The following is a 262,101-nucleotide window of genomic DNA, read 5'->3' on the forward strand; positions in this document are numbered from 1 at the left end:
GTTGCCTTGGTTGCTGCGCGTGGCTTTTTTCTGCTTACAGCTTAACAAAGGTTGACGACTGATGGAGCAGTTGCCCAAAACCTTAAAAAACCCTGTCTTTTCTGTCGCCGTAGTTACTCTTGGATCCTATCTGGCCTTTGTGCTTCTCTGATCTTGTTCTTCACTTCTCCTTTGGCCTCATTGTTGCTCCCCTCTCCCCCTCACGCGCCTCCTCTCTCTTCTCTGCAGGTGACAGGGTGATGGATTAGCCCCAAATAAACTCGTTCATCTTTCAATTAGAGCCAGTGTTGAGAAGGTGCCAGCCATTATGAAGCTGTCTGGGAGACTGGGAGCGCAGGGAGTGATGGCAAAGAAAAAGACGACATGTAGATGGTGAAGATGGAGAGATGTTTATAGAATAGTGCTATACAAACTGATGTAAAAGTGTTTGTTGGGTTTGGATGTACAAGTCCAATTATTACAATGTCACTGCTACAAAATGGGAAAGATTGCCCATTGTTTTGCACCAATAGTACCAAAAATAGATTACTAAAAATATTTGAAAGAGTCAATATGCAGCATTTTGGTGGAGGTTTTGCCACATGCTTGTTGTCTTGGAGATGTCAGTGCTTTGGCAATAGTGGGATGAGTTCATGCGCCCTACATCTGCAGCCAATCCATTTAAGACTGTGCCCTGTAAAATTGAGTCTTTTACATGGGTTGACCTCTCCCACCTCCTGAGTCACCTGTGGTCCGGAGACAGACGCTGTATACTCCAGCTCTGGTTAAACCTGGCTGTAGCTTGCTTGTCAGGCTGTGTTTAAAGTTGTCCTCAAGCTCCAGTGTTTGCTATTGCAAGGTGAGCTCTGCAGTTCAGAGGAATGATGCACTGCAGTCCTGTTTATGCAGATAGTTTTGGAATATGGGACTAATGTAACTATTTGTAGGCCACAGTCCCATATGTGTGCCACTCAACTCCTGGGATCCCTGGCAAAAGCCCCAGTAGGCTACATCAATCCCTTTACTTAAACTGTGTTGCTTATGAGCAGTTTCTAATAGTGTGGTGGTCATTCTCCTGTGGTGCTCTTCAGACCTCCCCTTTTCCTCTGGCTCTATAGACTGAACTTATTTTTGCATCATGAAACTCTGAGATTGCTTGGAAACAATGAGCTGTCTATTTGAGCAAAATAATGGAGATGCTACTGCTTTATTTTTTTTTTAACAATGTTATCCCTGAGAGAATGTGTGAGTCAAACTGGAATGTTTATTTTAAAAGTGGACCCCAAAACTACAAGTTAGATACTAAACTCTGCCTAATGAAATTTAAAAAACAGAATAAAATGAAAAACAAACTTGCCTTATATAAATCTTTGTAAAAAATAAAACAACACAGGTATACACATACATAAGTACATAAAAGCTAAATTATGGTTACAATATTTTTCAGATATTATTATGGGCCACACAGTAGTGATAGATCCTTTAATAAAAAAAATATATATTTCTGAGTCCATTTACATTGAATTTTGTAATTTGATCCTGGTGTCTGCGTATTAGTTCTGTGGCTTATGATGGAATATAAACCTATACTAATACAGCCAGTGTTAGTATAGGTGAGCTGTGTGTGCCCTGGTGTTGTAATGGGATTATATATGCTTTATTATTATAATACCTGGAAAAATATGTATACAGTCCACACTAATGTACACATGTCTTTATGATGAAGCCTGGATTTGGAGGCTGTTATGGCTTACTACACTTGTCTTCATCCTATATGAGAAACCAATATTGAGTAGTTGGCATATTTTCATTTATTCAGTTTTACTTCTTCTTCAGGGGAATATTATGTACTGTAGGCATACAGGGACGAGTTCTAATGAATTTGAATGAGCGTCTCAATTTATTTTCCATGTTTTATTTATTTTTTCAGGGTTTGGGGAGTAAATTGAATCGACGGCGTTGATGCGTGTGCTAGTCAGGAGCAATATAGGGACCTGCTGTTCTGATTAAGTTCCTGTTATGGAGCTGTTCATTATTGATTTCATTTCTCTTCACTTCTCCTCCCTCTCACATTCACACTGGCTCCACATCTTTTTCTTCTCAGCGGGTCTGCTCCTGTTTCTCCACGCTTTTACTCAATCTCTCTTCTCCTCACCTTCAGCTCTCATTTAAAAACAGCGTGTTGTGTTTTAAAAAACGACAGTTTAATTTTAGATTCATACACAGTTTGTTCTCATCTGCAGTGAGACATTCTTTAACCTTGTGTTGCAGACAAATTGATATCATGAAGTCTTCTTTTGATCTAACTTAAAAAGGCATTTGGAAAACTTGACCCGACAATAGTATACCTATGGCAGCATTAAACTTACTCAACTATCACACTGTAGCACCTAGGAACTCATCTCCAGATCTTCACAAATGCTCGGTCAGGACTACCTTAGCTGGATTTTTTTTTTGTCTAATGTGCATTTTATATGTTGATGGGGGAAACTGAGTGACTATAGGAAAAACTATCCCCTGGGGATCAAATATACTGTACACTATACAAAAAAAAAGTGACAAGTTGAAGTAAAAGTTAGTTTACTCTGATCATGTTATCTCGCTTATGTAACAACATTTAGGGTACTTTATCATCCCTTTAGTCCTGAAATAGTCCAGACCTTTAAATGTACGTATCTGTTGAAAATGCATTAGTAGATTGCAGGTAGCATTGTTTTGTTGTTACAAAGGTCTTCTGGAACATTTGCAAGTACTTAGTTTTTCAAGACTTCAAATGGAAGCATATTGTCTTTGGGGAAGAGCAAGTGCCGCATTTGGAAGATTAAGAAGCCGCTTCATTAAAGTAAAAGCCTGTGTTTGAAAGTGCAAAATGGTTTGGAGGCAAGTTAAAAGCTCCTTGTTATTATGACTAACTTCCTTGACTCACCTCAACAAGAAAGGAATGTAGCAACAGGTTCAATGGAAAAGTCTGTCTAGCCTTTACTGGCAGTGGAGTATTGAATTGCTGACAAACTGGCTATAGTCCTAGATTCAACCTTCGGTGTTGATTGAATGTATACAAAAGATAAACTGAATTATCGTTATTGTTCTTAAATTTCTGCAGATTTCATCACTACATACCTTATCCCACATCCATGTTTACTTTGTGAGTGCTCAAATTTCAAATGCAGTTTTTACTGGCAGCCGAGTCACCGTTAGAAAGAAAGTAGTCTGTCAAAACGCTGGCCTTCTTAACCCAAACTGTGAGAGAGTGGGAACAGCTTGCTGAAACATCTGCGGTTTTGGCTGCGACTGAATGACTACAGAGACCAGGATTAAGCTTTGGGATGCAGGCTCTGGTGCGGGGTAATGTAGAAGTTGGCCCGGGACAGTGGGGTAGATGATGGTGAGATGGGAACCCTGGGAAAACAAAAGAGAGAGGTGCAAAAGTTGATATTAAAATACTATTGGACTACATTGTTGATAAAATATTTGTATATATGTGTCTGTTGAAAGAGGGAGCTTTAGAAGTTATATGTGTACTGTATATATTTCAAGAAAGAGTTCGCTCAAATTAGCATATTTCGTTATAGTTAAGCTGATAGTTGAAACATTGTGTTACTATTAACAGTTTTGTTTAGAAATTGAGACGGTTTATGTCTAATACATCATTTTGACTAACATTTCTTTTTGAAAGATTGGTTTGAAAATGCCAGGCTTACGACACTAAAAGGCAGATGTATGCCAGCTGTGCCTCTGACAGACCACAAACTGAAAGATTTCACCACAACTTTGCTTTTCCCATTGTTTCTAGTATTTTACACAGAATATTATTTCAGTCAACAGCGAAAAGCCATGAAATATTTATCAATGGTAATGTGTTTTTTATACAACAATTTACATAAACTGGTGTTTTCTTTTTAATATATGTAGTTTTGCAAAGCACAGATGTTGATTTATACTTACTTCAATCATACTTAAAGTTGTTAAAAATAACAACCTTTTACAGTAGTACAAGCACAATCTTGTAGCTCTTTATGTCTTTTTTTTAAAAACATGTTTTACTTTTTAATCTTCCAAAAAATTCTCTCCATCCAACTACTCAGGCTTTTCAGATTCCTGCGGCTGAGTCATCTTCTGTTTCATATCGTCCATTATATCAGATTTCCCAAATATTCCCTTGAGCTGGATGGACAACTGGCTTAACATGAAAGAAAGTTTGAGCATATCAATGTGTTATGTGAGTATGAAAGACAGGAAGAAAAAGAGGGACACAGAGCTTTGATTAAATCCAGGAATTGCCAAAATACATCCAGTATATTCCCATCTATCCCAAAGCCTGACCAGGACAGTTTTCCAGAAAAGAATGACTTAAGTGTCCATTGTGTTTCCAGTTGTAACCATTGCTGCAATGTCCTAGCACAGACAGTATTGTAGCAACATTATTTATAATTTAATTGTAACACTACTATTATACTAATTCAACGTTAAGACTGGAAGATGTGTACAGCTACTTTACTTACTTAAATAAAAAAAAAAAAACCAGTAATCCAAATATGTATAACTTGCCACTCATTTGGCAACATTTTACTCTTATTTTATTTTACAGGTTTTATTGTTTTAAGACTAGTATGATTAAATCTGAGTTGTTATAACTTGTAATTAACTTGTTGTTATTATTATGTATTTATGCAGCACTTTGGAAACTGTTTGTTTATGAAATGTGATGTGCTATATAAAGTGGATTGGATTGAAACATAATACAATACAAATCCAGCAGTTTTTTTTTTTTTTCAGCCCAGGCACAGACACAAAACCAACTGTATTCCTATGACCCTTTCACTAAATCTTAGTATTAATTCTACTCTTTTTTTTCATTGCCCATTTAAATCTGATATACAGTCCTAGCTGAAATAATGAATTATATAGAAGGCTTCCCACTGGTGTTTGTGCCAGACTGACTGCCAGCGACACTGAGCGGCCTTAGAAAGTGCTGAGTCACCCTTCAGTTCCCCGTATCATGTCCCTTCTTCCAAACTTTGCAGTGTTCTAGTGACCTTGAGTGTTGCAGAGCGAAGTAGCAAAGGAAACAAGCTGGAAAGGAGAAGAGACGCAGAGAGAAAGATGTGCTATTGGACAGATAATCCGTCAGCCCCCACCGGTCCCCAGACTCGAGGTACATGCACAAAGGCACGCACACTCCTCCTGCTCCATCCGCCTACTACTACTACTACTATTACTGCAGCAGCCTGGGGGACTATGACAGAGGAGCAGTATGTCCAAAACATGCACACTACCAGCTTTTTAACGCCATCAATCACTTCCAGCAGACCACCTGATGTCTCACTCTCCGTCTCTTTCACAAAACACTCATTTTTTCCACCTCTGTTTTTAGTAAGTTTGTCTTTGTCCTTGCTTCCAAGATAGAGAAAGAAAAGGCAAACGACACTACAGGGAGGAATGGATACAGGTTTTATCCAAGAAATAATATTTAATGTAGCCACATACAGAACTGTAAATCTATATACTATAATACACAGACCAGGATTAAGTTTGGGATGCAGGCTCTGGGGTAACAGGTACCTTGGGACATTGAGATGGGAACTCTGTGAAAAGAAAAAAGAGGTGCAAATGTATTCAGTTCAAAAGTTGATATTAAAAATACTGCATCAATGGGTAGGGTGATTTAAAATTTGTATGCAAAATCTGTTCTAAAAACTAGTTAAACTGTTGGTAGAACTATTGTATTACTTCTAATATTTTTTGTTAAGTTTTAGTCTTGGTAGTCTGAAGTCTGAGGCTTGGTGCAAGTTTAATTTGAGTTGGTAATAGACAAATGACATGTACATTCCAACTTTGAATTTCAGTCACTGTGGCCAAAAGCAGCTAGCACAGTTACCAGCCACTTAAAGGATATAAAATACAAGCTGCTCTCAGTATTATTGCAACACATTATGTAAAATTATATTCACCTTCCCATGCTCCTCATTCCTGTTGTGGGATGCATTTTTTCCCAGCAACTTAGTTTATTATGCATATACAGACACTTTCAAAAGACGTTTGTGGTTGAGGCTACTTAGTATGTAATTTTCTCTGGGACTGTTATCAGTCATTTAAATTTAATCATCCATTCACTGTATCTACCTGCAGTACTACTACTTACAAAGGTCAAATTTCAGATACTATTTGTCTCTAGTATGTGTTTGATTGCTGTGGACTGTGGCTCTGTCTGGAGCGTCACTTGCAGACTGTCTTCTGAGTTTGTAGAGAAATGGATACACCAGTGAACTTGTGTTTTCTCATGAGTGGGCTGAGTGCAGAATGAGTCAGTAGGCTGGCATTAATAGGCATGCCTGCAAACTACAGATGCACAACTAAGCCTTACCCTTAGTCACTGGTCACATCACATTATAATTACTGACTAAAATACTAAAATGCTACATTTGGTAGAGACTTCTCTAAGGAAGTTGTGTCAGAAGAAATTCAGTATAAGAAACAGTAGTATATTGCAAGTTCTAAGAACCACAAATGCATTAATGCTTCTCTTTAGTGTGATTTTGAACTAGTGTTTTGGTCTAAACATATTATGAAAGGCTCTTGTTGAAGGTGCTTCTTATTATGTGTTTACATTCACTTACTTTCCTGCAATACTGTTTTGTTCATTGGCATTGTTATATAAATACCCGACTGTCTGTCCTCAGTTCTTAACTTTCAGACCTGGACATACTGTTTACGCTCAGTCTCTTTGCTGGTGTGCCTTCCATCTCAATTTCCTCCGTAATATGACTTGTAGATTTATAGACGTATTTCCCGCGGAACCCCACAGGAGGCGGAGCAGCACAGATGTGATGAAGCACTGACCAGAATCCAAGAACTCCGGTCGGCTGGATTCCTGTTTGGTGCCAAGAGCTCGGTGAGTGTGGGAGTGGTGATGGAGAGGGGCTGCTGCAGACTGCCTGAGTTCAGACATGCAGTCATTTTAATTCAGTTTCACATCTGTGGTGATAGCTGTCCAGTTGGTGTCTCTTCGCTGAGATGGTGAGAATGAGTCAGGGTGAAAGTGTTTGCTGTGTTTGATATCATCTCGGTAAAATTAGGACAAACATGAGTTTTTATGGATAATGAACAAATTAAGTGTATGATAAAGACTTGAAGTTTGAAGAAACTTTTTACTAATTTGCACTTTTAAAACTGGACTAGATTCGAGGTTACTCTTGGTTTTAAATACATGTTATGTATTTATATATCGATAGAAAGTATTTGCACATACATAGACCTGAATGTTCAAGTGCTACCAAAGTGGCTAAAGTGATACTAGTGGTCCCAACCAGAAGTTATTGCTTCTGTTGTAATTATACTTGCAACTTGCAAGTGCTCTTGGTTTTGGTTGGTACTTATTTGTGCATGTGTATGCATTAAAATATCAAGCTATTTTAACATTTGATTTTATAGCTTTTTATAGCTAACACTTTTAGCTTAGTTCCTGGTTTGAATACATATTTGCTAATGTGCCCTAAGCACTTAGATCTCTTCAACACTCATTCAACATTAATAGCTTTTTTAGGCTAGTGGTTCTCAAACTGTGGTACGTGTTTCAACTGTTGTCCTCTGTTGTTGTAATATTCGTTTACTTTAGTGTCAGTGTTATTCATATTTTTCTCCTCGTCTTGATAAATTATTCCTTAGAAATATTATAGAAATTGTATAATCCTATTTTAAACTTTAAACTTTCATTTTAGATCAGATAGATTTCTATAATAGTCTTGCTATAGACTTAGTTTAGATCTGGTGGTGCTTGGAAGGCCATTATATTCTTTAGGTTTTAGTGATTTGAGAAACACTGCTTTAGGTACTTGCATTAGATTTAATAAATGAGTTTTATAAATGAGAACAATGTGTATAGCATTTACATTTGTTCTGAAAAATCATTCGACATTTGTGGAAAGAGCAACTATAACTGGTGTTTAATGAAGCAGTTGGTTTCCATCATGTTCTGCTCCCACAGGATCCCAGTGTGTCTTTTAACTAACGTATGTGAGCTGCTGCCTTCACGTTTCAAAGCCTCGCCATGCACCACAGTTCACTAATACAGTAACAATTTACATTTGCACACTGGAATAATGGTATGTTTGTGCGTGCGTTTGTGAGTTGTGAATTGAACTGACTGAGATAATTGAATGTAAGTGGTGCCTATCATCTGTGGTAGCAATTCTCCATGGCATTGAACCCTATAGAGAATTGAAAAAGTCATTTAGTGAAAGTGCTTCAAAGGCAAGTAAATATACATAAAAACTGATATGTGTGTTTCCTCTCCACTGGTGTGTGTGAAGTGAACTGACATTTAGCAGAACAAAAGCTGAACAGTTGTCATTTATGGGCAATTGTCTGTGTTATTTGTTTGTATGCTTCTTTGCTAATAGTTAGTACATCTAAACCATGCATTTGTGACCATACTAATTAGTGGTTCAATAGAAAAACAAGAACCAATTCTGGAAAGATGAAAAGCATTAGAGCTGTGTCCAGTATTTCCTCCCCAGCATACCATATCCAATACCATAGTATTGTTTTATTTTTATTTTTTTGCAATTAAATCTGAACTAAGACAAACAGGCTGAGACACAGGGCCATAAGCTCCATTTCAAACAGATTTGTCCTTTGTGACAATAGCTAGGAAGTGCATGGTGGTTAGCTCTAGAATAAATGAGCTGCTTATATTATTGATTTAACCTTTATTTATCCAGGTAGGTTCATTGAGATTCAACTCTTCTTCTGCACAGTACAGTTAAAGTAGAGCTGGGTGATGTGACCAAAAATAAATAGTTTTAAGGCAAACAACAGAAACTTTATTATGGCACAAAACTTATCTTAATAATTAGAAAAAACAATTAACATGTGCAGTTTCTTGTTTCACTTTTCAAACATTTGCGTAAAGTACCACTATTTATATTAAGATGAACATACAGTATTAATGACTCTCTCAGATGTTTTCATTGCTTTTAAAGTTGATAGATGATTTACGCTGAAGCATATTGGCCCAGAGAAGTTTTATAATTAAAGTGGTAAGGATCATATTTTTTCACCCTAAAAGTGACAGAAGTGGCTGAAGGGGACATTGCACTGAGTCTAATTAAACAAAGAATCTATTCATAATATGCCATGAAATATTTATTATGTGTCCTAGATACACATTCATGAATTTGAGCTGGAGTTATTACTTTCAGAGAGACCAAGCTAAAGACTGCCTTTTTAGTATAATGTACCTGTCTGACTCGCAGCTCAAATCTCCACTGATCTCATTCTTCTCTGCCTTAGTGCAATGTTGAATATTTCTGCAGATTTTCCACTTTCGAATATGGTACATTATGCAATTATTCTCAAAAAGAGACATTTTTCTCTGATGCTGCATAAAATTATTGTGTGTCATTTTTCACAAAATGCTTTCAGACACTTGAATAGTTTCTGTAGATTCTAGCTGAACAAAATTCCATAAAGAGGGAAAATGTATAAAAAACAGCATAAACAAAGAAAAAAAACATTGTGACACCAGATCTTAGGAATGAATCCAATTTCAATTTTAGAAAACCTGGGTCTTTATGATTAGATTTATTATATTGGTAATATTTTTGGCTGTACACAGTAATAAAATGAGCATTAGAATAAACCTGTTTCAACATTTTGAAATTCGACTTGTTACTGCATTTTTTAAATAAAGAGTATTTATTTTAATCGGAATACAGACTACTTGCTAACCTTTCAATTTATATTTGCATAATCTTTATATAATTTTAACTTTTATACAATTAGACGTATCATTTAAGAGCCAGTTACAATATACAGCAGACTTCTCTTGTCTCTTTTGTGTAATCAATAAGTGCTGAGTCAGAGTAGGTGATATTGGCCTGTAAGTGGATGGTCGTTTCCCTTTGCATATTAAAACTGTGATTAAACGCCACAGCAGGACAAGGACAGTATAACTTAATAGCTTTTTTACTGCAGTTGTTAGGCCCCTTGTCTCAGCCCCCTGTGAGCAATATCTTTATAAATTCACCAACAGGGACAGCTGCCTATGTGAAAATATTGTTTTTGCAGATTTTTCTTTTAAAGTTAACAAGAGCAATGCGTGACATATTTTGTGTTAACAAGGGAGACGCTGTCCCCAACTCAAATTGCCCCTCTTCAGTTAAAAAAGCCACAAGGGTACAGAGCAGCAGCCATCGGAGTGAGGGATGAAGGCCATTGAGTTAAGCTTGTAGAGTTTAATGGAGCAGGAAGGCTATAGTAGAAGTAATGACAGAGGGCAACTTAAGGCTGTCACGTACCATAGGGAAACAGGTTACATTCTGAAAGGGAATCTTATGTTTAGGCCTAGACAGCTACTGAATATTTCTATTTCATTATACTGGAAAGTTCCTGCAGTCAGAGTCTGCAGAGTATCAAGTATGCAAATGTGAGTCAGCAGTACTCCCAATCTACTATAATCACTATAATGTTGAAGTAAAAATAATCAAACCAAATGAGAGCCTACCTCAGTAAAAATATTGGACGATTATTTGTGTTTGTAGTGAAATTTGTCCAAGTAAATATAAAAATGACTTAGGTCTACTATTACTTCTCCACCTCTGGATACTACTGTGGTACTAATATTACTGCTACAATAACTGCTACTTTATAATGCAAGCTAATACCAAAATCAGAATACTTACAACAAATAGATTTTTTATACAACTGTCAAGTATTTCAATAATGAAATGTGTTATCTGGTCCATTCACATATCCACAACATGCCCAGGGGAAATAGGGAGCAGTAATTACATCAAAATAACCCAGGAAACATGCACATTTTTGCCCAGTCAAAATGTCCTCAAGCGGCACCATTTGTTGTCACCTGGGTCAGAAAAAAAATCATATTCACATCATATCATATTCACAAGCCTTCTGCAAACATAACATTTCATTTTAGAAATGACATTAAATATTGTAGCAAAACAATTATAAATTCAGCCTTGCTACTGATATAATAACCACTGCCAGGATTACTACTGCTGCTACCGTAGTTACTTCCGACTGTGTGTGGCCCAGGAGGGTAGTCTTGGTGCATTGATCCACTTCCTCCATATACTAGACTAATGCACGCATTAGCCACCGCACACGAGCACCGCCCTCTCTCACACATTCACAAGGTACGCTTCGCCAAGTCACTGTAATCAGGCCAGTGTAATGTGTTTACCCCTGCGTGCGATTGATTAAGGAGCAGCCATCTGGAGAGGTGAGACGAGAGAAGACGAGTGATTGCTAATAAACAAAATCAAACCCTTTATGGTCATCATTATGGCTACAGCGACAGACCTGCAACTATCAATCAGGCGACTTGTAGCTCAACCTCTAGGACAAACTGCACTAGACATAAAACCACCCATTAATGCGGGGAACACCTGCCGCTCATCACCGCCACACGGACTCAACGCACAGGGGACTAAAAGAAACGGCATACAGCATTAGCATACCAGCGCAGCCAAATGTCACTTCTCTTACCCAATCTGTTGTTAATTAGCTTGAGAGAACACTACTGTACACTATAATAATAATCATGCGTATTAGAAGATGACCTTTTTCAAAGCAAGTAATGTGTATACACACAACAGTCAACATAGGCAATTAGCAAAGTGTAACAGATGATAAAAAACTTCAGTAAAGTGTTTTTCCAAATAATGTTTTTGGACAGATGTACGATTTATGTCATGGTGTTTTTGTGTTCACTTCTGAATTCTGATCATTTTATAACTGACTGCACTTTGATGTATCTCTGGCAAATAACTAAACTAACTCAAATTTGAGCAGCTACTGTTTTAGCCTTTTTTAAAGGGCCCGTATTACACTATTTTCTGATCCATGTTATAATGGTTGTAATGTTGTTTCCTCATCACAAACATACCAGGAAGTGTGTTTTGTTTCATTCACACTGTTTAACACACAAACCACTGCATATTTAAGTGGTGTTCTTCTCTCAAATGGAAAACACTCCTTGCATTACCACATGTCACCACCTTGTGATGTCATGTGGTAATGCAGGAAGTGCTCCACTGTGTTTTTAAACCTCATACACCTTCACTAGAATAATTTGGATCATTTCAGACCTGGAATTGCCAACCTCTATAGAACTAAAAGGTAAAGGTAGCTGTTAACATTAAAACTACTGCTTTGTCACATCATAATGTGAAACAGAGCATTTTGAACTTTGGAGATGTAGACTAATAATAAAGGTTTATTCAAATGTTTGAGTGAAACAAAACACACCTCCAGGTAAATCTTTGAGGTAACGTTCTTACTACATCTCTACACATCCCGCCTCGCCTTCTTTACATTACTATACTTAAAAAAAGTGTAATAACAATCTTAAAGGTTAAAGCCTGACTGAATACATTCAAATACAGAACTATTACAGTTTTTTCCAGACATGTACACCTACATTGCAGTACTATTAAAGTATCACCTCTGACACCTTTTGCTCAAGACCAACACAGCTGTGAAACTGCCTCCATAAATATAATGAATCAATGATATTAATCTCTAGTGGAGGAGCAATAAACATCTCTGTAGCCCTCTATAACTATGGAGACATTTTTACCATTCGCCACAATACACTTCTTTACAGTTAGCCCTGCCAAGCACTATGAGAGCTAGACTGCTGTCATACATTGGTTCAAAAGCTATAAAAGGTCCTGTCATACAATCCAACAGATCTATAAGCCCCCGGGCTCCATGTCACACTTGAATGTATATCTAGCTGTGAAAACACTGACTTCAAGGGATAGCCATGTAACTTGTTCTGGCAGGAGCACCAAAGCTGAGTGGGGCTGCTTTGCTAATAGTCTGGCACCCTAATAGTGTTCTTAAGAGCACACTCTTCACAATTCGTCTGGCCAAGTCTAGCCACAGTATGGGGTGCAGCTTTTCAAATGTTGGGTCATGGAAAGTTTGAAGCGAAATTCAGCTCAGATTTGACAAACCACAGAAAAATAAAAATAGAAGAAAACTAATATTAAGGTGTTGATGCTGTAATAAAATTTGACATAAGGCAGGTCATTCACAAAGAACCACAAGCCAATTACATCCTTAAGGCATCTAGGCTGAAACAATGCCCTAATGTGTATGTTGAAAAACACAATGATTGAAGCTATATTAAATGTGTGTAACCAAAATGTTGATAAGTAAGGGGTGGTTGTTGAAAGTCTCCCAGCCTATGTAATGGATGTTTATGAGACGCCATAGTCCTTGTTAATACAAACATTTTATAGCTAATGGCTTGCTTTTAAAGCTGATGGCTGTTGTATAACACAGGGCAAATTACACACACTGATGGTAACAACAGGACCATTGCTTGTTAAGGTGTGTATGCCAAAATTTAATGGGGTGTTATTTACCATATAAAATTAAGTTTAGTTCAGGAGTGAAATCATCTGACTAGTGTAGCAAAATGATATTTAGTCCATGATGCTCGACATAATTAGCACTGATGATACTGCCCTTTGATGAGGTCTGATGAGATGTAGTGAAATCCTTCATGCATTATCATTTTTTGTGGTGTGCAACAGCGTAGGCGTTGGGAGAATTAACACTATGAATATGGATGTTGGGTGAGCATCAAGAGAGTAAATGTGCTTACTCTATTGATTAAATCCCCCATCAGTCACCTAGTGCTGCGCTCCTGTCCCGGCTCGCTCCCATTGGCTCTCTCCCTCCCATCTCTCCTCTCATGTCTGTCAAGGCAGGCGCACTGGAGTGGTTAAATTGTCCATAGCGCGTAAATGCTCGTTTATAAAAGCCGACAGACGTGCCGGTCGTTTGCTGAAATTAATTACCCCTCGGAGCAGCGGCAAGCACGGGCGCTAGTCTGTCAGTCACGGTCCGCCACCATCAGCCTCTATACCTGCAGAAAATACAGCAGCAGGACAATATGAGCGTTGTGACAGTCTAATATAGTGGAGAATCTTTGTGAAATATTGTTGTTTGTTTTTTTTTGTATTAAGTATGATGCAATACAGAGCCACTTAAAATCACTTTAAAAAATACATTTAAAAAGTAGCTCATTCATGCTTCACTTAGTAAAACAAACTGACTACATGAGCATTTCATGTTTTCAATATAGCAGTTACCGTACTACTGGCTTGTTGGGCCTCTTCATGCTCAAAAATGGCAAGCACAGTGATAGTTGTAAATATATCTGTCCACAGGAACAGAGTTACCCAATTACTTGGTGACTTCACTTCTGCAGATAAAGAGAGCACCTCATTGCTTACCAGACATACAGCAAATTCAAAGTGGCACTGAGAAGTTCCAGCTAGGCACCATGAACGTCTATTAAGGCTAAGAAGAGGAATGAACAATTAAGTTGGTAGTTTGCATCCACCTGCAGTCCTTGCCTTTTTGTCTAATTATCATTACAGTGCACCTTAGGCTTAGATAATGGTGTTACTAATATCTACCAAGGATATAGTAGAGGTAGTTTTCTGCTGACATAGGCTGACAATAATGCAGCGCAGACCGTAGTGACTACAAACTAATTAGAATACATTCATCTTCAGTGGGCCAATTTAATGAACTTCAGCAGCACTATCTGATGCAACATTTCAACATCGCAACATTAATAAAAGTTTCCATCTCCTGTCTCATTTGCATAATTGTCCAAATGAAGCCTGTGAAGCGCTTATTCTTTTTATATTTCTCCTAATCAAGTGAAGCATGGGTTAGTGTTGGGAAATTGAGGTGGAAGGTGGGAGTGAGAAGTTAGAAGGGTGATTTGTCCAATAAACATTGCGATTTGTCACTACATTTAGTAATGATGCGTGCCATGCTATATGGTATCATTGGTTTGGAATGATTTTACATGCATCAGTTGCTTCGTAGAGTTTGTGCAATCGTTTTATTATCAGATGTTTTCTTTTTATTATCAGATGTTTTCTTCTTGCCAGATCATCTCATTGGCTGTGGCATCAACATGGTTTTAATAACCATAAGTCACTTAGTGTTTGTTGTTCCAAGTCCAAGTGATGATTTGCCATAGTGTTTCAATAGGCACTGCAACATACCTAATTAGTGGCAGTAGTCTGCATTTCTTTGGGGGAGTAGGCAGGTCAGCACTCCTCTAGTGTAGTGTGAAGCTCACTTTGTTGTCATCTGTGTTTGAGCCATTTTTTTGCATCACCTGCATCTTCTTGTCAGCCAATATGATGGCATAACAGACAGACACAGGCATCAACATGAATGTGTCAGCACAAATGTGTTAAAATACTGTCCATCTTAAATCTAACACCGTCTGTCCACAGTCTGTCAGTTTGAAACATTCAGGGATTGTAAACAGTTAAATGCACAAGTTAGTGTCTTTATATTATGTAATTTACAAGTAAATGTATGTTTAGACATAATTAAACTGTCTTTTAAGATTAATACAAGAACAAATATGTTACCTTGCCCACAAGCTACACTGGCCAAGTGTTTAGTCCCCATGGCCATGAAAACATGGTGGTTTACTCCTCATAGCTTAATTGTTATTAATTAATCCATGGGCTTCTTTTCCCCTAATAATAAAAACATGATTAAGTTTGTTGGCAATCTGTCCAAATACGAAAGTTTGAATGGATTTTTCATCATTGCAGATTATTAGCCATGAAATCACCAAGGCTCACACAGTTTAAAACCAACTTGAAATTCTCCTGCATTTGCTTTGAACAAGCTTCAGTGACAATAGGAACAATGGTACAAAACCACTGCACTTTCAACTATGCCTTTCTGAATGAGGAAGACAAGAGTTTGTCCACGGAGCAGGTCCAGCAGGGGAGGAAGGTGGTCGAGGACAAGAGGAGTCTCCAAGAGAGAGAAGAAGCTTGGAATTTCTTATATGAACAGGAGCAGCAGGAGTTTGTGAAAGCCGCTCATGAGTGGAGGTCCAGGGAGCAGCTCTTGTTGAAACTGCGCCAAGAAAATACAAATCCCAGTATTTATATTGACATTCAAGTTCAAAGTCTCAGGTCTGGAACCCAAAATCACCTCAATGACCATGTAACTCTCACCGAGTTTGGCCAATCAGGGGACAGCTTCACACAGTGTGGGCACCATAACTGTGGAGAAGTCTACTCCACTGGAGATTTTGAGTGGTAGGACTGAGACTAAGAGAGAAGAGAAAACAGCAGCAGAAGTATAAAGAGTCCAGAAAAATTCTGGAAAGTTTGCAGAAGTCTTTTCACTTGAGAATGAAGAAGTTAAAATTATCAAAGATGATCCAGAAGGAGACACCACTAACTCTAAACTATCAACTGAAGGTACAAGTCCTCATAATGAACCAGAAAATGTCATTCAGGTAACTGAAAACACTGAAGAAAAATCAACACTGGGAGAACCTGTTGCTACCTTTATCAGTGTGGTTGAAGTTCCCCAGTTTGATCAGGGGCAAGTTGGGATGGAGCCATTAATTTCAATAAAAAGAAGAGAAAGAACATGAAGAAAGGAAAGGCAAAAAAGGCAAAGAGTAGACTCAGAAGATGTTCTGGGAGGAAAAACTTGCAGTCTGCCAGAGGATGAACAACCAGTTTGAAGATCAGAAGACCTCAGGTCCATCTAACTCAGAATTTGGGGAGGTTGAAGTCATTTCTCAAGAAGGACCAGCAACATAGGCTGAGGAGGAGGTGACCAACACTGGACTTAAAGTCTATTTCACCAGCTCTGAACCATTGGTGAAGGAAGATACTAGACCTCACAATGAACGTGTCCCAGAAGAGACTCATATCCTGGAATCTCAACTAAGGAATAATCTGTCTTTGTGTGCCACCCAGATGATATGCAAGATGGAGATGCAAGTAATCTCTTGAACATCCCCTCCCAACTGTCCCAACCCCAGAATGCCAAGTGCAAAGACAACCACAAGACATCAGCAGTTAAGGTAAACAAGGTCCAGGATACTTTGGTGACTACAGATGATCGCTTTAAATATACAAATAAAGGGCCAGATGAGAACTCAACACAGACAGAAGCTGAAGCTACCTCAAACAGTGTGGTTCAAGAATCGCAGTGTGAGAAGGTGGGGATCCAGGGTTCAACCACCACTAGAATGAGAAAGAACAAAAAGAAAATAATTAAGAAGATAAATGATGACCTTGGACCTCCTAATGAGGTCCGATTTCACAACTGCAAAGATTGGCTGACTGCCTAAGAGAGTACCAAACTTGTTTTTTCATGACACAGCAAAATTGCTAAATAATACAATAATATTAGAATGGGGGCAAATGACTATAAATCTGTGTTCCAATTTACTACATCCTTCAAGGACACAGCTGATGTAAGTAGGAGCACCCAGCCACTTCTGATGCAACATGACACAAAATTAATGGTATACATTATTGACAAAAATAACATCTTGATTTTTTGTCATTAGTATTATATTGATTACAGTATTTATATATTTACAATATTTTATGGGAATTCTTCAGAAATGTTATGTGTTTCTATAATGTCTTGGTTAAAATATTTCACAAAAGGTGAATGGACTGTAAAATGAATTTGAAAAAAGAAATATCAAAGTATACCCTCTTATTGATGTTTTATTTGTCCTTTTTGTAAAATCCAAGCTGCTGCCCACAGTCAGCCATGATGTTGGGCCTTGTAACTGAAGGGTAATTTGATGGTATAGTGTTATTCAAACACATTTGCTGCTGATACCCCCTGTGTTATCCTAATGTGTATCAAACTGAATTGCTCTATTAGATTTTCCTGATCATAGGACATACATGCAGCACTCTGTTCATATCTCAGGGGGATTGCACACAGATACTTTGCTTCGTGCTGCGTGTGGCAATTGCATGTAATAGCCCATTTAAAACTGTAAATGTGGAAATACCCATCTTGGTGCTTTTGTGTAACATCCTGGACACTATTTTGTTTGAATAGCAGTCTTGCCGAATTCGAATCTCATCTTTGTTTTTCCAGCCTTTTGCTAAAGAAGTGTTTGTGATACATCTGGTGTGGGGCGATGAGAGGAAGACATCCCTGAGTCACAGCATGGCCTTTCCTGCTCCATTTGAGAAGTGCTTTGAAGACTGGGGCCTTTAAGAACACAGTGTCAATGAAAACACTTTGATATTTTGATCCAGCTGCCACTTTCTGTCTTGTATTTGTGCTGCTCCCTGCTACAAAATCCTCTCCTCTTAGATAATTAGTTATGGTTTCAATGGGGTTTTTAGGCAAATTAAGTTGATGAAAACAAGTCAGGTGCAACAAATTGGTCGGCTAATAACAGTTAATGACAAAATCACTAACTTTCTTTCCTCATTCCTTTCAACTTCCTTTTTGGTGTAACCACAACTAATCATCCTCTGGGGAACAACTGTGGCATGAATTGAATAGCTTGTAGATATGGGATTCAGTTTTACGATGGATACCCTTTATGCAGTAGTAGTATTTAGTAGTACTTTGTGTGTACTTGTTGTGTTAGTAGTATGTATTTTGTAGGTAGTTGTATGTATTCAATAATATATTCTCAAATATTGGTGTTTTGCCTTTGCTTTGTGACTGCAGTGCTATTGTATCTTGTGTAGATGAATCAATTTTCTCTTTGTTTCACCAAACTGCATTGTCAGCGTTGCCTTGATTTTTTTTTTTAACATTCACTGGTGTGTTTTCATGCATCACAGAACTGTTCTTATAGTGCACATGGCATTCCACTTACTCTCAGTGCATTGAATTCATAACCTTCCTCTTCACAGTGTAACCTTCTGACTGCAAAGGTTGTGGAGCGTACATGCCTTAACTACAAGTGCAATAAAATCAATACAGCCTGCTTTGCTTGCTGCACCTTCACAGATTCTTAGTACACATTCTAGTTTTAAGCTGTTAAATCTAAACTTTCTGCAGGCTAAGGTCATACAACAAGTGGAGGATTATGAAATGTATCTCAAAGAGCACATTGAGTGTCTAGTGTCTAGAATAGGAACAAGGGTCCGCAGAAACAATTGCAGCTCTAACCTTTATGAGACAAGGACGCCATTATTTTTCTGTGAATAGCTACTTTTGCAGCTGTGCTCTGTGGTCAGTTGAGATGCTAGTACATACTTAACTCCCTAGCTCTAGCCAGATACTGAAAAATAAAAACAAACAAGCTAATTTGGGAGAATATAAAAAAAAACATTTAAAAGAAGATTGTTTTCACAGAATGGACATGAGTATACACAGTTATAGTTAATAAGCAATTTTGGTGTGAATGAAAATGACCACTAACTTCCAGGCATAATGATGATATCTGATAATAACTGCAGCATTACAGGTTGTGGCTGCTCTGGCTCACACACTAAAACAATGTCCTGCACTGCAAAATGTGGGGACACAGTGCTGTTACTTATATATTTTAAGCTGAATTGAATATGCACAACAAAATATGAATTTAAGTCAAAAAAAAAGAAAACAAATAGATAAAAAACAATTTAATTTAATTTAGCACAGACCGCACACTCAAACAAGAACATTCATTTTAGAAGTACATTTTTACATCTCTCATTTTAAAATTTAAATATGGTCCATTGTATTTTGGAAGATAACGTGTTGTGAGTTAACCTTTAGCTTGACGTTTGATTACAGTGTATATTGTATTGGCTGACAGAAGAATGCAATAAAAATAGATTGGGTACAGAGAGAACTCTCGGATGAGCACACAATAGCACAAAGACAGTGATTTGCTGTATGCATGGCAGCCTGCGTTAATTGGCCACAAGAAGCGTTGCTCTTATCTTTGGAGGAGGTTTTGTGTGCTGTGTTCTCTTTTCCAGCACACTGATCTTGCATTGTGCGCCAAGTCTTGTCTGTTGCAGTCGGAGGGCAGGCCGTTCTCTCCATGCATGGCTCACTGCGCTTATGTAAGAGCACTACTTAAACCTGGTTACATCACAGACAGGCAGCAGTGTGTCAGTGGGTCACTGTGCCACACATCGCGCTGCATGTGGGGCCCTTTAGCGCTTTTGGAGCTGCTCTGTTTGTTCTATGCACACACCTACTCAGTCATGTGTGCTGGCATGAACAGCACACAAGCTGTATCCTCTATGAGAATTAGATATGGTATTGCTTCGTGTAAAATCTTTCAACTGACCATGGTTTCTTGAAGTACAAGTATACACTAAGAGTCCTTCAGTTTTTAAGCGTTTAACTAGTATTGTCATGTTTGACTCATTTCTAACTCCATTTTGTTGTATACAGATTTTTATACCACAACAATAATGTCATTTTCTACACAAAATAATAGTAATAATAATAATAATAATTAATTTGATTTGCACAGCACCTTTTAAGACACTCAACCTGCTTTACTTGATTCTAAAAAACTAAAGGTTCAAGTTTGTCCTATCTATGTATTTTTCAAGATAAAAATTTCCTCAAATTAGTATGTGAGTGTCAATTTTTTGACACTCACATAATGCCTAGTATTAATAGAAATTAAAGTGACTATACCATGCCATGATTGCATTTCAGCACCTTTGTTTACAGACTTTCAGCCATGATTTTGGGTGTTACAGAGTGGCACTGCTGCACCTCGTAAGTGCCAGTAGGGGGTTCTGTCTCTATCCAAATTCCACTCTAACTGCTCATGTATCCTTCTTTCACCTTTTACCCCAGCTCTGGCTCTCCGCGTTCCCTTTGCCAGCTCCGCCTCTCTGCCAGCACGACCGCCCATTCCTGTCTATTCCAGCGACTCGGACGAGGGCAGGACCGGTCACTCCCCCACTCTCTCCCTCTCTCTCTTCCCATAGAAACACACACACATGGGGAGAGAGGGGGCGAGCTGGAGATGGGAGGAGCCTAGTCGTGCTGAAGCCGAGCCCCTCTGTCTAGGCGCACAGAGTGGAGCAGACAGCCCCAGCCGCACACACACACATACACTCTCTCCCTTCTCAGTTACATGCACGGTCACACACCAACCACTGCCGCTGCCACCAAACTGACGACTACAAGCGGGGAGCTCACCGTGAAGAAGAAACAGGACGGATTGTGAAAGAGTTTGGGAAAAACAGGCATCTTTTGGATCCGTAGGCTTTTTGCTGCGTGTGGCATCTGGACTTTTTTCTCCTCTGCTCATCCTTCACACCAGCTATCTACACCTACCTATTTATCTATCCATCGCGGGAGCTTAACAAAAGACAGTGGTAGTTATAGCTCCGGATCCTTTTCTTCATATCCTGAGTTGTCTTTGCAGGATAAATCACAGGCTGGGATACAGCTCTTGGTGGGATCTCCTTCTTGTCTGGTAAAGGAACTGAAGAGAGGAAGAAGATAAACACGCTTGGAAGCATTTCAAGGGACATGCTCGGGGCAGCGGAGGAGAACAACAAGTCTGTTTTTTAGTCCGCAAGGAACCGGCAACTGGATCGTTCCTTTCCTCCTCCCTTCATCCTTCTTGTCTTCTATCCTTGCTTTCCTCCTCTCTCTTCAATTACCTCCATTGTTTCTCCTGTATCTTCCCTATGCCCTTTCCCTACCTCTCTGGATCACCTTGTATTTGTGGATGGACTCAAGTGAAGAATGGTTTAAAAGAAGTACGAGACGACTAGACTGGCTAAAAGTGTACCCCCAAATCCTGCCATACTAACCATCACTGTGTGCATTCTTGTCACAGTACTCTTTCACACCAGCAAGAAGAAGAAGGATTTTTGTTCGGCATCCTCTCTGCTCTTGAAGGATCCAGGCCAGCCAGTCCTCCAGCTTCCGAATCTCCAGCATCCAGGATCTTCAAGAGGATTCCAGCTACATGGGAAAACGTTTGGAACAGCAGCCAATGTACCCCCACTACACCTACTACTACCCCCACTATCTCCAGACCAAGGTAGGCATGCTCATCCCAAATGATTTATTGTATACTCAGATAACAAACTAGTGGAGCAATTGTGCTGGTCCTAAGCCTGGGTAAGTGGAGAGGTGGAAGGATGTTTTGTGCACAAGGCAGTATGCAAATTGAGCTACTACGGTTATCAAACAGTCAGTTCTTTGTGACAGTTCAAACCTGGATAAATGCAGGAACAGTGTAAGTAGGGACAATTGGCATGACAACCAAAGAACTGTGTTTAAGAGGAAGATACGCACATCCCAAGGCCTCAACTGCAGGACTAAAAAGATTTGTCATTAAACTGTGTGTACCCCTCAAAATGTGACGTTTTGACACACTTAACAGAGCTGTGCAGGCTTTTTCACAAATGAATTGGCAAAACATTAAGTTGTGATGTGGAAGATTTGCTGTGGCAACCCCAGAAATGAGATGTGTGTGTCTTTTTTATCAAAATCACAAGGTGTCACATGCGGTTATAAAATCAATTCAGAGAGAGCTTCCAAAACTATTGAAGCAATATGCAAATCACTGTATTTTTTGTGGTGTTAAAATGACCCCAGAATAATATGTTTTTCCCTTCTTTTTCATTTTATTAAAACAATCAATTAGTCTGATGGAGTGTTTTAATTATTTCATTGCTCTCTATGCACTACAAACAATGCAGTTTTTATACTATTTATTTACAACATCACAGTTCCTGTCCTTTTAACATGGTTAAAACCCTAGTCTGCTGTCATTCATGTAGCTTTACTCTGTGATTTTCTGCTTAGAGCACTTGACCCCTCTGTCCCCTCTCTGACCCACCAGCTTTAGGTTCAAGTTCAGGGCAATGGGGCCCGGTCTCCCCTCCTCTTCTCATTCTGCGTCCCTCAGCCTCTTTGTCATGCAACCACCACTACAGCCCTCATCACTGGCCATCCCCACCCCATATTCCCACAGCCCCTTGCGATGATGGCGTGCTATAGACATGATTGATGAAACTTGAGTGTAATGTATAGCTGCAGATATGAATCACATAGAGTTGGGAAAGGCGATCTTGAAAGGAAATATGTGTTATTTTAGTGCTTACATGTACGTGCGCACAGATGTTTCTTACAGTTGAACCTTTTACCACCAAGAAACATGAAATGGATCGCTGAGGTTGCATTGATCATGCTTTTATTGTATGGTCATCCATTTGTGTTGTCTGTCATGATTCATTAGTTTTTATACATGCAGTAGTGTATGAAGGTGGTATGTGGCATTTCAGAAGACAATCAATGCTCAAAGGACAGAAACTGTTTTTTTGTTGCATGATGCAGATGAGATACTGTGTGTGGTCATTTTATGTCAGGAACTAAATTCTAAAAGTAAATTTTTTAGGAATCAGTAATCCTAATTGAACTTCTCACCCAGTACACTGAATTAATCACATGTATTGAATATTTTACACTCTTATAGTTAAAGGTACACCATGTAACTGTTCTGGTAGGTTGTTCTATCAGAGGAGATCATTTTGCTTTTCCTACAGTTTTCCATAGTATGACATTAAACTTATTTATAATGTGTTTATTCAGTTTCATTGCTCAAAAGTACCTTGAAAAACATACATTCTTACTGTGAGCTCACCTCTTCACAGATCTAGACTGTAACTTGACCTGGTGGGGTCATCTGCTTGTTTCTATAGAGGTAAATAAGAAGCAATTCTATGGAACATTCCAGGCAAAACAATATTATCTCTTTGTGACAAGCATGTTACGGACCATCCACCAGAACAGTTACACTGTGCACCTTATCTCCTGCTAATGCTAGGGGTCACAGGTGATTGCAGTCTGTAATTTTGGCTCATAGGCAGACTTAGTACACCATTGACAGTGTCAGTTTGTTGCATAGATGGATAACCTTTCAGTCTTAAATTAATCCACTACATGTGATTTGTTCTTTCACCTCACACATACAGGTCTAGAGGGTGGAACAGGAGAGGACATATAGACTTTTTACAGAGACTGAGCTACCACAGATGTAGTTTTACAGGTCATCCAACATTCAATGGATTTATTTTGACAAACAATATAATAAAGTGGTGTATTGTTCAGACAGGAACAATGCCAATGAAAAAGGTGTCACATTGAAAAAAAAACATTGTGACTGTCACCTCACAAATTACAGTCATTATTAAAGAGTGTTGTTATTTTTCCATATAAAATAACAGCCTTTTCACTTCTTGATAACTTTCATAATACAAACTGTACCATGTATGTAATGTTGTCTTTTTATTACATTTATATATATTTGAGAGTGGCATCAAAAATGTGTAATTATTTTTAGACTAAAATTGTACCCACTTGTTTGCTTGATCACAGTTCAGTGATTCAGTTCCACTCCTGGAGGCTGGTGGAACAGTTTGTTAAGTCAAAATCATAGATGTATTATTCTCTCTCTATATATTATTATTCAAAAAAAAGTATTGCTCCTATCTTTTTTCCATTTTTTATTCTGTTTGATTGAGACTTCATGGTGGTGTTTTTGAAAATACAACTTTATTTGCTATGATTTACCGGTTGTTTTCCCCACCAGAAAACAGATTTTGAAATTCCTGACATGCCTCACACACATCTATGTTAGATTGACTCCCTGGTTTTATTCACATGCGTCAAAGCGTTTTATGTGGACAGATGTCACCGTGTCACTGTGCTGTCTCTTTCTCCATGATTTATCTCTGCCAGTTCAAGGTCATTTCTCAAGTATCTGCAACAGGCAACCGGCCCACACCATCTCTTCATTTCTGCCTTGCCATCTATTGCTACATCCCTCCCACCTTCCCATAACCTCCAGCTCTGTCAAGGTCAAATCAAATTGGATCCTGGCTTCCCCCATGTGTGTCCCCCATCAGTGATGTGGTTGTTTGTCCTGCGCATATCCATATATAAAAGGTGTTTGTGTGTCTGCTCCAACCTGTGACTGCATCCGAGACTTTGTCAATAACTGCTCTTGCTCTGTGTGCTGGTTGCTGCAGGTTTGACCTCTCTCAGTGCAGGTCACTGTCAACTGGATACATGGGGCTTGTGGTATAGATCTCTTCTACTGTCTCTATATTGGTATACATTGTATTAAAGTGTTATAGATGTTAACATATTAAATACAATTTAGAGTACAGACTGGTTCATAAACACATAAAAATGCATAGATAAGCAACTAGCCTCTTTAATGAATGCAGGCTGTTGGCAGCAGGTGACTTTTTCAGGCTGTTCTTTTGCACAGTGGGAGCATACAATAGCAGTACATGTGTTATGTGGCCTTCACAGGTGTTGTGTGTGTTCACTGATGTGATAGAAGATTGAGATGGAGTTTGATTAATCGTGGTTCCAGAGTGGTGGCTCTCCTCTTTGAAATCAATCATAAGTGTGTATGTAGCTGCTGCATACATTTCCTAGGGCATTCCTTAAATGAGCTCTCACTTTACACACTGACACACATTTAGACAAATAACAAATGTCATTATCCTAATAATTAGACCTAATGGCCATATTGCTTTAATCATTTACTTTTAAGGGCCTGGCTCTTCTTTGAATCTTGCAGTATATATATAAACACAGCGGTTCTATGAACACGCTTAGATTTAATATGTAAGCCCACACAGCCCATTTTTGCACAAAGCCAGCCATGAAATGACCGGCTTAAACCAACAATACTTATCCATGACAAAGTGTGTGTGAATGTGAGGCTATTAAACAGAGAATTGCCTTGGTTCTGCCTCCATAATAGGCTATAGGTACAGTTAGTGTACATTAGCCCATGTGAGGGGAGGGGCTGGGGCCCCTTATGTGAGCCTGGTGGCTCTTAATCATGCTGTAAGAGGGTTTGAGGGGATCGCTGCTTGGGTTAATGTTCAGGCACAGATGCACAGTTGTGTTTTCTGTTTGTTAAAATGTAACCACAGGCTACAACTGGTTGGGACTTTGGCCTGAGGAGGCAAATCTGTGATGCTCGCACTATTCGTAATATTCAAATAGTAGACTTTGTAACTGTTGTCATTTGGCTTCTGTGTTGTCCATCTGCATGGTGTAGCTGTCCACTGGGGGTGCTCTGCTCGTCAAAGGCCACTAAAACCTCTAATTAGATCTAATAAAAATGCAACAAATGAATGTGGGCTGTGACTGCTGTTGCAATGATCATGTTTGTTAAGTAGATCATAATAGACTAATCCACGGGCAGTGACCCTTATCTATCCATTAGGTCTAGGATATTACTGGCACAAAAGCCACATGCTTTATATCGATTTGATGTTTGAAGTTCTTTTCCACCTTTTACTTTCTTTTATTTATTTTTGTAGTTGCCTATTTTAAAACCATGCCACTTTGTCCTTGATGATGAGCTTGCTGAGTGTTTTCCTTAAGCCTCTGATGGTGACTGACTAAGGATGTGGAAGTTTCTTGATAATTACCAAGAGCATGATAAGAGGCAGCTTAAGGAAAAAAAAGTCACATTATCAACGGAGCGATCATTAGTTTGCTGCTGATCAGTGTGCTAATATGCTCAGTGGCACACAAGGAGTTTTAATTAGGCTAATGAGAAACAGCATTCAGCTGATATCAAAGTAATGACACATGCGGACACGCCTGGACATCTAAATAGAATATTCAATCACTTCAAAAATGAGCTTTTCACATTCAATTACTCTCTATTATGCACTAGATAAATGCGGTCAGCACTCAGCTTAGCACTAGTGAGTAAACACTAGGGAAGGTTGACTGAAGGAAGGACATGCAAAAAGAGCAAACATTTTAAGGGCACTGAATACCTATCTTGTTTCAGCAATAAAAAATAAAATAAAATAAAACACAAATTATAGCCCGTTAACATTAATATCATATCTAATCAATTTACTCACAATACCTTTAAAAAATGTACTACGTAATTATTATTTTTTTGGTTGGGGGTCTGTCACCTGCTTGTTTTTATGGATATCATAGAAACATCGGATCATTGCTCTGCCTGGAATGTTCCACATTTTAAATTAAACAACTCTACTTTACATTTATTCAATTATAGGTGGTTTTATAGCTCAAAAATACCTAGAAAAACAGGATGCCTCTCCACAGATCTGACCTGTAACTTGGTCTGGTTTGGTCCCAGTGAAGATAGAAAGGTTCAGTACCATGCTGTGAAACATTTCAGACAAAGCAATAACACCTCCAAAGCATTTGACGTACCCTACACCAGAAATATTACACAGTGCACCTTTTAATAAAGCAAAGGTACTCATCATGTACTTGTTACTGAAGCTATTGTGTGTAGAGTCAACATGGTCTGAAGGTTTTATATGCCAGCATGCATTCAGCTCATGCCCTGTTTCTCCTCACACATCTGCCCCTTAGTTTTTACAGCCTCCCTTATTATGGCTTGGTTGTTGCTGTTTTAAACCCAGCTATTCTGTCGGTGTGCTTGATAACGTCATATGCCAAAATGGAGATACGACAATGGCCTTATGCTTCTTTCTTCTAATGCCTGACCAAATACACTTGCCTCATTCCCACTGTGTTCTGGGCTCTGACTCTCGGCCTGTCTTCTGCCATCTGTTCACAATGCCGGGCCTGGGTAGTTTTACAGCCTAAAAGGGACTCTCCCAACCACCCATATATGTTCATTTATTATTCTCTGTGGGCTGTGCTATTCTTGTCCTCATACAGCAGTAGTAGGATACTGACCAAAGCTGTGCAATAAGAACAAGGTTATTAATAGACATTGTAGTGCATGAGATAATTTTAAACCTGTGAAGCTTTGAAAATTTTAAAACAATGAAAAGAAGAGTTGTCCAAATATAGAATAGTAGATAGAAGGTTGTGCCGGGAAAGGCATGTGAGCTAAAACCTAAACCAAATCAATATCACTGCACACGCTGAGCATTTGATATACATTAAAGGCCCAGGAAGGAAACAATGAAAAAACAAAAGCAGTCCTAATTTAAACATTAGAGGCATAGAAAAATATTGGTTCAACTATATGTAATATTTTGTCAGGCAATAATATTATAAACCAGTATTGTTGCTCATCTCATTTTGTTTACAATTTAATATTTACATTATGATAGCAATGTTATATCAATGTATGATTTTGAATTGGCTTTGAGACTCATTATTCATAGGAGCTGTATTGCCAGTCCATTGTCCATAAAGAGCCCCATGCCTAATATTAAAAAATCCAAAAGGTGAAAGCTGATTTGTTATAGAACTCACAGCAGAGACTGAAAAAAGAAAAGAACATATGGTTGTCCAGTGAGAAATAGCTCAGCACAAAAAGAGATCAAACACAGAGCGACACTTGAAGCAGAGTGAGTTGGAGGTGGGGTCACGGAGTAATGGTGCTGCTGCATTTTTAATAGTTGGCCACTTTGGAGCGACCCTTGTCTAATGGATTCCCAGCCTCTTAAAAGCTCCTGTCAGAGCCCTCTACCTCCTCCAGTACACTGTAAAAAATACTGAGATCTTAGCTAGCCTCCAACTCTTCCCAGTACAGCATCCAGTGAACTAATAATGTCTGGCAGTGAACATAATTCCTGTTTGTAACGCAGATGTTTTGGCGAATTCACCTTGGAGCTAAATAGAATTTTTCAGCAACAAATATAAAACACCAGAGGCTTAAAAATGTCCATGTCACGACTGCTTAAGAATTACACATCCCTGTATTAGTGAGCTAGCCTCTAGAACAACACACTAAGTGCCTGACAAAGACTTTTATTGTGGGATAAAAGTAACTGGCAAAGAGCACAACCTTTAGCCGTTGGCTATTTTAAGGCTTTCTCCGAGTAATTTAGTGCAGCCAGGAAAAAGAAGCCTAGTTAGTGTTTGGAGATAGGGAGAGATCATATTGATTTCAACCTTTAAAGCAACACGAATCAGTAGAAGAAAATGGACTAGTTTGGAAACTGTGGGTTTGTCTGAATGTTTCAAAGGTTAGAAGTGAGTCAGAATAAATTTTTTGAGGAATTGTTTATATTGTTTCTCATCCTAGTGTGTGGTAGGAATTACTTATTTATTACGTTACATTTTTATTCTCAAGGAACATTTCTTGTGAATTGTCTGCTGCTACCAGTTTTTCTCCATGGCATTGCATTGCCTGTAATGTTTTCACTGTATGACATTACTTTATAAACCATTCAAGTAACTGAATAATTACAGGTGACTGAAGTTGTAATTGAATTGATTTTTTTGTGTGCTAAAATACTTTTAAAAACATGCATTATTTCTGTGAGTGCACTTGCCTTTTTACAGATCCAACTTGTAACTTAGGCTGGTGGAGTCACTTACTTGTCTCCATAGATTTATGTATGTTTTATGGCGTACTGCTGAACAATCTGGGTAAAGGAATCACATTTGCATGGAGATAAACAGGTGAAATCAAACAATCCAAGATGGGAACAAAAAAATCTCGAATTTGTGGTCACAATCCATTTTAGGTAAATCTAGTAATGAGGTCCATATCTTTTCTCTTCTTTGACTGATTAAATATTTATATTGGTGACATAGTGATTGATGGCCATTTTATCCATTGTTAAGGTAATTGGCTTAGTTTAGGCTTTTACTGTAAGAAACCGCAATTACCACCACATTTAAGCACACTATCTTTTGCTTTGTCTTCGAGGCAGTCGTGCTCAATAAGTATTCTAAAAGTGGGTGCTTCTCTGAATTATAACACATGCCTCTCTATTATACACAATTTAACCTAGTATAATGAGGAGGCTGATTTTGTTTCTTAGTAAATGATTTTTTGTCCACCAGAGCTTGCTTGCTTTATTATAGCACACATCTCTCTCTTTCTGCAATTTAATGATCTGTAATGAATTCAGCATTTAATTAGGCCGTCATCGCTTATGAACATTCACTGATTAATTTTTTGAACTGGAGGAGAATGGCAAGATGTTGTAAATATTTAATCAAATGGATGATTATGAACCTTACTTGGAAAACATGTATTGCATTGTTCTGCATTTACTTACTGTACCATTTACAATATTGATTTGGCAGTGGGTTTCTGCCATTTTTAAACTTTTGTTTTTGTCAAAAATATGAAATTTTAAAATGTTTTTTATTCTTACCATTTGGCCTTTCTGTCTCTAGAGTGACTTTTCTTGCTTCTTGGTACAACAACCCATATTCAGGATTCAAATTAATCTGTATAGCACCATAATCATAATTAATTAGAATGTGTAATACTCAGTCTATTAAGTATTTGCATGGAATAGCGATGCTGAAATATAGTATTTTTTCAGGTATAATCTATGAATAAACCAAACTCTATTATTTTCCATTGTCCTCCATTGTTAATCCATGATGTCAGTGATGTGGGGATTTGGCGAATGCATTTCTTATTATCGTTTCTCATTCATTGTGTGAGCTCCCCCGTGGTTCTGTGGCAGTTCTGCGTTGGTGGGCGAGTGATCCTTACACCAGGGACCAGGCAGATAATTGAAAGAATCGCCTAGAGGGATTTGCCCCACAATGTTGTTCCTTGTGCGACTTAGCTCAGACTTCCTCCATTCAATCTCCAATCCTTTTTATTTTCGCACTCTCAGGTCTTAAATCAGAGTATGCAGCCGACTAGTCAGTTAGTAACTCGTGCCCTTCACAAAAGTCGTTATATTTCTTTCTTTATATTTCCACTTAATGTTGTCAATAGAGCTGGACCTGCCTTCTTTCTTTACTGGAGGTTAGAGTAGATGGTGAGACTCGCCTTTCACTGAGATAATTCACCTCTTCATCAGACATAATGGTGCATGCTGGGAACATTATTGGGCTTTATCAGGGCTTAATGAACACTTGACTCTCAGTAAGAATCAACCATCAATTCCAGCCTTTTATTTATTATCAAGAAGAGTTTCTTGTTCAGGGGTAAAGGCTCTGCCTATTGATCCACATGCTTTCTCCAATGGAAAAACTCTGTTTAGCCAATTGTACTGCCCTGATCACAGTTGCACTATGTGAATTTTACCCCACCTGCTTGTCTCCATGGAGATGTTTATTTTGCTATAAGAGTTACATAGTGCACCTTTAAAGTACATATCTAGAAACTGCAGAATCTAGTAATAGTATATTTTAGGCAAAAAAGGCAAAAAATGTGTTTTTGTAGATGATGTACAATAATGCATTTTATTTCATATTTTTCAAAATACTGCTCAGGCAAACTATTTCCAGCATCAACAATAGCTATTATGTAACTACCAAGAGGCAGAGTAAATTATTTAGCAAATGTTAAATAGATATGTGTATGTGTTCATTTCAGACTTCTCAAAAGCAAATTTAGAACTGCAGTACCACAAGGATCAAGTGTAACATAAACATAAACTGTAAGATAAACTTCAGTCATTTGCAATGCCCTTTTTATCCTCTGTACAAAACTGTAACAGAGGTGAATAGTCCCTTCTTCTCTCCCTGTTTCCACAAAGTACATAAGAAAACAGTGTTAAAGTCTGTAAAGCCTGCACACTGTTTGCTTGCTCAGACACTTTAGTCGAGATCCACACAAACTCTTGTCTCCAAGCCAGAGGTGCGTGCCTAGGCCAAACATCTCCCATTCCTGCTAATGAAATCCCTGCATAGACTGACACCCCCCCAACCCACACACTCACACATACTCACACTCTCACACACTCACACCCACATACAACCTCTGCCATCCCGCGGGAGGATTATCCAGTGAACACACTCCTTTTGTTGGGTCCCAGTCAAATTACTTTTCGGAGCGAGCGTTTATTTTTTATATCAGAGTTATCTAATGTTTGTGTGCGGGCGCGCGTGTCAGCTCAGTTCAAATATAGGCTGTTGTGATTACAGGGAGTCCATCCAATGTGAATGGTCACTGAAAACACTTGAAAATAAGCTGTGTGCATTTTCCCTGTTGGTGAGTGTGTCTACTTACCCATGCCAGTGAATCGCTAAAGATAGTTCCACACTCATTCAAAGTAGTGTGTTGGCAGGACGCTGTGGTGTTTGTGGCGTTTCAGCTTGACATTTGTGATTAAGGGCACAGGCACTTACAAACATCAACATAGTTTAGTTGCACTTGTGTGGTTGCACTTTGCTCCGCAGTCCAAACGTTATGAAAGCTCTGTATTACTGCATTAATAAAGGGTCACTGGTTCAGGCGTTCAGAGGACCTGCTTCAGATTTTGACAAGAGCAACACCTCTCGCAGTGAAGGTCAAGTGGCTGAGTAATTCAGTGCAAAAATTAAGCCAATTAAGTGTCAGAACATGAGGTAGCAAAAAGAGGCGTCTGAATGAGAAATAAACTGTTACTGCCAAAACAAATGTTCTCTAATGTAATATTTTAAAGTGTTTTTCTCATTATTTTTATACCGGTTATCCAGGAATAGTACCAGCCTTCACCAACAGCAAGGTGGGCTGCTCACTGTATTAAGCATTCATCCCAAAATCTCAAATACATACTAATGATTTATTTGTTAAAAGGGCCATATTACGCTCTTTTATGATCTATGTTATAATGCCCTCGTCACAAACATACATGGAGTTATGTTTTGTTTCATTCATGTTTAACCCACAAATCCTGCATATTCAGGCTCTTATCTCAGCTAGAAAACCTTGTGATTTCATGTGATAATACAGGAAGTGCTCAACTGTGTTTCTCTATACACCTTCACTAGAATCAATCAGATGATTTTAGCCCTGGAATTGCCCATCTACACTGAACTAAAGGTAAAAGGTAGCTGTTAATTTGAAAACTGGCGTGGGTAGTGTTGCATGAAGTCACATTGTAACATGGCTTAAAGCTCATAAGAGTTAGTTTTGTGTAATATAGAACCTTTAACATGATCTTGTGGCTAATGCATTTGCAATGATATGGAATCTCAAGAAAAAAAATCTGGAACCATTATGTGGTTAGCTGTTAAAAGTGGATACTGCACATCTCTGGCCCAATGTAACAGTGTTTAAATCAAGGAAACCTTTGACTTGCTAATGGACTAACTCACCAGTGCCGACCGGGCTTTTCTGACCTTTTAATTTTATACTTTCTGCGTATTTGCTGAGTATATCTCCCATCCATCACCGCTGCTAAAGGATATTGACATCTTGTTGCTTGCAGAGCTGACTTCCACAGCTTCAGAGCATTTATCGAATCCAAACTTTGTCTTCCCTTGACACTCGGCTCTTCTACAGTTGTAGTTAAAATTTCATACCGCAAGTTTGAAGAGATCCTGCAAGGCAATGTTTTATACGATTATACATTATACCCACAGACAGGTGAAGTGAAAAGCACAAAATACTTTGTAACTCTTGACTTGTCCAATTCAACAGACAGGGATAGGACAAGTGTAGTTGCTTATCTTTCACTTATCGTTCAGTACATGACAGATGGAACAATAGTTTAAATATAAACTTCATACAAGTGGGAAAATGTTGGTTATTGTTCTGTACTGCGATGAGATTTGAGCGATAAAGTGTGGAATTATGAACTTCTATGACTCATTATAGATACAAACTAACTACCTAAGTGTTGCATTCTGCAGCTCATGTATTTTTAACAATATTGTATATTTAGAATACATTTTGGGGATAATTCTGGTTTGGTTTCAGTATTATTGTTCATCATCTATATGTACAATATGCACGTCTGTATGTACAAAATATTGCACTTCAGATTTTGTTACTGGAACAGGCCCACTGTTATTACACATGCATTCCTGTACATTGCTTAGATTGATGTATGATTCTGCTTTACATCTGTGTGAATAATTATTTTTTTTGGGATAGCATCTTGCAGTCTGGGCAGTGTCCAAAGCGACGAGGCACACATTGTTAAGCCTCTCTTCATTCACACCACTGGCTCCCTCAGAGACTTCTATCCTTTCTCAAAGTCGTGTTCCCTACAAGTTCTGGCACATAACTGGAGGTGCGTGTGAGTTTTGGGCTTGTGCTGGCGGAGACACAAAGAGAGGACGCTTCCAGTGCTAAAGTGAGAGATAAACACGCTTTAGAAGGAGTAAGCGGGCGTGTGAGCATGTGCATGTCTTCGTATGTCAAGGGTACAGCCAGCTTTGTAGTGGAGTGTTGATTTAAGTGGAAGTGGGATAAAAGCATAGCAGACAGTACCGAGGCGTGCTGTACCGTGTGGCCTCTCAGCACTTCTCTTGTGCTCGCGACAATGGTGAGGAGTTTGTGTGAGGAAATGTTGGATGTACAAGTACGTCTGCTGCTCATATTATTGGAGCAGCTGTGCAGTTAAAATACAACTGCTTTACTGACTGTACTGAGAATACTAATCACATGTTATCACATTGTTATGTTGCATTTTATTGGGGTGATTGAAATGACAGCAGCTCAGTTGGGAGAGTTTGTCCTCTGAGCTGGGAGTTGGCAGTTTTGAATGTGGCTCTCAAACATCATTGGTAGCAGCTAGATCCACTGCAGCTAGTTGGCATTTTGACCCTAGCTTCTTCAGGTGAATACTTTTGTTGTGTCCATGGACAAGACACTAAACAGCCTTGTCCTCACTGTGTATGTACACTGCCACAGTACGTGATATGAGACTGTCTAACACAATTATATTTTAAGTTTAATTTCATTGTTAAAATTAGCATATGATTATGTTTCTTCTTGCCTCTAAAGACTAAAGATCACTTTTATACTTTGAATTTGAAGTTTCATATTTACATATTTATTTGTGCTATTGCTATCCAGTCTTGTCTGAATATACACATTGTATCAAAGGTCCAGCTATACACTGAACATTTCTCCAGTTACAGTATCTAAATGTCTGCTTTACTGTGTTAGTGTCCCTTGAAAAGTATGACTGACAGTGGTAAAAATAACAATGAAACAGGATTTTAAAAGTTGATGAGCATAAGCTTTCTATAACTGAAAGAGAAGCAGCATGGCAAATGGTAAGTCTGCTTGTATAACACCATGCACTCCCTTGCTCTTAAATATTAAACATCTTCAGTTTTTACATTGTTCATTCATCCTAACTAGATGTACCACATAAAAGTAACAGTTAACCATTGCTGTATTAATAGTTCATAATTACTCTTTCGCTTGCTTCTAGTTGCTTGTCGTTTGTGCTGAACCATCAGAAGCAGCAAAGACATTTGTCTGTGTGTGGCACAGCAGCAATCTGCATATTTCATTGATTTAACTTCCTGTATGAATAATTAAGTCCCTGGGAGCCATATATGTTTGAGCCTTTGTATGCAGATGCTCTGTTGTAGTAGCACACTTTCTGCATATATAACAGTATGTGCAATTGCAAAAATAGTTAACAGGAGTGGACATGTATTTGAATTTGCAGAGGCCATTTTGACGTTGATTAAAATGTACTTGCTATATTAAGATGCCCTTAGAGCAGATTGTGAAAGTGCAGTTTTATGAAAAGCCTGACATTGTTCTTGGACAGTGCATATTTTTGGCTGCGAGGGTGTTTCATTTGTATTGTCTTTGGATCGTCCCTTGACTTTAGTGTTACTGACTTGTTCCAGGGCTATTGTTGCTGGTAAGCTGCAAAGAATTTCACAAAGTTCTCTTATTGAACATTTTCACTTTTGGATCTTTTGTCAGCTCTGGATTCTAACTCCCTTTGCGGCAGCGCTTCGTGCGTGAAGCAAGCCAGATGTTCCATTAATTTTTGAAGGCAAAGTCGACAGATGACAGGAAAAAGGAATACAAGGAATGCACTAAAGGTCGCTATTCCGGATGTTCCTTTGGCACCAGTAACCACAGTGTTAAGCAACGGAGCTGCTGGAATGTCAAAATTTAAACGTGTGCATCCACTCATAAAAGGGTAAACAGCAAGTAATCTCGACAGAGTACCTTATGGAGATTCACAAGGAATATTTGTGCTAGTCCCAAGCATAACTAAAGCATAATTGTGCAATAAATAAACATGTAACTGCTTGATATGAGTCACAGAGGTGGGAGATATAATCTAATAATCTGTTGATGAATTAAAAATTTTTGTATATTGTCTATATTAAAAAGCAGTAAAAATACTGAAAAATGCAGAACAATTTCTGCATATTTTTGTGATTAATTTTAGTCTGTTCACTGTTTGAGAGAGAAGACATTTAGATTTATGGTAAGAATATTTTGGACGGATTACTAAAATATAATGTGTGATAATCCTGCCAAAAAATATGTGAATATTATTTTTATTGCCCACCACTAAGTTACAATGATGCAGACAACAAGCCCAGGAGAGAAAAGTTGAATGGAGACTAAAATTATACAGGGAACAAGAGGAAGTCCTGTTTGCCAGTAGTGAAATGGTAGTTCTCATAGTAGAAATATGGGCCTAGAGTGACTCAGAGTAGTTGTGGTAGTTGTTGTAGTTGTAGCAGGGCTGGTTGCAGTATAAAACTCTAATGTAGTAGTTATAGACAGGGCATAAGAAACTGTAGTAGAAGTGTGCATAGAGGTTGGTGTGGGAGTGTTGAGGTTATTACAGTTGTAGTTAACAGTACACGATGTCGTGAAGTACAAGATGTCGATGTAATAGACTAGTGTTAGTAGAGTAGTCTTAAACCACTGCTTGGTAGAGTTACTTTTATAGGAGAGAAGCCAAAAGGAAAAGCAAAGTTGTGAATATGATATGTTTGATTTTACGCCCTGACAACAAACTGAACATGGGTCAACTGGTGTGGCTAAAATGCAGAGGACAGGGGGAGTAGAGCAGGTGGAGCTGGGTCAACAGTCTGTAGCACTCTCACCAATACCAAGCCTGGAATTATACTCTCAGCAGCGGCCCGCCTCAGTCCTCACCATCTCTCACCACCAGAAATCAATGGCTGGAGGGACTTTCATTGAGTGCAGCGCGAGGGACCCACCTGCATACGCCGCGCACAATGACCGTGGATAATTTATTCCACTGAGAAGACAGTTTTGTGAGCTGTATGCTAAAATGATCACACTGATGACTGAATTTTATGCCTCTGTTTTGCATTACCTCGCTAGCTCTATATTAGATTAAATAGCAGGGAGACAGAGGTGAAACACGTCCAATCTTCTTATTGCGCCGTGGTAAGTTGATCCAAGGGATTATTTTCCTAAAAACTCAATGTATTTTGTAATAGATATCTTCTACTGCAGGGGCTACTGTGTTCAGGGCATGGCCATAAATATACAGTACATTCATTTCCATTGACAGGACATAGAAAGGACAAAGGACAACAAGTTCTAGGCAAACACAGCTATTTTTTTGGTGGGATCTTCTCGTATTTCATAAGTGCTATTGCAAAAAACACCATTAAAGTCAGTCAGAGGACAAACAGTTAAAAAGATGACAAATGTAGCCACAGTATTAGATAGTAATTTAAGCTTAAAGATGCACATTATGTTAGAGAAAGGTCTCTATCCCAGGAGCCTAGAGTTTCAGTCATGTTTGAACATCGCTAGCAAAAGAGGAGTTGAAGAGAATACACAATGAGCTTGGACAAAGACAAAGAGAAGAAAGAAGGGGGGGTAAAGTAGCTTTGTAGTTGAATTGTTTGGATCAAAGGTTCTACCACCAGGAATGGCCTCCTTATCTGAGTGATGTTGCTGAATGTGATGTGGAAGACAATACCTTTCTGAACACCATTGATTCTGTGCTTTGGATCATTCTAGCACCTGGGGAATTGGAAATACCTTTTTTACTTTGACATTTTAAGTTACACTTCTTTTTGTTTCTTTGAACCTGATTGTTGGTAATAGCTAGACTTTTTGTCAGTAATATGCAGTGGCAGTAATTGCATTTTGTCTTTGTTTCTGTGCCTCAATAGATAAAGAATTGAAGCTCAAACTCGAACTTGCCAGTTTGAGACTTGGATATGATATATTTTCTATTGCAACTTTGCCAATAATTGTCCCTCCTGTTTTATACTTTGAAGTTTAAATCAAATGGCATATTCAGACAGTTACTACTGAAGTGGAGGCTTACAATTTAAATTACTATATATGCTATAGTTTCATTTTTAATTATTAAAACAGCCACTGGCCTTAGCTAATTCACTCAATCAAAACTCCCATTTCTCCACTTCATATTATCAGATAATCGGTAGCCGGACCAGACGTTGTTACAGATGGAGCTGCTTAAACACAGCGCGCCTCACTTCCAGACACACAATCTGGATTCTCCCACAGTCATCGAGAGTCAAGAAGTCCAGAGGAACCGCGCGGAGACTGACGAGCCCAGACAGAAGGGAGTAGTGGAGGAATCAGACACACTCGCGCCTCCCTCCAAAGCACCACCACAAGCTGTCCATTTGAGTGTGCCAGCCCCGCTCCACTGCCCAGCCTTAGATAAGCGTGAGTCTGGCTCTGTGTGTGAGATGTCTTCGATTTGTTAAGTTATATGGATCTACCAACTTGGAGCCAACACTCCACACTCATTATTTTTCCAATGTTTCTATACCATTGTGATATATTAATTCTAGGCACAGCGAGTTACAGATAAAACTTTCTAGTAGTCTTCCAATTTTTTTTTCATAATTACAACTAATCAGTTATTTAAATAGGCAAATAATGGTTATCTGTAGTATATCCACTCTCTAAAATACATGCAATGTGCTGAGAGATAACTTAAATAGAGAGGATCTTACATCGACCTCACATAAGAAATGGCTAAATATGGTGTTTCTGATAAATGATGTATTTTTGTTGGTAGTTGTACTTTTGTGATGTCATAGCCAGAATTATTTGACTAGACTTGTTGTTATATGATTACCATTACTGAGATAAGCTTTAGATCTGCACTCCCCAACCTTTTTTCTTGGATCAGTACTAAACATAGGGTTTCTTTCAAGGACCTGGACTTGTATGAACTCCCAGCCTATGGTCTTAATTCTCATGTTTTCTGTTTTGTAGGTTTACATTATATTTTAAAATTACAGTTAAAACACAGATAGTATTTTCATCTGGGACCTGGTACCAAACTAGACCTGTGGTCTAGTTTTGGGGGTCTTATTGGGGACCCTTTCTTTAGCCTGTCCTGTAATGTTTTTAATGTTTCTGTAAACGTGAGAAATTGGCTTCATAAATACTAATTCATAATTTATTTATATTTGCAAGATAGGGTCTCTAGTTATGCCTGGCAGTCTTTCCTCACTTTCCACTGTAGAATATTTTGAAATCTCTATCCAACTGTGCCACTTCTTATATATATTTATTAAGTCATATGGATCTAAATCTGTTTACACACTTGTCACTTGGCGCCCGTATGGGGACAAAATGCAGATCTTTCAAAATGCTAATTTCAAGGTCTCTGAAATGCTCTGACAGTATAATAGACGGTTGTTGAAGTTGGTGTCTTATAGGCAGTTTAAAGTTCTTCTTATCCTCACGTTTTAATGAGGTGTCTACGAGGGAAATAATTTATGGTCCATAGGCGTAATGGCAGAACTGAAGCCACAGGATAATGTTTCTCACGCATATTTTATGTCTACATTAAATGAAAGTTTTTAGCCAAGTATTAGTAAGTTTAAGTCAAATTCTTTTTATTGCTTTTGATGATATTGCAGTGAGTATCTCATTCTTGACTGAGCAATTAGTAGCAGGAATAGTAATAACAGTAATAACAGTAACATATCATACAATTTTGTTTAATATAAAAAAAATAGATATCTGCTCTACTCTAGTAATGACTGATGTCTGGTTACAGGCTGTTTGAAGCCAAAATATTGCAACAGGACTGAAAAACTTGGATTACTTTAAGTAATTAGAAATTGCGTTTGGCTTAAAACCCTTATGTGCTGGTTAAAAAGCAAAACAAAACTGTGTACTAAACTATTGTATGTTTTAAAATATGTGATGTATATCTTTGGTATGCAACTGTAAGATTAATCATAGACCTCTATACGAGCTGTACACACAACAGTATAACTTATAAGTATTTGACAGCATGTGCCTGGATATATATGCCAGCACACAAGTTACTTGATATTCCTCACACTTACCTGTAAGCTGCGGTATGTTCACATACATATTCCCAAAGGCTTCCTAAGTAAAAACACTTGAATGCCCCCCCCCTTTACTTTCAAGGAAGGGTAATCCCTCTTGTAGCTAATGTGCTGTGACATTTCATGCTACAATAGGATTTGGGAGACACTGTATTCTCATGGTGCCAGGTCTGCCTGATAACCTGCGTCTGTCGGGGTAACTGTGGACTGCGGCAACTCTACGACTTTTAGTTTTATTTCACTTGGGAAATTCTCAAGGTGATGTTTCAATTCACTGTTTGTGGCACAATGTCAATACACCGCAATGACCTTATTTTGTCCTCTGGTTGTTGTCCATAGCTAATAAGAAATCATAATTTTGCATGGATCGATTTAATGGATTTAGCATCACTGGTTGTGACAGAACAGAGGATTGGGTCATCTCTATGCTAACTGTGCTGTGCAAGTTTGACACATGCAATACCATAATGTGACATTTGGATCGCGTCGCCTCTGTTGGAGCATTTGTCAAGCATCCCATATTGACAGACAGTTGAAAAGAGCTTATCCTATGTGATTAAAATAAAGATTTTTGTGCTTTCGTTTCTAGCAAGCAGCTCGCCAAAGGAGAAGTAAATTTGTATTATAGATCTGATGAGCCACTACAGTGTAAATGCATGTAACTGTGCAAGCATACACCAATGGATTAAAGTATCATGGGAAATTTAAATATTTCAATAAGAGAAGCAGATATACACAAAGTGGGCAACAATATTGTGCAGCTGGCCATGTTTTAGATAGTGGATATATATAGGATGCAATATATGTTATTCACAAGTAAATGTTTAGAATGGCAATTACTGTAAAATATTAAACTTTGCTTAAATATTGCCTTCTGTTTACTGAATCTAGATATGTGTACTTGAAATAAACCACTAATTAAATGGACCATTCAACATCGTACTAATTAGTTTTTCATTTAACTCAAAATACTTAATATCTTCAACAGAATGCATATTAGTGTAAAGTTTCCCTTCCCAATTATACGTGTGAATCTTTTCTCAGGTAGAGGTGTAATGATGACAGAGAGCTATGTTGCCTGGTTGGTTGGTGTGAAGGCCGAAGTGTTTATCTCACAAACAGAGCTGATGTGAGAGGAGCGCGTGGGGGTGGATCGTGCTCAGAACCTTCAGGCTCATATACGCTGTATACTGCTGCCAGATGCCGTCAGCTGGACAAAGCCCTAAGCAGGAAATGTAGAAGAAGATAACAGCTTAATAACACGCATGAGATTATATAGCTGATTTTCTTTATCAGTTTCAAAGGACAGTTACAATATAAGGCTGATTAGCTGTAAACATTTTGCTATTGTAAATTGCAACAAAATTCAAGTGCTCTGTGAGTAGAAGTAGTCTTTTCTCTTATGGTCCAGCCCCTACTATTATATTCATGGGTGTCACATTTGAGTTATAGGCAACATTTTGAGGACTTTTCACCATTCTAAAGTTTTGTGAATAGCATCTGGGCCTTAATTGGTGTTCAGTACTACATTACACTAACACTACATGAAACATTTGACTTAATATTGACACAGTACTTTTAGTTAAACTTTTAGTGTTACTTTAATCTTCAGTGTGTCTGAACAGGTGGAGACTAAGATGCAGAAGCGCTAACCACTCTGCCACTGTAAACCGTGCTTAGAATTCATTATTCTTCAATGATCGTGACTAGACATAACAATAGATGTTTGTGTGAGGGGATTGGCCGCAGATAGGGTTGCGACAGTTTGCGTCACACACGAGGTGTGGTTGGATTCAGAATGTTACACCATCCATCATATCTCCGTGTCGGCAGGGAGGTAAGTCTGTCTGTCTGTCTTTGGTCATTGTGAACATGGGAGTTCTCAGTGTGGTTTACTGCCCCGGGGTTATAGTAGAAGGGCACGGATGATTGTGGCATAACCAAGTGCAAAAAAGTTGTTATCAAGTTGAGTAGCACTAGAATTTGTTTGCTACATTTTCAAAGCTTATGTTATCCACTACTGTACAGCACAGTGGGCCTCTACTTTTGTCAGGTTAAGGTTATAATGCAGGACAAACAAAAAAATCCTCTGCTTTGACTCTTTTCCTGCATTACTTATCCAGCAATACATACATTAGTCTTTACATGCAGTATCAGTCAAAAGTTTGGACCCTGTTCAATGTTTACTATTTTCTCCATTTGATATACATTCAGAAGACATCAAATATATGAAGTGAGATATATGAAATTATATAGTAAAGAAAAAAAGGTAAATAACTAAATATTTTTCGACAAAGCAAAGTGCAGCTACTTTGAGGATTTGAATGCATTAAAAATAAAAAGTAGCGTTATTTAACCTGTTTTTCCTTTTGCGTCGTAATTCCATATATCTTACATCATGTCTTCTATATGTTTATCAAATCTAAAAAGTAGTAAACATATAGAACAAAAACACTGAATGAGATGGCATGTCCAAACTTTTGACTGGTACTGTATATTATCTTCTTGTACTTTTTACTGATGGCAAGGACATCCTACAGTTGGTTGCGTGATGACAGGCAATTAGTTGGTGACATATTGCAGAGAGGACATCAGTGTTAAAAGTTCACATTCCCATAATCATTTGGAAAGACATTTTTAAGCTATACTTGCTACAGTACTGTTGCTTATTGCTTATAATCCACATCATTTTCCTATTCCATTTACAAGTCTAGACTTAGAACCAAAGAAGCTCCTACTATATATAACTGTCCCTTCCTTTGCTAACTGCTGATTAGTAAATGTCCCGTGAGTTTTGGTTGAGGTCACCTGTCATCTCGCCTGTCTGCCTGTCGTCTCGATCCTTGTGGAGAGTGTGAGTGGAGCCTGAGACAGAGGAGTGTCACAGCCCGATCGGAGAAGACAGCGTTGGCATGTGCATGTGCAAGTCCCCCTTTCACCTGGAGGGGCTGCCCATGATACACTGTCGCCAATTTAGCTTGAGCTCAGCTGCTAAGAGGCTCCCCGAGGTACCTCCGTGTGTGTGTGTCTTTGAATTAAGCCACTGTGCCAATTAAAGCATTGGACCTGGTTTTCGAAGGGATGAATTATTAACAGCAGAAGTGACCTCTAGTGGTCTTTTGTCTCTCAATACATTCTCTGTTTCATCTTTCAAAATGCTGCTATTGTCCTAGTGTGACCTGAAGTTGAATGTTTTTTGGATCTAAATGGAAGTTCTTTTGGAGTTGTTTGATGTTTGAAAAGTTGAAGATTTATTCCTTTACTCGATTTTCACCTTAGATTGAAAAAAGCTCCAAAGTCCAAGTTTATGATTTAGCAGCAAAGCATATTGGGCCATTTCTTTTCATTCTGTTTACTCCGCTGCCTCTCTCCACTTGGAGCGCAGTCTTATATTTCTCTTTCAAGATGTGTTTTCCCTGACTGTATAGTTTGGTATATTTATGCCTGAGGATACAGCTTGATTGTTGCTCTATGCAGCTGCCTTCCCCTTTTCCCTATAGTGTTCAATAGCAAAAGCATGTTAGCCGGTAATGGATACTTTTAACCTTTTCCAGGTAATTTGATAAGGGCTTTAAATCAATCGAGGCTCACACACAGAGTCTGGGTTATGATCGGTGAATACATCACTGTTAAGCTATTGTTTTTCAAACGACTGGAGCATGTCTCCCTCTGATTGGATGAATGGTTCAATACTGGATTGTGAATTATAAATGTGCACTGCCATGTGTCATCTCTCAGAGGCGCAAAGGAGACGAGAGGCTTCAAACGGTCCAAGGCCCTAGCTGTATTTAACACTGGGGTTATTTCTGTCTTTTAACAATTCGACAAAAGGGATTTCCTGGACAAAATGGTGAAAAACCTATTCAGCTTGTACAACTACTAGGTGATGTATTCATTGCTGCCTAAACTAGATTAAACTCTTTGTTGTTTAACACATTTTATTCAATTGAAAAAGCCGCAGAGGGCCAATAGAAGAATCATCATTCTTCACAACCAAACTAAAACATGTCCACTTAATTTCTAGGCCCAAGACAATATTGAATATTGCAAGGACTAGTTGAAAAGGTCTGCTATTTTATACAATATAAGTAGTTAGTATATTATATGACCCCATTGTCCAATATAAAAAGCTAAAGCATCGAATAGCCTGCCTTTCTCTTTTGTGTATCATGTTCGTGGATTGTGTAGTTCTAAGAAACACTTTCTATCTAAGCAGGTACAGAAGAATGCTTTTTGTGACTCTGTGCTAAAATGCCTGACAGTGTAACAAAATAATTTCACCCAGTTTGTCACAGCACATCTATTTCCTACTCCACTGTATCGTTTCCATTTTGATGTCTGATAGCCCACCTCACAGATATCAAAATATAACAACTTCACTTCATCTTGCCTTTGTTCCGTGGCCTATTATGGATTTTCCCTGCAGATATCCTGAGGTCATCTTTTGATTTCAGTCAAAGGCCTTGGATCCCACTCGCTGCGTTCTTCCGCTCTGATCTCTCTGGCCCGCCCTCACCTTCGCCGTCTCCTCATATGCCTCCTACTTTCTTCTCTCCTCTCCTCTGAATATTTGCTCAGTTCTCAGATTTGATGAAATAATTTGATTAGTGCAGGGAGAGAGAAGAAGCAGGAGGTAGCTGCGAGGGGGCGAGTGAGGGATCGAAACACAGTTGTAATGAATGGTCAGTGACCCGAAGAGGAGACAAGGTAGAGATAAGAGTAGTTAAATTGGACGTGGTCGATGTGAAGGAGGGAGACATATTGAACTATGTCACTACGTTACACTAGGCTTTAAATAGCAGCTTTGTTACTCAACTTACATTAACAGACTATACAATATTTAGCAGAACTATGTCCACATATGGGGCATGATCAGTTCAGATGCACCCTTGTATAATGACTATTTCACACAGTTGAGAGCGCCAGAGCATAATGGTCTCTGGTCTGTTTACAAGAGTTTACATAATTTGTAGTAATATAGTTGACATCTGTTGCTATAATATACAACAATACACATTCAGAGCTTCAGGTTCTTAGTTTTACGCCGCATAGCAACAGTTTTGCATTTAGCACTTTGAATGCTGTTTTCAAATGAGCAGCAGTTTCAACAAGAAAAGTGAGTAAAAAACACAAATAACAGATTAACACATTTTACGTCTAGGAAATAATTTTGTTTTGTGTACACAATTTCACATTTTTATCATTTTGCTAAAGAGCCTATGTGTTTTTCATTGGTTCAGAATTGCTATTTGCAGATCTCCATCAGGCAGTGTCTGCATAATTGTGTTCAAAATTGTTCTGTCTCTTAGTTTAGTTTAAATTACATGCGCACATAGAAGCATAAATAGCTCAAAAGGAGTATCCTGAAGCAACTGTTTATTAGCACCTACTCCCATACAATCTAAAGCACTGTGCAACTTTTCTGGTGGAGAGTCTGTCACCTGCTTGTCTCCATGGAGATGTTTTTGTTTTTGCCTGGAATGTTTCACAGTATGACTTTTCCATCTAGGCTTTATGCTTTACGGGTGTTTCTATCGGTCAAAAATACAATAATTCTGTGAATACCGGTGACTCTCCACAGATCTGAATTGTAATGTAGCGTAGTGCTTTAATCTGCTTGTCTCCCTTGAGATAGAATTAGGTTTAATCTATTCTGTGGAACATTGTGGACAGCAGAGTATCTTTATGTAACAAATTTACAACAAAGACAAAATTTTCTTCTTTCCTGATCCCTTGTTAAATGACATGAATAGTTCCTATCCTGACAAATAGCAAATACGCAAATGTGAAAACGAATGTGGGCGAAAACATAGTCTCTTAAAATAGCCATGATCAATGCCTCACAACATGCCATATGCACATTTTATTTTCTCAGCTAAATTGTTTTTCTCTACATAATGCAGTTCACCCTTTTTTCTTACACTCCTTACTACAAGTAGGAATAAACAGGCTGCTCCTAGCATCCATCTCCACTAAATCCATTTATGCGACTGCCATATTGCCGTAATATACCACTGTTGTTCCATATCTACACAAATAATCTACAGTGCTCCGGTACTGCCTCGTCTATAGACACATTTTAATTGATTCTCTAATGAGAGTAGACAATACATGCACATAACAATTCCTTTCCTTTTAGCTGCTCATTGTTGCCGTCAGGAGATACCCACCCACACACAAGCGCACGCCAAATCCTATCTTTTTACTTCCTCATTGTTGCCGTGGAGAAACATTATTCCGTCTGCACACTTATTTCTATAGTGTCCATTCTTTGACCTAGCGCTATATAAGCATTTTCTGTCTCGCCTCTTATTCTGATGGTAATTTGGATGTCTGAAAAGAACTGGTGCTGGATTGTTCCGTCTCATTCAACAAAATACGCTAAAAAGTCATTCCTGGGATTAAAAAAACGGTGGATTTCCAGGGCTCTGTTGTCATTTGTGCACTTGCCTGTCGGCCCCTTCCGTTCATATGCAAATGAGGAAGTGCTTGATTGTTTCCTCATATTTTAATCTCCTGCTCGGTGCTGGAGCGAAGGAGGGCAGGAGAGAGAAGAGATGAGAGAGCGTGCTGCAATAGGAAAAGATGACAGGTCAGAGGAAACTGAGGAAAAGGGTGAGGCAGGAGGTAAGGAAGAGGTGGAGGAAAGCAAAATGTTTCACAAGAAGAGTGCGAAGGTGAGGGAGAGGCGGGACAAGCAAGGAGGATTAATACATACAGAGGATGGATAAGAGAAACAGGATAAAAAAGCTCATGATAAGCTTTCGTAGATTGTTCATTACAGTGTGGCTCAAAAGTTATAGTGAGATGTAAAAATTGCTTTCACAAATACTGAATATACTGACATGGATCCTGGCTTTAATGAAGGCTTTCTGAATTGTATTAATTCTCAATTATCACAAAAGATCAATGTTTTTATTATTATTATTATTATTATTTATTTATTTTATTATTATTATTTTTTACGATTTTCTCTTTGCTTTTGACTGATAGGGACAGAACCTTCACACACTAGATAGAAAAACAAATACCTAATTGTTTTCATTTATTATTTTAGTACATCGTTTTTTATATAATAGTTTTTTTTGTGCGTATTAAATGTTCTTTAACTGCACTTAAATGAAAGAAAGGAAGAAACAAAACAAAAACAAGGCATATCCATTGCAATAGTCTCCACTAAGCTAAATTCATCTAACTAGACAGCAAGGTGGAAGCAGTGACCGAGGGGCATCAAGTGGCGGGGCAAAATAGACTTTCTTGAATAAACTCACCGCATTTGCATAAATATACATAATAAAGGAGCTTTGCGCAAATCTCCTCTTCAATATGCATGTTTTTCCCTTCTTCTCGTAACTCACATGGAAGAGGTCATGCAATTAGGAAGGAAGAATGTAGCACATCGTTTTAGGAATTATTCAAATCATTGTGTGCCCTTAAGATATCATGTAGTGAAATGTTGGATGGATGATGTCACTCAGACCCAATAAAAATAATTTTCATTTAATTTTCTCATTTGTTAGTTTGTTAATGGTCCTATATTACATAAAATTGCCTTTTGTGAGCTTTAACCATGTTATTTTGTTACCTCAACATTGTTACCTCATCAAAAACATATCCGGATTTGTGTTTTCTTGCATTCACACATGTTTGAGTAAGGCTTTATTATTAGGATGTCTACATCTCCAAAGCTCAAAATGCCCTGGTCCACCTTGTGATGTCACGTAGTGGTAGATTTCAAATTAACATCTGTCTTTTACGTTTAGTTTAGCAGAGATTGGAAATTCCAGGGCTGAAATAATCCAGATAATTCAGGTGAAGGTGTATGAAGTTTAAAAACACAAAGGAGTACTTTCTCTATTACCACATGACATATGAAGGTGTTTTTCATCTGAGAGAAGAACTCAGGCTAAATATGCAGGATTTGTGTGTTAAATATTTGTGAATGAAACAATCCACAACTCCAGGTATGTTTCTGATAAGGAAAAAGCATTATAACAGAGATCAGAATAGTGTAATATGGCCACTTTAAGTCAGTGTATTTTTTATTTTTTTGCAAAGCCACAGGTTGAGCTCATCAGTAATCATATTATACCTAAAAGATATTTAGTACCTTTTGTAGCGGTGCATAAAATGATATATTAAGGTTAAAATACTTAATTGTCCGTGAAAGTACAATAGTTTTCTGCTTTTGTCACTCTGCTATTTGAGCCACGCTATCCTTCCCCAGATTTTGCACGAGGTTCAGTAGTACCTAGTTGAACAGCCTATTGCATTTTTCTCACGTACCTATGATTATCTTTTCATTATAGCTCCTTTTAGTAGATGGCACTCAACCCACAAAGGCTATTGTATTTACTGATGTGGTTGAAGTAGTACGTTAGAAGATAATGTTCATACAGTGGGTTAGGTTAGATCATCTTCAGAAACATTGCAATTGCGGGATGCTCTCACTCCCCAGTGGTCAGTATCAAAATGATCCAAAGAAAGAGTACAAATGAACACAGGTGACCAGATGAAGCACACTTGGGGATCAGAGGCTGTGCTGTGTCTCTTGTTGGTTCTGATAGAAAGTGTCAGAATACACTGTACCATTGTGTGCTGCATCTGGGGCTGCTAATTAGACAGGTGGTCATCGCAAAACATAGCAAACACCAACATTTGGCAGGATGTATAATGTTATGCTTAACTAGTGCATAATAATTACCTTAGAATTTTTATTTTGGTTAACTTAAGAGCTGCCTGCCTGATTGTACCACAGAGAAACATTACACGCTCCATTGCACAGTTTGTTGAAGTCCCATTACCTTGCGATTTGCCGCTAAACACTGTAAAAGTAAATGTACAATTTATTGCATCTAGCAACGTTGTGCTTTCTTTCTTTGAGAGGCTTGTATAATTCTTTTTTTTCCAGTTGAAATTATCTTGTTAAACGGGCGAAGTAATGCTGCCTTCTTGCTGCGTGCTAAGTGCTTTTCACTGTTCATGCTCTGGAGATGTAAATAGATGCAGATGTAGCAACAATAACACAGTATGCACATCACATCCAACCAAATTGTAACTGCGGTTGTTGCACTAGTTTGTATTGGCATTGTGTGCGTTTTCCCCCGCAGTGAGAGCCTTGACCTGAAGAATAATAGCAGTTCAGTCCCAAGTTAAAAAGTCATCTTGGAAACCGCACACAGCCTACGCCCCATTCTTCAAACTGGCTCCTAAATAGCCACAGGAATTCACCGAAAGTTCACGGCGGACCAACAGTTGTTCTCCATCATCTCCTTATCTCTCAGCAGGTCAGAGCGCTTTGAAGCCAAGTGGAAGTCCTCCTGGGAATGTTTGTGCGTCTTGTTTATGGCGGTCCGAGGGCTGTTGATGCTGCTGTCGTGGATGTTAACTGGAGGGGAGAGAGAGAGAGGCGGGCAAAAGGGGGGAGGGGGGCACTGGGTTCTGTGGCGACGCACCCAGGACAACCTGATCCAGAGGAGACGCTGACAAACAAGGGGAGGCGATGAGGGAGAAGGTCAAAGTGAGGGAGAGAATGAAATATGAGTAAACGGCTAGAACTGTAGTAGACTCATACAATTACAGTATAATTATTTATGTAATGTAGATGTATATGCCATTTGTCACAATATCTTTTCCACAGCACCTATCCACATAAAATGATCAACTTTTCCAAAACATATTAACATATTATTGTAGAAAAACTCCAACTAGTATTAAGATGTGATTTAATTGAAAGTAGAAGTGGGCAAAATGGAAAAAATAACCAGCTCACAATTTAGGTACACTTTATTTTTCTACTGCCTTTAAGTCATCTACGTCTACGGAAAGTTCACACTTCAGGGCGATGGGTTAAATCCAGCTGTTACTCACTCAGACCTCACAAACTCTAACCCACTGGAAATGTTAATAGGAAAAGTGCCTGTGTTCAACATTAAAATAAAGTTATATTATGAATCATAATATAATGGTATACATATTGTCATAGGGATAAGATCACGATTTGATTTTTATCACCATATTGCCCAGCCCTATTCGAGGCTATTCCCTGGGCATTATTATGTTCAAGGTCTTTGCAACTCATTGTAAAAAAGCATGCACTCCCGAACTAGAAGATTGATAGTTTCAGTCCGGGCTCAGATACTTTGGTGGTTTTCTGCCCTTCGTTTGCAGCTTTCATCATCCCTTCTACCTGCAGTTTTATTCTCAAAGTAAGCTCACAGGGGGCAAAACAAACTTGCAGACAAATTGCAAGCTACATCTTTATATCCTACTCATCTTTCAACTTGACATTTATGAGAAATCCTATACTGCATTGTACTTTGTATTTCATTAAATTCTTCTCTCAATAGTCTGAGCATTAACTGTTCTTGTCTCAACTTATTTTGCTATTACCTTGCAAAATTCAGCTCATGGAAATGTCTTCTCAGCGTAGCTATAGGTGACCTAAAGACAAAATATATATTGCCATATAATATGGCATTTCGGTTAAGCTATAACAAATTGTACTTTCAGTAATACACTATCCAAATGTATAATAAAAAAACATGAAATACTCTGTTTAATCATATTTTTTCTCACTTATTTTATACCACTTTTAGAGCTACTTCTGTAAATTCCTAGAAACATTTTTTCCAAGGTTACTGGCAAACACTCCGGTTTAATTTAGCCTGTGGTGTAATGTGCAAAGAGAGATGTTCTATTAAGAGCCTTGTTTCCAGTCTGATTTGTTCATAAGCTCTTCCTTCCGCTGTTGTAAGAGAGAATCTCACAGTCTGGTCAAAAATAGTCTGCATTCTTTCCTCTGCATTTCAGGAAAGGGCCACAACAACAACTCTTCCTCTATTGATTCATTTAGACCTCTTCCTATGTCCCACACTCTAGTATAGTATTGTTGAGTTTTTCTTGATGAATGTGGTTTGTCTTACATTTTTATAATTTTGTTTTTCATCTTTTGGCTTCTTTGTTTTTCATATTGTGGCTTTAACCCCACTCTTCCCCATTGTTGCTTTGTAGATCTTATGGTCCATCGCCATACTAAAACCACACTGAATTTATGCTGTTGACATTTTGTTTGTCTATCTGAACCTCAAACTTGTATTTATTTTTGCCTCATGGGAACACAGTGGTATGTTGTTGGGATCAATATACATCAACTGAATTTGAAGTTCTTGTTTTAGGTATAATGTCCCAGCCTTAAAGCTATTGTTTGTGAATTAGACAAGCCAGTTCGGAAAATCTAGCTAATATACCCTAGAGCTTAGTGGGTACAGATCACGCAAACATTTACAATAAAAGAACTACCCTGTTTCATCTTTTACATTGCTTAAGTTGTCTACCCTTTGCATGACTCCATGAGACACTGTACACATTGTATATCCTGTATCTATATGTAGAGTACCTATTCACTATGTGGCATACAACATTTCAGTAGGAAGCTTGTTGCTTTTCTCAGCTCTACGAGATCTCCCAAAATCATTCTGCTCTGTGTTTGCCTTGTGTGACAGTTTGTGTGTCTGCCTCCGAGCCTTTTCCCTCTACATGAGCCGCTCCACTGTACTCACTGTGTCAACAATACCAGCTGAGAGGCAACCTTCAGTCCACACACTGCTGCACGGTAATCCTTAAGAGAAAGCACAGGGAACACGGAGAGGAGACAAGGAGGCAGGCAGGAAGGAGAGGGGAGGAAAGGGAGTGAGTGGATGAGCGATGTAAAAGGATATAAGGGTGAACAGAGCAGCAGATTGGACAATGGCGGAGTCCAACCTGACGATAAGCAGAAACAAGAGAGATATCTGTGGTTCAAAAATGTTACTATCTTTGATACAGTCCATAGCCCACAGCCTTAATGGTCTTTAAGCAGCATCATTTGACTGCACTAGGAAGAATCAGTCACAAGCATGGCTTTAAGTGGAGGCAAAAAGAAGAACATTGTTTCCTTTTGCTTTATTTATGAATTAGTCTTGCATTGATGATTGAATTGTAACTAGGGACACTTAAAAACACTTAAAAATAATAAACCACAAATATAAACTTTTGCGCCTCAGTTACTAGGACTAAGTGTTATGACAAAGACTTTTTTTAAAATCTCATATGCCCTGATTTTATTTTCCAATTTGATTTCCATTTTATTTGTTTTAGTAAACATAAATAATACCTACTTTTATCCATTGCTGTTTAGTACAAAAATAGTCAAGTTGTTTTTTCTAAAGTCTGAAATCTGCCCCCAAACTACATGTTTTCACTGATAGAGAATTGGCTGTAGCCCTGTCAATTAAAAAATACCTAATTTTCTCCTTGACTATTAGAAAAGAAGGAATCTTGATCCTCATTAAAATTGGATTGGTTGCACAGCCTTAGTTAGTATAATTATCTGTGCTGTTTCCCAGTTTGCACTTTGTCCTGTGTTGTTGTTCTGAGTAAACCTCAATGGGGGCTTGTGTAAGTCTGTGGTCTATGAATGACACTTCTCCACAGCACTGAATCCTGTTAGACTGTCCCTGTTCTGTGTGTTGTGTGTTTGTGTGTATTTGTGTGCAGGGGGAAGTACAGGTAATGGATTAATATCAGAGCTGGCCGCGGCTCTACACTGCAGTTCGCTGACAACCTGTCATTATCACAAACAGCTCTCACACTCCTCTCCCAGCCTGCACTCTGGTACACACATGTTCAGTTTCCATGCTTCTTGGGGACATTACATTGACTTACATTCATTTCCTGGAGACTGGTCTTAACCTTAAAAGGTGAACTATGTCACTTTTCTAGTGGGAAGTCTGTCTCTTGCTTTTCTCCATGAATATGCATGACTATGTTATTGTTTAGACTGGAATATTCCACAGAATGGCATTATGCATATGTGATTTGTTCAAAAATACCTTGAAAAATATCTATTGTTACTGTGAATGGGGACTCTCCTCTCCGCAGAACAGACCTGTAAATTGGCCTGGTGGTGCCACTTCTGTGTCTCCATGGAGATAGATAAATTGAATGAAGCCATAACATCTCCTTAGAGATAAAAAGCCACTGGACCTGCCATCAGAAAAGTTACATAGTGCACCTTTAACTGTAGTCACACTGCTTGGTTAACTTTAAACCGCTAAACTCTTTAAACTTTAAACCCACACTGTAGCCTACTTTAAACCATATATGAGCTTTAAATCATGTAGCTGATCTAATAATAAAGGATTTTCATAATAAGGATCTGAATTTTGTCCCACATAAACGAGGCAGGTCTCCATGAATTAAGTTTGTATATAGATTTGAATCCCCACAAAGTGGTAAATACCTGGGCACACACACATTCATGGATATCCACTGTTGGTGGCGGTTCTTCCTGCCGCCGCTGCACTTGTCTCCCTCCTCCTGGCGCTGTGTTTTTCCTGTCCGTGTCACTTGTCATTAGAGCATACACAGGAAGTGGCCTGTGATCTTCCCGAGCCGCAGCAGTTTACTTTAACTCACTGCATCTAGTTTACAAAATACGACAAGGCAGACAGCAGGCTATTTTAAGTCATTATTTTGGAAATGCAAGTCCATTTTTTCCCCACAATTGATTTATACCTATTTTATCAAGACAATGCTGTATCTTTTTTATTTACATAATATCAGTGCCTCTGTTTCTTATTTTGTGACCAAGATTCACAGACGGGCCCTCAGACTGTGTGAAGGAGTGGACTATGGGAGTGTGATGTCACCTACAGTGTTTGGCGCCGATCAAATGAAGCTAGCAGTTATAGGAGCGAATTTGGAACCAAGTTCCATATTACTAGGATCATGTAGAGTTAGTTAATACGAACATTTAAGACCGAAGTGACGAGACTCACAGCAGCAGAGAGGGGCAACAATTTTTCAGTGTAAAGTCAGCTGGACTTGGAGCCGGAAGCTTCCCATATATGTCATATACAGTTTATGGACAGGTCCAATTTAAAGAGTATAGACATGTACATGAGGGGCCAGTGTATGTATTAGTAGACAGGTGAAGACAAAGGCCAATAAAGGGAAATCAAGAGATGCAGCAACGCAACATCGTCTTTATATAGAACTTATTATATATAACTTATATGATATTTCAAGTACACAATCGAAGTATCCATTTACCTTAAAAATCCCTTTTAAACATAATTTACGGTTTACTGAATGCAGTGGACATCTTGGTTTCTTGCATTCTTTCTGTACTGCCAAATCCTTCCAACCAGAAACAGTAATTTAAACACTATTGAGTTGTGTAATTGAACAGAGAAGGAGGAGCGGAAGCATTTGCGTAAGTTAGAGGTGAGCAAGTCAAGTCAAAACCAATTAAATACTCTCAGCCTTATTAGCTATATACTTTCTTTAGTTCATTTTGACAAAAAAGAAGTAATTGTTAGAAATAATCCAGACTTAAATTATTAAAATACTTAATAATAATTTATTTTGCCATAATCAAGCAGCCCTACTACACAGTATACACCACTATCAGATGAGCTTTGTAAACTTAATGTTCTAAAAGTTTTTATTGAAGACTTTTATTGAAGATTTCCAAAATTGTCAATTGCTATGAGACAAATGTGAATGAATGAGTCTTTAATTTCATTGTCACTTCACTAAAAAGAGACATAAAGACAACTTAGCGTACAATAGAAATAATAACAGCCTTCTTTTATAAATATTGGTTTTAAAATGTGCGACACTAATTACACATATTCATGTGTTTCTTTTTAATTTGGAGATGAAACTTAATAGAAAAAGATGATTCAAAAACACTGCTCCAGAGGAACTGTGGAGGCAGATTAACTGGCACAGCTTTTGGTTATCCATGGAGCTCAGTGGGAAGTGAAAATAACATGATTTCAAGAGCCTCCATTTTGCTGATTGATTCCTGAGATAATAATTCTGCTTTTTGTGGTTTTGCACAATAGGTTTGATGCTCAAATTAGAAGACATTATGTGAGGTTTATATGGTACATATTTGTTTAACTAAGGAAATGCTTTTTTAATCTCTTGATTACACTTGACAACTGTGAAAATGAGAAAGAGTGGAGTGAAACATACACTTAATGCATTGTGCAAGCAGTTTTTATGGTGTATACATCGTTCCCTGTATCATTCATATCCACCTAACTTAACTGTAGATTTAGTTACGCCACTAACCAGGTTTGTGGGATGATTACAACTTCCTCAGTTGGCAGTGTAATTGGCCAGACAATTATAATGTCTTTTGCACTAAGGTATGACTGTTGTGAAAGAGGAGTAAATAATATAGTGTGTGAAAGCAACTGAAACATATTTTAGGAATTGTTATTTTTATGTGCAGCGTATGCCTCTAATGAAGTCACAGCAGCATCTATTTACAGAAGAATTACAACAATTCGCTCTTGTCTCCACAGCAGTCCTATGCTCCTCCCCCGCCGCCCATGGCTCCACCCAGCCCTGGTACCACAGGAGGAGGAGGTGGTGGAGGTCAAGGAGGAGGGCTAGTGGAGCAGCTTAGTAAGACTAACCTGTACATCAGAGGCCTCCCCCCGGGCACCACGGACCAAGACCTCATCAAACTGTGCCAGCCGTGAGTTCTCCATTCTATTGTATAGCACCACACCTCCCCCATTCTCTTAAACAGCCTTATTCAGTAGCCTGGGTTTATTTGTTGAGTTCTGTTCTGCTCGTGGTAATTAGTTTTGCATGAGTCCAACAACAGCTTCTAATGAGTATCAACAGTGAGCTCTTGACCTCTGCGTTCCTCCTCGGCACTTCCTCAGAGGAAAAACACCACCCAGCGGGGCCTATCCCATCCGCTCCCCTCTCTCTCTCTAGGACGGGGCTGTTTGAGAGGCTAGCAGCAGGTCACTCCGGCCCTTCTCTAATGAGTGTAATAGCAGCAGAATTAGGCATAATACAAGTGCTCCAGTAAAATAGGCACAAATAGGCACCATCCAACGGCTACTGGTAAATTACATCAGATAACTATTACTAACAAGAGCACATTATTCAAGTGAATTTAAAAAGTTGTTTTTGAATAAAATTCTCAATGTGAGAAGAGAAAGCGTTCCTCTTTCTATGAATAATAAATTGGCTAAATATTTTTTCACCCTAGCAGTAATTACAATACAAACTTCATTGGAGACTTTTATATTAGTATAATAATGGCAGCGCAAGTATTTTGAAATAACAGTAATGACACACATTAAGAAGTGATTTCACACCAGAAACAACTATGTTATTTGTTTATAAACTACTTTTATTTATTACAAACACTGTTAGTCGACCATCATTTTATGCAACACAAAAGAAGGATAAGTGAAAGATTCAGTTGTAGCTGTGTGACTGATTTTTGAAACAGGGAGAACTCTGAGCGCTCTGAAATTTACACTTGAGTTTGACACTTTGCTAAGTATCCTCAGTACATTTCATTCCCACTTGTACTTTGTGGACAAACACAGTCTGCACCAAATGTAATGTGAGCTATAAAGCAGCTTCTCCTCAGAGAGCCCGTATGCCTTCAGCTGCTGAGGCAAATTATTCAGTGTAATTGGAAAATGATGTATTGTGCTTAATATTCCTCAGCTAAAGCAGTTAAATTATCGAAGTGACATTTCCAATAGATTTAATTGATTTAAGGATGAAAAGAGAAAGCTGCTGATACACGCCGGTCCACTATGGCCTGGCCTTCTGTGCGTCAGCTGCAGTTTAAGCCCCTTGTATTTCAGATTTTGCCCTGGAGGTCTTCTGGAGGAACACGCTGAAAAATGGGGTCCAATAAAAGTTTCATTAGAGAGACCAACAGTGTGCCAAGTGCCAGTAACATTTGAGAAAGGTCAGTGGGAGAGGGCCTGTGTGGCACATGGGCAATGGCCTGGCATTGGGTTTACACAACTCAATCCAGGAGAAAAACGTGCATCGAATTTACATGCAATCTGCTATAGGCATAGAATGAATAAGTCATAAAGCAAATGACACAAACTTGCTTTGACATCATGTAAAAACAAAAGATAATAAAGTTCATCCTATAAAATGTATATTATGCAAGCCAACTGATAATTATGAAGCAATTTGTCATCACTTGAAAAAAATTCAAATCCAGGTGCACTCTATTTAGAATTATGGTTCAGATGAGACATAAGTCAAAATATTGTAGCACCATACCTGTAAATTTGCTGCATTAAATACAAAAAAATATTGACACAAGAAGCAGCCCTCATGTAGTCTTCTGTATTACTTGCTATTCAGTTCTCATGTTAATGCAGCATGAATGACAGCCATTTGTGAGTCCACAACACTATATGGCAAGCGCCCATGCAGAAGACACCCCAAAGAAAACATTATGTGATTTATAGCCCCATAGACACAGAGGCATTCAATCGGCTATTTCTTTGACTCATTCACTGCGCAGAGTTAGACAGGGTAACAGAAGGACAGTCCCACAGTGCTCACTCTCGCCCCTGTTGTTACTATTCTTTCTTTATTTCTTGCCAAATCGTCCCCTTTTTTCTGTTCTGTCTTGCCCGTACATCCTCCTTCTCTCTGCCCCCTCCCTGTCCCTGTCTCTGTGCCAGTTCTCCGAGTGTCAGTGAAAAGTGCTGTTGTCAGCTGACATTTCCAATCACTCCCTCGGTCGCCCCAACTATGGACACACTTTTAACGTCTGGGGACAGAGCGGAACGTGAGAGGAATTCAGAGAGCTCCACAAGGGCAATTTAGCGCCAGCTTTAGTCACACTTCCTCTCTTTCTCAGCAGTGGAAGTTACTAGTTACAAATCAACCAACTTAATATTTAGTGCAGAGACACTGGCTGACTTGCAGGGGTGTTTGCCTTACAGCAAGGAGGTCCCAGGTTTGATTCCCGAGCTGGGTGGGCCTTTCTGTGTTGAGTTTGCATGTTTTATGTGTGGGTGGGTACTCTGGTTTCTCCCGTCAATCCAAAACATGCTCATGCAAAATCTTTCAAATAGGAATCTGTGACAAAGCTTAATACAAGATGTGGAAATGGGTCCCGACGGCTCCTGACAGGTTTCCTATGCAGCATTGAAGTCAAATACCATACACTATTACATTACCTTAACCATTATTTATTTGTAATTTATTGTACATTTATTCATGATTTACAGGCATTGACTGAGTATAAGACAAGTGGCAGAGGCGTTCATGTTCTCTTTAGAAGATGAACATTGTTGAGATTGGGGTTGCCAAGTAGGAGGTTCATAGGTCAGTTCAGTTCACTGTTATTGTTATTGCTTATGCACACCATTTTTATGCATCCTGGATAAGCCCACAAAGTTGTCATAAGAATACTAGTGCGTTTTGAAAGACCAAATAAGTAATTTATGGATGTAGTAAAATAGGCTTACCTTGAGAACAAAGAAAAGGAAACATTTATATATGATCTGTAGTAGTTTTGCATTATATTTTTTACTTTATTTGACTATACTTACTTGAATATTTTAAACTTACACTTCTTGCATTTAAATATTAGAAAGCTGGCTTTTCATTCAGTTAATTATATTGTAGATTTCATTGGATTTAAACAGCAACAGCAATACTTTAACTTCAGTACAGACTTTTGAAAGTCTTTGTCTCGACAGTCTGTGATGTGATATTCACTTTTCCAACAAATCCAGATTGTATCTTAGCAGTTTTATGGGTGAAATTTGTGGGCAGGAATTAGTAACACTCCAAGGAGCCAATTTAAAATTGTTGGAAGAAATGGGTGTATCCTGCAGAATTATAGCTGAGGGTGCAGTGGAGTGCAAACATACACCCCATTTAGCCCCACATGAAAAATGGACTTTAGGCTTGTATTTGTTATGACATAAATCTCTGTGTCAAAAGTTCCCACAAATTTTTCCATAAACAGTATTAGTTTAGGCCGGAAAGTGACCAGCAGCTTTTATAATAACCTCCAGATGTTGCCTATAAAAATGTATAATTTTCTCTTTATTTTATAACATGTTAGTAGACTTAGTTTTGTTTTAGTGAGTTGCACAATTAACTATTTGCATACTACTGGAATGTCAGCCTATTCATCTTCTCAACTCACTGTTTATAGGTTATATTTGAGGACATTTGCTCATTCAAAGGATATAATACTTTATTTTGAATTGTCTATTGCTCTGGCATCATTGTTAGATTTTTATCACTCTGAAACCCATGTATTGCCTATTTTACATCAGCTGCCCTTTTGCAATTCTTTCTTTAGGATTGGGACTCATCCACAGAGTATGCTTTTGGCTGAATACTAGAGTAACTTATTATTTTACTCACATACTTAGGCCTATGTAGTACTTCTTCACCTCTGATAACTTCCCTAAAAAAAGAACCCAATTTTTTAGTCATACAGTAATTTACCCACTTAACCATTATACCAGATTGCCCCACAGCGACTTAGACTCCATGAAGAGCCCTTTTAGCTGATTCACAGAACATCGCCTTTTCATCAGAGAAATATCCCGACACTCCTTCATTTCTTTATGGCTCTTGAAGATGTTAAACTACATATGGGGAACGGATCCTGAGGCTTCTGAAGCTGCCTCTCTCTTCTCTGCTCGCTGTGTGCTGTCTGTTTGAGTGTAACTGGCAGCGAGGGGGAGAAATGAGGGAAATGTAGCAGACAAGACAGCTGTATCGGATCCCCAATTAGGAACATAGCGCACTGAGACAAACCTGCAACACGCACTCTGAAGCAAACTGTATAGGCACACACATAATGTTTCTTATATATTAGTTTTTCACTATAGACTTTTTTTTTCCTTTTTTCTTTATTCGATCTGGGTTGCTATATCAAGTGACACTGAATGCCCTTTCTTACAAACATCAACCAAATCCATCCCTTTCCATGCATTTCAGAATGATGATTAATTAGGACTGTTGCCATATGGTTAATAATTCAGAACAATTATTATATTTTGAATGTGAAAAATATTGTGATTGAATATGAATATTGTGATTAGAGGATGACTTGCCCTAGCCAGGCTAGCGCCACCTAGTGCCTCCCCTCAATTTAATTTCTCTTCAGTGGCTAGGTCAGGAATCGGAATATACTTGACGGTTTGCAAGAACCCTGGAAGTTGTAGACCATGCACCGGCCAGTCAGCGAAGAGCTGTGAAGCCATGATGTCAAACTCAAGCGCCTGTCTGGGTCCCTTTTGTGGTGCACAACAGTAAACAAAGGGGTCAAGATGGATGCAGACGAAGCCATACATTCTGTGTTGGCAACGATTCTCAAGATCGAGGATTTAAAACTGGAACAAAGAGAACGTTTGGTGAATTTTATCAAGGGGAAAGACGTTATTGCCCTTCTTCCTACGGGATTTGGCGCATTACATACGTCACAACCAAATAACAGCGATTGGTTAAATAAAAAAAGTACCCGCCTACTGTCGAGCAAACGAATCCTAATGCTGCGAGGTCAGATGGTTTGATGAATCAGGCTTGACTTGTCCTGCCCAAAGACACAATGACAAAGTGCACTTGGATAAAGTTTGAACCGACAATTACCCGCTTAAGACAATAGCAGTAGTTTGAATTGGATCACCGCATTTTAATGCGGTGGCAGCAAGTCAAACAGGAAAGATATTTTTCTGATAAGTGTTGCAATTAGATTTGCTTTAAAAGTAAGACTCTGTTCACATTGCAGAGGACATTTCATTTTCTAATTAACTGCAGCCTTTGTGATTTTATTATTTCAGGAACTAAAAATTATGATTGTGATTCTATTCAATATGTTGTGCTGCACTAGTATTTCAGTAAAATTATAGAAAATGTAACACAAAAAAATGAAAACAAAGATAGTGAAAGTATAACATTGAACCAAGAGCGAGCAGTAGGGTTTCGTCATAAATTGCTTGATCTTATTTTGTTCCAGATCTGCACAGAATCTATATAGCACATAAACATCTCCAAATGATGTGTTTGTCTGTGTGTGGCGCGGCAGAGGCGACATCAAACGGGAGCATCTATAGGCAGTGAGTTTTTTTCTTTTTTTCCAGTGGGGGAATGAGAACCCAGATCTGATGCTCCCGGGCCCCTCTGAGATCTGTCATTAACACACACACAAACATACACACACGCAGAGATTGTGTCGACTCTGCCAAAACATCGCTCTGTGCCGAGTTTCATATTGACATTTCTTGTCAAACACTGACAGTCTGGGAAATACTGTCAATTTCACTCGTCTCTGTTGCTCTCTCCTCTGCCATTCTTTTTTCTACTAGGGCATTTCAGAGTATTTCGTTGTGGGGGATCAGCATGTGAGGTCGGGTTGGATGATATTGTACGGCTGTCACATAGGAAGACGGGGTGATATAGAGCACAAAAAAGCTTCACGGTCAGATGATGGCTCTTTTTCTAACTTTTATGACAGTCTAGTTGTTTATGATTTACATTTAGGTGGCCATACCAGCTTGTGAAAGGCTGATCTGGTCAGAAGGGAGGTTGGTCCTGATTAGTACTTGGATGGGAGACTGCTTCCAGGTATCACAGACAAATTGTTGTTGTGTCCTTAGGCAACCATTTCACCCATATTGCCCAGTATGAAAGTGATATGTGTGTGCATGATTGGTGTTGGTGGCTGCTTTGCTTCCTTCAGTCTGCCCCTGGGCAGCTGTGACTACATTAATGGTTTAACACCACTGAGTGTGGAGTGAATGAATGTTGCACTGTCTTTTTGTGTGCTATATAACTTAATTTCATAATGCTATTTACCTGTGTTAGACAAATGAGACACTCCATCCAGACTTTTATAAATACCAGTTACAATTTCTTTGCCACATTAGCTCACTAACTCACTAAAATATTCCTTTACCTTTGAGATAAATCAGCCTTTTGATTACATCGTGTTCTTTATTTCAAGGCCTAAGCATTGATCTAACGCCACCTCCAGACCCCTGAATGACGCACACACATACAAACACACACACACATGAACACGAGTTTGATTTCCAGTGACAAAACAAACTGCCAAACTCGACTGGTCCTGGAGAGCTTTGTTTGCACACAGCACACACATGCACACACTTGTAAGTAATCACTCCTACACAAAGTACGCACTTCTTGAGACACGCACACATGACAGGCGGAGACACACAGCAGTACGTGTCAACAGAAAGCCAGATATTGCCAGATGGTGTGAGTAACGTGTGTTGCTTTGGTGTTTTTGATCTGCTCTTGCCTTGTTTGTGTGTCTGGATATACAGTCTGTGTGGGCCATTAGAGCTGACATTTTTCAGGTTTTCTCCTCCGTCATCAGGCGTCTACTAGGGCATACTGAGCCCGGGACCTGCTGTGCCAGACTACAGACCAGAAAGCGTGCATTGTCAATAGTATTTTATATGACTGTACAGAAGTGAGTTTATTATGGAATTGTCTCAGGTTGAGACCTATAGCCAGACTAGTCCTGTTTTATGAAGCATGAGTCAGGTTGGCCCATAGTGGCGGCACGCACAATGCCCTCTGATTTATTTACTACACAGCGTATCTATAATGACACTTTTCTTTCACCTTTCCTTACCCCTATAAAGTTTTATATGTTGTTTGACCTTATCACAATTGCCTTATGTCTGAGATATTCTCAAAATAACAGCCCTATGCTTCCAATAATTATTTAATAATAATAATAACGCCTTACACTTGTAATGTGCTTGTCAAAGCCTCTCACAGCACTACACTGTAGTCATTCATTTCATACACAGTGATGGTAAACTGTAACCACAGCTGCCCTGGGGCAGAATGATGGAAGTGAGGCTGTACATTTGCGCCATCAACCCACCAATCATTTAGACTAATGGGTTAAGTGTCTTGCCCAAGTATAGAACGACAGAACTTGGTCCATGTGAGAACTGATCCACTGACCTTCAGGTTGGGGACCACTCTTAACCACTGAGCCACTGCCACCACTATTCCGCATGGTTATTGCACATGTTTTGTATGTAGATTTGATTTGCCATGATTTAAAGCCAATGATTTAAACCACACAAGAGTTAGATGCTTTGTATTTCCTTTTGTTGAAAAGTTATTGTTCAGGCTAAGTGACAGATTTACTATACCATGTACATGACAGATTTACTGTACCATGTTACATTACTTTGTAGTTGGTTGTTTCCATCCACTGTCTGTGCTGAGCACCATTGTCTGTGGAGAATTTATGGCTGTGGAAAGTTGGTTCCACTTATAGGTTGGCTTCACAGCAGGGCCCACCAGTGAGACTCACAGTATGCATTTATATAAAATATTGTTGGATTTGGAACAAAATGTTGAAATGTATTGGTTGCATAAAGATGGGTAATATATCATCGACAAAACAATTTTGAAACATCTCACATTATTGAAAGTAATACCGAAAGAAAAATATTAAGCTGATAATTTTCACTATTTTTACCCCTTGCTGTACTATAGTCTTGCGTTAGATTTTTTAGTTTACATACTGTATGTTTATGATATACAATCTTAAAGTGTCAGTTTACCTAAAATTTAGTGGGCAGATTTTTAGTGCAGTTGTAAATTGAGCACATTAAGTATTTTATGATTATAATCCTGCCAGCAGCTAAAAACACCAGCTCTTATTACACCTTGTCACAATGTGTAATTTTTCCAGCGTGCTAAAAATATCAACAAAGCCTTAAAAATGAACAGTTGTTTGATTGTTGGTTTGCTAACACCGTGATTTGCCGATCATAAGCCGCTCGTCTGTCGTCTAGTGCGAGATAGGAGCCTTTTAAGGACGATTGTTCTGTACTCCTGAAGCCTGGTGTCCCTGTGGATCCTGATGTGTGTCTGTCATCATGGCCGCTCTGACACTCACACTGTCTGATGGTGACAACTAAATGATCTGTTCTTTATTAAACACCTCTTTACTATCTCTACATCGCTTCACTCCACAGCGCTGCCTCCCCCTGCACCGCCTTTTATCTCCTGACTTACAGCTCTCCCCCTTCTGCTCTATTCCTCATGCGTCCGAACTGGCCTCTTCTAGCTAAAGGGATGGATACATTTTCTTTTTAACTTTTTAATATGAAACAGGCAAAGCTGATTGTCACCTAATTTTATTTTCATAACTGCTCATAAACTCATTGTATAAGTATATGAAACTTTATAAACTGTTAAATTATTTAAAATCAGGCCAAAGTTCTAGTTTTAAGTTAAAACCTTGTTATGGACATTATTTATCAAAAAACTGGTTAGCTTTGGTGGGCGGTATGCTCCAGTGAACTTTGTTAAGTGTTAATTTATTTGTTAATTTGATTATGTATGTTTATATTTCTCAGTTAGGGTTTTGTGGCAAAGTAAAAAGAGCTCAATACCCCTGACCTAGAAGGTAGGGTCCAACACTGTGGACAGACAGTAATGTATCTTTTACATTCTTTTACATACAGAATCGGCTTTGACAAATGTCTCTTCTCTTTCATTGCTCCAAATTTCCATTTATGATTTTGTTACAATAATTATTGCTTTTCATTATAACCTTTTTAATTACAATTTAGAAATGGTAATGACAATGTAGTTCATTAAAATCACAGTATCCTAATATGGCTTGGATAAAATGTCAAAGGCACACTGATTACAAAAATAAAAGTCTTTATTAGAGCTTCGGTGTCACTTGGGTTGGTGGTATTACCTGCTTGTCTGCATGCATATTGATAACTTTAATGCCATACTCAAGGCACAGAAATAACATTTCATGTAGTGAACTGTCTTCCAGAAAAGTTACATAGTGCACCTTTAAACACTCCAATAACATTATCATTTACATGAGGCAAATGTGAATAACAGTTCAGCCCAGTTCATGCAACCTTTTGTCCCCTTTTCTATAAAAACGTCGCTGACTGTATCGTTGCCTGATTTCTCAATCACTCCTGTCTCCTGTTTTTCACCAAGCCACTTCCACTGTGCACCTGGGGTCGATGGCAAGTCAGTCAGCCTGTCAGCCTGTCACTCCACCTGATCGTCACAGCTCTAAACCCCGCCATTGTGCCACTGCTAAAACATTAATTAAAAAGTCTCATCTGTGGCACCAGGTGATGATCTAGTCACTTTCTCTCCCTCCTTTCTATCCCCTTCTCTTCTCGTCTCTACCTTGTCTCACCCAGTCCCCCTCAGAACCCCTCTATCTGGGTGGACTCAAAGACAACGCTGATAAGAAACATTATTAACTTCTTCTTTGAGAGAACAGAGCGCTGCGGCAGAATAGAAGTGGGATTGGGAGCGGAATAAAGGAAGACAAAGACCGAAGCAGAGATGTCACTAAGAAGAAACGCGCTGAGCTATGGGAGGAATGAATGGCAGGCAGATGGAGAGATATATGGGAGCTGTCTGACTCTGTGGATCGGCTCGCTCACAGATGATTGGTTAAATTGCAGGTTATGAGATACAGCAGTGTCTGTGGGCATAAGCCTGAGGGTGGGATCTGATATGGGACAGATAAGGACACGATGGATAGAGGTGCTGATAGGAAACTGTAAGAAACTCTTTTAGTGTTAGAGGGGAAGTCTACCGGCTTAAACTCATCTTAGTTCTTATTTTTGTCTTGCCTCCTAGCGTGAAGTGATTGGTGTAGTTATTTTTTGCCATATTCTCAGATGCAATTAACTCTGTATATAGGTGTGGGAACAAAAATACACCGCTGGTCCCATGGGGTTGAATTAGGTCTTTTTTTTTTTCTCCAGATTTGATTTGCCTGGCATTATACAAATATATTTCAGACGTGCTCATGAGTTAAACATATTATTAACATATAATTATCATAACATTACCATTAAACATCGTACAAATCCTCTTATGCAGGCTTATTACTAGGCTTATTGGGGTTTGTGTGTGAATCATCCACAGGATCAGTTCATTTGGGATACTAGGTCAAATCGGGATCTAAAAATCACTGTCTACTCCTGCCTGGGTTTGATTTAAAAACTTAAAATATATTTAAATAAAAGTGGGTTTTTTTGTTTGTTTGTTTTTTCTGCATAAATAAATGAATTCAAATCTATGTACTTTATTTATACAAATGTGATAAACACACTTTCTTGATTTTTGCAGATATGGGAAGATTGTATCAACAAAGGCCATCCTCGACAAGAACACAAATCAGTGCAAAGGTGAGTGAACTTCTACAAACTTTCGAAGCAGTTCAAGTTTCTCACTTCACAAACTCTTGATTTGATTCAGGGTCCAGAAAGTTTGAGTTTGTAAGATATCATTGTGGAGTGGATTGAACATGGCAGTCTAATGGATGCCCAATTAGCTCGATATGGGGAGTGGTTTTCTTGTTATGAATCACTTCCTCTTTTTGGCATTGCCTAATTGCAGTAATTTATCCACAATGTGGTTCACAATGGCATAGAGCTCTTTTCAACTGACGTGAAATGAAAACAAATGAGTTAGATTTGATTGTCCAGTGTGCCTTTACCATGTGTTTGCTATTGAGTATGTGCAGTTATGTGAAACAAGAGACTTCAAAACCTCTCAAGTCATTCACTCAAGTCCCTTAATTTAGTTCCAGCCATTTTCGACAATGATATCAGCATCACTGCCTAATGACACTCAGCGTAAAACAGCTTTTCAAATCAAGACGCCGGCATTGTTGTCACTGACCAAATCAAAATGGAGAACACCATACAGCACTAACAATGTGTTTGGAATAGACTCTGGGCCCACTCAAGTGTGCGGTGATGAGGTCGGTTTGATTGTTGGAGTGGTCCGAACAAAGCACTAATCAATGTGATTGTAGTCGTCTGCTTTTGGAGAGGCACAGAGAGCTGGTGTGCTGCGTGATTACTGCTCCTCTGCCAAAGCCCAGCTCAAAGGTGCACAGCGCTGTTTGGAGGCAGGCCATAGTGTGTAATCAGGATATGAGATGGGCTTAAGCAGATCATACAGTTTAGAACTTGAGAAAACAAAGCCATAAAAAAGGTATTCTAGAATGTTGAACAATGAATATGTTCCCTCAAGAGTAGAGGCCTGATGTAATAAGAATGGTACAATATTTCAGTAAGTAGTGCTATTTATCCTTGTAAATGTATATTACATTTACCCAGCCAAAGGTTTTATGTGTATAATAGCAATATGCAATTATTACTTATGTCATTTTACATTATGACTACTACTATCTGAGTAATATTAGAAGCAACAAATTAACCAAACTTGTACACATTTCCCAGCACTGTCCGTATTGTAAAAAACTCATTTGAACTGCTCCAAACATCATGTAATCAAAGTGACATGCAGTATAACTCACTTTATGCAAAACTGAGACACTGAGTCACACTCAAGTGAGCTGCAGTTTAGCATAATAAAATGTAATGTCCTTCCATCAAATATTTCTTTGAAGCGCCTGATAGAGGATGTGAGCACTTACTGAAAACAAGAGCTTAAGTGATATGTGCAATGCTGTATTTGTCAAGAGGGATGTTAAACTCCACCCACACTCATTTGTTAACCAATGCTTCAAACATGAGCTTTTATTTCTAATGTGTTCTTATGAATGGGCTGCCCAATTCTCAGCTCCATTTGCAAATTTTAGACTTAAGGTTAACCTTGTACAGTTAAATTGAAAAGATCTCATTTTGAATTTACTAATTTTGCCCTGTGGTCTTGGGAAAGTGCTCTGTTCAGTTGTTTCAGTTTGATTCAAGTGCCTAGCTTTAGTTTTATGCTTTCCCTGACAGCTCTGTGAGAGCAGCAAAAAAAAAAAAAAAAAAAAACATATTATAATTATCACTACAGAATAGAAGTCTAATCTGTGTTGCAAACAGTTAATTAATAGGACAACCTCTCAGTCACAGCTTACTACTCCTTTGTATCCACTTTTTAATGTAAAAGAAATGCAGCATTTTTGTTCCCATCTGTATTCAGAGTCCAGGCTGACGACAAGGGTATTCATGTTTGTTAAAGTAGCTGGTAGGTGTATTGTACGATTGGTGCCAGTGCTATAGATCTGATACCAGGGCTGTGTGCCAGACTTCCGAGCTTTTATGAATACTAAACATCACACTGGCTGTTCTTGAATGCAAAAGCCATACATCCACAACAAAAGTAGACTCATTATTTAATCTAGAGAAACGCTGCCGCTGCACCGGAGTTTCTGCAGCATGTGGCCTTCATCAGCATTATATTTCTGTTGTGATGTCGCTAGCATACATCTCTACATCAGCCAGTTGTTAACTCACAATGAGCAGTTTCATTATCGGCCGGCCATTAGGATGCCTTACAACCGGATAAGTGTTGGTTTGATTGCGGAGGCATTCAGTAGGGACAAGATAAGTGCCTAGCGTGACTAAGAGAGTACAAATTGGCACATAGTTCTGCTGGAGAGGAAGGGATGGATGTGAGGAGGCTCCGGGAGGTGGGGCCATAGTAAAAATAATCTGGAGTTGACAGAAGAGGAAGAAGCGGAGTCTTTGAAATTGATGATTTAGCAGCAGACAGCCACCTCTGTTCAGGAAAAGTTCACAAACAAAGGCAACGATACTAAAATAAGTCTTCACAGCCTGCTGGATACACCTCCAACAGTTTCAATGGTGTCAAATGATAATAAGATTTCTATTATTAAGATCTTTTAGGTTATATAACAGATATGCCAAAGTACTTTTACACTTTTTAATATCTAATTGGCTAATAGCAAAATTTAGTTATGTGTTTGACACTTCAGAAATCCAAATCACATTGTTGTTGTTTTTTTGCCATTGTCAGTAAACAAAATAGGAATGTGCTTTGGCAATATTGTGCAACATAAAACAAAGAATAATAACAGTTAATTAAATATAAACAATGATAAAATAAAAGGCATGCATAAAATAAAATTTAAAATCACTTTGGCAGTCAGGTTGATTAAAAAACAGTGTAGGTTTTAAAAAATACCACAACTGTATTGATTACGTTTTATCTGAGCGATTGTAGAAATATTATGTCATTTTTTTACATTCCTGTTTGTCACTGGTGACTTTATTAGCAGAGGCAGTCACACTGTTCTGTATTTCTGTGTAAGTCCTGAGCTTTGTAGCGAGCTCAATGCTAAATACTCTGACAGCTCTCTAGTTAGCGGCGTGGGAGCACAGGGGGAGGCAGAGGCCACAGAGGACACAGAGGAGGGAGGAAGGGAGAGGAAACCACTTTAGATTGTAAAGGATTTCCATTTCCCAAAGACAAGCTCCCTCCCTCTACGCAGTCTGCATGTCTCCTGTTCTTCCCCCTGCCCTCCTCTTCCTCCTCTGTCCAGACTCTGCACTAAGAGCCCGGTCTCAAGCCTGTGGCCAGGACTCTGCAGCCCTGTAGATTAGATGGTGCTACAGAAGTGTGCGTGTTTATCTGGGTGTGTAAATCTGCTTGGTGCGCACACATTTCAGTGTATGAAGATCTGTGTGTGCTTTGTTATCATTTGATATTCATAACTGATGCGTCTGACAGGGCTGACTGAGCAAGATGGATTTGATGTGAGCGTGTGGATGAGGCGCAGATGGGAAGGAAAGGCCACAGATGAGTCTAATCTCAGCTCGCCGTTTCCTGAAAATATCCTTATTATTCAGACCAGCGTCATTTGCATCCGACTCAAGAGGGCAGCTCTAAATGTAAATGTGTAAATAATAGGTTGGTCAGTGTGGGAGGAGTGATGGAGGAAACTGTCCATCAGCGCAAGTGTCCTTCAAACCACTGCAGCCCGAGAGGAGCGGATTTTCACTCATACTTGACCTATGCCTTCTCTGAGGAATAACAGGCTTTTTCTCAAATTTATCTTCCTGATGACTCAGCAGTTCTAGTCAATACTGTATGTCTTTGCATTGCAACCATTAAGTCTGTATACTTTATGATCACAGGTGGTGTTTTGTGTTCAACATATATGGTTGGTAGTTACTATAATGTACTGTAGAGGTAGTTAATCTTATGTTTTAAATTAAAGACATCTGCAGGCATAAAACCGTATCTGAACAATATACAGTATTTGGTTACACTTTATATTAACCACACATTAATGAACAAATAGTTAAGAATGATTCAGGCTTACTAACCACTTACTTAAAATGGTAGGGTTAGTAGTTAGTGATACAGTATTGTTTAAGTACTTACTAAGCCTGAATCATTCTTTATAAACTTTATACATTTGTTTATTATGAATTAAGTCTTTGTCCATGCTTTATTAATTCTAATTACATGTAGTTATTATAAAGTGTTGCAACAATGTTACAACATTCAGTGTGTTTTGAATACTTCTCGCGCTTGTGTTGAGTGGAAGGAAAGTGCACAAATTGTCTGGAATTATTTTCTATATTTTACACATGCAGTAAAAATAATAGCCAATTTTGGGGTTCTCGTAAATAAGCAAAAGTTCTGCCATGTGAGTACTTTTTATACTTAATTAGCGTCAATATTGAATACAATTACAGTGCCATATACTAAATATTTATTCTTGGCTGACTATATTCATGAGTGTTTCTTGTACAAATATGTGCATGTTGTATGTTGTAGTCTAAAAAGTGTCAGGCTAAATGAGTCTGTCATTAGCAGAAGTATAAATATTTGTGTGTGTGGAGCAGATCTGTCTTTGAACGCAGCTTGTTCCCTTTGAACAATAAAAAACTCATGTGCTTATCAGAAAAAACATGGCTTCCATCTCGGGAGAAGTTGACAAGAACAGATGTCCTGAATCAAGTCTGTGTAGTTTCACTGTTACTTATAGGGTTCTTAGTACCACAGCTTTGGAAATATGGATTATTTGACTGTGTTAGCATATACCCTTCTCATAACAGATGCTGTTTCATTGCATGTACTAAAGTCATTTAAAACTTCTACACAAAATGCAACTTTAGTTTCTTGCTGCCAGGACACATTTGAGAGAGTTACTGCAAGTGAAGATTGATTTTAGTGTGTTCTGACTTTTTGTCCTTCTGCGTTTCCTGTTGGGCGTAGAGCACATCCCCATTTCATCAACAATTTGACAAATACTGCCCATACTCTCACGCCATGGCTCCTATAAAGAACAGAGACTGACGAAGGCCCATTCCCCTCTCCGCTTTATTTCTTTGAACAAGACGCTGAATCATTTTAATCGTGGCATTAGTGGGAGGATTTTTCTTGTTGTCTCTTGCTGGAGAGGCATATAGTATTGACCATAGCTATAGGAGCACCATTATATGCTGACAGATTTAGAGTGGTATGGGAATAAAATGACCTCACTAGTGCCAGTGGAATATAGTGTCAGAGAATAGGAAGCTACAATATACTTTTAAACATGGGCATTCTTTCACTATTAGATCACACACTGCACTACGTTTAATGTAGGGCAGGAGTACCGAGAGGCAATGAGACGAGGGGGGCTTTGAAACTGTGCTTGCCATATTGTGCGTAAACATGCAGATTTCATTAAGAAAACATGGAGATAATTGTATTAAAGAATGCAACACGAACCAAAAGAAGCGACTGATCTCACTATGGGTCACAGCTGGATATAACCTTGTAGATTATAAATGCATTAGTTTTATATAGCACTTTTCCCGCTCAGTCGATTTACAATTTTGTGCATTATTCATTCATTCCTAATGTAGCCACAGCAGCCCTGGGGTAGACTAACAGAAATAAGGCAGCTAATCAGTACCATTGGCCCATCTATACACAAACACATTTAAAATAGGGAGATTAACCAGTGACCACACTTATATCTTCATAAAGCATTGAAGTAGTGTGTATTCTGGATCCCAAGTAACACATCGCATTTATACTAGACAATGTCAGTGACGTGTTTTGCCTAAGGAAACAACAACTGTTTCCACCAGACCCACCGCTGCCCTACTGTAGCTCATGGTATTCTCAGCAGTCTTGCAGCAGTCCCATACAAACCAGACCCAACTCTGCTCAGCTTCCAAGCAGACGAGATAGGGCATTGACAAGATGGTACGGTCTGGTTTGCAATAGTAGTTTTAGATTCAGAGCTTAGATACTGTTTATTGCTTATATCCTGTAAAAAGATCCAACAATTTAATTTGATTTTAAGGAATTCACAGTCACTGACCCTGGGGGCACTGACTCTGAGGTTAGTTGAATTTTTGTTTTGTTGGTTTGTTTGTTATCCGTAACTAGTTAACGTATCTGCTGAATTGTGTAGAGAAGCCATGAACTTGCAACATTTCTGACCCATAAACAGCAACAGCACTACAGTGAAAATATGGTTGAAGGTCTGTGTGCAAATTAATATTACCCTGGATAGACTGTTTTAAAGCACAATAAAGTAAGTCATATTCCCCCCTACCAAGACAATACGGCATAATGGAACATTTATGCCATATATAATCACATCATGCAAAGTATTAAGGTTCATATTCATTTGAGTCTGTCTCAAACTTTGACAGAATCCATTTTCGCTAATTTACACTTTTTAGTGCCAGTACTCAGTCAAAACTTAATACTTCATGTGAAAGCTGTCACATCCTCCAGGTTTCATTTGACACCCATCTGTGAGATCTGTCATTAAATTAATGATGACTTGACTTCATTATGACACCTTCTTTGATTTATTAGATGTTGCTTTTTGACATGAACTATATGTGGTTTGGCCCTGTAACATGTGTGCAGTTGCTATGTCATTTGTCTTGTGTGCTTATTTGCCACGTTCCACTCACTCCTCTCCTCCTCTTGTGTGCAGGTTATGGCTTTGTGGACTTCGACAGCCCCGCAGCGGCGCAGAAGGCGGTGGCCTCACTCAAAGCCAGTGGAGTCCAAGCACAGATGGCCAAGGTAAACTAACTCTCTGATCAGACTTAGTGATAGCCAGTGCATTTGTCAAAGTCTGGTTCAAGGGTATTGCTGCTTTTACCAAATGTCTCTCACTGTTAACATGAGCTCCTGTGAGATTGATAGCTGCAGCTTTGATTATATCAAAAGATATTGAGCGAGGCTATGATGGAGTTATTGATTAACAACTATGGTCATGATGAGATTATCGATCACTTCTGGAAAGACGGGTAAAAATGCACCAAAGAGGTTTTCCTCCCACATCACATCACTTCCTTTCAAAGGGACTTTTATAGACATTCTACATAAATATTTTATAACAAAGACATTCATTTAAAAGCCAGTCTTGTCTCTTAAATTGAATGTACTTGTACATCATTGCTTTCTTTGTTTTTTCTGGTATATTGTACAATTAGGAATTGTGGCAGTGTGGCTTGCAAGAACTGGATATGCCTTCCTATGCATATGTTGGAAATATTCAATTTCCCATCAACAGTTGGTCTATATATTTATTATTGTGCTTGCCACATGTCCATTTCCCCACTTAAGGCTCATAGTTGTTGGTTTAGTTCCAGCTGCCACTCAGTCTAACTGAGAATAGAAAGATGAATGGATGAATAAACTTGCACAAGAACGTGATACAGCTCACCCGTCCTATCAGAAAATTACCCATATGATTTATGCTCATCCTTGGGAATACTTAAAGCGAGATACTGTGCCAACTAAATTGTCACTCTGGCTTGCTATGGCTGTATCTCTCGTGTATACATGCCCAGGTATAAAAAGAGCTCACATTATTCTCTGTGTGAAATGCACATTGACACAGTGGCAGTGCGCCCCTTTTCTTGTCTCCAAAAGCACATTTAGGCTTGTGTCTGCATGTCACTGGGAAAACACGCTGCCAAAACATGTGGGCCTAAGCAGCACAATCACATTAGCCTGCTCCGCTTGTGAGAGAAAGATACTGAATAGCCTGCCTTTGCTTTTAGATTCATTAAAGCTGTATCGCCGCATACTTCCCCTTTTATAAATGAGAGAGCCACGCAATTAAAATGGGCCAGTCTTCAGGCACCGGGAGCATCCCATTGAATTAAACAGCAGCAGGCCTCTGAGCCACCTTTGCCTTGCTCTTCTATTAAAGCTCTTTTCATTAAACTTCCATCTCGTATTCTGTTCCTAACGGCTTGGAGGGCATTGGGAGAAAAGCTAGTGTTGATGTGTTTAGCTGTTATTAAAGCGAGAGGGGCCCTCGACTCTGCAGAGATAGAGTTTTCCGCAGGGATGTAATGGAGGGCAAGAAGTCAATTCTAAATGAAATTACGCACACTTCTTACTGGTTCACAGACTAATTATGCACAGAGCTAGTGTCCTGGCTAACTTTTTACTTGCACCAGTTTGGTTGGAATAGTTGTATTCTCTATTCATCATGACTGTTGGACAGATTATTTACTTCATTTCCAAGAAGGCAGATTTATTCACCTTATTCCGAAAGTTGTCAACATCATTCCAGCTGTATTATTTTACGTGGGGCTGCCTCTCTTGACAGCAAATAAGTTCAATATGGACTATAAAGCCGTTTTAAAACCCCTCAGGGAATCAATGCATTATTGACTTGTTGGTGCACATGAACATTTAACATTTTACACAAATTAACCTATTTCATGTCATATTTAAGCAACAAAACCTTTCTCAAATACACCATTGAAATGAATGGGACCCCTATTTAACCGGAAGTGCCACAACAAGAAAACACTGTTTAGGAGCTTTTAGAAACACAAGTGGGCGGAGTGGGATAAGGTGAATACATTACATACAGATTTTGTTATATTAGCTAGTATTTAACCTGCTTGTGGTAATGCAGTTTATTTATTTTTTTCAGCTAATGATGCATGAAAACAGAGCATTAGGTTCAGAACACTTTGTAATTACAGAGAGTACTTTCCTGCATATCAATTTCTTTTTAGTGCCATTTAATAAAGTTTAACATATCTATTTATATTTTTTATTTATCTAAACCAAAGATTACTGAGTATTTTAAGAAGCTGTTTCATGTAACACTTTTGGATCATGAACAGATCACTCCAATGTATTGTTCTCTGTGGTCATTCAGGGTAGTAAAATAAAACTACACTCAATGTAAACGATTCCAAGTGAACATGCAAAAGATTTAAGCACTGTAAGTAACTGTCCTGGTGGTGAGTCTGGTACCTGTTTGCCTCCATGGAGATGCTGTTTCTTTGCCTGGAATGCTCAACACTATGGCACAAAATTTAAATTCTTGTGGTGTTTTTATTGCGAAAGAAAAAGATGTGACCTGCTAACTAACTACCTCCTCAATGCTCTGTGATTTAAGCTAAATGATCATTGCCGACAAGGTAGCCTGTCTTTTTAAATTTATTGTGTTGCTTACAAATTCCTAAGTAACATAAATAGCTTTGTTTCCCATCCATAAAAAGTTATAAAGTTGTAATGAATGGGTGGCTCAGATGCAGACAGGGTTTCCTTGTCTCGTAAAAATCTTGTTCCTTTCTTTTACTTGATCTGAAAGGAAGTTAGTAAAATTGTGTGCTCAAGCAGGTTTGTTTTTTCTGGCAGTCTGCCTTCTACTTGACCCTACATTCAGGAATGATGCTAACAGGGCAGTCTGAACACACCTTCCCTGTGCAGAGATGATTATGGTTATTACCATTTTGAGGCGTTACCATTTTATTCTGATAGCGGCGACATTTCAGGATGAGCCAATTCTGCAACAGCATGAATGTTTAAGGAACAAAATGTGTTTACAGCAGCCAAACTAACACAAGAAACAACCTGCTGCGATCCTCAGTGTGTGAGATACACGGGGGGGTGGAGTCTGCCTGAGAGGCTAAACTCAGGGCAAAGAGTCTAAAATAGCATCAAATACCCACTGGAGAAGTACCTACCTCCACCGTGTCTGAAATGTCAGCGTTAAGTGTGTTACAACACCTTCCTGACATTATACAAGACTTAATTAGGATTAGATGTCACAGTGGGGGATGATGGACTCAGCATAAGTGGAATAAATATGTGTATATAAAGTGCAATTTTATATCTGGAAAGTCTGTTCTCTGGTAAATTTGCTGTTTGTCCGATAATGTACTGTTACTAGAATAATTGACGGAAATGTGTGCTATTACCCAAAAAGAAACACTTCAACTGATGATACCACCTCTTCTACAACTACTCTTAAAAGTCAACTACAATAACTATAACAAAAACAGTAACGTTTACAACTACGCAACTACTATGTAGTTGTACTTTGACACTTGCTTGTTTCGTTGGAGATGTTATTGCATTATTTCCACAGTATGACATTAAACTTATCCACCTTGCATTTATTCAATCATAGGTAGGTTTCTTGCTCAGAAATACCTTCGAAAACATGCATTGACCTTTAACATGTCCTGGTGGTGACATTGGCCCAATGAAGATAAGTTTAATGCACACAGTGGAACATACCAGGAAAAGCAATAACATCGCCATGGATGTTGAGGACTCTCCATTATTTAAGTTGCAGAGCTCCTTTACAATATTGCTTTTACTTATGCTTTTACTCATTTTATTAGTACTGTGACTACAATAATTCCATAAAATAAATGAATAAAAATAATAAACTTTTTTCACTAGTACTAGATATTTTAGTCCAGGAGTAGTGGTTCTTTTCTTCCTTGTTCTCCAGACGAGTTGCGGTGGCAGAGTAAATGGGAGCAGATGAAAACAGAGGTGAAAGTGGAACAGTGTGTTGGTGTTTGTGCTCTGCTCTTTGTAATTACTGTTGACCTGAGAGATGATTATTGCTACAGCCGCACTCCTCCGCTGCCTCACCTCCGCTCTCTCAGACAGGCTTTCTGTCTGACTCCCCTCACTTCTCTATGGAGACGTGCGTTTGTCTGTCACCAGCAAATTAAAGCGTTATATAAGGCTAGCACAGTCACTCAGTGCTCACTGTATTGTCTTTGTGTGTGGTATATTAAAGTAATTAGTAAATACAGTCATTTCTCCCCATTCATTCTAAATTTCTACAAGAGTTCATTAACACCAAGGTTATATTTGAGTATCCTAGAAAATCACATTAATCACATTACAAAGATTACCAGTACATCATTAATTTAAGTGCAGTACCTATTTTGTATTTAGTCAGTTACATGTGTTTTGATTGCTAAAAATCTAAAAAGAAAAATAAAAAATCGAAAAAACATGTATTCTTACTGTGAGCGGGCTTACCTCTCCACAGATTCTAAAGGTGTCACCTGCCTGTCTCCATACAGATAAATAAGTTTGTCATACTGTGAAACATTCTAAGCAAAGCAATGCATATCCAATGAAACTGTTGCTGTTGGTTGTTTTGTATATAATAATTGGCATATCTATTATAGCAGTTATGATACTTAACCTGTGACTAGGGTATAGCCATGGTTGTTAACAAGAAACCAAATAAAGCAAAGTGCAAAGTGCTGAAAGCTCATTAGTTGTAAGTCATTTGTTTGGATAGCTAAAACAAAGTGTAGAGGTTCAAATTAAAACTGCTAACATGTGAATTAGCGCTTTGGTTTAATTAAAATGTACTCAACTCTAAAATAGAAATGCCAACAGCATTATTAGATGTAAATGATACAGACAATTTTAATTAATACAAAACCTAGGCACGTATGCAGTATATTTTTGCCTTATTGAAGTGTCCTTGTGTTAAATTATAACATTGCTAATTTATTTAATCACTTTATACACTTTTAAGTAGCACCGCATGAGATTCCTGGTGACAGGCACGCCACCTGCACGTTGTCATGTAGATAGAAAGCAAAACTTTAGGACATTTTCCATAGAGGTAAATAAGTTTAAAGCCATTCTGTGGAACATTACTGGAGACAAGGAGGAGGCAATGTTGCTGATCAAGTATGTGAAGATGCAAACCAGCTTTAAGGATGCATGTTATAAGTTTTCCGTGTAATAAAAGCACTCATAATAAAATAAATGCTTTTATTGTAGTTTATTTTTGGTTGAAATCTTATGCGACGGGGCTTTAATTTTAGACTATGCTCTATAGCCTTTTTGTGTGTCCGCTGTGGCTCTGATTGGTTATTTGGATTAAAAACTGTCCCCATTTTGTTCCATACAAGATAGTGTCAAGTGAGTCTATTAGCATTTAGCAACCCAGCTTAAAACATTAGCCCTTCTGAGATAACAGGAAGTCAGCTCATCAACAAAACAAACTCTATAGTGAACCTTTCCTTAAGTAGTTTATAGTAATAGATTATACATAAATTACATCCTGCTTTTCATGGCTTACACATTAGAATATTGCTATAATAGTGAATAAAACTTGTGTTGTTGTTATCGACATTTACAGCATAACAGCTCTGTATTGATTGGTTATATTCATGTGATGTTTGCCCTGTATAGATTTACAAACCTACATGCTCTGACTTCAGCAGTGTACTACTACAGTCAAGGTCATTATGCTAATTAGAGAGCTGCCCCATGCACCATTCACACAGCTCTCCCTCCTCTTCACACCTCGCTCTTCTTGGCTGCCTTCTTCCCACTCCTCATGTTTGTCCTTGCTACTCTTTGCCTTTTCTGACCTTTTATGTCTTCTTTCGGCCCACTTTATTCCTTAGTGTGACCTCCCCGTGCCCCTTTGTCCTGGATGTGCTTGTGCGGGGCAGGTGCAGTATCCTCCTGGGTCCTTTTTCCAGGGTGAAGTTGGGACAAACAGAAAGGAGATAAAGGCTGGGACACTTACTGTAAACACATAATTTTACAGTAGCTCAACCTTACCCAGGAGATCTGCTTCTTCCTCTGTGTTCGCTGCCTTTATTTCCTGGGTCTTTATGTTCACTTTTTTTTAAATGCACTTAAGACTAGATATATTAGATTAGATCAATAGCCACTAGGATTTATACAATTTATACATTTTAACACATGTTTCTCAAGTATTCTTTTTTACCTTGTAATCTGGCTATTTGGTCTAAATTATATTATTTTCTTTGTACATGGACTTGTTAACTCTTTCGTCTAGTTTTAAACACGAATGCACAGTATATCCATATTTCCAGTCCATTTTTTAAAATTCAGTTTACTTTATGTTATGGGAAACCCAAATTGCCATATTTTGTGTATGTTTGAAAATATCTTTAAATTCAATAATTGGACAGTCCAGTATCTTGTAAAGGCCTAGCGCAAGACTCGCAATCCCCCACAACACAATCAATTGATACAGGTATTATTTAAAAAAAAGAAAAAAAAAAAAAAAAAAAAAAAAAGAAAATGTGACTTTTCATTACACTGCCCCATACTGTTTCAACCCTTGCTCATTGTTGAACCCATAGATTAATTATTATGTCTTTTTTCCTTCTGTTTGTCCCATCCTCTCTCATGGTTCAAGGTAGAGTCAGTGGCAGAGAACACACATCATAAATCACATTCACTTAAAGAGCGCAGGACAGTGCCGTGGCCAAGGGCGTTTACAAAGGCTTCACAAGTATCTGCTTTTGTCCGTGTGTGAACCTGTGTGTCTCTGTGAAGCCGGACCACCTCTGGACCAACAAAGAGAGAAGGAGGACAATGGAGAGAAAGGAGCAGAGGAGAAGAGTGGGAGGCAGTGGAAACCCAATCGAATTAAACGTAATCTGGCCTGAATGTGCACAACCATCAGCTGCTCTCCAATCTTATTAACCCTGCATTACCAGCCAGCCGTGTGTGCCCGTGTGTCCGCATTGTGTGAGTGTGTGTGGCGCGCGAGGAGTTAAGTGGATAAGTGATAAAAGAGGAGGAAGAGATGGACAAGATGGCGGATGGGAGCGCATGTAAGAGGACAGGGGATGGATAGAGAAACAGGAGATAAATATAGGTTTGGTGTGATTAATGTGGTGCGAAGGGAGCGTGAAAGGAAATAAAAAGATTTGTGGTGATAACAGTAATCAGCATGATATGGTGGCACATGGTAGTTAAGGCCAGTGGTAACATCTAGCTCTCTTTTGCATCAATGAGTCGTAAATAAGTAGTGAAATTGTGATAAATTTGTTTTTCAATAGATTATATTCACTGCTATGATTAAGTCTAGCATCCTTTATGCCATAGCTGTTTTGAAAGAAAGATAACATTTTGAATAGAAAGTGAGCAATGATTTAAACAGCTATTACCATATTAATCTATATGTTGTCTGATTAATTTAACATTTTTGAACAGAATAATGGGTGCATGCTGGCAGAGTTGTTAGTCATGTGATAAACTAGCCAGTGTCCAGACTATGGAGTTTTATCGACCATATTGCTAAAGCTTTGGACAATGCAGCACAGTTACAGTAGTTCCTTTCATCTTTTTACATATGATACAGATTTGCTGGAGCGTCATACCTCGTACTCCCTTGCCAAAAGCAATTCATTTGGCATACAATTCTAAATGCTTTAATGCTTAAAAAGTGGATAATTTAAAAGTTGTTTCTTACATAAAGCTTGCCAAAATAAAAACAAAAAGGTAAGACCAATTAAGGGCAGTCACGCTGACAGGTCGTAGTGAGGCCATAGAGTACTATGAACTGCACTTGGCAGACATTCAGTCTCTGCTTTCGCTGCTTTCTGGGATTTGCCAACATCTTTGTGTGCTGCATGGGACTCAGTCCAAAGTTTGCGTCGTGACCCCCTCGCTGCTGCTGCTGCTGCCGCTGCTGCCTCTTGTTCATGCTCCAGTTCTGTAGCCATCCAAGTCCAACACATTGTGATGATTGGCTCCATAAATAGGATAACGTATAGAATCATACCATATTGGGTAAGAGACTGGACTTTTTCCTGCACTTTGGATAATTCCCAATACCAACATTATATATAAGACCGACCCATTGAAGTTATATGAGGCCTATATCTTTGGACAGCACTAAGTAATCTGGGACTCTGCTGGCCATTTAAACTACTGATCAAATATAGTACCAAACAGACCAAAAGGGAATGGTGTGATTCAGCACAATGTCATCCTGCCAAATGTTGTCTTTTATACCCTTCAGTTGAATGGATTTATATATTTTCAGTTCTCCCTATACAGTGACACTATTTTTTATATATATGTAGTAATAATACAAATACCCTCTTTTATTTGGTAAATGATATCAGCGAAACTAGTATGCACTGCTATCATCTCCATCAACTGACAAAGAACTAATATACAGCATAATACAATATACAATATAAAATCTATTAGATATTTATGTTCAAAGATTTTCAATAAATCAGATGCGAGGACTGACAGTTCATTTCCACATGCCAATCTTCCCACTGCTCGACTCAGTTCAAATGAATTTTCTCAAAAAAATTCAAAACATCCGATCACTACCTGTTATCTTTGATCTTTTCACTTGAGCTGTTTATGAGCCGGTGATGTCTCATTTAGACATTAAAGCTCTCGGCTTCTCTCTCCCCGTAGTTTCACCCCTGGGAGAGAGTACGTAAAACAAAGAGGGAAAAACCGCCATGTGAGGAATACGAGTAGGCACTAGCAGGCAGATTGAGAGTGGGGGTGGTGCTTGGTTTGATAGAGAAACAGCTCTATAAGGACGGAGATCACTGGAAAACACTATAAAACGCCTCTCCTCACATTCTGGGCCCCAGTGGAATTAGCCTTTGAGTGGGCTGCTGCGGCTGCCTCTGGATGGATGGAGGGAGAGGAAGAGGATAGAGAGATTGATGGTGGGAGGCAGTGGGAAGCCCAACTGTAGAGAGGGAGGGATGGAGTGGGCCGCTTGAACTGTGCAGAAAAGAACTGCACCGTGATCAAGGAGAAGGAGACCGCTATACAAGAACATAGAGGACTGGCTTTATTCTGAGCTTTTCAAACTGGGGTGTGGGAACCGTTGGTGACATTAAGAGTACTTTAAGTGATACTAAGAGGTTAATGACAATTTTGTATTTTTTCCTATTATTTTTTTAGAAGGTTTAAATCTGGTTTATAACACAGTTTTTTCCCTTCAGGACAGTTGAAGTTTTAATCCTTGTTTATAGCTGGTTTGTACTGATTTCTTATTATTAGCACTTTTGAAACAATAAACTTTATATTTGTTCAGTTCAGAGTTGTAGATGTGTTTATACATTTTTTATTCATGTAGTAATGTATGTATTTTCAGTTTTAACACTATTTTATATTATGTCATATTTTACATTATATTTTAACCCTGGGACTTTGCTTTAGGCTTATTTTAATTCTTGGATTAAAGTTTTACCTGTGACTTTGCATCTAACACTAAAAACTTCCCCCATTTATAGTCAATGCAAATAAACTAATGGCAGCAGAATAAGCCCATAAAATATCCCTTTAGTTTATGGGGACAATATTAAGTGTGAGTCTACTTCCTGATTGGTTGTTTTAAGCGGCAGATCTCTCATTGTTATTGGTGGCCAGGCGTGCTTGTTGTTTGTCATTGGCTAGACAGCGGAGTCGGCGAGATTCACAATCCAATGGCATAATTCGGCTATCGATCAAACTTTGTGGACAGCAGTAGCCAAACTGCTCCTCCACACCCAGAGAAGGAGAGAGTGGGGGAGCTAGCTTTCAAGGCGGAATATCACAAATCAAATGCTGTAACCTTTTAGTATGTCTGAGTCGGCACATGCCCACTGCAAACCAATGAGAGTGCATCTACTCCTCTCTTGTCGTTTTCTTTTTTCTCACATCTTTGTCCCTACGCCACCCCTCTGTGGCTTATTGTGCATGCCGGTCACAGCATCTAACTTTATGCATCTGAGCAAGAAAACAGAGGAGATTTATTATGATGTCTTAAGTGAGGCACCTGGCATGGCTACAGCTATACCACCATTTACGGGCACAAAAGATTTACATGCATGCATGGCTTTGCAGTTAGCGCTAAAGATAACACCAGCGGTTTTATCACACAAAAACAAATGAGTCCAGGTTTCAGGAGGGTTGACTGCTCGCATGCAAACAGTGCTGTTCAAATGGTTCCTTTCATCTCATCCTACATTTAACTCAATATATTTTATCATAATTTTATCATTAGCCTATGTAATTATACTTTCTTATGCACAACATCTCACTCACACTACAGAATAGAGATAATTTATTTTGTTTTGTTGTTATAATGATGCCTGATTGTTGCATTCATTACACTGCAAAGACCAGAGCACAGTGTTTTCTATTCATGCTTGTACTCCACGTTCACACATCTTCCCTTATAGCGACTATAATAGACTTGTAAAAAGCTATTGGACCCGTACAGCAAGTATAATCAGCTCTTGTAGAAAATTCAACTGAAAATAACCTCTAACAGTCAGCCCTAAAAGTTAAAGTTGTTAAAAAATGTTGACGCTGTCATCATTAGTGTGAAAAACATGATAATGCCTTGCTATATTTTCTCTGCTTTAGCTTCGGGTTGCAGCCAAAAATGAAAATTATAGATTATAACTTGCGCTCAGAGAATCCAATTGAGTGCCGGTGGCTGTCCTTTTACTCAGAAACATTACCGAGTGGAGAGGACAAATTGGACATTAGCTGCCATGGTCCAGCAAGTGGATAAAAACTCCTGGCTGCTTCTATGCATGTTAAGTACAGAGGTGCTTTGGTATATGCTCTTATGCATGCAATTATAATAAATCATATGTAATTGCTGTTACCGCTGCGTCGTGCTCCTGCGTGTATGTCGTTTAGCTAAAGATCCCTGATAAGGTCATAGTTAATAGAAAGACTGTTTAGTGGAGGATTCTTGAGCATTACATCCCATAAAGGTAGTTTGGCTTGAGGCACCGCTGGGAGGCAGTTAGCACTGGGTGTTCATACGACAACGTTTAAACAAGGATCCATCTCACGAGGACGCTAAATCGGCCGTATTTGGGCTTGGAGGCTTTAAGGGCCCTTATTAGCACCTAATGGCTTTATAAGAGGGGAGGCTGGGTTTGCGCAGGTGAAATGAGCAGATGAATATGAGTGGGCTGTCAGGAGGTGTCCTTGGGAGAGGATATGATGCTAATTAGGCTGCTGTTTTCTCAATGGCATTCGGGAGTCTATTTAACCTCTTGGCTCTGTGTGCGTGTGGCGTTTGACAGTGTGCACGCTACACACAGGAAACAGTTGGTTGTCCATGCATGTGCACGTGTCTATGCATATGTATGTGTGTGAATGTGTGGGCATGCACGTGTGTGGAGCTGCCCTTTCTATCTGCTGACTCAGACTGGTTTCCCCTTCGAAAAGTAAATAACCTTGGTCCACCAAGCTGTCAGCTGCCCCCTCCGTGCCCTCCTCTTCATATCAAAAGATGGGAAAAAATCTCGCTTCTCACTTCACAAAACGGACCACAAACACTACTTCAGAGTATCATGTCTCAAAGAACTTGTATCTTCAAAAAGCCACCTTCTGATCCAAAACTCGTAGCTCACACTTGCTTATAGCGTTTGCCAACACATAAATTAATTCTGATACATGCATGTTTGAGTGTAGTCTCTGTAGCACCAAGGCTAATCTTCAAGTGGGGTTAGGGTTCAAATTCACACATTTTAGGCAAAGATAATTGTGCCTGTCCATGAGGTGTATTTTAATAAACCGTTTAAATTCCAGCGCAGTCTTTTACTTTTCCTTCTCTATCTTTCTTACTGTTTCTCTTTCTCTATCTTAACTGTCCCCCGGAGGTTAATCCCAGAGGTTTCCGATTCAGATAACCATGGCAACAGGCTGGTGCTCTGGAGCTGTGGGTCGGAGGGACAGCAGCATTGATCAGCATGAAATAGTGTCAGGTGGAGCATATGCACACACACTTTTGATGGTGTTAAAGGAAGGATTCATTAAACTAGACATTTCCCTCACTTGCAGCCAAGAGAAGCACCCAGGAGGAACTGTGCTTGTTCGATCAATACATTTTAAACCAACAAATCTGCTATAGGCACTGGAGTTTAAATGGACGGTTAAGGCAACTCTATATCTTACATGGATGTGAAATATTCATGCAGCTGAAGCTTAGACTGGAATCTGTAAGCTTTACATGGGAATTATGTTGGACAGTTAGCAGCACAAGACAAACGCAATGAGTTGTGAAATATCTCAAATTATTTGGTTACATTTTATTATGTTTAATATGTGCAGATGGAATATTTAAAGGTGCACTGTGTAATTTTTGGTGGAGCGTTAACCACCTGCTTGTTTGCATGGAGAGGTTATTACTTTATAAATTAAACAAAACTATCTTCATGGAAATAAGAAAGTGACACCATCAGGCCGAAATAGAATTCAGATAAAATAGTAAAAACACTGTAATCAAATAAATACAAGACTTGCATTTACCCCCACTAGCACCTTTGAAAAACAAAACCTGAGTTGAATACAACTTTATTAGACTTCATTAGAAAGTTTCACCACATAGACTTTAGTTTCCTACTCACTTGACTTATAAAGGATTGATTTCAGCTAGAAAACTTTCGGAAGCTAAGCCTCTTGGCAAAATGTGTGCAGGGAAAATAATTTAGACTAAAGACAGTATGGGTCACTGTCCTTGAGCAACTTTAATCCCCCAAAGTGAAGCTCTACTCACTGACCCATTGGACCAATCCTCGGAGCTGGGCACCTGTGTATTTAACTGTAAAATAATAACACGCAAGTCATTTTTGTGTTTCCTCAAGTGTGACCACAAACAGCTCATACAACAGTCTATGTGAGAAATCCCTCTTAAATGCACTGTTTTTTTTACAGCGCAGATGCTCACTTGACACATCCGCACAGACACTCGACCTTGATGGAGAGATTGATGTGGAGCGAACAGAGGAGTTGATGAAAAGGGTCTTTTTATTGAAGTGTAAAAACAGGACTTTATAGCTGAGACCAGCAGAAGGTGTAGGCGGACATGCACAGCACACCTCCACCTATAGCCTACAGAACAAGCCAACGAGCTGGTGTAACTTTTAATGAGCGCTTCAAGACTCATCTGCCCTTGGAATATATGACATGCCCGTATATATTTCATAGCAATGCCATTAAGACGAGGTAGTTACACTGGAGTCATGTCACTGCGTTTTGTTACCAACTTTTGTGTCAGCTTGTTAATTTAATAGGGAAGTCAATGGTGTGTGAAAAATAAATACTGCAGAATTTAATTACTTATTTCCTCAGCGCAACATGATGTATGCACATGTACAACACTACATGAAACAATCAAGGACAAGGTCTGAAAAAAAAAGTCATCAGCGCTCCCTATTTTTTCTTTCAAAGACGGTTGTAGGGTAAATCTCCAGACTACCTAGATTTGGTCACTTTTAATTTCCCATTGTGCATGAATCAATATGTGTCTCTATGATTTAACCATAGACTGTATAAATACGTGGTCTAATGGAGTGTGACGTCAAATGAAGCTCAAGGCTAACAGTTATTGCAGGAAATTTTGAGCCGAGTTCCATATTACAAATAGGCATTTATTTACGGACAAAATAGTGAAATAAAACACCAGGATCATGTAGAGCGGGTTAATATGAACATTTTAAAACCAAAATGGCATGCCTGACAGCAGCAGTTACAGAGAGAGGGGTGACTATCTTTCAGTGTAATGTAAACTGGAGCTGGAAGCACCCCCGTGATCACTTTGTTTTTAGAACATGGCGGGTAGCAGGTTAGCTATGTCCATTTATATATACAGTCTATGGATTTAACACACTGCATGTATTATACACTACTGGACTAGGCTGACAGCTGCTAGGACAGAAGAGAATAAAATGTATTGTGTTATTGCAAGCCTTGACAGTCAAGCTATGCAATTAACTGGGTTAAGCTGCAACCTTATGTCAGCTTGTTAATTTAGCTTGTGTATCAATAGTCTGTTAAATTATGTAGGGTTTGATGCCGTTGTATTATTGTATATTTCCTCCTGCCTCTTCATACATGTAGGGCACAATTAGATAAAACAATGCTGACTGTTTCAAAGTGAGAGACATATTGTGATTCTTGTGTCTGAGCTAGAGCTTTAACTTTTAATCACTACAGTGCCAAGAACGCAGACCTACTCCTCCCATACACTTTAAAAAGAACTTCTTTTTTAATTTTGCTGTTTCCTTTTAATTTGTTTTCTCCCTGGCTCTGGCTCTTAACTTCATTTCCCAGTGATTTGTCTGAGGATGAGCCACATGCCATTAGGAAGCCAGGGAGAAGCCGGATGCTAGGGAAAAAACATTCAATAAGTTTGTCTAAAAAACTTTCTTTATTAATTTTCTCTTCTCTTATCCGAGAAAGTGCTTCCTCCCAGATAATCCACCGTGCCTTCTGTTTTATTGCATTTTTCTAATGAAATGCTCTGATGCAGACAGACAATCAACGAGCAATTCAGGCAAAGTGCACAAGACTGAGGGAGCATGGAGCCTTGTAGGAGCACAGCTGCACTTGTTTTGAAGATGTTTAAATGCTGGAGGGGGCTTTGAAGACCTAAAACTTGTATATTTGCTTATATTTACTGGTGAAAAATATCTTCAACATAAGAAAGGAGCTGCTTTTGTCAGTTCCATTGTGCTATAGGAGCCACATTGAAAACAAGTATTTGTCATATGCACATTTAAACACTTAAGGTGCACTGTGAAACCTTTGTGGTGGAGGGTTTTCCACTTGCTTGTCTCCATGGAGATGATATTGCTTTGCCTTGAATGTTCCATAGTATGACATTAAACTTTGAATACAATTGAATACAATTACATGTGCTTTTATTGCTCATAAGTTCAACAAAAAAACATGCGTTCATACTGTAAGTAGGGTAACATCTCCACAGATCTGACCTGTAATTTGGCCTGAGGGTGTTACTTGCTTGTTACCATGGAAATAGATATGCTTAATGTCATAGCAATAACATTCCTATGGAGACAAGCTAGTGGCAGACCCTCCACAAAAGTTACTCAGTGCACCTTTAAGATTTTGATTTCTTAGCATTACCTGCATATTAGTAAGCTCAGTTAATTTAACACAAATAATATTCATGGGTGATATTTTTTTTACCCTTTTTACAGAAAAAACCTGTAACTTAATAATTTTTTCAACATCAAATAGCAGAGTAGGTCCCACTTATTTCTATCTAAGCATAGACGTGCTGGTTTCAGTGTAATCAATGGAATCTCTAAAGACGAAAAAGAATCTTTTAATTACCTACAGTGAATGAAAACACTTTAAATAGCAGCCTGTCAGTGTCACCTCTTCAGACCAGAGGAAGAAAAATGAATGAACAAATGAAAGCAATCATGGTACCAATATGGCCAGAATGTAGATACTTGAGTTGATTGGTTGTTCTTTCTGATACAGTAATAGCATAGTAGAAAAGAAATGGCAGGGTAAGCCTGTCATGATAAATACTATATTGATTTATCGTTCAATATACAATATGTTAGATGGAACAATATATTTCTATCTTCATTATATATACTAACTACTTAATTGTTGCATTCTGTTACTTATGTATTGCAGTTAAAATTTTTAACAATATTTAACAATATTATTATACATTTAAAATGTTGAACTATTTTGGGCATATTTATGCTTTGTGGTTTGGTTTCAGTATCATCATGGCAAGGGAGAGAAATCAGTTTGTCGACTGGACAGAAATTTTGTTTGGTCAAATACGTTTTCGCAGCTCACCCGACCATGGTATAGAATAACCAACCATGTTTATGCTAATTAGATCTCACAATCAGTACAGGTCAATAGGCCTAGCTAACGAACAGAAACTGTAAACAAGTAGGTGTGTTAGTTTCATAGTAGTTAGTTAGCTGCAGACAGATATAAGGAAGTGTCCACCAGCATTCTGACCAGAACTGAAGACACAGCTTGGATGAGCTGCGAAACATATTCGACCGAACAAAATTACGGTCCAGTCGACCAACTGATTTCTGTCCCTTGCCATGGATTCTACCTGGACGACTGAGAGATTTTTCACACATTTCAGTATTATCGTTTATATTTACTTGAACACTTAAAATTTTGTTGCCGTGATAGACCTAAAGGAGGGATAAAAGCATTTTCCTGCTGTTTCTGCATTACAGTCAATAAAATGCTAAGCACATGTCCTAGTAATTGACTAGGATTTGAATTTAATTGTTTATGTAATTATTATTTATTTGATCTTTAACAAGTGTGGAAAAAAGCAAGCAGCTAAGTAAGTAAGAAGTCTTCATATTGGATTTGGATTATTCTTTTACCATGAATCTAAGTAGGTAGGCATATGTGTTCTTATTTCAGTATATTTACCATGGCATCCATCTGATTACCATACTTCTATCGTGCCATGAAGTCTAGTGCTACCGGACTGTCTACAAATTCCCTTTGCCTTTTTGGTTGGATGTCTTCTGACTGCACCTGTTGAGTTGGAGCCATCTTCCTGCCATGATTTGAGCCTCTATAAATCATTCAGAAGGAGGATTTCCCAGTAGTTCCCTCTCCCCTCGAGCAGACACACTGACACCGGCTGACGAGGCCTTAGATGACACCAAGTTACATTTATCAGACCAGAACATCACTATTTCCAAGTCTCTCTGTTCGCAAAATGTTTTACTCTACTCTTGTGGCTGTTGTTGTTATTCTTCGCTATACACTATCTCTGGATGGATTGCACTATTAAATCCGTGACAGTTTCTTTGGTCAACATTTCAAAGAACACCTTTTGGATTGTTTCTGTTTTTTATTGACAATTTTGTGAGGAAAAGAAAGAAAACAGCCTCAAGGGACAGGCCTGTAGGTTCTTGTGGCTTAAATGTGTCCATAACTTTATTTAAGAGTGGTCCCTACTTTGTCCTGTTCACAGTGTCTTTGGGAAAGACACTAACTATCATTTTTTAATTCCAGCGGCTGTCAGGTGTTTTACTATTACGTGTCAGAGTGGTTCATTTTTCAGCAGGGACACGGAAATGATGAATGGCCTCATGTTTGGGCAGATCAAAACCTGCAGGGCTGACATTGAAACTCTCAGTCTGGTCCCCTCACATCTGTAGCTCATGGCTAAGTATCAGATCATAACTTGTTTCAAACACCATCATGTACCAGATATCAAGGAGTCAGTTCAATTGGCTATTTCATTATTTACTATTCATCTTCAGCCATTGATGTGGTACTTGTGATGTTTGTAATGAGTGTAAATAGACACAGATGCTTGTCATGGGTGAATGCTTATTACACCGGAGAGGCCACACTGAGTTTTTATTGCGTCAGACCAAGTTCAAATCAAGTCTTAACCAAGGGGGGCAGCTTAAATTTATTTCTACTTTGAACCCCAGTAGCTGTTACTATGTGTTTCAAACCAGGACTAAACGTTCATTCTAAGCATTTATTTATTCTTTGACAATACAATATTCTGAATCATTTATTACAGGAACAGGAAGTACTGTAGCCCTGAAATATGATTACTTTTCTTTACTGAACATAACTTTTGTTTGGATATTGTATAAAAAAAACTGTAGTTGTGCATTGGAAGCTACCATGAAAAGCGTAAACCCTTCTGAAATGCAAAATGATTGGGAAGTCAATTTTGTAACTCTTGCAACTTGGAACATCCAAGGAACATGAATGCAGCATTATGCATTGATTATTGAAAGAGGGCTGTGGAGATTGCATTTTGAGAGCTTGAGCAATTGTACTTGAGTGAAAAGCTTTTTATATTGATTGGTTCATCTGAAAAATTAGGCTCTGAATTTCTCATGGCACTGGTGGAGAGCTTTAGTGCGAGTGAGTAGTGGGAAAAAATTGCAGTCAATTTGAACTATTGAGTTGATAAGATTCCTAGAAATAAAGATTGGCAAGTTTTTTGTCTTCTCTATGAGGCAATGCATGGGGAATTTTCAGCCCAGGAAAAGCAATGGAATTCTTTATTGACCTTTAACAAATTGTTGCATTCTCACAGTTTGGCTTTCAGTTTTTTCCGCACACTTAGGAACATATTGAAATCCCTCACGCATGCATGTCTGTTAGTGGCAGGTGCATGGAGTGGGGAAAATGTGTTCTTTTGTCTTCTTTTTTTTTTCTCTTTCTCTTCTTTGTGTGTGAACGCGCGCCTTTGGGTGGGAACGCGCGCCTTTGGGTGGGGGCCGAGATCATCCGTCTACATTCCAGGTAATTAGGCCGGCCAACAGCTGAGTCCCATTAGCCTTGATTACAGCATTGAGAAGAAGAAGACGAGGAGGCGAGCGGAGCCTGGAGCACACCGTCCTCGTGCTCTGGGCTCGCGCGCTTTATGGACTCACTACAACTTGGCACTGTCTGGATCTTGACATTGTATCCTAAGGGGGGCTATATTATTAGGACATCTGTTTGTTTGTTTTTTATTGTATAGATTGGCTAGATTTTAACATGATGAGGATGATACATTTGATTTATATAGCCTTGTTAGTGTTAGGAGATCGGGACTACAGGTGGAAATTAACAGCACACCTGGTACAATGCATTTCTACTGTGAATTAACTCTTTGTTCATACTTTATTAAGGCTAATTAGGTGTATTTATTGTAAGTGTTACCAGGAAACTCATAGAAGCTTAACATTGCATTATTCAGTCATTCCCCACACTCACGCAAAACCACTGTGACCTCAGCTGCCCTAGGGCCGCCTGACAGGGGATGTGGCTGCCGAGGCGGCTGAATGATCTTGCTCAAGAACACACTTTCTTTCTATGACCTCTTATATAAAACTGAGATTTTATATCGTATTACTTATTTTTCTATTTTATTTTGACTTGACTTGACTATGTCTTATCTGACAGCTGCCTCTTGCTATCTTTTTTGCTACTATTTAGAAATCATTATTACCATTTATTAGGGTTGTGCAAAAATATTGAAATGTTGATATATCGTATCGTTTAATGTGATGCTACAGTATCAATATCGTGGGCTGCTGTATCGATGTATCGCCAAGAGTATTTTTTTGTATATTTTACTCAATTATTTTATTACAGCACTACAGTTTTGTTGTTTGTTTAGTGGAAGGAAACACATTTATGTAACACATTTGACATTTTCACAGTTTTGAGGATTAAAATGGTCATGTTTCTTATTCACTTTGCACAAGAAGTGATTTATTAAAGACTTTTAGTGTCACAGTCACGATTTAGCCTTTATTTTTATTGAACCGTATCGAATTGATTTGAAATATATCGTATCAAATCGAAAGTGCACTGTATCGTGATATGTATCGTATCATGGTCTATGTATCGAAGTATGTATCGTATCGGCAACTTCTGAATGATACCCAGCCCTACCATTTATATTTTTTACTCTTTGTTATTATATTATATTGTGATGTGTGAGCTACTGTATCCAAATAATTTCCCTTGTGCATCAATAAAGTTTGTCTAAGTCTAAGAACACATTGAGAGTCTGCACTCGCTGGAGCTGGGATAGAGCCACCAACTTTACAGTGATGAACCCCATGCCACTGCTCGGCGACATATTTCTGTATGGGCATAGTTGTACAAAGAACAGCTAAATAGGAACCTTGTTTATGCATATTTCATAAGTCATGAAAAATCGAGGACTTCAGTGTTTTGTGTATTACTTTTTCTTTTTTTTTGGCTTTACAAACAATTTCACAAAATGAGTAAGTGGCACCAATCATTTTCATCAGTTTTCTTATTGAAGAGCAGCAAAATGCTTACTCCTGGGTTTGCTAAACAAAAAAGCACATTTGTGTATTTTGTGTGCACAGATAAAAGTGTCATTATGGAGCCTTTTTGCATATTTAAACCACTGTGGAACATTGGTTGGTTTGACAGTGTAGGGAATGAATGATTGCTTTTTAGTGTTGAACCTGCCCATTGTCTGGGAGTGTATAATAAAAATGAATAGTTTTACAGTTACCCATGCATGAACAGATCTTTTAAGCACACTATTTGAGTATCTCTGGCTGCCCTCTGACCATTGCTGATGTCATATTGTTTTATATGAATTAATCACTTGCTCGTCTCTCTCTGCTTGTATGTGACAGTACAATGCTCCTCCCTGTGTCCAGACCAGCAGCTCTTTGGTTGTGTCTGCTGTGAATCTGGATGACCCTCCTTTATGGTGTCTATGTCCCAGGATTTGGTGATTGATTCCAGGCATAGACGGTTGGCAGACTAGCGAGGCAGCAGCGTGCACTCTGCTGTGGCTCTGCAATGAATTATGGGCCTTTTAGCTCATACTGTAGCAAGAGAGCCAGCGTTAAAAGTGGAAATCTAGACTCAAATGAAGAAAAATGTCATGTTAAGAGTGCAATAGTGAACAACAAAGAAGATAAGCTCCCAGAAAATGAGCACATGCAAATGAATGACTGAGTTGAGTAATGGTATAGCGTGTGCGTGCTTAAAAAGATTGGAGAATTGCATGTGTATGTGTCGCGATTATCCAGAAAGGCCATACTTGATGCTACAAATGACTCAGGCAGAGTGGAGACGCCGCCAGTGTTGGAAGCCAGAGGGAGGGAATATTCTTTGCAGTCACGAAAATTGAATTAAATACAGAAAATCAGTCACTTGCTCAGTCAAGTGTAAGGTTTTTTGTGTTGATTGTCAAGGTTCTGGTGCCATTTTTCAGTCGATTCAAATGCAAAGAGGCATAAAACGTTGCGTTGATTATGTGAACTGGTGTCACTATTGGCTGATTCTCCTTTCAAATGTGGTACGGTATTATTTGCCTTTTTTGAGCTACTGTCTCTTAAGTATAAATTGCATTTGCCTACATTTTTAATGCTGATAATCTAAAGTTGTTTATTTGGAACTGAAGTTAATTAGGTTGTCAAAAAAGATGACGCTGTCTATAAAAACTGATACGGAAACTAAATTTTTAACTCTATTATTGACACTAAAGAAATCATGAAATATGTCACAATATTTGGCTTTTGTCATTTTTATGAATAGTTTAGAATGGTCTTGATCTATATCAGATTAAATTAGATTTTATTTTATTGTCATTGTACAAAATACAACAGAACTGATACAGCAAAACTAAAGCAGTAAAAACGAATAAATATAAACACATTCTCACATCTATTCCAATAAAAACACATAATAGTAGTAGTATTGAAGAAACTGCAATCATTTTATGTTGTAAAGCACTCTTTATTGTCTGAAAATAATTGTGCTTGAATTCCTCATTGTGGTATTGACATTGTTGGTATTGAACTGAATAAAATGAATGTGAAATTTCATAACCACACAATTTTAAGCATTACTCAAAAGAGTCCATGGTTTCTGATAGCTTTAATTATAAAATCATGTCTACACCAGGCCAACACTTCTGTTTTTCTCAGACTGACTGAAGAATGAGATCACCCATGTGTAGTGTGGACTGCAGTGGACCTCAGCCTTCACAAAGATAGAAAGAACTGTATATCTCCAGGGCTAATGAAACCCCAGGGATCCAGGGTTTAGGCTTCATAAAGTATTTATGTTCTGTTCATTAAGTATTGATTAAGCCGTTAGAGAGCGCTTAGACACCCAGACAATCATTATGAAAGATTACAAGTTGAGAAGGAGCAAGGCAGCGGGGGCAGGAACTGAACAAAACAAGGCTACTGAAAGGCTAAAACACACAATTGAGACATTGAGGAAAAGAGAAGAGAAAAGGGAGAACTTGGCTCGTGAAATATTAATGAAGCATCCAGATATCATTTTAGACAGGCAGAAGATTAGGCACTAATCCTTGCAAGAGCTAGAGAGGCAAATAAGGGGAGAATGGAGGCAAGGGTGGGAATGTAGAGTGTAGGAAGTCAAGAAAAGAGAGGAGGAAGTGTCTGAAGGAGGTCAATGGAGGAAAAGAATAGGTGGATTTAAATGGGGAAATGAGAGGGATTACAAGTGAAAAAGGACACAATATTGAGTGCAAGGCAAGACTTAAACTTTCTAACCAAGTGTTTTCAAAAGTATTTTATGTATTCCTGCAGAGGGTTGTGAGGAGCGTAATTTATCATTTCGCATGTCAAGTGTTTCTATTTCAAATGCAAGTGGCGATGCTATAGAAATGTCATATTCAAGTGGCATCAAATGCACTTGATACATTTCCTTTTTCCCATTATAATGACTTACACGAGAGGCTACAAACTAGATTACTTCTTATTTTTGGCCAGCTGAATGGAAAGTTTCAATGCAGTATTTTATTCTAAATTAAAATTGATTTTTTCAAGGTCACCTAACATGTTCATACTTATCTGCTCTCAAGTGCTGCATGTTATAATGGAATAAATTATATATTGTATGTATTTATTTACTTATATTTATTTTAGATAAAATTAATTTCTCTCGTATTTACAGTACAACAAAATACAGTTTAGTATCTAACTGGAAGTGCATTGAATCAAGTACTAGATAACAATGTACATTCTATATAAGCTTGTTATATTATACGTAACATTAACTTTAACTATTTATAACTATAGTGCAGATTAAGGTGTATTTATTCATTTATTTCATATAACCCATAGATTTTATTAGACACGACAGTAAGTATCAACTGAGAGAGAATGGAGAGAATTGGTAAACTGTCAGAGTCCAGTTTCAGATTCACAACACTGAATGAAAATAGTAGCCCCATAGCCATGTACATGCATGTCGATTATGTTTAACCTTCGTTCCCTCCAGTTCTCCAGCAGGTGTCAATGCATTGCAAGGCTAACCAGGAAGCAACAAGAGGCAAGAGTCCTGCTATAATGATGCAGCAATGAGGTCTAATGAGGCTGAAAAGGCAGAGTGACTGGCTGGCAGGCAGACAGGCACTACACAGGCAGGGTGTGTGGAATGGGCTCCAGCTCACGGCAGATGTTACAGAGAGAGTAGCAGACAAAAGGGCAGAGAAACACAGAGAAACAAGTCCTGCGTCATTTGCAACATGCAGAGGAGAAGTAACTTTGAGCAAACATCAACAAAGTCAGACAGAGTTCACTCATGGCGTCAAAACTTCTCATGGCTAATGTTCTTGTGCATGTGCTTTCACTGAGTGGCAGGGATGATGTCGTCTGGGTTTGGTTTGCTTTTATATGGTCAAACTTTTGTTGGAAAATAATTTGGCAGTGGTAATTCTTGGTAACTGGTGTGAGAAGTTGGTCTAGATATGTTAAATGGACACTAATACTGTAATTATTTTTTTTATATTTTATATAAGTTGTGCTATTTTCTGGTCTATGCTATAATGTCATCACAAACATACCTGTTGTTGAGTTTGAGTTGAGTTTTGAGTGTTTTTTTCCATTCACACGTTTATCACATAAATCCTGCATATTTAGGCTGAGTTCGTCTCTCAAATTGAAAACACTCCATCACACTTTGTGATGTGATGTGGTAATACAAGAAGTGCTCCACTGTGTTTTCAAACTGCATAAACCTTAATTAGAATCAATTGGATGATTTTAGATGTGGAATTGCCAATCTCTACTGAACAAAAGGTAAAAGGTAGCAATTCATTTGAAAACTACTACTACATGACATCACAAGGTGGAACAGAGCATTTTGAGTTTTGGAGATAGAGTCAGATTAATAATAAGGGATTACTGTCAATTTGTGAATGAAACAAAACACAACTCTGGGTTTGTTTGTTTTTTTGTTTTTTGTTTTTGAGGAGGGAATAGCATTATAATGTGTCTTAAAGCTCACAAGAGTCAGTTTTGCATAGCCTTTATTGGAGCTTTATAGAAAACATTTATTTCACTTGAATTTCTTCTTTTTCACTTCTTCTTGAATCATTTTGGAGTGACGGATCTACACAGTTCACTATTTCTGATAACTCTACCCATCTTGATTTCACCAGATTGGCACAATATGATGATTGAGAGAATAGAAAGACAAACCCAGTTGCAGCATTTCATAAATTTTGAGCCCAAGAAGCAGAAAGACAATGCAGACCTCCATTAATCAAACAATAAACCTCAGCTGGAGAGATGAATGCATTCAAGTCTGCATTCAGTCCTCTTGTTACAGCCTCTGGTATGGAAATGTGCTTGGAAACAAAACAGCTGACCCACTTTTTTGCAGAAATTGGGCAACACACTGTGAGATTTTGTTTGAGACATATTGTCTTTGGATGAAAATTGTTTGAAACCGCATTGGCCATTGGAGAAGGAAATCCACCGTTTTATAGTGTAATCTTTTTACAACTCGCAAAGAACATGAAATATTGTCCGCTTTGCTCCAGTATAATATAAGCGTACTGTAGTTTATGATGTTCACAATACAAGCCAACACTAACAAACCACTACTCGTAAGTACAATTGTTAGATACAAAGATTTACACAAGATTTCTGGTAATTTGCTTTCCAAAACTACCAAATAGTAAATTATTTGAAGCCTGTCTGGACTAAAGGCTGTATATGAGAAACATTGGGTTGGTATTTTCTAAAGTACGACCAGTAGATCAATAGCAGACCCCGCAGCTGTTACCTGTGAATGCACACCTTTGATGCTGTTGCCAGTGTGTGTCTCAGCTTACATAATGCACACACACAAACGCACAAAAGTGTAAAAATAACCTCTAGGAACTACATTTATACATATAGCTGGTCTGTGTAGGAGGGAGTCATGTCACTGGTCTGTCTGCTGTTGGACACAAGTTAAAGGGCCTATATTATGCTATTTTCTGATCTATGTTATAAAGGCATTTCCTCATCAAAAACATACCTGATGTGTTTTGTTTCACTCATATGCACACTTAGGCTGAGTTCTGTTCTCAAACAGAAAATACTTTGTTCTACCTTGTGATGTCATGCAGTAATACAGGAAGTGCTCCACTGTGATTTTAAACTCCATACACCTTTACTACAATCATTTGGATGATTTCAGCCCTGGAATTGCCAATCGTTACTGAACTAAAAGTAAAATGTAGCTTGAAAACCACCACTTCATGACATAGAACAGAGCATTTTGAGCTTTGGAGATGTCGATAGACTAATAATAACGGATTACTCGAAACATGCAAGAAACAAAGCACAACTCCGGGTATGTTTTTGATGCGGTAACAGTGGCTAAAAGCTCACTAGAATCTATTTTGTGTAATATAGGACTTTTAATAATCATTATAATTAGAGCCCGACCGATATGGATTTTGCTGTGGCCGATATGAAACCAATATAATGGGAGTTGGAGCTGCCGATAGCCGATATATTTAGTGATGTAAAAATTCACTGTAAATGTTGAATTGTTTAAAAAACTTAGGTTTGGCTCTGGTGGATTTTAAATTGGGTTTATTTAGGCAACATTTATTGTTATTCTGCCTCTTTACATCATATTTACAGACAGTAGGTTGGTTTAATGGCATTTTTGCATCACATTCTAGACACTAGTGATGGGGATTCCAGTTCTTTTTAGAGAACCGGCTCTTTTGGCTCGGCTCACTAAAAGCTGCTGGTTCTTTTTGCTCCCAAGCGGCTCTTCAGATTGTTTTGTTGCAAGCAGGACTAAAGCACGTCTAAAGCAGGACTGAAAAAGGACTAAACCGGGACTTATTTATTTTATGCTAAACTACAGCCAAATATGCTCCTTTTTTTTATCCTATGCACACGCAAATTTCTCAAAGTTTCGTTTTCAGCCGCTGCCGCTGTCAAACTACCACGAGTCTGCACACGGCGTGAAGAGAAAAAAAGTGAGAGAAAGAGAAAACACGACTCCCAGTAAGGATCAGGCTCCCGTCGTTCGCTTCAAAGAGTCGGCTCTAAGAGTCATTTCGTTCGCGACCGACCCATAACTAGTAAAGAAACAATCGCTATTAGCCTTTAGCCGTAAATACGTGCGCGCCGCGGTAATTAATTATATGCGCAAATGTCATAATTCACACCTCTATTCACAGCTCATTTACATGTCAATGCAGGTCCAGTAGCAAATATACGGCCAATACAGTCACTTTACAATAGGCCAATAGAAAACAGTCTGTTTATGTGCGGGAGCTACAGCAGCTAACCCATAACTAATGACCAAAACTAGCTTCAAAGTCGACATATTTCCAACACTCACCGCTCACACAGGCTCCTCCTCACATCACAAGTCTGCACTAATAAATGTCCTTTTAATCCAGACTCAAACCGATTGTCCGTAAAAAGAAAATAATCTCAGTGTTGCGCACGGCTGCGGGTGTAAACAAACACACGTGAATGACACGACTCTGTGGTGTGTTCAGGGACAGTACGGACACACACAGACAAATGACTCCGTAGATAAATACTGATGCGGAGCCACATATTAGGACATTTATCTGTCTGTAAATTGGATTAAATGAACAGAATGTAGAGAGTCTAAGATTTTTAACGATGTATCACATGCCCGCGTGAAATATCGGCCCCTATCAGCAAGCATATCGGCCGATAGTCGATATGCCTCCAGGTGCCCATATCAGCCGATAATATCAGCCAACCGATATATCGGTCGGGCTCTAATTATAATAAGGGATCCTTAACAACAAATTACCATTAATTGATGAAACTTAAATTATTCTAATCATGATAGGTTTCAATGTGTAGAACACTCTCTCCTTGGGAAATGCACTTTTTTCTAGTTTGTGTCTTTATTTAATATCTTTTTTACAGTTACATTAGGGAAAGTCATAAAGTAAGTCAACAATCTAGCACAGACAATGTTGAACCTTTTCAAAATAAGCATAGCTGACTCTATAATGACCCTCACTATACAAACCCTATTCAAGCGTTCATAGAATGAAATAGAGAAGAGGCAATCAACCCATAAACCACTATTTCTTCAGTCAACCATGTGCTGAATGTATTGTTTTCACTGTGTTTATTCAGGCAAAAGTCGGAGCCATGCTGGTAAAGTAAACAATATTAAACAGATCACTGATTTGCACATAAAAACCCACCAGACATCTAAGACAGTACTCTGGAATACACAGTTGAAAGTCCATAGAATATATGTTGTGTTCAAAGTATCTTTTAAAATCAAGGATGTATTATTTTAAAAGTGAAAGGAAAAATTAGGATTTGCCCTATTCATGTTTTTAGTATCAGCACCATTGCCATAGAATGTAACCATTAACACTAAATATGATTTTTGAATGTTTAAATGCCCACAATTGTCACCTATAACTTTATATGAATATGCATATCTGCCATCCAGATTAAATCAATACACGAATAACAGCAGGAAATGAATGTGTTTTGTGAGTTTGAATGCACTGTAAATACTATAGATATATTTTGGCACAGAAATTACATAAATCAAAGTTGTTAATGCAGATGTATTCGAAGTGATATCTTTTTCCAGGGGCAAAGACGTTTTTCTGCTAACATCTTCTATAGATCCTGAGGGAGCTTTCTTGTTGCTTTAGGGGGTTTAAGCATTAACTTTCTTTTCATTAAACTCATCCGCACTGAGGAGATTGCCATAAATATAGCACAGGCATATGGCTGCATTAACCTTTAATGTATCCACTACCAAAATAGCTTAAATTGCATTTTATTCCTTCTTTGTTCAACCTTAAAAGTCACATCGCTCTCTTGGGTCTTTTGGGTACAATTAGGCATGACTGTATTTATATTGGCAATTATCTGGTTAAGTTTGTTTCTTTAAGGTTGAGCGCGACTATTTACCTTATTCCTATTTGTGTGTCTCCCATAGCAACAAGAGCAAGACCCCACAAACCTGTACATCTCAAACCTGCCTGTGTCCATGGATGAGCAGGAGCTGGAGAACATGCTGAAGCCTTTTGGTCATGTGATCTCTACGCGAATACTCCGAGACGCCAACGGTCTCAGCAGAGGGGTCGGCTTTGCAAGGTAAACTACACAGAGAATCACATAAGCATGTGTGGGAATAGAGATTAGACATTATAATAATTGTTTGATTATGGGCCAACAACATTTAAATCAAGCACTTGGGATTTAATATCCATTCATATTTTGTTAAATATCAGTAATAAGATCAGTTGCATGCATAAAATGTAACTGAAAAAAATGTCATAAATATTTTTATTCCGCTAATGTGGGTAATTTAGAGTCAAAATGTGCATGACTAAATATGAATAATTAACTGACAAGAGTCTCGTGTTAGAAATAAAGAAATACAAGTTTCTGTTAACTCCTTCTAGTTTGGTGAAAATAGGAGGGTTGCCTAAAACATAAAGATAATGCCAAGCCTACACACAAATCACTGCATATTTACGTATTTTTAATCTCCCATCCGTCCTATTATCATAACACAGCTGTTTAAAGCTCTATCTCAGTGCACAAAACAGTTTAAAAATAAGTGACCAACTCCCATAGAGGCTGCCCTTTACATTTTAGTTACCAAAATAGTCTCGTCCCGGCGGTCATACTCAGCCAGACTTTAACCTGTAATAAAAGCGTTCCACATTGCTGTACCCTTGGCCTGCTTTTTCTGCTCGGTTGGTGTGGTCCTCTCAGTTACAGCTGAGTGTGCCAGTGATTAGGATGCAGGGCTGCTACATTCAGGGTCACTGCTTGTGTTAGGAGAGCACCCAGACCCACACGCCTCCTCCACAAAGCCTCCGTCCTGTCACCATTTGTCTCTCCAACACACGCATTCGCCGGCTTCTCCCGCGCCAAGCAGGCAATTAGTCATTGAGCTGTGATTGGGCGAGCAGAGCTGAATAGGGGGCAGACAAAGAGGACATGACACGCAACACTTCGGACTGAATGAGGCTTTTAAATAAGGACAAAGCAAAACGGAAACACCATAGAAAAAAAAAACACAACACACTACCTAAGACATTTATTTCCTTACACGTACACAGATTTGCTCAATGTGTAAACAGGATGGCAAGGGATGAGATATACAAATTTAGCATATCAGCACATACAGGCACTTATTCATATATATCTCACTTCCTCTTTCTCTGCGATAGGATGGAGTCGACGGAGAAGTGCGATGTGGTGATTCAGAATTTCAATGGGAAATTCCTGAAAACTCCTCCAGGCATGACAGGTGGGTGTTGATCTGAGAAACAGCACTCGGAGTTGGCTGTACTGAGTTTTATAGATAGATGTGTAAGATCCTGTAAAAGTAAAGTTTTGGCTCTTTTCATTGCTAAGTGCTATACTACAGTAATTAGATCAGATTGTTGCAACGTGTTGGTGTAGAGTTCACTATTGTTGGATTTCAGATGGCGTCACAACATTCTATAGGCCAATAATGTTTAATACAGATGGGATAGATAGAAAGAAAACTGTTAAAATTCAGTTTTTTGTCATAGTGTAGCAAAGTTTGGTTGCTAGTCACATAAAGGTGCACTGTGCAACTTTTCTGGTCCCTGGAGATGTTATTACTTTGCCTGGAATGTTCCATGATATGACTTTAAGCATACACATCTGGCATTTATTCATTAAGGGTGTTTCTATTGCTCAAAACTACAAAAATAAACTGTGCATAGGGGTGTGAACAGAGATCTGACTTGTAATTTAGTATAGAGCTGTAACCTGCTTGTCTTCCTTGTGATGTAGTTTTTTGTAGTGTGCCAAGATTGGAGTAGTAGAGGGTTGAATCATGGCTGCTATTAATTAGTTGCAGCTCATTTTTTAACTATATTGTACATTTAAAAAGTGTTTCCTTGGATAATGTTACTTATGGGTAATTATGTCAGTGGTAGTTGAGTAGTTTCCATTTTATCGTTTATTGTGAAATTATCTGCAGCAATATATCACACTTCAAATATATTTAGTGTGACTGGCCTAATTGTTAGGCTGTGAATGTAACTAATGCTTTTACTGACTATAATACATTCAGACCTGCAGTGCCAGGCTAATGTAGTAGGTGGAGTATATGCCCTCTTTGATGTAACAGTAATAGGATGTGATGTTGCCTGGTTGCTTGTGGTTTCTGGTGCTGAGAACATATGGTTTGCTTCATGTACTGCCTGCAGAGTGGACCGACAAGCCCCTTTTCTCTATTACATTGTGGTTTCATGAATATTACCTCGGGCCAATATTGTTATGCCATTGAAATTAAATATGCTATGCATTCGAGGCTAGTATATGGTCTGACCACAGGATCTTTAGGTCACAGAGAAATTACAGTAAGTATTCAGTGGTGTTAGAAAATATATGAGATACTGTGCCTTGTATTGCCTTGTATCAGAACATTTAAATAAAGCATGTTTATCAGATAGAGCCCCATTACGTGTGTCTCTGCTGCATACTGAAAATAGTGTGACTAATATCTCATCCGCTCCATCAATATTGCTCTTCCGTCTCCTGCCCCGTCTTAGACAACCTTGTGTTGATTTAGAGGGAAGATCCGAGTGATTAATTCCTTAACCAAACAAGACGCAGACTGACAAAAACACACATGTACGCGACACAGACAGACGTTTCCCCATAGCAAACAATCTGCTACACAATGTCCCGCCAAAAGTCAAGTTAGGTTTTTTTTTCTGCAGAAAAGGAACAGATAGTAGGGCCATATGAATTTATTATTTTAGTAATCCTGCAGGGCAGTACTGTGGCACAGCGGTTAGTGCTCTCGTCTCAAAGCAAGAAGTTCAATGCCTGGGCAGAGTGGGGCCTGTCTGTGGAGTTTGCATGTTCTCTCTGTGCTGGCATGGGTTTCTTCTACTGTTAAAAACATGTACAGGCTCCCCTCTGGAGCAAGGACTCCCCTTAAAATTATATTCCAAATGTCAGTGAGATTTTCCTGGTTAAATAAAGAATTGATGTTAAAATGTTAAAATATACTTTATTGTCAACTGTTGAGGAGATTGTGGATTTTCTGTGTAGGAGTAACTTGATTTGCCTTTTATAATATGCAGTGAAAGTGTATTTTTTTTATTGCCATTTAGAAGTAACAATTGTTACAATTAAAATATATTATATGGCATGTAGATTGTTTTGTCAAATGTGACTCCAGATATTGAGAATTGCGCTACCCCCAAAAAAATGGTACAAGCAAACACACAAGGCAAGTTGTGTGTCTATGGGAGAGAGACAGTGCCTGGTGTGGTCGCAAAAAATGACTGAACAAAACAAGGACAGGGCTGGAGAGAAGAGAGAGAGCTGAGCAGGGGACTAGCAGACTCAAAGTGACAGAATGGTAAAGCAGCAATGGAGATACAGAGCTATCAGATAGAGACTTAGAGAAAAGGAATGGAGCGAGAGAGGGAAAATAGAAAATCAAGGACAGACAGAGCAGGCCCAGTGTCCCCGCAGTATAATTTGGAAGATACAGCACTGTGGATTGTCTCATACGCATACACACATTTAGGCAGCAGAGTGAAACTGACAACTTTAAAAATAAGAACTTTAAGCAACATAATACAACCTTTGGTTTTATGTTTTATTTGATAATATCGCAGTATATGGATTATCTTAGGAGATATTAGCAAAAAAAGTGAATACATACATCTCACAGTTAATGTCACTCTGTTATATTCAAACAGTGACTCTCTGTATGCTATATATACTAACAGTAAAAAAATGTCTTTGAAATTGAAATTGAATTAATCAAAAATAAATAACATGTGTCTGAGTGGATGGCTTTTTAGTGATACAGATATGTGGTGTGTTGTTTGGGTTCCACTGTGACTGAACGTTCTGTGAAAAGGTCCAGCTGATTTATCCTCTGTCTTTCTGTGTCAATGCCTGTCCTGCTGTTGCTATCACATGTTACAACTTAGAACAAGAGTTGGCCTCAAAAAATTTAAGAAATAGGCTGTAAATGGCTGTAAAAATGTTATCTCTCGGTGGTGTGCTGGTACTGTGCAGGTTTCCCTGATTGGTCTGTCCATCCGCTCTGATGTATTGGCAGGAAACAGTAATATTTCACCCTCTGGCTGTGAGATTAATGTGTGCATTGATCACATGACCGGGCCTTCCATCAGCTCTCGTTAAGAGGAAGCCCATTGATCGACAGTGCGGTGACTTCTGCCTCTCGCCGTGGTTCCTTTCATAGAAATAGGTTACTACGATGGGGCATTGACTTGGACCGTTTTTAATATTGAGTGGTAAAAGTGCTGATCAGTTTAAAATATTAAGGATGTTGGTGTTAAAGTGCAGAAAGAGAATTACTTGTCCAGTTTTTGTTGTGTTTTGTAGGGCTATCCCTGTAATACAGTATTTATATATTTAGAAAAATGAATTTAGAAAATACACCAAAAATTGCTACGTATTTTTTTGATAGTGTAGTTTCAAATTATTTAATTAAGACAATTGTCATTACAAATATATTCAATGGATGTAGCGATACTGGTATAGAAACTGAAACATGAAACTGGTTGGGCCTTTACCAGGATGTGATTAGACAATTTACAGACTGGTCTTAGCCTAGAACATTTCATAGTGTTTTAACTTTTGTTAATACAAAGCTGTTCAGCAGTTATTTGAATTATAAGTAAACATTGTATGACACAATTGGATCTCTTGTGTGCTGTTATCCATCCCTACACTGGTACTGGTTCATATTGGGTATTGGCAGTTAATAGTCAAAGTATCGATATCGGTATTGGAAATGAAAAGCTAGATCAGTGCATCCCTAATTCAATTATTTCTCATTGTCAATGATATGATATATAATTATAGATTGGGTTTAGCAGTAAAATCATGTGATTTGGAGCTGAGTTTAGGATGAAGAAATGTGACAGCGATGATTAAAGTCTGTAGTTTTATGTTCACTTGAATCAAAACTTGTGATCGATCAATATCAGAAAACGAATGGGCAAATGAAGGAGATACAGTTTATGATACATAGAGGAATACTTTGGTGCTGACAGCAAGGGATATGGTGTAGGAATGTGGAAAGAATTCTGTGTCCTCCTGGATATATTTTACTCATACGGCTTCAGAATCCTGTAATGTTACCAACAGATTGTCTTAAGATTGACTACTTTGCATTAGTCAGTAGTTCCTGTACAGTGGGAGCTGTCTTGTACATCCCGCCCAGTCAGTTGTAAATAAAAAGCTTGCTGTGTCTTTGACTATAGACTGTAATTCTGACGCTCAGTTGCTTGTTGTTCGATTTCGTCCTGGCTTCCTGCTGTGAAGCGCGGAGTCGGTGCCAGTAGGAAGCCCTCCCTATCCACTCGTAAAGAGCTCATTTTCCATGGAATCACTATCTGTGTGTCACATTTTGTCAAGGGCTGTTATTTTTGCATTCACGTTTACTCAGCACGTATCGAGGTAAACAAACAGACAAAACTGATGGAAATTTACACTTGGGAGAAAACAGTTCTGATGCTGTATTTTAGATGGATTTTATTCTTATTGTCACTTTTTCTTCTACCAGATTGTTTTAGACATCACAAGCATAAAAATAAAGCATCCAGATTAGTTGTGAGACCAGTGTCACATCAATCTCTTGATCTCGCTCTGAACTGATAAAATCTAATGATATGCATGAAGGATTAAAAATATGGAGTATGATAATAAATAATTTTAGTTTAGTTTTACTGAATTATTTTCTCTTGAGACATTTTATATTTTGGTAACCCATTACCACAGTGATCCAGGGAGTGTATCCAATTCCTAGTCTCCACCGCACTCCTGACCTTTCTATAATGTATGGCTAAAGAGCAACAGAGGCTTAGTGCGCACACTGTGACGTAACCATTGCACTTTGTATAGTGTCACCATGCAGCTTAGATTTCACTTTTTGTAACACCCAGCCCTTTCTTAGAAGGACAAATTATCACATTAGTCATTGCAGTGATTGTGTAGAAATAATGAATACATTTTTAATCTGTTAGTGAACTTTCTGGAGTCTCCTCTGTTATTTATCATCTACTTTTCTCTGTTACTAATAATTATAATTCATGCATTCAGATTTCAAGACACCCAAAGCGCTTTACAGTGCATTTTTCATTCACTACACACTCTGTGGTATAAGGTACTATTGTAGCCACAGCTGCCTTGGGGTAGATTGACACAAGTAGTTCAGCCAATCTGTGTTATTGGCTTCTCCAACCACTTCCAAACTCATTAACTTACCACATTCAAACTAGGCTAAATATAATGCACTGGTGCCACTGCTGCCCCTCTATGGTATCTGGTTTTCCCAGCAGTCTCTTATCCAAGAACTAACCTAGCCTACCCTGTTTAGCTTCCGAAATCACGTGAGATCGAGCATTTTCAAGGTGGTATGGCTGTTAACGCACTTATTCACCAGCCTCGAACATGCTGCAGTCTAGTGGCTCACCTGGTATGGCAAACATGGCATTTCTCCAGCAGATTCCCAACATGCACTATCCCTCCCGCCTCTGTCTCTCTGGAGCAGAGATGGATATGTTTGTTTGCTCGGCTGGTGTTTTAACAGTTTCTATGTGTCCCCGCTGTGGTCTGCAGTGTCCCACCGCTACAATGAGTGCTAACAGAATGTGCTCCACGCCTCTCTCCTCACGCCTGCCTACCTGTGTCCACAATCTTCTGCTTTACTCACAAATCCGATTCAGATCGTTTCACATCTTTACACAAGGTACCAGTCTTTTTTTGTCCGCATCTCTCAGTGTTATCGCACCTTTCATGTTCTATTTGCATTTCCCTGTTGCATCTACAAGGGTGTATTCTTGTTGGAGCTAAAGCCTGCTATATGCTCCCATTCTATCCCTGGAGCAGTGACAATCTAATGCAGGATTTAAAGCAGTAAATCAGCAGTATCCGTCTGACTTGATGAGTGTAAATAGATCTTGTAAACAGGAAACCTCACAGAGCTTTTGTCCAACAATCACTTCTTAGCTGTCGTGTTCAATTCAGTTTGCACTTACAATTGTTGGCACAACTTGTAAAGCTGAAGCACCAAAATGTCTCAATTTCTAACAATAAATTAAATGGTAACTGTGCAGGATTCTACTCACTGTAAAATACTGCTTTTATAAACAAGGATTATCCTGCTTTTTACTGGGCAACTGTGACATGACAAAAACTGACAAAATGGTCATAGAATTCAAATTTTTATTGTCCCCACTGGGATATTTTACTCCCTCTATTTGACATCCAATGCCGCTGGGGCATGCTGTCAAAAGCAGTAGGTGAACTGAGTAGTGCCTAGGGACCCATCTCCAGCTCTAGATCCAGGAATACTTAGTGAATGTCAGCTGTAGTATTAACCCTTACTGTGCGTTTTTTAGATAGAATGACTAAGAACGGGATGTTAAAATTAGTTTCCCTTGTTTGTTTTTTTTAAGCTTCAAGCAACAAATGGATATCATTAGGTGTTTAGTGTGTTATATAGTACACGTATATGCATAAATAACACACTTGAATCTAATTTTATCACTTTAAGTCAGACCAAAGAGATAAATTAATATAGCAAGGACATTTGTTGTAAAAGATAAGGTTAAATATAGCTGATTCATTGTCGCAACTACGAACTATTGTTGGTTCAGATAAAGTATATTAAGAATAAAGATCAATGGGACAGCTGCAAATTGCTTTACTATGATTTATCAGTCTGTTTGAGGTTGTCACGAGAGGAAGTGAATCGCAGGTCAAACTGACAATTAAAAACGTCCTTCTCATTTTAAAAGCCTCTTGTGGAACCCAATAGAATTCTGTGTTGGAGCGGAATAATTAATCTAATGCTCTTTCCAAAGCAGATCCTTTCTCTGTTGCCATTGCTGTAGGCAAGCTCAGCACCTCTGTATGATCTGTATAGAAGCCAATAGAAATACTCGGGCATTTGTATTAATATGAGAATCTTGTCAAGTCCATTAGGAACCCAGGCAGCGTTGACATGCGTGATATCTCAAATCCCTCACCTCAAGGCATAATGTATAATGATAACAATGTAATAATAGTGCCAATTTGTTAATGTGGGCTGTAACTGAAAGGTACTTTGCATATTTTGAGCCCAACGCTTTGTTTCTGATCGGTCTTTATGAAAATTGCCACAAATAATGGCTGAGTTGAAGAGATTAAAAGGCTTAATGAAACGGCTTGGTAGGTAAAATGCCTTCATACAATGTCTAATTTTTCTAATATATCCTTTTTAACACAGCTCATATTAAGGTGCTTAATTAATTGCCAGTGGCTATGCTTTCACCACTCATGCCCCATTGAAACCCTGACATGCACAGCTCATTTTGCAATATTGAGGAATTATACCAGCCATGATAGATATCCTTTTCCTCTGAAGGTGAAATTTGACAAGAATAATGAGCATATTCTTGTCACTCATATTACAGGAACAGCAATAGATTTAGTTTTGTGTTGTGGTCTTTGAATTTTATTTAAATTTACTGCATTGTTAGATATGACAAGCTTATTTGAAAAGGTCGGTGCTTCTGTTTGTTGTGTCTAAAACATCAAATGCAACTCCTGTGTTAATCTAGCATGTCAGATTAGAGTAAAGTAATAGGATTAAGCACAAGGCAATCCAGGCATGTAGCGTCAGTGTACAAAAGATAAATATCCATGGAGATTTGTCTTAATTATCTGCATAAATTCAAAGCCATAAAACATAAGTCTTCAGGTGATGCTGTATTAACACGTAATATAATTATAGATGGCTCAAATTGATTTGTGCATGGAGTAGAGCAGGTCAAGTCTTGCCTCGAGCGAACTATTATATTACAAAATCTTCGTGGCATCATAGTAGGGCTGTTATGATTGATGTTATTATAAATGTATTTCATGCAGTTTTTATCTTTTGCACGTCAAGCACTCTGTGACCTGTGAAACGAGCTATATAAATAACCTTTATTTACCGTACTTACCAGTCAATTAGGTTTACATGACAATACTGAAGAATATACCAGTTGTCAGTTTGAAAGAGTTATTAATTGTGAAAAAGTAAAAAGACAAAAAAAAAATTACGTATGATTTAAAAACGTTATAATTCTTGTTTGTGTAAAATTAAACTAGAGACTCCTGAGTGTCCAAGCCATAGTCAAGTTGGTTACAAGTCTGAGCTGCACTCCATAGTTTTACTTTAGAAAACAAACATTGCATTGAACTTGAATGAACTGTTCCGTTGCACTCACTGTCTCCCAATACATCATACACACATAATGTAGCCCTAATCAATACTCAGGGAACAAAATGTTTTTTGATAGACCGCATACATTGACAAACCCATTTAGACACATCAGTCAGGGGATTCACTGACTGTAAAAAGCCTGAATCATCGGTTACATCATGAGACATAAAGACACAAAATGCCCACTGTCCCTTGGGTAGGAGTAGATTTTTACAGTACAGTGCGTTTCAAGTATGTATAACTAACTAACTAACATCTAGAAGACTGAATTATTGAGCGCGTAAGATGATATCAGACCTTGTTGTGTGTCTTTTATTGGCTATTACTTCCTTTTCTTTCCTTCATTTATTCTTTTGCTGTGATTGATTTGTACGTTATGACTTCCCGCATTGAAAAACACATTGCTTATGTTTTCCTCTTGTTTTTCTCGCACGCATGGTTCTTGACTGTTTTCGTGCTGCACTTAAATTGGATACAGGTAATTAGTCAGCTCTTTTATGATGTGCTTAGTACAGCTATTAAAGGAACTTGTAAGAGGAGGTTGATAACATGAGGAGCCTTACTCAATGGCAGGGTCAAGTGTGTAAGAAGAGAACTCATCTTGAATAGACCTCTTGTTGTTGACAATGTTTCACAGTCTGGTATTATAAGTCAGGCCCCAAGATGGTCTTCCACTTCACCTTTAGTTTTTTGTGTTCACATATTTATTACAGCTTTCATGAGCACAATAATTAAACAAAAAGCAGACCAAAACAAAAACAGTGAGGTCTAAATTAACTAAATTAACATAGAGACACATAAGATTTATACAGTGAGACAGTTCCATCCAATTGCTCAGCCACCACCATTAATTAACCAACTTAACTAAAGCTTTTTCATAGTGGTAAATGAAAATAGGACATGATTAATATGTTTTTATGATGTAATTCTATATCTATAACTATATATTATATATCTATTTTACTAGGAACTGTATATATTTTTTCACAAATTGACTTGCATGTGGCACAAATAATTTTATTTGAACAATGTAAACTCATACTGTGATACATAACTCATACATAATTTAAATGTTACAATGTTAGGTTTATTTAAGCTTGAAGCAGTTCTTGAACAGCATACTATTATAAATGTGTAACAATAGAATGACCAAGTATGTACGATTTTTCAGTGCCAATGTAATGTTCACTAGTTCACAGTTTCTTATCTATTAATGGGAAAAACTTGTAGATTGTTATAAGTGGACTAAAGGAGTGTGACGTCACCCATAGTGTTCGGCTTCAGTCAAATGAAGCTCACAGTGCTGGCAGTTATAGGGGCACATTTGGAGCCCCATATTAGGAATAGGAATTTATTTATGAACAAAATAGTGAGATAAAACACCAGGATCAGGTGGAGTGGGTTAATATGAACATGAGGAGCCTGACAGCACTAGTTACAGAGAGAGGGACGACTATTTCAATGTAAAATCAATTGGAAATAATCGATGGAGCCAGAAGTGACTCCATGTTCAGTTCCTATTTGGAACGGGGTGGCTAGTGGCTTAGCTATGTCCAAATACTGCATAAATTTTGCATTCCACTAAAAATAAACAAGCAATGGAACAACCCCTTCTAGCGGGTGAATGCTTAACCCGTTACACCCACATTTATTTACCTATTTACCTATTTTGTACCAGTGCTAGGAATGCAATGGCATTATGCCCTACAATCTTAATATATGTGTTATTTATTATGTTTGATACAGAACTTTTTATGCATTCAAAACGGTGAGTTTTGCAGTGTTTTGGTGCCAGAGATCTCTTTGTCAGCCGTGGTCTGACTACATAATCCATCCAACAACATCTTATCTCTGGGTCTGGTTCATGTTTTGATAACAATACTTCTGATTTTGTTTGTTGACTTGGGCAGATGCTAAACCGTTTCCTAGAAATAAAGGACATTATTCACACTCTCCTGTTCTTGAACAAATTGTGCTGATATGCTATTAAATCCAATAAATCAACTTGCAACAAGAATCTTTTTCTGCCTCAATCCATCTACTTCCTGTTTTCTGTGCAGCCCGTGGCATATGAGGTTGCAGTTGTTTAGGTCTAAACCTGGGTTTGTTAAACTTTGTGTGGGAGGTCACGGTCAGCTAATCCAATTTGTAATCAAGGTTTTCTTAATCCTCAAGTCCCAAAAAGCTGTTGTCTTTGGAGAAATCACATTTACAGCCTCAGGTCAAGCTGACTTTTTAGTGCACTAACTTTACCCCTTTTAACACAACCTACAGTTCTATGTTGACTTGCCTGTGGCATTGTTTTCCTGGCGGTAGAGACTTCTACTGATGCTGAGATAACTTTTATGTTCAGATATCTAGAGTGAACTGTAGATAAATGGAAAACTCTTGTGTTTCATCTGATGTATGCACAACACAGCATTTTTAAATCTTATCTTTTAAAACACAAGTCTTAATGCATGAAGTGGCACATTTTGCAGTCATTAATATGATGAATCTCTCTGTGTTTGTCCTTGTGTGTTGTGGGCAGCCCCTGCAGAGCCACTGCTGTGTAAGTTTGCTGACGGAGGCCAGAAGAAGAGACAGACCCAGGTCAAATATCCCCAGAATGGCCGACCGTGGACAAGGGATGGAGAGGTGAGATGCACTTGTTTATTTAATCATCACACTAAAGATTATGCATAAATCATACACACCCAGATCTATCAGATATACCTATTTTAAACAATGACATCCAGAAATACACCAAACAACTTCTTTGATAAAATGTGTAATACAAAAAAATATATCCATAGGACTTTAAATTACCTTTATTCATTTTTTGCTTGAGTAGTTAGTCAAAAATGTTGGTTCTATTACTAATACTACAGAGTTGGAATGACATTTCTGAATGCTTTCAGCTAATAAAATATAACAATTTAAAGTAGATTTTTTATGCCCAATGGAATATTTAGCTTGAAAGTATTTTATTGAGAATAATTTAGCTAGTATCACTGTAAGAAATCTAAACTGGTTAAACAAATCAAAACGAGATGGCTAAATACTTGAATGTCATGTGGATATTCCCTGAGTGCATTGTGGGATAATTGTAGACTAGTTAAAAACCTGCTGCTGGCTCTGCTGTACTGCCCACACCATTGTGGACATTACTGTATTTTAACTGGCACCAAAAATCCATTTATATATTTAAAAAGCATGTTCTGTCTGACACATGGCCCATTTTACATTTTATAACAAAGCGTTTGAGGCCTGACAGGGCTCCCTGCAGGGTCATTATCAGTATTCATTTCCAATAACTCAGTGCATGCCAAATCGGAGATGCCTCTGACAGTATAAAAGCTGGCAAATATCAAGGTTGTTAAATGTAAAATATAAGGTTTCTGCAAGACCCCAAAGCCAAGTTGTTTTTCCTTTTGTTGAAACTCCCACCTCCAGTCTGTCATGTACGGATGAAATGAAAGCAGATTGGAAGCAGATTGACTGTTGCACAATGCACACAGTTCACAAGTTGCTAGTGTCGATACCAAAGCTTTAATTTACAGAACAAGGGAAAGTGAATAATAATGTTGCCACCCACACGACAAGTGCACTTTCAAACAATTTCCCAACATTTAAATTCCTGGAGCTCGAGCCAGCACAGAGTGGAGAAGTGAAATGAAACAGAACCGAGCTGAAATGGGAGCTCCATAATAATAACGGGAAGACGCCACAGTGCTGCATGTGTGTGTTTACGAGACACACTGAATTTTATTTAGTGTTGTTTATTGTGCTCTTCTGAATCAAAATAATAGAGTTTAGAAACTGATTTTATGAAATTTCTAAATAAGCCACTGACCGTTACCAGCTTTTCTGTTTGTGCTATTCTCAAGAGACAAGGGTTTCTACTCTGGTTTCTCTCATAGTGAAAAAAACCCAACAACAAATAGAAAGAAGATTTTATCCAATTTTTGCATCAACTAAACACTGTGTTTGAAACATGGTCTTGCGTATTGCTGCGTTTTAATTCCCATGAGATGAAACTACCAAACTGTGAGGCCAAAATTGGAAACTGAACCTCACAATTTAGTTATAAATTATGTCAAATCTCTTCTTGTCTTGTGGGAATTGTGTCTCGTCCCTCCCCTGGTCACCTAGGTTACAGTTATAATCTTGTTTATCCTCTATATGGAGTCACAGGCAAACAACTATAGAACTTAAGTGCATGAATATATTGATTTAATTTTAATCCAGATGCCCTTCCTAAAACTTCTATTAAATCTCAATTATTTTTCACCATCTGAGGTCATCTGTTTTGGGGCACTTTTCATATTTTCTGACACAATGTAATCAGGTCTGAAACAGTATTTAGTGGAGGAAAAATAAACACTGCAGTGGAGTTCAGTATCAGGGCACACTTTCAACTCATGTGCCAATTTGGAAAGCAGAGGCCCGTGTGGAACAAGTACAAATGACTATTGCGTGTGGAGGCAGGCTGGATAAAGGGAAGATGGAGAATAATAAAGATTTGTAGACACTACTGTTTGCTTCAATTTGGTTTAGGGCTTGCCAGGAGGTAGTTGATTTGTGATCCCTTTGGAGCCAAGAGAGACGTAATATTATTATAGAGGTTAACTCAAATAAGATGTCTTGGTTACATTTTAAATTAAGGTTCCTTCGTAAAGGTGTTAATAAGCACTAGTCATTGTTTTCAAGCATGTGTAAACTTTTGATTGGAATGAATACAGTAAAACATGCATGCATATTTGGGGGCTGTACATTCTGATATGCAAACCTAAAAACAGGCTCTCTAGTGCTCTCTAAATTTTTTATTTTGAAAAGTTCTTAAAAGAACATCTATTTGTTGTGGACAAATTACAGAGAGCTTATTTGTGATGCAGAACAATCTGACATCTTCTCATCTTTCTAGATTTGACTAAGAAAGGCGAATAAGGGGTGGAATATCAGTTTCCATATGTATTAATATGCACCCTTCTATCTCAAATTTGAGGTAATAATTCAAATATTTAATGAGCTCATGTTTTGTTTTTGACACTTGCTGTTCTGTGAGGGGCGCAGGGAAGGGCTGTGTGGTGGGAGAATGGGGGTGATGCAGAGAACCTCCTGGTTACTTATATAGACTTGACATTTATTATGCCAAGTTTCTCTACAGAGGTGTAGGTAATGGTAGTTACGCTTCGCATTTAAATGGATTTTTAAGGTGGTGCAACTGAGTCATCATTCAATATTTCTTCATTCAAAATTAGAGGTCACTCAGTCACTGGTCTTTTTTACTACTTGACTTTCAGATTTCAGATGCTCTGGATCCGGGTTTAATTCCTCCCTTGCATTTCATATATGTTGTTAAAAAAGTACACTGACTGTGTGACTTATTAACAGGCTTGTTGGTTGAGGCCAAATTTAAAATCTTTGTATGATTATTCATTGTTACAAAAGTAGTCCATATTTCAGATTAGGGAACTGGAATACTTTATAAACTTTATAGTAATAAAGCCTTTTGAATGTACTTATCAAATAGTCTTCTGTTATAAACAAATTAAGCATGTTTATTAAGGGTTTGAATACAACCATAAATCATTTCGTTTGTTTATAATAGCAGCTTATTAATGCTTGCGCTTGTGTTTTGTTGTTAATGGCTTGTTAATATTATAAAGCATCTACAAATTATAGTTATTGCTTTAAAAGTGATTATAAACAAATGAATAGTGCTTATTATCGCCTTATAAATTCTTTACTGAGGAACCTTATTTTAAAGTGTCGCCATGTCTTTATTGACAAGAAGAAGCAACAGTTGGGTTTGAACATGTAACTTTCTGATTTGAAGGTGTAACAACCAAATGTGTCAACAGTAAAAATGTTGAGTATTATGCTAATTCTATTTTTTGTAATATTAGAAACACAAGCTGTCATGAAGTATTTACTCTCCATCTGTGTGCCATTGTTACGAGTGCGACTAAATCAACAAGCTCTGCTCCAACTTGATGTGTAGTTATTTTGACTAAAGTGTTTTTGGACACATCATATTCCAAGTGACAGTGCAGATGTTGTCTGTGAAAACATGCACCAATTTGAGTTTGTCAGACTTGCTAAATCTGTCTCTTTTGTTCTGAAGAAGTGGGACAGCTGCAGACAGGGACCAGATTGTGTGTTTTTGTTTATATATTTGTATTTTTTGTGTGTGTTTTTCAATTGTCCTGAGATACTACAGTTTGTCATTACCATATTTCCAGTAAACTTTAAATAGGTGTTAATATCTAAATATCACACTCTTTTTAATGAGTAGCACTTTCCACTAGCAACTCTAACCAATGTCCTAATTTTGTGTCTCCAGAGTGGCATGGCACTGACGTATGATCCTTCTGCAATTCAGAATGGGTGAGTTGACTTTATTCAGATGTTCTATTTTTGTTAGATTGTTCATGTGCAAGAAAGGGTATTGGAAGTACTCCATTAAGAATGTAAGTAAATGACAACTGCTTCGACAAAAGCGCTACTTGAATATTATCTATGTAAGATCTGTGCATATTTACAAACAGCTAAATGTTATTACTACAACAATTAATGCTTACCAAGGCCCAACACTTGATAGGTACTGACATAATTTACAAGCAAAACACTGTTTTTTACTTGTAAATTTCTTGATTACAATGAAATGCTTTCTGAAATTTGACACGTAATCAAAAACATAACTTAATTACTTCACATTTGCTGTTGTTTATGATTATTAACAATATGGCACCTCCACTACTCAAAAAGTTTGCCATATTAACATCTGAACAGATGCAATGGCCAGTGTAGCGTACCTAAAAGAAAAACAGCTCTAGGCCATACAGCACTCTCTTTCAGGATGGAACAAACTACCAACACATTTAAAACTATGCAAAGATCTAAAAAGTTTAGAGCTGAATTAAGAAAATATGTTTTAACAACACAAGTGCCAACATTAATGTGCCAGCTAATCTAGGGAAAATAGTTTATAAATAACAACTAAATTATAGCTGATTACGGGCACATAGGGAGTAGAACAGGAGTGGGATAGAGATATTTAATGTCATTGTATATTTTATAACTATGTGGATATAGATTGCATTGTTCTATGCTTTTGGTGTATGCTGTGCTTTGGCTGTCTCAGGGACTGCTGATGGAAATTAGCTTCGAGAGCTATAGTCTGGTCCAAAGCATCTCTTAAATCCTTCTTTGATTTATGCTCCTGTACTACTACTACTACTACTACTACTACTACTACCACTGCTACTACTACTACTACTACTAACTACTAATAATAATAATAATAATAATAATAATAATAATAAACGTTCATGTTCTAGCTCCAATCACCCTGACTGCAGCACCTCACACAGATGCTCACACATCCACATCAGCACTTTTCTGCAGACGAGCACCTGCATGCAAATGATCAGACCACACACACACGCACGCACACACATCCACACACATGTGCACACACATGCACACACACTACACTGTCTGCTCTCCTCTACCACGTGACTCATGCAGCCGTTAGCATAGCGCCGTCAGATGCTACTCAATGCTAAGGGTTTGAGCTGGTGCGTTGCCGTGGCGCTGTAAGACTTTCGTCAGCCGAGGCTATCTGCGGAGCTGCCAGCCTGAATGCATGGGCTGTTGGGAGTTTGGAGGGAAATTGTAGATTGGTGCTGTCTACCGGGAGCACTGCTGGTGATGCGATCCCCGGAGACACTTTCCTCTAGCTCTGCTCCTCTTTTGGTTCAATACTCCCTCCTCTTTGTATCATATTCCTGCGCCTGCTTTCTTGTTCTTTCAAAGGTTCAAATTACCTCCTCAACCCTCTGGCCTTTCCTGTTCTGATCTTCTGTTTTTCATAAAGTTATCAAACCATGTATTACCCTCATCTGTTTTGCTTTAGTATGGGTTTACAGAATTTTTGTAAAAAAAAAAAAAAAAAAACATGCAAGTGAAAAATAAGGTATGATTGGAGATGTATCAATTACCTTAGTTCCAACACACATTTTGAGCCCTACTGCCAGGCTCAAAAGAAACCCCTAAAGCGAAACTTGAAGTACAATAACATTTTATGATTCCAAATTAGTTAAAACTGGGGGGGCAATTAAAACCCTGGAAAGAAAAGACAATGCCATTACATTTTTATGATACCCTTACAACAACAAATTTGCCATGTATTTTTAAGCTCTATTGTATTTCTAAGCAGACCACCTTTGCATTCTGATTTAGTCTTCCCAATAATCAACTGTCTGTTTGCATGGCTTAAGCCCTCTCTGACCTCTTTTTCCGAGGTCAACGAAAGCTCCTTCCGGCAAAGCACTAAATGACTGTGAAATGCTAATGCAGCTAATTAGAGAAGCAAAACGCACAGAGGCAGCTCTTGAATAGAAAGCAGGGGCCGGATGAGGTTATGAGGAGGGCAAAGTCAGGAATAAAGTCAGTACAAGGAGAAGGCAAGGGTACCAATCAATTACTGCTCCATAGTTTGTGAAAAACCTGGACAGATGGCTGTTTGGATCTGATGCCAATCTGATATTAGGGTGATACCAGTGAGAAGTGTCCTTATTGACCAAAATGCTTCTTTCATCAATGACATGCAGAAGGACAGAACTTTAAAGGTGTCCTAACCTTTGGACACGATGTTACATTTGCCTAGAATGTTCAACAGTATGTGATTAAACGTATTTATGTCCATGAAGATAAGCAGGTGGCAGCACAAGGTCAATTTACAGAGCGAAACTGTAGAGAGGTAACCCCACCACAGTAAGAATGTATGTTTTTCAAAGTATTTTTGAGCAAATAAAACACCTATAATGAAATAAAATGACAGATATAAAAATGCAGTGCCATATATGAAATATTCCAAGCAAAGGAAAAATACTTCCATAAAAACAAGTAGGTTTAGTAGCTCCACCAAAAAAGTTATGTAGTGCACCTTTAAATTGTTTACATAATCACTTTACAACAACTTGAAAATGGTAAGTACATACCTGAAAATGTATGAGTTTTCAGCAGTACTGTAACTACATGTGTACATTTTTTGCATCTTTCAGTCTCCTAGTCTCTTGCTTCTCCTCCATCTTCAGCTCTTACTTCCACCTCACACATACAGACTTGCGTTTTAGCATGCTAACCCACATTTCTCTGCTGAAAAGTCACTGAGGTCGGCACTAAATCATTGGCTAATTTTTCAGGGCAAACTCCTGACAGTGCGGCAGGGTCACACCAGGGATTCGCGAAGAGGTTTTAAATTCAATCTGCTAGTAATGTTCTGGTCGCAATTACATGTTTAGTGTATTGTTTAAAGAGCTTGCCGCACAGTCCCTATTGACAGCCTGCTGCTCGGGGCTAATAGCCTCCATCAATAACCTTGGATCTGTCCTCTACGTACTATTCCTCTCTCTCAATGCACATCAGTCTAATGAAAAATACAATAAACACAATCAGAGGAGCATATTGAATAACCAGGCTGTGTGTGCTCATTTGTATTCATCACTGACACTAATACAGTATTTCTAATGCAAGTCATACATTCATTGTGTAGTCAAAAGTCAGATCCATACTGCTTTATGATTAGTAAAGGTAATTTTGGCCTTGTCACTAATCATCTATTTGACATGGACCAGTTCTCAATACAAGGAGACGTTCAGTTTGCTTACTTTTTGTTGGCTGTATGTTGGCTGTATGTGTTTTGTCTCCCAAACTTTGCTGGGGATGTTTCATACAAAGGCATTAAGCATATCTATTCCCATGGAGACAAACGAATTCCAGTTACAGTTGAGATCTGTGTTTTTTGGTATTTTGCTGCAAGAGAAACACATTAAATGTAAGTTAGGCACGTTTAATGCCATACTGTGGAAATTTCAAAACAAAAGATGAAGGCAAGCAATTGGCAGACTCCACATCAGAAGTTACAGTGCCCACCTTTAATATTTGGTAATTACCTGGTTTAATTTGTATCCTATTAATTAATATATATTAGCATTTCACTCTGCAACATCCATACAGTTGGTACAGAGGTTTTCATTTAGTTATGTGGAGCTGTCACAACATTTATTTTCTATACACAGCCTGTCGTTTAAATCCTTTGTTCTGTGCACATAAAACTGTGCAATGGTTTTCAAAGGCAAAAGAATAACACATAACCCCAGCGTGTTTCCTTTGAGGCCAAACACAAAAGAAAGCAAATGGAGACATTAAGCTACAGTTTAAAGCAGCACAGGGAAAATTAAAGAAAATCTATGTCCCTTCAAGGAGTTAGGGAAAAATCCGAGTAAGCCGAGCCAGTGTCAACACACCTAGAGAGACAGAACACACAGCTGACCTGCGCATGAACTAGAACTGGAACTTGGCAAGAGCAAATTTATGGCGCTAATAATTCATAAGAGTTCTTTTTCTGGTGCCAGTGAAGTGAAGCATTCCGTATCTAGACTTGTGTTGTCCAGCTTTTTACGTGCAACTACCGACCCTTCAGCACGGCAACTAGAGCATAAACGGCATCCAACGTGAGAAAGGCTGCAGCGTAAAGCTTATCACTGGCCTCTGTATCCACATGGCTGAACGGTTGTGGGTTAGAAAGACTCCTATAGGCTTTGCACTTTGTTCAAAAGTGTGACTATCAGTTGCCCAACACTTCTAATGTAAAACAGCATGCAGTAACAGTGCAGGTGGTCGGATCTCTCTCACAGCTGAATTAAGAAGCCATTGTGTTAGATCTGGCTGACACCTCTGTTAAAACAATAGGCTGTTGTGAAATATTTTGAGATGCATAAACATAGTAAATTATATATTAGCCTGAAATTTTAACTGCTGTTTTGAATTAAAACGTGACACCTTTTCTAGCAACGGCAGTAAATAACATGATTTGTGTATTATTTTATTTTACACTATTTTCTGATCTATGTTGTAATGTTGTTTCCTCATTAAAGATTTGTGGTTTGTTTCATTCACATATGTTTAACACACAAAACCTGCATATTATGCTGTCTGTCTGTTCTTCTCTCAGACAGAAAACACTCTGCCCCACCTTATGATGTCATGTAGTAATACAGGAAGTACTCTACTGTGTTTTTAAACTTCATACTTATTCACTAGAATCATTTGGATAATTTCAGCCCTGAAATTGTCCAACTTTACTGAAGAAAAGGTAGCTGTTAACTTGAAAACTACCGTTTCATCACATCACAAGGAGGAAAAGAGCATTTTGAGTGAAGGTGATAGGTCAATTAAATACAATCCATCAGTGAACCTGCCCTGGGACTACAGGTGGAAGTTAGCACTGCTGCTGCAACCTGGTACAATGCATCTCTCCTGTTAAGGTTAATGTAAAAATTGTGTGTTGTCCCTGTCTCATTAAATAAATAAATAAATAAATGAGCTTTGGAGATGTAATAATGCAGTATTACTCAGACATGTGTGAATGAAACAAAATACAACTCCCGGTATGTTTTTTGAGGAGGTAACAGCATTTCCAACATGCCTTAAAACTTACAAGAGTCAATGTTGTGTAATATAGGACCTTAAATGTAATATTGTTGACCTTTTCATTTTTGGGAATACATACCTCCTTTTGTTAGTGACGGATATAATAGTAGTATGAGTAAAAGCAGTGGGTTGAATTAGAACTAGCATGTGTGTAGTATACTTATAGTGGTCCTGGTTTGAACCTAGTGCTCTTCATGTAGACTTTGTTCAGTCATGTTCTAGTCCTGGTTTAGTCCTGATGTAGTCCTGTTTAGTGGCAGGTGTAGTGCCAAATTTAGTCCCCGTTTCTTCGTGGTGTGTCTGTTAATATTGGCAGCAGTATTAGTTTCAGTATTATTCAATGACATACAGTTCATTGCGTAAATTTTTGTCTCTTCTGTTTAGACTGGAGCTTTGCCATAAAAACATACCACTTTACCAGTGAAGCTACACATGTCTTACAGCAGGTCATTTAATCATCCAATCAGGTTAGAGTCAGATAAAGAGGGTTTCTCCTTCGGCCCTTGCCTCCTCACTCCTCCCTCCCCTCCCCTGCTCCATTATTCAGTCAACAGACACTTTGGGATCGATCGGGCACAGCAACACGGCCTGCTGGATGAAACATGTCCTCTCTAGGTACACAATGATAAATAAAGCACCGCGAGCCGCTGCAGGTTTGAGGGGATGAAATAAAAAAAAAAAAATGGCGCAAAATTAGAAGGGCAAACAAAGGTAGGAAGGGAGGTAAACAGATTTCAAAGGCACTTGTCGAATACAAAGTAGAAGCGTGTAGGTGGAACATGAAGGACAATATTGGACTAGTTCTCCCACACACACATTAAGGTGATAATATATTATATGCATAGCAGTGTGGAGCAGGCACTTTTGTAATGCCATGTGCGCCGGTGCTGTGTCAGGTCCCATTTGAGGGCGCCTTTGATGGGTTGGTGGGAATACGATACAAAATTTATTGTTTCCATGACAGCCCTGATGAAAGCTGATTCATTTTGTCAGCTATATCTTCAAGAGACTGGCGTGCTTGAACAAACAAAGAGATACTAAAGGCTCAATTACACCTTTACATGTGGTCTGCCCTGAGGAGATGATGGTGTATTCAAAATGCATAATACAGTGTTTTGTTAACCTGTGATTGTATTTGTCCAGGTTCTACTCGTCGCCGTACAGCATCTCCACCAACCGGATGATAGCGCAGACATCAATCTCGCCGTTCATTGCTGCCTCTCCTGTCTCCACATATCAGGTACAAGCTCTGCTAACAGCAACATAGGACACCATGTTCTGCCTGCTGGATATCACAGGGCTCTGGCATTAGATTTAAAATGCTTTCCGGGAATTGTCATTGATTTATTACTATATTAAGCAAACCACTCTTGTAATCTGATAAATCTTCAAATTCTATTACATTATTATGGAAAACAAAAACAAAAAGACACCTTTAGTTTTGCCTTTTTGGGAGCCTTATTTAAAGATGCAATGTGCAACTCTTCTGGTATAGGGTCTGCTTCCTACTTGTCTCCATGGAGATGATATTACTTTGCTTTGAGTGTTCCATGGTATGACATAAAGCATATCCATCTAACATTTATTTATTATGGGTGTTCTGTTGCTCAAAAATACGATCATTCCTTCTGTGAATAGGGGCGACACCACAGATCTGAACTGTCTCCCTTGTAATAGATCTCTACTGTGGAACATTTTAGATAATGTAGTAACCTTTCTATAGAGAAGCAGGTGGCAGGCCCTCCTCTAGACTAAATATGCAATTTTCTGTTAAAGGGTCGGCTACTTGCTAGTCTGCATGGAGAGTTCAGTTATATAGTGCAATTACCAGAATCTCTGTAACATTGGAGAAGGTGTAATTTTATAGGAGGAATTGCATCTCACTGTAGTAGTCCTCCAGTTTTTCAAGAAATTCAAATACATGGTATCTGATACAAGAATAACTCTGCACAGACCCTGCAGTTATTGAGCCTCCCCATCTCATTATATAAAGGCCATATACAGTCAACTCAAAGGAGTCTTGCAATTGAATTATCAACTTTTCTGTTTGGGTTTATTCTTCCAATCACAATGATAAAACAGCGGCTTATAGCAGCATGCCTCTCATCGATCCTTCATACTTAGAGCAAATCCTCTTTTTGTTTCTCGCTCCCTTTTCCCATGTCTCCTATCCCCTATCTCCTATCTCCTTTGTCCACACTCTCTCACTGTAACTGTAGTGAAGCTTTGACTCAACTTAGTCCTTGATCCCCCGTTTGTCAAACAGACATTAAACCAAACAGTCCGCCCCCGCACGTTTACACAAGTGATGCAGTAAATGAGGAAGACTCATGCAATGATACACTTAAAGCAGACAGAGGCATTAACTCAGACATAAATTACCAGAGCGTTGCTTCAAAATAATACCTCTCAATTTGAGGGCTAAAGATTGTAGATTGTCAACACATTATGCAAAGTTACTCAAATTTTCTTTTCATCTTTCACTTATCCTCAAACAGTTGCTCAGTTACTTGGCAGGTTTTTAAGCCAGATGTCCTTCCTGATGCAACCAACCACATGTATTATGTAACTGGGTGAATTGTCTAGTGTGTTGGCGAAGTGTTCACTGCAAGACAGTCCTGGGTTCAAAACCTGACTTGGATGGGTTTTCTTCCGGATGTTCTGGGTTCCCCTTTCAGTCTAAATCAAGCTACCTAAGCCTCCTAGTCCTGATCAGAGCCAGCTCAAAAATTGGAGATCCCAAAATGTTACACTTAGAGGACGAGTTTTGTGGACATTATGCTATAGATTTTGACCCATAGTCTTTAATTTAAAAGTTTAGGTTTAATAAATAAATTAGGTAATTCATTGCTAGCTACCACTGAAAATGAAGCTCTCACATACACACAATTAGCTTATGTCTCTTTGTGTATATGACAAAAAGCATTGAGGGACTTGTTGTGGCTGTGTTAAAGCAGGCCAATGGGCAGTAGGAGATGAAAGTGGTGATTTGTGTCCAGGACGGGCTTTGATGATGAAACCTCCACTGTGCAGCAGTAATTATTAGAGCCTATTGCTCTCACTGGTCTCTGTATCCTCTTATAATTACAACATAACAGTATATAGTGGACCCTCAGTACGTGCTGTAATTTTTTTTTATAAGAAACACTGCCGTAGGGACTGGCAGCTCAGAAATGGACTTGTAAAGCTGTGGCTCTAATGAATAATTATATATTTACTGGTACATTTGGTGCTTTTAACAGTCTAACTATTTTCATAACAAAATTTGTCGTGTTCATTTGACTTTACTACTCTCTATGATAATAGTGTGACATTTGCTATATCTACATTTGCTACAGTGCTACATTTCTTTGGAGCAAATAAAATGTGATGTTTTGTGGTTAATATCTCTGTCAAGGAATAAAAAAAAGTCCATTGATTCTGACAAATCAAATTACCTGAGGTTAAATGTGTCTTGCACAATACCCTTGCAAATGTGTTGTATTATTAAGCTCCACAGTTGTGAGGATGGTTCTCGGTGTTCTTGCCTCAAGATTCCACCCAATTCCTGTTCAAAATCCTTGTCTGTGCATTTTTCTGTTTAGACATCAGTCACTACTTGTCTATTTCAATAGAAACATTATTTCTTCTGTGTCTCTCTAACCTGTGTATTCTCTTTTTTTTCACTCTCCAGGTCCAAAGTACATCTTGGATGCCACATCAACAGTATGTTATGCAACCCACAGTAAGTAGAACTTAAATCATAATTAGTTAGTGGTCTTGTCTAAATGTTTATAAATAAACGTAAAATAAAAATACATATTTTGGATGATTAAATAAAATAAAACATTGAAAGACTAGTTGGACAAAACCTACACTTGTTTTGTTTTTATTGGTTATAACTGGAGTATAACAAGCTACTTTGCATTTGACAGACTCAATGGGCATAATCACTGTACATAGTGCCTGCATAAGTCAAACCATGGAACATGTAGAAATAAAGACATAGCTCTGCAGTAAAGTCGTACTGTGCTGAATCAGCCGCTGTATAACCTCCTTAAAGCCACTCTGAAGACGCAGCTGCTCCCAATACAATACATGACAACATGTCGCCTCCTGCTGGCGGAGAAAGGAACAACAAGGATATATAGTGTCCCAGAAATTACTTAAAATAAATAAAATTTTAAAAAAGATGAAGAAAAAAAAAAAAAGAAAAGAAAATTCAGCAATATTAAACTTTACCCCACTTCCACTGTTCTACGATTTGATTATTTGTCACTGTTCAACATTCACAGAATATAAATTTAAAACAGATAAAAGAAAGCATTAGGAGAACTTTGTATCTTATAAGAATCCCAAATGACAGAAATAACAATGCATCAATAAACATACTATAATATTATAAAATATATCTTGGTAAATAAGTCAAAGTTAGATCTTTTCCAAATATCAGTGTCTCCATGATTTTAATATAAAGCAAGCAGTTCCACATTTAAATTTTTTAAAGTTTGTGAGTTAATCACATATCAAAAACTTTCTTATAATGGAAAAAAGTCCTCAAGGTGTTTTGAGGACATCATTTCCAGTTGGCTTCACTTGTATATTCAGAAGATTGTGGATTATCTCATCAGTGTTTATGCCTTGGACTTCCTCCAACATCTGCAGAAACTCTCTACCTGCACAGCTCTGTTCTGCTCCATTTCACTTGTTACAGAACAGAGCTGGCTGCAACGCTCCATCAGCTGTACATAAGCCTTACATAAGAGCCACACTGCTCTGTATGTTATTATATTATTAGATGTTTTATCTATTTACTGTGCAAAGTAGTTGGATAAAGCTTTAGTGCTAGGAAAAGAAGAGTTTTTTGCAATTTGAAACATTAGAAAGAAAGAAAAAAACACAAGATGGTTAGTTTTAATGTGGACCCTGTCCATGTCCTTCAAACATATATAATTTATCCTTGAATCTAGTTGATACTTTACTGCAAGATTTATGAGTTTTTATACTAAAAGAGCTATTAACCCCAGGAGCATTAACGTTTGAGAGAAAACTGTTAAACTAATACAAGAACCCCATGTACTTCAGAACACGTTTGTAGAAGTCTAAAAGGGTTAGCAGATTTTATATCTCATAAAAATTATATTTTATGTTTGTAGAGGTGATTTGCTTTTAGTAACCACTCAAACTGTGATATCAATGCAATTGCATTGTATCTTGGAGCTCTAATACTGCAATTATGCTTTTCAATACAAACATTATTTGTATTACAGTAAATGCAGTTCCAAAAGGATGACTTAGGGACAACATATATTTTCAAACTTTAGTCAGTGGAGTAATGACACACATTTCTTTGTATTTCATAAAACTCCCTCTAAGACTTTAGCTCCGTGGCTGTCTAGTATCTCATTGTTGTTCTCCCATCTGTCTAACTGCCAACTCCTAGAGCATTCTGTTGTGGCGTAGACTGATTCAAATGATGGCTCTGGGAGGGGAGATTATTCCTCTGTAAATGTGCTTTCAAACAAATGTCCCATCTAATTATTTGGCAGGCGCCTTGATATGACTTCCTACATTTTACGTGAGCGGGGAGCAGAGAATAAGCGCTGGGATAAAGCGGATATAAATAAATAGGACTTGTGTATATTTGACAGAGTGGGGCCAGGAGAGAGGAGCAAACTCACAGAATCTACGAGATTACAAAGAATAAATCTGGAACAAAAGGGAAGAAAACAAATCTTGCAAAAGCATGTCAGAGCTGCGTATTTCTTGGGTGGACAGGGGTTTGACAAATGAAGACTGCATCAGAGAGTAGACCGATACGGAGAGACACAGTGGTCAAATACTGGTCATATAGTGGTATATATAGTTGGCTTCATTTGTGCCTTCTCATCATACTGCAAAATTTTTGTTGTTGCACACTCTACAATGTTTAATGTCATAATTTTCTTCCTGCCATCTAAGCATAAAGGATTACATTAAAATTCTGCACTGTACTCTTCATTTTCAAGTATGGGACTGGTATCAAAAGTTACTTAGCCAAGAGCAGAGTTACTGTGCACAGCAATCTATGCAGAATGAAATTAAGTAAATGAAATATCATAGTAGTATCAGATGTGTTACAGTACAATTTATATTTATTGCAGAATTGACTGTACATGTACTTCTACTGGAGATGCAGTCAGCTTTCTTCATAGTATTTTGTCAACTGACAGCGGGGACATTATTGAAATAATGGTTTTGTCATCTCCCAATGTTGCCCATTACTCCACTTTCTGTTTCATTTGAGGCAAATGTGAATTTTAAATTTACTGCATTATTTAAAAATGCAACAATGAACAAATCCTTGTATTAAAAGCCTTTTGTGCCCAAGCTTAGATTCCCATAATCATATTTACACACTCCCCAATCAAAAGAGTGCACCATTTCTGTATTTAATCTCCTCAAACACACCTCGATGTGCTGTGGAGAGCCTGGAGGATGGTTTGCCTCTGCGTCTTGGTGAAACGCCCAGATTACTTGAACTCTGCGTCGTTACATCTTAATTAGTGAGAGGATGTCTTTGTGTGTAATTACTCACAAATCCCCCTACAGGAAATGAATGCATCCGAATGAGAACACATCTTATAGGGGCAGGCCGCAATGAGCCGCACAAAGAATTGGGATGCAATATCTTCCTGAGTTAAATTGCTATGTTAAGCCCATTCAAAAAGACAATGGAAGAAGCAGTAGCAAAATGTGCATTCCTATCCCTATTTGAACATCTTCATCTCATACAGAATAGGTGATGTAAACTGTAAAGGCTTGGGCTGAAATTGTGATTATTATTAGTGAATAATAATAATAATGAATATTTTAAGTGAATCTGTATCAATTTGAGAATTAAATTTTAACTTCAAATGATTAATTTAGTTATTTAAATTTTATTTTCCATCACAGTGTAGTCTATAGCTTCACTCTAAATGCCTATGTTTTGTTCCTTTCTTTCTGTGGTGTAATTTAATCTGTTTTGGTTCACTCTTTGTTAATTACATTGTTCATTTTATATAAAACGCCTAATACTTGCCTAAACATTGTGCATAAGTTCACTCACCAAACATCTTCAAAATGTCCTGAAATGCTTTCCTGTCCTCTATCCTTTCAATTGAAGTACTTTAAATCCTGTCTAACTATAACTGCTAGAGAGTATTCTTTTTGTGATAGTTTCAAGCCTGGAAACAAAGGTAAAATTAAGACACGAGACGTTTAATTATGGAGAAGGATTAGAAGATAAAGTAAATTAATGTGAAGTTCACTCTTATTTGCTTTTGTAATGCAGGAAAAGGAAAGAAAAAAACGTGCCTTTTAAAATACTTTAATATCACAACAGCAGGGCTTTACAACATTTTAATCAACAGAAGGTTATAAAATCAAACAATAAAACAGTAATTGGTCAATATAAGACAAGCAGATCGACCGATTCACAGGAAACAAGCAAATGTATAACTCCTAAACCAGGTATTGCTTTTGTCCCTGCTCTAACAAAGCTTTTTCTCTATAATCGTACCTTATTATCACTAATGCTGTGTTTTGATGCATTTGGCGCCTAAAGCGTTGTGCTACTCTGCTTTATACTCCTGCTCTGGAGAAATGACAGCCAGAGAATAGAAGGAGGAGACGAGACACAAAGATCCAGTTCAAAGTTGAAGCCGATTTTGTTTTTGTCTGCCTCCTGTCCTCTAGGGGATTGAAACTGTCTGTCTTGCATTTACCCAAGTACAAAACACACACAGGCATTAGACTGACGCTGCATTGAGTTAAACAATCATCACACAGAAAATAAATTGAACGATGCAGACACACGCAGAGATAGCAGGTCTAACACTTGTTCTGTCATAAATCAACGCCGTCAATTAGTCAATGCGTTTCCTTCCCCCTCATTTTTTTGTATTGGTGCTTTTTCTGCGCCTGGGAACCCCTGCTGTGAGATTGGAGGCAATGAACAGAAAAAATAAGACAGAATGAGAAATGATTACCAGAAAGAAGGCATTATTGCTGGATGAAATGCAGTGGGTTTAGGCGGATTTGGGTGGAAAAGCTACCTGCCTCAGCCAGAGCAGTCGGTTCTGGGGGTGATTTGTAGATTCATATGTGTCTCTTGTGTGGTACTTAAAACCAGAGAAAGTCTAGGAAAGTAAGTTTTACTCATTTTTTATTCTTTATTAACAACAAATCTTTTTATATTGACTGTTGTCTTTGCCTATTTTACTATACAACTGTTGTAATTAAAAATAAAGTGTACATTGGGAATCTGAGTTACAAGAGGAAATTTAGTGTTGGAGAGAACATGTTACCTGGGGTCCAGACTGGTTCTTTCTGTACTTTCTATCACAGAAGATGTGTCGGTCTGGTCACCATCTCCTCCGCTGTGACTCAGGCCAAGCTCAGACAGAGCAGTGCAATCAGATGGGTTTATTTTAGCGATGCATGCAAAATAGTCAATTATGCCCATGTGAATTCAGGGAAATTATTTTTTCTTGGATCCACCCAAATAAAATAAAAGTCTGGACCTTAAACAAAACACAGTAAATTCTTTTCTAATTTACTTTTTATTGAAAATGCAAATTACACATTGCAAAGTGCAGAATAAAATCACAGTGTTATTGCTTTTCCATTGTTTTTAACATATACAAACTCAGAACAGTTCTGGGAGCAAGGGAATCTTTTTCTCAATTTGACATAACATTACAAACAAAAAAATAAAACATTTTAAAATATGTCCAGTCGCACTTTCAATAAGAATGAAACCTTTTCCATTGCATAAGAGCAGAGTAGATTGTGATAAACTGAGTGTATTTCTTACTGTCCATTATTACTGTTACTGTTACTATTACTATAGAGGATGAATTTCACTTTTATACTTTTGGACCCATGTGTATATTGTTGACTTAAAAAGTATAGACAGCTGCTATTTCACACAGTCAAGCATCTCCCCATCAAAGCAGAAGCCTGACGCATATCTTTCTGTTTGTCTCGCAAACAAAATGCCTCTCAGCAGCCTCTCCTCAGCTCTGACAGATTGTATGTGCATCCAAGAAGAAGACTTCAAACTGCCACAACTTTCATCGCTCTATGTGTGTTTACAGTCTATGTGTGAACCTCTCCGGGGTATGATGGCTGCCAAAGAACTTGCAGTGCTTTCTAAAACACCTAAATTTAATACCTGTGTTCCTCCAGCATCTCAACAGGCAGAAGTGCTGACTGCTGTCTCGACTCATACAGACAACAGAGCTCCCCTGTGTGGCTTATGGGAAGTGTAGTTCGACGGCGCTCTCCAATAACCCCTCTTTTCTTTTACATGGGGAGAGGAGGGCCCTGTTAAGTCAGACAGAGCCAGGGTTGAGATGCACTGCAGTTTGAAGCTCAGAGCATCAAGGTGCTAGGGCGCGTCAAAGCCCTCCACACTGAAGAGGTTTACTGTAAAAGGATTCTGCTGTATCCAGGAGCAAGCTCTGTCAAGACCGCTATTCTCCTCTGAAACCACACCAGCCCAGCCCTTTTAACTTTGTGAAGCTGTTTATAACTATAAAGAAGGAAAAACATGGCACCTATGCACTTTTAATAAATCATAATGAACAAATAGTTAAAAATGATTCTGGCTTAGTTACTACTTAATACCCCAGCACTAATCTCTTAATTTAATTGGTTAGTTAGTTACTAAGTCTGAGTCATTCTTAATAAAATATTTGTTCATTATGAATTAAGTCTTTGTTTATCCTTTATTATAGTAAATTTTGTAAAGGTGTAGGTACATAAGTGGTACGAAAGCAAAGTAGATATGAATTATGCAGTAATCACTTGCCTTCCAACTAAAGGGTAGCTAGTTCAAATATCTTCTAGATATTGTTCTTCATGTAAAATTTGTTAAGAGATTTTTTTTTTATAATAACATAAATGAAATGTATATTTGCCACAATTGGTTGATTTTTATTGATTGATTGATTTTTATTTATTTTTTTTACAATAAAGCAAATACAACTTGCAGTCAATGTGCTTGGATTATATTTCACATGAACGCACTGTCCCAACGCAGTCCTTTCCCTTAACTTTGAAGGTCCTGTATTATACAAAATGGACTGTTGTGAGTTATAAACCATGTTAGAATTCTGTTATCTCATAAAAGACAAACCTGGAGTTGTGTTTTCTGTCATTCACACACGTTGGAGTAACCCTTTATTATAAATCTGTCTACATCTCAAAAGCTCAAAATGCTCTGTTCCACCTTGTGTTGTCATGTAGTGGTGGTTTTCAAGTTCACAGCTAGTTTTTACATTTAGTTCAGTAGAGATTGGCATTTCCAGGGCTGAATTCATCCAACCGATTCTGGTGAAGGTGTATGGAGTTTAAAAACACAGTGGAGCATTTCCTGTATTGCCACGTGGGATCATAGAGAAACAGAAACAAACTCAAGCCTAAATATGCAGGATATGTGTGCAAAATATGTGAATGAAACAAAGCACAACTCCAGGTGTGTTTTTGTTGAGGAAACAATATCATAATACAGATCAGAAAACAGCATAAAATGGGCCCTTTAAAGGACACCTGATCCTCTGTAGTGTTGTTGTATCAGTGACAGTTGTTTCTCCTCTCTGCCAGAACATAACTGTCTGTTAGTCTTGTTGCTGAACATTCTTTCTGTTGTGTCCTCTCTGCGCCTTAGGGTGCTGTGATCACTCCGGCAGCAGCCATCGAGCCCAGTCTGTCCCTGCACCCGTCCAGTGTAATGGCTCCGCTCATGCAGCAGATGAACCACTTGTCTCTGGGCACTTCGGGAAATGTGAGTCTGTCTCCTACATTCAAGTGACCTTCTGAATTTTTCCATTTTTATATAAAATTATGTACTCTAAGCAAAACTTTCTTGTACACATAAGCTTATTTCAAACAGATATTGGTTGGCAAGTCTGGCGAGTCTATAACACTGTTTAGCACAACAGTTATAGGCTAATATATTGTTTGGACTGATCACCTGATTTAATTTATCCAAACTGCTTAATACAAAGAATAATGCACTACATTTGTAATGAAAAAACTCTGTATGGTAAATGCTATGGTTATTATTTTTCTTATTATACATTACTTGTATAGCTTATAGTAATTTAAATTTATATAATTTTGCGAAAATTATCAAAATCAGCCCCACCTATCAACCTCATAATATCGAGTTTAACAACCACTGGTCAATCCCTTGAATCAAATGTATAAATTTGTGTCACAGTTTCAGCAAGTGGATACCACTCTGTGTGTCTGTGCTATGTACAAATGACCAACTAAAATTATTATTTTATTATTATTCTAATTACATGACAAAATGTTTTTCCCTTTTTTTATAGTACATGCCTGCTGCAGCCACTGCCCCTATGCAAGGAACCTACATTCCCCAGTACACTGCAGTGCCTGCCTCTGCCATCACAGTGGAAGTAAGGACACACAAACTCTTGTTTATTGAGCCTATTACACGAGCCAACTGTCTGCACAGCAAGCCACAGTGGTCTTCAGAGGACACATTTAAAAGCTTTACGGGTGTAGCTTGAAAGCACTTGTGGCACATCTGAACTAAACCTAGGACTATTAGAGTTATTGTCTGTTGAACTGCTGCCATTTGTTGGTTTCTGGTTGACATACAGTTAAAATAATTAGGTGCATTTTAAGCGAACACACTATCTAAAATGAGTATACCATTAAGGAAAGATTATGAGGCCAGTCTATTCAGGTGCTGATGCTAAGCTAATATATAATATATACTTCACAACATAGGCTATTAGGATTGTCAAAACAATCAGACCTCGTATCCAGTAGCTGGGTAATATTAAAAACACTTTTTTTTTTTTTTCTATAGTTTTTTATTTTTAAAAAACTACTTTCTATTGACTTAAAAGGTGTTCTACCTCCATCAGTCTTCCCTAGAGCAGCTGTGGCTACAACAATATCTTACCACCACTGAGTATGGAGTGAAAAAAAAATGACTACAGTGTAGTGCTTTGAGAGGCTTTGACAAGCCTGGAAAGCGCGATACTAGTGTAAAGCATTATCATCATCATGAGTTTGAGGATGTGTTCATTTACTTTTAAGGAAGCACATTATTCTTGAGTTGAAGTGAATACACTATGTTTAAAAAGTGAATTTTCTGATTGTTTCTTTTCCAGGGCGTGGTGACAGAGGCCTCTCCCCAGACAGCTCCCTCTTCACAGAACGCCAGCGGACAGCAGCCTTTATCAGTGGAGAGCACGGGGGACCACACCACAGCCTATTCTTACCAGCAGACTAAGTGCGTATAGACTTACAGAAATACTACCCCAGCAATGACGCTCAATACTAAAGAGATGGGGATCAGATCAGCTTTATTACATTATGTGAAATGCAGTTGGATGCTGAAGACACGAGAGGTCGTGCATGTTTATTAACCCTAAAATAGAATCTTCCTACAAATAAACATTTTAAGGGTGTAATAACAGTGGAGGGAAGAGTACATTTTTACTCAAGTAGTATGGTTACAAAGTACAGTTACAAGATAAAAGTATTTTAAAAAGTGTTTTGAACCACAATCCTGAAATTTACGTAGACAAGTACAGCAGGATAAATCATCATTTATCACTGACTTCAGCCTAACAATCAATACAAAAAAATATGTGTCTTACAGTTCTTATGCTGCTGGTGTCCTCTCAGGGATACTGCTTTACAGTAGTCAACAAAATCCTTTAAGGCACTGTACCTGATTTAGATTCTTAACGTGAACAACAGAACTAGTTATTTTTAACTGGTTTGTGGACTGACAAATAAAATTAACAAATAAAACACATTTCTATATATTTCCAAAGATATTAGGCAATACAAAATGACATTATCCCGTTTGCTCCTCAATAGAGTTGGAGGCACAATGAAAGTTAATGGAAAAGAGCTTGTCAATGAATGATATATACATTTTGGTTGTAATATAGATGTCATGTCACATTCCTGTTCTCAATAGCCTCCAGACAAGTCGCCTATAGCAATAACGATAAAATCATCTCAGAACTGGGACACTGATTAAACGTTGAACCTTGTTTTGTCTCTTAGATAAGTTGAGGCTGGTGAGGCTCATTGCTGCATTGCCCTCAGAAGGACTGCACTGCACTGGTGACCAGGGGAATCAAAAAGAAACAGTGACAAGGACAATGTTGAGAGGAGAATGCTTCCACTGTGCACAAACACAAGACAAAAATGAAGAAAAAAATGTTTCTTATTTGAAGAAAATTTAGGAAAAAAGAAACTGTTTGCTGAACTGTTGAACTTTGCAACTTTTTATCATTTCTCATCAAGAGACTTTGGATGTTGCCTCTATGAGAAGACAACTTCACTAGAATCTGTACAGAAAAAAACGAACATTTGAATGTCCAGGTAGATTTTCAAGACTTTTTTATTAAATTCAAGAAAAAATGGAAAGGGGACACAGGCAGCAGTCTAGAAAAACAAAGGTCGTCTTCCTTTCATATGAAGCTGCATCATCGTTTTTATGATTTGAGTAGTTTTTTAGAATATCAATGTTTTGGTAAATCTTTATTGCCTTAATTTTCTGAAATGCTGGGAACAAGAGGTTTCCCTTTTTTGTGTTTGACAAAAACAGTATGATTAAAGAAGAGCAGCGAAAAGCTGACTGTACAGGCAAAAAGGATGTGTTTGTAAAGAGGACTTTTAAAATTTAAGAAAATCTGGGGAAGAGTGCTGCTTCCTGCAACTTCATGGACATGTGTTATTTCCCATGCCATTTGTGCTTGCTTTTGTCATCCTTTGCTTGCCGTACCTTAAAACATTTTGCTTTGCCTGCATTTTACGTGACAAGCATTTTTCACTAAAAGCCGAAAAAACAGCTAGGATTTTTCAATGTGCAAAAAAGCAATAGTTCTAGTAGAGGCTGATCAAGTGCAGCCTACAGGTGGCATATTTTATACCAAAGACAAAGAAGCTAGACATTGAAGAGCTCTTCCTTATTTGCTTTTTCACTTGTTTTTATGTTATTCTGTTGTGGGAGATATCTAGGGACATGCAGTAGGTCTTAATATACAAATGCCTCAAGATGTTTTCATGCAATCAGATGTAAGCTGGTATTGTCTGAAAATAGTAGAAAAAAGTTATCATTGGTGTCTAGTTTTACAGTTGTAAGCAGCCAAATCACAAGCTTAATGGACTGACTAAAATGCTGTTTCTAATTATGACAGCTTAATTGAGTTATGTAATGTGATTTCATGTCATGATGCTTTAGGCTGCTGTGCGGACCAACATAAGCCATTTGAAATATGAGCAGGGATCTCTCTCTGCAAAAGAAAAAGGGCATTTTTGTTCAGATCATTTCAGCCAATCACAAAGATGTTTACTTTTATGTTGATGTACTTCTGTGTAAGCTGCTAACACAACTTTTTGGTGTTGGGGGTCAGTTGCGTAGTTGGGGGCACATTTTTTATGCAGATTCCCTTAAAAATTGTTAACAAATATTATTGAAAAAAATTAATGCATAGAGGTTTTTCCTTCTCTACCACGCCCCGTCTACTCATCATACACCAATGACAGGAAGCTACTGGATGTTATGGAGTCAAACTATCATTCAACCAAAAGTGGGAAGATACAAACATCTATTGAACAATAAGTTATTGAAAGTTGAGAGTGAAGTAGAGAGGAAATGCGAGTAGTATTTATGAGATTTTTGTACAGGTGTGTAAAAGAAGATGCAACAGAAATAACTTTGATGATGCTATTTTTTTATTTGCTTGGTCACATGCCTCCCATGTCTTTCAAGTTGTGATTTTGAGAGTGTCTGTAGAACCAGTGGATATTGCTGTAGTTTGAAATGTCTATTTTGTTTCATTTTTGTTTTCTTTTTAGACAAATCTTTCAATAAAAATGTTTCAAACAGTTGGCATTCATAGATCCTGGATGCTTCAGGTCCAGTTTATGTCCACTAGATGGCACCACTGTTAAGTTGATTTTTTTGTTGTTGTTTTTTTAAAACACACAGTATCTTCTGTTGTAATGGATTGTATTTTTATTTTTTTTTACAGTGAGTCATACTTAGGAATCATACATACAAACCACTACCTTCACTTTGAGAAGTGGCTCTTCACTAGTATTGTTCATCACTCTGCTGGAAATGTAATCAGTACTCACAACAAACAACTTTCCTCCAGTCTATAAACATACTTACACATGCGGTTTGTATGATTACAAGAACTTGTGAGCTTTTGTTTTAAAAAATATTTAGGGTCAGTTTTATTCAGTACTTGTCTTTGCTTCAGGCAGATGGTAGGAATGTTTAGACTGGTAACAAGATACAGTTAAACTACATACACGGAAGCTTAGACTAGTTCTTCATACATGCTTATAACAATTTAAAAGAAATGTTTTCATAGGATTCATTGATTCATTTGATCTCTGTTGATCCCAATGCTATGAATGTTGTATTGTTATTGTATAGAACGCAGAAGAGATACAGCAATTACCAACAGTACACAAACATAACAGACAAATGAGCTCCCCTGAGCTGCGTTCATTCATCCAGATAAAATGGAGTCAAAGGAGGTTTTATCACTAAAGCACTATCAAATAAGTGCAACATCCTGTAAACATCTAGTCCCTTTTGTTATGGATAATGCCAATCTATTGAAAAAGATCCTTTCAATCAACATCCCTGAGGTATCATAACTTAAAGTTATATGTCAGGACCTTTTAGTACATGCCACTGCAGCGTTGAGCCTTTTCTTTTCCTTTGTTCCTTTTCTTTGCAGGATCTCAGTAGCAGGTGCGCACACAGAAGATGAAGATGATCACAAGCGTTATAATGGTGAGGGCTGAGAATAGAAATATAAGTCCAGCAAATAGAGGGTTTGACATGGGGAAGTTCTCATTCACGTCAGATGGGATCATATTAGACAGACTTAGCATGTAGCCTAAACTCCACCCGATGCTCGTCTTCTTTATCTGTGAAAGAAAATAGAAGATTAAGATGTTTTTATTAAAATAATTAAATAATAATAATAGATAATAATACAAATTTTGTAATATTATCAAGAAATTTTCTATTTCAGGCAATGTTTCTTGAGTAATAATGGTTTCTTTAAATTACTCAGAATTGACTCTTGTGAGCTTTAAGCCATGTTAGAACATTGTTACTTCATCAAAAACATCCCTGGAGTTGTGTTTTTGTCATTTAGACATGTTATGACTAATTGTGCATTATTAGTCTGTCTACCTCTCCAAAGATCAAAATGCTCTGTTCCACTTTGTGATGCCATGAAGTGGTAGTTTTCAACAGCTCCTTTTACCTTTAGTTCTGTAGAGAAAACACAGTGGAGCACTTCCTGTATTACTACATGACATCACAAGAGTGTTTTCTGTTTGAGAGAAGAACTCAGACTAAATATGCAGGATTTGTGTGTTAAACATGACACGTGAATGATACAAAACACATCTCTGGGTAAGTTTTTGATAGCAAAACAACATTACAACATAGAAAATATTGGCCTTTTAATAATAGTAATAATGTAAAAGTATGACATTATATAATGTGTTTTTCATACTAATTTGATAAAGATGCAATTACATTTTAGCATTTTGATTCCAGTAGAAAAAATATTAGAAAATTATTCCCTTTCTATAGATATTTTTTGAGACTTGTTTTGAAGTTCAATTTTTTTTGCCAATTCTCCCAAGTTGTATACAGTTACATCAGTGGAAAGCATGAGTTATGGCAGAGAAGAATGTAGTGCACTTCACAAAGGGCCTATCAATCACGAGTCACACACGCCTTGCTCTTAACACTAACCCTACTGTTGAGGATCGGAAAGTGGACCTTTGCCAGCTTCAGTTGAAAGATCCAGCCTCCTTTGGAACTAAATGTCGTGTCATTTGAAAACGGCGTCTGAGGAGTTATTTTTGTGAGTCATGACTGAAAGACAGGGAACCCCCCCGAGCTGAGGGGACTCCTTTGTCTTATCTGCACGCTGTCCTCGGGGCATCCTGCTGCCATGAGAGAAATCTCTGGCTTTTGGCGCACAGACGGTTTCTGCAAGTGCAATGGGTGGTCCTGTTCCCATGCATAGTGTGCTAAATATGCAACTGTGAATGGGGTTATGGTGAGATCCTCAAACTGTCACCTACAAACTGTTGCTTTGTTCCATGTGACAGAGGCAAGAAACCATCTGTAGCAAATAGTAAAAGAAGAATGTACCCAATTTTCTGCTTCAAGCCATTTCACACTGTTGCTACCTCATCAAAAACATACCTGGAGTTGTTTTTTTCTTTCATTCACACTTTCGAATAATCCTAGTTTATCCTGATCTGTCCACATCTCCATCTTCCATCCTGGTATGTCATGAAGCAGTCATTTTCAAATTAAGAGCTACCTTTTACCTTAAATTCAGTAAAGCTTGGCCATTTCAGGGCTGGAATAATCCAAATGGTTTTAGTGAAGGTGTATGGCATTTCAAAACACAGTAGAGCACTTCCTGTGTTACGACATGACATCACAAGGAGGAACAGAGTGTTTTCTGTGTAAGAGAAGAACTCACCCTAAATATGCAATAAAATATGTGTGAATGAAACAAAACTCCAGGTATATTTTCGATGAGAAAACAACATTAAAACAAAAATCTGAAAATATCGTAATATGAGCTCTTTAAAGCTACAACGGGCGTAAACTCTTTGACCTAATGTTGCTTGTAATTCCAACTGTTTGTTGTTCACACAGAATCTTAATAAAACCACAATAGAGAAATATCTGACCGAAAAGCCAGATTTTACCTCTTTTTCAAACTGTATGTTTTTCCAGGTGTTTTTGTCAAACTTGTAGCCTTCTTCCAGTAAGAAAATGACATAGTGACCTGAGTAACAGTAAGTCCTCAGAAATCTATCCGAGATCCACGTCTTTTCTTTCTTCAACTGGAAGACACAGAAAAGCCATAGTTTAAAAGAATATTTAATTTGTAATGTCCTTAAGCAGCCAAAATGGCACAATTAACAATGACAACATTCCTGAAAGTAAGTCACTTTCAATAGAATATAATATTGTGATTGAAGAGATTGTGAAGAGATTGTGGAGATAATTCTTAATTAATAATAAGACATTTTGGGGGACTAACATACCTGTGCCCAGGACGTGTGGCAGAATTTAGTTACTGCGTTTTTAAAGGTGTCAAGGTCTTCACTTCCACCAATAGCTCTGGCTGTAAAGAAGAGTCCAGCATACGCCTAATCAAGAGAGAGGAATAAGTGAGTCTTCATGTACACCTTCATATGAGGGGGATTTTCTTCATTGTTACCATGTATTTTCCAACGACTGGCGGCTGCTCCACGCCATTGAAAGAGCAGTGGTCTGCATTGCATGTGTCAAAGTCAAAAATGGTTCTGACAAACTTTTTACATTCTTCTGAGTCTCCTGATCCCACCATGAAGAAGTCCTGGTCCAGGTTGTATTTCCCTGGTATCTTTGTGCACGGTGAGTCGTAAATGTCTGATGCTTTCCGTGTCATATTGTAACCATTTGGATAGCAAGGGTTTACAATAAGATTTGGGTCAGATGATTGCTAGAAAAGAATAAACATCATTCATTTCAAATGATTTTCAAACTTTTAACTGATGGTCAGTGTGATTGCTGTCTGTATGTGTAGACAGTGGACAGTATATCCTTTCCAGCTATGGAAAAAGAAACAAGAACATTTTTCTGGGTACAGATTATAGAAGGAAACCAGAGTTTGCTGTTGCACTCTGCTATTGCCTATATAATTATAACTTTATTTATTGCATTTAATTGATTAAGACTGTAGATCAATTAAAGTTTTGTATACTCCATTACAGTTCTAATCTCTCTCAGTTAGTTATTTTAGGTATTTGGCCCAAAATCACACCACACAATTTGACATGCTTATTTAAATTAATTGTCTTGAATCTGGACTTTTTGTCATGCAGTATTAACCATCCAAAGTCAGTCTTTACATGTTAATTAGTGACATTCAATTGCCCACAGAGGGTCATTTTGGAAACAGATGATTGATTTACAGTCTAATTAACTTTAGTTTGTTCAAGGATTACTTTCAAGGCAAAGACTTCAGTCATCCATCCAGACTGACTGTCCTCGTGTCCATTATTAATGCATGTGCTGTGAAGATGTGCTGGAGCAGTATTCTCAGACAAGAATGCTTAACATTCACTGGGCGATCAATACTCTTAATAACATAATGCATTCTTCACTTGACTGTGTTGCTTATTCACAGCACAGGATGAACATTGTTCACTAATCAATTCTCAATTAGGCATTAATGGATTTTCGTCTATGTGCTCTGTCTGCAAAGCAAGTGCTTATGAAGGCTACTGTGGTATACTACAGTAAATGTATCTTAACCCAAGGGGGACACTGCATACATCATTTTACCTGAATTATTTTATCCAAGATCTTTTTCCCAACTTCATTTTTGCCATAGCAGAGGAAGCTGTGTGTGTACACATTGTAGGTGTAGCCGTACAGTTTGATGTTCAGGTAATCTTCTCCAGTGAAGTTCTCTCCTACAGCGAATGCTATCTGTGTGGAGGCACCACCCAGGTCCATGGATCCAACTGTCTCTCCTCCTTCTGGTCTCACATATTTGTTCCACATATTTTTCTGCAAAAATAAAGAAATCAATTAGGCACACACATGTATTCCTGCCATGCCCAGAATAAAGTATTGGAAGTCCTGTCCTGTCCCGAGTCTTGTCCTGAACCTAAATTCAACACATGTTAAAACTTTTATACTATGATCAGTGTGATTTTTCATTGAACTGATAAAAGAGAGAGAGAGAGAGAGAGATACAGTATGCCTACAGTTTTAGTTCTGATTCAGAAACATACATTATCATGGAATTCAGATTTTTGTTTCAATATTGCAGGCCTTTTCTCACTTTCAATATAGAAACTCAAACATGACAGCAAAAAAAAAAACCTACAATTTGTAAGCACCCAAAATCTAAAAACAAAGGATTTCAGGCATGTGTCAAGCAGGAGAAGTGTCTCAGCAGTGAGTACAGACTGTATGAATATAGAGACTACATACATACACATACTGTAAGATGTTTATACATGCACATGGTTTCACTGGCTAGGCAAGAGATGAATGATGTTCTATTAATTTACTGTAGTTAAAATACTTTTTTATCTACTTCTACTTCTAAAACAATGTACAAGGTAATATACAAATAATATTGCAAAGCAGCTCACTACATTTGTCCTGTAAAATAAAACAAGATATTTACAGTTCTGTTGAAACTATTTGGCAAAACTTTTCATACATCTCTCAAATCTTGTGCGCACCACTTTGTGGTTAAAATACAAATGCAGATTTATGAACTTATCTAACCATTATCCAGACATTGTATGCTTCTCCACTTAATGTCACATATAGTGTGAGAAAGGGAGTCAGAGACCTGTATGACCAGTGTCACTTGGTTTCTGATGGTTTGAGAGAGGTAAATGCTGCAAATATGTGTTGCAGTTTCTTTTGTTTTTGTTTTTTTCACTTGCTTTTGCATATTTATCTACTGAAAATTGACATTTGCAAAACTGCTCACATAAAATCCTAAACAGAATTTTTGTTTTCCAAAACAAAATTGAATCTGAGCAAAATGCAGTTTCACATTCAAAACTGATAAATCATCCAACAAAAAATACTCATTTGGTCACATGTTTATCTGTGCTTCATTTGAAAGTGTAGCTCAGAAGTTTTAGTCCTGCTCTTAGTGACCACAGAGAATCACTGGTTTAACGCACTACAATGGGGTTCACACTTTAGACATATGCATATTCATTTGGACTAATTAAATGGTGGGATTTATTTTCAAAGAGGAGCTGTCTGTGTCATATACTCTAGTTGTCCTCAAATGTTCAGAAGGGCATCTGTATTGTTGCATCACACATGGTCTGACATGTACAGCAAGTGTGTTATAAACTAGGACTACTCATGTGAGAAGAGAGCAGTGGGGAGTGTGAATAAAGTGTAACAATGTGGTGCATGGCCATTTATGATTTGAGATAATGAGATTATATTAAACGTGCCATTACAGTTGTATTCAGGTGTTGATGGTGAACATATGCCTGGTCTTTCTCACTCGGTGTGACTGTTCACATGATTGTATCGATCAGATGACGGTTTGTGATGAAGAAGCATGCAGAAACTTGCCAACGCCCTTTCCTCACGCATGAATAACTGTTTGGTTCAAAATGTGTGCAGCTCGCCCTGCCTCATGTGCTCCTCTGCAGGTGTGTATATGAGCTGAAAAGTGTACAGTTGCTTTGGCATTTTTATTTATAGTTATTTATTTGCAAATATAAATGTCTAAAGGTCTAAGTCTCAAGAGCTTATATGATCAGTGATCATGTAGGTTTCTGAATGAGAGCCTGAAAACGGTGTAAATTGATGAGAAATGTTCCAAATCACTAGACCACCTAAGCCCTTGTTTAAATAAAACTTTAGATCAAATGCTCAAACTAAACCAACCCAAAAAATGTGCTAAAACTATTGAAAAAAAAAAAAAGTAAAAATTGCACAATTATTTAGGGAACAAAAAAATATGGTGTAATATTTTAGAGAACAAAATTGTACACAATTTTCAGAAAAAAAAATGTGTGTAATATTTTAGGGAACAAAATATTACCATCATCATTTAGGAAAGAAATTGTTCAATTTTTGTTCCCATTTGGAGGGGAGGAGGGGACCTGGTTCACACAGCTTTTTACGATGGAAGTCTTTTATGCTGTGATTCTAGTGCTTTTGTGTCGGTCTATAAAATCTCTTCATATTGTGATTGCTGTGTTTACTGTTGTCATTTAAGTCTTTGGTCTATGGACTTTAGTGAGACTGTGCAGCATTTAGGTACACAGACTATAGCATGTGCAGACAGAGATTTACATCTGCAGTCTGTGTTTAAATAGTTGATTGTTGTGTTTCAGGTTCTGCAAAAAGTGTTTTGAGAGTTAAGGCTTGAATATTGGTACATTATTTGCTCCTTTAGTGGAATATTTTGAAAATTTAGGTAGCAAAGCTTTTGAAAAAAACTGTAACACATCTTACAGTGTGTATATGTACGTAATCTCTATATTCAAACAGTCTATACTCACTGTTTGACAAATGTGTGAAGTTTTTTTGTTCTTAGAACTTGGATGCTCACAAATTGCAAATTGCTTTTTTGCTGTCATGTTTTTATAATGAAAGTGACAGTGTTTAGTCCAAAGTCCTTGAATGTGTACGAACAGGCCTGTAGTACTGAATAAACAATCTGAATTCCATGATCATGTATGTTTCTGAATGAGAGCTGTGTGCTCAGAGAAAGAGCCTGAGAACTGTGCAAACTGATGAGAAATGATTTGACCACTGATTGTGGAGATACGGTACATGTTTATATCAAATGATCAAACTGAACCTAAATTTCAAAAAGAAAAAAAAAAAAAGAAAATCCAGAGTTACTTTTTTAAATGGTGTAGGGATGGCCTACCTCAAAAAAGTTCTCCAGGATGTAGTTGACTGTGATCCAGCCGTACAGACCTTCCTCCTGTCCACTGATGATGGAGGCATTTTGGAAATTGAAAGGCAGGGCACTCAGGTACTCTTTGAGACTCTCCATGATTTCCATGGCCCTGGATCTATTGCTTTCCCTTTAAAATTAATTTTTAAAATGTAAGATTCCTTGTACATAATAAGTCTAAAATGTTTGCTTCCGTGTGGCAAATAAAACTGTATTACTCTAGCAATCTCATCCCGGCTGTTGCTCCCAGAAATAGAGGAGTCTTTTTACGCTTTTCTTCAGGAATGGCTTTGGTGATGTTAACCATGCAGGCATTGAAAGCTTTCCATGAAGCAGCATCCTTCTCCGGATCAACTTTCATCTCTGAGATCCCATCACCTGTAAGCACAAGTCTAAAATCAAATCTCACAGCCCTGAGGTGAGTACACAACATACTGTGATTTAGAAAAGAGAGAGTTTGAAATGCTTTAATTGTAAACGATCACTTACCTGCGACCTTGCAGTTCATGACTTCTTTCACCATCCCTGTTTCATTTTGCTTATCTCCAGGCCACTCATACAAGTAAATGTTTGAACGAGACGAGCCAGAATCTATCACTATGCCATACTATAACAGAAAAGGGGACAAACGTTAACAGTTAGGAAAAGTGACATAACCACATTAGGGGCACCATTTAATTGGACTGAGTCATGAGGGGACCCCTTGTCAGCATCTGGATAACATCTGTGCTCACATTCCTTTACCCAACATGACAACATTAGATCCCCCTACCTGTCTCTAACCTCAGTTTATAAATAGTTTTTAAAATGTACAAAGTACTCACCTCCATGTTGTATGAAATGAAGCTCCATTTGTTCTGGATGACAGAGACAGCGATCAGAGCCGCGATGCTGCCCAAAAGGAGAAACAGCACCAGAGCGATTCGACACTTGTATCCAGTGGAGTCTTTAGAGGCCATTTCCTGTTGATGGAAAATGAGGTAAGCACATTGGTTCTCCCTAAAAGCCTTGCACTCATAATAACAAAAAATAAATAAATATATATAAGAAGGAGTAGAGAGTGAGCCATAATAGAATTATCTGTAAACTAAAAGCCAATTACAGAATGCCGATGGTGGGTAAAAGGTTTATTGATCTATTTTGTAGTTTATTTGTTTAAAGTTGATTGCAATTTGTTAAAATCAGATTTTATTAATCCAGCCACACAAGGTCTCAAGAAAGATAGTTACGCCACCCGTATTTCTTTGTAAAAGCAAAGTTTGTAAGGGGAATGACATTTACCAAAACTTCTGACAATATGATAACTAAAGAAGAGGAAAATATGTTATAATAAATGTTAAATACCATTTTATTTCCAACTTTTACATACATTTTTGTTTGCATTTCAAAATGACTTTTCCATGTACATGTTAATGCTACAGTTATAATAGCTTTCTCATTGAGTACTCATTCTGGAAGCTGTTGATGCTACTCAAATATACTTGAAACATCCACAACCTGTCCCAAACTGAGAAATAAACATTCTTGTAGATGGTTTCTGTTTCCTGACTCCCGACTTCATGTGAGCTTTGATGAGAACAGATGGTCATGCGTGTCCAGATGCACTTGTTCAACCATGTGGTTCCACTTGTGAGTACACAGCGGTGAGCTTGAAGCGTAAAGCTGGTCCTTGTGTTTCAACATGATTGGGCACCTTTTTGGTCATTTGCAAAGCATGGACGGTACAATAATGTCATTCTTGTGAGAGAAAAAGTTTGGATGCTTGCCTTTGCTTTTCTGCAGGTATTAGTCATGTAATTTTAAGGATTATGTAACAAAGCTACGCCTTTTTCCATTCTTTTTCCTTTTACTTTTCAATATGCATAGCCTCATCTTAAACCCATAAATCCTGATAATAATAGTGTATGGGTCACATGATGCGCTGCGAATGCACTTTTTGTTGTCATGGATACTTTTCGAAAACAAGCAGGCAGGTCAGGACAGGCAAACTGTGTTCACACATGTCAATAATTATGTCTGACATATTTATATTACAACTTTACTGCTGTATTCAACACTGTAAATTTAAAATGCATTGGCTTTCTTGTCATGATGCCCTTTTGAGGACAGCACATAACTAGTGTAAATACAGTTCAGAAGGCATGTGGCACTCTGTAAGCCCATTGATCTTTGGCTTTGCTGGTGACTCCTGGTCTGTCTTTAAAGTCGCTGTGTCCTGCTGACTCTTATTGACTTCATAGGAGTGCATTTACCAGAAGCTGCACACTGTCTGTTTGCAATGGATGATGCAAACTGTTTGCCAAAACTTAAACATGTCAGTCAACTTTGGTTTTACCGAACCATAAACCTTATTGTTGTCTTATCATATAATATTTACCCAAACTGTGTAATGGTGACTTTTTAGGCACTATAAAACATCCATTACAGATATATTAAAAGCAAATTAACAAAAACATAAAACAAAATATGCTGACAATAAAAACAATAAATAACTAATGTCTTCCTTCTGTTTGGGGTGGGCAATATTTCCAAAATGTATGCTGATAACAATGTTCTGATAATATTGTGTCAATCTAACAGTTTTAGTTGTGGTTAAAGTATCAGACAAATGTGAAATTCCTCACAAAAAAACATAAATATAACTTCCTTATTTGGAACACATAAACATTTTTAGTTTCAATCAGCTCTTTTTGCTGAATTTTATATTTTATATTATGAACTCAGGACTTAATATTAACATGTTTCTAAAACATTTTCAAAACAACATTCACAATATTGTCAATATTTTAGTAGTATTGTCTAATTTGCATATTAAAAACTGAATTTAACGTGGTCGTGGCAACTGTTATTTATCTGCCTCCAGGTTTGCATATTGTTTTAGCAATTTGCATCCGTATGGCTTGGGACTGGCACTGAGTCACTCTTACTACTTAAACAGCAACAAATTGCCTTTTGTAAATCAATAATTGTGTATCATACTGTACTGTAATTGTGAGCTTTAAGCCATTTTACAATGTGGTTTCCGCATCAAAAACATACCTGGAGCTGTGTTTTCTTTCATTCCCACATGGTGAAGTAACCCTTTATTAGTAGTCTGTTTACATCACCAAAGCTCAAAATGCTCTGTCCCACCTTGTCATGTCATGTAATGGTAGTTTTCAAGTTAACAGCCAGCTTTTATCTTTTGTTCAGTGGAGATTGACAATTCTAGACCTGAAAACATCCAAATGATTCTGTAGGTGTATGGAGTTTAAAAACAGAATGGAGCATCTCTTTTATTATCACATGACATCATAAGGTGGGAAAAGTGCATTTTCTATTTGAGAGAAGCTCTCTGTGGCCTAAATATGCAGGATTTGTCTTAAACATGCGTGAATGAAACAAAACACAGCTCCAGGTATGTTTTTGATGATGAGGAAAGAACATTATAACATAGATCAGAAAATAGCATAAAATGAACCATTTAAAAGGACAAGTCAGTGCGATAAAAGTCCTGATGCCTTGTCACTATAAACACCAACATTATTTGTCTGCACATAGTGATCTGTGCATGTAGAGACTAGCCCAGCACAGGTACAATAGTGTGGCATGGTAGTACTAACTCTGACTCACTGAATGAAATAATCTGTTACCATGCAAAATAGAAGACAAACGACAAAATAAAATAAAAAGGCATTCAAGAACAGTGAACCTTGCAGAGCTGGTGTGTGGACCCCCTGTTTTTGGCGTTCAAAGATAGACCTGCACTCTGAGTGTGTAGTGAGTGAGAGGGATGTCAAGAATGACCAGCCCACATGCACAGGAGTCTTGTAACCCGGCAGCAGAGAGGGCGTGCTGGGAACGGGGGTGGAGCTTATGCACAAACCCCAATTTAAGACACGCCCACGCTAACCAATATGGGTTTCTTGTGTCTATTAGAAAGAACCAGTGATGTGAGAGGAGAGTGCTCATGATGCTAATTAATGGTCAGTGGAGTGTATGAGGAGGAGATGCGTGCTGGAGGCTCTGTAGGCCCAATGTGATGTTAGACTTTCGAATAGCAACATTAGACAGAGGTAATCGTGTGATCAAATTGAAGGTGATAGCTTTAATAATTGGCACATGGTTACTTACATGATACTTGTTTGTGGTTGTAAAAGAAGAAGAATTACAATCTCTTAAGAAAGAATGATATTGTCCCTGCATTATTTTGTTGCTGTTGTTTATATTTTGAGTTGGTTGAACAGGGCAGCTGAGACTGTGCACACTCTGGTCTCTTGTCTTGTTGAAGCTTGTCTTTGGTTAGATTTGCATTATAAAAACCAGTTTAAGCTCCTGACTTTATCATTTTTGCTACGAGCCAAGCCATTGCTGACAGTTGCCCCAGTGGGATGGGTGAAATTTCCAAATGGTTTCTTTATAATTATAATGCAAATAAAAAGACTGGTATGATGGTGTAACAGACTGTGGTGGAACATAAAAAATGTAAAGTGAAGTATAAATTTTAGGTATCTATATTTTTACTTAAGTAGATTTTAACGTGGATATTTTTTAGAGCAGGTATCTGTACTTTCTACTCCACTACATTCTTGAACAGGATTGAAAAGTAAAACTTTTTTTTTTTGAATGATAGTTTGAGACCTTGGTTGGATTGTAGGCTCAGGAGTTACTTTTCTTAGTTCCAGCAAAAAATACACAATATTCAAATAAAAACAGCTAGAATAAATTGTTTCTACTGAATAAAATTCAGCACAAATCATGATCAAAATCACTACATTTGAAGCCTCATAAGATCTCCAAATTTGTTCAAAATACTTTTACTCTTTAAGTGCATTTTTAAACGGGTATTTTAATACTTTTACTAGATTCTAGAAGTAGATTTTTTCATTTTATTTTTACTTGAGTATTTTTTGTTCCAGTATCTGTACTTTGATTTAAGTAACAAAATTGGTTACTTTTTCCACCACTAGTAGTAAGTAGTGCCAACTTTCAGTTCGTATAGTATGGTTAGTTCAAATACAGGACATGACAGCCAACAGGATACAGTATTTACTTAACATAATAATTTTCCAAACAATGTGTTTCTTATCACCAAAGTGATCAAACAACCTCTTGAGTTAACAAGTGCAGCATACTTGAAATTTGGCACTACTGTTTAATAAACCATACATTATTGTCAAAAAATATTAATAATATTATCTTTTATCTGAATTTGGCCATGTGCCTCTCTTTTAACATGTGTAATAGTAAAATCATCAACCCAGTACACAGTCACAACTAGATACTGAAAAAAACTACATAGGACAGTTCCTGAATTGTTAAAGAATAAACAAATTGACATGTTACTCCCCCAGCATGCAGGTTTGTTTAAATACTTAAAAACTTAAAATCCCTTTGTATATTTCCCATGACAAATAGACAAGACTGCTTGGAGGAGCTTAGTGGGTACTAAGTTCTTCAATGGGGTGCTTACTTAACATGTTAAGCCTTTTATGGTTGCCACCCCCACCATGTTTGTTTTGCTGTTTAAAGTTTAAATGTAGGCCTAGTTTGCACTGTTAGTGATTTATAAACACCAGTATGGAGTTCTTGTTTTATTGTAGTCTCATTTTGAACTCTTAGTGCTTGCCATTTGAACATTTTTAGTTAACATTGAATGTCCTATGAAAATGGGACAAAATCTGGGTTTTTTTGTTTTTGCTTTTTTGTCGGGGGTGGGGGCTAGTGCCCCCTCAAGCCCACCCTGTTTCCACCCCTGCACAATTTGTATCAGTGATTCTAGCAGCTCTGCAGACAACACTCTACTGGCATGTATGAAACAGCAAATTATGGACTTCAATTTGGACCGCTTCCAGCGCACTGATCTCTAATTGTGTGTGTCTCTGAACCTGGGCTTTCTAATGCATTAACACCCCGATGAGTCCCAGCTGCATCAGGGAGAAAATGTAGTAGCACTATTGTGGCCAGATCTATTAGAACCAAAGCACTCCCAGTCCACAGAAAGAGACAGACACTATTCAGTTTGACCATTTGGTCTTCCTCTTTACATCATTAGCCTATTTGACCTTACTTTTTACATCATTAGTCCTCTTTGGGATTAACCAGAAAACATTTGTGTGTTATTTTCTGACCATGATATGCCTAAAAATCTGCCTGGCAGAACTGTCTCTCCTACTTTTTGTTTAAATGCTGGAAGGTCCAGAACCAGACCATAAAGCATAAAGCAATTTTAATTTGTAGCACGTGTCTCAAATGTGAAAGATATCCTTATATCCTTGTGACATTCAGAACAAATTATAGAACTTCTTTTACTTTGTACACATAAGAGTTTAATGCTTTGCTTGTTGATTCTTCCACTCTCCAGTTTTCTAGATCCCAGTGTCATGATTTTGATTTATTGTTTTGAGGCTAGTGATAATAGTGAAATTGGATCATCGCCATAGTATTTAATAGTTAATTACAACATCTTTTTCAATAGTAAAAACTGAAACAATTTGCTGCATCTGAGATTGGTTAAATCTGCCTGCATGTAACTCACTCTGAATTAAGACCTGGCAATAGTATTCAATTTCTAAACAGAATATATCATTGTAAGAATCAGATCACAATTTCATTTCAAGAAGTGCTTGTCTTGTCAAAGCCTGCAATAGGTCCTCTCATCCACCACCAGAAATTGGATAGTAAGCAGCAGATGATTTGTTGGGGTGCACCATTAAAATGATCAATGCAATGTGATGACTATATCCATCAATGTAATGGGTCTTGTAGCTGAATTTCATGATGCCACTGCCAAATGGCCATGGACTCTACAAAATGACTTTAAATGTCCTCCTCCTATGTTTACTTTACTCTCTTCCAGTTAAACAGAGCATAGCATGAAGCACCAGTATGTTTTCATCCCTCAAGCAATCTCTAACTGAGATGTCTGGAAGAGATGTTCAATGAGATCATGTTCATTCAAGAGTCAAGTTGTGAAATAACAGTTTTAATTGTAAAATCTGATTACTGAAGGAAACACTTAGTATCATATAGCTATAATTAGTTTTAACTGATAGTTGACAGTATGAAATATTACTGAAAGGCCCTGTATTGCAGACATGACTTGAGATTTCTTAATGTGCTGATGGCTGTTAAACTGTAATGTTTTCCCAGCTAATGTCTCTCAAGTGATAAAGTGTGTTCCAGCATGGAGCTCAATAACCTCAAATGGTGGAAGGAGGGCTTCGATCGTGTGAGCGATCAACAGGACTGACAGACAGACTGTCAGGCCCCTGCTCAGAGCTGAGTGATTTGGAGTATTGTGTCACAGTCTTGTTTATTTTATGAAAATGAAAAAAACACGTGTATTAATATTTTTTACATTAAATGTTATTAACTGGTGGGGAGGAAATTGCACTTATTAGTCATAGAACAACAGCAAAAATACATTTCAGTGTTGAACTTAGAAATTAGAATTTGACTAATATAGAATCCAGAGTAACTAATACCTGAAAAAAGTAACAAAAATATTATTTGACCTGCACAGCCCTGTTTCACTACAAATCACTTTTTGTGCAGTGCCCTTTTCACATTAAAGTGTTGACATAATGATCTGTTGTATGGTGGGGCAAAATAATAATAATAATAATAATAATAATAATAATAATAATAATAATAAGAAAGAAGAAGAAGAAGAAGAAGAAGAAGAAGAAGATGCATTGTCTAAAAAAAATGTTATATTACTGAAGCTCCTGTTTGCCAAGAGCAAATGTTAGCTATGGGAGGGAGCAGGAGAAAATGCTCATAGTCTGAGGTGTGAAAATTTAAATGCGTCTTTTAATAGTGTACACTAGACGACCATGTGGACAGGCAGCAGTTATGCAAAGGTCAGGTCACTCACACTCACACACACACACACACGCAGACACACAGTATATCCGCTGGTGTCAGTATCACTGACATATTTTGGGCTATGTGGCATTGGATGAAACTAACACAGGGCCCCAGTGGCTGCGTGATTAATGGTGACATCTGGTGTGTAAGTAGAGCAAGTGCAAGTCAGGAAGCATTCTTTCACCAGTGTGAAAATGTGAAGGTCCTGTAGTACACAAAATGGATTATTGGGAGCCTTAAACCATGTCAGAATGTTGTCACCTCCTCAAAAACATACTCAGAGTTGTGTTTTGTTTCATTCACACATGTGATTCTGCATTTTTAGTTTGTCTGCATCTTCTCAACTCAAAATGCTGTATTCCACCAATTGATACCATGAAGCAGTAGTTTTCACATGAACAAACTACCTTTAACCTTTATTTTAGTAGAGACTGGCCATTTCAGAGCTGAACTTATCCAAATAATTCTACTTAAGGTGTATGGAGTTTAAAAATACAGTGGAGTACTTCCCCTGTCATCTGCTTATTTTTTTATTTTTATTGTTTAATTTAGTTTGTCAATCTCTTGCATTTATTCACTGCATATGATGATGATGAGTAGTAGTAGTAGTAGCAGTAGTAGTAGTAGTAGTAGTAGTAGTAGTAGTAGTAGTAGTAGTAGTAGTAGTATAATATATTCAAAACATGCATTCTAGAGCATTCTAGATGATACATTTATTTTCTGCTGTTTTGTTAACGATTCTTTTGTATGTTGTATATCTATGTCTGCTGGTATATTTTGCCAGACTTAATAAGAAAAACGTTTTCATTTTTCCAGGAAATTGCTCTGTGCATTTCAGAGATGACATTTCAATCAACTGGCTAACCACCGAGTGTCTGGTAAGAGCAGAGCACATCTTTAATTCATAAGGGTCATGTGTGCAAAGTATGGACCCCTGTAAAAGCATGTTATGTCTCCTGAGCCCAATAGCACTGACTATTATGCAGACTGACTGTGTGACCTTTCTTCTGTGGCATTATTCTCTCAACAACCGCACACAAATGACTGTAGACAAGCTCCTCCTGTTTATAAACTGATGACCGTTTAGCTTTAGAAGCTAACTCTCTGTAGTAAATTTATGATGTAGTATCAGCTTTTAATTCAATAAGGCTGCTGTCTGAGTGATGATCAACTGTGCAAAAAATCACTCAAAGTGAGAGTTATTGGAGAAAAGCAGCCTCTGCACATGCACTAGGCCCTGCCCACCCACTAGCACTAGGAGACCCCCCAAAGCTAATTTCATAAAACAGTTACAAATTTAAACTTAGATATAATAATAATTAAAAAAAGGATGTTTAAGTTGAAGTTAAAATTCTAAATATCCGTGTCAAATATAAAACTCAAACTGTTTTTCAGTTTGACCTCCACAAGAATAAGAACAGCTCTGTATATGTTTAATTTAAATAGCAACTATACATTTGATAAAGAAAAGTCCATTTCAAGTCAAATCTAATCAATCATTGCCCACATTTATTAAAAATAATGACAAAGCAGCAATAGTGACAACAGCTAAGCAGCATGTTATAGTTACACAGTCACAAGGTTAATGGGGTACTTTTTTGTTTTAGAATTTCTATAACTTTGTTGAAGATCTGTGTTTTACTTAAATATGGCATTTGCATATTTAGTCATAAACATTTGTTCTATATTTTACACATTAAGGCCAAAACTTTGCAATGGCAAAAAAAAAAAAAAAAAAAAAAAAAAAATAGAGCACAAGACCCACATGAGAAAAAAAAAAGAAGTAGTAATTGGAGTAGTAGATTGTACATTCCCAGTGAACATAAGACATATACTCTATTTTATAATGACTCTTCATAAATATGTAATAAATAAATAATGCACTTGTTGTAGGGAAACACTTGTAAGTTTTGGTAATGTGGAAGATTCTTGGTCATTTAACATTTCAACCAGTTTACGAACACAATCAATAATTGCATACATACATGTAACAAGTAACACCCACCCATTACATCATGGAGGCTCCCAAAAAATGTAAAGACATAACAAGAGACGCAAGACAATATAACCATAAACATATTGAATTTAAAGCATCTGATAGGAATGATTTTTTTGTTCTGACACTGGGCCTAATTTAGGTCAGATGGCCCCTCGTTTGTCCCAGTGCATGCTGCTTTAGTTGATATGCTCCTGCAGTAGCTCAAAGGTGAGCTGTGTGATGTGCTGCCATGCTTTTTGCACATGGAGAGACTCGGTCCCATGGGCACAGATGCAGAAGCGAAGCACAAAGCGTCCAGAGAGTTGACAAGGCACCAGGTGGATCTGTCGGTCCTTGGTGATCCGCTTCAACAAAGTCTGGTTCAGCTCATTGGAGCCCTGCACAAGCAGACAGAGACAGCAGCGCTCACTCATGTGGTATGTACTGTAGAATATACTGTTCATGATGAAACAAATGGTTTCATTATTGCTACAATAGTGTAAAGTCGTACCTTGATTCTGAAGCAGACCAGGCCCAGCACCACCTCTGCACAAATCTCAAACCTCTTGTCAGCTCGGACAAGGCTCTCAAACTCTTTGGCCAAAGCTATATGCTGTAACAATGAGAAACCAAATACATAAGATTAATCATATTTTTGTAAAGGTAATCATTATGAATTATACCAACATACATTAGCCAATATCTAATTTTAATGCTTGTAATATTTGCTAGGCATTTTGTCTGTAACAACCATAATTTTCCACAAGAGGTGTGATGCAGCTAGTACTGTACTTTTACTACCCCAGAGATTCTGTAAGATTACATCTTTGTGTGGCCTATTACATTCAGTAGATATAATGTATATAATGTATATATGGATTCAACTAACAGTAACAGAAATATAAAAAATAATTATAAGAATGGAACTTCATTTCCACACTTTAAAAGCGTATTCATTAAACCTGAAACATAGCCAAACTGTTTATTGCATTGTGTCCCAAAAAACCCACATTTCCTGCCAGATTGACCACCTCAGCGCTTCCTCATTCTCCGCCAGCAACTCACCCTCACCCAGAGCTTTTTACAAGCCTTTAAACCACAACTAGCTCCTTGTGTATTAGTTTATTGATGCAGTCATAATGTTCACATCATCTAAAATAACATTACTCTATTAAATATAATGGTCTGACGTAACTTATGCACCCAAATAAGGGAAAATGTCTTTCTGCGTATATTCTAATGCAGATGTAAGACCATGTGCGCTAGAGCAGTGTGTTGTGGCTATGCCTGCAGACATCATTTCTACTTCTGCTTGATTTCAAATTGAAAATAAACAGAAAACAGGCTGATTTGATTGACAGGGCCGACTGGAGGGCCGGAAATGGGAGATAAACTGGAACTGACAGCCTCATGGTGAGAATACACACTGGTAGTGAAGAGGTCGGGGTGGATGTAGTGTGTAGTTTTAAATGATAATAGAAAAAAGGAACTAGACTTTGTTGTGACAGATTATCACGATGTAAATAAAAATAAATCAGCTATTGGTCTTCATACAGTCAGACAGTAGATGAGCAAATTTGTGAGGAACACATTACTCCATCTTAACTTTATCTATATTGCATTTTCCATTGTGTGCCGTGTTGTTGTCTTACCTTGCGTATATGAGCCTGCAATTGTTTTATCCCAAATAAGCGAAAGACAAACCACAATTTCAAAGAGCGAAATCTTCTTCCAAGTGGGATCTGCCAATGCTTTGGATAAAAAGACACAACAAATCAAAATGAAACTAAAACACAATTTATGCACTGATTACCCAAGATTGACAAGTAAACATTACATTTTTTATTTAAATTTGATCTTACCCGATAATCTGTAACCAGTCCTGTTAACAATAACAACAAAAAGCAGATCAAATCAAACGTAATTAAAATGCAATTCTTGTTTCTGTTCAATCACACATATTGGGTTTCCATGCTTCTTGGGGGCATTACTGACTTACGTTCATTTCCTGGAGACTGACCCAAACCTAGAGTGACCAGGATAGTCCCAGTTTTGAGTCCTGTCCCAACAGATTTACCCAAAACCAACAATTTGTCACAGTTTTATGCAAAAAATGTCCCAGTTGTCCCCATTATTGACCAAATTGATCCCCACCAACAGTAAAGAGAGGAATATATTGCCATTTGTTTAACTAAAATACAGAAACTGTGCTTGAAAATGACCATAAGGCAAAAAAAAAAAAAAAAGTTCCTTAGATTACGACTGACCCACAAGTGAGTTGAGAATGTACAGCGTCACATGCTTTTTTCACCATTTTATTTATTCCAACGCAAGTGTGTCCCTTTTTTGAATTTTGTAAAATAAATTTGGTCATCCTACCCTGACCTTAACCATACTTGCCAAACCTTAACCTATTTTAAACCATAGCTGAACTTTAAAATATGTTATTATACAGAACTTGGTAATGGTCTAAGAAGATCTACATCATGGGAACTTGATTTTTGTCCCCTTAACGGATTTCCTAAGAACTGAGTAGGCACATTTTTCTTAGCCCTCAGAATGTGATTAAACCTGCCCACAGCCATTAACTAAAATTGTAAGGGTGCATTGACAGATTCTTAGCAATGTATTGAAATAAGGCTGTATTGTTGTATAATGTCCTCATCCAGGTGGCTCTGTCATTCCCTACCCACTTGGTATCTCTGATCAGTGACAGTCCACAAAGCCCTTTGTCCTACACAATCCCACGGCTTGAGCTAGCTCGTCTGTGGAGAATGGAGGGCCCTGTTTGCTGCTGCTAATAACCACTAATTAGATTGAACAGTGTAGAGTATGAGCAGGGCTGTTAGAAGGTGTTTGAGGGGTGGAAAGCTGCTAATTGTCTATCTGTCCGACTGTCCATCAGATAAATAATGGTGGAGCTCACACATCTGCAGGGAAGGACCATGCAACAAGCTCCAGTGGACAGTGTAGCTTATCCGGTACCCATACTTGTATACTAATACTTTTGTTAATTAAATTGGGTCACAAATACTGCAAATCAGCTTAACATACAGTTGGGGAAAGATTAATGCATTAATAATCTGGTTGACACACACCAAGCGATGACAGGCTAGACCTGAGTGTCTGAATGTGATGTGTATTTTATTGTCTATTTTTATAGTCTTTTATAGAGAATTCACCAGTAGTTTATTAAAGTTCAGTGTAGAATCACCTGACTCCTGGTTGTCATGTTTGAGGTAGGTAGGTTCAATCTTGAATGCTCCAATGAGGTCTGCCCTTTTCTTCACCCTGTGGGTAACGACATGGGGTTAACCAATATATTTTGTAATTCATATTAAAAACTTCACAAAAAAAATTTAACTTATCTTAAATGACAAAAGACATACAGACACAAAGACACACGCACACATCTCTATTCAAAATTGACATTTGCTTAACAGTTCATACAGAATCCCAAACAGGGTAAACTATTTTACCTCAACAAAATACAGTTTTACATTCAAAACTGCTAAATCTTCCTCCAAAAGCAAATATTTCAGCACCTAGGCCCCTGTTTAGATACATGCGCTTCAGTCAGTCTGCCCCAGGGCAGATGTGGCTACAATAGTAGCTTACCGCCACCGGGCATGGAGTGAATGAATAATGCTCTGTAAAGCATGTTTGTGACAAATGTGAAAAGCACTATATAAATAAAAACGTACATGTTTGAAACAAACTATCAAATTAAACAAAGTTTCAACAAAAATGTGCTAAAAACAATTAAATAACTGTATTGTTGATAAGCATGTGCATACATAAATAGTGTTGCATTTCTTCTTCTAGATTATAGATTAAAGAAATTGTTCTTATCTTGTGTCCCCTTTATCTGGAAATATAAATAAGGAAGCCTCTTTATTCCTGTTTTATTGTGTAGCTGCTGCTGACAAATGAGGCAGGTGAACTGCGTGGACCTATTTTTACTCTGCAAATGCTAGGTGTAGATGGATGGAGCCCTTAGTGGTGATAATAACTGCTCTTATAGTGATAGTCCTCAGGTACATTAAACAGAAAAAGAGCCACAAATCTTAGAAAAGACAAATAGCATTCCATTCTTAGTCAAAACATACAATATTGAAAAAGCAGAATAGAAAGGAGATCTTTCTTACCACATAGCGGAGCAATCAAAGTTGACTAAAAGCCATTTGTGTGGGTTGAAGTTGAAAGAATCTGCAAACTGAAAATGTAATAATGAGACATATGTGCCACAGATACGACTGCAAGGATGCAATAAAGTTACAGTAAAGTTTGACCCGAAAAATATTTGTCAAGAGTGAATGTTTTGATAGCTATATGTAATCATTGGCTTACTGGTTCATATAGTACCATGATACTTTACAGTAGAGTTTCTATAATAACACTTTCTCCTGCGGTGGTCTTATCGAGACCAAACCTGGTACACTTTATTTGAAATGCAAAAGAGGAGCAAAGCACAAGGCAGCCGTCTCTCCCTGATTTTTTTTCCCCTCTTATAGCTACACCGTTTGTAATCGGTTCAAATCTTTTTGTTGCCCATCTTTTCTCATATCCTTTCTACCCAACCTTCTCAAATGCAATAACACACCACAGAAACAAAGACGGCAGACTCCTGACTGACAATTGTGATGCTGACAGATTCAAAGGCCTGTTGCCCATCACCCATCTCCCATAGCAACGGCCCCTCCAGCCTCAGCAGTCTCCAATCATAGGGTTACTGCTTTATCACCCTATCTCATCGTCATGAATATTACTGCTGTATCACCCCAGCAAACATTTCAGTTACACAAAAACATTAGATAAGAATGAGTACAATTTCAGCAAAACTCAATTTCAAAGACTAATTTTTGCAACAACGTAAAAATGAAAACACAAACCACTGATTATTGAGAAAAATACATGTTGCCACTATTGCCTATGGATACAAGCCAGCTACAATATTGTAAATTTCACTTTAACTACACTATTTAGCTACAGTTTTATTTACAAGAGGATTTGTATAGACAATTGCCGTCTGCTTAATACAACGCTGAGAGGTTTCCTTATACTAGTGATTGTGTCATTAGGGCCCATGTGTTCATTAAGGACAAAAGAGCAAGGCAGTTTTACAGCCAGGATCTGTCTCCCTCCACATTGTTTGAACTTGTGTCTAATAAACAGTGATATATAAAGGTCTAGCTGTGCCTCAGGAAATTATGGTGTCCTTATCTGTTGGTCTGTGCACCCTCTACCGCAGCAGCAGCTGCCTTTCTAGCCTCAAAAGAGCTCATGTGTGCTCTGGAGATTCTGGCCCATCACTCAGTCTTCCACGCATTCTCTGTGGCATTAACATGAGCCCATTTCAAACACTAATAAACCAGCGATACTATCAGCATGCAAAGTGTTGAGCTTTGTAGATAAGCGCAAGCAATTTAAGTTTAATTATTTTCCTGTTCACCTAAAATGTCACGTTAAAGGTGCAATATGTAACTTTTATGATGGAGTGTCTACCTGCTTATTTCTATGGAGATTTTTTATTTTTTTTGCTTTGCCTGAAAACTTCCATAGTATGGCAGCAGCTGAAAGCTCCAGGTCAAATCTCTGAAACCTCTAAAACCTGCTCTGTGTATGATAATTTATTTTAAGTAAATGGATCATAGAATGGTTCTTTAAAAAAAGGTGCATTGTGCAACTTTTCACAGTATGGTATTAAATCTTTTTATCTACATGGAAATCAAACCAGACGAAGTTACATCTCAGATCTGTGGAGAGGCAACCCTGCTCACAGTCAGAATACCTTTTGTTTTTCTAAGCATTTTTGAGTTATAAAACCACATGTAATTTAATAAATGTAAAGTAAAGCTGTTTAATGTCATACTGTGGAACATTCCAAGCAGAGCAATGATATATCCATAGAAACAATCTTAATTAAATAATATATATAATCCCTATTTCACGTCTTATTTCATAGACCTACAGGCAAACTAAATTCTTGAATTTATTTTCATTCATTTTTCAAAAGCTTGTTGCTTGTGGTGCTTTAGCATGTGATCTTCAGTGACGTGTTCAGAATATTTTGACCTGAGGCTGTGTTGCATTCTCAATTATTCAAAACTTCAAAATGTATTTAACCAAATAATGGTGGTTAACAAATTAAACTTTTGAGGAGACATGCGATACGGAGACATTTCTTCGACGTGTTTTCCAGGATACACACCTCAATCCCATTGAGCAGAGGTCTGTACTCAGGGCAGATGAATGCACTCCCGGCATAAGCAGCATCCACGTGCATCCACATATTTTCTTCATTACCTAACACAAATGATAAAAATACAATTGGTGTGTGTGTATTTTTTTCCCTTTAGTGGCTTTACTTTTTGTCTTCATAACTGGGGACTTACAAATCGGTCCAAGTTCCATGAGGTTATCGAAAGAACAGCAGGATGTTGTACCAAGAGTAGCACACAACTGAAACATACATCACACACAGTTGGGTCTTCATTTTTTGGGGGGACTTTACATTGACTTGCATTCATTTCCTGGAGACTGAGCCTAAACTTAACCTTAACTACTTCCCAAAGCAAAGTTACCATTTCCTTTCAACCCAATCTAAACATTTTTGAACGAATATTTTAACTTTCAGTTTTGCCATTGATCTAATTTGCATCATAGGGACTAGGTCTGTCACGATAAATATTATATCAACTTATCATTCTTTATGATAGATGGAACAATATACTGTATTGTGGGGCTCAATATTTATTGTGTGTATATTTTCTTTGTAAAAGTGGGAGATCTGGGGTATTGTTGTTGAAATACAATTACATTTGTAAAAAGTTGAATAAGTGACTTCTATGGCTAATTATTGACCAGTAACATTACATGCAGCATGCAGTTCATGCCTTTTAATTATACTGTCCATTTGGTTTCCTGGGATTATCTTTCATTACTGTATCAGTGGTATAAAGTAGTTTCAGTATTATTGTTTATTGCAGTACATCTCTGTAGCAATATATCAAAATTTGTTATTGTGATAAGCATCTCGGTGTCCCCAAGATGTGAGTATATACAGATTTTAGTCCCCACACTGGTCCTGTATTACACAAAATTGACTTGTGAACATTTAGGCATGTTAGAATGTAGTTACCTCATCAGAAATATAAGCAGGGCTGTGTTTTGTTTCATTCACACATCCTAGAGTATCCCTTTAGTATTACTCTGTTTACATCTCAAAATGTTTTGTTGCACCTGATGTCCTTTAGCTGTTAACACCTTTTATGTTTGGTTTAGCAGAGACAGGCAATTCCACAACTGAAATTATCCAAATGAGTTTAGTGATGGTGTATGAAAACACAGTGGAGCACTTCCTGCATTAACGCATGACATCAAGGTGGAGTGTTTTCTGTTTGATAACTAAACTCAGCCTAAATATGCAGGGTTTGTGTGTTAAACATGTGTGAATGAAACAAAACACAAATCCAGGTTGTGATGAGGAAACAACATAACATAGAAAATAAATAATAATAATAATAATGAATAACAAAAATAATGTAATATTGGCCTTTTAATATGAGATATGCCAAGACAAGGTAAACTAGTGTCTTTCTGCTTTCTTACATAGAAAGGGATGAGCCCGGCTGCCTTGTCTTCTTCGATCATCTTCTTGAGTAGCATGCCGCTCAGAGAATAGTTGTTGTCTGTGGGGACCTTCTTCATGATGACGCCACCAATGAGACCAGCTCTCTCCACGGACGAATGAGCCTGGCAGGAGGTACACATTTGTAAAACAAAACAAAAAAAAACAGAAAACACTACAAAGTTGACGTACATATATGAAAAATATTGATGTAATGTCTTGACACCAGCAGTAGAATAACAGAAGCTGGTGTTGTTCAAAGGTCTGTGTGGCCCTGAGGCAACTCACTAACCCAATCACAAAGGCAGTCTGCGATTCAACCTGATAAGAGCCAGCTCACAAATAACACCATGTACAGACTTGAATTTATGGTATTTAGCTGCTTCTTGTTGTGTTTCCTTGGGTGTCAGTCATTGTGTCCTTAGGCGTCAGTCTGCCCCAGAGCAGCTGTGGCTTCAACAGTAGCTTACCAAAACTGAGTGAGTGAATGAATAAAGTATCTTTGAGTGTCCAGAAAAGTGCTATATAAAACTGATGCATTATTATTATTATTATTAAAAAACCTTGATTATTGTGAGCTTTAAGCCATGATATAATGTTGTTACTTCTTCAAAAACATGCCTCTATTTGTGTTTCCATTCACACATATTTGAGTAATCCTAGTTTATTAATGTGTCTACAAAGCTCAAAATGCACTGTTCAACTTTATGATGCTTTGTAGTGGTAGTTTAAGATAAGAGCCACCTTTTACCTTTACTTCAGTGTATAGATTAGCAATTTGCAGATTGAAAGGGCTGAAATTATCCAAATGATTTTAGTGAAGGTGTATGGACATTGATAACTCAGTAGAGAACTTCCTGTATTATTACATGACATCACAAGAACTTTAGCAAGGCTAAATATGCAGGATTTGTGTGATAAACATGTGTGAATGAGACAAAACACACTTCCAGGTATGTTTTTGATGAGGAAAGAACATTATAACATAAATCGGAATATAGTGTAATGTGGACCCTTTAAATGACATTGCCTGCTTGTTTCCATGGAGAGGTTATTGCTGTACCTGGAATGTTTCATAGTATGACATTAAACATATCTATTTCCATGGAAACAAGCAGGTGACGCTACTAATCTTTAATCACTTGTTCTTTGTTACAGATGAGAAGTGTGCCCTCACCCCAGGCATAATGACCCTGGGCCAAGTTACAGGTCAAATCTCTGAAGCGGGGACCCCACTTCCAGAAAAAAATGCATATGTTTTAAGGCATCTTTTTTAGCAATAAATACACCTGTCATTGGTTAAATTGAAGATGGTTACAGTTAATGCCATAATGAGGAACATTCTTGTCAAAGCAATAACATTTCATGGTAACAGACAAATAATAGAAATTTACACAACATCTGCCACGTGACTATGGATGAAAAGGAGCTTTCTGAGTCTGGCATATTTAAAGAAATATTCATTTGTATGAACTGTCCCTGAAAAAAATGTAATACAACTAGAAAAATCATGTAGTATGTTAAATATCTAAACCTTAAGAAATATAATATAATGACTCAAAACAAGCTATAAATAAGCCACTGATTTATGACAAATCAAACAAACAAGAAAGCACTTTTTAGTCATAAAATACTGCATGCACATTCAAAGATTCTGATATTTTGGCATACATCTGTCAGTTGATAGACCTTAGATAGTTAGCAAATTTATTGGTCTCTCAGAGGAAATGTATTTGGAACATGGGGAGCTGCTCAAAACTTCACCCACATACAAGCATCTCACAATATCAAAACACCAGACAATACCACAGTCACAGTGAAACAAATTTGCACTTACTTGTTCAGATGTGTAAGCCACTAGTTTGGAGCAGATTTCAGATTCCAACAGGCCGTGGTTGGTAGCCTGGGCTTGTCTGATGGCTTTACACCTGGCTGCGAGTAATGCCACTAGTGTGGCCTCGCTCGCAGTGGACTGTGGGACAACATCAAAACAGAAACAAAATGTTATCAAAGTATTAGCATGTTTATGGCAGGAGCTTCACTGCATGCATTTTCATTTAAAAGCAAAATCAGCTGTCCATTGTGTTTATAATTCTGGTTATTGTAATACTGTTAGTAATGTAAAAAGCTGTGACCTCAGAGTGAGTCTTTTTACATCGTGGCAATAGCTTGTGCCTTCATAATAAAGTAAAATTATTATTGAGGGTGTCTGTTGGGCAAAAGTCAATGCAAATTTCAATATAGATTTCTTTCCAGACACAATCCAATTTCACTTTGTGACAAAATGCCAACAGAATAAATTATAGCATTTAAGACCTCAAATTTTTTAATCAATAATGAGATAAGTGGTTGTCACATAATACTCAATCCAAGTCAGTTTCAAAGCACAAGCAAGGGAGATTTGTGAATGTGCACACCTTCCCAAGCACACTTCCTGTCTGACTAAGACAAAGGCCTCATAAAACAACCAAAGGCGTTACAGTAGTGTGTCTGCTACATAATTACAAGAGTGTGAATAAAGTAGAATAGTAGCAACAATGACTCTTTGAATTCAAGGTCATCACAAAATAATATGATCTAAGCCTTTTAAACTATTTTTAAAAGAATATTTGTCATGCTTTATCACTTATTAAAAACAGCAAGACAAATTAACATTTTGTTTATGGTCAGTGGTGGTCCTGGTTTACAAACAGAACCAGTATTTCATGTAATGACTATTAACCTGTACCCTAACCCCTAAAATTATAAATCATAAATCATATAATACTGGAGCTGCAGCGCTTTTACAAAAATTAACACGGCAGTGTCACATTGTTTTGTTACTTATTAGAAAAGTAAAAATGTAAGGCATTATGGTGTTTACTACTAATATTTTCTTGTAAGGTACATTATCATATATACAAATATCTCCATGAAGTGTGTAGGCTATGTATTCTTAATGTAATTTAATTGCTGAATCATGTCTACATTTCTAATATTATATGAGTTACATTAAGTTGCTGTAATATTTCTGTGGAGTCATTAAAAAGGGCTTGTTTTCATCCCCATTGTCTACATATAAGCATTAATACTCTGGGCTAGACAATGTGCTGTCTTAACTCTCATTAGCCTGCGCCGCTCTGAGTAGCTCTATCCGTTGCCATAGTGAGCTGCTGTAAGCTGCTCTCCAAAAGCCTAGTCACCAAAAGGGAAACAAAAACACATGCCAAACCCACCACTCACAATAAAGAAGGCATGAAATGATCTGTCATCTCCACGCACTCACTTCCTCTCCCATTCAACCTCCGCCTGGGCGCACACCACACAGCCGTATTGGCCTGGTATGGAACACTAAACTAATGCTTAGGTCTTGGGTACACGAACACAATCACAGAGCTGTCATGGCCATCCCCTTCTGTTTGTGGATGACACATTAAAAGGCAATTTCCTGTCAATTTTCTGCCAGTATGAACAAGAGAGCACAAATCAATAGCAAAGGAAAATAGTGACTGAATGTTTGAACACCTCTGAGGTTACGACTTGGCCTTTAATTTATTGGAAAGTTTGGTATAGCTGCTACTTTAAAGGGTGATCTTTATGTCTTTATGATGGTAGGAAGAACACATTTCCATATAAATCTATGAATGCAATTTTATTATATAAAATAATACAATGACCGACAATGTTATCGTTTCCAGGTAAGAGAGCGAACTGAAAATGAATAAATACATGATTTTTGTCTGTAATGTCCTGCCTTATTGCTATTAATGCAGACCAGATTGTTAAAAGAGTCACCATTTTATTTATTTATTTTGTTGAGCTGTTTAAAAGAATCTTTAAACTTTATTTTTACTACTAACCTGTATAACACCTCCTCCAAGGCCATGAGTTCCAGCTAAGAAACAGTCAGGCAGCTTCAGCATCTTTCCAAGCCAGTCCAGCATCACTGTCTCCAGCTCAGTACAGGCTGGACTAGCAGGCTAAAACACACAGTATATCGGTCATGAACTGGTCATGTGAAAAACAATGGGGCATAATAAAAGGACTAAAAAGTTACCCAGGTGAATCCAACGCATCCAATGGCTCCACTCAGCATGTCGGCCAATAAAGAGGGGTAAGAATTGCCTGTAGGGAAGTAGGCATAGAAATATGGACTGTGCCAGTGTGTCACCTGGAAAGATAAAAATAAGACAATGGGTCTTATTACAAAATTCAAAATATAGGGATCTTTTCCTTGTAAGCTACATGATCAAATATCTCCATCAAATGTGTATATGTAAATAGATATTACTGCTTTTAATCTGTGCAGAATAAACAACCACAGTGTCAGTAGAAGTAGAATATTAATGAATTGTAATTGTCTTAAAGTGATGAATTATCCATTTGGTCACAGTATGGTGTGTTCAGTTTCCACACTCACAGACAACAATCATAAATGAAAGATGAATGACTTGCTTAAGGACACAAAGTCAGTAAGAATTGCCAAGAGCTGGTTTCAAATGACCAAGCATCTAGTTATTAAATCGCTAATGTACCACCAGTCCTGATACCAAATTTGTAATAACTTATGCTTTGTTACAGATGAGCAGTGTGCCCTCACCCCAGGCATAATGACCCTGTCCACATCCTTCAGCAGGTCATCGAAAGACTCTGGATCCTCTGGTGCCTCGGTGGGAATGAGATGCCTCAGATAACCAGGCTCCACATCTGGATAGACTGGCCGCTGCTCGATGTTCTCCAGGTAATCAGCCACATAATCGACCATCTCCTTCCCTTTACGGCGAAACTCTTCTGCGTTCATATCAGCTCTACAAAACCAGGTCAGCTGAGTGACATGAACATTATGGCGGGCTACAGTTACAATAAGGACACACAACTGATCTTTGCTCCATGCTATAACTGTTGTTTATAGTTGCAAAACATTTGAATGGTGGTGGAGATGCATTAAGAAAATGAAGCAGGCAAACACAACCATACAGCAATTTAAAATACACTTAGCAAATATCATAAATTCTAGGTCTAATAAACCAGAACTGAGCTAGGATAATTCCAGTATTAAATTAGCTCTAAACCAATATTAGATCAGGAACAAAGCAGAACTAAATACACATAAATACACAAAAGACATAGACATATAGGCTATATTTGAAACAAGCAGAAAAAGCAATGTCACTTGTTGCACTCTTGGCAGATTATTGACCCTTAGCACCTACCAGACATAATCCCAAATGCTATTGTTAATCTTACTATGCCTGGACACATTTCACTGGGGCACCTATAGATTTCCTGGTAGTTACAAAATAAAAACATCTTCAGTGACATATTGAATGAAAGAGCAGTTCTAGACTAGTTTAGTTAGATATATTTCACTCTCACCAAATCTTTAGTACTTAAAAATGGATTATACAATAGATTATACAACTTTTAGATCACCTTATAAAAGGATTTGCAGAGCTCGATTTCTTTTTAGTCACATGATTTTATCTTCTATCTACATTTTCCAACACATTAAACCAGTTGAAAAACTAAAATATTTAGCTTTATTGGCTCAACAGGTTTTATACTCGACACGTCTCTCTACAGTATTAAAAGTTGCATGGGTTGATAGGATTATAGCGGTATGTACTCACAGCTGCAGCTGTAGATGATGCAAAATAAAGCCTGGATCCTGCAGTCTGTCTTCTTCAGCTGGGCCTATGCCGCTGTGTTTGTATGTACAAGCAGGATAGGAGACATTTCCTTTTATCTTACCACTTAGAGCCCCCCTCTCTCTAGCCCCCTCCAGATCGTCCAATCACAGTCCAGCTCTTCGCCCACGTGTAAGACTGATTCATAAACGGTAGTACTGCCTTGACATATATTAATTACAACTGTAACCAGGACATTAGTGGGATTTTCAAAGTCAAATTGGGTAAAATATAACTCAGTAAATGTGGACAGCCCAAGGTTGTATCACAAATGTGATGCTTTGATTAACAGTCTCATTTATTAAGGTATATCTGACTGAGTAATGCATTTGTGTGTTATTTCATTGTTAAGATGATAATGTTAAGATTATTTAGTACACTATGTATTATTAGTACAGCCTTAAAGCAACTCATTAAAAGACAATATGAGAGTATCACTCTTGCTGGTATAAAAACGGAATCCAATCATGGAACCTGTGTTGCCAGTACCTGCATATAGAGGAGACATGCAAGCTTTTCTCATTCCCAGTATATTAACAAAAATACACAATAATAACACACAACAAATGGCTGCAGGAGCTGTCCGTTTATTTCCAACTGGTTTTAGTCATATATGAACTGAGACACAAGACTCTCTCATTGTGAAATTATCTAGAAAACCAAAAACATATGACTTGATTGTCATTGTATTTAAGAGTAAATAGACATTACAGTTGTCATCAGTAAAATCAATATTTGAACATATCTTGCACCTAAGGCTCAGAATGGTGATGTTTATAAACTTTTAAATAGACATTCTACATAACTACATCCGAACTTAAAGGTTGTATGGAGGATTTTTTTGTTTTGTTTCAAATTGTCAATGATAGATTATAGAGATGCAGTAGCCTTGTAATTATGATGACCAAAAAAAAAAAAAAAAAGAGAATAAAAATTCATCAACTCTGGACGTGGTGGGGCCAGCTAAACATTTGCCAATAGATAACGACACTGCCTCGTTATCTGTTAGTTGTCAATCAATCTCAATCAAACTCCCTACATTTCTAGCGTAACTGACAGACCCTCTTGTGCCTGCGCGCTGCCATTACGTGGTCACGCAGTCCACAGACGCAAGACGCACAGACGCTGTTTACTCCACCAACGCAACAGTTCTTAGCGGCTTTTTTGACCTATATCTTCCTCGCAGTTAGCACAAAGTTTGTTGCAATGGCAGACAAGAATCCAGGAGCAGTTAGCCGCAAAAGAAAATCCATATTTGAGGTCGCTGAAACATTTAGCAACATTTGAAAAAGGACAAACAATCGCTGGATTTCTCGTTCCTTGGAAAATCCTCTATACAACCCTTAAAGTGTATTATTATGTTTCGCGTGTCGGACTATGTGGATTATGATTATTCCCTCATTTTATGAAAACGCTGTCACTTTAATTAATTTAATTTTTTTTTTTATTGCACTTCATTTTATGTTATGATTTCTCTTCTGTTACAACCTTAGGGACGTTAATGCCCATTAAATCAAGTATTTGTTCAATATTGGCCTCACCACAACACCAACTACCATACTCATAGGATACGGTCGCGGTAAGGTATTGCAGTAATACCAATGACTGAAATTGTCATTTAAACCACCAAAGTGTCCGAACACAATGAAAAGTGTGGTCTACTTTTTCCGCTACCGAGGTCTGAGTCTCACCGTCCCAGGAAAAGGGGCGTGTCACACGTATCGCTGGGCAACTTCCTCGGAAAACCGATACGGAAGGATAATCGAACACATGGTGTGTCTTTTCCAAAACTTGATACAGGCCAAAATGCTAAGCTAATGCAGCGAGTTATAAAAGGCAATGCTAATATCGTTATATCACCCACAATAAAGTTAACAAAAAGATTTTTACCACTGTTACAGACTGATGTTAACGTATAAACAAAATAAATTGTCATCATAAAACAAGAACAAAAAAATTGGCAAAAGCGCAGGCAGACGGGCAATCCATGCCAAACATAAGGTCAGAGCTGCTGCTAGAAGACAGGGCTATCAAAATTATCTTTTTAAATAATAAATATTCTTTGAAGCAACAAAGTAAATTTTTTTTTTATATCTTTGCAAAGAGAGGCAGAGGACAAGTCTGTTCAATACAGGATTGTAACTCAGTTTGAACCAGCGTCAGAGTCACAAAATATATATAGTAGTGTCAAGTATTACCAAAAGAGAGGAAACATCAGCATTTCTGCTGGGTCGTGATGCTCCAAAACATATGCAAGGACAGTTGCTCCCTAAAAAAACGGAGAGCAGCTCTCTTCAAAACAGGATATAAAACAGACATAATGAAAACTGTAAATAACTGTACATAGACGCAATAATGTATTCAGCCATTACAACAGTGATGATAAAGGTAATACAGTATCAGTCTGGAACCCTGTAGTGGAGCAATATCTCCAGTTACAACACATTACAGTTAACAGAAGGACACTTACTGTCTAAACAGATACATTTTGTTCACATTCCCTGTAAGAAGATAACATCCAGTCCTATTGAAACTAATTTGAAACTTGCTGTGCCCAATGTCAGATCTTTATGTAACAAATTATTTCTAATTAATGATTTTATTGCTTTTAATCTTGACTTTATGTTTTTAACTGAAACATGGCTTGATAAAAACACAGGTAATGCAGTGCTAGTGGAATCAACTCCCAATTTCAAATTTGAATATGAAACGGGCAGTGTGTGTGCATTTTTTAGAGATCATCTGGTTACACACAGGTTGTCATTTTGGGTGTTTCCATCATTTGAGTATGTTTCCTTCAAAATGGAGCTAAAACACTCACCTTTCATCCTCTATATAGTCATATACAAACCTTGTCAGCACTGTCAATGTTTTATTGATGATTTTACTGAGATACTTTCAGTCGTATGCACAGACTTTGAGGGTTTAGTCATTACAGGCAATTTTAATGTACATGTGGATAATGTGCATGACAAAAATGCCAAAATGTTCAGTGCTGTCTTTGAAACTTTTGGTCTAACTCAGCATGCCAGTGAGCCCACTCACAACAGAGGGCAAACTCTGGACCTGCTCATTAAAAAGGGTGTAAATACTTCAAATGTCAATGTTGATGTTGCTCTCTCTGATCATTTCTGTGTCTTCTCTAACCTGTCTGTTATTCCCAAACCACGACTGGTCCTACAGTTGTTCGAAGGAGACATATAAATGATAACGCAGGTGCACTGTTCATGGAAATGATAAACTTTCAAATTGTTTCATGTTCTAATGTTGATCATGTGTTGAACTCTGTGACTTTGAGTGTTTTGAATGTTATGGGTGTCATTGCCCCAATGAAGGTTAAAATAGTTAAAGATAGGCAAAAAGCTCCATGCAGGAATGATGAACAGAGAAAAGATGCATATGTACAACCACAGTTTGGGTAGAACAAGAGACAGGTACTTTTTGGACATTATTGGAAACTGCAATAACTACTCTTGTGTCCTGTTTGCAACAGTGGACAGATTAACAAACCCTCCAACTCCACTGCCGTTAGAACTAATTTCCACATCTAAGGGTATTGAGGTTGCCACATTCATTAATGACAAGGTTCAGGGCATTAAAAATGCCATCAGTGCCACAATGCAAATAACAAGCATGCATACAAAGAGACACTTAGAGCTGAGTCACTTTACACCTGTAACAGACAAAACTGTTTTAGAGATTATCACCAGATTGAGTTCATCCACATGCTGCCTCGACACATTACCCACTAGATTTCGAGAGTCCATCCTCAACAGTTTGCTTTCACCATTCACATAGTTAACATGTCACTTCAATCTGGAACATTTCCAAGGGTTTTAAAAACAGCGGTCATTAAGCCTCCCCTAAAGAAGAGCAGTCTTGATGCCACAGTACTGAATAATTTCTGACCCACCTCAAACCTGCTGTTTTTTGGCAAAGTCCTTGAAAAAGCTGTTAACAGCTCACTAACTAACTAACTTTCTACAAATGAATGACTTCTTTGATGTTTTCCAGTCAGGTTTTAGAGCCCACCACAGCACTCTTATCAAGGTGACAAATGACATCCCAGTGTTGTGCATGAACGAGTTCAAAAGAACGCGTTCATTGAACACGTTCATTTTTCAGTGAACTTTGAACTGAACGCAACACTTTTGTAAATCAAGAACTTGAACGTGAATTTGTTCAAATTATGTGTGATGAACGACGTACGTCACTGTTGGGGTTCGTCGGAATTTGTTTGCACCTGACGAGTGACGATCTGCTCGCACTTCACCTCGCGAAACCGGCAGCTTTAGCGGAACGTACGGGCTCTTGTGTCTCTCAATGGGAAGTCAATCAAACTTGACTGGGCGCGTTTAGCTGCTTGTATTTACCTTCTGTACAGGCTGACCACGGCAAACGCAAGGATTTCAAAAGTAAATTTCAAAGCACTAATTAACAGTCTGTGTGGATCTGGGCTCTTTCACATGATACACAACTGCCCAGGGAGCACAATGTGCTGATGGTAAATGCACAAATACAACAATAGATACGTACTCTCTGTGTATTTTGACGGGGATACGCGCCTACGCTCGTGTAGAGCGTCAAAAAATTGAATGGATCCTATTTTCTGAAATCTACACGCACAGGACGTGCTGCTCCGCGCGCTTATTATTTTACTTGGTACATATGTCAGTAACGCGCGTCACAATGCTTTTTTAACCTGGATTGAAATGGTGGGTTTTTCGTTTTTCTTCATACATATTTGCTAAAATCACCGCGATATCAGCAGCGGTGAAACGCCGGAGGTGCGCCCGCGTAGACCGTGATCCTGAGCGAAAGGACCGACGCAGAAGTCCGCGCTCCACCGAACTAAACGCAGCTGACGCCCGATCGCACTCGGGGTTCTCTCAGGGGCGGTCCTAGATTCCAAGTTCTCGTCCAGGATTAGTCCTGGTTTGGTCCTGGTTTAGTCTTGGTTTAGACCTGGTTTAGTCCTGGTTCAGTCCTGGTTCAATCCTGGTTCAGTCCTGGTTCAGTTCTGGTTTAGACCTGGTTTAGACCTGGTTTAGTCCTGGTTCAGTTCTGGTATAGACCTGGTTTAGTCCTGGTTTAGACCTGGTTCAGTCCTGGTTTAGACCTGGTTTAGACCTGGTTTAGTCCTGGTTTAGTCCTGGTTTAGACCTGTTTAGACCTGGTTTAGTCCTGGTTCAGTCCATATACGGTGCAAAAGTTCAGCATCTTAACAGTTCTTTTGGTGAGAGTAAATTAAAAGTGCTGCAATAGTCATATAATGTTTTACATTTTAAATACAGTAATATTGTAATGTAACAAATGACTTTGAAATGACAGTAACAAGTCATAAATAACACATTACAGTTTTAAAGTCACTTGTCCAACAGTGTATCTTGTAAAGTTGTTGTAAACTAGAAGTCAGTTTGAAAGATAAATGCAGCCTTTCATTTACAGATCTCATCTAAATATAAAATTAACTGAACTTTGAGCTAGTTCAAAATTAAAATTGTGAACTATGAACGTGAACTATTCACTTTGAACAAGTGTGAACTGAACTTTGAACTAGTTCATGAAAAGTGTGAACTTGCACAACACTGTGACATCCACATGAACACTGATGCAAAGTCTCAGTCTTTTGATACTGTCGATCATGGGATCCTCTTACAGAGATTAGAGGACTGAGTGGCCATCGGTGGTACTCCACTGAACTGGTTCAAGTCTTATCTAGAAGACAGGAAGTATTTTGTTGAAATTGGAAACTGTGTCAGATCACATGGCCCTGACATGTGGGGTGCCTTAGGGGTCAATACTGGGCCCCCTTTTGTTCAACCTCTACATAGTGCTGTTAGGCCAATTAATAGGCAGAAATAATGTGTCCTACCACAACTATGCAGATAACACTCAGATCTACATCTCACTGACAGCAGGAAACTATGGACCAGTGGACTCACTCTGCCACTGCATTCAACAGATCAGTGTGTGGATGCAAAACAACTCTCTCCAGCTAAACTCAGACAAAACAGAAGTCATAGTGTTTGGTCCACAGAAACAAAGAGACAGTGTCAGCAGGCATCTCCAGTCTCTCTCTCTAAAACCTTCAAATCAGGCTAGAAATTTTGGGGTAATAATGGACTCAAACTTGAACTTCAGCAGCTACATCAAATTAATAACATCTACAGCCTTTTACCTTCTAAAAAAATAAAAAATCAAAGGTATACTGTCTAAAGCAGACTTGGAGAGACTTATCCATTCATTTGTCTCCAATAGGTCAGACTACTGTAACGGCGTCTCACTGGCCTCTCCAAACGAGCTCTGAGACGCTGCAGTGCGTCCAGAACGCTGCAGCTTGGGTCCTGAAGTACGAGCACATAACTAGGAAGTATGAGGACATAAGTCCTTTACTCAGGTCTCTGCACTGGCTTCCTTTGGCTCAGAGAATAGACTATAAAGTGACTCTGCTTGTGTACAAGTCTCTCTATGGCCGAGCACCAAAGGACATCTGTGACATGTTAGTGCCATCTTGCACTCTGAGAAGCTCAGGGATCAGCCTCCTGCCAGTGCCCAGAGTCAGGACTAAACACAATGAGGAGTCACAGTTTTAGATTCATGCTTTTCCTGTTTTCCCTTTTTTATTTTCTGTAGCTGTGGAGTGTAGTTAGTGTTTATTTATGTATTAGTTGGGATAGTTTGTTCAATAGAGGATATTGCAATGTGGTAGCACCTTGCACTTAAAACATCTAATACCTCAGAGCACTTTAAGCCTAGGCACTTTACATCTAAAAAAAAAAAAAAACAACTACAGCACTTGTATTATTGTACTGGTTTGCACAGCACTAGCACTTTGGTTACTGAAATCTAGGCTTGAACTGTTGTTTTGGTTTGATTAACATTTGGTTTTGCATTATTAATTTTGGTTTTGGGTGTGATTTAATTTAGTTTAGTTGGATCTGTTAGGGCAAAAGACCATGCTTAGTTTTTGCTTAACTACTGCTATTATGTAACTGATGTACTGCTGTATTGTTTTATTGTACTGCTACAATTCACTATACAGTCACACAGAAAACAGGGACTACATTATTCAGATTCAGTTCATATTCATGCACAAGATAGTCTATGTCTGTCTATATGTCTAATTATTTAACTAAATAGGGCAAGGACATTAATTACTTATTGAGAGGGATATGCTGATTCACAACTCATTACCTAGATCAAACTAGGAAGATGCTCCCGTGGCCTGTGCACCAACGAAGAGGCACTAAGTCTAAGACTAAGCCTTCCCCTATAGTTTGTGTATAAAATTCATTTTATAGATGTAAACATTCAGTCTCTGCCTGGGAATGTCAGCTACACAGACTCCTTGTACAAGGCAAGGCAAGGCAAGGCAAGTTTATTTGTATAGCACAATTCGTACACTAAGTAATTCAAAGTGCTTTACAGAATAAAAAATACATTAAAATCATAATAAAACAAATCAAAACATAAATAATCATGAAGATTAAAATTAAAAAAGAGAGACACAAATTGGAGAGAAGAGTGCGGAATGAAAACCTTTCAGTCATATGCACAGTTAAACAGAAATGTTTTGAGCCTGGATTTAAACAGCGTCACAGAAGAGTTTGTCTCACATGTTCAGACTGTTCCAGGTTTTAGCTGCATGAACCTGAAACGCTGACTGTCCTTGTTTAGTTCTGACTCTGGGCACCAGCAGGAGGCCGGTCCCTGAGGTCCTCAAAGTGCGAGATGGTTCATATGACACTAACATGTCACAGATGTACTTTGGTGCTCGGCCATGGAGAGACTTTAAAGGCTTTAAAGTCTATTCTCTGAGGTACAGGAAGCCAGTGCAGAGACCTGAGCACAGGTCGTGCTCGTACTTCCTAGTTCGAGTAAGGACCCGAGCTGCAGCGTTCTGGATGTTCTGCAGCTGTCTCACAGCTCGTTTGGAGAGACCAGTGAGCAGACCATTACAGTAGTCTAATCTACTGGAGACAAACGCATGGATAAGTTTCTCCAAGTCTGATTTAGACAGTAAACCTTTGATTTTTGCTATGTTTTTTAGATGGTAAAAGGCTGCAGATGTTATTGATTTGATGTGGCTGTTAAAGTTCAAGTCTGAGTCCATTATTACCCCTAGATTTCTTGCCTGATTTGAAGGTTTTAGAGAGAGAGACTGGAGGTGACTGCTGACACTGTCCCTTTGTTTCTGTGGACCAAACACTATGACTTCAGTCTTGTCAGAGTTTAGCTGGAGAAAGTTGTTTTGCATCCACACACTGATCTGTTGGATGCTGTGACCAAGAGAGTCCACTGGTCCATAGTCTCCTGCTGCCAGAGAGACGTAGATCTGAGTGTCATCTGCATAATTGTGGTAGGACACATTATTGCTGCTTATTAACTGGTCTAATGGCAGCATGTAGAGATTGAACAACAGGGGGCCCAGGATTGACCCCTGAGGCACCCCACATGTCAGGGCCATGTGATCTGAGACACAGTTTCCAATTTCAACAAAATACTTCCTGTCTTCTAGATAGGACTTGAACCAGTTTAGTACAGTACCAGAGATGCCCACCCAGTCCTCTAGTCTCTGTAAGAGGATCCCATGATCGACAGTGTCAAAAGCAGCACTCAGATCTAACAGGATCAAGACTGAGACTTCGCCTGCATCAGTGTTCAGGCGGATGTCATTTGTCACCTTGATAAGAGCAGTCTCAGTGCTGTGGTGGGCTCTAAAACCTGACTGGAAAACATCAAAGGAGTTGTTCATTTGGAGAAAGTTCGTAAGCTGTTGGTAAACAGCTTTTTCAAGGACTTTGCCAAAAAACGGCAGATTTGAGATGGGTCGGAAATTGTTCAGTACTGTGGCATCAAGACTGCTCTTCTTTAGGAGAGGCTTAATGACCGCAGTTTTCAATGCATTTGGGAATGTTCCAGATTGAAGTGACATGTTAACTATGTGAGTGAGTGGTGAAAGTAAACTGTTGAGGACGGACTTTAGAAATCTAGTGGGTAACATGTCCAGGCAGCAAGTAGATGAACTCAGACTGGTAACGATCTCTAAAACAGTTTTGTCAGTTACAGGTGCAAAGTGATTCAGCTCTAAGTGTCTCTGTGGCTGCATGCTTGTTATTTGTGTTGTGGAATTGATGGCATTTTTGATGCCCTGAACTTTGTCATTAAAGAAAACTGCAAACTCATTACATTTAGATGTGGAAATCAGTTCTAGTGGTAGTGGAGCTGGAGGGTTTGTCAATCTGTTCACTGTTGCAAACAGGACACGAGAGTTGTTACTGCAATTACCAATAATGTCCAAAAAATACTTCTCTCTTGTTTTACTCAAAGTGTAGTTGTACATATGCATTGTTCCTCTGTAAATCTCATAATGAACCTGGAGGTTTGACTTGCGCCATTTCCGCTCAGCCTTCCGGCACTCCCTTTTCTGTGCTCTGACTGAGTCATCATTCCTCCACGGAGCTTTTTGCCTCTTTAACCATTTTAACCTTTATCGGGGCGATGGCATCCAGAACATTCAAAACACTCAAAGTCACAGAGTTCAACACATCATCAACATTAGAACATGAGGCAATTTCAAAATTTATCATTTCCATGAACAGTGCACCTGTGTTATCATTTATGTGTCTTCTTCGAACAACTGTAGGAGCAGCCGGTGGTTTGGGAATAACAGACAGGTCAAAGAAGACACAGCAATGATCAGACAGAGCAACATCAACCACATTGACATTTGAAATATTTACACCCTTTGTAATGAGCAGGTCCAGAGTGTGCCCTCTGTTGTGAGTGGGCTCACTGACATGCTGAGTCAGACCAAAAGTTTCAAGGACAACACTAAGCTCTTTGGCATTTTTGTCAAACACATTATCCACATGTACATTAAAATCACCTATAATGACTAAACCATCAAAGTCTGTGCAAACAACTGAAAGCATCTCAGTAAAATCATCAATAAAACTTTGACAGTGCTGAGGAGGTTTGTATATGACTATGTAGAGTATGGATGGTGATTGTTTTAGCTCCATTTTGAAGGAAACATACTCAAATGATGAAAACACCCCAAATGACAACCTGTGTGTAACCAAATAATCTCTAAAAAATGCACACACTCCTCCACCCTTTTTATTTGCTCGTGTTTCAGATTCAAATTTGAAGTTGGGAGGGGTTGATTCCACTAGCACTGCATGACCTGTGTTTTTGTCAAGCCACAATACACAAGTATTTGCATTTTACTGCTTGATTGAGTAAATTCTTCTCTGAATTGTATATTGTTTTCAAGGGTATTTATTTAAAAAAAAAAATCTTAGCAGAAACTAACAAACATGCAAGGGAAAGGCTGTTTTCCTTACAGATCCTATATTTTAATTCCAATTTGTTGGGTTATTATGTTAAAACTGTACTTATAAATGTTTACAATGAACCTAAAATTTAAATAAAGTGTTCACTATTTACTACCTTTGTCCCATGTTTGTCCAGACTTGCCTGTGTTTTAATTAAATATGTTAGTGAGGACTCTGTAAAGCTACGAGGCCACATAAAAATGGCACAATTACATTATTATAATTACTAAAAGAAGTACCATCATTTTATATCAACTGGATGAAGAATTGGAATAAGGTGCTGAACATAAAATAAGAATCATATTGAAGAAAGGCCAGTGTGCTTAAGAGCTGTTTATTTTTCTTAAGCTTGAAAGATGGTATGTCTACTCAGGGGTCACAAATTATGTTGACCGTGTTGTCTTTGAGTTATTATTCTGACAGCTCTAATTCAGTTGTCAGGATATGTAAGTCCCAAGTCCCGTTTGTAATAAATGATGCTTGAATAGAGGTTAAACACATATTTGTGCTAAAACACACATCCTAAAATGTGCACTTATACAACCTTGTTTTATATATAAACAATATAATTTTACTTTCTACACAGTGATGAAATAATAAAATACTTGAAAGATTTAATTGTAATATATATATAAGAGTACAATAATAGTTTATAATAGCATAATAATAATAATAATAATATAAAATATATAATAATAGTTAATAGTTTATGACCATGACATATGACACATGTCTTTAAAAATACATTTGCTGCTACTAATGCCCATAGAAAGCAATAGCAGTATAATAGTCATACCACAAAAATGATGAAACATTTCTGATGCAGTACTAAAGCTTAAGAGTAAGTCCTGCAGGTTAGATAATATTACATCTGAACGTCTGCTTCATGGGTTTTATGGTACATGTGTCATGATCCTCCAGTTTGTCCCTTCCCTCTTCTCTTCTGTGTTTCACCTGCCTGGGAGGAGTCACCTCACAACACCAACTGCAGCCTCTTTGTCATCACACAGCTGAGATCTCCAATCTACTATATAAGCCTGCTTCTTTCTTCACTCCCTGCCACTTGGTAACTAGCTCGTGACTCTCTTCCTGAAGATTTTGTTGTTGTTGCTTTTTTTTTTTTTACAATTACGTGCCTTTTCCTGGACTTTTTGTTATTTAGATTTTTTCTACTCTCAGTGCTCCCTGGATCTCCCATCTCTACTCACCTGATCGTCTTGTGACTCGTGCTCCATCTGACCCTCCTGCCCAATGCCTACCTGCTCCACTGGACCCCCTCCCAGCTCCTATCACATCTGTAAAATAAATCTCTTTACTTTACCTGAGTTTTGGTTCTGCTTTTACAGCAACATGGTGTTCTACCAGAGTCCCTCCTGTCATTTCTACTTGACCTTGTGATCAAAAACAAAGCTAGCAATCTTAATAAAATGGCTGTGGGATCATTGGCTCATGCCTGTATACTGTCAAGGAATAGAGGTTATAATATTTTTTCTGTGTATTTCTTTTTCATGTAATATTGTTACCTTTTAATAATATGCAATATATATTTATATTGTGTATTTCTTTCTTTCTTTCTTTCTGTGTCCTTAAAATATGAATAACTATTAATAACTGTGTGCATAATTATTGAGCAAGTTGTATTTATGAGGAATAATTTTATAACTGAACAACCACAGTGCGCTTGGTCAATGTTAATAAACCTCAAACCTTAATATTTAAGAAAGTGAAAGTGAAATTTTGGCTTTCTTAGGAAAAAATATGGATGCACAATTATTTTCCATTCTCACTTGTTTAATTTCATCTGTCAGAATAGTAAAACAATTCAAAATTTGCAAATAAACATACCAGTACCCCACCTCCACCTTGCTGGTGTCTGAGTCGAAGTGGAGCTCTTTGCCCATAACTGATCCAGCCATAGCCCGTGAGCCCAAGAGTCACACTCATCTCATCAGTACATAAAGCCTTAAAATAAGTCTTCAGATATTTCTTGCCCCAGTCTTGATTTTTCAGCTTTTTTCTTGTTCAGTGGTGGTTAGGTTTCAGCTATCTTTAACTTTGTCATGTGTCTGAGCACTGAATATTTGTACTTCTGGGCACTCCAGGCTGCAGCTCTGACCACGCTGGAGGATAATGGGTTACTGGAAACTTATTGTTTGATTCTTCTCAAATCTCTTGCAATTAATTTGTGTATTTTTTTCTCAATATGTTTCTTGCGACACTGTTGACTATTTGCAACACAACATTTAATGGGACTGTGATCACGCAATTTCAAGAGTGCTGCATCATTCTGAAAGACTTTTTTAAATTAATTAATTTATTTATTTTTTTTAACAATTTTTGACTTTTCAGAGTCAGTTAAATCTCTTTTTGGGTCCATTTTGCCAGAAGAAAAGAAGATGCTTAATAATTCTGCAGACCTTGATATATATATAACAATGTTACAAATGAGGGACAAACTCTGAACCTTTGACCTGCACCTGGAAACACAAACATACAAGAGACAGAGACAGGAGACAGGAGACAGACTGAAGACACTTTATATGAGACACAATACATGCACTACTACTACTACAGCTACTACTACTACTGCTACTACTACTACTACTACTACTACTACTACTACTACTACTACTACTACTACCACTGCTACCACCACTACTACTACTACTACAACTACTACTACTACTACTACCACTACTACTACCACTAGTACTACTACTACTAATTTCTCCTAATGAGCCACTAAACTGCTGCTTCCACAAAATAAGTAAAAACATACTCTTAGCGATATCTAGATACAGCCACCCATTCCCATATAGTATTTTTCATCTTAACAATACTATATATCAGGTTTTAGATATTTTTGCACAGCCCTACTGGAAATACTGCTATTACTACTACAGTGCTGTGAATACTGTGAAACTGCAACTACTATTAGGCCATGGAACTTACAACTTTTAGACCACTAATGATCAAAAAACAAGACAAACTGAAGCATATTAGCCTTTTTATTTACTGAATGAAATCACCAGCTCACATCTAACAAGAATAATAAGAAAATAAATAATGTAAACAGAATGCCTCATCCTGATGCAACGTTTAGGCCTAAACGGTTATGGCAAATGATAGCCTTCACCTCATCATTGTTTTGAGGACTTTCTGTATGAAGCCTATTTTCAGGGATCAATTTAAAACTACATAAGAATGGCATTTTGTATATTTAGGCCATCTAGTGCTTAATATGTGAACTACAGATTCCTGTACAGTGTTGATTGCAGTTGAAAGAGGATAATTAGTCAAATTTACTACATTGGGTATAAAGTCTAAACTATTGCCATTAAAGAGAATGCACTCATACATAGTTAAAATATTATAATATGCATGATGTGATAAATTTATTATTTTAGTATAGTTTTATTTATTATTAGTTTGTCTTTTTTGCCCCTCTTCTTTATCCCCCAGTAATGTCTCTTTTTCCTTTGTCTACTACTCCCTCTGTTTCATTCAAAGAAGAAAAACAACTCCTTTATCAACGTATTAAGGTTTTATTCTAATTACAATAAAGAGAATATATCAGTCCCTTATTTGTACAAAAATACCTGAAAAGGTTACAATTAATATACACCATTTAGCTATTTACAGAATGAAGCAAAGCACATTAAAAGAACATGCTCTTCATGATAGAAGAGTGAAGTTACCGTTTTCTTTTTGCATTCCCTGAAATAATTAGTACAATAGATGGAAGCTACAGATAAAATCTTACTGTGTGTAGTGTCTGTATATAAAATGCACTTTAGGGTACATGGCATTAAGCACAGGCATGGTCAAATGTAATCTATTAACATTAAAAGCATACACAACTCAAATGTTTTAATACTCCTTTAGGCTTCAGTTTTCATCATGGATATAATGGTCTTGTTAATGTCATTATCATTAACAAATAAATATTGATCTAAATATTGAGCTAGATAAAACCTTACACAATATTAATGCATTAGAGGTGTGCCAAACTATTGTTTGCTATCTGGTTGATGGACACTAGTTTTAGCTGTTTATAACCTAATTGTACTTTCTATTGTGAAAGTCAAATAATGAAACTTTATCTCATGTGTGTATGAATGATATGATGTTAACATTACTGAGACCAGTCTACCATTTCTGGGGATCACTTCATTAAAGTGTCAGATTATTTAAACAGAGCCAGATGTGATCACAAATTATAATTAAAATAAAAAATAAAAAATATATATATAATTGGTAATGACAAAAGAAAACGGTATCAGACAGCGCTGAGCAAATTGTACATGTTCAAGTAATCAGTTACATCCAGATAAATAAATACATTTTGAAGAAATAATACTTTAAACATGATTGAGTCCTTGCAATTTTTAAACAAATAATGAGGACTGTGCATGGAGTGACAAGTGAGGGACACTGATCTCTAAAAAGAAGCTTGTTACATCAATTGTAACATTTTTATAATGTTGTATCTGCATTTCTTGCCGCATTTTCAAGTATTTCCTGTCTTAAGTGCATCAATGCAGAACAACAACAGTGCTAAAACGTATTCATCTCTATAGTCAGATACTGCACTGTTAACTACTGCCAACAGCTGTAGATGTAAATTGATTTTGGTTTGGTTTGCCATTGAAAGCCATTTATGCTAGATACAATTAAGCACTAACTATGTATTAAACAGGGTGTCAAATTATATAGTATTAATTTATATTAAGTGTAGTAGGTAGTACACACCAAGAGGGAATATATCTGCTGATTTTAATGTAGGACTTCAAGTAGACTTTTGAAGGAATGTAGTGCACAGTGGTGTCAAGTTAAATCTCACCAAATCTCAACTTTAAACCTGAATGGACAAAGAAATGTGTAAACGACTCAAAATCAAAAACCTCCAGTAAACGGCTCCCCCGTCACATGCTAGTGGTTGTCCATCCCTGTGTTTCTCCATTGACCCATAATTTAACAGGTAGCATGTTAATTGTATGTACAGCATACAGAAATGTTGTCTCATTCTTACATGTCACTTACTTTCCTCCATGAGTTACAATTCTGATCAGAAAGGAACATTGTGTTATTCAAATATAAATCCTGATTTTTTTTCCTTATTAATAATCAAATGCCATTTCTGTCATTATTATCACTACTTTGTGTCTTGAATCAATAAAAATAAATTGTGCATATTTTTCAACAGTACTGATTTAACTATTCCAAATTTGTAATGCATGGTTTAGTGTACTGTGTTTACGGATAACAAATCTACAGAAAGCAGTAGATGAGGGTACACAAACAGTGACCACATAAAAAAAAAAAAACAATTATTAAAAACCCTGTGAGGTCAAGAGAGGAAGATATTTTCTCTCTAATGGTGACGTTAAAAATACTTTCTTTCAAAAGATGCAAGTGCCAGTGCCTCCAGTCCTGGTTTGGATTTTACTTGTCTTTACAAGTGTGTGACACTAGAGGGAAGTGTGGCACCACCTCACAGTTTTCACAGAGAAGCAAATCATGTGCTCCAAAAGGCCACTCCCAGTCAGTTTTTGAGTGCAAAAACTACAAGACAATCAACTCTCCACCTATGACATTTTTTCTTTTGAGGACATTTTTTTTTTAATTGCTCAAAGTGGTCCACACAAAAGCTTGATCTGCTGATTGTCTGCTTGTGGCACAACTTACAATTCAGCTGTGCAAAAAAGTAAAACAAAAAAAAGTCAGAGCTTATTGGAGACTGTACGTAGCGAGACTTGTGGAAGATCTTGCATTGAAATTTGTACTAATGTGATGTCAATATCCATGCAAAAGGGTTCATTGTGTCTTTCAAGACGATATAAAGAACAATAAAACAACGCAGTTCATTCACCAGCTTCTGAAAAGTCTTTAACAAAATGAAGAGCTATTTTGTTTTAGGCAAAATAGGTCAAGTGATGGTAGCTTCAGCTGATTTGCGGGTGTCATAAGGCCACGACGGTGCATGGGTGTCTGAGTTTGCAAGGCAGCACTCCGCGGTTGAGCTGATAAAACTCCACTAACTGGATCAGGTCTGTGAATTTGGTTGACCCATCATCAAGGCTGAAGAAGAGCTGGCCGTCCTCCTCGCACTAAGACAGAAAAGGATTATGAAGGGAATGTAATATGGGTGTAACATTAGAGAACAGACCAACTGAGTGCATACCGGTAGTATCTGGAAGTGTTTGATTTTCTGGTGATGGCACAATGTGAGAACAAACGCTTTCGGGTTGCTCTGACTGACTCGTAATAGATATAACCTGTTCCAAAAAAAGCAACATTTAATTGACTGTAGTAATTGTAATAGCCGTCAATGTAACTATATTACAGACTGGACGATTTTAGATGAGGAATTCTTACCCATCTACTTGTCCCTGTTGGTGGATAATTCGATGGGATTCTTCTCTGGTTATCCTCCCATGGAACCACAGCTGGGCTATATGAATAACTAAAGAGAAATCAATCTGTTATTACAAACACAGCTAACTGATCATTTAATTACTTTAATTAATGTTTGTATCTTACCAGAATTTAAGGAGGAGTGGTGTAAGGGACTATGGGAGCCCAGTACATTCATTCGCTGAGTCCTTTTCTAGAGATGCCAAAGAAACAAAACAACAACAAAAAAAAAGTACATAATGATTATAACACAAGTGTAAACTGGAATTAGGAAAAAATAGTTCTTCATTCAACATATGGTTCCTTTAGTCTAAAATGCATGCTGTTCTTACCCTCCAGGCTTGCCCCTCTTCCATTGCTGCACTCTGAGCTTCTAATGGATTGTCTATTACTCGGCCTGTTCGCCCTGAGAAATCCATTGCCACTAGTGAATTTTCTGAAACACTCCTCTAGGGGGAGACAAAAAGATACACAATTGTTAACAAATTGAATTACTAGATTAATCATGAGAACAATGCAGAGTTAATGATTACAAACTTACTACTGGTGTAGAGAAGTGTGAGAGCAAAGTTTTTCTTTGTTGAGGAATCTTATAATTCTGGTACAATACAATTCCATACTGTGAAGGAGGAAAAAACATTTCGGTGATAAATATTTCACTATCCATGTGAAGAACAATAAAAATATAAAGTAAATGCACATTTTACACAGATTTCTAACAGAGACTTTTTATTTGTACAAAGACTTCAGTTTAACTACAAATTAAAGTGCAGTGTTGTCTTTACATTTTGGATATGTTTTATATTAAATGTTGTAGTTTGTCTAACCCTCCAAATTCATTCAGGCATGGAACCAGCAACATGATATAAGTGAGAACTCAGAACATACTTCTCTGTAATAAATTTTTCTGCACAATTTACTGTACACAAATTACTGTACACAGTTAACAGATGAAAAATGTACCTTAAAAATTCTGAAGGCAGTCATCCAACAGGTCCTACCCTGTTCCTCCTCAGCACACAGCATCCTCACATCCTTTAGCTCCCCTCTGCATTTATTGGGCTGTCATTCATATAAGAAGACACCAACTTTACTCAACATGGCATTGTGTTGCAGGATCTAGACACACCGTCACTCACATAATGGCTCATAATATGCATTTCTTTTGAGTGCTGCCGTCTCCCATCTGTCAGCAGTGTCTTACCTTGATACAGAAGCCGAAGTCTGTGGGAGCGCCGTGCTGTTTTTTACTTGAAATAACAGTGAAGATGTTGCTGTCGTCTAGATCTGCCAGTAACTGGAGATGTCTCGGCTCCTGGAGACAAAGAATAGAAGTTGCCACATGTCAGGAAATGGCGTGACATTTGATGACATTACTTGACAAGTGAAAGACTGTAGAAACTAAAGTAAAGAAAGACTGCACGCTATAAGAAAAACATGCAAGACCTGTGTAAAATACGATACAATGGCATTTATTTTCAATAGGTGAAATTGAAATATCACCCATTTAGCCTCAGCATTCACTAATTTTGTAAGTAGTCCTCAATTGCCATTCATTTTATCTAATTTATAATCTATATACCTTTGAGGTTCCTTTTGTTGAACAGTATAGACCAGAACGTCGCAAAAACATGTAGACTTTCTTCCATGACTTTCTTCCCATTTCCTTCACATATAAAAACCCCTGGACCTCTGGACAGCTACTCGTTGCTAAAAAGTTCTGAAAGACAAAAGGTGAAGCACAAATGTTATCGAATACTGCCCCAGCTTCAGATCGTACCCATGAAAACGAGACGCTGTTTTTATTAAATGCGCTGCTTAAGAATCAATACATACTAATATATACCTATGTCATCTGTAAGACACACAATAGTTCTAACTTATAGAACTCATTAAAGATTAACTAGCTTTTTCACCAGTGTCGGTTCTGGAGTTTAAAATAGGGAAAGAGCACAAGAGAATTTACCCATGAAAAATCCAAATACTGCATCTCAAACGTTGTATTCCATCAAGACCAGTGCTTTGGCTTTTTTCTATTTCCCATGTTACTTTTACACAGTACTGCTAACATGCACACATATCATAGTTACACTTGGGGCAGTACCTGTAATTAACATCCTTAGATAATCCACATTCCACAGTGAAGACAAATACATAAATACGGAGTCTTTGTTATGTAACAGACGAGCCAAGGAAAGCAGTGCCCATCACTGAACAAACATACAGCACATTCCCACTGGCTGTCGCTCAAGCCCAAATCATCTTGTGGGTGTCTGAAAAATTCAACATTTGTGGTATTCATGTTTCACAAAATATCACACCATGAAGTGGCAGGTTAACTTATTAGAGCTGATTTGGGATCTGGGGGCTTGTGGCCTGAAGGTAAACTGTTCCAGAGACTCCTCGATATTAAAAGCACATGTTTCTTACTGTTTTGGAAACTTTGGCTATAATAGAACTCATGCGTGAACGCTTTTTCCTCCAGCACAGAGCCAACATTCACACGCCATGCAAAGAAGAAGACAAGCTTTTTTATTTTAGTCTTTTTGAGGCACAGCTTCTTGCTTCTAAATCTGATATCTGGATAAAGTGACAAGACATACTCAGCCTTCATGCATATATGTTTGCTGTTAGCTGATCTGCTATGTATATATAACTGTCCAGAATACAACTACTAAATATCTTTAAAGCAGATCTTCTTACAAAAGTATTTTCCCCCTACTGGAAGGATGTCCATTTTCTCATGTTTATAAATCCAGAAAAAAAAAAATACTACATGAAGTACTCTATCCTTCTGTCTGATCCATCCCTCTTGAGTGTACAAGAACTGAAAGCTGCAATTATGAATGCAAGTACAGGTTTTGTGTGTCTCACAGCTATATTGCATGACTACAGGGCTACATTCACATCTCATGTATTAACTCCAAAATCCCACAATGCATTTTTGTCTGACATATGCAATTAGGCAGCTATGTTTTGTGTTACATGACATGACTTTGAGCTGTTCAAATATTTGCTGAATAAAGTACTGCATGTTCTACTTATGAAAGCCTAAATCCATTCTTAACACATACCAACAAGTGGTGCATGTGCCGAGACAGTGGTGTCAACAGTGGATCAACACTGGTTATTACTGAGTGTGTCTGTAGACATCATGTCTAAGGGTCAGAGGTGAGGCATGTCAGCATGATTGTACAGTGAGCTATTGCTGACGGGGGCATAATATAAGCTGAGAGCGTTAAAGGGGAAAGCAGAGAGGAGGAGGGAGATGTGTGCACACCTGTAGGAGCTGAGATGAAGGAATCGTGCGGTTCGTCTCCTGGCACCACGCGACCATGTGCTCTGGGAAAAAAGACTGTAAAAACAAGAAGACGTGTTTGAGAAGATGAGAAAAATAGAGAGATGAGCGAGTAGCATTACTGGTGTTAAACTTAAGTTAACTGAATGTTTTCATATTTTTCGTAATACTAAATTTCTAATAGTCTAGATATTAGCATATAGTTTGTACAATTTATGTTAGGTAAACAATGAGAAATACAGTGATTTGTGACATGTTAAAGAGAGCATTTGTCTCTGAACTCAAGTCCAGGATCTCAGTTCAGCCTGTATTTCTTTAGTATATGCATCTTTGAGCAATGACATGGTATGTTAACAAGTGTCTTCAAAAAGAGGAATTACCGAAGGGTTTCTGAAGAATTCATATTTGGCATAGTTCTTCCTGAAGACAAATCTGCTGTCACTGTTCATCGCAGCCTGCACTTGAACCACCAACTCGTGATCCTCTAGACACCTCTCTAAAAAGAAAAACACATAGCATCAGAGCCCTATTAAAAATCTGAGTCACATTTTTGGGTTCAGATATCTCTTTATACAAAATTGCTCATTGGCAAACTTTGTCTATATGAAACATCATGATAAAGAAATCATTTCAAGAACAATTTTGATCTGCTGAAGGATGCCCATCAAGGTTTCAGGGCTTGGACACTGGATAAGACCAAGGTTCCTCTGTCAATGACAATGAAAACATGAGTGATTCATGACAGCCCTGTCCTTGCCAAAATGGCCACAGAATATAAACGTAAACTGACCATGACTCACTTTTTACTGTAATCCTTTTCAAAAAATATAATACAGAGAAGATTTCTTAAAATGTTCCACAGAATTTTTAAGCTATTAAAAGTTTCAATGTATTTTTTAGCAAGACAAAAACCCCTTTACTGTGGAAGCATCTATATACTTTATCACCTACAACAAAAATGACTCCAATTAAACAATATTAAGAAGGATGAACTCTTATAGTGTCCTTCATAACCTTGTTAAAAGTGTCACGATTCTTCCATTCCTTTTAGTCTCCTTTAGGTGCTTGTTTGGTGACTCACTGTTGGTCGTGACAGTGACTCACCACTCATCATACCTCAGAGTGCCAATGTTGTGAATCTGTTTAAGGCTAATAAGCACAGGTCAGGGTTACACTCCAATCCCAGTCCGTCATTTAAAAGGAGCGGGCGGTGATGGACCAAAATAGGACTCTATTCAAATACACTAATGTTCAAGGAGCACTCACACTTCTATTTATAATCACCATCACCATAATTACAAGTGTGCAGTGATAAAACACATGCAAGTTTATAAATATGCACACTCCAAATCGAACTGTGGAGATGTTTATGGTATTGTACATAGCGTAAATATGTTAGTATGTAATATGTTGTGAGGAAAAATATTTTTATCAGTTAAGTATAATGTAAGTTTTTGACTGGGGGTTCAGTTGATAAAAAAGAAATAATGATTGTATTTATTTTGACTGTGACAGTTATATTTAATTAAAAGTGTTTCCTGCTGATTGGCTTCAAACTAAAATAATTCCCCATAGGGATGAATAAAAGTAATTCTAATTCAGAATAATGTAAATTTTTTAACATTGTAGGTCGAATTAATTTATTTTTGTTTAGTACAATAACTTAAAGTTGCAAACATGGGTTCTTATTGTGCTAATCCCAAACATGTATCAGTTTAGTCTATTATGACAGAAGTTTGTGGATTAATGTAAAAAAAAAAAAACACAGAAAAACACACACAGACACACACACACACACACACACACACACACACACACACACAGCCATTCATTCTGAAATACACCATTTTAATATACAATTTAAAAATGTGTTTAAAACAAACAAACAAACAAATAAATAAATAAATAAACAAATAAATAAATAATTAACATTAAGCATGTACTGTATAATCCTTTCTGAATATAGAGCCAAAGATAGAAGGCATTTATTTGAGCATTAGGCGTGATCACATCTTATTTACTGGAAGTACTAAAGATAAAATCTAATCAATGTTTTTTGGGAGCTGAAAAGATTATGGTTAGTGTACAGGTGCTCCAAAATGGAATAGAGGCTGTAATACAATAGACAGTAACTCCGGGCCAAAAATGATGTCATTCACAACATGCTGGCCCTAACTGTACTTGGCAGACACTTTCTGGCACAACTGTTTGACGCATAGCTGCATGATGATGATAGATGGACACAAATTAGGATGGGGTTAAGAGGCTATTATTTCTGAGCCAAAATATTCTTCTTTAGGAATTCTGAATTACTGTGATAAATGGAAAAATCAAAACCGAGACATGAGAAAATTCTATTAGAAACACACCCTTCTGTTTGACACACGTGAAGGCAGACTTGTGCTTTGTAAGTGTTTTATAATTGCTTTCTCCTCAGGGAAAATAGACTCTCAGACTACACCAAGATGTTCTTTCCCTCTAAGCTTGACTCATAAAATATATATAAATCTACCACAAGGTTGGGTGTCATTAATGATATTTAGTTGAAATGAAGTTATTGAAAACTTGCTGCAGTAAATTAAAAAAAAAAGAACTGAAAAAATTAAATGTGCACTATGTAACTTCTCTGATGAGGGGTGTGCCACCTGCTTGTCTCCAATGACATTTCTTTGCCTGGAATGTTCCACAGTAAGACATAAAAAAATTCAATTACAGATGCTTTTACTCCATAAGAACCTTGATAAACAGTCATTCGTGAAGTAATGCTTGGTTGCATCTCCACAGATTTTACTTGTAACTTGATGGTCTGATGGCTTCACACTGTGGAGCATTCCAGACAAAGCAATATCATCTGAATCGAAACAACAAAGTGGTGGAACCTTCACCAGAAGCGTTACATAAAATTAGTGAATCTGTTTTATAGCAGTACATTCAGGAACAAGATTTGTGTCCTGATATGAATATTTTTAGCTTCTCTATTGGTTTAATGGGATCAAGCTTCATCACTTTAGTCCTTCGTGGGGTCTTACTGCAGTAGTTGATTACATCACCATGCATTATATCGCTGTGTGCATATACTGCATACATGAGCATTCATTTCTGCCTGAATACTTGCCAGCGTGAGAATATGAGGCTGCAGTGAAATCATCTAAAATGTGAAAAACCTGCACTTACCTGAGTCTAAAAGTGTGATGAAGTTAGTAAGAGAGTGTTTTCATTTCTTACCTAGTCCGAGCAGTGGGTGGTGCTCAACAAGTGCCCAACTGTTGTCATCCACACAATGGCTTTTATAGACTAAGAGCTGGCACAAGTCCCGGGCAGTCATGTCAGCTGGTATCTCCACCACTTTCCCCATGCCGTCCTCACTGAAGATCTTCACAATCTAAGCAAGAAAACAGCAAAAAAAAAAGTTCAAACATCAACATTTTAGACTCAAGGGTCAGCATTTATAATTTATACTCTGGTCAATTATCCTTGACAATGTTCTTTCACTATTACAGCCTAATGTGTGGGTGAAGCCAGCAATTTACTTCAAACGCAAGCATAGTATTTATTGTACAGTGCCCCATACACTGTGCCATAGAGAGACCTGTAATTACAGCAGACAATAGAAAAAACACACACTTAAGACTATGTAGCAATTGTGGCATTAAAAATCACAGGCACGCATTTCTTAAAGCAACTTGTTGGTGTAATATAGAAGCAAATATACAGGTGAGAGTAAATAGTGTCTAAGCTAAATACAGATATCCAGGGTTTGCGTGCGAGGAAAGACCATGGTTAAGTAACTCTCTCTGCTCAAGCTCAATTATATGCCAGAAACTAGTGGGAACAATAATCTCAAGATGATATTTTTGGGGATGTTCAGTTTGCAGTTCAATCTACTTTGGGTACGAGGCGGCACATCTGCTGTGAACAGATGAACCCACGTTTAAAATCTCATTAATAAACGGCCACGAGGAGATAACAAGCTCTGTTCTGTAGACGCATCCACTCTGACATAGTAAGACCATTAATTACACCAAATAAAGTGTTGTAAGTGTCGATATCATTAGAACATAGACCACTAAATATAAAATAGAAATTACTTGATCAAATTTGAGAGTGAAATGAATGATTTACACAGAGAACTAGAGCAGCCTACTTAACCTGCAGAAACATCCAGCCAGCTAAGTCTACACATACAATACACATGCACACTTCCCATGGAATAAATTATGACAAAGAAAATTCTGTTCCTCTGAGAGAAAACGCACAAACCAGAAAAGAGGTACAAATTAATCTCTTATATTATTAGACAGCAATATACCAAATTCACAAGTAAAACCTTCTCAGTTCAAAGTCAATTCTATATCCGACTCTCGCAAATTCTGTTCACACACCAACAGTTCTGCCTTTTCCATTGTGATTATGAGAATTTTTTTTTTTTTTTTTTTTTTAGAGATCGACAATATGTTAAGAAGCAGCATTTTATTGAATGAGAGTGTCTTACCTCTACGGCCCGTAATAGGCAGCAGTCTGGGGAACACGAAGGCATGTTTGGAGTGCGCCCTGCTCCCCCTACTCAGACACACTTCCTTTAGAGCACAGACAAAACCCCCCAAACACACGTTTTCCCCTCAGGACAAAAAAAATTCAAAAATAAAAAATAACGCTGATTTTGTTTTAGATATCCGGCAGATGACAGTTGCGTTACCTGTCCTAAAAAGCCCAGAAACTCAAAAGTCTATGTACGTAAATAGGTCAGTAAAGGAATAGCCCATCTGACCTGCACTTCTCTCAGGTACAGTAGAGAACTCAGTGGCTGTTCTAGTCTGACAACTCTCTTTCCCTCTCCCTCTCTTTCTCTGTTCCTCTCTCCTCCTCTCTCCCCCTCTCTCACAAAGGGTTACAGCCTCAGCTACAGGCTTCAAGGCACACTGAATCAAACCACACGCCCGGTGACCAATCAGGAGGCAGGAGCAGGCTGATGTAATCATTCCCACACACACCCGCCAGTAGACACACAGTCGCACAGTCATGCACAGACACGGCCAACTTTTTCTGCCCTCTTGAAAGCTCTCAACTCTGGTTTCTCTTTTGCGAAGAACTGGGGTTTGTATGAGAGGCTGTATAGCTTGGGGGCAGTGTCACTATCAGAATCAATGTGGGAGAAGTAATAGAAACTTTTGTAGAAACTGAAGTTTAATAGAAGAGCAAATGGCTAAATTGGCTTCATGTGAGTGTAGCACTATCCCTTTTTAACTTATTCAGTGTACAATGTTGGTTTGGGATAGATTTCAGTCCTTCATTACTATAAATAGCATAATAATAAAATAATATAATAATAAAAATATAATAATAAAAACTTGAATTATAGATAGATGTTTTATTGATCCTGAAGGAAATTCATTAAAACAGAAATAGACAAAGTTGTATTTTTTGTATTTTTTTAATTATTTTAGTCATTCTGAAATTCGCAGTATACTTCAAACTCCCTCCTATTTTTCTTTTTCTACTCCTACTCCTTGATATACGCAGTATACTTTTTTTTAATAGCACATCCATTCTGGTAGATGGTAGAAATTTAGTTGTGTGTGAACAGGTGAATGCTCGCTGTATAATCCAGGAATTATACCCAGTTCCACAGAAGGAAGGAGGAAATAGCAGTGTAAGTGGTAACACCCATAAAGTGGTAAGCTATGAAGGAAGGGGAGAATGAAAAAAGGGGAAAAAAAGAGCAGGGTGACTCATTACAAGTATGTTAGTGTGAGAGAGAGAGAGAGCGACAGAGAGAGAGAGAGAGAGAGAACACAGAGAGAGAGAGAGAGAGAGAGAAACAGAGAGAGACACAGAGAGAGAGAGAGAGAGAGAGAGAGAGAGAGAGAGAGAGAGAGAGAGAGAGAAGAGAGAGAGAGAGAGAGAGAGAGAGAGAGAGAGAGAGAGAGAGTGTGGGGGGAAGGGAGATATAGGAGGGAGTGAAAGCAAGGGGGGAGCAGACAGAGAGAAGGAAGGAGGCAGTTTGGAGTGAGGGGAAGTCTGGTGACACACTACAGCAGAATGTGTAGTATGAATGCTTCCTACTGTTAACTACATATCTAAACTACACAGCTGTCACTACTCCCCCACCCGACCGCCTCCCCCCGCACAGCAAGCACACGCACAGTAACACCCTCCGTGACATCACACTCATACAGAGAGAGGGGAAAGCCCAGAGACAGGCATAGAATAGGATGAAGGAGATATACAACTTTCAGTTTTATTACAATTAAACTTTTATTGAATTTTATTTCCTTGTTCTGCCATGTACTGGAGACAACTTTCAGCTCTCTTTGTCAAATTCTATGAATTTTTCTCCAAATTAATTTATTAAACATTCTACAATAATTATTGGAATAATGTCTCAATAATTATTAGCACAATGTGCATTATCATCAAAATCTAAGGGAAAATGTATGTATTTTCTCAAGTGGGTAAATTCTGAGACCGTTGACACAAAGCAGCCAAAACGTTGACTTAATGCCACCTGATGTGTACAGTGAAGATTAGTCACAGACTGCATCTCATTTGGAGACCATGATGCAGTCAGGTTTAAATATGACTTTTTATTTTTAATCTTGCTGTAATGACGTTAGGTGACTTCTGACAGAATGACTAACTTAACTTTGTGAATAGTTTAACTGTTCTCTCCATGGACAGTGGGCCTCATCTCTCGGTCTGATGACTCAGATCTGATAAATGTGATGCAAGTCCTGAGAGACTGGCTTCAAAAGATGTTCATCCTCATATAGATAAAGCTGTTCAAAAATACCTTGGTTTAATATATGAATAAACACACAGTAAATACACAAAACCTGAAAGACACATGCAAAAGAGCCAGGACAAACTTGCCTTTATAGTGAATATGCCATGTTCTCAAACCTTGTGTTACTAGCTGAGGAGAAAGTTAACAGGATAGCACGTGTTGTGCAAACACAAGTGTGTCCTTAAGCATGTACGCACACGCCCAGCCACTCACATGCACTCAGCACCAGCAGCCATGTCTGCTTCTAGCAGCAGCTGCTCCTAAAATAGTCACTGGTATTACAAACATATTACTACCCATTACATCAGATGGGTGTTACTGGATCACACTTCAACACATTTTTCACCACTGACTACAATTATTATACAAATATTGAAGTTGCTTTAAGTTTTGCTTCAAGGCCCAGACAGGGCTGTCATTTGTATTCATATGCAAATGAATACAAGAATTCCCATGCCATCCCATCCTATCCAGACATTAGGGAAATAGGCTTATTTCCGTATGGTCAATGAGAACATTTACCCAGAAGAAATTATTTGGGATGACATATTCAGTTAGGTGGGGGATGCGTATAAATAGTTTTTGCCAAGAACAAAAAAGGCATGGTAAAAAATAAATAAATAAAAATACACAAACATTTGAAACAGCTGATCATTTCAATGTGATTACCACTGGAGGAGGTTTTTTGAAGTTACTACCTTTTGTGTATATATGTGTATTTTATATAAAACATATATTTTATTTTTTATAAAATATATATTTTTATAAACTGTTAGAATTTTTTTTTTTACACAGTGATACCCATCTCTAAATCTAATATATATATATATATATATATATATATATATATATATATATAGATGTAGATAGATATATATATATATTTTTTACACATCGATTACTAACAATTTACAAAAAATATTGCCTTTGAGTTTGCCCTACTCATTAACAGTTGGGTTCCAATAAAAGTATGCTGACAAAGTGTTTCAGCAAGTCGTCATTGTTGGCAAAACTAGCCAAGGCCTCTTCTGCCCCCTCTGCCCTGCAAACCCTTACATTAGTGGCCAACAGAAGCAGCAGCCATTGATAAGCTGATTTGGCTCACAAGACAGGCCCACCTCCATATTCCCATTAACAGTCCCTACATAATGGCCCTTTGACTGTAATGTGAAGCTGTGTGTGGTCCGGGCCGCCCAGGAAACGCACATCCCAATGATGAGATGGAGACACAAAAACCTGAATGGGGCGCAGACAATTGGCGGTCCCCACTCTGCGCTCCAGTCAGCAGCAGTGGGAGGCACAAGCCAAGAAAACTCTGCTGACTCATGAGTAAGCACTATGAACTGTCCCTTGTCATCCAATTACCCCGTCAAATTAAGACCCAAGCACAGAGGCCTTTCTGGGTTCAGCAAATCAAAAAAAGTGAGATTTAGCAGGCAGCAGTGAGAGAGAGGCTAGAGGGAGAGGGGAAGATGGCTTATGGTAAAGGCTTCATAGAGATGTATAGAGAATAATATGAGTACAGTGGTAGACTACCATTAGGCTGCTGTGCAGCCGTGCATGGGACCATACTGTGTGTATGTGCAGTGTATTGGGGTGTTCGTTAACCCACAGAGGCTGCTCTGTCTATAAACAAGGGACTTTTACACCCACTCAGCCTCATGAATCTGAAGCTGGAACATTCTGAGGCAGCGTTGGGTCACATTTAATTAGTAGGACAAATGGCTATGTTTAGTTTGGCAATCTTCACCATCTATGCATGCCTTCTTGTGTGTTCTTTTAATAGACCTAGTTAACAAAAATGCTGCTCCCAAAACAGACACACTCAAACGTTGGTGAGTATTCCTTATACAGGAAAACGTCATGTACACATCTGTGAAGAGCATGGCCTTAGTTTACTGTGGTTCCCTGCTGAGAATCCCTCCACATGAAGCCAAATATTTCACCAACAGTGTGCGGAAGTTTAATTGTAAAGAGGGCTTTTTGCCAAAGGACTTTGGCCAGCAAATATCTTTTCAGGCCTGATTTGGAACCATTGTCCATTTACAGCAGGAGGGCAGATGGAGGGGCAAGCAACTTTGACTTGGCCAAACAGAGTATGACAAGGGTGGCATAGTTTTGCAGAGATGATGACCTAAAAGTGAGCCTCGACATTAGATCATACAAGGTCAATATATTTTTACTGGATTGCATGTCTGCACGTACTACAAATGGACTCAGGGCCTATCTATATGCAGGCACTCATTTGGTTTAACAAGTCCTGGATTAGTGATTGTGAAGAACGTTTTCAATGATACAATACTTGTATTATAGTTTAACTCACTACTGTCACCATTATATAATGTCATTGTAGTTACAAAGAGACAAAAACAAGATTTAAATGTCTGAAAGGTTGCGCCTGACGTATTTGCATCACTGGACAGTCATAATTATGACGTGATACATTGCTCTACAAAAGAATAGGGAGTTTCCACTAAAGCTCACTGTCTTTGCCTTACTCTTTTCATGGTTCTCCACTGACCAGCCAGCAATATTTTACAGTCCTATTTTAACCATCACACACAGTACATTTTAAGAACAGCTATTTCTACATGTACCCTGTTATCTGTGCTATCACCAACTGTGTCCAAGACCTCTCCTCTTTACATTTTCACAGCAGTGGCTTCAGAAACCAGAGCTGTCCTACTTTCCCCTAAATGAAGGGAATGGGGGCAGGACCATGGTGAAAAAGAGACGAAGGACAGAGGGTGAAGGGAGAGAGAGATGCAGTCTACAGTCTGTACAGCTTAGGTCTGATTTAATGGCTGCAGGCTCAAAGATATTGCCATTTGTGGGACATGTGGAGACGGCTCTATGAAAAATCTGAATATATCAACTATAAATGTACATTGCTAGCTTGTAGTTGATACAGACTGAGCACACAGGGATTCCCATTAGTTGAAGGAGTAATGGATCTTTTGCTTTTTAGGTGGGTGAAAGTTGTGGCTTCTAATCTTACACCGGCTGCCCACTGGGACGAGGATGAAGGATGGGCCATTAAAGGTGCATCACGCTTCAGCGCCTGGGTGGTCCATGAATACTACCATGGAACTAGGTTTTTTCTAATTTCAGTATTTAGTTCTGTGGATAAACACCCGAGTAATCCTTTTACATATATTTAAGGCTTGTGGTTTCCTGTCACTACCTCAGTAATTAGTCTCCTTTAAGAGACGTACCAGCCATATTGCTGAAAAAGTACAGTAATATGAAAGAATATTGCCTTTTTTTGCTTTCCTTAATTCAATTTGCAGTCATGTAGATATCAATCAGTTGTAATTACAGAGCCATTTTTCACATTGTCAGAAGCTATGTGTATCAGGTTTGTAAAAAAAAAAAAAAAAAAAAAAGTTACAGGGCCATAGATGGGGACAGGTATAAAACAAATGCAGGATTACTTAAACGTGCATGAATATCCAAAATACTAAACTAAATCTTTTTAAATTTGTAAATGTAAACTATTGACCTTCTTGATCAAATCCAAAGCCAAATAGTATTAAAATGGTGCCATGGGCAGGTATTGCCCCTCAACTAGATCACTGTCTGTCTCACTTTTAATAAGCAAACCCCAGAGCTGGGGCCTTTGTAGGACAATTAACTGTGTGCAGGGTTTCTAAACACTACATATAGTTTAAATGATCTTTTTGTCAGTTTCTGTTGAAAACCCTTGTCCTTGGTGCCACTTCAGCAATGACCATATGCAAATGAGTACATGATACATACAAACCAAGAATGGCCTTTATGTGCACACACATTTTTACTATCTCATCTGGAGCTGTGCAGAGCTGGAGCATAGGCAAAGCACGTTCACTGCAGAAGCATCAGCGGTTATAGTGACGCTGGCCTATTTTAACAGTGTAAATTAATTTAGCATGTAACACAATCATTACACAATCTAATATGTGGGTCACATGAATCCTAATGAACGCATAATGCAATGAGAAGCCATCAGATACACCCTTAAATAACTGTTCTCATGGAGCATACTTACAGGACATTATTCATGCAGCGCATGCTAAGTGTTTTATTTATAAACCGGTTCTGTATCATGCCAGTAATGGTGACGTGTGCTGCCTTGTGTCTGTGGCAGTAGTTGGTCGTCTAAAAAGCAGGTTCAGGCATGTTTTCATTTAGCACTGGGATAAATGCGTCCTTGACACATGAGATGTTCCAGACTCAACCACAACCTGCATGGCACTCTTCCAGGTTGCCGTTTCACAGCCATGCAATTTGTAATTCACTCGATGCTCGGTGCTGCAAATCTCCTCCAGCTGCAGTCAAACTCCTGCTAAATGTTACTCATTTGCACAAACTTAGACATTTTTTGGTTTTGTGAGGTACTTCCAGTTCTAATTAACACCAGATATTACAATATATCTCTAGCATATTAAGTCAATTTTGGAAGTTCCATGTGGAACTTCTTGAAGATAAAAAAAACACGTGTGGACAGCACAAGCCTGAAAGTATTGTAAACTGCAGATAACAGGTCTGTATAGATAAAGACAGTTGACAATCACAGCATGTGGGTTTAAGATTTAACATTATGAGCAAATGGCTGAAACCATGCCGTAGTGCAACGTTTCCTCTACATTTTATTTAACAAGTGCCACAGTGTACATTTGAGCTCTGCATCACCTCTGGCCTGCAGAGTCTGAAGCACAACACACACATTGATTTCTGAGCTTGTAAAGACATCAAGCATCAGGGTACACTTGTGCATACTCCCACAGATGTTCTCAAGCGTTTGGGCATTGAGTGCATTCCTCTCCGCTGTTTAGTTTACAGTGGAAAAATCTCCCCTTTGACCTGGAGTATTTTCAACACTCAGGAAGTCAGCAGCCAGGGAATGCCATGCTTCAGTGCCAAGAGAGTCAGAGGAGGGATGGATCGATTCTTCAACAAACCACTATTGTTAACCCTTTAAGTGAGATTAGGCATGGTGATACTCAACATACAACAGATAATACTGCCTCTTCATTACATCACATGAGAGAAATGCACTGAGGTACGCAGCAAGTGATTATTTTGAGCCAACAAATAGATTTGAGCTCAAACAAATGATGACTGATGCCTTGGGTTAGCTTAAGCTAAAGAAATTTACAGTTTACATCATGGTTTGTAATGATCATAATGTAATTCTTACATTGTACTTTCTCAAGATTCTCTCAGACAAGACAGACAAATGTGTTATTTTTAATTTAAACTGGTTTGAATTGAGCTTTTACAGGAGCTTTAAGAGTAGTACAACACATGACCAAAAGATAAACGCTTGCAAAGTCCAACACATGGTATGATATGGAGAACAATGCACAGTTAATGAAAAACAAAGCAGCGGTGAGAAGATAGGGTGCAGATAGGATGTAGGGATCCTGTAATGCCATAGAGCATGGCCAGCTACAGGACATCTAGTCCAAGTACAGTAAATCCAACAAAATCTGCCAACTCACTGATCAAATCTGCGTTCCCACACTGGCATGACTGAAGCAGCTCTGAGAACACTGTGTTCAAGGAGCACATAACAAGACTCTCTATTGCACTACTGAGGACAGACTGTCAAGAACCAGAACCAACTAAATTAATGGATATGTGCTAACTAGCTCGCATTCAGGGCCTCTTATGAAGTTTTCTGTTGCATGACATGGATTAATGAGCTTAAGCATCTACTAGAGCCTCATGGCAGTGAAAAGATGATCTTATTTGAACAAAAAAAGCCACTTTTACACATCAAAATCTAAACTCTGTACCATGTAGAGGTTTGAAGGAGTGTGAAAGTTGCCATTAACCAAGAGGACATGCATATGGTAAAACACAAACATATACATTATAAGGAAATTTTAGCATTGAGCTAAATGCAGACATTTTCCCCTGCATCCAGAATACATTTTACTGAGTAAATATATATATATATATATATATATATATATATATATATATATATATATACAGATTATTCATTTTAGTGAAGTCTATTGTGAAATATGGTTTTGTACTATGGTTTGGAGGATTGAGCATTTATTGAGGAAGAAGATCTGCCTTAGGACCCAGGTCTCTTATTTGAGTATTTACTATTGCAAGGACCAGCACTAGCCCTTCAAGTTTGATTCTGCTTTCTTTTTACCTTTACAAAGAAGCCTGCAGATAACTCTATAAAGGGAATAGTCCTTAGTCACAAAAGCGGCCTGTGACCTTAATGGGCTGTCAGGAAAAAAATAGAAACTAATTGAACAATAGCGGTTTGTTCTGCAACTTTTTTGGCAGAAAGACAGAGTCAGGTCATCATCTGTTATATCATCCCTAACACTGCACTTCTCTCACTTCTATAAATATCAGATGGTTGCGTGTCTGTGGCCCCTTCACATTTTCCCCTGTTAAGCATATGCAGCTGAGGAGAGCAGCTGGGCCAAGTGGAAGGATAAATATGGAAAGACAGAAAAGTGAGGAAAGTGAGATAATTGGGAGTCATACTGTATGTGTCCAGTCATTCCTAAATCCTGACGGGGATGTGCCACTTCCTTTAGCCTTCAGAGCGCTATCCAAGAAATGAGCTGAGCATAAACAGAGGCACAAAAAGCATGAAAGCCTGTCAGAAAGTGCCTCAAGCTTGGAAAATTCAGTAAACCAAACAAGAAGAAAAACTTGGTTGAACTGCGCTACATGTTTGTAGAACATACAGACAGACAAGGAGATAAGACAGAGGAGAGAAAGGCGCTCAAACACACACATGTGGTTTAAGTGACAGAGGTCAAAGGTCAAAGTCTGGGAGCAATAATCTGCCTATTCATTGAGTGTCTTCTTGTCAAAATCTGCTCTTCTCTAGACCTGCTCTGCACATGTTCCCCACCCCGCACCCCCACACCTCGCCAGATGAAGGTGCTGAATCGAATTTCCACTGAAGAACCAACCGCAATGAGACATATTTTCCATTGCCATCATCAACAATGGACAGATATTGCCAATTTTGTAAATAGTTTACAGAGCTTGCAAACACACGCACACGCATCTAAGACAACAAACAGAGCCATGTGGACCACGCCACAGTTCTGACACAGGTTGCGTGCACACATTGTAAACACATACATACACAGAGAATTATAGTTTCCACAAGTTTTTTCAACATTACTTCAGTATTTGGGGGTCTAAGGAAACAAGAAAGACCAGGAAAAACAATGCTAGTATATATTGCTATGTGACCATATACAAGTATGTAGTAATATGTAAGGGACTGTAACAGTTATTATTAAACCCAATGTGCGATTGTTGAATGGTTCTTATTATTTACATCATACATGGAAAGGTCTGGTACAGATTTCAGTTAGACCATGCCTTCATTTGTTTCAGACTTTTTAACACTGAAAAAGGTCTGTGATGTTTTTAGTATTCTATTGGATCAATCTGATAAATTGTTATCACATTTTTTGGAAATTATTTAGTCTCAATAACTTTTTATGGCTTCATTTCCAATCAAAATTACAGTCATATTTCCAGTTTATTACTGGCATTGCAATACAAGTTGTCTGAAACACTAAATTTGTGCCTCTAATCTCTTCATCCCTCCTGCCTCTTTAAAAAACCCAAGACTGTCTCTGTACCGCTCAGTTAACAGCTCATGTGGGAATCCAACCAACAACCAACATCCCACCCATTCCAGTCAGGTCACTCAGTCAAATAAAATGGTTTGTGAATATTTACCAAACACACCCACCCCATTCGTAGGCAGCCAATGTTACGCACAGCTGGTAACACGATCCTAAATGCATAACCACACAGTGAGGCATTCATCTTTTAGCCTCAATGAAAATTCACCATGCTACGTTGAGTTTTATACTTTAAGCTAGTGAAATCCCCACAGACTAACATATAATGACTTTTAGGGGGATATGTGAACATTAACATTTTGAAATTTATTTATGTGAAAGATGGTAATCCAAACCACTCTTTTCGTGCATTTCCAACACAAACAGCATGGGTATTGGCTAGGGATTATCAATTCATCAAGTAGCTTGTGAGTCAGAAAGGCAGAGCTAATTTTTTGGCAGTGAACTGGAACTTAAGCCTGTGATGTTTTACCATAAGGACCCAAACGGACCAAGATCACAGCCAGCCTTTGCTCTTTATGAGAATTAGCCGCCTTCCTATTACTGTAAACTGGTATGTAACTGTAACCAGCATCGCCCTGGCCCCATACGAATATCATTACCAGCGACAATAGACGCCCTCTGGCTTCCAGGAAGAGACAGACTAAAGTTTTAAATCACTGTCTGATTGTAAACGCACATGGACAGCGGCACAGAAAGGCAGGTACCTCAATGTGTCAACACAAAGATCGTTTAAAGGGTGAATTTTTGTGTTCAAAGCTTGTCAAATACACGCATGTCTACTCTAGTATCACATGTAAGCAATCAAAGCACCTCGGATGGACAAACCACAGGCCAGATACAGGACATGGAAAATTCCTGTATGCTCAAACTGACCACTAGTACAGCTAATTTACAATGTTAAGATGCTCCATTTTTCAAAATAGCAAAAACTAAGGACATAGAGTACATGCAGTCTGTTCTTCAAGTTCTTCTTGTGAATAAATCAGTGGTGGTTTAGATAGGATGTAACAAAAGTGCAACTAGAGTATTACTGGAGTGTCACAGACATCTCTCTGAACCACAAGGGAAGAGTAACGGTTGACGCTTGTCCTGTAATCATGAAGGTTGATCAGGATCAGAATATGTAAAATAAATAAATAAAAAAGAGGAAAAAATTGTAAATACTAATTGTACACAGTTACTTGACACTTTGATGAACTACTATTATGTGTTACATGTCCTGTCAGGTCTACCTCATAAGTATCTTAAACACTGAGGGATTTGAACTAAACTTTGTACAATTTCTCTTGGACCAAGTATGATTATTCATTTTGCTTCCCTTGAGTAGCATTATAGTTCTATGTTTTCTACTTGAGAACAGATTTTTACTACTTTTTACACTGTACTTTATGCATATTGGTGTATGCGTGCATGGATTCTTTGTGTTTGAGTCAAAATACTCCCGTATTTTTTAATTATAGTATCAGTGGTGGAATGTAACAAAGTAAAAGTAGTGAAATACTGTACTTAAGTAAAATATGGATACTTTTAACTTTTACTTCACTACATTTGAGAGAAAGTATCTGTACTTTCTACTACACTACATTTTTAACGGGACTAAAAAGTAGTAAAAGCATTTTTTATTATTGTTTGACACCTGCTGAAAAGGCTGAGAGGTTTATATGTAATTTAATTGTAGTTTGAGCAAACAAAAAGATACAAATAAAAATGAAGCTAGGAAAAAATAAATCATCTCAAAATCTGTGTGAAATATTTTTACTTTTTCCCTTTTTAAGTACATTTTTAGGAGGGTACTTTAATACTTAAGCTTAAGTAGACTTTTTCATGTGATTCTTTTTTGCACTGGTACCTGTACTTTTACTTAAAAAGGAGTACTTCTTCCACCATAGAATAGTAATACAATATGGAATTTCATTGACTTACATATTTTCCAGTGGACGGTTCTCCAGGTGGGAGGGACCCAGGACTAAGCACTGGTGAACTGGCTGGACTGCACAGCTCTGGGAAGGGGTTTGGTATGGCTGGGAGAGATGAGGTCCGCAACTGCTGCTCCTCTTCTTGCAACCTCCTGCACACAGCCCACAAACAGTCTAAGAAAAAGTCAAAATATGAAAGATATACCCAGTGGGGCCTAGGTCGTAACCTCCACAGAGCAGGCAAGTGAAATCAAGGCTGGAGAAGTTTCAGCCGCTGACACATGAGATCTGCCTGTGGACTTGAACCTAACGATGCATTGCTGTACAGTATTCGGGTCTCATGTCTGTTTCTGTCTGATCTCTCGATAATGAAGCGTCTCCCGGCAAGCGGAAATCACAGACCCCTGCAGCTTGCCAGCTAATTTTCTGCAATATTTATCATCAGGCATCAATATTGAATCAAGACATCACTTTAAAGCAGTTTTAAATTAGGTGCATACAGTGCAGGAGAACTCGCGACCCAAAAGGCACAACCATCTGACAGCTGAGCATCAACTTTTCAACATCCTATCATATTTTTTGGGTGAAAGTCTAGCTCGCGGAGTGGCTAACCCGCTCCCCTCCTCTCTCAGTCTATCTCTGTTTCTGTGCAGCGAGTTCAAAAGGGAATAGCTCTTTTGATGTTGTCCCATATGAGCCAGAGAGCTGGGGTTATTGAGGGGTCAGAGCTGAATAATAAGAACTTCACAACGTGTGTTTCAGGGAGAAGTGAGAGCTCATAAGACAGAATATGCCATTACCTGCTCATCCTTCATCTGTGTCTGTCAAAAACTGCGTAGCAAGACGTGATAACAGAAGGAACAGGTAAGTCTAGCTCTACTAAATGTATACAATAATAAGCCGTTGGGGGGCAATGGCTTAGGGCTCTTTATATCGAAACAGACATTTGCACTGGGTTCAAAAGTAAAGAAAAAAAAAATCAGCTTTTTACTTTCTGCAGTTATGACAATATGAGTTCAATGTGAGGGTACGGGTAGAGAGGGAGGCTGTGCTCTATTAGTAGGGCGTGAGTACTAGCTGTTTCAGAGAATTAAAGGCTCATGGAAAAAGTTGGAAACTTGGATTTCATTCACAGTGCTAATGAAAGCGCATGAAATTATTACAGTACTTTAAATTAGATCTTTTAAGATTTTTGTAAATTGTCAATAAAATTAGATGTGGCATCAGTTTATATTATGCAAGCATACCAAGTTCTCCAAATCTGTAAAAATCTGAATCTACTTTTTAAACTATACCTATGATTTAGTAATAATATATTTTTTAAATTTCTTAATAGACAAAAGACACTAAAGGAACATTTTGGGCTACTTTATTTACTGTGGCTGGCATATTTAATCTCAACCATTTACTGTTTAATTTCTTAAATTTGGAAGTTTAGTTGAAACAGCAGCCTTTATAAAATCCTGTTGTCTCTATAAGGCTCTGAAATCACAGTGCCTAGACCATATTTTTGTGACTGTGACATGTCATGTGTCTCTTTTTTTATTTTACTTATTAATTTTATTTTGTTGATTGTAAGACACTGTGGCACAAAACACAAGTGCAAAATATATACTCCCCAAGAGGACAGTATATTGTACTGCACTGTACAATGTAAAGTACTGGTACCTGACCGCGAGGATGTGCATAGGTTGGGAGCGACGGAGCCCAGTCTGAGGAGAGTCTGCAGAGGAGGAAGAAGAGGAGGTGGGCTCAGGCGACATGTGTGACAGGTGCTGAGCATGGCGGTGATGGTTGTGATGATGATGGTGATGAAGGTGTTGGTGGTGATGATGTGAAGAAGGCGGCTGGCCGTTGTGGAGCAGTGGTGTAGCTTCCGTCTGCTGCCCGCTGCATGTAGAGTACAAGCTCTCCAACGAAGAGTTCATGTCATTCACAAGGGCCTCTAGATCCACATCATCATCTGGACGATACAAGTAAAAAAGAAACTGTTTAAACTTGCGTAGAAGGATGTGAACTGGCCATAAACCCTACAAAGAACAAAAGAACAAGACAACCAAAGACTTCAAGATTAATTCAAACTGAAAGTTGTGTATGTTTTAGGTTTTGGTTTCACATTGTGAAACTAAAAGGAGCTGAAACAGTAAATTCCCAAAGTTGTTATAGGGATTTTTTCAACGTCTTTTTCAATTTCAGTTTGCTGTGGCCAGCAGTTGAACCCTTGACTTTCACAAAAGTGAAAGTAAAGACTGGTCACACACACAGCATGGTGATCTCTTGGGTACAATGTGGTATATGGAGCCAATCTTCCATAGAACTATAGGGGGAAAAAACACCTGTCCAACACCTCTCAAAACATAATCCCATTTATAGCTGCCTGCTTAATAGCCACTTTAAAATAGTTTCTGGTTCTTGGGGATATATAGTACTGACAATTAAACTGTATAAACTTACTACTAATTGTCATTTTTTATTTAAAATAGCAAATAATAAAAATTATTAACAAAGTATTGTTATAATACACATTTTATAACACAATAATGTAATCTAATATTATCAAAAATTACTAAAAATAAAATATTTTTACTGTGAAAAGGTGGAGAACAGGAGCTGCAAAAGTGCACTGCATGAAAATGAAGTACACAGGACGTCCACTAGAGGGAGACAGATAGCAATCATCAAAGACTAACTGCAGTTACACAAGACACAAAGATTGAGAAATCTTCTCTAGACCAAGTATAGAAAATTTGTGAATGTGACCATATGTAGTGTTATTGAATCAGCGCAATGCACTTGTTTTTATTTGAAACTAAAATGTGTTTAAATATGCTGCTGAATCACAAGGACCTTTAGCTCACACGTGGTTAATCTTTTGTGTATTAATAGCAACAGATAAGCTCCAGTGACTACTTAAAGATAACCTGGTGAAAGCTATATCCCACACCACAGGCTGCTGTCTCAGAGTTCATTGAGAAGCCACTGACAATAATTAAGATATCAACTTATTGTTCAATATATCATAGATGGAACAATTATTTTTGGGGTTAATATTTATCGTGGGTACTTTGTTTGTACTAAGGTACTAGAGTACTAGCTTTTTGATATTCTTCTGCACCATGATGAGATTTGAGCTGCAGAGGGCTGAATAAATAACTTCTATACTCACTAAGTATTGCAGCTCAAAAAACACTTGTACATGCACAGTATTGTTAATGATCATGTAGAAGTGTTTTTTGGGAAACCTGATTTAGGATTATCATGTCAGTGGTATAATGGCATTTAATATGATCGTTTATAATCTATATTTTAATCAGCGATATATCACACATTTTTGATCATGACAGGTCTACCACTGACCTAACAAGTGCAGAAGAAAAAGGTCATATGATTGAATACTGCAACACTGATTCTGAATGCAAAGAGGGAACATGGCTTATTTCAATTTAAATCAATTTAGGCCCGTTAAAGTCACAAATATCTGTGAGATTTGAGTTTTACTGATTTAAAGATTTAAAAGAGTTAAAATGAAAAGCTAGAACTAATCAATAAAAAGTCAACATAAAATAATAATTTAGTATTCTACGCATATTACATTTTTTTTTTTTTTGAATGTGTAAATGTTTTTGCAGTTGTTTTGGCCACACAATCTACATAAATATTGTGTGATTATGTCATGTACAATTAAAATTAAATTTTTAAATTAAAATTTAGCCCAAAGCTCTAACTGATGGTGGCTTTAAAAGTTGTATTTTGTTTTTCCATAAACTGAAATTGATAACAGTGTTTTAAAGAATGCAGGTGTGTTAAGCAACAGTGTCTGCTTCACCACAATTAATGAGTCGGAGTCAATGATAAACATTAGCTGAATCTCAGTGTTCCAAACAGCAATGTCATTTGTAATCACAAAAAGCTTATCCAATGAGGCAAAGCTGAGACTTGAGAAGCTTACATGAGTTTCAATAATCTTAAAAAAAGGGATGGTGTTTTAAAGTAGATTCATTCAGTAGTGTTGCCTTAGAGACCTTATGCATTAGTTTTATAGAAAATTGCATATGGCAAACGATGTCTGTAATGTCCTACATGGTTTTTGTTTCGTTTTCTGTTTTTTTTAAGCGTGTTTCTTATGTTTCAACTAGAAACAATAACCTCTAGAAACAACGGCTAAGCCACAAAGTCCTGTCGAGATATTAAATTATTTATGAATGCTATCCCACTGGTTAAAAGCAAAATGGAGGTGGCTTAACAACACAGACCAAAATAATAAACAGTCCTTTCAGGGCTTTCAACAGAAATGGTTCAGCATGAACATGTAGAGCCAAGTCTAAACTGTAAAGCATGGCTCCACACTGGGGAGTACAATACCTTTGGTGACACCTTACCTGGGCACAAACCCATAAGAGCAAAGCAACCTGATGGTACGAGGGAGGGGTAGCAGATTGAGAGCACCAGTGATGGGAGGAGAGAGCACATCATACAAGTGAGAGAGGCCTGTATCACACCAGGTCACTCACACAGAACAGGAGAGGTAGAGTTCACATCAGGTCAGCTCTGCTGGATTGTGTTTCATAACTCTGATAGTCTAGAAAGGTTAATTAAAACATGTGCAATTGTGCATATTGTAATATATTGGGGTATTTTATTTGAACTATGAGTTTCCTTGTACATGTGGGTTGTATAAATGGATACATGATACATTGAGCTAGCCACGCCTTCAGAGGCACACTGTAAGATCACTGCACTGCATTGGTACCATTGATGGGATTTGTTGCCTAGCAGCTGTATGCCCAGCTGAGACAGCCCTCCTCCACAGGAACGATCACATCCATGTCTCAGGACTGGCCCAAGAAGAGCACTCAAGATTTTATAGCCAAGTTGAGATTATGTATATGCAATATAAACTCCAGAACATAAAATCAAGGTGGAGCCAATTTTATATAGCACTTAGTAAACAGCTCAGTTAATTTGTGTATTGTGTGTAATTTATGTTTGAATGTGGGAATGTCTGAAATGTTGAAAAATGTGTTTAAACAGTTCAAAAAAATGTAAAACTCAATATTTAGTGTTGGGTAAAGCTCAACCAGGGACAGGAGTTAAAAATTAGCATTAGCTTACACTCTGTGTCACATCAGCTGGATGCGCTGCCTGTGATTTTGTATGACTGCATTGTCAAATAAATAAATAAATAAATAAACACATTTGTTTCAAAGTTATTTATCCAGCACATGAACATAGTACTTTTGATCATACACGTTGTACTCGTATGTGAACATGAAATGCACACGCGTTTTTGGTACAGTCTCATGTTGTGCTTGTCCTGATGTGACATTTGGGCCACACAGGCCTTTGTGTGTCCTGGCAGTTACAGTGTGCTGCCTATAGACAATGAGCACAGCTATATGGGACTGATGCAAATGAGCAACAGTGACCAGACAACAGTGGGACAGTATCAGTCTGTCACGGCCCCAGTGGGACGTACAGTACAAGACGTCAATCCATTACAATAGGCATGCCCATGACCTTAACATGTTACTCTAGATTCAAAGTAAAATCAAATATATTTCCAATTAAAGTTACAGTAGAGCATAAAATGAGCCAATGAGTGCATAGTGTTTAGCCCCCTTTACAAAAGTCAATGCCTAGACACCAAAGCCAAAAAAGTTCTCAAGCTGAAGTCACCTTCATCAGTCTGCTCCCTTCATCGCGGCTCATCATGGAAAATGACAATGTAATTTCTGCTCCATTTATTTCCCATGGCAGGACAAGCGCTCTAATTCAGACTCCCCACCCTCACCTTCCATGCTGGGCCAATATTGTGCTTAAATCTCATGCTCCGATTGCCATGGATGAGCACTGTATGGCACAATTAGATAGACAGCGTAATTATAATGGCACCCTGCGTCTATGCAGATCAGCCTTTGAACTGTTCAAATGTTTACAGCGGAAGAGACCCAAATATACATTAACTCTGTGGTAGCGCCCCTTCACCATTCATCATACGATACAGAGGAGAGACTACACTCTGAGCTTTAACCCAGGCCCCAAACTGGCACAGGTATTCATGGTAGGAATATTATTTGCAACAAAAATTGTAAAAGGAGTATACAACACCATTTGTACAAAAAATATAGATTTACATGCATTGAATAAATACTGATTATTTCATACTTTCTGTAATATTTTCAAATGACTTGCAATTAATACAATTTTGAAATACAGTACAAATAATGTGGATATTTTTATCAAAAGGTCTACAGCCAACGTGCAGTAAAAGTATATAAGCCATTTATTTAGTATTTAAAATATGTCATTTTTGCTTGCCTTAGTACAAACCCACTGAAACAGCAAGAAAAGACAGAATTACCTTGATTGTGGTTGGGAGAACTCCGACCACTGAGGTCAGCCTGTCGGTGATTTGAAGAGTGGTCTATATTGTCCTGCTAAAAAGACAAAAAAGAAAATATTATTTTTACATACTGAAAATTTTTACATAGCGAGAATTGTAAATGAAATTCAGGCCATTATTTGCTACACAGTATAAAAATAAGTAATATGTGTAAGTGGCGTGTAAGTGCATTAGAGGGGCCAGTGGATGAGGAGTGCCAGGTTTCTATCAAATTACGGTCGACCAGCTGCCCCACGTGTAACCCGCGTGTCCTGGGATGACCTCTGAAACATGTTCTACCCATGATAGCACATCGGTATAAGAAATTCACCAAAAACACTCAACTGAACTTCTTCAGTTACTTCATTTTAGCACAAGTAAGTATTTTAGTAAGGGGTTAAGTATATGGACCAAAGTGTGCATATAAAAACAGGCTGGCGTCCCGTGCAGACAGGAGAGCAGAGAGAGAACAGAACGTACTAAGACAGGCCACTGTGTTCAAAAAAAGAAAAAAAAAAAACATTGCTACTGACTGTCTCAACTGGACCTCTGATGCAGCAAGAAAAGTTTGATTGCCTTATGGTGACCGTGGTGACATCAATTATCAGCTTTACCAGATTTAAACTAGACATTTGGCTACTACAATGCACAGTAATTATGTAAGATGTTAAAGTTTAGTATTTAACCTGTAAATCAATTGTAATTATATATGAATATTCAGAATTGTATGTGATGCAATTTTAGTTTTTTTTTAGTTTTTTTATTAACAAGCCAATCACAAATAAAAAAGAAAAATTACATTTGCATACTTATTCTATTGTCTATCCTGTTAGAACAATTTGAAAATTAGAAAAAAAAATTACAAACATACATTCATTTAGATAACCACATAAGATAGTCAAGATCATAAATAATCCAAATGTCGTATCAATATAAATATTTCTTGAGCATTAAAGAACTATCAGTTGAAAATAATAGCAAAATCCAAATGCTTTTGATAATGATAAGTAATATTCACCTACAATAAAGATTGTGCAAAAAAAGTAATGAAATAACTCACTCAGAGTTTAGGGAACTTCAGTTTCTTCATTGTTCAAAGACTGTATAATCCATGATTTGATGATACGTCCTCTTCCCTGCTCTCTGTTCGTCTACTGGTCACATTCAACCTTAGTGTACGGACTCTAGCAGTCCCCCTACCCCTCTTTTTCTATACCAACTAACCCAACCGCATCCAATCATTACATTGTTCGCCTCCTGTATTGTCTTCCAAGTTCCAGCTGTCTAGACCCCACTGCTAAAGAATTTAATGGGACTAACCTGGTTTAGAAATAAAAAGGAAAAGAAAGAAAAAGAAAACAAAACAAAAAAATCACATAAGGAAGCACGCCACCCCATTTGATCTTGTGACACAGTGGACCCCCAGTGCAATGTCCGGAGGAGAAAGCAGTAGACTGTGACTGATCCATAACCAGTCACCCAAACAGCACCGGGATAGTCATGGTTCAGCTCTACTAAATAGAAATGTGGGCACTCCTTCAGACCATATATTGGCCTTGAATGTGACTTTGTCCGGCTGCTGAGAAGTACTAGATCACTGCCTAAGAAGCCTGCAATTATGTAACTAGATTTTTAGAGGCTGAGAGATGTCGCATGGCATTAATGATATGGTCAATCCAATCTGTATTGCACATGTATCTCACATGTTTAAGCTCAAAATAATATATATTTTATTAACAAATTCCATGTGCTCATATGTTGGTGTCTATGTGTTTAACACCACTCTATGGGTAGAATACATTTATCCAACTTTACAAGAAACTATTATTACGGTTGGAGCATCTCAGTAAATTAGCAGTGTAAAAATAAATATTAAAAAGCACAAACGATAGGCAAGCTCAAGAGCAACAAGAGCTTGAATGCAAGTATGTAAAAAAAAAAGTCCTGATGAAGAACAACTGACATGGACTGGATGGAATTAAAGAGATTGAAGGTTAGAAGCTGCAGGACACGAAGGACTAGAGGTTCAGCTACAAGCAAGTGAGAAAAGAGAAGAATCAAGGTTGCACACTTACGTCACACTCAGGTTAAATACAGTTTTATAAACCTACAGAGGGACTTCTACCTATTAGTGTAAAAAGGCCCCTGAGTGTCAAGAAAAGAACCCTAATAAATACAATTTACTATTGTTATAATAATAATCGTCATCATCATTTTAGCAGATTCCAATATCACCATCTGTTTTACAATTAGTCAAGTTAAAGTGGCAATATTCCTTCACTCCTCACTTGGACATTCATGCAGGTGGGTGTGCCAAAGGACACAAAACATCATGAATTGCTAGTATCAAGGAGGTCTAGTGGGTGCACATCTCTGCCAACTGACCTCTATACATTTATAGTTATTTTTATGGTGGCTGGTCACGTGAACCTCCAGTGCTATGCTGACACATTGTTATGAAGAGGCTGAACTCGCCGTCCACTGGCTCCAAGGTCAAAGGTCACAAATAAAGCCTCTGAACAGACAGACTGCCTTTTGATCATGCTAATTTTGCTTGTGACTTAATGCAAATGTTTAGGGTCTCTTTGATCTACACAGGCAGGTCCTGTGATCCTTAAACCTTCTAAAGGGTATTTCTGGAGAGCTCATGATGTTTTAGTAAAATATGTTTTGAGACCAGATGGAATCAAATCCCAAGAAGTGGTAAACCAATGTACTTTCAAACCTTTGATAATGTACATGCTATATAGCAAAGCAAAAGGGCAGTTGATGAAAAAACAATGGAAAAACTAGTAACTAAGCACTGCATGCTATTTTTTTTTTATCCAGCAATGTACCAAGGGATAAAATCATACCTGGTTGTGTGGTTCTCATCCAGTAAAATACACTGACAATATAATACAAGCACTTTCTTTGCCAATAGCACAAGCATGATCCACATGGTATTTACCTGAACTAAAAGAAATAAAGGGCTTTCAAAAGAATTATGTCTTACCTGATAATTTGGATGATGCAGGAAGTAATCAGGACAACCAGCGAGAGCCATGTTTGCAAACCTCAGTTCTTCTGTTCAGTTCTCACACAGGCTTTTCATTCAAGATGACGAAAGAGCAACCTGCAGAGGCATAAACGAACAGAGATTGGAAATAATTTCTTAGAAAGATGAGAAGATGACAAAATGGTAGTTTAAATGGAAGAATGACAAGAGACGAGAGAGATGATGAGATGAGAGATGCTCACAGTGGACAAATATAGCAAATAGCTCTTCTTAACCCACATACTGACTGTAAACATCCCTTACAAACAGCAACCAGACGCTGTCTGAAATTCATAGCAACATAGTACATTGTGTCCAGCCCAAAATCAAAAGGCCAAGAACAATCAGGTTGCTAAGATGGATCAAAATTTTAAGGCTCAAATGTAGAAATAACAAACACGAGCAAGAAAAGTTTAAGAGTAGCACAAGTCAAAAGTGTAATACCGTCTTCACAAAGAACATTCCTGAAACTGATGTCCAATTCTTCTTCCAGTTCTTCACTATTGAGACCTGTTTCAAACACTTGAGTTCATATGATTTGCCTGCTCTAAAAAGGTTGGTTCCTTGTTAAAGTATCTTCTTTAATGCATATTTTAATATGCAATAATTTATTTTGTATTTCATTCATATAAAAATGCCTAATGATGATGCAAGTATTAAAGAACCAATAGATTGCAATTTATTAACTTACAAGGTGTGTCTTTTAGCTGTTTTCCCACAGGGGAGATAAACAAATTAACCTTGAGCTTGACCTCTTCACCAAACATGAGCAGAATAACCACAAATTCAACATCAGCCAGTCATCTATTTGAACTTCTTAAAGTGGGTATCCTATCAACCTGTAGCCGCTGCTGCCACACCGCTGCCACTACGAAAACACTTGCAGCCTCAGGCCTATAAATACACTGCAGGCACCTCTCCAGATCTTAAGTTAGATGGAGGATTTATTTTGAGCAAAGCAGCTCTGGCTCTCAACTATGAGGTGCTTTTATGCAGCAGTTCATGACCCAGTGATTGCATTTCAAAAATATGTACTGCCACTTTATTTACAGCTAATATTATCTCTTGTTTGTCTTAGTCGTGGTTAGGGCGCCACACTTAGAATTAGGTTGTCTCAATTTCTTCATCTTACATGATGCTATTACAGTATGTTTTAGGTACTGTATGTAAATGGAAGCAATGATGTGTGGGTGCATGCAGGTTATTTTTTGAGTTTGAGTTTTTCTTTAGAACCTGTTGATGGCTTCATTCGTTCATCATACTTTTATACTATTTTTCCTTTTAAAGGTTAAGTGACTTGGAGCTATCCTGGAATTATGAGTCTTGGTTTGAGTGCAACAAAATGAGATAGAGAGCTCCAGTAATGCATTTCCCAGACAAGTAATTATTGAAAACAAAAGGGCTATGCATGAGAACCCCAAGTTTTCTTCTAAATATTTGTGCTTTATCGTCCCACTGTCAGGGGTGGGCTGTGTCCAGACCAGACGCCACATAAGGTCACCTCTTCAAAGGCAGATTATTTGCAGACAAACAGTTTTCCACAAAAAACAAACACATTGACATCAATCACCAGTGTCCTAACTGCACCTCATTAGATGCTACAGACAGGATGGCTGAGCATTAGTACACTGTTTTATATCATAGACAGATACAGATAACTCTTTCAATCTTTCCCTTTCATTTTCATCTTTGCATTTTTCTTGTCAAAACCGATACAGCTGTGAGCAGATCAGAAAGAAATCAAATAACTCACAATCAGATATAACTCTTGACATTTCAATACAGAGATAGCTCGATACATCATTTGGACTTTTAAGCGTATCGGCTTTTGGCCTTAAACCTGCAGCACAGGCCAAAATTTTGTTTTGGTCAATTTGGTGCCTAAAAAGTACACTCAAAGCTTCATTTGAACATTTTAATACAAAGTGATAACTGCCCTAAATCTGACACACTGCTCTCTTCAAGGTTTATGGTAAGAACAAAAAAAAAAAAAAAAGACTATGGGTGAGTTTGTAACAAATTAAAATTTATTTGAGAAAAATAATCAATATCAGCCTCATGTAATTGGACAAAAAAATAAAAATAAATGAATTAATTAACTTAATAAAATCATCTTATCAGCCATCAGTTGCTCTGTACTCTAAACAATCTGTGAAAAGAAACATATCGGTGAATCTCTATTTTAATAATCTGATAATAGATGTGAGACAATGGTCAGATTTTTGATGTGGTGTAAATCTAGTCGGTGAGAGACCAGCCATTAGTAATGTCCACAGCTGTGTCCTATCCCAGTATCTGCACTTTCATGTGTGTCAAGTGTGTTCATGTGGCCCCTCAGACTGCAGCTGATCCGCTGGACATTGCTTAACACTGGGCCTTTCACACAGGCTCAGTCATCTTAGGAATGCACCAGCACATTTCTATAAGGCGCATGGGGCTCAGCAAAAGGTGCTATAGACTGCGCTGGAGACGTTCCTGTTATCACTCCAAGAATTGCTTAGGTAGAACGGTTTAGGCCAATTATGATAGTTTTTTTTTTTAAAGTACGTCTGGCCAGAAGATGTTATATATCAGCTAATTCTGAGCCCTGTTAGCCTGGTGAGCCAAACCTTCCTCCACTGTGCGCTACAACTATAATGCATGTTAACTTGCAGACAGTTTGTGAAAAACTGACATCTTGAAAAGAGAATCAGGAGCAGTTAATAAAAGCAAACATTTATTTTATTTATCATTTTTATCATGCCTGTCCTCAAACAACTCCACTGGCTCCCCGTACTAATACTGAATCCAATACAAGGTCCTCCTGATCACCTCTATCACCTCTCCGTCAGCACGGTCCCACCTGCCACCTCAGATCAGCGGACACCAACCTCCTCACTCCCCTTATCAAGATTTGAGAGGAGGTTTGCCATTGTATTACAGACTGAACTGTCAAAAAAAGGGCCAACAGTGTAAAACATATCTGACGTTCCCCTCCTAAATAGGATTTGATTGGATTATATTATTGGATTGGATTATAGACCCTTCATAAAAGAACCACACCCACTAAATTTATCCCACATGTCGATTCCCACTGTTAACCCATACTGCTACCATTGCTACTAATCGACGCCCCAAACCTCACCCCGAGTCTAGTCTTCTCTCCTCCGCTGTGAACCCCGCCTCATCCCACAGAAAACCAGAACATGAACAGCGTCTTAATTCAAGAAATGGCACCGCTCCAACTCTGTCTGGAGACGTGCAGAGAGGCTATTGAAGTGAATGCACTGACTGAAGCACCACCCCCAGAGAGGAGAGGTCAGTTATTGAACTATATGTTTAAATTGGTCAGACACCTTCAGCGACTACATTTATTCTGACGTTCAAAATGTTCCATGGTGCGCCGACCTATAGAAAATGACAATATGGTATCGTTACAGTACTGTGTGGCTGTGTTTCCCACTGACTGAAAGCTTTGAAGGCTTTGTTCCTTGACTATAACTAGTAACGATTTTTAACAACTCCATTAGTACTCATGCCCAAAAGATATATAAATCAGTGTGTATATACAAGGCTCCTACTGCTCTTCTACCACAGTGATACAAGACAACATTTATACTATACTTCATAAAACTGTACAACTACTTATCCATATGTTATAGATAACCTTATGCCAAGTGAAAAGCCAACATTTCACCTTTTGTCTCCTTATACCACATCTTGTATGCAGCCTTGATTTATTTCTGTGTATCACATTTACTTTTGCCGCATTGTTTATTATTGTTAGTAAGCTACTGTGTTCAACCATTTCCCTTTTGCGGTCAACAAAGCTTGAAGTCTAATGTCTGATGCCAATGGGTTGGAAAATTTTGGACCCATTTAAAATCACTGGCCTGACAAAGTTTTTGGTAATGCTCAAATCCTCACAGCTTTCACTGAATATTCATTCATACACTTATAATGACTGACAAAATCTACAGTAAGCTACAGTCTGTGTGTGCATAGTTAGTGCCCCAGGCAGTTGTCACCGGAGCAGGGCGACTCAAAGATCTGGGAGAAAGCTGAACAGAGCATCTCTGTGCTCACTTCTAATCAGCAAATTAGATGGTAGTCATTCCTCACTGGATCTGCTTGTTGCACATGTTGATTAGTCATTAATTGGCAGCTTTCATTATCTGAGAGCACCAGCGGAAAGTGGGGCTATATGAGAGGGCCTGATGTCATGCCGGGGGACACTGAATAGCCTTTTGGAAATGTGGACAGTGCCTAATTGGATGAGGATTTCATTGGACTGCTTGAGAGAACCAGGCTTATGCAATGGCAGAGATGAATGAACAAGCTGGAAGCACTGGTGTCTGGGCACAGGTTTGCTCAAATGATGGATAAAACCATACATGGGATGACTAGTCCATCTCTGGTGTGGCGTTTGCTGTGGGCCCAGGCAACCCAGAAGTCTTCTTCACTTAACATTAAACTGAATATGTGATCCTAGATGGTAGCTTTTTGTTCACTTTTAAATGTAATGTGTATTTTCCATTGGTTGGGCAAGGTGTGTTATTTGGCTTTCCTTAAAACTACTAAAAAGGGTTTATCAGAGATTGTATTCCTACAAAATAAGATTAAAAAATCTAAATCCTAATCTCCTTCAAGTAGGAGAATAATGCAGTAAGAGGGAGAAATAATCAAGGATGACCAAATGTCAGACGTGGTCCGTGTGCATGCAGGATCAGAATGAGCAAAGGCAGTGATGTAGCTCAAGTTAAATGCCAGCATTGTTCTGCTTTTAATCATACTGTACATCTACCAACAACACCAACTAACCATGGCTTATTTTGATTGAACAGCCCAGATTCCATTACATGTGCAGAGAGACCCATATCAACATAGAAAAGAATAACAAGAGAGGAATTCAACTAGGCGGACACTTGGCCTTACAGACACTTCTTGTATATACTGTAAGTTAGCCAGATCATTTTATCAAACAGTCGAGTGTGTCTAAAAACTTTGCTATCGGCCTTGCATCCACCCAAGCTGGTTTTTGGTTACCTAAGGAATAAAGACACCATTATTGCTTCTCGACAGACCTGGCATTGAGTCACATTTGACCAGATCTTCCACTGTACACTTGTGGTTAGATCAGATTCTGTCACATGTAAATGCTGAGCGAATCAACTTGAAGCTGAATGTATAACAAAATGCAACATTCAAGAAATGACTAACTCTCAATTTAAAAAAAAAAGTTGATTGTCTAACGGATTTGAAAGGAACCAGCCAAGAAAATGTACAATGAACCCAGTGTTGAACTAATACATCTGGAGAAGACTAATCAGAAATCATTCCTGCAATAGATTAAGCAACAGATCTTCAGATTAAGCTGAACAAAAATACATCACAGTTGTATTCTATTTTTTTTTAACCTGATACTTGGTAAAAGGGTAGGGCTGGTCTGTTTTTAGACTGGGACCATTGTAGACTAATATGACCTGAGCTAGAGGCTTGTGTTAATGGTGTCATGACATCAGAGAGGGGTATTAACCGTGCATAAGCCCAGACCAACCAGTGCTGAATGACTGCCTGCTGACGCAACACACACAGGAATGCTGCCCAAAGCATGACCATGGGCTCTTATAGCACCCATGCCAGCTAATAGCATATCTGTGGCAATTCAATCCTTTGAATGTTACCCCGGGCATACTATAGCGTCTAGAAAAGTAAAGTTAATCAAACCAAATCTTTTAAAAAGTAGTAACTTAAGACAGTTTGCCTTTTGAAAATGCTTACAGTTTAACTGGCAAATTACACGGAAATTAACATGTATAGGATAAAACTCTTTGGGACAGGTTTAGGCCAAAACTCTACCATCGATAAGCAAGCTCTGAAGCTAGTACAGTCTTGTTCTAAAGTAAACAAACTAGATATGAACCCAGTATTTGTCTACAGATAACATGAATTTCCAATTATGTTTAAGATCCATGCTATGCTGATTTGTTTTAAAATGACATGTGTGTCTCTTGATAGAAAATGCAGAAGCAATCTTAAACTCCTACGGGAATAAACATAAGTCAGAATGGTAAAGCTGGTGCAGCAAGGCCTATTGCAAGTATAATTATGTGCAATATGTGCCTCTTGGCAGTCTGTATACTTGCAAAGTTCATGCCCCATCATGCTTGTGCTTCTAAGCATAGACTTGAAATAGCAGGACTGGAGCTAAAGGGGTAAAAAGAAACCACAGCTAAAGCGGTTAGCATGTGCACACAGGGACGTGACCACAATATAATCGAATGGAGGAAAGAGGAAAATTATGGACGAATACATCATTATACATAGAAAATTCACCTACTTTACTGAATAATAACACATTGCTGGATCTTTATAACTGATGGTATATATAAGCCTATAGTACACTACTGTAGCATACTGTATTAAATACAGTGGCCTAACTGTAACAAAAATAAATAAATAAACAAACCTAAACTGGGGATGTGCCCTGTGTGGCCAACTTCTTATCTTGCACTGATAATAAAAACTAAAGCACATTTGATACGAATTACATCATGATACTATGCTTGAAGCTAGATCTGTGTAAAGAGAAGAATAAATGAACATTCAGACTACAGTATGTACTAGATCTTAGCTTGAGCACCACACCCCTACGGCTCTCCTAAACTCTTCAGTCACGCTCTGCTATAGACTTGGTCTGGACTCATAATGCACAAGCCAAAGCTGATAGTTCCAGGACTGAATCATAAATTTTAAGGCTGTTATGCAACTTTGTGCTTTCCAGAGAAAGCACATGCAGCTAATAAAGAAATTGACTTGGAAGCTTGCCCGAATGACAGGGCAAATCGAAGAGTCTATAAAAGAGCTGCAGTTTAGTTGAGACATTTGGAAATAAAGTTACAAGAGATAAAGGCCAGACAGTCATTAAAACGAGAATGCACCATTCTCAAGATACATGTTATGTGATCGATATACGAGACAGAAACTCACATGCATTTTCAACTGTAAGCCTACAAAAAAATAAGATTGATGACTCCTATTCACATTTACAATTGGCGGAAAAGGCAATGATTCAAGGAAATGCAAAATGAAAAAAAGTTTAACACCACAAAAAAATTGGGTAATCACAACAAAAACATCACAAGCCAAAAATAAAGAGTTGCATCAGGATAGAAGGGCATCTGGGACAAAACATTGGACTGGATAAAATACAAACAGTTGCAATCATATCATAGGAAATTCAGGGGATAGACACATTTGAATTTTATTTCAGAATAACCATTTCACAACAGTGTTTTGAAAAAAATAAAGAGTTAACAGAACATATGACTTTAATTGTTATATAGGCCTAAATAATAACTAGGCAATAGACTTTTTCCAACATGAAGAAATACAATAAAAGTTACCAACTCTTCTAATCAAGTATACCCCAAAAAACGCCTCTTTCCCTCACCCCTCCTCCCCACCCCCAAAGCAAACTGGTGCCAAAGGGATAAGGCGATAAGGTCTGCTGCTGGTGCTGAAACTCTCCCAGAATTGAGTTGAAGAGCTGCTGGGTGCTACTGTGGTGTGGTGTGGTGTGGTGGGGGCGAGGAGGGGTGAGTGGGTGAAAAAAGGGTGGGGGGTGCGTCCTGGTGGAGCTACGGGACAGAAAGTAGTTGCCCATGGACAACTGCACACATACAGTTACGTAATTGTAAACAAGGCGAGCACAAGCATCCAATAACTGTCAGTGATAAAAAAAAAAAAAAAGAGGGCTTCCATGTTTTAGGTTAGCGGCACAGAAGTGAGTGAGTGGCTTGGACACGAGGAGCGAGTGCAGACGGAAGGAAGCCAGTACAGTGCAGTCATCGTGGTTCAGGAGAGGAGCCGCTGTAAGCTACACGTTTGGAAAGTTCATTTAGCGCAGTTAAAAAGCGCATGGCCCGGTTATCTTCCAACGCAATGTCCCGCAAACAACTTTTCTGACACGCACGCTGACCGGTCTGCCTATCTGTGCGGACTTTCTATACAACCCCCAACACTGATTACGAGCGTCTTCATCCGGTACCACTCACCTTAAAGCCAGATCAGTCCAGAGTCCAGTGGCTTCAGAGGGGCCGAACAACCCGCGGAGAGAGCGCGCGGAGCGGCTTCAGGAACAAAGTGGACAGCGCTGGCTCACAATCTACTGGTCAACATCCCCGTACCGGACAGACACACAGAGGAAGAGGAGGAGGCACAAACAGTGGCTGCAAAGACCGCAGGCAGCTCATCTCATGCTGCCGTGGGGAGACACACCAGCGCACGCACGCACGCACGCACGTACAAACACGCACACACACGCAGCAGACACAACAACTCCTCCCTCTTTTAAAGTAGCCACGCCTACAAAAGAAGGGTAATCAATGCGGCGTTCAAGTCTTGGAAATAAGGGCGTGTTCTCAAGATAACAAATTGTATAAGGTGCACTGCCTGAGTATGTCAGTGTGGGGTGCAAATTGTAAGGCAATGGAGCCTACTGTGATCATAAAAATAATCTAGGCAGGTCTGCTACTAAATAAAAATTATGTAAAACATGAAAATTTGGATAACCATTTTTGGTGAATACATGATAATCCAACCAGAAATATAATGACCATAAGTCATAAACTTTAAATAGTGGGAGTGAGATTGCTGTCTTGGTTCTAGAGACAATAATGAGATACCTTATAAACTATTTTGCCACATAAAGTTTCAATGTAATTTATTTTTTAACAAGAACAGATTGTATATTTTTTATGATTATAGTCTCTCATGTTAACGTTCCCTTGTATGAAAGGGAAATAAAGACATTGTTTTCTAAAAGGCCATATGTGTAAGATATTTCAATATAATAGTATAATAACACTAACGGCTGTCTAGTTCACAACTGGCTCTGTTTTGTAGTGACAAGTAGCACACAGAAGCAAAAACATGGTGAAAATAGTATTGCACAACTGGGGTTAAATCTCATTGCACTAGAGTAACCTCCTTGTGATTATGTCTGTCTCAGGTGTCAAAATCTAATGCAAAATTCACTCATACCACACAGGTTTGTATAATACAAAGAGGCTTTAAATTTGTAAAGATAGTCACTGAATTCACCTTTATAAGGTAGTGTATTATGCCTTGGGCCACAGTGCCTCTATGTAACCCCTTGATTATGTTGTTTGCACTGCATGGGAAATTCAGATAAGTTTAAGGGTGGGAACACAGCATGGCAGTCTCAAGTTCAACAGTGGGGAGTCAGTCAGTGTATAAATATTGACAAAGATAATGCAAATACAAACATCACCCTAGCCTAAAATGTTTATATTCTGCCTCATCAGAAATTCAGCATCACACAGGCCTTTTGTTGCATTGATTGATCTTATACTTAACAGGCAAGGGCCATAGAACGCCCTATAGCTGTTTGATGTTTCACTTGTCCATCACTCATGAGGACGATGGCTAAACTAACAAAAGCAGCATCAGTCGTCTAATGTTACATTGTTTACCCGTCAAGCTAGTTCTTATGCAACATGTTCATCTAACCACCCATACTTACCAAACCTAGCTATTACCCACCGATACACAATGAGAAAATGAGATTTAAATCACAGGGTTTTCTACCCTAAATAGTGAAAGTGGAATGTGGTTAAGATCTACTAACATGGCTGGAATTCTAACTAAACACATTTTTATATGTATCATTTGGTGTTATATTGTGGCTACTGAGGGGTGCCTTTTGTTGTTTGGTTACAATGGTTTGGAAAAGTTGCAAGAGGACACAACCACATTGACAACAAAAACATGAGTCACGCTCACAGATATACACCCATTTCAATCATTGCTAGATTTTAACAAATTCTTCTATTCTGGTTGTTTTTGGTCATTTTGACTCCTAAAATATAAAAAACACAACTGTCCTGCTTAAAAAATATATGGAGTCATACATTTCCACTACTTGCAAGTCCATGTGTGATTTTGCAACTGATGTAGAGTATGTGTATGTTTCACTAATGTCACTGGGGGGAGGGTATCGTGGTCGGGATTGTGTTTCAAGAATCAGGAATGCAGGTTAGGTTCAAGTTCGGAGCGACACATTTCTGTGACCATAGTGATGACTCAGGCCCTGAAGCAGCTGCCCGGAATAGTATAAGCTCATCTGTGGCAAGAAGCATAACCGTCACATACACAGCGAGAGAGGAAGAAAGAAAGAGAGAGAAAGCAAGTAAGAGAGACCACTATATTTGTAAAGAGATGAGGAAGACAGTAGTTTACTGCACTGCTGGGAACCATACATGGACCAGTGATGCTTTCCAGAACATGATCCATGCAGCATCTGGTGAATGTAACTCCTGCCAGATGCTGCGAAAGGCTTTCTGTCTATTACTGTAAATAACACACACACACAGTCAAACTCTTTATAAAATCATTTATTCAATCAAATATACAAAATTACAATGTACAGCATTTTAGTTAAACAATATGCACTTTTAATCTCAATAGTGTTAGTGGAAGAGCTGCTATAAAACTCTGATTCAAATGTAGTCATCTTTACAATATATACAGTGCTACAATATGCTCAAGGCATCAGTAGAAAGTGATTCAGTTTAATTTCAGCAAAAACTGTTCCTAAAAGAACATAGAATAAACAACTATAGACATTTAAGTAATTGTGCTTTTTTATTTAAGTTATGATTTCAAACACAACTTTAATATATATTTTTTTCTATCTTATAAATGCATTAGCCACCATAACAGAAGGCCTATCCATCTGTAATACAACAAATAATAATTATGGGCAATAGTGTTAATATAGTGCTCTTCTTCACAACTGTTTTGACGTTAATGAGCTTTCTGTCTTAGGTGGTATCAATGATTTATTTTTAAATATGTTAAAAGGCATTAAAAAAGGTAAGGTGTATGTAAGGTGTACTAATTTTTTTTTTTTTGTAAAAGCAGCAGCTTGAAGGTGAAGATAAAAGAAATAAAGTATCAGGCACTGTTGTCTTTGAAACCACACGTAAAACTGTACAGAATGGCATCGTCAATCAAAAATTGCCTTCCATCTAGTTTCAAATCAACACAAACTTCTTCAAATCAAACTAAAAAACCTTCATATTCAAATATTGCACTCCATTAAGTTTTCACAAATCAACCATTCAACCATGCCACCAATATAACACTGCTTGTGCAACAGTATAAGGTTTCTTATAAAATATCTTGTGACTTAAAAAATCCCTTGTTCAATGGCACTTTTAGCACTGCTCCAATTTCAATCAATTCAAGTACGCATGGCAAGATGTGTCCAGAAAATGATGTAAAGAATATAATATGATGCATTTGGCAAAAGTGGGTTCAGCATGGTTAACTTTTACTGCATTGACCCTTATCCTCTGTTGTCCCCCAGGTTTACATCATCAGCATGTGCTTGAGTCACTTCTTTCACAAGAACAAAAACATAAAATTAGAGGTGATAAGTAGTGTCTTTCTAAACTACTACATGGTGGAGGATGTTGCCTTGATTGTTCCCAGTTTCCCGTTCACTTGGACTGTCTTTGCGGGCACAGCGACCTATAGGGAGACACAACACGTCATGATTGCATATCTATAGTCTGGTTTTGATGCTGATCTAAGCCACAGGGTGAATGCATCATAAACAGGGTTTGGAATAAAGTCAAATCATGGCTATTAGTATGCCAAATTCGTGTACTTGTTCTATATATTCAAAACATTTTAATGTCTACAGTATGATGTATTCATTTTTATTTTATTAACACATATTATATTATGTCATCTCCCACCTATAGTAAAAGCTAGTTGGCCCAAGTCTTAAGCCCTTCACCCACATTTTCTCATTTAAATTATGTTACTTCATGTTGGTCACAAGCAAATAAGATGACAATCAAACCCCTGGAATCTCTCTACAAACAAGCACTTAGGATCCTCAATAGAAAATAGAAAATATCACCACTGTAAAATAAGTGACAGGCATAAAATGCCAAGCTTGGGAAACATGATTCAATTTGGAAATTTGCGATTGTTGTTCAAGATTTGTTAATAATTCACCACCACTCAAAAGGTTTGCCACCACTCAAAAGGATTGTCACATTAACAACTGAACAGATGACCAGAACTACAAGGTCCACACGCTGTGGCCAGTGTAGCATATCTAAAAGATAAACAGCTCTATATCAATGAGCATTCTCTTTTAAAACTATAACAGAATGGAACAAATTACTAGCCCATTTGAAACTATGCAAAGATTTCAAAAAGTTTAGTGCTGAATTAAGAACACATTTTTTAAGAACACAGAAGTGCCAACATTAAATAACTAAATTATACCTGATCAACGGCACAGAGGAGCAGGGTGTGAATGGGTTTGAGACATATTTAACGTCACTGTACTTTTGTTTGTGTATAGATTGCTTTGTTTATGCTATTTTTGTATTCTATGTTTTGTCTGTCTCAGGAACTGTAGATGGAAATAGCTACGAGAACTACAGCCTGATACGAAGTATCTCTTCAATGTTTCTTTATTTAATGCTCCTGTACAAGGTCCCTGTCAAATAAACTAAATAAACTAAAGATAAAAGCAAAGATCTAGAAAGATGTATTATAGATTGATAGGCATACTAGATTAAGTATGTCCATTATGTGTTACCATTGGGTGCATGTCTGCAATTGTAAAGATTAAGAGAACTGTTTGAGGTGGTTGTGGTTTCCTGTATCTAGCATAAATATTTTTGGTAACGTTATGTTAATAAAATACATTTAACACTAGTGTCTTCAGTTCTTCTGGTAGTAATGGCAGCATTTTTTTTTTACTTTGAGGAACCTGTGGTTGGAGGTGAGTCACAAAAGAAGCATCCTGGAGCTTTCTAAATGGTCAAGGGACAGGCACAGGGGACAGGGAAACACGTGCCTAATAGCACACAAACTGATTGATTTTAAATGTTTTATGTAATCAAAACATTAATATCAATTTCTAGTAAGTAATTTGAAACAGGCCTTAACCTGAATTTGAACTTTCTGATACAGTATGATGCTCACAGTCTGGAGTTCATTTAGAGTTTGCAAGCTGCCGCCGTGCAGGCAATCTTTGTTCTCCCTATGATCTCTTAGAACAAGACAGGGGAACAAAGGAGGAGAAGCTTGTCTCATGTCACTAGAGTATCTCTGTACGGATCTGGGCTCTTCCACTGTATATGTGTGCACGCTCCTTTATCTGTCTGCTATGTTTTTCTGCTGCTGTTTTGATCAAGCCCCACAAGCACAATGATACCAACTTATTTACACCGTTCACTACACTACTACCACTACTCTATTTTTATTTACTATATTTTCTGCTTTTGCAAAAGTTTAAAAGCAAAGCTGCCAAACAGAACATTTATATTTGATGGTAGTGGAATTCCCCCAAGTGTGTTCTATTTAAATATAAAAAGTACAGACACAAACACAGAACAGAAAATGTTTGTACCTTTTTTAGCTTCTCTGCTGCTGATCCAGAGCGGATAGCCTCCAGCATGGCCTCCCTCGCCATGGCTGAGTTCATACTTGGTTGTGACAAGGTGAAAGGTTTTGGTGTTGGTAGGATGGGTGGGGGTGGTGGAGGTGCCACTATGGGTGTAGGAGGTGAAGATACTGAGGAGGATTGGGAAGAAGATGGTGCTGAAGAAATCTGGGCACTGCTGTTCACATGCAGGGCAGTCTTTCTGAAGTTTTCCAGCTCTCCAGCAGCTTCAGATTTGGTCTAAATAAAGATAAATGAAAAATAATAACACACTACACATAACCCAAGTAACCCAAATAGTATTTATTTTTATATTTCTATTCTAATTTATTTTTTTATGTTATGTTATATTGATATTGTCAACAGTTTAAATATCCTATATTACACAAAACTGACTCCTGTGAGTGGTAACCCATGTTACCTCCTCAAAAACATATCTGAAGTTGTATTTTGTTTACTTCAAACATGTGTGTGATAAGTAATCTTTTACTATTAGTCTGTCTACATCCCCAAAGCTCTAAATGCTCTGTTCCACCTTGTGATGTCATGAAGTGGTATTTTTCAAGTTAAAAGCTACCTTTTACATTTAGTTCAGCAGAGACTGGCAATTCAAGGGCTGAAATCATCCAAATGATTCTAGTGAAGCTGTATGGAGTTTAAAAGCACAGTGGAGTGTTTTCTGTTTGAGAGAAGAACTTGGTCCAAATATGCAGGGGTGGTATGTGAATGAAACAAAACAGCTCCAGGTATGTTTGTGATGAGGAAACATCATAAGAAACATTAACAGATAGGAAAATTGAGTAATATAGACCCTTTAATATAAATTCAGCAATTAATAGTTTCAAAGGACAGATAATCTATCTACAAAGCTTACATAAGTGGTTTTAATTTTAGTGTGATGATCTAACAATTACTACAATATTTGCAGTGAAAATTATAAAATATTACTAGCAAATAACATTATTTGATTTTATTTTTGATTTAGCTGCTTTCTATGCATAAATAAATAAATCTAATATTAACATTTTTTGGCTATTGATCCTGCATGGTTTTTGAAATATTTTTAGTCTAGGGACATTCCAGAAATTCCTGTTCCGAAAAAAATAGCCCTCCAGAATAGAATCACAGATGTTGCTACAGCTGCACATTTTGTGAGCATGCAACCACACCAGCTTTCATAGCCTTGATCAAGTCTACTGAAAGGCTCACCATCTTTAGCATAGGCATGATTGAATCGCTCTTCACATGTGACTATCGGTAAGTAAATAAAGTAAACATTCATAGTTGAACATGGTGCGCCTGGTTTTATCTTTCTCACACTCACTTAGGATTGACAGACATGGTGCTGTGCTCTGTATAAATAGCTCAGAGTATTTTACCTTTCTAAGCCTCCCGGAGTTGCCCTGGGCTCTAATGGCTGCCATTAAAGCAGATCTCTCATTCTCCTCCTCAACATAAGATGGTTTCTTGAGGTTTGCCCCAGAGGTGGAAATCTATCAACACAAAAAAAACAAAAAAAAATCACTTATGTCAATGTAAATGTAAGTAGCATTTCTGTTGTCATTGAAATAAACACATTTAAATTTACATCAGCTCACAAAAAGCACCAATTACTTCTTACCAGTGTTGTACAAGTGAAGTAAATAATCAAACCCAAGTCCATGTCATTTTTGTACACAAGACAGCCTCATCTTTAAAAAGCACCAGTGTCTTACATCCTTCTATCTGACTCACAAGAGGCCCATTGAAGCATTCACCATATCTCCTGTTTTTTATTAAATAAACAACAGTTGGATGTCATCATGTCAGTGACCAAAAACAGCCAGATATATTACCAATTTACCAAGTAATATTAATAGTTTATTAAAACATTAATACATATGAAAAATATCATATCTGGCTAAAATATTTTTGCTACAAGACTTTGGCGATATAATGAAATGTTAATATCAGGTGATGTATTCATTTTTATTTTATTAACACATATTATATTGTCATGGTCATGTCATCTCCCACCTTTTTGAGTCTTTCTTTGCCCCCTCCACTCTGTATGGCCTCCATCAGACTGCTGTGTAGAGATGTTTCCTTCTCCACTGATCTGCAGATGACCGGTTTGAACTTCTTCACTGGCCCAAACACTGTCACCGCTGGAGGCTCGGCGGTCGCCTCACTGTCTGTTACTGTAACTGAAGGGGCCTCGTCTGTTTTGGAGTTTGGAGACGGGATAGTGACTGGATTATTCTAAAATAAGAATTAACAAATGTTATGTTTTGGTAAAATGTAATATTTTCTTAAGCTTTTTTTTTTTTTTTTTACATATTTAGCTTTATTTGAAGGTGCAATATGTTACCAAGGATACAAGGATATGTTTTTATAGATGTTACTGGTTTGCCTGGAATGTTCCACAGTATGACATCACCTGTAACTGTAGGGCATTTGCTCATTTAAAGTGCTTCCAAAAAAATACCTCTTACTTTCTTACAATGACTGGGATTGCCTGTCCACAGATTTGATCTTTGCCTGGGCCATAATCTTCTTGTCTCATGGAGTTAGTTAAGTTTAATTACATACTGCAGAACTTTCCATACAAAGTAACAGTATCTCCACCTTCCACCAGAAAAGTTGCATAGTGCACCTTTAATGGAAAAATCAAAGCCACTCACCAATGCCTGCTCTTGGTGTCCATTTTTCAGTCCTGTAGGTGGTTCATCTGATGAGCACTGAGGGCGGCTAGGAGATGGACTTGGACTTCGGCGCTGAACAGATTTGAATGTACCACTAACTTTAACATTTAATTGTGTTGAGGAAACCGATTGCTTATTGGATGATTTTTGTGTTTCTTGTATCCTAAAGCTTCCCTTTCCAGATTCAAATTTCTTTTCTGAAATTCCTGCCTCCTTCACATCATCAGCGCCATCTCCTTGTCTGTATGTTATATATTCAGGGTAACTAACGGACCTCTTCGGACCAGAGGGGCTGGATGTAAAACTTGAACTGCTCGAGTGGAATGAGTGTTGAGGATTGATTTGCATTGATCTGCCTGATTTTTGATAGCCAGTATTTTGTGTTTTGGGGGGAAATTCCTGAGTTGTGGGGTTATAATCAGGTTTGATGTTTGTTTTGGGGGCATATTTTGTGATAGCTGATGCAACATATTGGCTGGAGGTTCTTCTGGATGGCTTAAGGAAAGTCAGGTCTCTCCTCACATCTGTTAGAAATGGAGGTTGTGCAGGTCTCTGACTTGAGGAGATAGCTGTTGATAACTTGTCTTCTGCCATTGTGTTATGCTTTTGTTTAGTGTCAATATCTTCTGTTTGTTCAGCAGCATCTTCAGCAGTCTCTTTGGACTCTGTTTTCAGGGTGGATTTATTATGTGTCCCTTGGGAAGTTTTCCAACTCCCTGTTTCAGTGGACCTCTGGGTTGTTTCAGAGGTTTTTGTCCCAACACGTCTATGGCTATCCAAACTGTCTTTTGCCTTATCAGCCTGGACTTTATTTGGGCGCACGGCATCTTCTTGCTTTTCATTTGAGCTCCAGAAGGCTGTGGCTTTTCCATGAAGAGGAAAATCATGGCCGTTTCTCAACTCTGATACATCAGGAGTTCTACGATGGGACACCGTTACCATGTTCCCTTGTTCGTCAATCTTTATGGCACCAGGGGTTGTAGAGGCGAGTTGTCCTGCAGCAGCATGTAAGACAGCTGGTTTAGGGGGAACAACTGTAAAAGTCTTCATCCCAAAACGTGAGGTGACATTGGGAGTGATTTTACTCTGAAAAGGTTTAGAAGTGGATATAATGTGGTGAACTCTGGGCAAATTAACAGCTTCTTGATTCCCTTGTGACAGAGCAGCTTGGTGGATACTCTTCTCCTCAGGTTTAACATCACTTTTATTATTGTCCTTTTGCTCTTGACAATTAGATTTTGCTTCAGAGGATGATTTATACTGAACAGCTGCCTCTGACTTTTTTATTTCTTTTGCTTTTAATTCCTTGATAGTGTCTTTCTTCTTATGTGTTTTAGATGGTTCATGCATAGACTTTTGCTTATGTTGAGAAAGCTGTTTACTTTCTGTGCTGTAACTCTTATTAGTCTCATCAGCTGTGTGAGCATTATTGTTTCTGTTTTGAAGCTCATCACTGTAGCTTGAAGCTGAAGACAATAAAAAATAATAAATCAATAAGAGTCAATAAGATTTTAACATATACGAGACTTAATACTGTACCATTGGCGACAACTGACTCAGCCCAAAATCCCTCATCTGGCACGACTTCATCTATAGTTGTGACTGGCACATCATGGTCCACTATAGAAACTGGGACCTCATTACTGTCTGCGAGACATGACTCCAAATCCGCCAAAGTCTGATGAAGCTGAGCGGACAGATCTTGATGCTTGAGCCTGTCTGCTCTGGGGTGTGGCGTAATGTCACTTCTTCTGTTGACATAACAAATACATGTACATTTAAAAGTACTAGAGAGTAAACTCTCACAGTGCGTGTAAAGGGCACTGAGTGAAGAAGCCAAAGCTATTTTTATAAAGTTACAACATAACAGCTGTTCCTAAGTGTTTATTTGATTCCAGTATTGCATTCCAACAACCTTCCCGTCAATAACTGTCCGCAAAAAAACCAAGGGGTAAGTGCAGTGGAATTACTCTAAAATAAATATGGCTCATATTATTTTCATTGGAGTCTTAAGTCTTTCATAACATTCAGCTGTGAAGATTTTATTACCACACTTTCAACTTCCGTCACGCTGCTCAAAGGTTCACAAGAGTGTTCATGTGAAGGATTGGTGTTTTGCCTAAAACAAATTGCCGTAAGAGGGCCAAACCAAATAGTTCCTTATTCAAAAAAGCCTTGGTCTGCTCCACATTTTGGGAATGATACTCAGAAAACAGGGTTCTAGTGAGTTCCTGGAAAACCAAAAAGCAAGCAGCACAGTGCAAGCCAATACAATTTTCTTGGCAACCATATCAACTGGGTAAGGTATCATTTGCATGGAGGAGTGTGAATATGATGTTGTTTTAAACTAGGGCTGCCAACCAGACATAGCATAAGGCAGCAGCTGCTGTCAAGGATGATAAAATATTCTAAACACAATGAGTTTAATCATTATTATTGATCCTAATTTAAACACAATTTCCATTAGTTAACTTTACACTTAAGGTAACCTGCTGCAAACACTAAAGTCTGAGAAATAACAAGGAACACGTAAAAAGATAAATCACAATTAAATTAAGAATGAAGAAATTCTGGGAAGCAGAATACTAGATAGATTAACAGGAAAGGTAGTAAATGAGTCATTGCCCCCGGGTCAATAAATCTACATTTGCAAATGTTACAGATGTTTTAAATATGAGTCCAAATGGTAATTTAACACTGTTATATGCTTTTCATTTGTATTATTGACTTTTTATGTTCTTGCTGTTGCTTTATTGTTTTATTTACACTGATATATGTTATTCATACCTGTGCCGAGACCCCCAGGACTCTTCATCGCTGTCACTACAATTGTCCATGGCTGTTCCCATGCGTCTCTCTCCTCCCGCACTTCCATCCAGAGACAGACTCCCATCTGGGGATGTGGTGTGGGTCTCAGAGGGGGAGCTAACCAAGCCAGAGTCTTCTCCATCAGCCAGACCTTCAGAGGCAGCATAGCCCTGGTCTGGCAAACTCATGCCACTGCTATTACTGCCCAAAGACACTGTTTCCTCTGGAGATATCTCTTTACAGTGACCTTTGGCTGCAGAGCTTTGCATGGAGTGGAGCCAGGCTGCAAGAGATCAGCAACTGCATATGTAATACAGTCAATTAATAGATGAATAACCCACACACCAAGTCATGGTATGCATGCAATGGGTATAAAATGTAATGATAAATTCTCAAAACCATCACTACACATTAAGCATATTAAGAAAGACAACATGTAATGCAACATGTAATGCAACATGTAATGCAACATGTAATGCAACATGTAATGCAAGGCAAGCAAAAGGGATGAGAAAAAAGCAGAAAAAAATAGACTTGTTCCAAATGCAGAAAATCACAATAATTTAGGTTATAAAAAATAAAATAAGAGGCCAGAACCAGCCCACTTGTGGCTAGATAAAGTGGTGTAATGATGTGTGGGCAGATTTACTGTAAACAAATCTTTCTAATTAGGGTTTAACAATAGTGATTTAAAATGAAGTGACAAATCTCTTCTCATCTCCAGAATACACTCATGCTCTGGGCAGTCATGTGGTTCATGCAGAACTTTTTTCTGGCACTGATTTCCCTTTCAGACTATAACAGCATCATTGCATGGTTTGTTTTGGCACACATGATTTGGACATCCCACCCATTAGGTTAATAGGTTTTTGTAGTGCTGATAATCTTAGCTGCACAAAGTGCATCTGACAGAATTCATTCATTGTCCTTCAGCGTCTGTGTTGTTGGTATGTGTAAACAGGGCCTGTCAGTTTTGGGACTGGTCCTAATGGTTTGGAAGGAACAGTGAGTTCCAGGAGATGTGGTGATGACTCACAGGGCTGTCCTCCCAACTCCTTCCCAGCAACAGCTTAGTCATGCCAGCTACAGCCACAATATGCACACAGAGACGCACAATTGCACACGTGCACCACTTGATGTTGTCATGCACAACAGGCCAAAATCACAAGCAATATTTACACACAGTTTACTCAACCTATGACCTAGTCACACGGTACTGTTGAACGGTACTGTTGAACGCATCATTACAAACTAAAAAGCATTTTTTTCACAACCCATACATATCTACAAATCACAATATACATTTATTTATTTTTTTTTATTTTTTTTACAGATTTGCCTGATTTTAATGGTAAACTGTTCCATAAAAGACTTACAAAAGCTCAAACAATGTATTAAAAAATATTATCTTGCTTGTTCTAACATGACCTCACACTGATATCTTAATGACACATGACATTTCTCATCTTTTAAAATATAATATAAACATTTTCTTTATATTTTCTCTAGATACATATGTCTTGTATGAGAATTATTACTTTAAGAATTAAATTAGACAGACTGCAAAACGTAAAAACCAAAATGTCATTGATGGAGTATGCCTTTCATAATGCTGGCAAAGGCAGGGCGGTTAGGGTTTCTAAATGCTGACTCTTGCTCTAGCATTGAGAGAAACATATGTCTTGGACTATTGATCCACAGATATCATATAGCACCAGTATTGATCTGCAGATATCACATTGCCTTGCCTCATAGGCTCATTTACCCTCATGTCATTCATCAATCATCTTGGAAACTGATACATTCAACTCATCAGGACATTCTTGTTACTACTTTCTATCTTTCCTCCTGGTACCACATTGTTAACTAAGCAATCATTGTGAAAAAAATAACAAAGGGCTGATAAAACAGTAAATGCAAAGAAAGAAGAATTAGCTACACAACAAAAGAAAGAACACTTAGCAGAAGATTTACTCTTTTAGCATGAAATTCTGAATTCTGAATTCTGAAACTAGGGCTAGGCTATTGGCTATATGCAAAGAGATCTTAAAACAACACAGGAATAAAAGAATAGTACACTGAAAGAAAAATAAAATAAGCAAAGGAAAAACAGATGAAGAAGGAAGAGGTCAAGCCACAAGAGGACTTCAGGGGCGTTTGGCTCTCAGTCGCACAGGCCCACAGCAGTACACTGGGAGGGTACCAAAAGATAAAACACAATGTAATGAGATTTGAACCAATTTAGTGGAGAGCATCAGCACAGAAAAAAAAAAAAAACATTCACAGAACAGTACTGTGACTCAACAATCTATCCATTACACAAAAGCATTATCATTGTAACATAATAAGCAGTATAAGTTGATTGGTGTTGACCCAGCCCTGACCTTTTGTATCATAAGCAACATGGCTTTTTGGATTGACACAGATATGAAGCACTCTGTCTGCTTAAAAAGAAAGTGACGTAATTAGGGCACAGATTGCTGAAAAAGAGAGTGCAAATGATTGTCTATGCATGCATCCAACAAGAACTCTTTGAAAAGAGGAGAAAAACCTGAAGATAGAGAGTTAGTCAGTATAAAGTTCTTATTTTATACTTACTGCTAAACTAAGGTGGAAAGAAATGAATAAAAGTTTAACTGTATACACAAGCCTTAAACAACAGTGTACACTAAATTTAGAATGAGCATTTGTTGAGCCCTGACGTTCACTTATACTGTTACCAGGCAGAAAATCCACTGCATCAACTGCATGTAAAACAAAAAAGCACACTTGTTCAGTAAAAAAAAAGTAGTAGTGAGAGCCGTACGAGGAAATACTAAGTTACTTATGGGGGGAAAGTGCAAAACTTCACAGCAACATGTTCAGTATTAACAACCATGATCTTGGAGCTTGGTGCTACCTTGTGTCTAACACACTGTCTTTCTAACCTTCATCTAGCTGTCAATCAAGTCCCTCTGCTACAAGTCAAGTTCGCTTCAAACATGTCAAGCCCATACTCATTCTGCCTTTTTTAAACACAGTCCTGGTGTTTCGTCCCTCCTCCATTTATGCATTTCTTTGAGCTTCACAACCTTCTCATCTCTTGTCAGACATGACAGCCCCATGCCGCAATCCCACCCTTCTTCAACAGAAAGATGTGGGTTGTATAAAGATCAATATGAGGCCAACTAGAGTTCAACCTGCTGCTGCACAAGTCTCCATTAAATGTATGTAATCCATCTTTAAAATGTTTTTTTAAAAGTAAAAATTTGTCTTTAAGAACAGGATAGTAAAAAGTGTGGGTGAGAGACAGAGTCTGCGTTGTCCCATAGGCCTGTTCTTCTTGTTTTTTTATCCCTCAACCATGATTTTATACACACCCACAGTGTTTCATAAGGCTGTATGTCATTTTGACTTTTCATGTTCCTCAGTCTCAAAAAGTGCGATACAAGTGCAGGACACTATTTATCAAGAAAAATAATCCAATATACATTTAAAATAACTACTTAAAAAACTAAAACATTCAGTGCAAAATATGTGATCTTATTGTACAAGCAGCTGCCATACAAATGGGACTACAGTGGAAATTTTGTGTCAGTGTCAGCAGTAATTTCATTTAAAATGATTTCATTAAATTGACTAGGATTCACAATTATTGTTTTGTTTTTGTTTGTTTGTTTATTTCAACTTCTAGTCATTGTCACAGAACAGCATCCAATAAAGTGCCTAAATTATGTGTTATGTGAGTGTGCACTAGTAATTTTTAAATATTTTTATCTAGACTTTTCAATTTATTATTAATGTAAATGCTGATGCACTGTGTCAACTGATAAGAAACAGCATATCATTGATTTGTGTGGACAAACATACAGTAAAATGACAATTAAGTCCAAATCAAAACTTTTGATATACTGTGTGTCAAATCTATTATCATGTGTTTACTTTATGAATTGATCAACAGCCATTTTTCCCTGAAACTGTAAGTAACATTATATTGTACTTACCAACTCCACTGTGCCTGTTATTGTCAGTTTCCTCCATTTTAAGGTTGATAGCTGACTCTGTGTCAGACCTGGAGCTACTGGCTGTAGTCACATCACTTGCCGATATGTTGGTGGTACTTTCTGACTTCTCTGTTCTGGAAATTGAGCCTTTTGTTATGGCCTGGGCATGAGCAAGTCCTCTAACAGAGCTGCCAGTGGTAATGCTACAGTGAGAAGCAGCATCAGATTCTTCAAGGCTTTGGCTGAGTTCAGAGCTGGAGTCTTGGACAGCGAGGCTATCGGAGTTGGTACTGCTTGGTGTAGAAGATCTGAGGTCAAGACTGTTAAAGCATACAGCAGATTGCACTGTGACTGGTGTCATATCTTCTATTACTACAGTGGTGGTGGTGAAGGTGGTTGATTCTTCCACTGGGGTGGGGGCTTGGATGTGTTGGCTGACAGGTGTGGCAGTGGCAGAGATGTCCTCAGAGCCAGAAGAAAGAGAAACTGGTGTTGGGGGTGGGACAGGAGCTTTCCTTTTCCTTTGCTGAGTGTCTGTGCCAAGACTCATCTGATGGAATAACAGAACCAGTGACAGTTAAATTTACATCAGACGAATCAAATCAAAAGTATAAAGTGGTGAAGCCAAGAGAGTTTGCAGATGTTCTCTTCCTTAATTCTAATAAATGTCTATGACCATGAAGAAACAATTTTTACAGACTGGTGTGCAGTAACATTTTGCAAATGAACAAATTACCTATTATGAACTATTTATTAATCTTCAGCTAATTATCTAATACAAATTCAAAGTGATAATTACTAGTTATAAAAAAGAAAGCAATGAAACACATGATAAATGGAATTCACAAAAGTGAAAGTAGTCCTACAAGAAGAGTCCAACTTCACATCAACATGCCTAGAGGGCCATGCAGAGTTGCTCCGTGCAGCAGGACAAGAGCAGACGAGCTGAGTTCACACAAGTGAACTCACTGAACTCACTGCATGACATGCTCTGAAAATACAAAAGACCCCCTGACAGGTTGTATTTCTCTCCTGCTTTACTCCCTCACTGGCTTTCATACATATATGAGCGCAGATACACAAGTGGATGTGGGCCAAAGTTGAAAATGAAATGGGTGAGGAGCCAATAAAGAAACAAAATAGATAGGAGAGTGTGTGTTATGTTCATGCAATTGTGTGGCTAAACTTGTGTGTGTGTTCTCCTTAGAGCGAAACATAAGCCTGCAGTAGAGCCCTGCTATGAAAAGAACAGGGCTGTGGCCTCTGCAGTGTGACTGACTGTATGTCTCCACACACAGTGAAACAGTATATCTCATATCTGCGCTGGGGCGGGAGCTTGGATTAGGGGCTTGTTAGAGGTTGTGGGTTAAGTGTGTGTAGCTCTCCTAGGCTTATTGGTGCCATTACTGGGAGCGCAACTGGTATTTAAAACTCCAGCCAAACCCTGAAACCATAACTCAAGATTTTCTTCTGTAAAACATTTGTGGTCAGATTGTATTTAGTAGGAAATGTATTTTTACAAGTTAACAATTTGCATTGATTAATTGGCAAAGTTAGTCTACTTAATACAATTTTTACATTTTGAATTAAAATTATAGTGAAGATAAGATAAGAAAACCTTAAAATAAATCTTCTTGGTTTATAAATATAGGAGATTTTGTTGCAACAAATATAATTTGTGCACTTGAATAAGCAGGTACAGATAATGAACAATGTTCAGTCTTGTACTACTTATTTTAGAATGGCGTGCTTTGAATTTCAGGCAATAAGCCATCCTAATCACACTAACAGAAGGCCATGCCAGGACACTCTGGTGTGCCCATTAAGTTTTCCTCAGCCACATTAGGGCCCCATGTTGGAGCATGTTGATCAGATAGGGCCACCCATGGAGGCCTCAACCTGGTGGCGTGACTATTCATCAGTTGTTTTCAAGAGCTCTTGATGGGTGAGGGGCTTCGAAACAAGACGACATTACAATGCTAATGTGGAATGTGAGATGCTGTGTGTGTATGGGTACAGTGTGGCTGTGTGCTACTGTTTGTCAGCATGCATGAGTACATCCATGCATACATGCGTGTCTATATGTGTACGTATGTGCATGTCACAGATAATAATAGTGCCTGATATGTCTCAACACTGAGAGAGCACTGAGGTCAAAAACATCCAACAGTAGCCTGCCACACAATTAGCGTGTGTTGGGTGTATTGTGTGTAATAATGAACATGTGTGGATGTGAAAGCATGGATGATAAAAGCACTTTATGTTAACAATGTGTCTGCAGGAGGGGTCTAGAAGGCTAGCTGAGGATAAGGAGACGCATTCATGACCCACTTTCGTTGTCATTTACTTGTCCAACTAACCCACTAAAATATGTTTTTACCAGGAATTTCCATTTTGTTTTTTTCTGTTTATTACACCCAAGAGATAACTATGCATTTATAACATTTACAGACTTTTTTCATTAACAGAATAAGAATTTGAAGTTAATAATGTCAGGATGCTTATCATAGAACTACATATCTTCAAAACTGTCCCTGACGACACAGCATGAATAACTGTGTTTAGAGTAACGTTAATCACTCATGTTTAAAATACCTTGACCCATATATGTAGCCTACTATTAGAACAGCTTCTCCTTCAAATGTCTGCAGAACTTAACTGAACTTAACTGAACAACGGGGCTCATCCTTGAGTATTTATCATCTTAGGTCGTTCCCAGAAGGTGAGGATGAGGGCATGCCAACAAGATTTCATGCTATACTGCCCTTTTGGAAACAAGACCTCTGTACAACATTCATGTCAAACCATTCAAAACCAAATTTCAGAACTCATTTTAGACTCCAACTTGAACTTCTGTCATGACATGGGATGACATTATTGATTCTAGCATACTTTGTACATGTACTTGTTGAGAGAACACACTTAAAATCTGAATTAGCAGAGAAGACTGTTACATGTTTTCTTTAATCAAAATTGGCCATGCAGCCATGGCTTCCTTTCCAAACCACAATAACAGATTTCCTATCGCATTTGGGAAAAGTAGGTTGTGTTTCTCTGAACTAAATGTTCCAAAACATTTTAGTGCAACTCTCATGAAAGCAGACACAGCCTGCTGGTTGGCAGAATGAAGAAAACATAACTATTTAGTTTCTGAGTTTAAAGATGCAAGAAAATGCAAGACATATTTGTATATAGTTTCTAAAAATGTATTATTATAACTGCATTACCTTCAGGGATAGAACTAAATTATAACTTTATAACATTATGGGAAATAATCCTCAACAATCTAAACATGGTTCATTAATTCAAAATCATTATCCATTATTCATGTATTTTGTCTCGATCTTTAGGAAATCTTCAGTTTAATTTTTGATTATGAATATGTTTACCATATTGAAGACTAGCTATCCTTACTGTATATGACTATATGAGTCAATTCATAAATCTGTGTTGATGCTCTGTGTGTTTTTCACAAGTTTCTGTGTCCTTTAAAAAATGCTTAAGAAATTACAAAACATTGACATAGTTTTGTTAATCAATATGACAAAGGCCATTTAAAGTTTCTACTTGTATGAATTTTTGCAATATTTCCTATGTTAATGTAAAACACATAGGAAATGTTTAACCTAAGCTAGGCTATAAATAAACTTGCAGAGAAGACATGAGTGTGACCGTAATGTCCTTGTTGTAAAAATAACTGTCATGAAGAGCTCTGCAGCACAGCATAGTCTGACCTGTGTGGACATGCAGAACTGTGTCCAAACCAAGTCAGAGTTCAGAGAAGGCACATGGCGAGGAACAGGGATCTAATATCAGTAGAGAACGTCCTCAGATGACCTTCCTCTCCTGTTCATGAAGCTGCTCTCACGCCACCAAACACACAATCTAGTCACTACATTATCTACAAAACATGCCCATGTATTAAAACAATATTCCTGCATGATAACACCACCACTGTCACGTAAATGTCACATTGTCAAAAATCTGGCTCCCAACTAAGAAACACTGCCATCAAAGTTGAGATACTTGCAGCTCCCAAAATAACGCAGTAGCTGGACACCCTCTTGTATCTTGTTTTCTGCCCCTGTATCCTCAGTTCACTTTTCTTAATTAAGGAAGGACAAATAAACAAAAGCTATTCCAGACATTATCAGAGAGGGAGGGGTTAGTTGCTAAACACCATTTCCCAGAATGCCACCATAACACTATAATGAGACTGTGGGGAGCTGTTCTTTTAATGTAGACAATACAGGTCACCCTGACCTTGAGGTGCTGAAATTTAGGTCAAAACATGCAGAGCAAAGACTGCCACAGGAGTTGTTCCACTATGTCAGGTCAATCACAGCATGGGCTCAAATTTTTCACATAGCTCCAACTTTCATTAAGAAGGGGGGTTTGGACTCATACACCACACAGTTACACTCTGAATCTTACAAATTTGAAGGTGGAAAAAAAGCGCAAACCTGCATTTAAAAAATATTTGGGACTGATATTGACATCTTACCTGATTTGCATCATAGCTTAAGTGTTCAGTAGAGTGAGTAGGGACTCCAGGTGGAGCGGGGGCTCTCCTCTTCTTTGCCTCAGCTTTAGGAGATGTCCTTGAGATGTTCATGGCTGACTGTGACTGGCTCATGTGAGGCCGCTCTTCAACATACTGTGGCCCAAACATGGTAGACATGGCCTGAAGATGACAAAATATGAATCAGGAATGAGTAAGTACATATTCAAACATCACATTTAATAAGCGGCTTTCCAGTACTATGGACATGGGAACCAGACAGTCCATTCCTCACACCCGCAGGATCCCAAGAAAAGTAATTAAAAGCCGAATAATTGATGCATTTAGACAATGCAACAATGCAGCATAAAGGCAGAGCAAGGAGGGAAAGAGAGTTCAGGGCACTGAAATTAATTGGATCCATGGTTAGAACATCTCACAGTAGGGAAAGACCAGAAAATTTACAGAATCCATATAGAGGATTATTACTGTGGACAGTTGGGGTGATACAGTAAACTAAGAAATACATGTTCACTAAACATGCACATTTTTAAACTGACTGTACATATTTAGCATTAAAAGCACTGGAATCTAATATGGCTGAGTAGCAATAATTAAATATTTAAATATATTCTCTATATATGAATCACCACAACATTTATCAGTAACATGCACAAAAATCCATTTAGAACAAAATGTTGTTAATTTAAGACCACACACACTGAAGTAAAAGAGCTATTAAAGGACAACTTTTAGTGATAATTAGGAGCAATCTGAGCCTACATGCTGATAAGTCTGTATAAGCATTGTCTGTTAGTTTGTGTTGTGCACAGATGTCAATCCATATTATTCAAATAATAAGGGTAACATTATGTTAAACACTACAGACTACAACTGTAGTGTAGTGTAGTGATTAAGACTGGCTTGATACATTTTCATAGTTCTCTCTATTTATTCATGGCTGGGACTTATGCAGTTCAAACAGGCTTGTTGTGGCCTAATGAGGTTGGACATTAAATGGTTTACTTAAAAATGAACAACAATGAAATATAATTGTAACATTTGGTTTTCACATCATCTGAATTAGGGTTGAAGATGAATGATGCTGCAGTTTTGAGGATCCATAATCAAATTCATATTGTAGAACCTCTAATTATGTTGCTAATATAGGAGGATGAATCTGTACTTTGGATGAAAAATTGCTTGTTAGAAACAGCACAATTTGAGAGGGTTAATGCATTTAGGTGACATATGATAAAAGAGCTGCTTACTCTTAAACATATTCACAAGATGAAGTTGTGTAGTATACGTAGAGTAAACAAAAAAATTTGCACGCCTCAACATGGCAACTCACAGTGTGAAAAAAATATCAGAATATGGTAAGTGAAACAAAAGTACATTTTCATTAAAGCTATAAAGATCATTGTCCACTGCACAAACTGAAGCTGATGAGGTTGTAATAAATGAAATTTTCATATATCCTAATAAGTAATTTCCTTCAGAGAAAATTACTGCTTAACTAAGAACTGCTGCCACCAAGAGGATGTCAGGGTTACTGCAAAACGCTCTTGCTGAACATTCAATTTGATTAAGTAGTCAATCAAGACTGGGATGCTTGTAAATTACATTTTTTTGCATCCATGTGGTATTTCTATGAAATAAATTTGAGCTTAATTTATGCTGCAGCTAAGCATAAAAATGTACTAATTTTCATTCATTTGTTTCTAACATCAGTAGTAATAAATAGTATGCTTACATTAGAATGTGCCTCTGTGTCATTGTAATCCTCCATGTCCAGAGATGTTGTCTCTGTCTGCAAAAGCAAGGCACAACACAAGCAGCATTCATTTAGTTGGCCATGCAGTCAGTCAGTCATTTCATGTTTCACAAATGTTAAACTACTAAAATGTTAAACTAAAAAAAACTAAAAAAAAAACCAAAAAAAACAAAACAGTTTGACAGTTTGAACTTCTTTATTGTAACTAAATGCATAAATCATGAACATTCACACCATTCAAAAATGTTACCTTAGATTTTCTCCTGCTGAACTGAAAGATACCCAGGAGACCTTTCTTCTCTGCTCTGGCCAAACTGTTTGTACTAGAGCGCAGGGAGTCTATAGTTGAGATGTAACCCAAAAAATGACATAAGAACATTTCATTTATTCATTAAATAATACATTAACTACAGGACAAAGAATGTTATTGAGGTCTGCTGTCTAATAATTTCTTTTGTGCTATAATTTATCTAGTATAAAACCCAGCACCCAGGAGAGGGCGCTACTGCTTACAAGTTCGGGTGCTACCATCATTTTATTTTATTTTTTGCACAAACTATAATTAGTGAGGTTGATACTGTTTGGGAAGAGAAGATATATTCAGGTTAGTCAATTAGTTTAAAAAGACTACAGGGTGTTTAGTGAAGCAACCAAACATGCATGACACTGAACATGTTTCATTGTTAGTAGCATAGATGCACTAATATACCTGAATAATTAAGGGCAGGTGCCGAAGCCATTTTAGGCTGGAGGACTGGAAAAATAATAAAAACAATAAGGACACTTATAATATTACTATATATAACTATTTTGAGATACACATTTAATAGAACAAATTTGTCCAGTTTGCATATTGGCTGTTAAAGGAATAGAATAAACAAAAAAATCAAGAAAGCTCTAATTATGTATTGAATTCTAGTAACGTGCTGCAGTAATATAAGTCATAAACATTAAATAACAGCCGTTACCTAGACTTTGTCGTTCACATAAAGCTCCTTGATTCCCAGATGGGACAGAGACTTGTCTAGTGGTAACTCTTGGCGACCGATGCTGTCCTTTAGGAGCACGATGAGAGCTGGATCAAATTCACACTTGTCACAGATGACAGGTACGAGATCCTGCAGTGGCAACAGCGGGTTCACCCGCACCACTGCCTTCTGACTGCCATGATAATTCACCAGCAAACGCACTGTTTTCTGAAAAGACATAAGTTAACACTTTAACAACTGTATTTTAAGAAATGCTACGATAGCAATACAATTCTTAGGCAATACTTCATTAAGGGGACATAGAGCCATCTATGCGCCAATAACCCCAATATATAGAAATCATGAATCAAAACAGCATTTTTTATGTAAAGGGAACATGGCAAAAAACAGCAATGTTCTTGAACATACAAAACAAGTATTTTTTCTTGAATAGTCAGTAAGTACACTTAAATGTAAAACAAGATTTCTGTATTTTAAAACTATTCTTTATGAGAGATGAAGTAAAAGACAAGAGCTGAATGACTGACAGCAGCATCTGAAACTGTGTCAGTCTCTGGCCTCTGGCCAGACAGGGTTAAAGGGACAGAGCAGCCAGTGAGCCCTGAGAGGAGCAGAGAAATAATGCATGGTAACTAAAGGTAAGCCCCTCATCAAATATTTAAAGTGCAGGAAGAGAACTGAAACGACAAAACTAATGAGTGAAATATATAAGACAATAGTATATGTTAAAGACAGAAAAGGACGAACAAAACATTTACTGTGTGAATCCAAGTGGCCTCCTACCTTTAAGTGGGCTCTGAGAGGTTTCAGATGTGCTTTCTACCAGTGTTGAATGGCAAGCCATTGTGAGGGACTGATATATAAGGCAATGAGCTAATTTGTAAAACTAGCACACGTGCCACATGCAAATCAAACTATATGGTTACATTGTGTTTTACTTTATGCAACAGGCTTAATAAAGTTTCTTAATCTATACAAAAACATCTAGTCACACATCCAGTGAAAACAAGTATGCCAGCAAAATGAAGATTTCCAAAGCAGCTGATCATGTGTGAAGGTCCAGTGAAACTCACTTCAGGCACTTTGGGTGCAGGTCGGCGTACTTGTCTCTCCTCCAGTACTTTCTCCTTGATGAGGACACAGGCAACATTGAGGGACCCCAGCAGCGCATTGGGCTTGAAGCCCAAAGGGTGGCCCTCAGGTGTGAATAGATCCAGAGTGTGTAGTGAGGGGTTCAGGTGGTAACGGCTGCACAGCTCGACCAGAACGTCCATCAGCGCTTTGCTGAAAGAGGAACATAAAATGACTGAGGGAGAGAAAGTGAAGGAGGGAAAGACACAGAGAAAGAGAGGGAGGGAGATAGGATGAACAAACCACTCACGTGAACAGCTACACAGAGGAAAAGAGACACAAGATTGGATTACAACACCTAACTATCTTAAGCTTGAGTAAAGGAAGTGGGTGTAATGACTTCATACAATGTAGTCATTGTACGCCAACTCTACATGTTAAAAATCTCATGAAATGTCAAAATGTATTTTTGGTTTAATAATAAATAGCAACAACTGTATGTGTATAGAAGAGGCTTCTGTGAGATGTGCTAAAGAATTACTGGTCAGAGCAAAAAAAAAAACTGGACTATTTTCTGGGAACCAGCAGATCATATGTCAGATAGAGGTGCCAATACAAAGGCCACTATTCAAGACCTGGCAGTAGAATTTAGGCAAAATGGTCACAGAAAAGCCATCAATGTTAGTGCATAAGCAGGTTATCTGGAACATAGCACGGCATAATTATATTTTGTCAAATCTCTCACTTTTTCAGTAGTAAATGTCTGTCATTTAAACATACAACTGTCATTATCATATATTATGACTGTAGGCTCCTTTTCTCAAATATGGTAATTATTTATTATAAAAACACTTGTAGCAGCTGCATAGTTGACGTAACCTGTGTTGTACACATGCATACAACTTGTGTCCACATCTTGTAACATTGGTTCCCAGCTCTCTGCTGCCTCCATGCGCTCTGCTTCGGCCCTCCACCTCCAGTCCAGCGCACAGTCTGTGAGCTGCAGCCTCACACTAGACTGTGGACAGAAATACTAACACCTAAACTTTTGTCAACTGGCCTCATGTTGCTGATGGAAATGTGAAGAGAGAGACATACACAGTAATTTCCATTATTAAATATAAGGACATATTAGTTCATCAGCTGGTTGTGCTTGTAATTCCAAGGATAAGTGTCAGATCGACCAAAAATAAGATTAAAAGCTTATGGGATAAGGAGCATCTTTTTTGATTCCAAAATGTTTCCAGAGTCTTTTGCACTATAAGCTGTTCATAATCAGACACATTCAGCTGCAAATGTCATCGTGCACCCCTCACTTTTGCCCTTATCATTTGCATATAATGCATATGCCTCATGCATTGATAAATCCTTGATAAATGTTTTAGGACTCAGGGCAACTTCCAGTAATTTAAAAGTCAATTTACCAGAACTTGGCTCCACTGGAATAGCAATCTCCATGGAGCCAAGAAAGAGCACCAGTCGGGGAATGAGGAGGGTTAAGTGCACTATTCCTCACAAACTGCAACTAAGACATTTACCACAAGTGTTATCCCACCAGTTCTTACTAGAAAAAAAATATATAAATTGTGTTCATTTTATATTTTCTATGGAATATCAGTCACCCTTTCCCATTTCAGAATTCCGCTGGCCTTATTCACACATCATGTTACTCATCTATTATAACATCTTTTTTCATTCTGGGTTTGCCAGTGTTGCTTTGCTAGTGGGGTCTAGCTCACAGGCATGTCCCTGTGGTCAGCACAAGCTTTGTCCCACACAGTACAGGGATGAACTCTGGCTCATATACAGTTTATTTGTGATTTAAACAAAATAGCCCCACTGACATTTAGAATCTCATTTTGGTTTTGGCTCGAAGGGGACCCTAGAATGTTTTTAGTGGAAGGGGAATCAAACCTAGGATCTTGTTGCATTGAGACTGCATTGCTCACCAGTGGAGGGGGTAAACCCTTTAGGGGGTGCTCTGTCAATCTGCCCTGGACTCACCTGCCGTCCTCAGTGACAGTGGTCTGAAATCCGGTGGGCAGAGTCAGCCGCAGCTCCACACAGTGACTCAGCATGTTCTCCTTCATGTCTCTAACAGTGACCTCGTCCAGAGAGTCAGCACTTCTGAAGATACGCCGTGGGGCAGGCTGCGGTACCTGAGGAGGAGGTGGGGCACGTGGTTTCATCCTTTTCCTGGACAGAAAGGCAGAAAGAAAAGCGCTTTTTTTTTTTAGGTTATTACTGAAATGTCATCTATTTACCTAGATTTTCCCATAAACAGTGCAAATTAAAATGTGCACATGACTTATTGTAGAGGGAAGGTCACACACTTATCTTCATACGGCATTAAACATACAGTATCTATCTTGTTTTTATTCAATAATAGATGTTTTTACTGTAAAAAGAAAATGCCTTGTAAAACATGCACACTGTGAACGCGGTCACCTTTCTAGGAATGTCACAATTAAGATAGTCATATATTTGGAATTAAAAGAATTTTAAAATGGGATGTTTCATCTCACAATAATGGTACCACAAATATTTGATATTGTGATAAGAATAAATCACAATGCCATTTTTTTTTTTTTTAATCAATGTTTAGTCCGTCAGAAAAATGTATTCCCTGCTCATAAATTGCTCTGGCATTTTGGATGGAGTTTTACATGCTAATGTCAACTGGACAAAAGATTTTAGAGATCTTTTTATGTTCTGCCGCTCATCCAAGTGGCTCTTCAGTTCAGAAATGAAGAACAACAGAAGCTTCTTGCTTTGGATCATACCTGGACAACTGTGGGATTGTACTGTACAGATGACAAAAGTAACTCACTGCAACTTCCTGTATTTTCAGACTTTTTTTCTCAACTTTTTTCCACAATCTGCCACTTGACTGATGTATAAGTATGATAAACATTGACCACAGGAACGATTCAACCAAACCAATTATTAGAAAAACCTGTTAAATGCACTTTAAGTGAGAATCTCTTCTTAAAGCAAGAACTCTGAGTGGATATATCAAATAATTAAACTCTAAGCATCAAGCTCATAGATTGTTTACCTATTATCTCTCTTTTTGGTAACATTAAATTAAAAAATATAGCTATAGTAGCAAAGAGCAAATATGTCTAATGTTTGTAAAACAAAATTTGTTTCTGGATGCTTATTTTCTTCTTTATAAAAAGAAGTATAGCATTTTATGTTTATATATACATTTTATATTTTTTTACTATTTACCCTGCTAACATGATAAATGATTTTCCAAACTTTCCCTGTGCCCTTTCTCTCAGACTCAAAAACAAACATGAACCTCCGATAACAAAAGTAAAACATTCTCACTTACGGCCCTTATGTGAAGTGTTCCTGAAGCACTCAATGTCACTCTGTTTACAGACAAAGTCATTTGCAATGATAGGGTAAGAGAGCCTGTAAGTTTACAATCCATAGGTGTACATACAGGTAACCACAGCCCAGTGAACAACAACTGTAAGGAAAAAAACATAAGAATGTAGCTCAATAACTGAACTCTAACCCTGACTCAAGTTAAATATTAACAAACTATAGTGTCATGGACATATTATGCAATTCTTTTCACAGGCAAGAAGCACATCTTCAAGCACAAGCAAAAAATACTTTACTAATTAGAATGGTAGCTGATAAGTAGAGGATTGAGATAAGTAAGCAGCCGGTGCTGTTTTGCCTCAGCATACCGGGCTGTTTCTCAGTTGAAAAGATTGTCATCGGTAGGTTATATAAAGAACAAGGCAGGGCATGCAATAGCACCTCTAGCATTGCTTTAAAAGTGTGGTTTGACAATTTTAAATAAGTCTACTTAAAAACAACAGGTGCATGACATTACGAACTGCAGAGATCTCTGTATGTCAGGGGCACACAAGGCTAGACTGTGTGAAGGTTAGTTTGAGCACAGTCAGCTAGTATACTCCTCTTCCTCTCCCCTGCTTTTCAGTGTCCCTCACTCTTCTATCCTTGCTGGCACAAAGAAGCCTTTACGAAAATTCAGGCTCCCACAGATTCTGAATGTAGGAAGCCGAAACACAGCGCCTTGGTCGGTCACAGGGGGGCAGTAAAGCAGGACAGCCAGCCAGACTGGGTTACACATACACACGGAGGTTACTAATGGTGCTCTCAGAGACACCCAATTCTTTCACTCCACTTCACAATACTAACAAGGGCAGGATTCTTTCTCTGAGCCTAATATTAAAACTTATAGAGTGTTTCAGGACAGGGTAAAAGAGAGCTAATTTTATAGCTTGTTGAATCATAGTGTCAGGGGACAGACTCGTGGTGTGTGTTAATCATCATAAGACCAGCTTATAGCCTTTGATGACAGACAACAGAAAAAGTCTGTGTCATACTCTGTGTCTGGTAATATAAGTCAACATCCCACAGAAATCATCCAGTGTACATCTACTTCTAACACGAGGCAGTCTGCTGTGCTGAGGTTAATAGTTATTTTATGTATTATAAATACAGTTATCTAGTAAAATTATTTCAACTTTGCATATTGATTATTTACTTTGAGACGGACACATGCCCTATATAATGATATATACATCATTTGTTAGTTACTACAAAAAACAATGCCCCATCAAGAAACAATGTTCTGTAGTTGAATAGCACTTCAAAGCTTGGCCATACTCTGGGCCTAAAGCACACTTCACTGGCACAGTGGTTTGCACTTGACTTCGAGCCTGTTGTTCATTGAACCTATTGAGTGACAGAGAGATCCGGGACCGCAAGCCACTCCCAGTGACACATGCGTTATTGTAAGCATGTCCATGGCTGTCATGGTGTCCCCTTGGAAACCTATATTTACACCTCTCCAGTCTGGAGCGCCACACAGCTTTGGTTTTAGTAACAGCTGTGGACACTGATGCCAACAGAGAGGGTGCGCCACAAACTCTGGGCAGAAAGCAAGTCAAGTAAGGAAAGGAATCTCTTAAACAGTTTCCAAAAGTCCACCTCCATGGTCAGTTTTTCTTGTTGCAATGTAAAACTGTTGTCTGAATGATCTCTGTACTTATAATCCCAAGGGATATCAGTCTAGTACCCACTCCCTTGGTGGTGCCTTGAGCCAGGCTCTTTGATAAGGACAGACCATAGTTGCCCCTGATTGGGGAGAGTCAGCTAGATTCACATTTTCATAAGGTGTGTGTATTGTGGATCCCTGGCAAGTAAAACTGATAAGTGAACACAAAAAAAAAAAAAAAAATAAATAAATAAATAAATATATATATATATAATATATATATATATATATATATATATATATATATATATATATATATATATATATATATATATATATATTATATTAAGGTTAAGGTTAAAAAGATGAATTGTTAGAAATGCACCACCATTTATTTAAAACTCAATAATGATTTGTTAGGTACAAGATAATTATGAAAATATTTAGTTTTTTTCACTGCTAATCCTTTGCAGCATCTTTTTACAAAGGGTGGTGAATGTAAACGCAACATAATGTACCCAGGGAAATGAAGGGCACTGGTCCTCAGCTGCTAAATGAAATGTTACACATCGGGATTAATTAACGTTGCTTACAAATGCTGAGTGTTTTTAGAGCATCCACAATACAGGAACAACAAACGAAGGCTCCATGTCTAATCTTTTCTCTATAAATAATGCTGTTCACTTGTGACTGTGACAGAAAAATAGCAGTTAAGTTAATAAAAACTGGTTCCTCATGATTTAAAAGAAGAAATCATGGCAAAAGGAGAATGTAGGGCTGGGCAATATGGCCAAAAAAATAAAATCAGAATTTTTGTGCACACTTTTGATGTTAGACTTGGTGTGTCACATCACACTCACAGCTGGACACCACACAGTAACTTCACTGACTCTACTGTTAATCATTCAAAACATTACAGCAACAGATACTATCTTATCAGTCAATCTTGTGACATGCCTCTGCTATTACATGATTCCTATTAAACTCAGGAGCTTGACCAAAGGTTAAAGCAATTTATTTTGTATTTAGTGTGTTGCTGCTCCTTCTCCTGTAGCTTTAACTTGTCTATGGAAGCAATGCATCTATTCCACACCCCTCTCTAAAACGGGATGGTCTGTGAATGTAGAGCTGACTAGATATATACAGTACTGCTGCCAACAACACATGGCCTCAAATTCTCTCTCTCTACCAGCTCTCTCATATTTCAGTTAAATTTAGATCTGTCATCATAACAACTTCACCCTAAATATCCAGATGTGAGTGCCACATACGATAAAACATTTTTCTCTCAACCTCAAGCAGAAAGGAAAAAAGAGAACTCTCCCTTAGTCAGCAGGCCCACACTGAAAGCAAAACCCATTGAAACTTAAATATAGCAGATTGTGTGTAGGGCGTATATATAATATCCAGTGATCCTTAGAGAAAGTGCAAACAATAAAATAACATTTTACTGTCTGTCCTGCGGTGTTTTGTTTTGAAAAAAAGGGAAACGCGTCGGATGTTTAAATAATGGTGGTCTACTCTACCTCCTGTATACAATTCTCAGAGAACAGAAGAAGGCGGGCACCAACAGAACATTTAGCAGCTTGTAATTATCATTGGGTGTGGCTAGATATACCAGCAGCAGTGATTTGAAATTTGTTCTAAAAACTGTTCTTTTAAGATTACGTCAAAATGAACAAATTGTATGAAGTAAGGAAATCACGTGAGGAGATAACAAGTGTATTTCTGTGGATTGCTGATCGTCACTTGGGAACAGCTGCTATCTGACTGCAGCTGTAAAAATCTTTGATGAAGAGAAAAAGTTTCCCCTTTAAAGAGTCAAATTGGCTCAGAGCTCATATGACACCACCCTCATTTATTTAATTAGTCTATAACTCTGCAGTGAAATACAACTTAAAAATCGGTACAAGGATATAGTAGTGAATAATAAAACCAAAGCCATTTGTGTAGCCAGCAACAGACAGTTAGGAAACACAATGACACATTTTAACTGCTGGACTAACAATATACCATCTGTCTAAGAATAAATATGTGTAAAATTCTATGCTAATTCTGGTTATTTCATAATCTAATGATCAAGGTATAACTTCATCAAATCTGTTCAAATAAGAAAATCTATACAATACAACACCTTTTTAAAGTCTGACACATATTACACCAATAAAATCAGTCTTGTAACAGCCCTTACTTGTATCTTTAACTTTGGATTTATCTACAATTGTTGGACAATTGTTACAATGTGGATGTTACTGTACTAGTATTCCTCTGCAATTATAACGGGTGAGTATTTGATTAATACAGCCTTAATGTTATTATATCAATATCACAATCTTCAATATTGTTATTGAATGTTTACATATTTTAGTGATGTCCAATAACAAAGAGTAAGGAGGTTCTTCTACAGACAGAAATGTCACCCACTGACCGGAAAGAGCACTTCTGGCTGCACTGCCAACAGGCACTTTGACTGGTCCACTTTGTAATTTGGCCAAAAGGCTCTTGAGTGTCTGAAATCACTGTATTTAAGGCTATCTGATTTATATGACCTTTACTTGGGAAAGCTCTAATTCACTCCATCAAGACAGAAGTCCAGTCTCATTGCACACCATTTATTCAAGATACTACCTGGTTTTGTCATTGTTGTAAAGGTGCTCTTTATGCTGATTAATTGAATGCTTGGTCAAAATGTGACACACATCAGTCCCTATTGTAGTCTTATACATAGCCAGTCATGCAGAGTTATATAACTATGTAAACAACAGCGGAGGCTTATTAATAAACTATTACAAAACTGTAACATTGCTTATATGCCATTTCTCTGTGAACAATGCAAAGTAGCAGCTATTATCTTTTAAAAGATGGATGGGATAATATTTTGTTTTTAAATAATATAATTACATTAATAAGAACTATAGAGGTCGGCATTGTTCTTGTTGCATTATTTTTATCTAGGAAGTACTATGACATTATTTTATGGTCGTCATTTAGTTAAACAAGGACACGTTTTGTTTGTTTTTTGTTTTTTTGTTGCTGTTTTTTTCACCTCTAGCTACTGGAACAATCTCTCTGTTGGCAAGGGACAATACTGGGGATCCGTTTTACTGTTTTGGGAAATCCTAGTACAACCTAGATTGGAAATAAAAATCCTTAAAACTATGGTATTAAACGGTAAAGAAAACACGATAGCTCAATCTCTGCTGCGTACCTTTGCCCCTCACTCAACAAGGAGCTTACTCTACTCTACTTTACTAACTCTATTAGTAGCTCCTAGGAAAACATAAAAAGGTGTGTAAACGAATTAAAACACTTGCCAAAAGTAGACTTACCCTAAAGGAGGTTTGGCGTCCATCATCGGGGTAAATAAAAGTGGTGTTAAACAAAATCAGCTCCCCTTAATCCGCTGCAGCCCTCAAATCCGCGTCTTCTCCATGCCACCTGCGATCGACGAGCCAACAAAAAAAAAGTAAAATACCAAAGAAAACACACCTTAAAATATTCTTGTTTGTGGGCTATGGCGTTTATTCTAGCTACGCTGACTAACGGTACGAAATAGTATAGTCATTAATAGGATAAGCAACAAGTGACAGACGCAGGCGCAAAGATGACACTCGACTTTACCTGACGCAAAAAACAGCAAAAGTTTCCGCAAAAGTTCGCTATAACACGTGAGATGGAGATGGTTTGCATTTACCTTATTCAAACTAGTCTAAAGGACACATGTTCATGTTTGGTCTAGTCATCTGACAAATCCACTTGATATAATCTTTGCGTTCCTCCCTTGGCCATAAACCGCTTTGAGCCGAGCGTGTAGCGCAAATGTAGGCTTGGAGTTCCGGTGTGGATTTTCAAAATATAAGACAAATAGAAGGCCAGTGAACAGCACGTATTGTTTTACTTCACATTTTGTTTTTGGACATCTACATTTTAAGATAGCCCCCATTCGCGATGAGATACAACAGGCGGAGCGTCGTTTTGTCCGTATTTATCTGTATAAATGGTGGCTTTTATATAGCTCTTTTCTACCTTTAAAGCATTCAAAGTGCATCAAGGGACCGAGTACTAACCTATTCACGCACACAGACACACACATACAGAGAGAGAAACACACACATTTATACAATACTGTATGCAGACAAGAGGGGTTAGGTGTTTTGCTAAAAGACACAGCGACAGCATTTTTGTATTTAGTGAATCACTTATGGACATTTGATTGTTTGTTTGATGTTGATAAGGCAAAACCATGGAAGTATAATAATGTCCACAGGCTAAACAGCTTGATCTCAGCCGACCTCAGCTAAACATCCCAATGAACTTTTTTAACGCCAGGTGAACGTGAACATTTCTGTTATTCAATTTGTGTGGGCAGCCAATGTTGGACTTCTGTTGTGTAGGTAGGCTTAATGAGAACAGATCAATGAAACAGCATGTGTATAAGTGTAGATTAGGCCACACTTCTAACCAATTGCAGCATAAGATGCCCTTGATTAAGTATTACAATATATAATTATTAATCCCATCACAATCACATTGGACAAGCCAAATGCTTTGTTTTGAAAGACACTTAAAAAGTAATTTAAGATGGATTGGTAAAAATGTTCAAGTTAAAAAGGTTATTATTATTTTTTTTTTTTAATGTCACAATGATACCTGGAAAAATCCAGATTCATCACTGTACCAGTGGCTGATATGGATCTGTAAAATTAATACAGAGAGATATCCTTCCAGATTGCCAAGCAATCAAGAATCAATTTGTATAATAAACAGAAAGGTTTCAATGTGGTTGTGTACATTAATATGCATAATACTGTTATTGAGGATTAATAAGGTTTATACCTTTAAGCCTATACATCATCATTTAGGCTATATTGTGATTCTTTAGCCTTTTCCCATTAGTCAGTCTAGCTGTGATTTCCCCAACATTTTCCAATGAACATTGGTGGGTTCTCATGCAGTTTGGTTTCGTTTTGCAAATGAGATGTGGGTTTCCGATAAGGCTCTGATAGAATCTCAATTAAGGCCTTACAGGAAATAACATCAGCATTGTGTCTCTGTGCTGTGTCACTCATTATAGAGACTGACAGCACTTCTCATTGAAAGATTTGATTTACTTTTTTCTTTCAGAACCGGGAGCTACTTGGTGGTCAATAACACGAGATCACGCTCAGTCAGCTATGGCAGGTGACTATTTTGGCAATCACTCTTACATGGTTATTCTGGTTAATGATTGTGTTTCTCATAAGTTCTTGTAAATTGCTAAGACTTTTACTGTTGTATTTTATTCAGGGAACACCACCTATTATTTTCAGGGAACACAACCGAGTATGACTCCTTGTTGAGTTGAGTCATTGAGTAACTTTGGAAAATAGTTTTTACCATTTCTCTACAATTTGATCTTCATCCTTGGATTTGTGGTTGAGTGTCATGAGATGTATCGGATATGATATTGTTTATAATCCATTTCCTCTGAATATATACTCCGGTGTCTTTCAGGTAAAAAAAAATCTGGAATTGTGTTTTATTTTATTTCTTATTCCCAGGTTTTATTTTTGATAACCCAGTATATGAACTTACTCAATTTATATGATACCATATTGAATTAAGTCTCTCTATATTATCTAATTTTGTTGTTTTTGTTAAACATCCTATATTACACAAAATTGACTCTTATGAGCTTTATGCCATGTTCTGATGTTAATAACTCACAAAAGAAAAAAAAGACAAAAAATAATAATATGGAATTGTATTTTGTTTTATTCACACATGTTTGAGTAACCCTTTATGAATACTCTGTCTACATCTCCAAAGCTCAAAATGCTCTGGTCCATCTTGTGATGTCATCTAGTGGTAGTTTTCAATTTACTGCTACCATTTACCTTTAGTTCAGTATTCCAATTCCAATTCCATATGGACTTTAAAAACACAGTGGAGCACTTCCTGTATTACCGCATGACCATGAAGGTGGAACAGAGTGTTTTCAGTTTGAGCGAGGAACTCTGCCTAAATATGCAGGGTTTGTGTCTTGAACATGTGTAAATTAAACAAAACTCTAGATATGTCTGTGATGAGGAAACAACGTTATCACCCATAGATCAGAAAATATATGGGCCCTAAATGCAGTGTTACACGCACCTTAGCAATAACACTGTGGGGGGCATAATTTGCTGTGTTATACTATTGACAACACTGAGATAACAGAGATGAGCACATATGACGGTTTCCAAATCATGTTCAGAATTAGTCATTTAAAAACCAAAGGATTATTTTTTTCTTTGCGACTTGGGTCTTTTTGTTATTTGATCTTTAGTGCACTAAATACTTTGTGAAACACTCAGGATCTTTAATACTTTTTGTTCTAAATTCAGATGAAACTACAACTATTCCAAGTTATAACTATGACTATTCTGAGATCAGCAGCATACGTCCCTGTGATTCTGAGGCTGCCAATAACTTCACCAGTGTATTTCTACCACTCTTCTACAGTTTGGTGTTCATCCTGGGTGTTACGACCCAGCTCGTTTGGGGTGAGGGAAGTAACAAAAATAAAACCAAGATGTAAAATGGAATAAATTAAGTAATGTTTAATTAACAGGAATGTAAAGGTAAATTAACAAAACACTAAAAAATATACAGAAAACAACCTAAACTAAGAAACAGAACAACAGAATAAACAGAGTTTTGTGCCAGAAAAGGGGTCACGCAGGCTTACACAAAAACGAGTGGTAAACTTAGGGACACACACTAAACTAAAACACAAGTTCCCCAAATTAAACCACATAAGCCCACAAACAGAATCGAGTGACCAAATCAAAAAAAGGCACAAAACAGAATGAGACTAACACACATACACGAAACCAAAATGGCATACTGGCCACCAAGGCCAGCAGCCCCAAACAGGTGCTGGCAATCTCCTTAAATAGGGGGAGGTGGCTGCAGGTGAGGTGGGCGTCGACTTGCCCCACCAATCACAGACCAGGACTCCTGCAGCAGGAATCAAGAGAACTCTGCAGAAATATTACAACTAAGGCCTGGGGCCGTAACACTGGGGTTTATAGGTGAGTCCTCCTGTGACATATGGAACCTTATATATCCATAGTTTTATTATTCTGTTAGGAGTATATTCCCTGACTATACTGCGGTGTCTCTCAGGTAATGGTCTGGTGGTGTGTGTCCAACCTGACAGACCTGTGCCTGTTGAACCTGTGCTGTGTCACATCAGCACTGCAGAATGTTGGTGCTCCTTCTTTGTGGTGGTCATGACTCACTGGATCGATATGTACTCATTCAACATGCTCAGAAGGCCTCCAAATGCCGCTCCATGAAAACTGGGATGGTTCTGTCCACATGTGTGTGGGCTCTGAGCGTCTGTGTATCACTGCCAGCCTTTATCTTCACACAAGTCACACCACAAGATGCTTGTGAACACAGCCCAGAAGACTTAACTTGGATTAAATATGACATCTTTGCAACAAATATCCTGGGACTTGCACTTCCTTTCACTGTGATGGTGGTGTGTTACTCCAGGATCATCCCTACTCTGATGAAAATAAGGAGTACACAGAAACACCGCAGTGTGAAGATCATCATCTGCGTCATGGTGGTATTCTTTCTTTTCTGGACTCCATACAACATCACTTTACTTCTGAATTTCTTGCGACTTAAGGGTGCACTTACAGACAGTTGTGAACTGGACACAAACCTTAGATTATCCATTTTAGTGACAGGGACTCTGGCCTTCAGCCACTGCTGTCTGAACCCCATCATCAACGCCTTTGCAGGGCAGAAGTTCATGAAGCGCTCCCTGAAAATGTTGAGGAGGCTGCTGCCATGGGCCCACTTCAGCAGAGACAGGTCTGACAGTTCATTCAGAATGAGTTCAGTAGGGTCCCGGGCTTCAGTCACTACCACTGTCATGTGAGACGCAAAGAAATATTTTTTTATGTGTGTGTTGCATGGTGGGTACTTCCTGTCCTCAGTTATGTGGTATTGCATGTTTTGTGAGAACTCACTTTGCTTTGCTTTTACATTTAAATGTACATATTTTTCCATGGCATAAAGTATCTTACTTTTTCATTTTAGTAGTGTATTGTATTAAAATAAAGCCAATATGTAGTTTCTGGGTTTGGATAAATTTTTGATGTATTTTTTGCAAAGTTAATGGGAAAAATGAATGAGAAATTTCCTTCCAGAACCGGGAGGTGAGCAATCACTGTTGAGCTCCAAATGAATAAACATTTCATTATTCAAACTACAGACACACTGACTATTGGTGTTCTTTTGAAGCTATCCATTTATATTTCCTGTCTAGGGCCAGCAGAGAGCAGTATATTGCACACTATTTCTACATAGCCTGTAGAGTGGCCTAACCACAGAAAAAGCCAGTGTGCCACCACTTGTCTATATAGGCCAGTTGTAGACAAATAATATATAGATTTAGATTCAAGTAGTTGCAAAATGTCAAACAAATCTACTTTTAATAGAATTTGGTTGTGTTTGCATTGTAGGATTTTATGATTACATAACTTAATTTAAGATAGAGGACAGGAGCCTATCACTGTTTCCACGAGAAATAACCCAATTGAATTTTTTTAAATGTTGGGAAAAAACCAAAAAAAAAACCCCATAAACTTCAGGAAGTTCAGAATATTGTGATATCATGTGAGTGCCATCCAACTGTGACTATCCAATCAGTCATTATTCCCCTATATATTTCAGGTCTCAATGAATATTCTTTGTAACTAAGGGTCACTGAAATATGAAAAGTTTACTATTTTTATTGGTAGCCTTTACTGTCATTTATTATTATTTTTAAACCATTTGCAGTTGACTTGTCACTGAGTTGTCAGCAGATGTGGTTGGGAACAGGGTCAGCAAACTGTTGAACCACATAACCAAATAACACAAAAATCATTTGTAATTTAGCAAATGCATCTAGTATTTTATCACCATTAGGCCCATGTTTATACATTCATGATACAAAATTAATAAATGAAGAGTTAGCAGGAAAGACTCCTTGCAGGTCAGGGTCTGCAGCACTCAGTGATGGTTCTTATTAAATTTGGACTGAAATGTGAATTGCAATAGCTGTATGTGTGAAACCCAGTGTTTATTTAGGACACTGAACATGTGTATCTTCTAAAATGAGCTGTGGTATATAACACATGCAGCCTGGAAATAACACTGTCACATCTGCAAATTTCGCCTGTTACTATAACACTTATATTTACAGTTACAATCACTAAACACAACGACTTTCCAACAACAGACAACAGCACCCAAAAGTCTCAAAGGATAACCAGCGGCTGAATCATGACAGGTATAATGGATAGTTCAAAAGTTGTTTTTTATATTGTTTTTTGGCATTTAGAATTTAAATCAACTAAATTATTTATTTTCACTAAATTCTGGAATTGATAACAAATAATGAACGGCAAGGATACTTTTCCAGGAGAGATAGTGAGCAGAGAAATATGCCTTAGCTTTTATGCAAACTAACTATACATTTTGTATTCTATAGAACAGCCTTCCAAGATCAATGTAGGGATAAATCTCTATTTGCATTACATTTGCATTGCAATCTGCATTGAAAACATTTCTGTTTAGTTGTCCATCTGTTTTAAAGGATTTTATCTGAACGTTTCTTTTTAAATTATGCTCAAAAAGTAAATTTGTTTTGCTTAATTGTATAGACCTAAGTAAATCTCCATTTTCTGTTGTGGACTACATAAATTCATTCTTAAACCGTAGATTTCAGAACTTTAACATTTACTCTTTAAATATACCAAGAGTACAAATCTGAAGTAGCCTGCATTTTCTTCCCTGGGGCAACCACTAACTCCAAAAGCAGCGTTGATCAGTTTTGGATTTCTTATTCCCAGGTTTTATTTTTGATAACCCAGTATATGAACTTACTCAATTTATATGATACCATATTGAATTAAGTCTCTCTATATTATCTAATTTTGTTGTTTTTGTTAAACGTCCTATATTACACAAAATTGACTCTTATGAGCTTTATGCCATGTTCTGATGTTAATAACTCACAAAAGAAAAAAAAAAAAAATAATAATATGGAATTGTATTTTGTTTTATTCACACATGTTTGAGTAACCCTTTATGAATACTCTGTCTACATCTCCAAAGCTCAAAATGCTCTGGTCCATCTTGTGATGTCATCTAGTGGTAGTTTTCAATTTACTGCTACCATTTACCTTTAGTTCAGTATTCCAATTCCAATTCCATATGGACTTTAAAAACACAGTGGAGCACTTCCTGTATTACCGCATGACCATGAAGGTGGAACAGAGTGTTTTCAGTTTGAGCGAGGAACTCTGCCTAAATATGCAGGGTTTGTGTCTTGAACATGTGTAAATTAAACAAAACTCTAGATATGTCTGTGATGAGGAAACAACGTTATAACCCATAGATCAGAAAATATATGGGCCCTAAATGCAGTGTTACACGCACCTTAGCAATAACACTGTGGGGGGCATAATTTGCTGCGTTATACTATTGACAACACTGAGATAACAGAGATGAGCACATATGACGGTTTCCAAATCATGTTCAGAATTAGTCATTTAAAAACCAAAGGATTAATTCTTTCTTTGTGACTTGGGTCTTTTTATTATTTGATCTTTAGTGCACTAAATACTTTGTGAAACACTCAGGATCTTTAATACTTTTTGTTCTAAATTCAGGTGAAACTACAACTATGCCAAGTTATAACTATGACTATTCTGAGATCAGCAGCATACGTCCCTGTGATTCTGAGGCTGCCAATAACTTCACCAGTGTATTTCTACCACTCTTCTACAGTTTGGTGTTCATCCTGGGGTTTATAGGTGAGTCCTCCTGTGACATATGGAACCTTATATATCCATAGTTTTATTATTCTGTTAGGAGTATATTCCCTGACTATACTGCGGTGTCTCTCAGGTAATGGCCTGGTGGTGTGTGTCCTGCTGAAGGACTCTCACAAGTCCAACCTGACAGACCTGTGCCTGTTGAACCTGGCTGTGTCCGACCTGCTGTTCCTGCTCATTCTGCCTCTGTACGCTCACTACAGTGCAGTGTCCCACTGGGTGTTTGGAGACTTCATGTGTCACATCAGCGGAGGACTGCAGAATGTTGGTTTCTACAGCAGCTCCTTCTTTGTGGTGGTCATGACTCTGGATCGATATGTACTCATTCAACATGCTCAGAAGGCCTCCAAATGCCGCTCCATGAAAACTGGGATGGTTCTGTCCACATGTGTGTGGGCTCTGAGCGTCTGTGTATCACTGCCAGCCTTTATCTTCACACAAGTCACACCACAAGATGCTTGTGAACACAGCCCAGAAGACTTAACTTGGATTAAATATGACATCTTTGCAACAAATATCCTGGGACTTGCACTTCCTTTCACTGTGATGGTGGTGTGTTACTCCAGGATCATCCCTACTCTGATGAAAATAAGGAGTACACAGAAACACCGCAGTGTAAAGATCATCATCTGCGTCATGGTGGTATTCTTTCTTTTCTGGACTCCATACAACATCACTTTACTTCTGAATTTCTTGCGACTTAAGGGTGCACTTACAGACAGTTGTGAACTGGACACAAACCTTAGATTATCCATTTTAGTGACAGGGGCTCTGGCCTTCAGCCACTGCTGTCTGAACCCCATCATCTACGCCTTTGCAGGGCAGAAGTTCATGAAGCGCTCCCTGATAATGTTGAGGAGGCTGCTGCCATGGGCCCACTTCAGCAGAGACAGGTCTGACAGTTCATTCAGAATGAGTTCAGTAGGGTCCCGGGCTTCAGTCACTACCACTGTCATGTGAGACGCAAAGAAATATTTTTTTATGTGTGTGTTGCATGGTGGGTACTTCCTGTCCTCAGTTATGTGGTATTGCATGTTTTGTGAGAACTCACTTTGCTTTGCTTTTACATTTAAATGTACATATTTTTCCATGGCATAAAGTATCTTACTTTTTCATTTTAGTAGTGTATTGTATTAAAATAAAGCCAATATGTAGTTTCTGGGTTTGGATAAATTTTTGATGTATTTTTTGCAAAGTTAATGGGAAAAATGAATGAGAAATTTCCTTCCAGAACCGGGAGGTGAGCAATCACTGTTGAGCTCCAAATGAATAAACATTTCATTATTCAAACTACAGACACACTGACTATTGGTGTTCTTTTGAAGCTATCCATTTATATTTCCTGTCTAGGGCCAGCAGAGAGCAGTATATTGCACACTATTTCTACATAGCCTGTAGAGTGGCCTAACCACAGAAAAAGCCAGTGTGCCACCACTTGTCTATATAGGCCAGTTGTAGACAAATAATATATAGATTTAGATTCAAGTAGTTGCAAAATGTCAAACAAATCTACTTTAAATAGAATTTGGTTGTGTTTGCATTGTAGGATTTTATGATTACATAACTTAATTTAAGATAGAGGACAGGAGCCTATCACTGTTTCCACGAGAAATAACCCAATTGAATTTTTTTAAATGTTGGGAAAAAACCAAAAAAAAAACCCCATAAACTTCAGGAAGTTCAGAATATTGTGATATCATGTGAGTGCCATCCAACTGTGACTATCCAATCAGTCATTATTCCCCTATATATTTCAGGTCTCAATGAATATTCTTTGTAACTAAGGGTCACTGAAATATGAAAAGTTTACTATTTTTATTGGTAGCCTTTACTGTCATTTATTATTATTTTTAAACCATTTGCAGTTGACTTGTCACTGAGTTGTCAGCAGATGTGGTTGGGAACAGGGTCAGCAAACTGTTGAACCACATAACCAAATAACACAAAAATCATTTGTAATTTAGCAAATGCATCTAGTATTTTATCACCATTAGGCCCATGTTTATACATTCATGATACAAAATTAATAAATGAAGAGTTAGCAGGAAAGACTCCTTGCAGGTCAGGATCTGCAGCACTCAATGATGGTTCTTATTAAATCTGGACTGAAATGCGAATTGCATTACCTGTATGTTTGAAACCCAGTGTTTATTTAGGACACTGAACATGTGTATCTTCTAAAATGAGCTGTGGTATAACACATTCAGTTTTTCATCCATTACTATAACACTTATATTTACAGTTACAATCACCAAACACAAGGACTTTCCAACAACAGACAACAGCAACCAAAAGTCTCAAAGGATATCCTCCGGCAGAATCATGAAAGGTATAAGTTTCTTTTCATATTATTTCTTGCATTTAAAAATTTAAATAAACCAAATTATTTCTTTTCACTAAATTCTGGAATTGCTAACAAATAACCAACTGCAAGGATACTTTTCCAGGAGAGATAGTGAGCAGGGAAATATGCCTTAGCTTTTATGCAGACTAACTGTATGTTTTGTATTCTATAGAACAGCCTTCCAAGATCAATGTAGGGATAAATCTCTACACTTAAACTGTTCAAATCTGCATTGAAAACATTTCTGTTTTGTCCATGTGTTTTAAAGGATTTAATCTGAACTTTTCTTTTTAAATTATGCTCAACAAGTACATTTGTTTTGCTTAATTGTGTAGACCTAAGTAAATCTCAATTTTCTGTTGTGGACTACAGAAATTCATTCTTAAACCATAGATTTCATAACTTTAACATTTACTCTTTAAATATA

The 262,101-nt window shown here is 37.9% G+C and overlaps 7 protein-coding genes and 1 pseudogene across 15 annotated transcripts; 3 read left to right on the forward strand and 5 right to left on the reverse strand.

The window, feature by feature from the left end:
- The first annotated feature begins 21,186 nt into the window (after positions 1 to 21,186).
- On the forward strand, positions 21,187 to 134,845 carry LOC110171576 (RNA-binding motif, single-stranded-interacting protein 3). Of its 2 annotated transcripts, XM_055164153.1 has the most exons (15): positions 21,187 to 21,524; positions 21,605 to 21,811; positions 55,092 to 55,267; positions 65,722 to 65,780; positions 72,314 to 72,405; positions 99,940 to 100,097; positions 101,186 to 101,265; positions 111,770 to 111,876; positions 115,568 to 115,611; positions 121,867 to 121,963; positions 124,397 to 124,447; positions 131,399 to 131,515; positions 132,069 to 132,155; positions 132,882 to 133,003; positions 133,792 to 134,845. In XM_055164153.1, exons 2-15 carry the CDS (start codon positions 21,737 to 21,739, stop codon positions 133,793 to 133,795), a joined length of 1,269 nt encoding a protein of 422 aa, XP_055020128.1. In that variant the 5' UTR covers positions 21,187 to 21,524; positions 21,605 to 21,736; the 3' UTR covers positions 133,796 to 134,845. The 2 variants fall into 2 exon arrangements, with proteins under 2 accessions (XP_055020128.1, XP_055020129.1); XM_055164154.1 differs by having other exon boundaries at positions 21,187 to 21,811; positions 55,095 to 55,267.
- Positions 134,846 to 135,703: 858 nt separating this feature from the next.
- entpd3 (ectonucleoside triphosphate diphosphohydrolase 3) lies at positions 135,704 to 147,016 on the reverse strand. Its single transcript, XM_020937457.2, has 10 exons — positions 146,944 to 147,016; positions 144,077 to 144,214; positions 143,742 to 143,859; positions 143,471 to 143,630; positions 143,223 to 143,382; positions 140,132 to 140,359; positions 139,023 to 139,286; positions 138,847 to 138,951; positions 138,505 to 138,642; positions 135,704 to 136,683 (listed from the first exon to the last, which is right to left on the reverse strand). Exons 2-10 carry the CDS (start codon positions 144,209 to 144,211, stop codon positions 136,495 to 136,497), a joined length of 1,497 nt encoding a protein of 498 aa, XP_020793116.1. The 5' UTR covers positions 144,212 to 144,214; positions 146,944 to 147,016; the 3' UTR covers positions 135,704 to 136,494.
- Positions 147,017 to 152,869: 5,853 nt separating this feature from the next.
- On the reverse strand, positions 152,870 to 166,404 carry ddc (dopa decarboxylase). 2 transcript variants are annotated; one of them, XM_055163816.1, is made up of 14 exons: positions 166,321 to 166,404; positions 165,291 to 165,515; positions 164,748 to 164,861; positions 164,551 to 164,670; positions 162,549 to 162,683; positions 160,693 to 160,836; positions 159,477 to 159,543; positions 159,293 to 159,387; positions 157,230 to 157,297; positions 156,296 to 156,372; positions 154,944 to 154,963; positions 154,734 to 154,832; positions 153,593 to 153,694; positions 152,870 to 153,479 (listed from the first exon to the last, which is right to left on the reverse strand). In XM_055163816.1, the coding sequence occupies exons 2-14, from the start codon at positions 165,489 to 165,491 to the stop codon at positions 153,279 to 153,281; spliced, it is 1,443 nt and encodes a 480-aa protein (XP_055019791.1). In that variant the 5' UTR covers positions 165,492 to 165,515; positions 166,321 to 166,404; the 3' UTR covers positions 152,870 to 153,278. The 2 variants fall into 2 exon arrangements, with proteins under 2 accessions (XP_055019791.1, XP_020793214.2); XM_020937555.2 differs by having other exon boundaries at positions 165,291 to 165,498; positions 166,321 to 166,393.
- Positions 166,405 to 180,245: 13,841 nt separating this feature from the next.
- On the reverse strand, positions 180,246 to 220,441 carry grb10b (growth factor receptor-bound protein 10b). Of its 3 annotated transcripts, none has more exons than XM_055163654.1 (17): positions 220,225 to 220,441; positions 212,147 to 212,266; positions 209,131 to 209,203; positions 204,438 to 204,732; positions 202,777 to 202,921; positions 189,661 to 189,817; positions 186,816 to 186,931; positions 186,418 to 186,492; positions 184,720 to 184,857; positions 184,342 to 184,452; positions 184,101 to 184,199; positions 183,679 to 183,756; positions 183,470 to 183,586; positions 183,264 to 183,330; positions 183,099 to 183,186; positions 182,905 to 182,998; positions 180,246 to 182,830 (listed from the first exon to the last, which is right to left on the reverse strand). In XM_055163654.1, the coding sequence occupies exons 2-17, from the start codon at positions 212,195 to 212,197 to the stop codon at positions 182,684 to 182,686; spliced, it is 1,851 nt and encodes a 616-aa protein (XP_055019629.1). In that variant the 5' UTR covers positions 212,198 to 212,266; positions 220,225 to 220,441; the 3' UTR covers positions 180,246 to 182,683. The 3 variants fall into 3 exon arrangements, with proteins under 3 accessions (XP_055019629.1, XP_020792887.1, XP_055019631.1); XM_020937228.2 differs by having other exon boundaries at positions 209,131 to 209,206; XM_055163656.1 differs by lacking the exons at positions 202,777 to 202,921; positions 204,438 to 204,732; positions 209,131 to 209,203; positions 212,147 to 212,266; positions 220,225 to 220,441 and adding an exon at positions 190,928 to 191,445.
- A 2,126-nt stretch (positions 220,442 to 222,567) lies between these two features.
- On the reverse strand, positions 222,568 to 242,224 carry cobl (cordon-bleu WH2 repeat protein). Of its 3 annotated transcripts, none has more exons than XM_055163321.1 (12): positions 242,128 to 242,224; positions 241,669 to 241,757; positions 241,398 to 241,454; positions 239,645 to 239,824; positions 235,141 to 235,690; positions 231,137 to 231,440; positions 229,889 to 230,097; positions 228,329 to 229,815; positions 227,682 to 227,906; positions 227,045 to 227,158; positions 225,633 to 225,905; positions 222,568 to 223,726 (listed from the first exon to the last, which is right to left on the reverse strand). In XM_055163321.1, exons 1-12 carry the CDS (start codon positions 242,156 to 242,158, stop codon positions 223,652 to 223,654), a joined length of 3,594 nt encoding a protein of 1,197 aa, XP_055019296.1. In that variant the 5' UTR covers positions 242,159 to 242,224; the 3' UTR covers positions 222,568 to 223,651. The 3 variants fall into 3 exon arrangements, 2 of the variants coding, with proteins under 2 accessions (XP_055019296.1, XP_055019294.1); XM_055163319.1 differs by having other exon boundaries at positions 229,889 to 230,100; XR_008633422.1 differs by lacking the exon at positions 222,568 to 223,726 and having other exon boundaries at positions 225,870 to 225,905; positions 227,045 to 227,430; positions 229,889 to 230,100.
- A 136-nt stretch (positions 242,225 to 242,360) lies between these two features.
- On the reverse strand, positions 242,361 to 252,296 carry LOC129411712 (protein cordon-bleu-like). 3 transcript variants are annotated; one of them, XM_055163323.1, is made up of 5 exons: positions 252,160 to 252,296; positions 251,795 to 251,903; positions 245,483 to 245,674; positions 243,481 to 243,691; positions 242,361 to 242,614 (listed from the first exon to the last, which is right to left on the reverse strand). In XM_055163323.1, the coding sequence occupies exons 2-5, from the start codon at positions 251,818 to 251,820 to the stop codon at positions 242,387 to 242,389; spliced, it is 657 nt and encodes a 218-aa protein (XP_055019298.1). In that variant the 5' UTR covers positions 251,821 to 251,903; positions 252,160 to 252,296; the 3' UTR covers positions 242,361 to 242,386. The 3 variants fall into 3 exon arrangements, with proteins under 3 accessions (XP_055019298.1, XP_055019297.1, XP_055019299.1); XM_055163322.1 differs by having other exon boundaries at positions 252,087 to 252,239; XM_055163324.1 differs by lacking the exons at positions 251,795 to 251,903; positions 252,160 to 252,296 and adding an exon at positions 246,819 to 246,999.
- LOC110171459 (CX3C chemokine receptor 1-like) lies at positions 251,980 to 256,681 on the forward strand (annotated as a pseudogene).
- Positions 256,682 to 257,724: 1,043 nt separating this feature from the next.
- Positions 257,725 to 260,588, forward strand: LOC110171461 (C-C chemokine receptor type 2-like). The gene is made up of 3 exons (XM_055163977.1): positions 257,725 to 257,781; positions 259,166 to 259,309; positions 259,404 to 260,588. The coding sequence occupies exons 1-3, from the start codon at positions 257,775 to 257,777 to the stop codon at positions 260,288 to 260,290; spliced, it is 1,038 nt and encodes a 345-aa protein (XP_055019952.1). The 5' UTR covers positions 257,725 to 257,774; the 3' UTR covers positions 260,291 to 260,588.
- The last annotated feature ends 1,513 nt before the right edge of the window (positions 260,589 to 262,101 follow it).

The sequence above is a fragment of the Boleophthalmus pectinirostris genome, unplaced genomic scaffold (genome assembly GCF_026225935.1).
Source record: "Boleophthalmus pectinirostris isolate CB_2022bp ecotype Guang Dong unplaced genomic scaffold, ASM2622593v1 HiC_scaffold_6, whole genome shotgun sequence".
Taxonomy (NCBI): Eukaryota; Metazoa; Chordata; class Actinopteri; order Gobiiformes; family Gobiidae; genus Boleophthalmus; species Boleophthalmus pectinirostris.

What these genes read in the sequence shown, in the direction of transcription:
- LOC110171576 (XM_055164153.1), top strand. Translation starts at nt 21,737, where the DNA reads ATGGGAAAACGTTTGGAACAGCAGCCAATGTACCCCCACTACACCTAC. An exon ending in CCCACTATCTCCAGACCAAG is followed by an intron (nt 21,812 to 55,091) that starts GTAGGCATGCTC and finishes TTGTCTCCACAG; the next exon opens with CAGTCCTATGCTCCTCCCCC. An exon ending in CTCATCAAACTGTGCCAGCC is followed by an intron (nt 55,268 to 65,721) that starts GTGAGTTCTCCA and finishes TGATTTTTGCAG; the next exon opens with ATATGGGAAGATTGTATCAA.
- entpd3 (XM_020937457.2), bottom strand. Translation starts at nt 144,211, where the DNA reads ATGGCCTCTAAAGACTCCACTGGATACAAGTGTCGAATCGCTCTGGTG. An exon ending in CATGAACTGCAAGGTCGCAG is followed by an intron (nt 143,631 to 143,741) that starts GTAAGTGATCGT and finishes TTGTGCTTACAG; the next exon opens with GTGATGGGATCTCAGAGATG. An exon ending in GCCGGGATGAGATTGCTAGA is followed by an intron (nt 143,383 to 143,470) that starts GTAATACAGTTT and finishes TTAATTTTAAAG; the next exon opens with GGAAAGCAATAGATCCAGGG.
- ddc (XM_055163816.1), bottom strand. Translation starts at nt 165,491, where the DNA reads ATGAACGCAGAAGAGTTTCGCCGTAAAGGGAAGGAGATGGTCGATTAT. An exon ending in CATGGAACTTGGACCGATTT is followed by an intron (nt 159,388 to 159,476) that starts GTAAGTCCCCAG and finishes CATTTGTGTTAG; the next exon opens with GTAATGAAGAAAATATGTGG. An exon ending in TGCAGGCTCATATACGCAAG is followed by an intron (nt 153,695 to 154,733) that starts GTAAGACAACAA and finishes TCATTGTTACAG; the next exon opens with CATATAGCTTTGGCCAAAGA.
- grb10b (XM_020937228.2), bottom strand. Translation starts at nt 212,197, where the DNA reads ATGGCTCTCGCTGGTTGTCCTGATTACTTCCTGCATCATCCAAATTAT. An exon ending in CTTCATCTCAGCTCCTACAG is followed by an intron (nt 184,858 to 186,417) that starts GTGTGCACACAT and finishes TTTGTCTTTCAG; the next exon opens with AACTTTTTAGCAACGAGTAG. An exon ending in CACACTTCTCTACACCAGTA is followed by an intron (nt 183,587 to 183,678) that starts GTAAGTTTGTAA and finishes GTCTCCCCCTAG; the next exon opens with AGGAGTGTTTCAGAAAATTC.
- cobl (XM_055163319.1), bottom strand. Translation starts at nt 242,158, where the DNA reads ATGGCTTCGGCACCTGCCCTTAATTATTCAG. An exon ending in GACACCAAGAGCAGGCATTG is followed by an intron (nt 227,907 to 228,328) that starts GTGAGTGGCTTT and finishes TTCTTATTTTAG; the next exon opens with AATAATCCAGTCACTATCCC. An exon ending in ACTCCGGGAGGCTTAGAAAG is followed by an intron (nt 225,906 to 227,044) that starts GTAAAATACTCT and finishes ATCTTTATTTAG; the next exon opens with ACCAAATCTGAAGCTGCTGG.
- LOC129411712 (XM_055163323.1), bottom strand. Translation starts at nt 251,820, where the DNA reads ATGATGGACGCCAAACCTCCTTTAGG. An exon ending in ACTGTCACTGAGGACGGCAG is followed by an intron (nt 243,692 to 245,482) that starts GTGAGTCCAGGG and finishes TTCCTCTTTCAG; the next exon opens with CAAAGCGCTGATGGACGTTC. An exon ending in CTGCACCCAAAGTGCCTGAA is followed by an intron (nt 242,615 to 243,480) that starts GTGAGTTTCACT and finishes ATGTCTTTTCAG; the next exon opens with AAAACAGTGCGTTTGCTGGT.
- LOC110171461 (XM_055163977.1), top strand. An exon ending in GTTCATCCTGGGGTTTATAG is followed by an intron (nt 259,310 to 259,403) that starts GTGAGTCCTCCT and finishes GGTGTCTCTCAG; the next exon opens with GTAATGGCCTGGTGGTGTGT.